Below are 256506 nucleotides of genomic sequence, written 5' to 3' on the forward strand. Positions count from 1 at the left end.
CCATAACCCTATACTACATTCATACTGCCCCTAACGCATTCAAATATGTTTGAAGGCGAAATAGGTGGATGCATACAAAATAATTAGACGTATTAAATGTTTAACGACAACACGACTTAGGTATCCCAAGAAGAACGTCAAGGCCTTGCCTCAACAAAGCCATTTGCCTTTTCGTCTCAGTTCACGCGTTGATCCTGCATCACCACCTTCCGAACGCTTTCTGCACCTTACGTGGTTTGGTACTGCCTCCGAGATCCAAGCCACATCTCCTAATTTTGCACTGCCTCCGAGATCCGAATCCCAATTTGCAACTTTTCACTGTCTCCGAGATCTGAGTCACACCTGCTACTTTTGCATTGCTTCCAAGCCTCATCCCCTAAACTTGCTCTGCCTCCGAAATCCAAGCCACATCTAGTTTTGCACAGCCTCTGAGACTCAAGCCACTTCTCCTAATTCTGCCCTGCCTCTGAGATCCGAGTCACACTTCCTAATTGTGCACTGCCTCCAAGACTAGCCCACCTTTGAACAAATTACGATGTCACCTGATGGCATCGTCATGTCACATGGTGTCACTGTAACGTCATAATGACGCCACAAATATTGACTATTAACGAAGTGTTTGTGGTGTCATGTGGTGACGTCCTCATGTCATGACTTTTTTGCATCACTTGTACCTGACGCCGCTTAACGGCGATGGTCGATTTCCACGTTTGATGCGTCATTTCAGGTATCCACCCTAATAATGGCTTGTACGGGGCTTGATTCTGAAACCATGGTTTATCTCAATGCACCATGATTATATACTTTACGACTTCGTCTGGGGATAAAAATATTAGGTTGATTGTATTTTTTCCCGTGTTGTTTGAGGAGGAATTTCGGCCAGCTATGTTGTTTTTATCTTTTAAATGTGCATATAGTCTGTAACCAGGTTTAGAGGATAAAAACGAAATAGCTGGCCGAAGTGGTCATCACTACACGAATATCTTTGCCCGACTTTCGGCGTACCTGACACGTCGGCCCGCACGATCCTCGAATGCCCCTGCAATACGCATACAGACCTATCGCCGCCGCTTAATACCTGTGACGCTGGTAAATAAAACGACCTTTTTCGTAACCTGGGAGGTCAAGCTCGTTTGGAAGGACCTGGACTAGCAACGACGTCTCGTCGCCAGGGCTAAGGGGGCAGCGAAGTACAGATGGTTCCTGGAACTAGGAGACCTGGAACTAGGAGACCTGGTTCCTGGAACTAGGAGCGTGAAATAAACGATCGTTCCTTTTCCTCTTTCAAAATGTGGAAAGCGTTCCTCGCACATTTGTCATAAATATCGCGTGTCCTGAAGTTTCATTGCCTTACTTAGCGTTCGTGTCTTCTTACGGTGCTCGGGTGCTGATCTGAAAGCTTAAGGTCCGATCCCAGCCGTTGTGATTGCATTTCGATGGATCCGGCATTGTAGAGGCTCCTGTACTGGATGTGCAATCTTAGCGTGCGCCCAAAAAACCTAGGATCTAAACATTTCCAGTGTCCTGCACCATGGTGGGCCTCATAACCGCATCGTGGTCTGGACGTGAGAGTACCTGCGAATTACTATATACGACTATTTTTTTTTATTCAGGCAGCTATAGTATGGACTCGCTTAGATCTTCAGGCAACGAAACGCACGATCTCCCGCGATTGAGCTCAAGGTCAAGTTGAAGGGGCAGCGAGAAAGACAACATAATCGATAAATGGAAGGCCGCGATTTGATCGATTCCTTATCGAAAAGAAAGAGCGCTGTGAAACAGTGGCTGCGATTCCTTTCGACGAAGCTAAATTATTTCCAGCAGGGAAATTGATGTTCACACTGACGTCGTCTGTCTCGAACTAGAGCTGCTCCCTGGAAACGCGTACGCGAAACTCCGGCCATACGGCTGTGGGCACGATACGTTGGAAGGAAATCATCACTCTTGGTCTTTCAAAAATCACGGCCATCCATCATCGGCCTTTTCAATGGGTTTTCGTGATAACGGAGGTTTTTTTTTTACTTATTTTTTTATTCTTTCAACGAAAGCTCGGCTTCCCCATTGGCGTTGAAGTTGTTGACCAGAACGTGCATACTAAATGTGGCAGCATGATCTTCTTTGTAATAGAGTTTACAGCACGTATTACTGTGATTACAAATTTCATGGTTGATATCACGGATATCTCTTACATGGATATCACAGACATCTTCTGCTATCGCGGGGACATTCTCACAGTTATCCTTAACGAATCTCTGTTTCACGAGAACTAGATAATGACATCCTTTAGTCCTTATTGAATTGCTAAGTTAGCCAATCGGTACCTCCAATTCGATCGATCAATCGATCACTCACTCACTTATTCAATCAATCACATTTCACAACGAATTTCTTAAGAGTAGGTCCGTTCATGAATTTCTTTACAGGCTTGTGCCACGTCTGGCAAAATTAGAAGGACCTTTCGCGTCCTACAAGGTGAGTATCCGACGAGCTCTATGTTTTCTGAAAAAAAAAACGCCATTCATGTCATTTGCTGTTGTTGCCTCCACTGAACCTTTTTTCATTTGCGTCATTCTATTTCAGATGCACAACTACATAGACGACCCACTCTGCCTAAAGTCACCATATGCGCATACTGAATTTCGTGCTCTTTAGAAAGGTGTGGTAGCCTTTTCAAGGTCGTCTTTTCCGAGCTCATCCCCGCAGTATTAGAATATGATTTTTTTTCTTCTTTTTTTTTGTCATAATGGGCTCTTGAAACAAATTCTCCGAAGTCTCTTCATAGACCTCACCTGCGTATTATTTATTTATTTATTTATTCATGATACCTTACAGGGCCCGATAGGGCATTGAGTAAGGGGAGCAAGTACGAAACAAAAAATATCAGAGATAAATGCATTAATAAATACAGGGAAACAAAATTGAAAAAAAGAAAAAAAAGGGTACAGTGCAGTTAAGGAACTTTTTTCCTTCCTCCTTTTCCTTTTTTTTTACACATGGCAAAAAACAGCAATTACCAGCAAAGAAGAAAAAAAACAAATATATATACATATATATTGTTACGACCTCAGTAGGCGTCTGGGGGTTTATTGATACACGGTTCGAGGGACGAGCCGTATCGGCGCAGGCAGATGATGATCTTCCTCTTCCACACTTCTTGCTTCTTTTTCCTTCTTCGTCCGGCACATACGTGGCGTAACATTTCCCCCCTCGCAGACAAAGCGCGCCGCGCGTTTCATGCAGTGTCGCGTTGACTGAAAGGCTTCAGGCGAGCGACATGCGTGACCTCTGTCTTTCTGGAACGTCTCCCGCTAGCTGTAAGACGTGCGATGCGGTAGTCGACTGCGCTCAGGCGGTCAAGGATAACAAAAGGTCCGATGTAGTGCGCGAGCAGTTTTTGGCACAAGCCACGTTTGCGTAAAGGCTTCCACACCAACACGAGGTCTCCCGGAATATATGTGGCCTGCCGGTGCTTGCTGTCATAACGAACTTTCGATCTGTCTTGCGAGGCTATTGTACGTAAACGAGCAAGACGACGAGCTTCTTCGGCGAGACAAAGAGTTTCTGCTAGGGAGATTTCTGATTGGTCCCGATCAGAGAAGGAAAATATTGTATCCAGAGTATAACGGGGGGGTCGAACATAGAGGAGGAAGAACGGGCTGTAGCCGGTGGTCTCATGTTGGGAAGTATTAAACGCGTATGTGACGAACGGCAAGACATCGTCCCAGTTCTTGTGGTTCGAAGCAACGTACATAGAAAGCATATTCACCAGTGTTCGAATTGTTCGCTCGACGAGACCATTCGTCTGCGGGTGATAAGGCGTCGAGTGTCTGAGCTCTGAGCCACACATACGGAGAAGTTGTTCGACAACGTCTGCCGTGAATTGACGTCCACGGTCACTTATGATGACGCGAGGGGGCCCATGACGCAGTATGATAGAATGGAGAAGGAAGGACGACACTTGACCAGCAGTCGCGGATGGCAGGGCAGCAGTCTCGCAGTACCGAGTAAGATGGTCAGCACATACCACAATCCATCTGTTGCCTTTCGATGAACGCGGAAAAGGGCCCACCAGGTCAATGCCAATTTGTTCGAACGGAGAACTGGGAGGCGTCACAGGTTGTAGATGTCCGGCCGGAGCTGCTGAGAGAGATTTGTGCGCCTGGCATTGCGCACAACTGGCCACGTACAACTCAACTGACTGGCGCATACGTGGCCAGTAGAAGCGTTCCTGGGTACGATGAAGAGTGCGCGTCGTTCCGAGGTGACCTGAAGTGGCGTCATCATGCATGGCGTACAAAACAGATGACCGTAGTGCCTCTGGAACCACCAGCAGGAAGCGGGAACCGGTGCCGGAGATGGATTTCTTGTACAGTAGACCATCACGGACGCAAAAGCGGCTTTCCGGAGTGGATGCTTGTGCGATCACGAATAACGGATTCAAACTCACGTCCTTCCGCTGCTCAGTTTCAAAGGTGGCCTTATCCGGGAACGCTGGTGCTACGGACGCAATCAGATGATCGAAATCGTCAGCGTCGCAAACTGTAGCATCAACTGGCATCCTTGAAAGGCAGTCTGCGTCCGCGTGTTTCCTGCCGCTCTTGTACGATACCGTGAAGTTGTACTCTTGCAGCCGGAGGGCCCAGCGTGCTAGACGGCCTGACGGATCCCGAAGGTTGATAAGCCAGCACAAAGAATGATGATCCGTAACTACTTGGAAAGGACGACCGTATAGGTATGAGCGGAATCGCTGCACAGCGAAGACGAGTGCAAGGCATTCTTGTTCGGTCACAGTGTAATTGCGTTCCGGCTTACTTAAAGTACGACTGGCATATGCGATTACGTGTTCCACTTGATTACATCGCTGTATCAGGACTGCACCTATGCCAATGCCGCTTGCGTCGGTGTGAACTTCAGTCGCCGCAGAAGGATCGAAGTGCCGCAGGATAGGCTGCGACGTGAGCAAGAACTTCAGTTGGTTGAAAGAAGTTTCACAATCAGGAGTCCATTCAAAACTAGCACCTTGGCGGAGAAGAGAGGTCAGTGGAAAGGCAACTTCTGCAAAGGCGGGAATAAATCGGCGAAAGTAAGAGCAGAGGCCCAAGAAGCTCCGAAGCTCCTTCACTGAGCCAGGTGGTTTAAAAGCTCTAACAGCCGCCGTCTTATTCGGGTCGGGCCTGATGCCATCCTTGTTGACGAGATGTCCCAGCACCAGTGTTTGTCGAGCTCCGAAATGACACTTCTTTGCATTAAGAACCAAGCCAGCATTTCGAATACATTTCAAAACCAGCTCTACCCTTTCGTTATGTTCACTGAATGTACGCCCGAAGATAACAACGTCGTCAAGATAACACATACAGATGTTCCACTTCAGGCCGCGCAGAATGGTGTCCATGAATCTTTCAAATGTAGCGGGCGCGTTACATAGACCAAAAGGCATCACGTTAAATTCATATAGTCCATCCGGAGTAACGAAAGCCGTCTTTTCTTTGTCCATTGAATGCACAGGTATTTGCCAATAGCCTGAGCGTAAGTCTATGGACGAAAAGTAGGATGCTGAATGGAGGCAGTCTAGAGCGTCATCAATGCGTGGGAGAGGGTAGACATCTCTCTTTGTGACGGAGTTTAGACGGCGATAGTCCACACAGAATCTCCAGGTACCATCCTTCTTTTTGACTAGAATCACGGGAGCCGCCCAAGGACTCGATGATTCTCGAATGACACCCTTCTGCAGCATATCACGCACTTGTTCATCAATTATCTTGCGCTCAGACGGCGACACTAGGTAGGGTTTCTGGCGGATGGGCTGTGCTGTTCCCGTGTTTATCCTGTGGAGAATCCGAGACGCGGGAATCGAGGGCGCATGGTCATGGGAAAAATCGAAAATCGCCACGTATTTCGACAAAACGTCCAGAAGCATGCGGCGTTTGTCAGTAGTAAGTGACTTGTCGATCATAGGTAAAAGTTTTGAATCGGCCGTAGAAGTATTGGCTGAGGCCCCACCTGGAGCATCACTGAGGGCAGCCACTGCCATCGGTGAGTATGTTTTGAACTTGGCAAGCTTCAGTCCTCCTGGTAGAACCACCGACTCAGCTGAACAGTTTACCGCCCATAGTCCTGTGCGTCCTTGAACGAGTGACACTATGCAATGCGGCACCAATGTGTTCTTCTTAATGCAACTGAGATGAAAGGGCTCCACTAATGCGTCGAACGCACTGTCACTGTTTTCAATGCGTGAAGAGTATACAGGAACACAGACTGCAGAGAATGCCGGCACAATGCTATCTTCACTGACCCGGAGCGCACCGTGCTCCCTGTCTGAATTCTCTAATAGTTCTCCAGGGGCAGCATCACATATGTACACCTCTCCATTTCTACAATCAACAGTGGCGCCACACATTCGAAGGAAGTCAATCCCCAGGATTATGTCGTGTGTGCTCCTTGGAAGAATCGTAAACTCTGTGACAAACACTTGATCACCCAAGCACACTTCTGCGGTACAGACACCAATGGGACACAGCGAGTTACCACCAACGCCACAGAATGTTGTTGCCTTCTCCCACAAAAACATCACCTTTTGTCCTAAACGGTGTTTAAAAGCAGCACTCATAATCGAAACTGTAGCACCAGTATCCACCAAAGCCATCGTACACACACCATCAACAAAAACTTCTACCTTGTTCTTGAACATCAACACAGACGGGGGTATTTCGTTTTGCAGCAAGTCACCAGCGACCTCACCCCCATCGGCCGCACTGTTTAGTTTTCCTGATGTGGTGACGATGGGCGGCGCCGTGGCGATGGAGACCGGTGGGATCGAGGCGCAGGAGGTGGCGTCACACTTCGATCAGAGGCAGGGGAGTTGTTGCGCCAGTGTCCGTGCCAGAAGCTGCTGCCGGGTCTTGAGTCGGTGGGCCAGTGTCCTTGAAAAGGTGGGACAGCAGGTTTATCGGTCAAGCTTGTCCACTGATCATAGCGTGGTATGCGCGAACGATCGCAATACCTCGATATGTGACCAGTCAGACCACAGTTGTAGCACACAGGCGCAGGACGAGGTCGTCGCCGTTCTTCGAAGTGTTCACGTCTGCGAGCGTTCGCGTAAGCCCGAGATTCAATGAAATCAGTTGTCGGTGGGTGGTATGGGCGTACGGAACGGAAACGTTGAGGGTACTGTGATCGCTCGTAAAAAACCGGACTTGACTGCTGAATACGCCGAGGCCCTGCAACCTCCGTTGCGTTGACGGATGGATGTTCATAAACTGTAAGCTGTGGGGCAGTGGTGTCCTGCGGGAAATAGGATGGAGACGTGGCAGCTGCCCGTTCACGTGTCATTTCGCCATGTCTGAGTAACTCTTCCCGAACAATTTGGCGGATGGTTGCCGAAAGGTCACCAGTTGAGGCCGCTTCTATGCTGGCTACTGAGGTGACATTTGCCAGACGACCAAACTTAGGCGCTATTCTGCGCTGCTTCAGGGTTTCAAACGTGCGGCAGTGCCGTACAACGTCAGACACTGAAGTCAGGCTTTCCCTGCTAATAAGGAAGTTGTAAACATCTTCTGCAATTCCCTTCAGCAAATGCCCCACCTTGTCCTCTTCCGACATGCTGGAATCGACTTCCCTACACAGCCTCAAAATCTCTTCAGTATACACGGTGCAGGTCTCACCGGATAGCTGGGCCCTCTGTGCAAGACTCTGCTCGGCAAGCTTCTTTTTTGCAGCTGAGTTGCCGAAACACTTCTTGATTTCTTCAACAAAGCGTTCCCATGTTGTCAGAATATCTTCATGGTTCTCATACCAAACGAGGGCAACATCAGTGAGGTAGAAAACAACGCGTGACAGTTGGGAGGCAGCATCCCATTTGTTGCAGTTGCTTACTCGCTTGAAATGTTTGAGCCATGAGTCCACGTCGTCATTGGCCCTCCCGGAGAAGGTTCGTGGCTCTCTGTGATACGGCCAAGAACTGCTGGGGACTGGTTCCCGAGCTTCTGTTTCGTCAGGCATGATGGCCAAAGAAGGAGGCAGGCCGGCGAGGCGACGACTCCGGCGAAATCCGAGGGGTAGCGGTCCCGTCGTTGGTTCCTATACCCAGCACCTTCCACCACTCTGTTACGACCTCAGTAGGCGTCTGGGGGTTTATTGATACACGGTTCGAGGGACGAGCCGTATCGACGCAGGCAGATGATGATCTTCCTCTTCCACACTTCTTGCTTCTTTTTCCTTCTTCGTCCGGCACATACGTGGCGTAACAATATGTATATATATATACACACATATACATATGTACAGTGCAAAGCATTTTCAAACAGAGGAACAGCATTTCTTATTCCATGAAACAATTTTTCGCCAATCACACACACTCGCAAAGGAAAGAATGGAGGAAGAATTCGCGAAATAAAAAGTAATGGTGACGACATGATACTATTTCAAGAAATGCTTACGCAATTGGTCAAGAAATGCTTGATGGTTACTGATAGATGCAATATTGTCGGGAAGATCATTCCATCGAACAATGGCTCGGGGAAGTGCTGATGGATTGAAAGTGTTAGTTCGTCCACTGATGCGTTTAATGCTATATTGATTATGCAAGCGGCGTGATATGCGTGAAGGCGCTTCCAGTGGTAAGGGAGATGGCCTGATGCTATAGCGATATTTATGGAATAAAGATAAAAGAGAAATGGAACGACGTACATTTAATGGCACAAGCGGTATGTCATGTTTGATCTGCGTTATGCTGGAATGTGGGCTGTAGTTGTAAGTAATGAATCGAGCGGCTCTGTTTTGTACAGACTCAAGCTTGTTAGTCAGGTAGATTTGATGAGGAGACCACACTGGTGAAGCATATTCTAATTGCGGACGAACGATGGTTTCATAGGTGAGTTGTCTTAGACTGCTTGGTGAGTTCCACAAGTTCCGGCGCAGGTATCCAAGTGACCTGGATGCCTTGGCAATAATGGTGTTAATATGCATGTCCCATGAAAGATTGTGCTTGAGATGGACGCCTAAATATTTATACGATGATGCCTGGGATACTAATGTGCTATCTATGAGGTATGAAAAATCGGAATTGATGCGCTTGCGGCTGAAAGTGATAACCTTGCATTTAGTAGAGTTAAGACTGATCTGCCATTTGTCACACCACTTTGCAATTAATATGAGATCATTTTGAAGTACGAGGTGATCTTCGGTGGATTTTATGGAGTGGTAAATGATGCAGTCGTCAGCGAAAAGACGCAGGTTAGAAGATATGCCTGTGGGTAAATCGTTAATGTATATTAGGAACAGTAAAGGACCAAGGACACTGCCCTGGGGCACACCTGATGTTACGTCACAGAGAGATGAGGTAAAACTGTTAGCTGAAGTAAACTGCTGACGGAAAGAAAGAAAGTTACGAACCCATAATGTATTGACTATACTGTATGTATTCTACTATACAAACATCGCAAGCCCGGGACAATAAATCAGATACTAAAAAAAAAGAGCTGGCGTTGGTGTTAAAATGGGAGAGAGAAAGAGAGAGATAAAAAGGGAGGAAGAATAAAAAGCTATACGAGCACGCATGACTCTTTCAAGAGCCCGATGTCGTCACATCCGAGCGAATCCAAAGCCGCCCGAAAAGTCGGCCAGAGTGCAAGCGGATTTGCCGGCAACACCAACAGCCATAGATAGCACAAACCCGCGCCCCTGCACGCCGCGGTCTCTATTCGCGGAGCAAATTCTCGGAAAAAGTCCGCTCGTTTCGAAAACTTTCCAAGCCTCCTCTTCGAGCGCTTTTGTGTATATCGCCGCTCTTAATGTGTGCTGCCACTCATTCCACGGCAACTTTGATAGTTGTTTAACGCTTTGTTTCGTTTCAACATAGTCACTGCATACGTGAGACGTCGCCGACTTTCATTACCCGACTGAGCGGGTATTTAAATTTCAAACTCAGATGAAATCAGAGAACTTGCTTTTAGACTTGGACGAACTACAGATCTTTATAGTTCTTTATTTAAATTTCGTGTTTTTTCTTACGCTATGCAAACCTCCTGCTGAAGTTTAGAGCACTCACTCGGTTCATCAATATCGGGTCTCTATTCGCGAGAATTTAATCAGTCTTTTAGCCTTTTACTCTGGTAAGTGCTAGATTAAGCTTTTTCATTTGCCTACTACTTTACTATTTTCATGCAGTTTGTGTGTGTGTGTGTGTGTGTGTGTGTGTGTGTGTGTGTGTGTGTGTGTGTGTGTGTGTGTGTGTGTGTGTGTGTGTGTGTGTGTGTGTGTGTGTGCGTGTGTGTGTGTGTGTGTGTGTGTGTGTATGTGTGTGTGTTGATTTGGTTGTTGTAGTTTTTTACATTATCATGGAAACTGCTGTGGGAACTACAGCGGCGTTTTCTTTTTGTAAATGCTAAAAAACACGCCTAGCTTTGCGCAGACGAAATGTTTTTAGACCCAAATGCGTTCCCTGAAAAGCAATAGGTACAGCAGTGAGCACCGCAAGAACGAACACGCGAGTGCTTGGACGACGTGACTATCAGCGCCACGTAACGCCCATCGTCGGAAACTTCGCACATGCGCACCATGAGCTTCGCGATACACTCTTTCCACCACGCACACTACGTCTTGGGTAGGCATGTTGCTCATATGCTAACCGCATTTTAGTCTGCTTACTGATCCATCCTTCGTTTCAAGTTATTCCTTCATTGCAGCTGTCTTTATTCAACAGTCGAAATGTAAACTGGTTTATACTCAATTTTGTAATCACGCACCATTTCCAATCGAGATGGAGCTTGAAATGCAGCACTAGTCAGCTTAGCCGATAGAAATGCGGCTAGCAGACGACGAACGAGTGTATCCATGACGTGTGCTCTCGGTGGAAAAAGTGTATCGCGGAGCGCATGCTCCGCATGTGCAAAGTTTCCGACGATGGGCGTTACGCGGCGCTGATAGTGACGTCGGTCACGCGCTCGCGTGTTCACCCTAACAGTAGTGCTCACCGCTGTACCTTTCCCAATGCGTCACAGGAGCTCAGAACGTTTTATTTTATTGTGCGCCAGGCAAACATGCATGGCACAACGGTATCACTGCCGCGTATATCGCCTGTGGCTACATCGCATGTTGCTGTGACTAGAACAAATTGATGTGTCAAAGAACGGCCTCTTTCGGGTTTGGGAATACGTAAATTTGGATCTGCTATGGCTTTATCATTTAGACACGCAAGCCCACGACGCATAAAAGTTACGGGAGTAAAACTGCTTTCACACCGAAACTATGTGTAGGATCGTCTTGCACACTAGAGGAGTTGCAGTCAGTGTAGGATCGTCGTGCACACCAGATGAGTTGCAGTCACTGTTGCTATCTATTAGTGCTATAATGCACGTAGTGCTGCCAACACAACAGTATCCTTTTCTTTCTCTCTCAGACACATCGTAGGTTTTATTCCTAACCTCAGTGTTGTGGCAGTTCTTACGAGGACAGCAAAAACTAGAGGAAAGAGAGTCTGTAATAACACTAGAATGTCCTTACGGTATCACTGTCCGGGAACTGCACGACAACGTTGTGAGTGAATATTCACGAGCTGTCGTTGAGTACGGTTCACTTAGAAACCGCCCATCGCGGTGGACGCGGGGTGTCGATTGCTGACTATTGGACTAGTCGTGCTTTAGTGCTGACCCGAAGGTCGCGGCATCGAATCTCAGCCACTATGGTTGCGTTTCGACGGCGAATTTCTAGAGGCCCGTGTTCTTAAATTTAAATGCGCGTCGTCGAAATTGACGGAACTGTCCGTTTTGGAACGTCACCGTCCCCCCCCCCCCGTCCCCCCGGCCAGTTATTTCCAACTATTAGCCCTTAGCAACCACAGCAATGCTTTGAAGTCACATAAGTGTGTAGGGTACAAATGAATTAAATAATTTCTATGCCAATCTAGGCCAACAGCTGTGTTCGAGGATTCGTGGACAATTAAAGTTTACCCTCCCACCAAGCCATGATGTTAGCGTTATTGTCTTTGTAAATATACACCTGAAGATAGCGCACGTGTCTCACAGAATGGTTTCGTGCGCAATCGCCACACGACACAGGTGCTTTCATCTTAATCGTGCACGCATGTAGTATGTTGGTCAACATTTTCGGGCTCGGCAGAGCTCGAAGTTGGTCTTCGCTGGAACTTGCGCAAGGAATGGTGCTGAGGAGCACGTGCTCGCTGTGTTTGAGCGTAACCAACGATGTTGTCCTACGTACAACAGTTCTCTCGGTATCAATCATTGTCGAGACATATACGCTATTCCTCTCCGCTGATTACGACTTGAGCAAGCAGGTTTACGATTGCTTCTATCGCTCGTAACCAAGCGCACAATTATGCCGCCGTGTGCAAAGGCCTTTCCAAAAGAAGCTTGTTATTAATCACATATTTCAGTGGTGACGACGTCGTTGTACAGTAGACGAAACACGAGGCACCAGCGGCTGTACAGAAATACAGCTCTCGAAGGTGCGCAGGTTCCATAATTATTTGTAGCAACTTTTCTTTCCGATCAGCGTTACTAGCATCGCCCTCAAGACTTGAGTGCGATAGCGATATCCCATCTCTAGAGCATACTTCAAACAGTGCATGAAATCTTTTCGAACTTGCCATGCACCCACCGCGTGCCCTTATAAGGGCGCAGTTACGTGGGTGCCTTTTGTGGTGGGTGACTGGCTTCAAACTACGACATCAAAATGATAATCACATGTTCTGACAACCGATGGCAATTTACGCTTGAACCACGCATTATTACTGCAATATTTCATGTGGTATTCTGAAGCATGTGTACAGTGCATGTGTCATTGATTGATTTATATGTGGGGTTTAACGTCCCGAAACCACCATATGATTATGAGAGACGCCGTAGTGGAGGACTCCGGAAATTTCGACCACCTGGGGTTTTTTAACGTGCACCCGAATCTGAGCACACGGGCCTACAACATTTCCGCCTCCATCGGAAATGCAGCCACCGCAGCCGGGATTCAAACCCGTGACCTGCGGGTCAGCAGCCGAGTACCTTAGCCACTAGACCACCACGGCGGAGCCAGTACATGTGTCTTTGCAAAGCAAGTTACTTTTGCTGCATTTCCGTGCAGTGGAATTTATTTTCACTGTAGTCACAAGCAGAAGTGTGGCTGTGTGGTAGAACGCCCACTTGCCACGCAAATGACCCAGGCTGGATGTCCACTCGGACCCAGGTTTTTTTATTATTTATTTTATTCGCATATTTCTCGATTTTTTCTCACGTGCAAGATAATTTTTCGCTCACTATGAACAACGCCGACACTGGGATTTCTGCGGAAGAAGCTTTTTAATGCTATCGCGTTGATGAAGCTCCATATACTAAATCCAACGCTAACAATTTGAACTGGTTGTTTCGTTCTAAACACTTCTACGCATATTGTGCGAACGAACAACACGCCAACTATACGAAAAATATAAGCTCGTAAAATTTTACCGGGCAAGAAGATCAATTTTCAAGAAAATGTCGCTCCTGATTTGACAAAGGCCAATTCAATTTTCGTATGTGGTTTCGGGGAAAAGCTTTGACTGCCTCGTTTCTTTTTTGTATTAGAGGAAACGTCTTTCAAGTATACAGTCTTCTGTGAGAGTATTTGATTTCCCTAACTCAATTATGACAGCAGAAGTTCGCAATCAGCGAAAAGGCTGTAGGAATAAGAATTACTGCAACCAGGAGCCTTACCTCGAGAACACCTCTCTAAATATGTTGAAGAAAATTTTTTTTTCGCTCAGCGTTTTACGCATGGCAAAAAAAAAAGGCGCATGGGGGGGGGGGGGGGATGGGTGTGCTAACGTTGTGACTTGGGCTTTAAGTAAAATGTCGTCGACAAAACGCTTGTCCATGATAAAAGAGCGCTGTGCGGGGGGATGTATGTATACGGCGTCCGATACGGCCGAAAAAGATGGCATGTTTTCTATTTCTGTTCTTTGTATGTCGATCTAGAAAGGAACCACTCGATATGCGTAGGGCTGATGACGGCACATTGAGATGATGCTCTGCGATAAAGATAGCGGATGAAGCGGCGATTGCAGTTCAGTGCCTCAAAAAAAAAAAAACGGGAAGTGATTTGACTTTTCAGTCCGAGGCATTGGCGTATTACTGCTTCTAGCCGTCGCCTTTCTAGACCATTTCTATTCCAATCGCCCCAAAGCACAAAGCCACGCTTTTCGCGGGCAGTCTTCATAATCGGTAAACGACGCCCTCCGAAGCATCCCAAGAAAAGTCACCGCCGCTGTCGAACGAAAGTGAAGGGGAATGTGATAGGGAGACGGGGCGAACGAATCCCGGTGGGAAAGAGCGCTAGCGAGTCGCGCAGGCAGTGGAGCAGGAGGCAGAGGGAGAAAACCAGGAATGAGGAGGGAGAGGGCAGAAAAGGAGCCGAGCCCAACGATTTCCACGGGACTAGTGCGCGTCACTCCGAACTCGGACGGCGCATCGACTGGCGGTGGTGTGCGTGTGTTCGCCGCCAGAGGAGCGTGGGAACATCACTCTCAGGAGCTGCTCGGCCGCTGCCCCGTAAGCGCTCCTGCTTCGCCGAAGGTAGCTGCACCGCGTGGCTCGGCGCGTCTCCGGAGAAGCCTCTCGTTCTCAAAGCGAGGAGCACATGGCATCGGACGGGCTGCCGGCGTCGCGCCGTAACGCCTATTGGGACGCTTCGGCTATCAGGGTGGTGGCTCGCGGTGCGCCGCACCTGTGTTTGTCCGTCTGTCTTCTGATGTCCTGCCTGCCTCCCGGGTCGGTCCTTGCCGCGCCGTCGAACGACAAGCCGGCCGGCGTCAAACCACGTGAGTAGTGAACTCCGTAGGGTGTCTTAGTAGGGTCGGGTTAACGTACAGTGTAATATTCTGCTGGTATAATTTGTGCACGTTACGAAATGTATGATGGAAATTCCAATGAGACCAATACGAAAAGTGACACGCTCAAGCGCTTCTCATTTAACTTGAAGAACATCTCTTAAAAGAGCATGCGCAATATTCAAAGAAACTGTATGGTGCTCGTCTTTCGTACCACTGCCGAAAATGCACGTGTTAGCCCGTGTTTCATGTAGCCAGGATTCTAGGCAGAAGCCGGAGAGAATCAGCCCATGGCCTCTAGGAGTCGCGCATTATATATATAAAAAAAGTAACTGAATATGCGACACGTCCATCTGTCTGTATCAGAGCGAGATTAGAGTTTTTTTTTTTATGTCGCATTTTCTTAGCCTCATGAGCGGTGTAGTCGTGACATGCGCTGGATACATCTGTTCATAACTATGCATTGAAGCCTTTTGCCATAAACCAGTTGTTAGTAGCACCTGTCCTATTTTCTCTCATGTCTTCGTCTTTACGCCAAAATCGTGATGCTATGTACTGGCTCAACGACAAATTCTTATTAGGTCAATTTTGTGACTGAAGTTCACGTCTGTTATTCTGTGAATGTACGCGTGTTTCTGGAGGTCTTATTTATTTATTTATTTATTTATTATAGTTTTATTAGGCGTAGCCCACTTTTCAAAAAAAAAGTGCGGCGATGGCGTAGTGGTTAGAGCATCCGCCTCGCATGCAAGAGGTCCGTGGTTCAAATCCCGGTACCGCGCAGTTCCCAACCGGATTAAAAAAAAAAAACCGCGTGTTGATGGAACTGCATTAAGAGGCCTGGGGGTGCGGCCTCACCGGCAAACACCGCCGAAAACGCACTCCCTCACCAGAGAAGGATTGGCCACCCTGGTGCAGTATCTGGCCACTACCTCCCACATGCTTACGTCAAATAACTCACGGCCCTCAGTCCCCAGCAGCTGCGAAGCAACTGACCACGGCGGCGGTCAGATCTGCAACGCAGCAGAGGGTGCTAAGAATCTCTGGATCCGGACAGGCCGCCATTGGAACCTGAACTTGGCAACGTTTAATGCTAGAACCTTATCTAGTGAGGGAAGTCTAGCTGTACTATTCGAGGAGCTAGAGGGCGTTAAATGGGATATAATAGGGCTCAGTGAGGTTAGGAGGACAGATGAGGCCTATACGGTGCTACAGAATGGGCACGTCCTTTGCTACAGGGGCTTGGCAGACAGAAGAGAACTGGGAGTGGGGTTCCTAATTCACAGAAACATAGCTGGCAACATAGAGGAATACTATAGCATTAATGAAAGGGTGGTAGGTATCGTAATTAAACTGAATAAAAGATACAAGATGAAGGTAGTACAGGCTCACGCGCCTACATCCAGCCATGATGACGCTTCAGTTGAAAGCTTCTATGAAGACGTGGAATCGGCAATGAGTAAGGTAAAAACACAGTATACTATAGTGATGGGCAACTTTAATGCAAAGGTAGGGAAGAAGCAGGCTGGAGACCAGGCAGTAGGAGATTATGGCGTCGGTAGTAGAAACGCCAGAGGAGAGCTACTAGTAGAATTCGCAGAACGCAATAATTTACGGATTTTGAATACCTTCTACCGAAAACGAGAAAACCGCAAGTGGACATGGAGCCCTAATGGCGAAAATAAGAACGAAATAGACTTTATAATGAGTGCACACCCTGGAATCGTGCAAGATGTGGAAGTGATTGGCAAGGTACGATGCAGTGACCATAGAATGGTGCGGTCTCGAATTCGCCTAGACTTGAAGAAGGAACGGCAGAAACTGATACGCAAGAAGCCAATAAATCAGCTAGCACTGAGAGGGAAAGTACAGGAATTCAGAGTGTCGCTGCAGAACAGGTACTCGGCTCTTAGTGATGAAACCAACCTTAGCGTAGATACAATGAATGATAATCTGACGAGTATCATTACGGAGTGTGCAGTGGAAGTTGGAGGCAGGGTAGTTAGACAGGACACTGGCAAGCTTTCCCAGGAAACGAAGAACCTAATTAAGGAGCGTCAAATCATGAAAGTGTCAAGTACAACAGACAAAATAGAACTGGCAGAGCTTTCGAAGTTGATTAATAGACCTAAAGTATGTGATGTAAGAAGGTATAACATGGAGAGAATTGAACACGCTCTGAAAAACGGAGGAAGTGTCAAAGCATTGAAGAGGAAACTTGGGATAGGCAAAAGTCGGATGTATGCACTAAGGGACAAAGAAGGCAAAATAACTACCAATATGGATAGGATAGTTAAAATAGCGGAGGAGTTTTACAGAGATCTGTACAGTAGCCGAGACAACCACGACCTTAATACTATACGAACTAGCAGTAACCCAGATTACACCCCACCAGTAATGATAGAAGAAGTCAGAAAAGCTTTGGAGAGCATGCAAAGGGGCAAGGCTGCTGGTGAGGATCAGGTAACATCAGATCTGCTGAAAGATGGAGGACAGATTGTGTTAGAAAAACTAGCCACCCTGTTTACGAGGTGTCTCCTGACGGGAAGGGTACCAGAGTCTTGGAAGAACGCTAACATCATCTTAATACATAAGAAAGGAGATGACAAGGACTTGAAGAATTACAGGCCGATCAGCTTGTTCTCTGTAGTATATAAGCTATTTACAAAGGTAATTGCTAACAGAGTAAAGAAAACATTAGAATGCAATCAACCAAAGGAACAAGCAGGATTTCGAACAGGCTACTCAACAATTGACCACATTCATACTATCAATCAGGTAATAGAGAAATGCTCAGAGTATAACCAACCCCTATACATAGCCTTCATAGATTACGAGAAGGCGTTTGATTCAGTAGAAATATCAGCCGTCATGCAAACACTGCGGAATCAGGGCGTAGATGAAGTATATATAAACATTCTGGAAGAAATCTACAGGGGATCAACTGCTACCATAGGGCTTCATAAAGAAAGCAACAGAATACCAATCAAGAAGGGTGTAAGGCAGGGGGACACAATTTCACCAATGCTATTTACCGCGTGCTTACAGGAGGTTTTCAGAAGCCTAGAATGGGAACAGTTAGGGATAAGAGTCAATGGAGAATACCTTAGTAACCTGCGCTTCGCCGATGACATTGCATTGCTGAGTAACTCGGGGGACGAATTGCAACTCATGATTACGGAGTTAGACAAGGAGAGCAGAAAGGTGGGTCTTAAAATTAATCTGCAGAAAACGAAAGTAATGTACAACAACCTCGGCAAGGAGCAGCGCTTCGATATAGGTAATAGTGCACTTGAAGTTGTGAAAGACTATGTCTACTTAGGGCAAGTAATAACCGCAGAGCCGAACCACGAGATTGAAGTAACTAGAAGAATAAGAATGGGGTGGAGCACATTCGGCAAGCACTCTCAAATTATGACAGGTAGTTTGCCACTATCCCTCAAGAGGAAGGTATATAACAGCTGTATCTTGCCGGTACTTAGCTACGGAGCAGAAACCTGGAGACTTACAAAGAGGGTTCAGCTTAAATTGAGGACGACGCAGCGAGCAATGGAAAGAAAAATGGTAGGTGTAACCTTAAGAGACAAGAAGAGAGCAGATTGGATTAGGGAACAAACGGGGGTTAAGGATATCATAGCTGAAATCAAGAAGAAGAAATGGACATGGGCAGGGCATGTAGCGCGTAGACAGGATAACCGCTGGTCATTAAGGGTAACTGACTGGGTTCCCAGAGAAGGGAAGCGGGTTAGGGGGAGACAGAAGGTTAGGTGGGCAGATGAGATTAAGAAGTTTGCGGGTATAAATTGGCAGCAGCAAGCACAGGACCGGGTTAACTGGCGGAACATGGGAGAGGCCTTTGTCCTGCAGTGGACGTAGTCAGGCTGATGATGATGATGATGATGATGATGACTTTTCAAAATACCCTAGTAGTTTATCGCCCGAGGCACATTCCTTGCAATTCAGTGAATTACAGATTCATTTATATTTCGCTTATATTTCGTTCACTTGTAATGTCACATACTGTGACATTCTGTGTAATTGAATTGTGCGTAACTTATGTTGTTTCTTTAACATAGTCTTCTGCTTACATGAATTTCTTGCTGTGTTATATGGCCAGTGTTTTTCTTTTATTTTGTCTCGAATAGCTAGTATTGCTAGATTGGTACGGTGTTATTATTCTGTGTTATTATTATTTATGTTTATTACTTATGCTATAGCCGTATTTTATTGTATGTAGCACTTTTTTATTTATTTTTTCTAGCACTTTTTATGCACATGTATTTATTTTTACTTTTTCTTCCTGCAATCTTCATGCTGGAAATCCATGTAAATCGCTGTATATGTACATACGATATGGTATTCTGTTTTACTTGGTTTTCTCGTCACTGCACCGGACTGCTTGTTGTTACTGCCCTGTATAGTCTGGTCGTTGGGTCTCGTCAAGCTACTTATGTAGCTTTTAACCCAACGCAACCATCTAGTGTGTATAAACTGGAAAATAAAATTGAATTGAATTCATTTCATCACGTCATACCGTGCACAAACACGAGTCGCGCGTCTGAAACCTTTAAAAAAGCTACGCCCCTACCACGAAGTTTCTGTATTAACAAAAGTACTGTACTGTAAAGCTGTACGGCTCAAACGCCTTCATAGCACCTGCTGCGAAGGCTTATCGGCTTAGGTGGCATTGCGCTGCTACAAATTTATACGCGGGTTCGATATACGGTCGGGACATTTGTCTTTCAACTGAGTAAAAATACGAGAACACGCATGCCAGTTACGTTTATGTTGAAGAGCAATCTATAGCGTAACTGCCAGTGGGTTTAATATATTCGAAAAAAGAAACTGGCGAAATCATGATAATAAGGGTTGAAGCGCGAGCACGAATGTGCTAGAAGAAACAGACGAAAGTCGAGGTACTGAAGGCAAAGAAGACAACACGAGCAGCGCTCGTGTTGTCCTGTTTGCCTTCCGTACCTCGACTTTCGTCTGTTTCTTCTAGCACATTCGTGCTCGCGCTTCAACCCTTATTATCATGAATTCAAACCAACTAGCCCAAATCGCCATTCTTCTTCAAACTGGCGAATGTAAAACGCACGCAGTTATAAAAAAACTGGCTTTGTTACACGAGGCTATTTATTAAAAATAGGTAGCTATTACAGTTCGAAAGAGGGGGGGGGGGGGGGTTCTCAACAAACATTTACTTGTAAGCCATCACTCGTCCTTTCTGCTTATTTCGCGTCACTGTCTACGTTTCATATTCGTTCATTTCATTTTTTTCTAAAGTAAAACGAACGTAGACCACGCCACTACGAGGGGTTTTGTCATCACGTCATTGTCGTAGCACAAGAAAAGAGAGAAAGCTAAGGAAAGTACAGTGGAGTTGACCAGACGAAACCTCTGATTGACTACCTCGTACTTGGGGAGAGGAAAAAAAGTTTCACAGGAAGGGAGATGATAAGCTACTGTCACGACAGTACCAAGATCAGAAAATAACACTGTCCAAGGACAGTACTTGCCAACATTGCCAGTAAAAAGACACAATGTGTCTCTCACACTCTACTTTCCCTAAGACACCTCAGTGACGTCCTCACAGCGACTCGCTTCGAAATCCAGTATCATATTGCTCCATAGTTTCGCTTTCTGTGACTGAGCGATAGCTCAGCAAGATCGGCGCGTCTGAGGGGGCTTTTGTTGTGGAGTTAAAGTGCGTGGACTCGCCAAAAAAGCGGCGCAATTTTTGCGGTCCAGGAACCTTTTTCCCACTGAACCAGGCCTTTCAGTCTGTGGTGTGGGAATACTTTTATATATAATTTCATTGTCGTTGGAGTTACTTCTTGTCATACGTCTGCCATTTCGTAGAGCGCCATATATATTTATTTTGGGTTTTTTTTTTCTGTGCCAGTGCACCTTAAAGAGCACTAGTTGGTTGAAATTTCCGGAGCCCTCCACTAAGTGTCCCTCATATCCATGTGTGGTTTTGGGTCGTTAAACCCATTATATCATTATTTTTTTCCTCTAGCAGCCTACACCCACCGAGGGTTAGGTTATGAAGTGTACAGTGAGCGCTAACTAAATACAGGCTTTTCTTTAAATACAAACCTTTTACAAACTAACAGCGTGCTATGGTCGGGTATTAATTGTTGAATGGTTGCTTTTGTAACAGCACAGTTTTTAAAGCTCGAGATGAAACGTATCACCATAGGTTGATTGAATGATATGTGGAGTTTAAGGTCTCAAAACTACCATATGAATATGAGAGACGCCGTAGTAGGAAGCTCAGGAAAGTTTTACCACCTGGGGTTGTTTAACGTGCACTCAAATCTGGGCACGCGGGCATACAGCGTTTTCATCCCCATCGAAAATGCAGCCGCAGCAGCCGGGATTTGATCCTGCGGGTCAGCAGCCCAATACCTTAGCCACTAGACCACCGCGGCGGGGCCGTAGCACCATGGGAAATGCTATCGTCATCATAAGCGGTTTTGCGAATTGGTAGATACCGGATATCAAGAGCACTTGCTGCTGGGCGAGTTGACTCATACTTGTAACTATAACTGCGATGCGCGCTCAAAACCCAAAGGCAAGGCTGACACGGAATAGCGCAGACTTTTAACTAAATTTATTTTTCCCCTTCGTAGTCAATAATTGCGCCAAACCCTCACGTGGTAGGTATACTAAGGAACAACGCATTATCGCAATCTGCAGATTACGGCAGGTGTGCCCCGTCACTGTGTTTTGAGTGCGCACCATAGTTACCTTCTAAATGGGTGAATCCTATACTGCTCCTATAGTCGACTGAAAATGAACAAAGCGACAGGTAGCCCAAGAAACGGCGGCGAAGCGACGGCGATTACCCCGAACATTTACAGGGGGAAGGTACAAGGGAAGTGCAGAATCGACGGTGGCTGCAAGAAGACCTCTAAGTGACGAAAGCCTTACGCTAATCACGACGTACCCGCAGATCCACGAGAGGTGCGCACGCCCGGTTTCAACGCGAGTTTCCTTCTTCCGAGATTGAACATCCGCGTCTTGTATGGGACTACCTGTGCTTTGACTCAAACCTCCTTTCGCTGTGAATCGACCCCGAAACAACCTAGCATCACCTGTAGATAAAGCAACGACTCCGAAGCAACCGAATTAGAGTTCGCAATCGTCCTGTTTCGCTGTTTCGAGATTTGCGCGATTTTCGTGCAAGGTTTTGTTTTTTCTCTCTCTACAGAGTTGTCTACTGTCGCCAAGTTATCTCGGTAACCTCCTCTTTTTTTAAATGTCCATAGTCTATCAGTTTCTTATTAATCCATGATGAAACAGGCACCAAAACGCACAGTTTTTTTTGTTATATCACGCTGTTGATGATAACAGGGGTGCCTGTTTCATCATTGACTTCAACCAACATGCCCAACTGGCAGTCATTCTTATTAGTATCATTGTATAGCGACATATGGAACTCGGGATTGATTACCTACTATGGAAACTCTTCTTAATGGCAGTCATTTCCCTTCATTTTCTCCCGTTTCATCAGTCATTAATAGCATTTTCTCTTACCAACATTACGCACTTTGATTGGACCTGTATTCCGAAGCAATTCTTATTTTCACAAGATTCGCGGGCAACACGTCTTTACGCGTGCGCATATTCACCGAATTCCCATTAAACGGTGCGACTCACTAATACAGATAACACATATCATGATGTATCGCTTATAACGAAAGGCCGTGTTTTAGACATTGAAAAAAGCTTGCCTTAGGTGGCTTAAAGAAGCAAGCAAACCCGCGTTTTAATCAATAAAAATAAGAAGGTAATGCGTGTTTTAGGACTCCAACCTCGTAACTACAAGCACTGCCGATCAAAGCCGTGTGTGACTTGTATGTACGTCAGGCAAAAAAAAAGAGTTACTGTTGCCCCGCCGCTGTGGTCTAGTGGCTATGGCACTCGGCTGCTGACCCGCAGGTCACGGGATCAAATCCCGGCTGCGGCGGCTGCATTTTCGACGGAGGCGGAAATTTAGTAGGCCCGTGTGCTGAGACTTAGGTCAGTAACACCGAAAGTTGGGCGAGTTGGTGATTGTTCATGATTACAAATAAGCAGCGCACGACGTTTTACACAAAGAGAGACGATAGGGACACCGCTGCACTCTCAACTAGTTTATTTCGTAAACGACCTTGGTTATTATACAACAACACGGTGTACCACATGCTACAATGACAACGTATTTTCTAAAAAGCCAACTTCGCAATCGCTCAAAGTAATCGATGCTTGGCTTATACATATTTAGATACGTTGACGATTACCTAATTTTTGTAGAACACACTGTACTTGACAGGGCTATAGTAGATATCTTAAATGTTTTCAGGGACTGCAGCGAGGGCCTCGAGTTTACGTGGGAAGTGCCACGGGAAAGTCAGCTTCAGTTTTTGGACTTGTTGTTATCACGTAAGCCAGACCATGTTTGCTGGTTATATAGCCCACGGTCTGAGAAGCCCCTGCTTAGCTATTCTTCCGGGCATTCAAAGACAGTTAAGAATGGCATAGCATTCTCTTGTCTCCGCGCTGCCTTGGCCAAATCTTGTCCCCACAAAGTTAATGATAGCTTCGTCAGACAAGTAGATAGATTGGCTAGTGCGGGTTACGAAGAGCATGTTCTGCGCAGAACCGCACAGAAGTTGGTTCATCGTGTGCGCAAGAATATATCTTCGGAGCAGCCTCAAATTGAGAGGAATTATGAAGAAAGGAAAAAGAAATGTGTCTCCATACCCTATGCGCACAGTATATCACATAATCTAAAGAATGTAGGCAGCCGGTATGGCTTACAAGTTGTTTTTTCTGCACCTAACAAACTAGGAAAGATATGCGCTAGGCTAGATAGGAAGCGATTGACAAAAAAGGATAGGTGTCGGTGCTCTGTTAAGCACAGTGTTTTGTTTGTTGAGTGCAGAACCGCGGTGGTTTACTGTTTGCTCATGTCATGTGGGAAAATGTACATCGGTCAAACAGGCCGGTGCATAAATACAAGGTTAACGGAGCACAAGAGAGCATTAGCTAATAATGCTTACTCGCACTTAAGACGGCATTGCTTAGAATGTGGCTGTTCCCCGCTGTTCTCTGAGACTAAAATTCTTTCCAGCCACAGAGATAAGATGACAAGGGAAGTGATCGAGGCCTTCCACATCGCAAAAAGAAAAGATTACTGTATAAGCCAAGCATCGATTACTTTGAGCGATTGCGAAGTTGGCTTTTTAGAAAATACGTTGTCATTGTAGCATGTGGTACACCGTCTTGTTGTATAATAACCAAGGTCGTTTACGAAATAAACTAGTTGAGAGTGCAGCGGTGTCCCTATCGTCTCTCTTTGTGTAAAACGTCGTGCGCTGCTTATTTGTAATCATGAGACTTAGGTGCACGTTAAAGAACTCCAGGTGGTCGAAATTTCTGGAGTCCTCCACTACGGCGTCTCTCATAATCATATGGTGGTTTTGGGACGTTAAACCCCCACATATCCTAAAGAAAAAATTACTGTTTATAACAGCCATAAGTCGGCAAACTCCCTCATGTGTTGAGCCACTCGGACTCACTCAGATTGAGCCGTGAATCTGAGTGAATCCAGGTGAGTAATATTTTGGTGAGTCTTAGTCCGAGTGATTCCGGCTGAATCAAATTCGGCAGATTCCACGTACCTGGGAATCGACGTTAGGCGGACCATGTGGAGGGACGGTGACCGTGTTGCAATATCTTTATTGAGGGACGCGTCACGAAATGACGCTAAGTATATGTACAGATGTTGGACGCACCGACATATGTGGAAGAGTTGCAGATTTTCGTATAACCAGTTGTTTGCACTTGCGCAACGATGCCAACTGAAACATGCGCATTAACACCACCAGAAGCTGATATGAAGCGCTGATGCTAGCGAAGACGCTGGCCCTGGACACTGCTACATAAATCAACTTCAGCGCATGGCTACTAGCCACAACTGACGTTAACCCGAAGTGGTGGCTGTATAGAGGAATACACATGTAATGTTTATAGAATTCGGTAGGCAGCACTGGAACCACTAATGACGTTTCACTAAGATTAGCGTCTATTTGAAAAATAGTTTTGAGACCTGGCGTAGCTCAGTGGTTGCATGCTCGATTGCCACGCAGAATTTTTTTGTTCTATTCCAGCTGTAACGCTGACATTGATTCTATGCCTTCTTTGGGTCGATGCCACCGATGTTGGGTATTGCTTAACACTCCCGCGTTAAAATTGCCCATGTTTGTTCTCGTCGTTCTTGAGTAGATAGATACCAAGTGTCTATCACTTGTGGCACATACCCGCATACGAGCGGCACATATCCGCCTGTGGGTATGTGCCCCTGCCTTTCGGGAAGTGTTTGATGACGTACTCGACGGGATTGCGACATTATTCATGTCATGACCAGTGTGTCATATTCGTCAAACCGTCTTACCCTCCCATGGTAATTTTGGTTCACGCCAAGTTAAGGGGGTGACCACGAGGGCACCTAAACATAAGCGGCTAGACAGACAGACAGACGGACGGACGGACAGACTGACAGACGCATAGATAGATAGATAGATAGATAGATAGATAGATAGATAGATAGATAGATAGATAGATAGATAGATAGATAGATAGATAGATAGATAGATAGATAGATAGATAGATAGATAGATAGATAGATAGATAGATAGATAGATAGATAGATAGATAGATAGATAGATAGATAGATAGATAGATAGATAGATAGATAGATAGATAGATAGATAGATAGATAGATAGATAGATAGATAGATAGATAGATAGATAGATAGATAGATAGATAGATAGATACGCTCAAAGTCTCCGAAGTTACTTAAGAAATGCTTGGCATTCAATATTTTCATGAACGTGAGTCCAAAGTGCAAAATTACTTATCATGGTGATCCAGTGTCTAAAACACTCGGCTGCTGACCCGCAGGTCGCTGGACGGAATCCTGCCCGCGGTGGCCGCATTTTCAATGGAGACTAAAATGATTGAGGCCCGTTTGCCCTTCACTATTGTGTCTCTGACAAGCATATCGCAATTTTGGCACGTAAAACCCCAATTATTATTAGAAGTAGTAGTAATATTCGCAGCAGTAGTAGTAGTAGTAGTATACAAAGTGCAAGATTCATTTCTTAGGTGAGCTTGATTGAGCTCCACAAGTTTGCCGACCTATGACTTAGTATGACAAAGGCACCAACCAGCTAATTACGCGTTCCTGCATTTCGTTGAACGTGCCGTTTTTTTTATCGCGTTTCCGTGACGACACATGCTTAATTAGAAGGAAGTGCTCGTCATCGGTTCATTCTGAAAAAAATGGCAACGGTGCTAAAGCACCTTTGTGTCACCTTTTTTTTTTCGTTTTCTCTTCTGGAGTGTGCCAAGATACCGTTTATTGGGATGACTTGCGCATCACTGCGACATTTTTCAAGTACTCTATGGGCTCGGCACACTTGACGAAATGCAGGCGCGCGTGGCAATTAGCTTCGATTAAGCTTGTTGCGTTAAGGTGGCTTCTGCGTGAAACGCGCAAGTCGCCTTCACTTGGTAAATGTGTGCTAGCTAAAACTTTGCAACTTCAGCGCTCGGCAATTTGTGGGAGCACGAGTACAACTGCCATTTCTCGTGTTCTTTGGTGAAAAAGGGGAACGCGAACATGTATTTCGGCAGCAGTAGCCGGAGCACATGCGTTACCATTCCTGTGTATTGCTTATTGCTACATGGTATTTCATTGTGTGTAACATACTTTTTCGCCGTTTTATGCACGAGTATTTACTTTATTTTCACTTGTTTTCTTTGCAATAGTAGTACTGGAAGTATATTTTTTTCTATCTATATAAAATTATGATATTCTACTTAAACTGTTTTACTTTTTCATTTGCTCACCACCGCACGGAACTACTTCTTGTTACTGCCCTGTATAATTTTTGTCTAATTTAGTGTAGTCTGGTCGTTGGGTTGCGTCAAGCTATTTAGTAGCTTTTAACCCAACAGAACCATCTACACGGTAAAAACTGGGAAAATAAATATTGAATTGAAATCGAAACATCGTGAGGTTGAAAAAATATCAAGGGACAACGCTTACGGCTTTCCTTTTTCTTCCTTCAGCTTTTCTAGTTCTTCTCTGTATGCAGCAAAGGGGCGCCACGATGTGTCGACATAGCGATTATCAGCCGATGTACGTCTCGCATTGATACGCCTTACGTATGCATACATATACGTAAACACACGTGTACCTATGCGCACTGCGCCAGGATGAGCATCTAATATGGCCGCTATGCACGTGACGGCCGACAGATGGCAGCAATTTTGCATGAAGTCTATCAGCCGGGTTTATTCCGTTAGGGTCGATGTCTTCTGCGATGGTGAACACTTTTAAGAGGTCATGACACCCAATATTTTATCATAATCTGTGCTATGTGGGTTAATTCTTTTGTATTCACAAATGAGCTGGCGAAATTTTAGCGCATTGGTCAAGCACTCTATTGAGAATTGAATAATATATGCACGTGAGCGGCCTGTGAGTCTGGCTACACTGGCACACTAACGAGCCGTGACGTAACAAGCAGTTGGATGAGTGAGTGCCAGGCGTTCCTGCAAATGATATATTGTTCCTTGGTAATTAAGCTGCCCGCCAAATTTAGATAATAACTTCCTTCAGCTTGGCATTGAAATTGAACCATTTGCGGAAGCTGGAACTTTTTTAGAAGGCCATGGCTCTGCTCCTTCGAGCTCATGACGTCACACGAGCCATAGCATAAATGGCGGTGGCCGACGGTGGGCAGGTTTACAGCCGGCCACTTCTAGGGCTTGTTTTACACCGAAATATTCTTGTGCGCCCCACTTTTCAAGCATGTATAGGCATAGTAGACCCTCTACCTCTCGTTTTTGTGGAAAAATACAAATTGTTGGGAGACCATGTCATGCTCCTTTTAGGAGTTAAATGGTAAACAGAGCAAAAGCCACGAGCCCATGACATTTTTTATTTATTTTGCTCTTCACTCTCGTTCATCCTGACGAACCGCGATTTTGTATTGGACAAGAGCTCGCGTCACGTTAGCTGGTGACGTAAGGTGGGCGTGTCCCGTTTCACTGTTGCTGGCGGTTGTTTACCGCAACTTCGTTGAGCTAGAAGACTAGGTTGAACCTCATACAGTTCCGAACACCCAATGTCGCATGGTAACTTGATAACGGTCTCAAGAAGTGAATTTGGCGTTAAATAGTGTTCACGTAGGCGCATGTTTTGAAAATAGGCATTTGTAGGCACCAACCAGGGACGCAGCCGGCGGGTGGCACACCAGGCACGTGCCCCACCCCCCAAATTTTCTTTGCCATTGCTTGCGAGCGAGAAATCGCCGTTTTAAGTAGTCGCCCCTCCCGAAATCATGGTGATGCCTCCCCCCCCCCCTCTTCTTCCGAAAAAGAAATTCTGGCTACGCGCCTGGTGGGCGCTCTATGCATTTAGTCAATAACGCCAAAAGTAGGCATTTATAGGCACTATAAAAGTTCTTAACTTCTAGTTCATCCTGACATATCAAAGTGGTGCGATAGTAACGCAAGAAACAAAATAGGTATCTGTCTAAAAGCTGGGCTCTGCATATACCAACACAATTTTCAGATTGTTTTAAATTTTCGTATTCACTATAACGATAACTGTATCTTCCAAATGTGTCAATATTCTTATACACGGGTTGCACTGTATTTCATCATTCATGGAGAGTTTCCTTTTCGGCAGCAGATAACAAATTCTTCGCCATAGTGGGAAAGTGTCCCCGCAGTTAAAGAAAAGAAAAGCCAGCAATCTCCTGCACTGGGTATGAGCCATCAGACAAGGAGAAGAAGATGAAAAGGCGTTCACGCATCCTGCGCCGTGCCTTAACGCTCTCCTGGGAATTCGTTAAGCTCCACAAGTACGTCGAAAGGTCTGCATCAATGACGAGTTTGTTTTCGTTTCAGGACACCAGCCCTGACTTAAACCATGGAAGCCGGGGGCGACTCATCGAATACGATCAGTAGATGGACAGCCCTTTTGATGCATTCGGCCTAGACGGGTCATACTTGGAATTGGCGCCGCGGGTGGGTTCTCCAAGAGGCCTAGAAGAAGGCACTTCCGCCATCACTCTCGTCGCCATTCTTTTCTGCGGTCTTGCGTTTGCCATGGCCGTAGGGCTTGCGCTACTCGTTTCTTCTGACCTTGAGCTGTACGGCAACGGTGACGATTCGGGTGGTGAGGACGACGACGTCGCGAAGATTCCGGCACGATATCCGGCTGGTTCTCGTTCACCTCCTGCCGCTGTGACCGAAGCACCGATAAAGATGACGTCATCAAGGGCGCCCGTTACCCGTCGCCAAACAACGAGCAGGCCATCACCACCTGCGACGTCGAGTCCGGGGGAATCCACGAGTCTGCCTTCAGTGACTGCTACTAAGCCTGCACCTGCCCCACTCACAACGATTACGACGAAAAAAATGACTGCGCAACCAACACCGCCTGCTACGCCTTCTCGCATCACCTCGACCAATGCCGCAACGACGACTACACCTAAACCGCCATCCTCTGATGAACCGCCGGTGCCACAATCGTCGATAAGGCCGCAGTCAGTTTTGTGTACCTTCGGCAGCAGGACCAACTACGGGACCATCTTTCCTGCGGACGGTCTCTGCGACTACATAGTTTATGACTCCATCTACAAGAACAACAAAAATCCGCTAATCGCCAATTGGGACTACGATTTGTACTCCATCCTCTCGAAGGCGCAGAAGACGGACATGACCAAGACGCAGTTCGGCCTGGGTTTTGCCTTCGAGTATCGCCGCAACCTTACCCAAGACCTGACGACGTCTTCTCTGGAAGCTTTCTGGCTACACAATGTGTTTCACTTCGGCATTCTCGAATGTCCCGCACACGGCACCAAGCAGGCCGACTTGGACGAAGTGTTCGTGGCCCTCAAGATGCTGGACGACAGTGTCCAGGAGGCGAGGGTGTCGGGAAACTCCTCGTACATCGTCCTGGGTTCGGAGACATACACCGATACCTGGAGCAACTACCTGAAGGACAAGTTTGACAGTGTCTTCAAGCCCGACTTGTTCATCTCACTGGGCCATCAGTTGTGTGGTGATCCGGAAAAGATCAGTTGCCTCTCCACGCCTCCGGCCATACTCGAGAAACCGCAGGGGCTGTCGGACACTCACGATTTGTACGACGCCGCACAGTCGCTGGCGTCCATAAATTCACTGCCCGGCGCTCCGCGGCTCTCGATCTCGGTGTCGATGAAAGGTCGCTGGTCCACATTGCGGCCGACTTCAAGGGTCGAGATCTTCTCGCCCTGCGAGAAGGGCACAGCGGGGCCTTTCTTCGGCAGTTACACCGATATCTGCAACACGCCATCTTTCACGGTTAACGTTTTGTACGAGGCGCAGCGATATGCCATGCGAACATTCGACCCGGGAACGCGGCACATGTTTGTGTACGATGATGAGCAGGTTCTATGCCGAAAGCTGTGCCTCGTTAAGGCCAACCACACCAACGTGCCGTTCGGCGTGGCCATCTACGACGTGGACTACGAAGACGCGGACAACGCGTGCCCACATTTGAACCTCCGAGACAACTACAGCCGTCTCAAGACTGTGCGCAGCGTGGCGAATTTTTTAGCCAGAAAGTTCACCGACCCAACCAAGGAGAGCCAGTGTTCCTCGTTGTACCATTAAACCATTCCGTATTCTAACTTGAACTCACACGTGGCTTTTAATTAGTCCACGGAATTTGAACACGAAGCGTATGGCGTTCAGTGCCGCCACTCATTTGCCTGCGAAATCTACAGATATGTATTTGTTGTCGTAACAGACATGGATCATCTTGTTCCACTTGAAAGTACTTGGTACCTATCACGCGTATTGGGAATGCACATGTATTCAAAGCACATAGTTTTGAATGTTGATATCGACAGTAAGTTCACGAGACTTGTAGGAGAGTTGCAACAAAGAGTTATATCGGGCGCTAACCGAGCGTAAAACGGACGTCCTAAAGCGTTGGCTTGTCTGAATCTATACACGTACCTGTTCACGTACTGACCCTTGATAGTTAACCTCCATGAGGAACTCTGAACTTCTCAGTGCAATGAATCTCGGGTTTACAAAGACGTTTTAACCCTGAGTGGAATAGATAACGCGTTAGTCTTTTAAGATCAGGAACGTTCTCTGTTGTACTACATTTACCCATTTCTAGGGAGATATTCTTGCTCCCTGTTTAGTTAAAGATTCTGGTGACTTTCTGTGAAAAATGTTTTGGACATTTCGTCTTTTTCTGCGGTCCACCTCGATTACGGCGAAGTAAGGACGTTTCTCTGGATGAAATCTGCGACCAGCACGATCTATGTAGTTTCCGGTTTCCTGTGTGTCCAAAGCGCGTAGGCCGAAACTGGTTGATCGGCGAGTGGAGAATAATTTTCAGAGGACGTTGCGTGCGTGCGTCGACGCGAATAAATAAATAAACTCATGGATGGGTGAATTCATCAGTTTTCGGTCTTAGCCCTACAGTCAACGTATTATCTCTTAGAGTTTCAATGAACGGGACTGTCGGCCTGAATGGTGCTACCGGTTCTGCGTAATACCAGGTGGCTAATAGAAGAAGATCCGCAGTCCTTACAACAAAAAGGATTTCAGCACAACGGTGCACAATTGCCCGCATTCAAAGGGGCCCTACAACACTTTTTGAGCATGGTCAGAAGATGCTGCTGATTGGTAGTAGAGGCTCCCGACAACACGCGAGCCAAACATTATAGCACAGCACGTGGCCTAGAATTCACAATAATCAGTCGGCTAAACATTTCTTTCTCTTCTCTCGACAAATCACGTTATATGCCCAAAACTCGCACGTCAACGACCCATCTATCAGCCATTGGCTGATTTGAACATGGCCCACTCACTCGTTACAGAGATCGCCGCGGCAGGCCACTATATACTTGTCCATGCGTGCGCGCGCGATCACACTGAGAGAATCGTGCATTCGAAGAAAAAAAACAGAAAAAAATTGCTGAAGGTCGCGAGGCATGCCGGACATTTTTCTGTGGTCCATGCCATCCCTCCCTGCTTAGCTTCTAGCGCTTTCGTCGGGGAGAGAGAAGAGAGAATGCAATTGCAGCATGCGACAAACCTTCGTAACTCCTCTCGCACTGTACGGATTCTCAACATTTTTGCAACGTTGAATTCGTGAGGCAATAAGCTCTTTCAGTGAACTCGTTCTATGGTTACTCAAAGTGTTTCAGGGCCCCTCTAAAGCAATGGCCCACAACGAACGCATGAAGTGCAGTGTTGGCGTTGTCGACACGGTGTTGTTCGTTAGGTGTCTTTATGATTGTGATGAATCCTCAAACATGGTTCGTACACATTCAAGTGGTTCAGACAGAAATGAATTATATATTTAGGTGTGACCTTTTTCCGCATTCAATATATCTACCGAAAAGTAAAACGCACGTTAACGGAAGGAGTGCAATAATTGTTTTTCACTCCTTAAGATCGGTCAGTCTAAAGTCGTTATCTTGGATGAAAATTACCCTGATCAAAGAACCCTTTTATATCCTAAATTATTTTCGCAGGAATAATGCTCACGCAAGTAGGAACCTAATTAGTTTAGTTTCATGAAGGTAAGTACAAACGGCATCAAAAGCGTTGATGTGGCTTAAGCCCAGATGCAAAGCACCTTGTATGCTCTCAATTGTGAAGTTCAGCCCCATGTTAGCGAATGGGATAAAGTCTTTTTTTTTCCTTTTACGTTGCATTCACAAGTATAATCGATAGCGTGGCATACCCCTCGCGGGTATGAGACAGACACCATAAGGTGACAAAACAAAACAAAATTTGAAATGATCCAAAGAATAAGTATCGGACGGTGCCGGCCGAAATCAAACTCATACACTCTGCGTTGAAATATTTTACTTCACAAAGTAAACATACCTTCTTAATGCGAATAACGTTTCAGAAATAAGTCAGATAGGACCGAGCGATCACATACAACCACAGTTTTGCGCAGATGACGGAAAGATATATATATACAGTCAAGAGAGCGAGAAGATGGCCCCGCCGCGGTGTTCTAGTGGCTAAGGTACTCAGCTGCTGACCCGCAGGTTCGCGGGTTTGAATCTCAGCTGCGGCGGCTGCATTTCCGATTGAGGCAGAAATATTGTAGGCCCGTGTGCTCAGATTTGGGTGCACGTTAAAGAACCCCGGGTGGTCGAAATTTCCGGAGCCCTCCACTACGGCGTCTCTGCACAATCATAGCGTGGTTTTGGGACGTTAAACCTCACATGTCAATCAATCAATCAATCAATCAGGGCGAGAAGATGGCCCCCAGATAAATAAAAATTGATGGTGCATGCGTCATCATTTCTCATTCAGACCTTGAAAAAATAAGTTAACTAAAACAATAATTGTAATCACTGTCCAACAGACGGCACACTTACGCACTCGGTGCCTTTTGATTCGTCTTGCGAATCAAAAACGCTTCATGTATTTCAGGTGCCTTCTTGTGCTCAGTATATCTTGCCATTACTTGGCATTCATCAAACATTGCACTCACCCACAATTGACATAGTGACGTGCCCATTGATCTGCGCATGAGACCTGCGCGCTCCTTAAGGCGATCATTTAGACAGCGCCCTTTCTGACCGATGTAGTATCGACCACAAGATAAATAAATGCGATACACCACACCTAATATTACATACTACGAGTATTTCTGCGTGCTTATTATTGCCCTCAACACTTGAAGAGCCTTTGCGCTAACAAAGTACTTTTTTTTTTCAAGATGTAATACCAACCAGCTTAAGTTGCCACTGTTTTGAAGTCTTTTCCACACAGCTTTCCCAAAGCATGAAAATTGTTTCGAAAAAAAAAACTAGTTCTCGCAGCTACCACACATTGTAGAAATCGGTTTTTTTAGGTAGTCCGTTATCTTTTCATGATATAGCCTCTATTATTCTAAAACTGCATGTTATTTCACGAAACCACCATATTTTTGGCCAATCCCCCGCACGTATGCGCCATGGGCAATAGGTGAACAGTAAGGCTTCGTGTCAAGCACTCGGTGAGGATATGCCACTCTTTAACGTGATAGCTTTAAAAAGCTCGAAAAAAAGCTCGTGCGCCTTACAGACGCTTTGTCAAAGACTTTTCACAGATCGCCGAGCCACTAACGTAACTCGCGAAGACCGACGTTGATTTTAAATGAAAAACAGCGCAAATTGAAGCATTTCAGAAACTCGAACTACGCCTGCAGACACCGCTGGTACTTGCGCATTTTGACGAATATGCCGAAACAAAAGTACACACCAATGAAAGCAGCGTAGGATTCGGCGCCGTCCTTGTACAAAAGACCGACGGCCTAGAAAAGTTATCAGTTTTGCAAGCCAGTCGCTATCAAAGGTCGAGGCCAACTATTCCACAACAGAAAAGGAGTGCCTTGCCATCATCTGGGCAGCGTTGAAATTTCGCCCTTATCTATACGGCAGGCCTTTAAAGTTGTGAGCAACCACGACACCCTGTGTTGGCTAGCTCACTTGAAGGACCCTCCAGGCCGTCTTGCACGATGGAGCCTAAGACTTCAAGAATTCGACATTACCGTCGTGTACAAATCTGGAAGGAAACACTCCGACGCAGAATGTCTGTCTCATGCCCCAGTCGATCCACCACCGCGGGACAACCAGGATGATGAGTACTCCCTGCGAATCAAGGGTGCCAACGACTTCACCGAGCGACAGCGAGGTGACCCGCAACTGAGAGGGCGGGCAGAATACCTCGATGACTGAACCAGCGTCGTTCCAAAAGTCTTCAGGCGAGGACTGACGTCATTTACTTAAGAACAACGTCCTCGTGAAGAATACCTTCCCTCCTGCCCAAGCCAGCTACCTTATCGCCGTGCCTTCGTCAATGCGACCGAAAACTATGAAGGCCCAGCACGATGACCCAATGGCTGGCCACCTTGGTTTTTGCCGCACACTCGCGAGAATACAAGAGAAAAACTACTGGCCGCGCCTTGCCGCCGACGTTGCTTATTAGGCAAGGACATGCCGGGACTGCCAGCGACGAAAGACAACGCCGATAAGGCCAGCAGGACTTCTGCAGCCAATCGAACCACCTCGCTGTCCATTCCAGCAAATCGGTATGGGCTTACTTGGGCCGTTCCCGACGTCGGCTTTGGGAAACAAATAAAACGACGTAGCAACCGACTACCTTACCCGCTACGCCGAGACAAAATTCCTGCCGAGAGGTTGTGCATCTGAGGTAGCCAAATTCTTCATCGAAAACATCGTCCTGCGTCACGGTGCCCCGGAGGTCCTCATCACAGACAGAGGTACGGCATTTACTGCGCAGCTAACCCAAGCGATTTTGACATGCAGCCAGGCAGTCACCACCGTACAACAGCGTACCACCCACCGACCAATGGTCTCACCGAGCGCCTAAACAAGACCATCGCTGACATGCTGGCCATGTACGTCGACGTCGAACACAAAACGTGGGATGTCATCCTTCCGTACGTAACCTTCGCATACAACACCACCGTACAAGAAACGATGCAGATGACGCCGTACAAGTTGGTCTACGGAGGGAACCCGGTAACGACGTTCGACGCCATGCTGCCAAACGTCGCTGATGAAGAAAACCTCGACGTCACAGTCTACCTTCAGCTCGCGGAAAAAGCTCGTCAACTCGCCCGCCTGCGCATCAAGAATCAGCAGGCGGCCGACAGCCACTGTTACAATCTTCGACGAAACTTCATGGAGTACCAGCCCGGTGACCTTGTCTGGGTATGGACACCAATATGCCGACGTGGACTCAGTGAAAAACTTCTACGATGGTACTTCGGACCCTATAAAGTAGTTCGACGTCTCGGTCCGCTCGACTACGGGTACAACACTCTACTAAAGGGTTGTTCCTGACGACATTATGAACTCTAAACGGTGCCGTGCTCGACCTGAAGTCGTATATGTCGTACGCCTCAAACCTTTTCATGAACGAACCTGAGGACTGTATTTTGTTGTTGTTACTGTTCTTTATTGCTTGTACTTACTGTTTATTGTCTTTATTATTGTACCATCGTCTTCTGCTAAAGCATCGGAACGATGCCTTTTTCAGAGTGGGGCAATGCCACGTTCCTTCCCTCAAGTTTTGTTATCATCCCGTTACACTATACGTTCAGTGCAAACCGCGCCTACTATGTTCGAAAAGGCTCGAGGCTGTAGTAGATTGTTTTGTTGAGATTACGCCCACCTCGTGAACATTACAGAATATTCTGGAAACTATGTCGCGCATAGCGATAATGCTAGAACGTTCGATGGCAAGTGTGTAAAAGACGACGCGCTTCGCTGCTTGTCAGTTGGTCAACGGCCGACGCTCTGCTCGCCGCTATCTGTGCCAGCGTTTTGCTGTGATCTGACTTTCCTTTCACGTGGCCAGAAGTTAGGCCCAAATAAACAGTTTATTATCCAACCTGCAGTCTGCTCCCTTCGTCCACGTCACGACCCTGTGACATTGCAATATGCAAGGATAAGTCAAATGGTAATCCGTCGTTTTTCTGTATTTCTAAATACCTGATTCTATGAATGCCAAACAAAACTTTTTTTAAATGTCCTTTGTAAAAAAACATTCCAAAAGTACATCCCCTTTAAACAGTTAAAAAAAATTCGTCTGGTTGGAAATACGCTGAAAATATTGTCCATGCTTCACAAACACACACTTCTGTGACCAGCCTACATAATAAAACATGCTATATTGCAGTAGCATTACGAGGTACAACCATCCATTGCCATCGAGTGTCTGAACAAGTGATTGTCGGTATGAATTCGGGATTTAAAAGAAGCCGCCCATTACAAAAGGCACGCATGTTACAGCGCGCCTTCTCTTAAGACCATCTAGTGGGTGCATAGCAAGTTCAAAAACTTTTCACGGCCAGAATAGTGTTCGCTGTTTAGAGCATGCTACCCATTACACATAATCCAGCCATATACAAAAGCTCCACTCACACAAGCCACTTTCAATTTTATTCACTAAACTGTGGGAATTCCACCTTTAGACTTCTGGAGAAACATTTTAGAATAAAACGTATGTCCTAAGCGGTTGAAGAACGCACTAAGGACAGGCTATTGCTATCACGTGAAACACTTAAAGTCAAAGCGTAAGAGTCCCCACAGCTTTTATTGTGATACGTGGTTTCTTTTATATGCAAATACATGTGTAGATGTGTAGCTTTGGTGCCACTTATCTACATATTTACAATGTAAATAAATGTTCGGCATGGCACCAAATATTCTAGTCTGAATCTGCACATTCCTTGAATTCATTCGTTACGCGCCTTGATTCAGCCTAATTTCGAAACCATTCATATTTTTGGAATGCAGCAGAAAACAAGTCTCCGCTTCGCTCATAAATATTGTGAATTATGGGATGTGATTCATCCTGCACAGAAAGGTTTCTCTTCAGTAGTTTCACCAGAAATCCTGCGCCGCCCTGGGTAGGTGTCAAGTAAGGGCAAAAAAGAAGCGAAGAAGCCTCATTCCCCGCAGTGGGTAGGAAACACAGTTGAAGGTCAAGAAGAAGAATCATTCGCGTGCGCTACGTGGTACCCTCGCGCTCTCCCGTGTTCCTGTTCGGCTCTCCAAAGACGCCTCCATCTACGAAGGCCGGGTGTTTTCCGGGCCTTCCGGGCGTTTTCCTGGCGTTTTCCTGGTTATTCCTGGCCTTAGATTACGCTGAAATTACGCTGGCACAACGATCCTCGTGGAACGCGGTTGGCAGAGGAAACGCCCGTTCCATGATTCTGACATGGACAGCACTGTCGATGCGTCCGGCGTGGACCAGTCATCCCTGGAGGTGTCGGCGCTGACGGGTACTTCCGGGGGTGACGAAAGAGAAGGCGTTTCCGGTGTCACACTCATCGCCTGTGTTTTCTGTGCACTCGCATTCGCCGTGGCCATAGTCATGGCGCTTCTCTTTACTGACTTTGAACTGTACGGTAGCGATGGCGATTCGGGTGGTGGGGGCGACGACCAGAAGAATCCGACGAGTTATCCGTCCGGTTCCAGTTCGGGGTCACCGGCAGCGTTGACCGAAGCCCCGAAGGCGACAACACCATCGGTGCCTGTTACTGCTCGCCAAACAGCGAGTAGGCCACCGCCGCCTCCGACGCCAACTCGCCCACTCACAACGACTACGGCCAAGAAAACGACTAGGCCAACGCGACCTCCTACACCCTCTTCTCGCCGAACAACGAGCACACCACCTGCGCCTACGACGCAGAGTCCGGTAGTGTCCACGAGGTCGCCTACCATACCTAGTCGTAGGCCTACAACCACCCCAATTACGGTTGTGTCCACGAGGTCACCTACCATACCTAGTCGTAGGCCTACAACCACCCCAATTACGATGACTATGACAAAGAGAACTACCAAGCCACCCCCTCCGCCACCTCCACCTCCTACACCAACAGCCCGTGTCACAACGACTACGACAGAGATAACTACCAAATCCCCGCGGCCACCGCAGTCGTCAATGAAGGCGAACTCGCTTCTGTGCACTTTCGGCAACAAGACAAACTACGGGACAAAGTTTCCAGCCGATGGCCTGTGTGACTACATTTTCTACGACTCCATGTACAAGAACAACAAAAACCCGCTGGTTGCCAACTGGGACTACGACGTGTACTCCATCCTCTCGAAGGCGCAGAAGACGGACAAGACCAAGACGCAGTTCGGCCTGGGGTTCGCCTTCAAGTATCGCCGCAATCTTACACGAGACCTGGGTAAGTCTTCTCTGGAGGTTTTCTGGGATCACAACGTGTTCCACTTTGGAATCCTAGACTGTCCGGGGCACGCAACCATGCAGGCAGAAATGGATGAAGTTTTTGTGGCCCTCAAGGCACTGGACGACAACGTACAGGTGGCGAGGGCCTCTGGAAACACTTCGTACATCGTCCTAGGCGCCGTGTCCAACAGCGACCAGTTCAACGACTACTTCAAATCCAAGTTTGCCGGCGGGTTCACGCCCGACCTATTCATCTCGGTGAGCCACCAGTTCCTAGCCGATCCGGAGAGGAGCCATTGCGACATCACACCGCCAACTATACTAACGACGCCGCCAAATGTATCCGATACCCACGACTTGTACGACGCTACTCGCGCGCTGGCGTCCATCGCTTCTGTCCCTGGAGGTCCGCGGCTGTCCTTCTCCGTCTCGATGAAAGGTCGATGGTCCAAGTTGCAACCATCTTCCAGTTTCAGGATCTTCGCGGCGTGCCAGTCAGGGACTCCGGGACCCTACTTCGGTAGCTACGCCGATATCTGCACCACGCCGCCTTTCTCGAACAACTATCTTTACGAGACGCTATACTTAGCCGCACGCACCTACGACCCCGACACGTTTCGTATGTTCGTGTATGAGACCGAGAAGTCGTTGGGCCGGAAACTGTGTTTCGCCAAATCCAACCTCACCAAGGTTGAGTTTGGCGTGGCCGCTTACGACCTGGATTACGAGGACTCGGAAAACATATGCGAGGACCAAAACCCCAAGGGTGCCTACAGCCGCCTCCAGATTGTGAGCACCGTGCTAAAGTTTCTGGTCACCAAGTTCACCGATCGATCCAAGTTGACCGTGTGTTTCCGGTTGTCCGGGTGAAGCAGGTCGAGAGCCACGACTGAACGGCCCCTAATCGGTCGTTATTTTACCCGTTTTGATCTTATTGCGATAAAAATGTACACACACTTCTTTGTTGTAAGCTGATCTTATCGACCGCACGCTTCGCGAAGTATTTTACGCATGTTTAATCGTTTTGTAAACAGCAGATATGCATACTTTAGTGAAACGGCGCCACTTCAGATGAAATACTTCTGGGGAATGTTGATACAAGCGTACTGACTTCTCCCAAGAGCGCGGTCCGAAAAGAAAATATGGACGTGTTACCGGTGTTAATTTATCGTTGGAGCTTGACAAGTTTGCACGAGCATGGCTTCTGTTGTCCACAGCGTTCTACACATACTTCGCTAGTTCGCCACTGCGAGGAGACAATGGTCATTGGCCTGTAACCTCTATTGCGTCTCTCAAAATCATATGGTGGTTTTGGGACGTTAAACCCCACATATCAACCTATAACCTTTAATGGAGCGTTTTGAGCAACGCGGTGACTAGTCGCTAAGTTCATAAAGCAATTAACGCTTTTCACATGCAGGCCACAAACTTGACGCATTTGTCACTTCATTCGCATCTTTTCCGAGTTCACTATATATTCTGTGCGATTCACTGCGATGCTATCTTGCAGAAGCTGCATCACTTAGCCAGTTGGTTCTCACGCCTGTTTCCAAATTAAGAACAACAGAGTAATTAGGGAGATTGAAAGAGAGAGTATTCTACTAGCGTTGTCACGTTTTTTTTTTTTTTTTTGGTGAACTACCATCTTATTAACTCAGCTACAGAGTTGCTCTGTTCCGAGTCTAGCTCTAAATTCTACGCAGTTTGCTCGTGCCCACTTGTAAACAAGGGGGGGGGGGGGTGGATATTACTCGGGAAAATACACCAATTGATGAAGAAGTTGCTTTAGTAGGGCATGCTCGCCATACTCATGGCCAATTACCGAGGGTACGTATGTGCAACAAACACGAGTGCTCGCATAAAAGACGATATACAATGCATGCGAGTCGTGGTAAGTTTTTTTTTATATATAAAGCATAACCGTGACGAGAGGAGAGTGAAAAAACCCAATCACTTTACTGATAACGCTCATGCTTGATGGTTTCTTATCATACCAAGCTTATTCGCCCGGCTTAAGCGGCGCTTGAAAACGAGTCCAAAGTGGGATGGCAACGCCTTGCCCCATAAGTAAAATGGTGGTTCCTTAGTGAAGGGCACCCGAAATTTCGAACATCTTATGTTCTTTCACGCGCACTGTCATGACACAGAGGACGGGCCTCTATAGCCTCTTTGCATCCATCAAAATGTGATTGACGCAGCGGGGAATGAACCCACGAATTTCCGATAAGCAGACGACCACCACAAACACTGCACCTCAATGGCGGACACTCAAGGCATTTTGTCGGGCCTGTAGGATACTAAAAATACGATGAATATCATGAATAGCTGAATAGACATTAGATATCCTGTAGTTTAATATGGCTCACTCGCTAGTGTAATAGTGATATTGTTATCACGTAATCTCAGTGCAATGACAAAAGTAGGAACTTTTGTTCCTTCTTTTCTTTTTTTTCTTTTTCTTGTACCATACCTTAGTGCCTGAAAGCGATCTCTGCCTGTAGGGCACGTGCACTGAGCTCTATAGGAAGAAAAAAAAAGTTATGTCCGAGAAAAAGAAGATATTCGCAGTGTTTCACTGTTTCACGCGTACCTCCGAAAAATGAAGATATACAGTGGGTGGGAAAAGTTCGCGGACCCGCTTTCCTCGTGTGGCGTCATTGCAGGACCCTCGCGTTCTCCCTTAGTGTCCTTTGTGGGACGCTCGAAACGTGACGCCTGGGGTTAACACGTGGATACGTTGTAGCACGCAGCTCGACCATTTTTCAAATCTGCGGTCGTGTCCGTGTTGTACGTTATCCTCGTGGCGGATGGCGTATATAACGTGTTTTTTATTATTATTAATATCTTATTCTGCCTGCGAGCATTTATTGCTTCACGTTGCGGGACACTTGGACGAACATCATAGTCTGCTGTAGAGAGCCAATGGTACATCTGTATTCTCCTTACCTCTTTCTCTCTCTTTTTTTTTTCACTCAGGTCTTTCAAAGCACTATGTGTGAGCCATGTATTCAAAATCTTTACTCACAAGCCGGTCGAAACAGCAGTGCATTATTCGTTTTGTGGCTTTCTTTTCCTTCCTTCTTTCTTTCTTTCTTTCTTTCCTTCTTTCATTCTTTCTAAATATATATCTCTTTGCGTGGTTGTTTAGCACGCTTAAACCTGCTTTTGCAGTCGTAATCAATATTTTTTTTTTGCTGTACTTCAAGGTGCCTGCGTCCTTTCGTTCATTTCTCTAATAGCACGCATTGAACGTGACTGCACGCATTGCGAAAGAGATAAGTGATCTCCTAGACGTTTCATTTGCTTCATTTCTCCGTGAGACCAACGTGCCGTCATTCACTCTAACTCGGGACTTTTTTTTTTCACAACGTAGAACGTGGTGTCTAAAACACGGCGTCCGTGGCGTGTTGCTGCTTACTTCGCAAGCTCTTGTTTCAGCGGCTGCGTTCAGCAACAATTAACATAGCCTTCGAGAGTGGCGGTTTCTGTCGTACGTTACGAGCCGGGGCGTTGGCTTTCGGCTACACTGCGTGTTCGGTGTGTGCGTGTGTGTGTGTGTGTGCGTGTGCGTGTGTGCGTGTGTGTGTGCGTGTGTGTATGTGTGCGTGTGTGTGCGTGTGTGCGCGTGTGTGTGTGTGCGCGTGTGTGTGTGTGCGTGTGTGTGCGTGTGTGTGTGTGTGTGTGTGTGTGTGTGTGTGTGTGTGTGTGTGTGTGTGTGTGTGTGTGTGTGTGTGTGTGCTCTTCGTGATTATCACGTGCACCACCTCCTTTAAAAGCATACAACCAACGATGTATAAGCAGTAATATCGAAGCTACGATTGTTCTCATTGCTACGACATGACTAAACAAGCGATGGGTGGCCGCCACACTGATCATCGAAAAAGAGATCGATGGATGATGGAGGGGGCAAGTCTGCCTTATAGCTTTCCTCAGTTGGACTTGCACTGTCGTTATTTAAAGTGCACCGATAATAATTAAAGTACAAAATTACAGTCACACGTTGTTGTTTTTTTTACAATAATGGTGGCCGAAGACCATCATTGTTGCGTCCAAAAAAAAAAAAAAACTCTCACCTCCACCTTTTGCGCCCGAAAAGCCGGTGACGAAAGGGAGGCAATGACGAAAAGCACAAGATCTCCTTAGTGTCTCTTTTGCTTCAATTGTGAAGCTTTATTTTTCTAAGGCTACACCCATATAAATGGGGTGCACGTGAGGAGGAACGCTGCGTTGATGTAAGTCTCCATAATGGGGAACCTGGCGCAGGTCAATGCTGATACCTGAAAAAAAATTGTATATAAATATACATCCTTCTGCCACCGTTTTCATACGTTTTTTTTTTCAGTGCGTTTATAAATGCGAAGCTTTTATTTGCTGACTGCAAGTACTTTTGGCGTCTATTTACGTATCTACCTTAATTTCTCTCTCTAGCCGCCTACGTCTAAGTGCTCTCGTGACCACCCCTTTAACTTCGGGTAAGCCACAATTAGTTCGGGAGGGTGAGATGGTCGGAAGAATACAACTCGCTGGTCATGACATGATTAATGTCACAAGTCTATCGCGTAAGTCGTCAAACACATACCCGCTGGTGTGTATGTACCACTAGTATGCGGTAATGTGCCACAGGTGATTGGCAGTTTATATGTACCCATCTACGGCGACAACAGACATTGATAATTTCAATACGAGAGCCATAAGGGAAAAAAAACTGGCATCGGCAGCGTTCACCCGATGAAGAGCAGTGTTTCAGTTCTGCGTGAGAGTTAACTATTCTACCACAAAGCCACACTTCGTCTCGGTGCTGCTTTGTAAAAATGCACTGTTGCGGTGCGATATTGGTGAAACGTCGATTGCGGTGTCAATGCTAGCTATGCAATTTTGTAAACAATATATATGGACTCCTACGATACTGTCGTCTCGTCGGGAACGTAGGTTGTTAAGTGCCGTTCACTGATGTTAATTTATGTAGCAGTGTCCAGGGGTATACCATCCTGCACCTGCGTTCCATATCAGCTTACCGCTTCTCGTGTTGCTAATACTCATGTTGCTGTTGATATCATTGCGCTAGAGCAAGCAACTGGTTATGTAAAATATGTGCAACTGTCCGCATGCCTCGCACGATGTTGATTGCCGAGGTACGTGGTATGCGCCCAATTTCGACACTGGAAGGTCGGAAGGCAAACAATGAATGTTATATATTTGTATTACCCTGCTGAATCTCGGTCTAGCGATTTCAAGGCAGTCCTGTTAACGTTATTGATTAAGAAGTTCATTAACGAGGTACTGATAGTACTCGCATGAATGCTCATTGCGCAATTTCGAATATGCACCACTGTGCACTAGAAGCTTACTCTCTCCGGAAAAAATCCCCCCCGGGTGCCTCATGCATTCGCTTAAGATAACCCGAAGGCAAAAGCCAACTTCTTCTTTGTCATCCCTGTCGATTACTCGATCTTCCCCCACCAGCCTCCAAAAGCACCCAAAAGCTTACGTGTGCTTTCCACTGCCTCCAAGATTGGAGGCACTTCAAGCTCTTTGCACCTGCACTAGATTTGCACTGCCTCCGGGATCGGCCCACTCTAGAAGAAGTGACGATATCGTGCGATGACGTCATCACGTGATGGACGAACAAAGTGCTTAACAGCGCGAACGACAGGAGGGGATGTTGCGCTGTTAAGCACTTTCTTCGTCTACTATGCAGCACCAACCAGTCCAATCAAAAGGCCATCACTGTTAAAGGCCATCACGTGAGATCGCGTTATACGGACGTCATGGTGATGTCACAGTTTGTCGATATCGGTGACGTCATGATAACTTCACGTGGTGACGCCATCACAAGACGATGTTTTCTCACATCACTCGCGAGCTGGTGCCACCGATGGTCTGTTTTCGTGTTTGGTGAGGCATCCGAGGGTTCCTTTCTAATATTGTCCGTGCACTCGTTCGTGTGTACTTCTTTCCTCATCGTTGTTTGACTCGAGCCAAGTGGCTAAAAGAAGACTTCGTCCTAGCTAGGCTGGTTAGCAGTATTGCTTCAGCTTATTACTAATAGCTGCAGTTAATGCACTTCCCAAGTTGTTCTTGTGTATACGAGGCCAGTACGTGCCCTCAAATATATAAGGCGAGATAGTCGTCCGCCTCAGTGGAATAGTGGCTACGGTGCTCAGCTGCTGACCCACAGGTCGTGGGTTCGATTCCATTTCTGGCGGTCGCCTTTCAATGGAGGCGAAATGGTAGATCTCCATGTGCGATGACAGCGCGTGTTAACGAACATCAGGTGATCGAAATTTTCGGAGCCCTCCACTACGATCTCCCTCGTAACTATATCGTGGTTTTGGCGCGTAAAACACCACACATTATTTAACGTGAGACAGTCGATCGTGGGTGTCCTGGAAAGCTTATCGCTTGTTTCTTTTTAGCGGGTTCTACGCACCGACTGGTCGGCTTGATAGTATACCCACGTATGGCCGGCATATGTGAAGCGCCCACAATCACGAAACTATAGGCGTCAATTTGTTTGTCTCACTTGCACGCTCACCTAAACTCCTGATACCACTTTGGTCGAACTCCACCACACAGTGCGGTCGCTCCGGGCTTAGAAGAACGAGCCACGCAGCCTGATTGGGCGTCGAAAATTTGGCGAAACCGCGATGACGATTCACTTTCCAATTGCGATTTTGAAGTGGTACTTCAAAATCTTAAAAAGCAGCCATGAAGGCGTCACGATGTGTTGCGCAAGCAGGTTGCCAAAAGGTCATACCGTACCGCGTCGTAAAAGTACACCAGAAACCTCAGCTAGTTTTTTTTAAAACCCTTTAGAATTCATTTTTCAATGCCAACTTACGCTTACCAGTCTACTTCATAAACTTTCGAGGGCCTCGTCTTTCATTTGGCACACGCACACAAAGCGACAGGTGCAAGCTTTCATGCCAGGTTGCCAGTATCCCTTTGAGCGCACAGTTCAAAGAAAAGCCAGCGGCCGACGAGCTCCCATTTTTATTGGAAGTGAAGACGACGTCAAGGTCCACTTGCACGAAGATGTGCATGAGAAACATGACGAAAATAACACTATGAAAGAACAACCCTAAGACACTATACCTCAGAGGGATCAACTTCTTCAAGGTGATCCCACTCTGTAGTCCCGAATAAGCCTACGACACCAAATATCCTGAAAGCCTGGCGGTGGTGTTAAAGCAATATGTGGCGTCTATACGAGCGTTTAAAGCGTGTAGACGTCCGCTAGTCTAGCATTCAGAGGTGAGCGAGAATGGGGCATCCGGTTGCAAAATCACGGTCATAGGATCAAGTTTAATCCTAACGTGAGTGGATGAACAATGGAATAAAGAATTATTCTTGCGGTGTTGCATACCGTCAACGCATAAATTGCAGAGGAGTATTGTGCACATCTCATGTGACAAGTTCCGGCATTCTCCCACGCACTAAACTTAGAACAAAGAAACAAGAAGCACGACATTAGGTAGACAGTGCTTCTACAGTTTTGCAAGCAATGTGTGTCAGCCCTAGTGAAGCTCAGCTCTTTTATTAGACGGCCGTGCATGCCTACACTTCTGGACAGCGGAGTTTTTTTTTTCTTTCGTTTATTTTTCTCTTGTTTTGTCACGTGGGAGCGAAACAAAGGTCTAACTTGACGGACAAAATTAAAAGTTTTAACTTGATGGACAAAACGATTTTATAAGCGTGCGTGTGCTGTTGCAGTTTTTATTGAATGAGAAGCATTTCTTAATAAAATCGGTGTATGAGTATATCTATCTATCTATCTATCTATCTATCTATCTATCTATCTATCTATCTATCTATCTATCTATCTATCTATCTATCTATCTATCTATCTATCTATCTATCTATCTATCTATCTATCTATCTATCTATCTAGCTGCCTACGCCTTTTTGCTCTCCTGGCCGTTTGGATAATGGTATCGATACCAAACTTGGTATGGGATAACATGAATGTATGACAAGCACTATTGACTAGCTATAACATGAAAATTATGACATGTGTGTCATGATTATCATGATTAACATTTTATGGTCTTGCTTCTATCGTGGTGGTTTCGTTTTTATGACATGTTGCAAAACTGGTATAATATGACATGACTGCATGGCGAACACAAGGGACAGACCCTAACATGGAAATCATGACTTGCCTGTCAGGTAAGTCATGAACCATGACAACATGCCACACTCATGATGCGCTCACGGCCGTCTCGCTATAGCTTCGCATATACCGAATTTAGTATTACGTGATGTCAATGAAGAAGGAGGTAAATGACACGTCCAAAGACCATAATCACGACATGCTTGTCATGTAAAACATGACTATGTGCTACGATAATAGCGCGCTCGCAGCCGATTCGATATCTCCACATATACGAAATTTGGTATCGCATGATGTGAATAGATGACAAAAGTAAATTACACTTCCGAACATGATAATCATGGCATGAATGTCATGCAGGTGGTGGGATTGAATCCCGCCTGCGGCGGCTGCATTTTCGATGGAGGCGCAAATGCTGTAGGCCCGTGTGCTCAGATTTGGCTGCACGTTAAAGAACCCCCGGTGGTCAAAATTTCCCGAGTCCTCCACTACGGCGTCTCTCATAATCATATGGTGGTTTTGGGACGTTAAACCCGACATATCAATCATCAATAAAGCATGCATGTCTTGCAAAACATGACTACATGCTACGCTCATCACGCGCTCAGCGCCGCTTCGCTAGCTCCACATATACCAAGTTTGGTGTCACGTGACGTGAATGAATGACGAATGTAAGTGACACGTCTAAACATATTAATCATGAAATTCGTGTCATATGACTACATGCTACGCTCATAGCGTGCTCAGGGCCGTTCCGCTATAGCTCCACATATACCATATTTGGTATTACGTAACGCGAATGGACTACGAAGGTAAATTACACGTTCAAACATGATAATAACGAAATGCGTGTCCTGTAAAACATGAGTACATGCCACGCTCGTAGCGTGCTCGCGGCTGTTTCGCTAGCTCAACATATATCAAATTTGGTATTACGTGACGTGAACAGAGGAGGAAGGTAAATGGCACGTCCAAATATGATAATCATGACAAAGATGTCATGTACGGCATAATGTACGTCCGCCTCGTAACATTGTGCTGATTTTATAATGACATATAAACCTTCCTCATTCGTGATTCGCATATCATCGATTACTACGGTATGTGGGATCTGCCAATATTTTTTTTGCTTGTTTCTTCGTTTTTCTTTTCCTTCGGCATGAAATGCGCCGGGACCGCTCTGCAAATGCAGAGGGGGCATTTGCATCTCCTCGATCGGAACGACAGGGAGAAACGTTTGTTTTTTTTTATTTTCTTTAGTTGTTTCTTTGTACGCAGAGCTATATAACATCGTCGAAATTGCTCTGAAGACCCTTCCCTACGCTCGCCCTCCCCATGAAACAAGCTTCCAGCTGGGGTCCGGCTCATATTGGCCCGTCGCAGCGGTTCCACTGCGAACAAGTGCTCGTCGCAATGTTGCGGAGCCCAGTAAAACGGCGATATTGCGTCACAGTGCATTCCGTATAAAGCTGCGACTCGGTCTCGGAACAATCCCCGCTGTTATGTCTTTTCCTGGGGGGCTCCGTGCCAGCAATATTTTCTTCTTGCCCATCGTTCTCGGAACAGGTTCTGCTGTTGTGGGGCTAACTTTGTTGGACAACTTTTGGGGAACGAGTTGCACTGATCAAGCTTAGTTTAACAAGCTCTGTTGAATAAGCTTTGCACGACAAGCTTTGTTGAAGAATCTCGGCGGAACAAGTTGAATTGAACTCGTTGAATATAACCAGTTGAATTCGTTGCAGAATTAGCTGTATACACCAAGTTTTGTCGAAGAAGCTAAGTGGAACACGTTGAGTTTAACAAATCCTGTAAAATGAGCTGTTTTCAGCCAGCTCTGTTGAACGATCTCTGCGGAAGAACAAGCTCTGTGGAATTTGAATTGCGAAGAAGCTCTCTTAAATAAGCTCTTTTGAATAATTCATGAAAAACCAGCATCACAGACCCTGAAGAACAAGTTCTGCAAAATGAGCTGTGTTCAACCAGCTCTTTTGAAACTCTCTTGAATAAGTTCTACAAAAAAAGCTCTGCTGAACAAGCTCAATTTACACAAGCTTTTCGGAACGAACTCTCCTGAGCATGCATTCTATAACACGCTCCGCTGGACAAGCTCAGCAGAACAAACCATGTCGAGTCAGCTCTCCTGAGCAGTCCCTGCTGAACAAGCTCTGCTGAACAAGCTCTGTTGAACAAGCTCTGTTGAACAAACTCAGCGAAACGGGGTTGGCGAATGAAGCTCTGTGGAATGAACTTTGTTGAGCAAGCTTGTTGAGCAAGCTCTCCGGAGCAAGCTTTCCCGTAGCTCTTAACTCGTTTATACCAGGATTGTATGAAGTTTACGTAAGGTTTTCAGGAATTCGGGTTGAAGCTCAACATCGGTGTTTTCCGGTCGTGTTGCTCTTTTCAAAAGTTTACCAAAACACGTGGGGATTGTGGACTTTTCCTTCGAACACTTGTATATACACACGTGGCGTTTCGTTCGTCTTGTGGCACGGTTTATAAAGCCTGTCGGTCCATACAGGAAGAGGTGCCCAGCTTGATTCGCTGGCCTGTGTAAATATCTATGCAATTGGGAAACGTTCATGAGATCCCGAGAAAACCAAGCACGGTGGCCCACCCAAAAAATGAAAAGGAAGCACCAATTCCCCTCGAATTCGACACTGCGTGGTAAACATAGAAATCCTACTGCTTATGCGAAAGAAAGTTGGCTCGAGGTTTTCTGTTTGCTGCGTTGTCTGAAATTGTTTCTGCGAATAATCTATCCTCTCGGCACAGGCACTTGCGACAACTAAAAGACCCCACCTCCCTACCCCACAATGAATGAATGAATGAATGAATGAATGAATGAATGAATGAATGAATGAATGAATGAATGAATGAATGAATGAATGAATGAATGAATCAGTGAATGAATCAATGAATGAATGACATCTTTATAAACGAAAGGACGACTCTTGGCCGCTGTATAACGTGAGGCGCGAAATGAGTAGGAGCAACGCCTTCGCCCGAGTCATTCGACCTCTACTGCACTACTCTAAACAGGCTACTTTGACAATAGTATATCGCGAAAGCTTTGTGCGCTTCATGGTCTAACTTTATTAAATTCCGTAGAGTAGTCATGTCGTCTTACAGCAGATGTTTGTTGTGTCGTCTCCTCTTGAGAGTGCCGTGCATGTCCGAATCAGGTATTCTAAATCTGCTCTATAACAGGTGTTCTAAATCTGAGATAGTGAATGCGGTCGAATCGACCCGTTTTAGCACGGACCTCATCAACGGCTGTGTTGCTCTTTCCGCGCCAGTATGCCCTGGTATCCAGAGAATCGTAACATTTGTTCCAATGTCCCGAAATATGTTTATCTTTTTTTTTTTGTAGCATCGTTGGATACAGCATCTTCGGTGGTTCGTGCCATCAGTTCACGTGCTGCCTCGTACGAATGCAAGAAAAGAAACGAAAAGTATAAGTATATAAGTATATATATATATATATATATATATATATATATATATATATATATATATATATATATATATATATATATATATATATATATATATATATATATATATATATATATATATATATATATATATATATATGGCTACGTGTTGATGGTATGGTAAGTCCTTCAGGTGGATGACAGTCGCGTAGGTCAGTTTGTCATGTCGTCTTACAGCAGATGTTTGTTGTGTCGTCTCCTCTTGAGAGTGCCGTGCATGTCCGAATCAGGTATTCTAAATCTGCTCTATAACAGGTGTTCTAAATCTGAGATAGTGAATGCGGTCGAATCGACCCGTTTTAGCACGGACCTCATCAACGGCTGTGTTGCTCTTTCCGCGCCAGTATGCCCTGGTATCCAGAGAATCGTAACATTTGTTCCAATGTCCCGAAATATGTTTATCTTTTTTTTTTTGTAGCATCGTTGGATACAGCATCTTCGGTGGTTCGTGCCATCAGTTCACGTGCTGCCTCGTACGAATGCAAGAAAAGAAACGAAAAGTATAAGTATATAAGTATATATATATATATATATATATATATATATATATATATATATATATATATATATATATATATATATATATATATATATATATATATATGGCTACGTGTTGATGGTATGGTAAGTCCTTCAGGTGGATGACAGTCGCGTAGGTCAGTTTCGCTCATTCGGAGCACAGGTATGTACGTATTACATTTTCAAACCCTTAGAAAAGCATGTGCACACGCACAAAGTATTAGGTGGATATGTGACAACAACAGGTCTACAAGATTTTTACTTGCTCTCGCAATTTGGTACCTCTCAAATATTTTGCTTCACTGTTGGTCCTTCGGTAGTTAAATATACAAAGCATTGTATAACTTTTTATTGGGCTGCAATACTTTCAGTGCTTCATCTTCCATCGGAAGTGGGACGTTTTTCTTTCTTTATTTATTTATTTATTTTTTTATTGCGACTCACTAACTGACTGGCTGACTAACTGTAGCTGACCGACTGTGACTAAGTGACTGACTGACTATGGCTCCGAGTGACTGTGACTGACTGAGTGAGCAAGCAAGACAATGTGTCAGTCTTAAAGGTGCACGAAAGCTCAGGATTGAAAGCTCGAGACCAGAGAGGGAGCTCTGGACCTGAGCCCGGAACATTGTTATCTTGGGCGTTACAAAAAATATTTACTTGGTGCAAAGCACCTTAAGCAATTGGGCTGTAGGCATGTCCTATCGCCACAGCTTGTCACGATGAAACAAATGGCAAACAAGACAGTGCGTTCGCTCAGAGAATGCTCACGAAAATGCGTGTTTGCCCTCGAGAAAAACAGCGTCACCGGTGTTATCGCCTTCCTTTTTTTTTCGGTCTCCATTCACCATTAGTGAAGTAGAAATGTAGGCGAAATCTATCTTGATGTGCACACATCTCTCTCACTCTTTTTTTTCTTCTAGGTGAGGATAACTTTAGGGGCCTATACTACCGTGTTCTATCATCCTATGATGTCAACTTTGAGAGACAACGCACTTCAAGTTCGGCCCCGCACGCTGAACACCGCACAACACCGACTTTCATACACCACCCTCTTACCACAGGAAGAGTGATGTATGGGTGAGAAGGCGGAGAAATTTGAAGCATGGCATAGTAACTTGTAGTGCAGTACAGCGAAGAGGAAGGGCAAGTCATGATATGGGAGAAGAAGAGGACGAATGAAGGGTAGAGCATAGGTATATCGCAGCTACGTTTAGAAAAGCATAGCAAGGGTGTCAGAACGGGCAAGGAGGGTGAGGAGAAAAGAAAGGAGGAGGGGAAGCATGGAGCATGGAAAAGCCGTGTTGTATCATGCGTGTGGAAAAGAGAAGTAAAGGTGACAAGGAGAGATGCGTGGCCGAGGAGGAGTGTAGAGGACACCACTGAATCGCAAATGAAACTCTCCCGCCATAGGACGTCGAACAGGCACACGTTTGAAACGCCAGCTCGCTTGCGCGTCAACGCAAGCATCACTAGACGGTTATAGTATACCGGGCTTACCGGGATGAGAGCGGGATCAAGATACGTACGTTACCCGTACCGCTTACCGTATGCGCGCTATTTTTCAGACTTAACGTTACCGTGGTAGCGTAGGTGCACGTAGTGTACGTACAATGTGGCGGCGCTCTCGGACACCCGCTTCGAAGTGATTTTGGCGCAGTTGTTGAAAGACTCGCTTTGTTCGCAGCAAACGACTGTTCAAAGTGGCTTCGCTTGCCTTCAGTTAGCTTCGATGACCGAGTATTACGAATAAGTTGGCGTAGCTTTTGAGATAGCTTCCCATTTCGAACGCTCCTAGGCCTAACCACAAAACCGATGTAAGAAATCGGCAAAATAAATGTTTTCGAGTTTGTTGCATGGTTCATCCTTATTTACCTTTATTATTATTAAAAGAAACCTGTAACATTGCCTTACGCGTTGGCATAGACAAACATTCTCGTTTTCTATTCCTTTTTACTGTTCTTTAACTTACTAGCCATCTGACAGGTAACGCCACCGTCCAAGCTGGGGCACGTAAACCACGTAAACGCTATCTCGCTAAACTATAAGACGCTATTCACAACGAACGTTTGCTGCACGGTAACGCCATTCTCTTAACCTGCGCTATCACGCTAACGGTAGACTATAGCTGTGTACTTAAATGCTGGCAAATCGACGCTCCGAACGTGTTGAGAGTAACTGCGCACATTTCTCGTTGTGCCCGTAATATGAAAGTTTGCGGCGCTCGATTCAAATGGCGGACAGGGGAAGTTGTTTCCAAATTGAAACTCTATATAGTCGCTCTTTCTGCGCAATGATACGTGCCTTTTCTTGCTATCTTTTTTTTTCCTCGCTAGTACAAAGGAACGGACTACTACGGCCAAGCGCGTGAATTCGTGACACCGCTACATAGATAATTGGTTGAATGTTTTCCTCTTTTCGGCGACCTTTCCTGTTTCCATCGTGCGTTTGCGGCTGTCGCTAATCTCGATGCTTTCGGCTCGTGTGACTGCACAGGACGCGTGTTTCCCCGCAAGGTCACGTCTTCCACGAGTTGTCCGGTGACCGCCGCCGCTGTCGGTCATGTTGTCTTCTTTTCGTGACACCACTTTTTTTTTTATTTCTGCATTCTTTAGTTTTGCACTTCATTCGTTATTGGTGTCAGCGTCTAGTACTTTTCTGAACTACGGTTTTCTCTTGGTTCGTTCATTTATATCTCAACGTATTCGGAGCTTTTTCACGTTTGCGCCTTCCTGTTGCACGTGTACTAAAGTGTCTCTTTCCGTGCGCTCTGCAACATGTGTCCTGGGCATCCTACTTCATTCAAAATGAATCCAACATAGTTTAAAAATACAACGAAAAAGTGAAACAACTGCATCATGCTGCTCATGGAACGTTCTGTGCGTGCATTCTCCTCTCCATGTCGTCCACGTTGGAACGCGCCAATGTTGTCTAGCTCTTTTACTTTCGTTCTTTACTTCATTGTTTTATTTCTCCTGTATTATTACACCCGACGATGTTCTCTGGGTTGACAGGACGCGACACGATGGCTTCGTGATCCCGATGCCCAGCGCGGAGGGGGGTGGGCAGCAGGCAAGGGGACAGGGATTGCGGTGACAGCGTTAGGCGTTGTACGGGGAGGCAGGTACGCCTTAATTTACTAATCAGTCTTTGGTGTTGTGCGCGTTTCAGGTGCCTTCACAGAAGAGCCGTCTCCTCTGCCCCTGTTTGCTGTCGTCTAGGGAAAGAAGGAACAGGAGTCTCTACTTGTTCTCTCTCTCTCTCACTCACTGCATGGCCCTCCGAATAGTTGGGAAGTAGTGCTTCCTCTAATGCAAATTGCAGCCGGTTGGTGTTCAAGTTAGAGAGTTCTAGGCGTGACAAAGCCATGCTGCCTGATTAAGCATTTCACTAAAATTGACTGAGCTTGCACTAAGGCACACAAGTCTTGAAACACATGACTGGGCGATTGTGAAGATTAATCTGGTTGCTTCTAGGTTGTTTGTAGGTCTCAGCTGGGGGATGCAAGTTGAGTTTAGGTTGCTTCTAGGGCATTGCGAAGCTATAGCTCAGCGCAGCAAGATTTGAGTTGAACGACAGACAATCACGGACAGTACACGGGTGTCCAAACTCTATAGACAGAAACTAGCGCTGAAGCCGCGCCTTCACATTTCTCGTAGATCTACGATGCTCTCTCCTAATTGTTAATTGGAGACCTGGGGCGCAGTACATGTCAGAGACTGGAAAATAGAGGTACGACACTGGCGCACTCTCGCAACTGGAAGTTGATCAAAGAGGCAACGCATATGCAGCTTACGAAAATTGTCACATTCACAGTGAACCGTGACTAATTAGCCCAAATGGCTGTTTTGCTGCTCTCTCCTAACTGCTCCCTCCCACCATTACCGCAATTTCATCTTCGTCCACGTGCTGATGGTTCGAGCAGCGCAATACCTCAGTTCCTACAGACAACGACGTTGGTCGTGCGTTCATACCCAGACAACAATGAAATGTGCGAAACGTGAAGTGACAATTCACGCCGATAGAATATTAGATTGCCATACAAGAAGCAGTTTTTTTTTTCTCCGACAAGTCTACGACCGAGAGGGCGTCACTTCTTGGAAAAAAGTACGCATGTCACCGATGCACTTTTAACGCTGCATATCTGTGGGCCCTCCAGCGCCTGGCTTTCCCCGCTCACGATCGCAACAAAATCCGCCAATTACAAAAGACTTCCTTGGTGTGGCCATCGCACAGGTACTCACGAATATTTATGTACCTGAATTCTAGCTGGACAACCAAACGGTATTGTCCTATTCAGGTGCTTTGAGTACATATTTTCTGGCCTGTGACACATATGTACATCAGGCAAGGTCATTCACAACGCTGGCCGATTCCGCTGTCTATTGTGTACAATGACGAATTTTAATGACCAAGACTCGAAGCCAGTCAACCTTTTCCAGCGTAGTTGAAGTACGGGACTGTTTACATCGTCACGTTGTCTACGAACCACGTCATGCAAGACGAAAATCTTTAGGTATAAAATTTGTAAAGTTATGATGCATGGTGCCATTTTAATGAGTGCTTTTGTTTGACGCAATTCATCTCTTTTCCTGTCTCGTTGTTGCTGTTCGCAGCGTAGACGCTCAGGACATTATTGTAACGCATACGGGAGCAAGGAAAACTCCGAATAATAGACAGATACATTTTTCAGGATGGCACTCAAATACAGTCAACCACATTGATGTGGACGACGCTGAAAGATAGACAAGTTTTTTTTTTCTGAAGACTACACTAAAGGATAGAAAAACGCATTCAAACGGACAAATCTGATGGATGGGCATACACTTTCTTCAATATTACACTGAACTATAAAAAAAAACACTTCACTAGAATGACATTATCGGAAAGCCAAGCATGTTTTTCAGAACGACAATAAATGACAAACACATCCACCAGTATTACAGTGAATAACAGAAAGACACATTAAACTGTATCAAGCTGAACAATGTGCGAATACTTTCTCCAGAGCAAAAAAGCAACATTGACAGGCACATGCTTCAAAATGACCCTGGAGAATGAACAAACACCTAGGTCATGCACTGTGTGGATGTAATAATGAATAGAGCCTTTTACACGCTCGGCTGCTCTGTATCGTTACCGATGTTATATTTATGAGTCGTGCTAAAACGCTTGTCTTCTTTGAACCGCAATTTATCTCGAAAACCTACGACGCTGAGTAATGGTACAGCTAGCAAATGCAATAACGTACATTCATCTATCTTCACTTCGCAACACTTCCGAGGACTGACCAATGTGTCCGAAGGCGGAGAACTTGGAACGCAGGTGAAAATAACCATCAGAAAAAAAATGAAAATGAAATAAAATTATTGTTAGCATTATAAGGGGCAAAGTAACTCTAACCAGGTGTTTCAGAAGCAGCTTCTGGATCACTTGTTCCACTGCCGCAAGCCCTCTCCCACCCCCTCTGAAAAATCGGAAAAAATCTGAGCTTGAGTTAGGAAAACAAAAATATTATAGACAACAAAGTGGGACACACGAACCGTTATACAGCCCTACCAGTAAATCCTAAAACCACCATGATTTTGAGAAAAAAAAATATTTTTTGTACGAACAGTACCGTGTATACTCGAACACTACGTCCTACAATGCTCACTTTCAGCTAATGATTGTTTTTTAAGTGTAGGTTACTGTAAACTATCCATGCAATAAGATGTCCCAACGTAATAGTGTAGCAAAGTAACAGAATATGACGTGCTTTGTGTGCTATACTTAACTGTGTTGTATTTCGCTGCACACTTCCCGTTTAAAGAAGTTTCGCGTAGATAACAGGTATAATTTATTTATTTTTTTTTGTACTGTACAGTCGCCTGGTCTGTCATAGGCTATCGTCATTACTTGGCGCAACGCAGTCAAAATCACACATAGCATATCCACCTGTAGCATAGTGAGTGCACGCTCACGCTAAAGAGAAGTCTTTTTTCCTCTTCTTCTTCGTGCGCCTTGGTTAAGATATAACTGCAGAGCACTTTAGGGTCCACACTAGCAAGTAAGCGAGAAATCTCTCACATACTTGCCCTCGAGAAACAGCCTCACCGGCGTTATCCCCTTCTTTCTTTCCTCACTCTCCATTCACCATCGGTAAAGTAAAAATACAGGCGAAATCTGTCATTGATATGGCCCCACCTCTCATTATTTCTTCCTTCTAAGTGAGGAGCAATGCTGGGAAGAACGCCTCTTCATTCCTCCCCATGGCGTTTACACCACCATTGCGCATGCGCGTTCCCTCCGCTCTCGCCTCGCAACGCCGACACAGGCAGCGCCTGCAGGCGAGTTGTGTTTGAAATAAAGTGTTTAACAATTTATAGAACCAAGTACTCCACTATGGGAGAGCAGCAAGCCGTCCCGGTGACCGTAAACACGGCTGTGTTTAGAAAATTTTGTTAACGATTTAGAGTACTTGGTACTCTACTATGGGAGAGCGTAAAGCCGTCCCGAAGTGAATGGGAACACGGCTTTCTGAATGTTAGCCAGCTTTTATCGATCAAACCGATTGCTCATGCTACTTAACCGCGTTCACTACCCACCCATTTTGACCTCCAAGGTAGTGCCGGGGAAAGATTTCCCTCTGTGCGTTGTGAAAGAATAAAAATTCACAGCCTGCACGTTAACTAAAAGCAGACTGCGAGTTTTCGTGTCGAATCGGATTCTTTTATCTATCACTGCCTATTAGCAGCACTGGGCCCATTCCAGTAGGAAAACACCGATCCATCACAGCGTGCGCTGCACCTCCCCAGGTTTCCCTTTTATGCGACGCCGCCCTTTCCCACAAAGTTTTCTAAAATTAACTAGAGGGTACTCTGGCGCTGCGATCGTTCAGCGACCATGGGAATGAGGGGTAGAACACACATTTGCCTGGTCGTCGCACTTGCGGGCGGCGAATCGTACTTGCGGCTTCGTTTATTGCTGGGTTTCGGTTTTGTTTTGAAAGAAAGATTGAACCATTTTGAACTTCGTGACCCAATTTGGAAAGGTAAGTTGAAAGAAATAGGGTGGTGAAGCACAATCGCTGAACATTTGCTGATTTTTGTTTCGTGAGAAAACAGCTACAAGCCCCGCGAACACACACGGAGCAAAAAGCAGGCCAGAAGTACGAAGTTTAGACCAGTGTGTGTACTACCCCTCATTCCCATGCTCACTGAAGCGCCGTGCGTTGCAGCGCCCATAGACACTAGCGCCAGAGTTCCCTCTAGTGTATATTCGGAAACTGTATGCCCTTTCCAGAAATCGCAGCGCCGCGCCTTCCCGTGGTGGATCTGCGCGGGGGCATTATGGGAGGGCGGAGCTATGGTGGCACATCGGAGCGCCGGCACTCAGAGCAGACGACGCTTTCCCGCTTTCGCCTGCTTCCATCGCGCTCCGTGAGGGCTTCAATTGGCTGGTGTAAGGAGCTGCTATTGTGAAGAACCGCTTCTTCTGATCGCTCTGACTTTCAATCACGCATGCTAGGCTTTGCTGTTCGTCGCAAATAACCATAATCATCGCCGAACATGCCGAATAAGAAAAGCGGCGGACACACTTGCTCGGTTCTGGGATGTGATAATATGTGACAGTCACTGGACGTTACATTATTTGCTTACCCGCCACGGTGTCTAGTGGCTAAGGTACTCAGCTGCTAGCCCGCAGGTCGCGGAGTGGAATCCCGGCCGCGGCGGCTGCATTTTCGATGGCAGCGAAAATGCTTTAGGCCCATGTGCTTAAATTTCCGGCGCCCTTCACTACGGCGTCTTTCATAATCACATGGTGGTTTTGGGACGTTAAACCTCCACACTCGTATTATTCGTTCAATGCTTGGTGCTAATTCATGAGTTTGATGTTCGTGGTGCTGCAGCTAAGTTGGACCTCAGTTATCTGTGTCTTCATTGTGATTACGGGGCTTACCCTGTAATTAACTACGCAAATTTATTAAGGCGAGAGGCTTAGATACCTCATTATAAACTCACAGGGTCTCCTATTCATCTGCCTAAGATGATTTGATGGCGAAGACCACCTTCTTTTTCTTCTCAGTCGATGTACTGATTTTACCCAGCCAGTCTGGAACTGTCAGCAGGGTTTTGCCTTGGGTACGAACCCGTGTTGCGTCGCGGCGGGGGAGAGAATTAGTGTAGCTTGAGCGTGGGCAGGTGCCGGTGTGGTATGAAGCGGGCCAGTGCCCCTTTGGCACCCCCGGCCGACCATTCACAGCCTGCCACCATTCACACCACCCTTTGAAAGCTTGCTTTACCTAACGAAGTTTGCACTGCCTTTGAAATCGGAGGCACTGCAAAACTCATTTCTCATTTTGCATTGCCTCCATGATCAGACCACATTGCACCAAGCTCGGATGTCATGCGATGACGTTATCGCGTGAAGTCACGGGGTGTTATGATGACGTCACACGTTTGGCGATGTCTGACGTTATATACGTTGTCATCACGTGGTGTTTTTTTTTTTTTTCGATCACTCGACGCCGCTGACGTGGGACGCAAACAGCCAAGTTTCACGTTTGATAAGGCATGTAAAGTTTTTGCCTAAAAAGAAAAACTGACCGTTGGTGGCTTTGGCGTCCCACGGCGTCGACGTGAACAGAAGGTGCAAAAATCATCGTGTGATGGCGTCACCACACGACGTCATCGTGACATCACGGATCACCAGAATGTGTAAGGTCGTCATGGCGGTCCCTTGATCGCGTCATGAGACGACATTGTAGCTTTGCACTGCTTTGTTATCGTGTGATCGGCCCACCAATCACGGAGGCCAAGCAGAAGCAGGTGAGGTGCTGAATGTTTGGAATGCCTCCAGTCGTAAATCAGTGCAAAGCCACTTTAGGTGCAGAAAACATTTGCTGGTGAGAAGGGGGGGGGGGGGGGGACCAACAAATTGACTGAACAAAGAGTAACAGACAGCTGTCGCCCACAGGTCACCTTGGCTGAATTCAAAAGAAACCCTGCTAGTTTTCTTTTTTTTTTTGTGCTGTTACGTAGTGTTTATTTTGCTGTTTACTGCATGGTTAAGTTCAGTCGCATCTGATTTTTCGTAACCATAAACCTAGAGGAGTCACCTATTTTTGCTTCGCACATCTTTCTTTTCTCTTGCTTTTCCTGTGTCAAGGTAAAGAACACTCCCTGTAGTTTCATGATTATCCATACAAAGCTACACTCGCCATTAGTTTCTTTCACATTGTCAGCTTATGTAGGCGCTGCTGTGGCCGTCTATACCTTTCCCACACTGAATGAGGCTTTCACCACTGCTTTTAAAGTCACTCTGACCATTAACAGCCTTCTACAGCAACGTTTTTTTGGCTTAAACCATCTGGGCCCAGATAGTGAGTTTAGCACCGTAAGAATGTTCATGCTGCGTAATTTGCCTGAGGCGAGTTCTTAGATGTTTTGTACTTGGCCCTTTTGGCAAAAGAGACGAGTAACGGTTGTATGTTTTGGGCAACTTGGAGAGGCAGATCTATACAAACGACAAATTACTTGATTAGTAAAATCATAAACTGTAATGAAACAAGATATTATGAGAGCTGAAACAGTAAAGTAGAATAATGTGTGAAATATGCACACCGACGCTCATTCCGTTGTATATTTCTTCCAATCGTTAACTAGTCATGAGCTTTTGCACAGTCAGGTCCAATATTCTTAAGTTAATTTCCAACTCACAGTGGTGGAAACAGGAACTACGCAGAGACAGCAGGTTTTACGCTGTTCGAAAGCAAATATTGCATGCGAAGTATCCGCTCTATGGACGTGCTGGTAGCTGGTTTTTACTACTCTCACCATCCCAATTAGGTAAAAACTTCCTCACACGCAGCATTTGAAACAGGCAATTAGTATTCAAATATACACAGCATAGTGGGGCTCTAACTCGTTTATAAAGGTGGAATTTCGACATTATCATTCGCAAGGTGCACGGTCTTGCATTGCGTATCGCGCGGAAGCATATCACGAGTGACAGTCCCCGACACAAAGTACTAATAATGAAACTGTACGGTCATACTGGCAATAAAACAACTTACGAAAGCTTCCGCTACGCGAAAATAAGATCGACGAAGCACAGGGGACTGGCCGCGAAAGCAGAGAAAAAGTTTCAATTCAATAGGCCTTTGCACGGGTACGTGAGCGATTTTCCAAGTCATCAATAAGTCGAGGATACTAGTCTTTTCTGACTGCATGTTGCTCTGCGTTGTGCCTCCTCTGTGAGTGCAGATTGAAGCAGGGATATGACGCGTGACATTCCCGCAACGATGCGTTCGTACCGCCCGCGCGCTGTGGGAAACGGGGTAAGCCAATGCTTGATGGCTAGAAGGCCATACCAGTGCTTCCGCGAGCAGACGACACTCCGCCGGCGCTCCGGTTTCCCATGATGCTTTGAAGGTGCCGTAGGAGGGCGCGCGTCAATTTCCGGAAAGGTCCATTGTAAGCGTTGGCATCAGCTGCAAGAGTTTTACATTCCTGTCTCTCTGGAGCCCGCGAACACCGCTTAACTCTCTCGTTATAACGACAACGGAAATGCGGTTCGTGTCACACGATCTCCTTTATGCCAAGGGAGTTAAACGAAGCTTATCGCAAAGGAAGTTCGGTGATCTTCCTTAGCGTCGCAAGGGAGTATTCTCGTAGGTACTGAAAATCTGTGTGTACAGAAAAAACTCCAAATACAAAACAGCTGCAGTCAACACGGTAATAAACTTTATCACCATTAAAACTTCTTTCACTGTACAACTAGTTTAACAAGCGTGTAAAGAAAAATAAATACGCGTACAAGTGTGCGAATTCTCCGCCTACACACCATGCCTCGCTAAAAGCCACCATTTTGCCGTTTTGAAAAAGTTTCACCCAGGCCATGCCAGCATGCCAGGCATCCTATCCCTGCGCGCCGGGGTGTTTACATCTCTACAAGTCGTTCGCTTGGTATTGTAGTGCTCCTATACTTCTACACTATACCGAAATTCCTAGCCGTGGTTGATGTGGGATTTCTTCGTCGACGCCGGTAGCAGGGCCTGCACTGAATGCGAACTGTTGTGTGACCCATCCGCAGCAAAGGCCTTGTGTAGTGAACTTGAGACCTGTGCTCATCTGATATTGTAAAGACCTAGCGATGTAGGTGGCAGCGCTATTTCAAAGTGGTTGGGCGCAACTTGCAGTGCGTTTGACAATCGGCGTACGTAGAGAAAACGCGTACCAAAATGAACGTACAGTGTTGCCAGCACACCTGTTAACATTACTGCCAACTTGCTTTCAGGTGTCTGCGTCTATGATTTAACCCAGAACATATTGTTTTCTTGTTTCGCTGTAAATCAGTTATAGCTTATATGATTACATCTATGCTTGAAAGCGTTTTCAGAAGTACATTAGACGCGAGGTCTTGAATGCGGAGAAGTTGCTGCAGCGCCCAGTGGGCCCCTTGGGGATTCTGTCTCAAGCTTGTAAAATTGCCGTGGGACGTAACTCCTTCTGCGAAAAACACCCTAGGAGTGGTTTAGGTAAGAAAACGGAGTTTGGTTATGGCCGTGTGACAGGTATATTATTCTTCGCCATTGAAAAATTGCAGCAATTTCATCGATTATTTTTACTTTAATAAAGGGCACCTGAAGCTACAAGAGTTGCAAGTTGCTAAAATCCGTGTTATTAATGTATGCACTTGTCAATATGACACCCTTAGGCGGCATAGCTGCGCTTAGGTCCCTAGAGATATGACAGCTATGCGGCAAAACCGCACTTTGCTTTCAGGTGAAAGTTTTAAGCGTATCTATCTATCTATCTATCTATCTATCTATCTATCTATCTATCTATCTATCTATCTATCTATCTATCTATGTAGCCACCTACGACTTTCAGCTCTCCTGGCCGTTTCGATGATGGTATCAATACCAAATTTGGTATGGCATAACATGATTGTCTGAAGAACATATTTGACTAGTCATTACATGAAAAGCATGATATGTATATCATGAGAGTCATGATTTACATTACGTGGTCCTGCAGCTCTTGCGGCCGTTTCGTTCACATGGCATGTTTCAAAACTGGTATGGTATGACATGATTGCATAGCGAACACAAATGACGGACCCTAAGATGAAAATCATGACGTGCGTGTCATGTAACAACATGACTACACGCCACGCTCATGATGCGCTCGCGGCCGTTTTGCTAGCGTCACATATACCAAATTCGGTATTACTGTACATGAATAAATGATGAAGGTATGTGACTGGCGCAAACATGATAATCATTAGATGCGTGTCATGTAACAAAATGGCTACATGCCACGCTCATGACGCGATGGGGGCCGTTTCGCTAGCTTCACTTATACCAAATTTAGTATTATGGGACGTGAATGGATGACGAAGGTATGATACTGGTGCAAACATGATAAACATGAGATGTGTGTCATCTAGCAACATGACTACGTGCTACACTCATAATGCACTCGCGGCCGTTTAGCTAGCTTCACATGTACCAAACTCGGTATTACGTGACGCGAATGGAGGACATAAATAAATGACACATCCAAACATGATAATCACGACACGCGTGTCATGCAACAACATGAATACATGCTACACTAATGATGCGCTCGCGGCCATTTCGCTAGCTTCAGAAATGCCAAATTCGGTGTTACGTGACGTCAATGGATGATGAAGGTGCGTGACTGGTGCAAACATGATAATCATGAGATGCGTGTCATGTGAGAACATGATCACATGCCACAGTCAAGGCACCACTAATTTTCGACGTGACGTGGTGCGCGCGCTCGCCGGCGTTTATTTCGTCGCGTCACGCCGGCGTCACCAGCGTTGCCACGCCAGGCGCCGGTCCTGCCACATACTAGTAGGCGTGCGCCGCGCTTCGTTGCTTTGACGCATGCGTGTTTCAGCGCGTCTGTCATCCCTCCGTCACGAAAAGAGGGAGATGCAGTGTTGTCTAGGTAAAGGATTGGCGCGAACTTCGCGCTGGTTTCCGTCGGGCCCCACCGACGGACGCTGGTCGCACCAGTCGCACCTGGCGTCAGACTATAGAGTGCTCGCGTTTTGCTGACGTAGCGTCACTGTGCCCAGCGTGCGCGCGCGTCAACGCTATATTGAAGTATATCGGGACCTTTATGATGTGCTCGCTGCTCTTTTGATAGCTCCACATATATTAAATTAGGTGTTACGTGACGTCAATGGATCACCAAATATATAACAGGTGGAAACATGGTAATCCTCACACGCGTGTCATGTAGGAACATGGCAATATACTACGCTAATAGTGTGCTCAACAGCTATTTCGCTTGCTCCACATGTACTAAATTTGGTATCACGTGACTTGAATAGATGACGAAGGTCGACGAAACATCCAAACATGATAATCACGACAAGGAAGTCACGTGCGACATTATTTACCTCCACCTCGTAACGTTGTGCTGAATTTTAAAGTGACATAATAACCTTTCTTATTTGTGCTTCGCATATCACCGATTAACACTGTACGTGGGATCTGCCAATTTTTTCAGCCGCAGTCCACCAAGGCTCCGCAGTCGTATTTCCGTCATGGCTATAACGTAGTAAAATACATACTAAGAGATTTCAAAGAAAAAAAAAACATGAAGGAAAAATTTTGTATCGGGGCGTTGAACCAGTGACCTCTCCCTTTGCAGCGCGCTATGCAAGCCACTGTCCCACTGAGCACACATTGTCAAGCTCGCTAACGCCAAGCCATTTATGCACCCTATATTTCATTGGCGGTCCTCGTAGCTGCTCAACTTCACCGCCTTGTCGTCATTAGTGGCGAGATGGCAGAACGGCCTCGCGTTGCGCGCCTCTCGCGTTTCTTTGGGCGTGCGCCTCTACGGGTCATGGTCTCTCGGACGGCGCGCGCGCTAATCAAATCATACTTGTGATTAAGATGAGTGCGAAGGTCACTTCGCTCGCGGCCGCAGCAGTGTTTACTAAAAGAGCACTCTGCTCACATACGATGAAGTAAGAATAGTAAGAGTTGTTCGCGCTCGTCCTGTGTATATTTGTGTGTTTGTTTCGTGCGTCTTTCTTTCTGCTTAAGCAGGGTGCTTTAAGTGTCCAGCTGAGACAGTTGTTTCTCCACGCTCACGCTGTGTAAGCTCATTTTGTACGTGCCTTCTGCATGAGGTGCACACTGTAAGTTCCGAGCTGCTCGCCGTTCTTCGTATAAAATTGCAATTCGTTGCTAGCATTCATTCCTTTGCTTCTGCGGTGAAACAATCAAAATAAATGCTCCACTACCTCGGTGAAGACAATTTTCCCTTTCGTGTACTGTTGAGCATTACCGATTTCACAAAAGAGGGATCACCCATGCTTTTTTTTTTGGTACTTGTAGTGTGTCTCCGATCGACATGCCTGGCATGCCACCAACCGGTGATGAACTAGGCACTCAATAACTAAGGTTAATCGTCCCTGCTTTAACTGCAGACTCGTTAAATGCGCAAATTTGCCCGTGCATTCACTTATCCGCACTGCGTGGATTCTAATGTTGTTGTTTTTTTTCTTCCTTTTTTTTAGGGTAGCATATTTCTGCTAGAAACATACATTTCCACAGTCTTATGTGCTGCGGGGTGGCCACGGCAAGACTTAGTGTGAGGACGTTTGGCAAGCACCAGGAGGGGAATGGTATTACTCCCAGCCAACGTTAGCCCTTGCAGTCCTTAATGGCCTTCCCAAGGACGTCATGTGAATGAACTATCCATAGAAAGCTATTGTGTAAATGTATTGAATTATTTGCTTTTACTGCCGTGGCCACCGAAAAAAAATGAGCAACACAAGTCGCGCAAAAGAAAACTAACAAAAGAAGAACACAACTAAAAAAGTCGATTATTGAAGTCAATAATCAACACAAAAACGGAACGCGAAACAACTAAAGAAAGGAGAAAAAGAAAACTAAAATGATATCAAGGCTGAACTCTGTTGGGAAATCTATTTGAACAAATGAGACTCCCCCCTAAAACTGAAGAAGGTAGTACATACAGTTACTAAGCCCCTTTTGCTCTCCCTGGCTTCCCTTTCCCTTTTTTCACTGTCCATCCAACCCTCACGCGCCAGAGACACTCTTAATCAATTCCAACACTACGGTACGCAGCTACAATTAAACCTTAATATCCTGCTAGCCAGAAATGTTCCTCGACGCGGCTTTATTGGAACCGTCTGCGAACCTTGACTAGAAATAGACGCGAGCTAAAACGGACGGTGAAGAAAGAGGACTGAGCAGTAGTGCCGGTAGTTTCGACGGCTGGCTTCAGGTGTATAGTAACAGCAACAGAGCCAAAGGAAAGACGCAATAGCTGCCTTTATTGTTACGCAAGAAACGCAGTCTCTGCAGACAATACGTGAGACGCCTTCTATGGCTGTACCGGTGATACGTCGCCCTGAGGTGCAGTTTGTGCCTGCTCGGTTTTTCTAACGAGGCTGTGAGGAAACGGAAACGGCGGCCGACTTGCATAAATATGGGTGGAGGCTGGATAGGTAGGGCAGCTGCCTAACCCCCCCCCCCCCCCCCCGACAACCTTTTTATGGCTTACTTGCGGGCAGCGACTCAGCTGGTTCGGTAGTGCTAACACACACACACACACTACTTTCTTTCTTTCTCTCTTTCTTTCTTTCTCTCTTTCTTTCTTTCTCTTCAACAACACTGCACAGCTTTAGAATCATGGTTCTTTTTTTTTCTTCTTTCTTTCTTTCTTTCTTTCCTTTTTCTCTTCAACAACACTGCACAGCTTTAGAATAATGGTTCTTTATTTATTCCTTTCTTTCTTTCTTTTTTGTTCTCTCATGCTCCTGTCGGAAGCCTCTAGTCCCCCCTTCCGTTTCGCTCGCGAAGTTCCGCCCCAAATCCACTGCCGAGGCACGTCTCATTACACCCATTTCTGCTACCTTCTTTTAAATTTTTTTTCTTTCGGCTTCATCCTAATTCGTCGTTAGCTAGAGGAAAAAAAAGGTTCTCTAGTACCTGGCGCTATAGCAACAGAGCTGGGTTCAACTTCATTTGACTTCCATGCCACGCTGTCTTCTCCGCAACTTCTTCGTTCTTTTTTTCTTCTTTATTCTTACACTTTCACTCTCGCCTTGCTTATCTTTACCTCTTGCTTTTTTTCTCTCTCTTCCCAATCGTTTTTTTTTTCTTTGATCAGTTCAGTGCCTCGTGGCTGAACTCTCGAGGTGAAAGGACCGTGGAGGGAACCCGACGATTGTTTTGTCCGCAGTGACAAATGAACCAAGAAGTTCTCATTCTTTTCCAAGATGCAAAGAAGAGATGTGAACTGTGTATGCAGTCCGCGAATTGAGGGACGCCCCCGCCTGACAGTAAGGCCGGAAAAAAAGTTCAAGATTAAAGGCTTTAAAGAAATATATTTCAGATAGCATGCAATGCGCGGTACGCAGAGTATTAATACGAACACTGTGGTCCCCCTTCCGCATAATTTGAAGAGCGATAAAACTTTGCCCCGGCGCATTTTTTTTAAGTTCAATTCATTGCACTCAACTGTCTTTACTGGCTGCAGGCTCTCCTTTATTTTTTCGTTGTGCTTGAAACGTCATATTTATAAGCATTCAGAAGTCCATGCACTATCGGAAAAATAGGCCCAAACGAAGCTATGCGCGCGCATGTCGGATGTACTTTCTTTCTTTCTTTCTTTCTTTCTTTCTTTCTTTCTTTCTTTCTTTCTTTCTTTCTTTCTTTCTTTCTTTCTTTCTTTCTTTCCTTCTTTCTTTCTTTCTTTCTTTCTTTCCTTCCTTCTTTCTTTCTTTCTCTCAATGAGCTGACAAGTGCCAGCGGTTGGTGGACAAAAGCACTTGTCTGTTTGGCCATCGGGACAAATGTACAAGAGAGGTGATGGAGGCTTTTTACATTGTAATGGTTGGGGAAAGGTGCTTGGGCAAACCGTCCGTGGCACTTGGTGAAAAAGAGGTTGGATACCTGGGTTTAGCGCTGTCAGGTTAAATGATTGTTAGTATTTTTTGACTGTCATGCATGTTATTGCAAGTAGTTGTGAACATTATTTTGCTTTTTTTTTCTAATCACAAGAAAACCGACGCATGTGTCGATTTTCTTTGTGATTAGATATTTCTTTGTTACCCTGGTTGCTTTGCTGCGCATTCGCCATGGTGTGCTTTGCTGCGCATTCGCCATGGTGTGCTTTCTGACTAGGTCTTCTGCCTTATTCATGTGAGTGTTCCTTCTAACAAAATTTAGCTGCTAGTTCAACGCCTTTTCGTCTCTTCTTCCGTCTTTGTATATTTGCGCTGTTTTTACATCTAATCATGCTGCTTCTAGTCGTTACGGCACCTCGCTTACGCTAAACTTGTCAACAATACGCGCTGCAGTAACGCGAAATCGTTCAACTTCGCGTGACAGCTTTTATACTCCCCGCTCAGCTTCTGCCTCTCACAGTTGATCTCACGAGAGCAAGTGTAGGGGTATTCCGTCTGCTTCCCATCAGGACCACGCCTCTCTCATGACTGAAAGGTATCCTAAACTTGGACAGCGAAAAACAGTGGACGTCCTCTCTTTCTCCGTCCTGCCCTCCGTCAATTATTTTATCTATCTATCTAACTTTGTCCGGACTGCCACAATTGCAATGATTTTAACCACATGCTCTCGAGGTGCCCCTCTTTACAAGGAAAAAAAATGAAGAATTTTCCGAAAACTTTTTTTTTATTTGATGCTCACAACTCCGGTTCTCATACAACAACTAAAAGCTGTACAGAAGAAGGCCCGCGATGCGGCGGTGAGGCTGGGCCTCCCCGTCCCTACGTGGGAGTGGCCCGCGCTCCTACCCCTATAAAACGGGAGTGGAATCATTCAGGACCCCAATAAAGTTTTTTATCTATCTATCTATCTATCTATCTATCTATCTATCTATCTATCTATCTATCTGTATGTATGTCTAATGTGTGTCTGTGTGTCTGTCTGTGTGTCTGTCTGTCTGTGTGTGTGTCTCTCTGTGTGTGTATGTGCCTCTGTCTATTTGTGTCCCTTTGTGTGTGTGTGTGTGTCCTTACCGTTCTCACCATCTATCCAGCTACCTACTTCTCTTCTCCCGCAGAGCAGCCTAAATCTCTCTCATTGAGTGTGATGTGTTGAGTGTTCTCGACATCATATCACGCAAATTGGACAGGAACTGTCACCACCGCTCGCGATTACAACGCGAGCGGTGGTCCACACGAACACTGACATTGTTCGTGGTTCCACAATGTTGGATGGCAGGCGTGCGCTGACAGTTTTATTGCCTTCCTCCGGGGAATTTCGGAAAGCGATGGCGAAAAGCCCTTTCTGGACATACATCGTTGATTCAGCCTGATCGTATGCACATGTTATGTGCATTTTAGTGCATGTATACCTATTCATACTTTGTCCTAATTTTGTTCTTATACCATTCAAAGTTGCATAGAGTTCGATAAAACCGATGGCCAAATTGCGTGGATTCTTTTTCCCGAGAACAAGCACGTTCGGGCACTGCGTAATATGACGCATTTTTTCGTATTGTAGGGGTTGCTGTAACACCATCAGTGCTGACCATAGGTCTTTGAAATTGAAGTCAATGAATGGCTCAGAAAACCTACGAAACTTTTTTTTCAAACCAGGAGCCGCACGCGGTGATGAATTCCATTTTTCTCAATGAGGTCGCGGTGGGTGAAAATAGCGGTCATGTCGCGGTGGGTGAAAATAGCATTCAAAATGAAGGTGTCAACAAAATATGACCAAATGAAAGAGAGTGAAGCCAGACGCCATGTTGGCGATTTGTCAAGACGCATTATTTGGGCGACAGCGATTGCCTGTATCCCGGGGCCACTTTTTTTTCTTTCCCCAGAATTTTTGTGCAAAGTGCGGATGCTTTTTTTACCTTCTATTCATTCATTTCTTTTTTTTTTCTCGGGAAGCCTCAGGGCCTGCATCGTCTCAGTGCGTAACAAGTTTCGAAACACCAGTTTCTCTCTCTCTATCTTTCTCTCCTTCTCTCCTTCTTCGCTTTTTTATTCTTTATCAGTCTTCACCCGTACAGGACGCTGCCTGAATACGACATGTACTGCTCTGCACTGAGAGAGCACAGTTTGCGATGGGAAAATGAGAGAACGTTATCAGTTAAAGGAATGTTGAAAAAATTGTAGCTCTAGCTATATTTTTCTTCTGCATCTACGCGATATATTAGTCTGCTATTATGACATGCACCCCTCACCCACGCACACACACAAAAAAAACGCACAGGAACGCGCTCAATAGACCTTGAATAAAATACTGACCCGTAGGTCGCGAGCCGAATCCAGGCTGCGGTGGCTGCATTTTCGCCTCCATCGAAAATGCAGCCCCCGCAGCTGGCTAGGCCCGTGTGCTCAGATTTGGGTACACGTTAAAGAACCCCAGGTGGTCGAAATTTCTGGAGCCCTTCACTGCGGCGTCTCTCATAATCATATGCTGGTTTGGGGACGTTAAACCCCACATATCAACCAATAAGTTCGTAGGAAAGTAGACACGTCACCTGAAAATTGATGTTGCAACATGAACAGATTAAGAACGCCGGACGCTGCATGTGGTACCACCAAAGGACAACTTTCGCAAGCCGGAGGAAGGGTGTCGCTTGAAGCCATGGCTCACAGACGAGGATGTCTGGAGGCAACAAAAGGCTGTAACACGAAGGGCCGCGGCTACATTACGATGAAAGAACTATGTGCACATAGCTCGAATGCGTCTTTTTGAATGCAGCCCCACGCAAGAACGAAAGTGTGAAACACTCGGGGTGACTCGAGCACCGCACGTCACTCCCGACCTCGACGGCACAATAAATCGCGCCCGCTCATTAATTTCAGGCGCACACCGCGTTCCCTTGCTCGAGTATACGTTCATTATTTTACGGAGTTATTAGCACATTTGTTCGTTCATTAGCACCACATTCAGCTATGGTCTCGCATATTTTTCTCTTAAGGAGTGTTTCCTTTAATTTTTAGTGTACGTCCTGTATTCTTAACGAAGGAGGATGGAATTTTAATTGCGAGATCTTACGCAGTCACATTAAACTCCAGTTTCAGCACTGGCAAAGCAAGAGACAGAGAAAGGCTTGTCATCTTTCACCCGAGTCTCCAATTGTTTCGAGTTTCTTCCTAGGAAAGCAGCCATGTATCTGTCTCGCGCTTCGAAAAACGAGCAAAAAAGAAAAGAACAAAAACGTCGTTCATTCTCCTGTTTCGATGCGTGAATACACGGGCACATTTTGCTTAGACAGAAGGACGTACAGACGGACGGACGGATAGAGCGACAGACAGATAGATAGATAGATAGATAGATAGATAGATAGATAGATAGATAGATAGATAGATAGATAGATAGATAGATAGATAGATAGATAGATAGATAGATAGATAGATAGATAGATAGATAGATAGATAGATAGATAGATAGATAGATAGATAGATAGATAGATAGATAGATAGATAGATAGATAGAAGACGGATGGACGGACGGACGGACGGACGGACAGATAGATAGATAGATAGATAGATAGATAGATAGATAGATAGATAGATAGATAGATAGATAGATAGATAGATAGATAGATAGATAGATAGATAGATAGATAGATAGATAGATAGATAGATAGATAGATAGATAGATAGATAGATAGATAGATAGATAGATAGATAGATAGATAGATAGATAGATAGATAGATAGATAGATAGATAGATAGATAGATAGATAGATAGATAGATAGATAGATAGATAGATAGATAGATAGATAGATAGATAGACAGATAGATAGATAGATAGATAGATCAGTAAAGCATTCATGATACCTATGAGTGTTGTTGCCAATATACCATTACGTACATGTGCTGACTTTGCTATCTTGATTTCAGTTTGGCTGCTTCAGGTCGGCAACTCGTTGAAGTTCATCGCAGAATATGCAAGCCAATATTACTAAGTAATTCAAAAACAAGCTTTGCCTATTCTAATGCCGTTATCCTTCGCGTTATCCAGTGTTGCAGACAACGCACTTGATTAAACAGTCTGTGTCGCATTTCTCGCTCATTGTTTTCAGTGGGTGTGTGCGCTTGTTCGCCGCGCGTCGCGTGTCTGTACTTTGTGCCAGCTAACGTGCTTAGCCTACACCCTCGTTACGTGTGTGCTAGCGTGATAAGTGCGTGTATACGCGAATAATCGGGCCTATACATTCGCGAATCCATAAATATTGTAAGGCATTTGCAGCCCAGCTCCCCTCGAGCCTGTTGTCCTCACATAACAGGCAGCTGTCACCACCCATAAACCGAGGCTGATACTGCTGCAGTGGCTAACCGCGAAGTCGCTCGTAAAAGGAAAGCTCTGCCTCGTGAAACTTTGGCTCGTATATACCGAGCCGCCCCGCAAAACACGACACATTAAGTACGGCAGCTAGTTCCTCATCTTCCTTAAGAACAAGCCCTTCTCTTCTTCTCCATCCGCTTCCCACATGTGCTCGGCCCGGTTTTTCTTCCTCCCTTAACCGCTGCTCATTTTCGAGGGAGTGTATTACGGTCCAAAGTAACCATTGCCGAGGCTCCCAGCCATAGCTCCTTCGAAGCGTGATTCTTCTAGCAGTCTTTCTCTGCGCGGCAGCTGCGCACATTTTAGTGCCTTCGAAACGAAGAACTCCGCGCTGGCTTTCTTCTTTTACGACGCTGTGCGTCCACTATGCGCAGTCTGTTCGAGCCATGCTGCAGTGCCGCGGGGTGGCGGGCTTGGCGTTGAGAGCGCACGAACAGTTCTCTAATGGCGTGCCTAGGCATGAAAAACAAGGCGCTCTCAGCGAGCGGTTGTTACACGCGGAGCGTTTTTTTATGTCGGTGCCATCTTCGGTGGTCTGTGCATGGTGGTTGCTACTTCTTGTGGACGAGGCATGTTCCTGCCAGACACGCTTACATATTTCTTGACAGACACAGAACAGACTGGTATCCTTGTCTGCGTCATTACAGCTTTTTGACGGCAACGGCGTATTGCCGCGGGCTTCAGAGCTTCTTGAAGGCAATGTTGTCCCTTCCCGAGCCACTTTCAACACGCTTTTCTGTAACTGTTTATGATGACGCTCATGACGTCGACAATAATACATGACGTAATTTTCAACAATGCCGTGTATGCTCGCGTGCACTGAGTACAGTGAGCACTGTTGTTCGCAGAGCACACTGAGAGTTCCTGCACACTGAGTGTTCGCGTATACTCTGAGCACACTGAGCATGAGTGTCATCAGGATTTCAGCATAGGGATGCGAGTCCGTGTTGCATCTATCGCAGCTTAGGGAAGGGAACAGCGCTGGTATGGCAAAGGTGCGGGCCAGTATTGGGTGGCTTGAGTGAGGCAAGTGCCTCTTTTGCACCCCCTGTCGACGCCCGTGACACTGAGAGCTCGCATACACCTAGTACACTGCATACTCACGTACACCGAGTAATGGCGGCTGACTCGTCGCTACTGTTGTACAGCCCTAAGCTAAGCTAATGTCAATTAGAGTTGTTTATTCACTGTTATAATGATAATGTTCTCGGGGAATCCAGTTAGTTACCCTTAATGACCAGCTGTTATTCTGTCTACGTGCTACATGCCCGGCGCATGTCCATTTCCTCTTCTTGATTTCAACTATGATATCCTTACCCCCAGTTTGTTCCATAATCCATTCTGCTCTCTTCTTGTCTTTTAAGGTTACACCTACCATTTTTCTTTCCATTGCTCGCTGCGTCGTCCTCAATTTAAGCTGAACCCTCTTTGTAAGTCTCCAGGTTTCCGCTCCATAGCTAAGTACCGGCAAGATGCAGCTGCTAGACAAGCGGGTTAGGGGGAGACAGAAGGTTAGGTGGGCAGATGAGATTAAGAAGTTTGCGGGTATAAATTGGCAGCAGCGAGCACAGGACCGAGTTGACTGGCGGAACATGGGAGAGACCTTTGTCCTGCAGTGGACGTAGTCAGACTGATGATGATGATAATGATAATGTTAACTTCTTGAATTTCAAATTTAATGTATGAGTTGTCTGATTTGTTATTTTTTCATCTTCAACTATTGCAGCCTTGCTTGAAAACATGGTTTTATCGGGGGGGGGGGGGGGCATTGTACGCTTAAGAACGGTTACTGTACAGTGAATTACAATATTCTGTCAGCAATAAACACTTTTTATTAGTCGCTGTAGTACTGTGATTTGCCTATATACCAGAAGTCAGGGGACACAGTAGCGCCTGTACCATCATTTAACAGCTCTTTAATCAATACGAACGTATTAACAAAAGTTCTTCTAAATTGAAGATGAACTAGTCTTTTAGATCAGCCACAAATAAGATCAGCCAATTAATTTTTTCAAGCGTTTTGGGGGATGTTTATTTTTTAGGGGCGAAGCTCCTTAGGGCGTGGGCTGTGCGTCCCCTGTAGCTTGTATGTAGCCACCTCTAGTTTAGTTCTTGCAGTGTTCACTAGATGACGGTACCGTTCCCTGTATGTAGCCACCTCTAGTTTAGTTCTTGCAGTGTTCACTAGATGGTGGTACCGTCTCCTGTATGTAGCCACCTCTCGTTTAGTTCTTGTAGTGTTTGCTAGATGGCGGTACTTGCAGCTGATGATGAAAAGATGCAAGATGTTATAAACTAGAAAGCGGTACTTGTAGTTGATGAAAGACGCGAGATCTTATAAAATAGGAATGATGTCACATATGGCGCGTGTCATTGGTTGAAGGCAATCGTTCGATTTAGTGCGGCGACGTACGCTAGGGGGAGCGTTGTAATAAAATCCGTTCGCTGTTGGCGCGCGCTCGGAGTCGCCGGATGGATAAGGCTGCACAGCGGAGAGAGCGCAAGGCGGCAGCAGCGCGCGCTCGCAGACAGAATCCCGATGTGCGAGCGCGCGAGGCAAGGGACATCGCAAGCCATCCATCGTCTAAGAACAAATAAAAGTTGATTTGTGTATATACACACACAGCGTTTCTCACGTCTTTACATGATGATCGACTGGGCGAACTACACGGAAGATTCACAGTTTACCGATGAATCCCTCCGGAGCTTCGCCCATTCATCATCATTCACCCCGTGAATATGCCGTAATTTTTTTATCTATTACGTAATCCAGCCAAGCAGGGTGGGTATACGTCTAGAATATTTATCAACACAGGAAAAGAGTAGGAAGTGAATCCTATGATTGATTACTAATGCAATCCGTTAAAAAGACGTAAAACATATTTGGATATGGCATCACAAGATGGCGCCACCAGCGAGCGTTCATTGTCTACGTCATTGAGCAATTTGTAACGGTTCTTGGTTCGGCAGAAATTCGTCAGAGAATGTACCCGGGGTGGGAGGGGGGGGGGGGCGTCAAAAGTTCCCAGGCAACTACCGGATGTATTTCTGTGAGAGCGTAGCCTGGGAACTTTTGACCCCCCCTCGCCCCTTACTTTCGTTAGAGAAAGAAAGGTATACGTTAGAGAAAGAAAATTCCGAGGTTTGCTTAGTTCCCGTGCAGTATTCTTAGGGGTGTATTCCGGTGCCTTCACATTTGGCTTTAGCCATGCCATTTTGCTTCATTAACCAGTCAACTAATGGCGCTATGGAAGACGCATACGAACGAAAAATACTTGGCTTGGTGAATTCGACGTTGCATAAGCTTATTAGCTTACGACTCAATTCGCAAACATAAAAAAAAACGTTCGACTAACAGCCCATTGTAAAAACTGCCGTGTGTCGAATGTAAACTTGTCTATACATCGAGTTATTGGCTACGAATCTACAATGTAGCCAATAACTCGAAGTATCTGCAAAGTCAGTTTTGGCTTCTACGCACTCTTTTATAGCTCACGGCGGGTTACACGGGAGTCCAACTTCAAGGCCTACATTAGAAAAACGAGGCAATGAGAATTTCTTCGCAGTGAAAGGACGGGAGGACCAACCTCCTAACACTGCTTCTAACATTCTAACATTGCAAAACCTTCTTACATTGCTCAATATTTGTGCCTCACTAGAGCAACAACAGCCTAAATCTGGTGAGTTGTTTCCTTTTTTTTTTTTAGATGTATACCTTACAAGCGACAGTTCTGGAGGTTTTCGGGGGGGAGAGGCGACAAAACTTCAGATCTGGCGAAACCTGCCTGCAGAAGGATAAAACCAGAGTTAATAAAACGTGCATCGCGCGAACGTCATAAGAAGTAATATAGCGCACAACTGTATAAAACAACCAAAACATGTCCACACAAAGGGCTAGGCAGATATTCCGTACTTAGGCACGTAGTTCAAACTGTCGCTGTAGTTTCGTGGTGCTAACTCGCAGACGTCTGCATGCTTGATGCTGCTGCTCCCACTTACGTTCCTGGTGCATACATTTTTTGATATTTTTTTGTCTTTCTTTGATTCACAGAACCTTTTTTTTTACGTGGCGAAGCTGAAAAGTTTTAATGCCGCGACATTAACATGTTTCTTCGCGCCACCTCGCAACTTTCTTTGAAGCTTTTCTTCGGGGCTTAAAAAGAATAAAAATGAACTAAATGTAGTGAGATACGAATGATGAAACGTGCAGACACATATACGCACACTCTATAGTCGTGAGGCTTCCGAGGTTTACGAGGAGAAAATAGTCCCGCTGCTTTGGCCACGTTATATCAGAGCCGAGGCACACCGACTACCGCCAGGTGGCGTAGGACTGCCTTCTTTTGGTATTTTTTCCCCTTAATGTTTCTTCGCAGTTCTCACTTGCTTTTGCCTCGTTTATATATATATATATATATATATATATATATATATATATATATATATATATATACATATAAACATATATAAATATATATATATATATATATATATATATATATATATATATATATATATATATATATATATATAAGGGAAAGAAGTGTATACCTAAGGGCTCGTTTTTCCGTGTTTTTAACACAATAATAATGAGATATAACAGACAGTAATGCCAAGGAATGTACAGGGGAAGTTATTAACATTAATGGAATGTAAATAAGAAGAAAGAAAAGTGGATGAAAAAATTACCAACTGTAAGCAGGAATCGAACCTACGACCTTCGAATTACGCGTTCGATGCTCTAACCACTGAGCTATTACAGCGGCACTCCCTCCATCCACTTTTTTGGGTTTATCTGTGAATTTAGAAGTAGGAGCGACAGTCAGCGCCCTCTATAAGCCAAACAACGAGTGTGAAAACACTCTTATGCGCATGTTTGGCGTCACGTAGCACGTGAACTTATTATGAGCGGGCAGCTGATTAATTGTCCCTCTTATACAACCTAAACACACCAAGTCTGCCAGTACGAGACCCTCGTTCAATGAAATAAGGGAAAGAAGTGTATACCTAAGGGCTCGTTTTTCCGTGTTTTTAACACAATAATAATGAGATATAACAGACAGTAATGCCAAGGAATGTACAGGGGAAGTTATTAACATTAATGGAATGTAAATAAGAAGAAAGAAAAGTGGATGAAAAAATTACCAACTGTAAGCAGGAATCGAACCTACGACCTTCGAATTACGCGTTCGATGCTCTAACCACTGAGCTATTACAGCGGCACTCCCTCCATCCACTTTTTTGGGTTTATCTGTGAATTTAGAAGTAGGAGCGACAGTCAGCGCCCTCTATAAGCCAAACAACGAGTGTGAAAACACTCTTATGCGCATGTTTGGCGTCACGTAGCACGTGAACTTATTATGAGCGGGCAGCTGATTAATTGTCCCTCTTATACAACCTAAACACACCAAGTCTGCCAGTACGAGACCCTCGTTCAATGAAATAAGGGAAAGAAGTGTATACCTAAGGGCTCGTTTTTCCGTGTTTTTAACACAATAATAATGAGATATAACAGACAGTAATGCCAAGGAATGTACAGGGGAAGTTATTAACATTAATGGAATGTAAATAAGAAGAAAGAAAAGTGGATGAAAAAATTACCAACTGTAAGCAGGAATCGAACCTACGACCTTCGAATTACGCGTTCGATGCTCTAACCACTGAGCTATTACAGCGGCACTCCCTCCATCCACTTTTTTGGGTTTATCTGTGAATTTAGAAGTAGGAGCGACAGTCAGCGCCCTCTATAAGCCAAACAACGAGTGTGAAAACACTCTTATGCGCATGTTTGGCGTCACGTAGCACGTGAACTTATTATGAGCGGGCAGCTGATTAATTGTCCCTCTTATACAACCTAAACACACCAAGTCTGCCAGTACGAGACCCTCGTTCAATGAAATAAGGGAAAGAAGTGTATACCTAAGGGCTCGTTTTTCCGTGTTTTTAACACAATAATAATGAGATATAACAGACAGTAATGCCAAGGAATGTACAGGGGAAGTTATTAACATTAATGGAATGTAAATAAGAAGAAAGAAAAGTGGATGAAAAAATTACCAACTGTAAGCAGGAATCGAACCTACGACCTTCGAATTACGCGTTCGATGCTCTAACCACTGAGCTATTACAGCGGCACTCCCTCCATCCACTTTTTTGGGTTTATCTGTGAATTTAGAAGTAGGAGCGACAGTCAGCGCCCTCTATAAGCCAAACAACGAGTGTGAAAACACTCTTATGCGCATGTTTGGCGTCACGTAGCACGTGAACTTATTATGAGCGAGCAGCTGATTAATTGTCCCTCTTATACAACCTAAACACACCAAGTCTGCCAGTACGAGACCCTCGTTCAATGAAATAAGGGAAAGAAGTGTATACCTAAGGGCTCGTTTTTCCGTGTTTTTAACACAATAATAATGAGATATAACAGACAGTAATGCCAAGGAATGTACAGGGGAAGTTATTAACATTAATGGAATGTAAATAAGAAGAAAGAAAAGTGGATGAAAAAATTACCAACTGTAAGCAGGAATCAAACCTACGACCTTCGAATTACGCGTTCGATGCTCTAACCACTGAGCTATTACAGCGGCACTCCCTCCATCCACTTTTTTGGGTTTATCTGTGAATTTAGAAGTAGGAGCGACAGTCAGCGCCCTCTATAAGCCAAACAACGAGTGTGAAAACACTCAGTGGTTAGAGCATCGAACGCGTAATTCGAAGGTCGTAGGTTCGATTCCTGCTTACAGTTGGTAATTTTTTCATCCACTTTTCTTTCTTCTTATTTACATTCCATTAATGTTAATAACTTCCCCTGTACATTCCTTGGCATTACTGTCTGTTATATCTCATTATTATTGTGTTAAAAACACGGAAAAACGAGCCCTTAGGTATACACTTCTTTCCCTTATTTCATTGAACGAGGGTCTCGTACTGGCAGACTTGGTGTGTTTAGGTTGTATAAGAGGGACAATTAATCAGCTGCCCGCTCATAATAAGTTCACGTGCTACGTGACGCCAAACATGCGCATAAGAGTGTTTTCACACTCGTTGTTTGGCTTATAGAGGGCGCTGACTGTCGCTCCTACTTCTAAATTCACAGATAAACCCAAAAAAGTGGATGGAGGGAGTGCCGCTGTAATAGCTCAGTGGTTAGAGCATCGAACGCGTAATTCGAAGGTCGTAGGTTCGATTCCTGCTTACAGTTGGTAATTTTTTCATCCACTTTTCTTTCTTCTTATTTACATTCCATTAATGTTAATAACTTCCCCTGTACATTCCTTGGCATTACTGTCTGTTATATCTCATTATTATTGTGTTAAAAACACGGAAAAACGAGCCCTTAGGTATACACTTCTTTCCCTTATTTCATTGAACGAGGGTCTCGTACTGGCAGACTTGGTGTGTTTAGGTTGTATAAGAGGGACAATTAATCAGCTGCCCGCTCATAATAAGTTCACGTGCTACGTGACGCCAAACATGCGCATAAGAGTGTTTTCACACTCGTTGTTTGGCTTATAGAGGGCGCTGACTGTCGCTCCTACTTCTAAATTCACAGATAAACCCAAAAAAGTGGATGGAGGGAGTGCCGCTGTAATAGCTCAGTGGTTAGAGCATCGAACGCGTAATTCGAAGGTCGTAGGTTCGATTCCTGCTTACAGTTGGTAATTTTTTCATCCACTTTTCTTTCTTCTTATTTACATTCCATTAATGTTAATAACTTCCCCTGTACATTCCTTGGCATTACTGTCTGTTATATCTCATTATTATATATATATATATATATATATATATATATATATAAACATATACATATAAACATATATAAATATATATATATATATATGACTGTCGCTCCTACTTCTAAATTCACAGATAAACCCAAAAAAGTGGATGGAGGGAGTGCCGCTGTAATAGCTCAGTGGTTAGAGCATCGAACGCGTAATTCGAAGGTCGTAGGTTCGATTCCTGCTTACAGTTGGTAATTTTTTCATCCACTTTTCTTTCTTCTTATTTACATTCCATTAATGTTAGTAACTTCCCCTGTACATTCCTTGGCATTACTGTCTGTTATATCTCATTATTATTGTGTTAAAAACACGGAAAAACGAGCCCTTAGGTATACACTTCTTTCCCTTATTTCATTGAACGAGGGTCTCGTACTGGCAGACTTGGTGTGTTTAGGTTGTATAAGAGGGACAATTAATCAGCTGCCCGCTCATAATAAGTTCACGTGCTACGTGACGCCAAACATGCGCATAAGAGTGGTTTCACACTCGTTGTTTGGCTTATAGATGGCGCTGACTGTCGCTCCTACTTCTAAATTCACAGATAAACCCAAAAAAGTGGATGGAGGGAGTGCCGCTGTAATAGCTCAGTGGTTAGAGCATCGAACGCGTAATTCGAAGGTCGTAGGTTCGATTCCTGCTTACAGTTGGTAATTTTTTCATCCACTTTTCTTTCTTCTTATTTACATTCCATTAATGTTAATAACTTCCCCTGTACATTCCTTGGCATTACTGTCTGTTATATCTCATTATTATTGTGTTAAAAACACGGAAAAACGAGCCCTTAGGTATACACTTCTTTCCCTTATTTCATTGAACGAGGGTCTCGTACTGGCAGACTTGGTGTGTTTAGGTTGTATAAGAGGGACAATTAATCAGCTGCCCGCTCATAATAAGTTCACGTGCTACGTGACGCCAAACATGCGCATAAGAGTGTTTTCACACTCGTTGTTTGGCTTATAGATGGCGCTGACTGTCGCTCCTACTTCTAAATTCACAGATAAACCCAAAAAAGTGGATGGAGGGAGTGCCGCTGTAATAGCTCAGTGGTTAGAGCATCGAACGCGTAATTCGAAGGTCGTAGGTTCGATTCCTGCTTACAGTTGGTAATTTTTTCATCCACTTTTCTTTCTTCTTATTTACATTCCATTAATGTTAATAACTTCCCCTGTACATTCCTTGGCATTACTGTCTGTTATATCTCATTATTATTGTGTTAAAAACACGGAAAAACGAGCCCTTAGGTATACACTTCTTTCCCTTATTTCATTGAACGAGGGTCTCGTACTGGCAGACTTGGTGTGTTTAGGTTGTATAAGAGGGACAATTAATCAGCTGCCCGCTCATAATAAGTTCACGTGCTACGTGACGCCAAACATGCGCATAAGAGTGTTTTCACACTCGTTGTTTGGCTTATAGATGGCGCTGACTGTCGCTCCTACTTCTAAATTCACAGATAAACCCAAAAAAGTGGATGGAGGGAGTGCCGCTGTAATAGCTCAGTGGTTAGAGCATCGAACGCGTAATTCGAAGGTCGTAGGTTCGATTCCTGCTTACAGTTGGTAATTTTTTCATCCACTTTTCTTTCTTCTTATTTACATTCCATTAATGTTAATAACTTCCCCTGTACATTCCTTGGCATTACTGTCTGTTATTTCTCATTATTATTGTGTTAAAAACACGGAAAAACGAGCCCTTAGGTATACACTTCTTTCCCCTATTTAAATATATATATATATATATATATATATATATATATATATATATATATATATATATATATATATATATATATATACAATATATACATATATTGTATATACAATATATATATATATATATATATATATATATATATATATATATATATATATATATATATATATATATATATATATATATATATAAGTTAGACTGTATGTGAGGACACCGCAGGACCAGAAATTTATTCCCCGCTGTGCAGGAAGCTTGTGAAACCACGGACACATCCGAGATCTTACTCGTTTGTTCTATCGTTTGTGGGTGTGTGTGTGCGCGTGTGTGTGCGTGTGTGTGCGTGTGTGTGCGTGTGTGTGCGTGCGTGCGTGTGTGTGTGTGTGTGTGTGTGTGTGTGTGTGTGTGTGTGTGTGTGTGTGTGTGTGTGTGTGTGTGTGTGTGTGTGTGTGTGTTTATGTTTGTCTACATAAGCATTGGTGTGGTTATTGTTCCTACGGTACTGCACTTACTATAGCCACGCTGCATGAACAGGGCCATCACAGGGCTGTTGTCACTAAGTTTGGCACCCTGAAATATTCGCGGCAAAGTAACAGCTACAATTGAGGATGGACGTATTGAAATACTGTAAAAAAAAGCACCAGCCATGTTTTTGGCACGTAGCACGGCCAAACGAAAGCAGCAAGAGTGACCTTTCTAGGACCCATTGTAAAGTATGTTGTATCTATACCAAAGGTACACTTGTGAAATACCACTACGCCATCATTCGTCATAAATTAGGGGGGGGGGGGGCGAATCGTTATACAATTAGTTATTCTGTTGAAAATTGAGGCACGCGCTGCATGGATGTAAGTTAACTTTGTTGATGCGGTGGCTGATGATGGACAACTGTGGCTGCGCCTTTTCTAATGGGGGGGCAGCTTTAAACCACCCGCTCGCTACACAATTTGTATTGTGTGACGCCTGATTATTATGTTGCTCTTTTACCACGCCATGTTATAGCGATTCCTTGCCCGGCATGCTGCCTGTGTAAGGTTTTTTTTTTTTTTTTTTTGAGGAACAGTTTTAAGCATAGGCTTGGCTCTGTCTTGCTGCTCTGCTCTCCGGGTCACAGTGAAATGCAGCCAAAAAAAGTATATTGAGGTTTGTAGAGGTAGTAAGAACAGATGAATGTGTTCCTTCATGGTTAGAGAGGGTATAGATGCCCTGCTTACTACAAGCGAATTTGAAGACGTGATGTCTTCAGCAGTGCTTGACGGCCATTGTAGCGTTCCTTCTGGCATGTTTGTTGTGTACTGTAATATATTTATCTTATTTTGTCGCCTTGTGTGTGAAGGCCAATCGGAAACAAACGGGAAAAAAAACTGGCGTAGCCCTGTGGTAGAATAATCATCTGCCACGCAGAAGGTTCGCCTTCGAATTCGATGCACTCTATCCTGGATTTCTTTTCTTCACTGTGCGCGGTACCGGTTATAGGCACTGGCGGCGGTGGCGGCGGTGGCGGCGGTGGCAGCAGCGGTGAACAAATGTGTCATCAAAAACAGCCGTTGGGATCTCGCGACAGCTTTCGCTAGTATAGCACAAATGTTGTATAGCACAAAATGCACAGAAGTTGTATAGCCCGAATTCGCTACCCACGTGCTACCCCCTGGCTGCACCACTTATAGAGCCCACCGCAGCGAACTTCTGGGGACGGATTACCGCTCCCATTACATCAAGAAAAAGTAGGTAAATATCTTAGCTACTAGCTACGGGAACACGAATTACGACAGACTTCACTTATGTACAAAATCATTCGTACTCGAGCTAACCATCATCGGTTCTCGTTTACTTTTTTTTCTCTGACGTATACTCTATTTAGAATAATAACACTTAGATTAACCTAATGTTACGCAAATCATAACGGAAGTCATGGGAAAACAGTGAAAGTCATAACTTGAATCTTGCAACACTCTGTAGTCATTTCAAACTTGGTTACAGTGCAACAAACACAAGGACAAAATGAAGTTTCAACCTATTGTTCTTGCCAATTTTGCGGTGTAACCATCTTCAAGATGAGTCCCAACCAACTGAATCTTCTTGCCGTCTTACAACGCAATCAAAAAGAAGAACATGAGAAGTGCAGCCTTTCACTTTTGTTAGGTCTTGAAGGACTGAGTCCCCGAGGTGACCCGAGGCAAACTCTGGCTCCGACCGGTAAACCATGGCAACGCCTAGCGACTGCCCCTCTCAGTTATGATGATCGCGACAAGGAGGCCATCGGCGATATTCCGAAATTATTGCTTATCGTCTATTCGCCAACCTCCCGTTAACGTCCAAATTGCGGCTGCGACCTTGTTATATCCGCATTAGTCAGCCTTCGGTGTCGTACCCAATAAAGTGTCTCCTCTCTCCAGGCATCTTTCTTCTGGGGCGTACATTTGTTGGTTGTTTGCTGGTATCGCCACACTTAATGTTCCACGTACCGTCGCACAGCGCCAAGAGCGACTACGGCACATTGAGTCACCTTTGACAACTAGGTGCCCTCCGGCATTATTGTCTTGTCGGTTGCGCCACCAGTGCAAAACACGACCACCGAAATTCCGTTCGTTATTGCATTCCGGTAATGAATGGTCCATAACGAAGAAAATAGCGCGCAGTGACTCGCGGATGTCATCAACAACATGTCGGGAGCTTTATTCCTGTTCGTCCTTCGGTAATAAACTAGACCTTAATGGACAAAGTTTTTCTCCTTCCTGCAGTCAGTCTGAGTGTGTCTGTGTGTGTGTGAGTGAGCGTGTTTGTGTGTGTGTTTGCGTGCGTGTGTTTGTACGTGTGCCGTGGGTGCGTGTGTGTGTGTTTGTATGTGTGCCGTGCGTGCGTGCGTGCGTGTGTGTGTTAGTGTGTGTGTGTGTGTGTGTGTGTGTGTGTGTGTGTGTGTGTGTGTGTGTGTGTGTGTGTGTGTGTGTGTGTGTGTGTGTGTGTGTGTGTGCGTGTGTGTGTGTGTGTGTGTGTGTGTGTGTGTTAACGAGTGAGCTAAAGCGTACCTACACGGCTTCATCGCATTCAACAATTTCAGCGGACTTTCACGTTTTCAAAGGACACCTTGCTTTTTTTTTCTTTACGGAAAGCTACAATGCCTCTTTCAAATGAACTTACCAGCTGGCAGTACCGTAAACACCGCGATTTCAGTTAAGTTATGAACATCACCCACGCACACTTGGTGAACGTGTACACCTTCGAAAGCTGGTTTGGTTGCAAGGCTTTTATAGCTTAAGCAGTTTAAACTTGTTCTGCTTCTTCATTTCCACGCGCTTCCACGCATACACCACCCACAAAAATAAGTCGTAGAATGTCGAAACTACACGCCATACAGTAATGATGTAACGCTCTTGAGAAGATGAAGAGAGCGTAATGAAGTGCTCTTCTATTATCAAAGCAGAGAGTATACTTAGCAGTTCCGAAAGCTAGCGGCTGAAAACAGCTGCCTGTAGCACTCGCTTTTTAAAGTTTCGGCATCCAAGTCAGCTCGCCACGATCGCTACTCTTAAAAGCTTCCCGGAAACACTCCGACGCTCGACATGTGCGGTATCGCTGTTCGCGGCTCGTCTCATCAGCAATTTCTTGCGCCTGCACTCTTCCCTTCTTTTAACGCCTCCGCGTCGCTAAGTCTGCTTGCACTTTCTTCGTTTTGAGCCTGTCGGTTTTATTTCTACTTAATCTTCATCATTCTTTGGGAGTAAAAGCATGCGCAGTATACTAGTCGAGCATAGCTGCGTCGTCACAGCTCTTCGTCACCAGGTGATCCGCTCCTCTAATCCAATATAGTGCGTCGCCCGCCATCAACGCTTCGTCGGACAGAAACACGCCAAATCGGAGCGCCCGCGGTGCATTTCGCCCTGTCGGGAAATCAAAGGCACGGTGAGCGTGCGCCATAGGTTTGAGTGATCGCGCACATCTGCTTTTATTTGTTTTGTGTTCGTATTTTTTGTCGATAAAGGAAACACGGCGTCTCTTATTCCGCATGTTTGCACGAATGCACCAACCGCACTAACTTTACAGCATTCATGACTCCATGTACAGGGTAGCGTGAACCGGGTCTTGCACTTTTAATAATATTATCTGGGATTTGGGGTCCGAAAACCACGACATGATTATGAGGGACGCCGTCTGGTGGAGGGCTCCGGAAATTTCGACAACCTGGTGTTCTTAAACATTCCCTCACAACGCACTGTATACGGGCCTATACCATTTCGCCTCCCCCGAAATGCGTCACCGCGGCCCAGGATCGAACCTGTTACCTTCGGGACGGCAGCCTGCCACCCCAGCCACTGATCCACCACGGTGAACTGTTTTCTACTTTAGCAACTTATATGCGTTTTTAGGTTCGCTTCACCACTTCAGGGCGCTTGTCGCCAGCACCACGATTGCCAATGCGCCTGTCTTGATGGCGTTCTATTGTGAGATATCGATATTGTCATCCAAGATGCTTTGCGGTCAGTATAGTAGAGTGTGTAAGCAACCGGACAGGAAGTACGAATGCCTTCTCGTGCAAGCGTGACCTTGAACGAAAATAGTGCGGCCAGCTACGCTTCGCGAAAGCTGTGGAATGAAGGAACAGAAGAGAGAGAGGGAGGGAGGAGGGGCAGGGATGTTAACCAGTCTAGAAGGACCGGTATGCTACCCTGCAATGGGGAAAGGGATCGGGTAGTTTTTAAGATACAGGGAGAGCACGCGCGCACGATTCATTACGCCATTAATCTTACAGCGGCTGTTGTTCGCCAGTGCAAGTTTGATGACTTCAAAAAGCTCAGCACTGCTTTTGTCGCAAACACCCACGATTACCTATCAGGACGACATTCCACAGTAGTCTAACCGCGTGTGGCGCTTGCGGATACACGCTGTCAACGTCGTTTCCGCAGTCAGAAACATGCAAAGCCTGGGGGATCTTAAAGCTTCGTCTTTAAGAGTTGAACGTGATAGTAATATTTTGTTCATAGTGCATATTTCAAACACTTAGTGCGTACTTTTTTTATTGTATGATGTTACTAGAGAAGTTGAAATTGTGGATTACAACAATGTAGTCGATAAAGTTGAAAGTGACATGTGCCAGCGAACCTTTCCCTTATGACTGAATTCCTCCCAAGAGGCAGCATGCTTTGAACCACGAGCAGTTATGCACTTGAAGTTGTTTCGAACTTGCTATGGGTCCACTACATGGTCTTTAGGGAATGCGCGAAGTATAGTTTGTGTATTTTGTAATGGGTGGCTGGCTTTAAACCACGAAGTCGTTGTGATCGTCAACCCTTTTGACATTCGATTGCAACACACGCTTGTACCACGCAACATCACTGCGATATTACATGTTGTAATGTGAAGCCTATATACAAGACGCTTGCGTTTGCAAAGCAAAAAACTAAGTTACTTTCACTGCATTTTCAAGCAGACGAAGTTACTTTTTCACTGGCTTTCCAAGCAAAGGCATGGCTCTTTGGTAGGCCACCTGCTTGCCGCGCGAACACTCTGGGTTCAATCCTCACTCGGACACGAAAATTTTGGGGGCGAAGCTCCCTATGCCGTGAATCGTGCGTCCGTGATGTATGTAGTAGTAGTAGTAGTAGTAGTAGTAGTAGTAGTAGTAGTAGTAGTAGTAGTAGTAATAGTAATAGTAATAGTAATAATAATAATAACAATAATAATAATAATAATAATAATAGTAGTAGTAGTAGTAGTAGTAGTAGTAGTAGTAGTAGTAGTAGTAGTAGTAGTAGTAGTAGTAGTAGTAGTAGTTGTTGTTGTTGTTGTTGTTGTTGTTGTTGTTGTTGTTGTTGTTGTACGTAGCCACCTCCGCAGCCGGACTAGAGGAGCGTCACGTGCACACTCATTTGAATTGAGGAGAAAACCCGCGCACGTTAATTATAAATAAAAAGATAGTTGTTCCTGATTGAATAACCTATAGAGAAAAATATCGGAGACTTAGTCTGCAATAAAACTTACCTTCAATTTGATGCTTACTAATATAAAAAATAGTATCTGGAGGACGCACTTTGAGCACTATCTGGTTGCCACGTTGAACTCGCTAGGCGTAACCTCTTGCTTTTAGAAAGGTTTCGTGAGTGTTGCTTCCATGAATTATAGAGGCGGCGAAAGGAGCGAACTAGACACGAAGCGCAGGCCGTAAGAAAGTGCGCACCTGCCACTCGTCTAGTCCAGCCGTGTCACTTCTAGTTTAGTCCTTAGAATGTCTGTTGGATGGCGGTACTTCTATATGATGAATATATGTTCAAAAGATGCTAAATGGTGGTACTTGGAGTGTTCACTATACGGATGGGCGGATGAACAGACGCATGGACGGAGAGACCGACAGATGCACGGACAGACGCACGAACGTATGACGCATGTACGAATGCACGCACGGACAGGTGGACGCGCAGACGGGCCGACACACGAATGGTTGCACATTTGGACGCATGGACGGACGGAAGCAAGAACGAACGGACGGATTGCAGCGCAGACGGACGAACGGATGCTTCGCCCGACTCTTCATCAAGCACTCCGAGGATATGCTGTGATATTTTTATTATCTATCTCGATTCTACAGTCACGCATAATATGATGACTTTAAGGGCGAAGCTCCTTATGCCATGGGTCGTGCGTCCACGATGTATGTAGTAGTAGTAGTAGTAGTAGTAGTAGTAGTAGTAGTAGTAGTAGTAGTAGTAGTAGTAGTAGGTAGCCACTTCTCGTTTGTTCCTTGGAATGCCTGCTGGATGGCGTTACTTCTATGATGAATATATGATGAAAAAAGATGCGAGATGGCAGTACTTGCAGTGTTCTCTATATGGACGTATGGACAGGCAGAAGCACGGACGGGCGTACAGACGCACGAACGCACGGATGGCGGACGCTTCGCCGCACTCATCATCATTGAGTCCGTGTATATGCTGAGAGGTTTTTTTTTTTTTTCGCTCACAACCAAGCCAACCGCGCGGATTAGGTGCAAGCCGTCTACAAACAGCACACTGAGCCATGGTGTTTAGAAAAAAATGTTTAACGAATTCGAGTACTTCGTACTCAACTATGGGAGAGCACTGAGCCGTCCCGCTAAAAGAATAAAACTCGTGTTCAGTTTGTGTGACGATTCCATGTATCACACAGATCCAGAAGGAAAACTCGAGGCAGATCAGCCTGCAGAACTGCGGCCGCCGAAGGTGGGTCGGTCGCACAGGTAAATGTATGCACCATTTTCTAATAGCTGATACTCCCTCAATATCGGTATTGTTGGCGATCAGTTGTTTTTCACGATGGCCATTAGGTCTTTGATTAATGTCACTCGTCGCTGCGCGATCACACCTTTCATTTGATGCCCAGATATGGGCGCACGACGGTCGTTGTTGCTTGAAGATGTTAAGCACCAGTGTATAGGTCCACGGCTGAGCATGTAGGAAGAAAAATCTTAGGGCCTACGTATTGATATTGGAAAAAATAACAATGGAAGAAAAAGAAAGAAACAGAAATAGAGCAAAAAAGAGAAAAGAGAAAAAGAAAACGAATGAAAAATAACAGAGAGAAGGAACGAAAAGGAAGAAGAAAAACAAACAAAGGAAAACGACAGACATAGGAACAATAAAAAAGAAAGGAAAGAGAAAGAAAGAAAACTACGTCAGGCACAAAGGCTCATAGCCTGGCTTGCCCACCTTGGCCAACAGGGCAAGTCATTCTACGTTTTCTTTCTTTCTTCCTTTCTTCTTTGCTTTCTTTTTTTTTCTTTCTTGCTCGCCTGCTTGCTTTAACTTTTTGGTGTTTGTGTGTCACCATCCTCCAATCTATTTATAATGACGTGCGCGGCAATTACTCTTCCGTAATTAAAAAATACCCCTTACACCCAAAGAAGCAGCATCACAACGGAAATTTTCACTCTCAACCATTCTGCTTTTTTTCTAGAACCCAACCTAACACACAAGTCTCACTGATTGACCAGGCCGTAGATTGTCCCGTCGTCGTCGGCGGTGGCACCTTCACCAGGATTGCCGGTATACGTGCGCCAGTAAAAACAAAAGAAAACGTGAACGATTGGTCAAAGAAACCACAAACCTACGACTAGGACATAAATATTTTTCCCCGTTCATCGCCTACGCGGTGCTTCAGGTTCTGATTGTGCGCGTTAGTTCTTCGTTTTACGGCACCCCGTGTTTCACAATATGCTTTAAAGCACCCGCCGTTATTCTTGTATTTTGAGTTGTTGTCGAAAGCAAGTTGTAATAATGAGTATGGTAGGCATTTTTTTTTTATGACTGAGAAACAACTCATGTGTCGATAAACTAGCGCGTTGATTAGTCAATACATCTAAGTGATTAAGAAATAGAAAGCGTTAGCGAGAAAAGATGAGGGATTTAGGAAGTTTTTTGAGGAGCCCCTAAACAACCTCCAGAGATAAAAGACGAGTGCGTTATCCTTTGCCGGCGTTTCTCGTATTTCCCGCACTATTCGGCAAGCCGGCAATCCGCTCTCATTGCGTCGTGGGGAAATAAGCACTTGACTGGTCCAAATACGAGATATTTCGGATGCTAATTGTCGCCTACATGTCCTGATTTACCGTGTAGTCACACGCTTGTTTGGCTTCTTCTATACAATGTCGTTGCCCCGCCGCAGTCTAGTGGCTAAGGTACTCGGCTAAGGACCCGCAGGTCACGGCCGTATCGAATCCCGGCTGCGGAGTCTCTCATAATCATATGGTGGTTTTGGGACGTCAAACGCCACATATTAATCTATAACATGTCATACGCCATTACCTAATTTCACTTCGTTTTGAGCGCTTTTTACTGAGCAGCACGGATGTGCAATTGTGCGAAATATTGTTGGCCTCAACGCTTGTTGCTGATGGTGTCACGGGGTCGTGAAGTTGACGAAGGCAGCAGTTGCTGTGTTTAAGGCAAAACTACTTACTTGGGCGAACCTGCACTCCAGAAACGAAAAATAAAACCGAAGCAATACTCAGTGTACAGTGCCAATTTTTAGGAAAAAAAACATCGGAATTCATGGCCTCGACACTCCGGCGGCTGCTAGCAGTGCGTTCAAGTGGGAGCGAGAGCAACCACAGCCTCCTATCACGCCATCTCGAGGTGAGCAAAGCAAACATTCATTACTGATATGGAACCAGTGGCAGAATAGCACCCCCTCCACCTTCAAGGTGATTACACCCCTCTTGCATTGTTCACTTTGATAGGGGTGAAAGTTGCTATCTTTCTGCAGGTTCCATATCAGTAATGACTGGTTGCTTTGCTCACCTCGAGATGGCGCGATATGAGGCTGTGTTTGCTCTCGCTCCCACTTGAACGCGCTTGCAGCAGCCACCGAAGTGCTGAGGTCATGCATTCGCGTGTTCCCTTTGCTAAAAAACGACACTGCACGCTGGCGGCGAACAGAGTGTTCGCCGTCGTAAAGCGAACTAGCGGTAAAGCACGTGCGCTTTTATGCATGAACTATTGAATATTCTAGCGTCGGTGCCTGCGTAAGCTCTTGAATGAACTAGACTATTCGTGGCCTGCTCGCATATCTCAACGGAATGATTTTAAGGGCACAGGGTAGGCCATATGGGTCCCATGCATTTTTGTTTATTTTGAGGTGCCTTTTTCTCGGTGGCTAAAAGGAATATTCACATAATCCATGCAGCCATCATTTTCCCAAAATTTACGCTCTTTTACTGAAGTGGGTTTAATAAAATCTGACTGATATAGGCATTTTCACAACATTTTAATCATTATCATCATCATCATCATCAGCCTGGCTACGTTCACTGCAGGACAAATGCCTCTCTCATAATCCGCCAGTCAAGTCAGTATAGTGCACCGATGGCATAGTGGTTGAGTGTTAGCCTCGCGCGCAAGAGGTCTGTGGTTCGAATCCCGCTGCCATGCACTTCCCAACTGGATTTTAAAAAATCCGCGTGATGATGGAATTGCATTAAGAAGCCTGGGATGCAGCTTCACAAGTGACCACCGCTAGTAACGTACTCCATCACCAGAGAAAGATTGGCCACCCTGGTGCAGTGTCGGGCCACTACATCCCACACGCATACGTCAAGTTTTCAATCACGAGGCCCTAAATTTTGAATCTAATGGCATCTATGAAAATTTATAACTCAAAAAATATAAAGTGCATAATTTCAACTCTGCTTCTGTAAGTGTAGGCATCAATATGACTGCATGAGTGAGAGAGATAGCGGGAGGAGAGGAGAATTGTAAGTCATTCAAGCGAAAGATGAAAGGGGTTATAAGCAACCAAGGAGAATTATTCCGAAACAAAAAAAAAAGAGGTACGTAGTTCCGCGAACGCCGCCTGCTGGAAAATTAGGCGTTAGGCTGCAACCATGGAGCAGGCCTTATTTCGAGTTCGACGTCAAGATCGTTTCCGTGGTTGCGTAAGTTTTGCGGAAACGCCGTGTTCTTGCACAACGTGGAAACTAGTCAAGTTTGAGAGTTTTGGCAGCAATGATTGATGTAACTTTCGCAAGCTAAGCTTCCGCGTTTTTTAAATATTTATTTTTGGATGATTTCGGTTTAGCGTCAGTAGGTTGCTACATACTTTCCTTTTCTTTGTAATTTTGAGACAGTTGATATTTTTTTTTCACATCAGTCTTAATAAGTATGCGTTCCAAACAGCTGTCATGCTGAACTTGACAGAATGGGCTTTCTTTTTTCATTTTGTTTTTCTTGAGAGGATCCATTTTCGTTCGAAAAGAGCTGCGTTATATCAAGTGAAACGTGTCCTATACTGAAAAAATTAACCAAAGCAAGGTTTCACTTTCTTTTTATTCGTTGAAAGTAATCGCGCGTTCCATCGATGATGCAACGTGTTAAACTGCTTATACTACCGCTCTGTGGTGTTCCCTTAGTTTAGTGAAGGTCCTCAGTATTCACATTTTTACCGCCCTATATATCGTAACACGTTAACAATGTAACAAAATATCACACTGTTTCTTACGCGTTGGTCTAAGGCACCTCCAAGACGATAGACATTTTGCTTTGTTTCCGAGATTACCCCGACCCCCACTTTGACCAAGCAACGGTGTCATTGAATGACGTCATCATATGACGTCATACAACGTTCTGGTGACGTCATGGTAACGTCACCGAATTAGGCGTCATGTGGCGATGACATCCCACTTTGAAGTTTTTTGCATTCATCTCGTTCACACCTATGGCCACTTGTCTGCTTCATGAGGCATTTGAGGCTTTGTCAGCACGGTTTAGGATAAAGAGGCAGAAGGTGACACGATCGTGACTCATATCGCACATAATGGGTTTTCGAGCTCTCCCAACGAGTCAATGAATACTCAGGGCCCGTATTCAATGAAAGATGCCGGCAGCGAAACAGAAAATTATCGCAAAACACAACTGTACCCACGTTTCCCGCTACTTTCTTTTTTTTTCTTTTATAAAAGGGCTGCTCACCATCCGCTTGCATAACAAAGGTTCTTTTCTTACCCCGTCCGTCCACGTTATTCCTGCATTACAGAAAATTGCTTTCATCACGCAAATTCACACGCATTTCCTTAATCTCTCCGTCTATTTTTTTTTCTTCCTGCTAACTTTCCTTTTGTCAGTATTTATTTATTTTCTATTTTTATATATATTCATTTCTTTACGCTTTATTGACTTTCTTTTTATTGTTGTTTCTTTGTTATCTTTTATCCAACCCCCCTTTTTTCTGTTTTTTGCTTTCTTTATTTCTTCTTGGCTACTTTATTTCCCCTTCCTTCTATTTGTGACTTTTCTTCTTTTCTGGATTTCTTTGTATATTTATAATTTTTTCTATTCTTTTTTATTCATCTTTCTTTTCTTTCTTTCTTTTCCCGTACCTTGCTTCTTTTTTTTTTTTCGCCTTTTCATTGCAATTCTCGACTGAGCGTTTCCGCCGAGTGCACAGCAAACTTCCGACCAGAAGTTCCCTCTTCTCCTCCTCTTAATTCCTCGAGCAATTAAGGTGGTGGTGGCCTCATTTTAATTTAGCGCTCGCACTCAGAAAAAAAAAACCCGACAGCGAAATTATCGCCATCTACTGGAGGATCTTTATTCACGCACTCCTAAAAAGCACACGTACAAACAGCAGGAAAAAAACAAAATAAAGCAAGGAAAGACAACCGGGCTATAACGAATGAACTCGCGCATTAACTCTCGCCAATATCTGTCCTATACGGACATCTTTTTCCCGCGAGAGGCAGTTCATTAGGGCTAAACGAGAAATGCGTCTTCACCGTCGATGTCTTGGATGGCTCTCGACTTGGCCCTGAACTACGACGAAGCCTCTGTACGACGAGGCGTCTTTCTTTAGAACGTTGTTTTGTGCACTTACGCTCACCGCGGTGTCTATTTCTCTCTCACACGCACTCTGTCAAAAGGTCCCTCTGAACGACCGAAGGAGCTGCTAAATGACGAGCAGCTTCCTGGATTACTGGTTTTATTGCGTCCGAGCTTTGGTTCTTATCAGCTCTATTCTTCTTCGCCGTCCATTAATTTCGCTATCGCGTCTTTTCTGGGTATTATTAAGTGGAATCGCGGGAGCAACGCTGTTCCTCACGGAAGTTGCAACGTAATGAGAAATCAAAAGGTATAAAAGGAGGGAGAACAAACGCTCGATGCATGTAATGCAGCGAGTAAATACGGGTCGCATTGCCATGGGCTCGAGGTCACAGGTTCGATTACCTGCCGTCGTGGCCGATCGTGGCCACATTTTTCGATGGGAGTGAAATAGAGAGAGGCTGAGAGAAGGGGAATACAGTGAGATTAACCAGATGCAGCATCCGGTAGGGTACTTCGCAATGTAGAGTGTAAATCGGGTGCTGGAAAGGGAGCAGTGAAGGGTGCTCAGATTTGGGTGCACGTTAAAGAACCCCAGGTGGTCGAAAGTTTCGGAGCCCCCCACTACGGCATCTCTCATATTCATATTGACGCAAGGCAAACGCAGAATTCAAACTACGCGCGCTAGTTCGTGCGCCCCCCAAGAGACCAGCGGCTTGATGATGAAACAAGAAGAGGCCGTGACGGCGCGCGCCTTCTTAGCGCGGGATTTTGATGAAAAAGAAGTAGTGCACCGCTCGAGGGTTTCTCGGAGATTGATCCCCTTTTGCTGATCGCCTGTTAGGAACGCCGCTACATTTTCTTTTACTTTTCGGGCACAGTTTAGCCCCAATAAACAGTTATTCGTAAACCATTTGGATTGTACGTAACAATATGGTGGTTTTGGGACGGCAAGACCCCACATATCAATTAAGAGAGCAGAGAAAACTCATGTGCTTTGATTTTAGGTGTACGTTAAGGAACTCTGATGGTCGAAATTCCCCCGAGGTCTTTCCCAACTAAGGCGTGCCTTGTGATAGCGCAACAGTTTTGCATGTACAACCCCAGAAAAGTTGGTGGTAATTAGAGAAATACGAGTAACAGCTGTGTCGAGAATCTTATACCAAAGGCCATCAACGTTCCCCGAAAAAAAAAGTACTCACGATACGACTGTCTCAAATCTTCTTTTTAGCCGCGGCAAAAAAAAAAAAAAAGATAGAAAGATTGACCGAAAAAATCTGGACTAGACAAACACGATGCGCGAATCCACATCAGTTATGCGGCACTTGACGGCAAGTCCTAGACTCGAAAGCGGACGCATCAAAAAAGTGAGAAACATTGGTGCTGTACATTTCTCACTTCCATTAGCAATTCGCCTCCACGAAATTTCTTGAGAACGCTATTTTGCCTATCTATAGCGAAAAGTGTGGCGTATGGGGTGCACTTGTATGTGTTTTGAGGGCATCTTCTCTAAATGCCCCAATGTTCCTCAGAGTGTCGTCTTTCTATTTGTGTGTTCATATCTGAGTAAAAAAATTGGGGACCCTAAATCTTCGTTTTTAGGAGATGAACGTGATAGTGGCAACCTATATTCGTAGTGCGTACTTCAAACACTTAGTGCATGAAACCTGCTCGAATTCGCTATGCACCCACTATAGTGAATGCATAGCATAGTATACGTAGCCTTAAGGGAATAGGCGCAGTGGCGTGTGTGTCTTTTGTAGTGGGGTACCGGCTTTCAACCACAGAGCCGTTACGGTGATCTTATATTGTGACACCCGGTGGCGATGGACCCTTGACCACGCATTATTGCTGCAATATTTCATGTTGAGTTGTGAAGCATACATACAGGACGCGTGCGTTTGTGAAGCATGAAAGCTACTTTCACTATATTTCCAAGCAGAGGAAGTTTTTTTTTCTCCTGTTTTCACAAGAAGAGACGTGGCTGTGTGCTAAAAAAAAGGCTTCTTTGCGGCATGGTCAGTAAACTGTTTAAGATGCAAGAAGCCAGAGACTTTAGAGCACTTTTTTGGACTGCTCAGATACAGTTTTTTTGTGGGACGTTTTGCAACGCACTTTAAAAAAAGAGCTACTGGTAACACCGTACGGATGCCGCTATCTCCCAACATCAAATGATGATGGAGTGCCTCATGACATGTTCATGTTACTGCATGGTTTTGCACAGTCTATGGCAAACCCGAATGACAGTACGCTGCAAGCATATTAAGATAAAATCTTCAAGAGAGAACTTCATTGACAGTATGATCCCAATGCGCCAGGTGTACATTGAAAAAGCCGAAGAAAATCATTGGCTTTTTCTATTTGATGAACTCTCAAACATAAAGTGCTTTTAAATGCCTACGTCTGCCCGGTACTGGCGGATGCTTCCGAAAATGATTTCATTGTGATGTGTTGTATCATAAAAATGTGTTGCTCCTCGGAAATAAAAAAAAAGAAACGTAGCTGTGTGGTAGAACATCCGCTTGCCGCGTAGACGACCCCGGGTTCGATCCCCTCTTCGACACAAACGACCGTGGTTAGGTCCCCTTTCTGTTTCCGGGTTTTTTATAATTTTTTTATTTCTATTGTTCTTGATGTTTCGGTGACACATAAGAGGTGAACCCTTGCGTCGTCAATGATTCTGATGGATGGTCTTTCGAGGATGGGGAAGAGTTGTTGCCAGAGCCACGCGCTTCGTTTGTCGTGCATCGTTTGCCAGCGGTCTATAGACTTCACTTCAAAGCGCTGCGCTTAAAACTAGTGTGCTTTTTTATTTTGATTTCATGTGATTTGTGTTCTTGTGTTTTGTTTTAGTGGCTTTTTTGCATTTTTGTTTCTTGTCTTATTTTCTCCAAGGCTAGTTCATCAACCAGGAACTGCAACTTATTTCTAATAAATCAAAGAAAAAGAACTCAAGTGGTTTTTTCTTTTAATTTCATCTGCTAGACCTGTGTGGAAAAAAAATACGCTGTAAACCTGCAGTGCTTGCATGATGATTGAGACTCCCTTCACGTAACCTATGAATGAAATGATCAACATACAACAAATTAACAGCGGAGCGAACACTTAAAAAAATACTGATCCACCTAGTATTTTTGTATTTTTTTAAATATTCCGGGTGTACCACACAAAAGCTCCGGACAGCCGGAGTGAAAAACCCGCAAAAAATGCTCCGAAGGTGCCACGAAATCCCTCCGGCCAGCCGGGGTATTTGTGTGGCGCCGCTGGAGCAGAATTTAACGCCCTTTCGCTCCGGTTGTCCGGAAGGAAATGTCAGTAAAAAGTGCTCCAGATGTGCCCCGCAATAGCTCCGGTCGGCCGTAGTTAAATATCTGTTAAAAGTACTCCGGGTGCACCACGCAATTTCTCCAGCCAAAAAAAAAAATGCTCAGAAGGTTCGTAGCTAAAATTGCTCGAAATATGGGGGACGCTATAGAGGACAAGCGTTTTACTCCGACCTCGGAGTAATTTTATTTTACAGTGTAGTGGCTTGAACCCCACCGTGGTGGTCTAGTGGGTAAGATAGTTAGTTGGCTGCTGACTCGCAGGTCGCGGAATTGAATCCCGGCTGTGTTTTTTAGAGAGAGGTGAAAATGCTGTATGCCCGTGTGCTCAGATTTGAATGCACGCTAAAAAAACCCGTGGTGGTCGAAATTTTTGGAGCCTTCCTCTACGGCGTCTCTCATAATCTTGTCGTGCTTTTTGGGATATTCAACTGCACATATCAATCAATCAATCAAGGTTGTGGGTGTAGTCTGCCTTTCGTCTGATCTGAACAATACCAATTTCATTTTGCCTGCTTGAAGCATACCACATATAAGCGTTGCGAATCACAAAAAGTACCCTTATACCCTTACATTCATATTTACGTCAAAGAGTCCAAGGATTCGTAATGAAATCGGTGTCACGGACTACAACGCGCCTTATAACCATACCTTGGATTCATTGCTTAAAACTGTTCAAATAATTTTTTTCAAAACTTCCGCAGATGGAGCGATACTTGTCACTCCTATTTCAACATCCCTACTTTTGAAGTCACTATACTCAACTTTGAGCGCTGGCTGTGGCGCGCGACGATATTGCGATATTTGCAAGGCGTCGCGTTAACATCGCCCACGCTTCTTTCCGCGATACCGTAGGCCTCCGAGCGTGAGCGATTTCTATCGCCTGGAGGGCAAAGTGGGGACGACGTTTTCGTTGCACGCCCCTTGATTCTTCCGTTTCGCGCTTTACCTTTTTTCATGCCTGAGTGCGTTTACATTGATGCCCGGAGTTTCACTCTTTCATTACACCCGCTCGCGAAATCTACCGTGCCGTTCAATAGTCGCAGTTGCGACGCTTTTTAGCTCTTTTCTTTTTGTCTCATATTCGCTTTTCTCAAAAAGATAGCGCTTAGTGACTTTCCTTCCACGGTTTCTTTTGTCTCTCCATTCTTTTCCTTCTTATCGCGTCCACGCTCTAGCCTCGCCACTATCGCCTTGTCATCACTTATTCACATTCAGGCATCTGCCACCGGTTTGACGCGAAAAAATGTTGACTCAGCCTTCATCATACCAGACAGCTCGTGTAGCATACCCTCTGCCCACCTTCTGCCCTCCACCCACTTCCCTGTCGGTGCACAAATAGCTAAGTTTGTTTTAAAATTCTCTTTAGATGGCGGCGTACACAAAAGAAGACGTTTCAAAAACACAGTTAGTTCACATGTTTTTTTTTGCGCATCTTTACTTGCGTATATGTGTGCGCTTAAAACGATGAAATCGAAGCGAGGTGTTTACCGCAAACACGCAGCAGACGTCCCACTCTTTTACCTGTTCGCGTGTGAAACCAGTGGAAGGACGAGATTTGTATTGGAAATACGATCTAGTGGCTCTGCGTTTGCGTGGCTCCGAGCTGAGGAAAAAAACAAAAAAAAAACAGCTAACGCAACTTTTTCGTCTGCTTTTTTTTTTGTGCTAGTGGTGGGGTTTGAAAACCCGGCCGTGGTCATTTACTTTTTCTCCGGTTATAGAGCATTGCGTTAACAACAAAGGACAGCATCGAAAAGAGGTATAGGAGTAGGCGCATGAAATTTACACTTCGTTCGAGAAGAAAAACAAAACTCCGTGTTTGTATAAGAGCTTGCTGAAGGACACTAGTACAACAGCAACAAAAAGTTGTAAATGAAGTTTCTTCTTCCTTTCTTCTTTTTCCTTTCTTCTTCTTCCTTTTTTTTCTACCTTTCTATCACTTGTAAATTTTGTACTCGACTTTTTTGTGGACACTGTTGTTGCTTCTGTCGGCATGGCCTTTCTACTATACTCGGCGGAACAAATTATGCCTCACCTCATTTGCATGTGAAGGGTATACCGCGCACGTGTCAGCCCCGACTATATACCCTGTGCGCATGCGCTATTGTTCCGGCGTGTTTGCTCACTCGCGAGTGCCGTCGTTTAGAAAAACAGGAAAGGATGGTGAGTGTAGATGAGGAAGAGACGGTTTGAAGTTCGCTTCGCCAAAAGCGAAGCAGTAAGCGGATCGCTTCGTATACAGCGCTGCCAAGGTCAATGTAAATAGGTCGCCAAAGTCGGAACGAAAAGTGTTCTGAAACCTATTGCGACAGGCATCAACAGCCGCGTGACGATTGAAGCGTGACTAGGTGAGGAGGGGGGGGGGGGGGCAAATAGCTAAACGAAAAAAATAACTAAATGTTTATTTTATAGTTTAAAATTCATTTGTTACATAAAATTAGTAGATTGCTTTAATAATGCTTTGGTTTTCGGTATGTGGTTGAGTGCCCAATTATTTTGTTTGGTTTCAGAAACAGTGGGAACATACAGGCAGTCGGTGACATGAGCTATCAGATATGGCAGATACTGGCGATAGGCTATCAGAGCTTGTGTTCGGCGTGTTCTTTGGTTCGGCGCATTGCCAGGCCAACGAGGTACCGCTCACATTTCCGTGGTGATTTCGTGCATACCTTCGATTGATTGTGGGGTTTAACGTCCCAAAAGCACCATATGATTATGAGAGACGCCGTAGTGGAGGGCTCCGGAAATTTACACCACCTGGGGTTCTTTAACGTGCACCCAAATCTGAGCACACGGGCTCGTGCATACCTTCAGAAGTTTGCTTAATCTTTATGTGCGTTTTTTATATCTCGGCTAGCTCACAGAATGTGCAGATAGCCGCTCCCGTGACTGCCGACTGCTTTCGCACGGCCAGCGTGCCCTCGCCTTTGGTGGCTGTGAACGCGACAGGCTAACCACGCTGTACTTTACGGCTGCCAAAGCTATATCTTCAAAACTGCTGTCTCACTGCAGTGGTGTTCAAGGATTCGTCAGCGTGAGTTTCCGAACTGTTATGTTATTGTGCTCGAGAACGGTTTTCTCACAATTGTCTCGGCGACGTTTCTTGTGCACATTGCAAGTACGTGATTTGGCTAATAAAACAACTCTGCTTCCTCAATATTTGTTATTTTTGTTTCTTTTCTCACTCGCGTGCATTTAGCGAGACACAATTAAGGTGCAATAAAATTGCGAAATAATAAAGACATGTAGAAAGTCAGCAATAAAGAAAAACTTCAATTTCGCGCCTTGTAGGGCAAATGAGCGACGTCGCTACGGCTTCCGATTGTGACGTCATATTTTACTTTTATTTTTATTTTTTTGCCGTTAGTTGTCCCCTTCTCACGTAGGTGGCGACGGTGGCAACGAGCCGCCGACTACGGGACACATGGGCTTCTATGAAAGTTACGCTACCTCGTTTACATGTACAGCTTGGCGCTGCTTCTAACGACTCCCAGCAGTGCTCTAACGCCCTACCATACAAGAAAACCACTCCATTCTTCTTAAATTTACAGAATCAGTTATAACCTGCTTCAACTGCCCTACTGTCAAACACCTTTACAACTGTATCTACAAAAGCGTATACATTTTATTTCGTCTATATTTACCGGGCTACCTTAGCGCGTAAACTCCGAAGTGTACTAAACCATTGGGTAAGAATGTTATTCGCCTGACCTCATGGACGCGGGTTCGATTCTTTGCCCCACCGGCCACATATCTATGGCCAGCGAAATACAATAAAACGCCCGTGTTTCAGAGAACGCTATGGAATTCCGGGTGAACAAACTTAAGCAGAAGTGCCAGGATGTGTTTCAGTAAAACTCACAGCTGGGTGAGTTGCCAGGATGTGGCGTGCGCCTTATATTGGTACCCTTATCTGGTGAAACGTGGTAGTTTATTAAGCAATAAGGTTTTCTCCTATAATAATGAAACATGCATTCATTACTTACATTGTCAGCAATGCACAATGGCGTAAAATTTATATTGAATCATCGTGTTTCATGACGCCACGTTGTTGTTGTTTTTTTCAAGCTCCCGATTTTCTATGCACATAGGTAAGAGGCAGAAGTGGACTTGACAGTTAAGCTTGATGATACAAATTTACTCGAGACATAAACTAATTAGCGTGAAAAAAGACAAATGAAAAGTGTGAAGGAAACCGGGCGAACCCTGTCATTTCATTAAGGTCAAAGTGAAGACGGGAGGCGTCCTGTTTTCACATTGTCCACTGTTCTTTTAGCGCCGAAATTTTGTCTCTGGCAGCAAGAGGCAACGAGGCCTCGAGTTGGTCACCGAACGTCGAGTGTAACGATTTCGAAAGCATTGTCAGTAAACTTTCAGAAGGCGCATTAAAACGTTCAGGGTTGGGACGATGCGTTAGCACACCTGGACGTCCCGTTGCGAAAAGTCAAGGTTCCGTCGATGGTGGAACCACGGGAACAGCATTAAGCTCGGTCATTGTCGAGAATTTCTCATTAGATAAGGAAGTGACTCGCTTACGCAAACTATATCGGACATGTCCTGCGAACAAAGGGACTTGGAAGCCTCATTAGCGAGCACAGCGACATAACCGAAAGGAAGGGAGAAGGCAAGAGACCTGAAGCTCTAGCTGTCCTTAAACTTGTCCGGTGAAAGAATACACGCGCGCAGCATACGACTTTGGTCGTTTTCTTATTTCGTTTCTTGTTTCAAGCGGTGACGAGGATATTTTCAGCACTGCATGGCTTCTCTCGAGAGCACCCTCCTTTTGGAAGTTGTGCCCATCTCTTATCTCTGTCCGTGGCCTCCAAGATCAGCTCCAGAGGCGCACCGTTGACGCGCGCTGGGAGAGCTAACCGCAGAGGCCGTGCTCTTTTTGTCTTTGAGTGCGTCGCATTAAACAGTGGTGCCTTGCCAAGTCTTGGTTGCGGTTGTCTTTTTTTTTTTTCCTCGGTAATTACGTTGATGCTCCGCGTGTACCACAACGCGCTCCGACCTCTGCTCTTCGTACTATGCCCTTTGCGTATGAAGAATAAGTGTACAATTTCTTGTCTCGCCTCATTTTTTGTTGTTTTTTCATTTACAGAAAAGCAAGTTTGGTGTAGCCCTAAGCTCTATCTCTAGGCCACAGGTTGCATGAATGCGGTAAGGAAGGTAAATGTGATGATGTGTAGGGTGGTAAGGAGGCAGAAGAAAATGAAGGATAGGGTGTTTATTAGCATTTTTTAAATGTTGTGGCGACCTGTTAGCTTCTTCATGATAGTCACGTCTCACTCAGTCTATTACTATTGATACAATCCTTCTGATTCCTATACAGGGTTCTCTTTTCTTAACGTGCCGTTCTCAGAGTCCGCAATAACATCAGTTTTAGCTATATAATCCCTGTAATTCTTTTTCACCAATATTCTGAAGGTTTGGTGTAAGCCAGCAAACCTTCATACCAACTTTACATCAGCCAGCTTAACTTCCGTGAGCATTGCTACTCAAAGACTCAGAATGATTCGCAGCCCACGGGTCTTTTCAGGTCAAAATCCATGCATTCCAATACAACGCGTGTGTTATAAAACATACAGTCTGCGTCAAAACCTTATTGTCCTCTAAGTCTGAGAAAGCTTCGAATTGTGCATCAAGTTTCATTGTAGTTGGTAGAACTGCGCAGTACATGTTAGTACCTCAGTTTTAGGCGTGCGCAGGGTTCTTCCTCTTCATACAAGGGGGGGGGGGGGGGGAGGTGAATCAAGCTGACTTTGCATGCCCCCCTCTTCCCCCGTTTGCTATTGCATCAACGTAGGGGGGTGGCTTTGTGCTCCCCCCCCCCTTTCTGTGCGCACACCTATGTAACGTCTTATAGAACAGCCTGGAAATCTGAAATCAAGGCTGTCTACCGAAGGAGCGCAAGTATTCAGCTTTTTGTTGTGTACCATGGTCCCTAAATTTGTGAAGCTGAGGGCTCACAGATTGAATTGGCGGCGTCACGAGTGCTACGACTGGTATGCAGAGTTGCTTGATGTAACTGCTTCGTGTTGCCGCAAATCTGGCCACTCAAGGTGATGCAACTTGACTCCAATTGCAAGTGCAAGAGTAAATGTTACGCTAATGGCACACGGAATAAAGCCGGGGGAAACAAATTTATATGCATCAATTAAAGAGGTCGTGAAATGTTTTTCGAAGATATTCAACTACATGTGTATTCAGAAACCTGGCCGTCCATTCAATACTATATACATCGACTCCGTTCATCCTCCGGATTCATTTAATAGCTACAAAAGCACAATTTTGATTCCCCGCTCACCTTCTCCTCAGCTCTACAGCTGACGTCACATTAAGTCAGCGAATAAAAAGTTTCTGTCGTAGACAAAACATGGCAACGCAGTGATGTTCGCTGAACCATAGTTGACGGAGGTTCGTATCACCATACTGTTTCAATCGCAGTGCCGTAAAGCCGTCACGAACGTTGTTTCCGCTTTGATTAGTTGAGCGCCACTGGCTAACGGCGCACACAGTGTGCACAGCGAAGACAAGCCGCCCAAAACAAACCGTAGAATTCATCCTATAACGCAACCACTAAAGAATTGCACCACTTCCCGCTAAAGGGAACCATGCTAAAAGGAACAATGCTGACGGAGAAGCTCAGCCAGCTGGCATTTAGGTACATCGAGGTATATTAAGCCGGCTTACATATAAGTACATGCAGGTACATTTACCATTTAACCCGCAAGAATATTCGCACAAAATTAATTTTCACGTTGCAAGAAACCTTTGATTTTAGAAACATAGCAGCTTAAACTTAAACACCTTCAGGAACATTTAACTAGCGGTACATTGAGGTATATGAAAAGCCTGCTTACATTTTGGGTACACGTATAGACAGTAGTGTATACTGAGCATGTAACGGACATGACTGATTATACGAGTTAAGATCAACTTACAGTGTACGGGAATCTGGTGATGCTTTGAATTCGCAATGAAACACAGTCGTCTTTACATCCTACTGTTCATGAAAATACGTCACGCTGACTTAGCTGCCCTCCTGTGATGCGTTTTGGCACAATATATTGAGTCGGGGCTCAAACACTGTTGTTAGAAAAATATCCACTATACGCCACGCCACGGAACTTGATTGGGAGAGGCGATCTTACACTCTTTCTGTTTAATAGCATAGCTTTCCATTGCAAACTTTTTTTTTTAAAGAAGAGCTATGCCAGCGTGTACAATTTTATATGTTCGTGTCTTTACGTCTCAAAGGCACGACATTAATATGAGACTCGCCATGAGTCCAGAATACATTTCACCTCTCGATCGATGTTCCTTAACTGCGTTCAAGTGCAAGGGCGTTTTGTAGCGCTACACTGGCTGAGGATGACCACTTTCGCGTAGTTTATCAATAGCCATGCTGTGTATGCCTGAGGAGCTGTGACGTCGCAATGCGCACTACTGGCGCGCTGGAGAAGGCCTGGAAGCTCCTGGAGTGATGTGTCACTAGGCTTGACTCACCTGAGCTCGCGCGCTAGTCGTGCATCCGTCCATCCGTCTATCCGTAGGTCACGTATATGTATGCCCTCGTATATCTGAGCTAAGTCACTGCTGTATTTTTACGTTTAGTTCACAAGTATGCATCAACATGCACTGGAAATGACACCCACGTCATCTTGCTTACCAGAGCTACACGTACCTGTACCATACCATGCCGTGACTTCATTGCGCTTGAGCCCTCGGATGAGAAGACCCAATTGGTACACTGGACCCAATCAGCAGGAGACCGTGAATCGTTTCCTCGGAGTGAGCTTATGCTGAAAGCTCTATAGCGTGAACTTACGCGACCGGGTGAATTCAGTCTGCCCTCTGCACAGCCCGCAATGTTGAAGCACCAAATCCTGCTCCAGCAACATTTTCACTCAAATAAAAGAGATGATTATGAGCGAATTGGATTACATGAAGATTTCCACAGCAAAGGTCACGTGTTTCTGAAAGAGTCACCCAAGGGCGTATAGCGAAAGTAAGGCACGAAGGGATGTGACTTCCGAACTCGACTGCTTCCGCAAATGCCAACTGATTGGCTGCGAGTAGCGTGATTTGTACTATGCGAAGAAGCTACTGGGCGGTTCATTTCCCTGTACCGGGTGCGGAGGGCCAATATCGCCTGTGGGCACCCCATGGAGTGCAAGTTGTATGTGGCGATCTTTGCTAGGGATTCTTCCTCCACGCTCGTGAGTAATCTTGGCTGTATACAGGAGCTCCTCCTGTACGCTTCCAATTTTTTTTTCATTCTGTGATTGTGTTTGGGTCTTTCTTCGGCAACGCCTAATAATCCCTTACGCAATCAATGCGTACATGTTAAACCCAAGAGCAAGTAAATAGTAGAGTCTAAGTAAAAGTAAAGATAGCATTCAAGTAAAGACGAGAATTCCGGCCTAGGAAGGTGGTAGCCACTTATAGTAATGACAGGCGCAGTTGAAAAAATGTGTTAGGACCGAGATGCTAGACAATGAACTGTCGTTTACAGATGGTAATAGTGAAAGTATTAGTTGTGCTACAATCGTGAAGCTCCTGAAAATAGCGGCATGTATCAATGCACGAAATCGTATTTGATATAATCACATTCGCCGTCCTATATATCCTAAATATAATCGGACAAATGACCCTAACTTCGTACAGTCTTATTTATTTCTCACAACTTGGACTCTATTTATGGCTACGAAGTACCAGAAACACATATGGTGCTTTGGAGACGTTAAAACTCATAATCATAGAGAGGTTTTGGGACGTTAAACCCCACATATCAATCAATTGGAGACGTTAAAACCCCCCATATCAATCAATCAAATACCAGAAACACTTAGAGTTTCGAAAATAACGTTTTTATTCGGACATCTTCAGCAAGGAAGGGCGTTCGTGTATGTAAAAGCAAAAAAAATATTGTAATCAAGCTCAGCTATGAATCAATTAAGCTAGTAATCATTGTGGTTGCTCTTCTGACGCTACTGTGAAATCGTCCACTACGCGTTTTGATGGAGAAACAGGGTGAGGGGAAATGAGTAGTAAAATAAATAAAGGAAAAAACTCTTACTGAATAGGGAGCACAAATCTTTCCTGTACTCGGAATTGAAGCAAAGCTGAACACTGGAAGAAGTAGATGAAGAATGGTATGATCTTGAATCCCGTCAGTCAACTTTTATCTGCTTACGCCTTCATAACTACATCTATACAGAGAAAAACACAGTGAGAGAACTTCATCCAGTACTTCCGAATGAAAAATGGGCTGTTGAAACATTTAATTTTTTTTTTCGCTCTAACAAATGGAGAAGTCTTTCACGACCTTCGCGTGAAGACCACCGCTGTCCAGCCGAAATGAAGCCTCGGTATGTTTAGGCCTCCCCGAAATCTCCGCAGCTCTCATTGTTCACGGTCCTGGGACGGCCATCCAAACCGCGGGAGCTTCTGCGATGATGAACGACTCGCGTGCTTCGGGCCTTTCCAGCCATTAGTGCTGTATCCTCCCTTTGTTTACCTGACTGCGCCAAAATGCTCCACGCGCGATCCGCCCTTGTCTCGCGCAATCGCGTCAACGCCAACAACGCGAGAGGAGAGCAGAGTCAGCTGTGCTATGCTGTGTGCCATGACGACCATCGGGTTCCCGCGGTTTGGTCATTTCGATCGCAACGTCAACTCCGACTGCTTTCCTTCTTTTCCACGTCACATTTGTTTGTTCCTGCCTCGCATATAGATCTTCGGGAAGTTCGAATTGTCAGACCACCTATGCCGAATTCCCGAAATGACTCATCCGCACAGAGAGTCCCACAAAAGGCCGTGTTTTTGTAAGTGGTCAAACTTTTCGGATCTAACACTGCAAGCACCGTCCTGGTTGGTGATTTCATACTGTTCACTGTTCTGCATTTTTAAATGCCTTCAAACCCCGGCTACCGATACAAAAACACCGAGAGAGACGTTGATTGATTGACCGCTCGAGTCCACTTGGCGTCAACAAGCTCGAGCTATACTGTGCACGTGCCAACCCATTGTTCGTGGTCATTGTTTCTTTAACAAAACCTGTTTTTTAGATAAATGTGCCCACTTTATATATAGTGGCTTCCACCTGAACCGCATCATATGTGTTCAGCGCAGTGCGAGTTATTCAGCTAACTGCCAAGTGCAGGGGGTGCTATCGCGCGCTGCAAGTATTGTAACACGTGGACATGGGTAGTGTTGGAGAAACCGGCGTGGACGTTGGAACATAAAGCTTGCGAGATGTACCTTTCATCTATAGTATCGTTGAATACCGTTCCGCTCAGTCGAAGCGAAACCTGCTTGAAAGGACCCCATCTCATGGCTTGGATGAATTCTTGCACTTCTTTCAGATGGTCGACGTGATATCTTATCGAGAGCATTCGACAACACTCATATAGTGCTATACGTTATTCGACACATCAATATGCCCTCATCCCTATATATATATATATCAGGGACTCTTCGCTTCAACCGCGGACTACGAAGGAGCTTTTGACGCCTTAATGGGGGGCAGATAGGGTGCCTGTTAATTTTCTGTGCAGTTTACAATGAACTATTCACTGCAGACAGACAGACAGACAGACAGACAGACAGACAGACAGACAGACAGACAGACAGACAGACAGACAGACAGACAGACAGATAGATAGATAGATAGATAGATAGATAGATAGATAGATAGATAGATAGATAGATAGATAGATAGATAGATAGATAGATAGATAGATAGATAGATAGATAGATAGATAGATAGATAGATAGATAGATAGATAGATAGATAGATAGATAGATAGATAGATAGATAGATAGATAGATAGATAGATAGATAGATAGATAGATAGATAGATAGATAGATAGATAGATAGATAGATAGATAGATAGATAGATAGATAGATAGATAGATAGATAGATAGATAGATAGATAGATAGATAGATAGCCTCTAACCTGCATCTTGCCATATCGCAGCATCCCCTGTCGAGCGCTGCACCAACGACCAGTACCAGCGCTGTCTGGAGTCCCTCGAGAGTGTGGCCAAAGGAGAGGACATCACTCTTGTCACCAGCAAGAGGGAGCTGCACCACGTCTGCAGGTGTGTTTAAGGTTCCTTACATGACGAGTCTAACTATATTGTCGCATGATAGCGTAGACATGTGAGTATAGGGCTGCGGTGACGATGCAAAACAGGGGGGGGGGGGGGGGGAGACGGAAAAAATGCAGGGCGGTTAACTAAGGTCGATTGCAACCTAAGCTTATAGGCAAGATACAACCACAATCGTCGCCAGCCCACGCCGAGAAAGTTAGCATGGGAGCCCCGCCTAGCTGCATACGCTCATTCACATGACGTCAAACACCACCTGCATACTTTGAGGTAGGTGACTTTCCTGTAGAGGTTCATGTTATCTTTGTGGAGCTCAGAATAAAGTACTTTCGTGTTAAAAAGAGAAAAATTGAAGGTTGTCAATAATTAGGACAATTTACATGCAAGGTTACTGCACTTGGGTACATTAAATTCGTCAGGTATTCAAAGTTTTTCGGAGTAAGCCCCCTAATGGTAACTCAGGCGCCAGTGCCTACGCAGCTGGCAAGCTTGACAATCCACGCAGTGAGTAAAGGACAAGCACTGCGTGTATTTTGTTGACATTCATTCCTCCTCCCACGTTCAAGCGGAATTTTTTTATTTTCAGTAGATATCAGATGTACACTCAATACGTATTTCTGCCATCGCCGTCATGTTTCGTATAAAGCTCAAATCGCTAACATCACCCCCACCCGTGCGCGCGTCGTATAGCGATGAGTTTTGTTCAAAATTCAACGTTAAATCTAGCGCCACTGACGTGAAACCTGAGACAGGAGCTATATAGAGCACCTAGTGATTCCTGTTCGTACAGTTCACAGTGACGCGTTTACCGAACTGTCGATGACGCCATTGTTTGGGGTAAGCATGTATAGGGTTGTCGCAGCACGAGTCGGATCCCCTTGAAGAGATTCGCAACCTGGGTGTGCGACATGTACGCTACTTTTCACTGCTCTTTATCGACTTCCTGGTTTTTACGGCTGTTGAGGTCTACCTGCCGTTTGCGGAGAGTTACGCTATGCTTCACCCTTCGGGTGCAGCTCAGAAGTCCAGGCGGGATGAGCAATCATCGGCTTAGCAACGGCGTGGTGCCTTCTCTAGCCTGGTGTCGCAGTCAGAGACTTGTTTCCAAAATAGCTTTAACCATTTCAAGCTACTTATTGCTATTACGTCTTTGCTATTTCTCTTATTTATGACGCTTCAGAGCTTCTTCCTCTTCCTAAATTTGTTTTAAACATTGCTAGCCATGTGTTACGCCTACATTGTGTTACGCTCTGTGTTTCGAGATTGCAAGCGTTGTGCCCCAAAAGAAATTCCGGTCTCCTAATTTACCAGCTCGTAACATCGAAACTGAATGGGCGTTTTCACGTTTTTTTCAAGGGTAAGAAAAGTCACTTAATTTTTTTTCAGATAAAAATAATGTGCGTAATATTTAAGGCCATATTTTGTAGTTTTATGCACCTCAAAAGAACATTTATTTGAATATATTTTGCCAAATGAGGAAAGAGAAGTGTAGAAAATCAGCGGGCTATTTTCTAACGCTTTTCTTGCTCACCGATGATATTCAGGCACATCACTGAACGAAACTGGATGTCATCAAGGATCTGTATTTGTAAACAATAAAAGGTTCATTTGAGCGCTTGACTGTGTGCTTGGTCCCGCAACATGAGATCTGGGGAAGAACAAGCCGGACTCTATGAAGTGCTACGCCTTTAAAAGGCTTAATCACAAGATTATTTACGTAATGAGAATATTAATGAGAAGGAAAAGAGACAAAGATAAAAAGAGAAACAAAGTGAGAGAGAGAAAGAACAGACGGTTTTATAGAAACAAACAGAGAGGAAGAAATAGGGAGAGAAAGCATAGCATATCCATGTACAGTATATATGTAAAAAAAATGTGGAAAAGGGAAGTGAAGGTGAATATGAGAGGAAAAAAGGAGGGCAATGTCCCCAGCGCTGTTTCCACCGTCATCGGACTATCACTGCCTATCTACCCCAATTTCCGAGCCCTCTCTCTGTTATCTTTCTAAAATTTCTTTCTCCCCTTACCCCTTTCCCGCTGAAGAATAGCAAATGGTATCTTTAGCTTCCGCTCAACTTTTATCTCCATCTTCCCCTTTCCTCGACTTGAGAGTTGCCTCTGCTAAGGGATCCCTCTAGTAACCTTGAAGGCGTCTGCAGAGAAGAGGCGATGGCGTGACACGTAATGCAATAGGGCAGCTTGACGACGCGCTACCGTTCTCGCCGTACATGGCCAGCGAACGACAGCGACGGAAGCGTATGCAAACCCCAAGGGCGAGGTCAGCGCCAGGCCACGAAAAGTAACTGCAGGGCGATCGGTGTATCGGGCGTGGATAAATACCGCCAATAACCGGATCGGTGTGGTGGCTCGGCTGGCGAGCATTGATCTCTGCTAGCCTAAACTGCCAAATCGTGCCTAGCGTGTGATGGTGCGTGGTTGGGTGATGGGGTGCGCTGTTCCGGAAGATGACGACCACGAAGATGAACCTGCGACTCTGAGGCTTTGGTGGGGCAAAAGAAAGACGACAAAATGAAGAAGAGACGGCATTACAGACGATGGTTGTTTCTGGGTAGCAATTCCTGCATCCCGACTGACGGTGCAGATTTGTGTTATGCATTTGCGTGTGGCCACCAGATTCGACTGATCGCGTGACCGTGGGTTGCGCTGGGCGTCGTCTAGGCGCTGCATAAGTAGCTTCGTTGGGTCCGCCGGCTTCTATGTAGCCGATAGGCGAGCGAATTCTCAGCACTTTCATACTTGGAGATTCGCTTTTCCGCTTTGGGCTGCGCGTTTTCCTCTGGTAGGACAGAGTCTGCTCAATTTCTTTTCCTCCTCTTTTTTTAGATGCGAAGCTTCTAAAAAAGGATCCGGTGTGCGGCGCGCCCATCCCCCAATCACCTCTCCTACTCTCGCTCCCTCTCTCTCTCATAGGAGTACATAAAAACTGCGGTTGAATGAAGATATTCGAGATGGCGCGGCACGGCTACTCTCCGATAGCTGCTGCGCTTGTTGTGTCTGGGTGTGCGGCGAACGAGTGCCTCAGTCTCCTGGATCATCGCCGCACGTGTCATATCGTTGGTGGGGCATGGATGAAATAGAGTGGCGGGCGGGGAGGGCCACGCCAGCTCGTGCTTGTCGCATCAGAGCAAATAATCACAACCGTGATTCTCTTAATGCTTGACGAAGGCTTTCACCCTATATAAAACGTAGCAACAGCAACATAATGAAATCATCGTTTATACGATATCGAAACACGTCTTTTGAGTATCACATCAAATACATTCTCAGTGCCCGTACAAAGTGTTTATCGAAAGGAACAGTATAGGCTATTTATTAAAAAAAACCTAGTTAATGTTAGCGGCGCCAAGTATCCTTTGCCTTGTCAGTCAGACTTACGTGCATACTGGGTTCTCCTGTGATCATTAGCTTATGTGCGTTACGGGAAGGTGCAGGGCGTTAAATGCTCCAAGTCAATAAGCTAGTACTGTCTCTTTCCATACCGAAAGTGCACATACCTGCGGTGGTCCCACTGTCGTGGCGTTTCGAGTAACGTCGTCGTAGTACGCAGGGAATGTCAACACGGCCCCATTCAGTAGACACCTCGCGAATTCGAGAACAGAGCGGCGCCCCGTTGCGGCGATCAGTCGAGTCGCGTTCCCGTATGTATGCTTTGTATAGTACCTCTACACCTACGCCTAACCTGGACGTCGTCACCAACCGAATGACAGTGAAGTTCTCTATCAAACAAGGCTGACTCTATCTCCTTCATTCCGGCATCCAGACTAGAGCATACGAAAAGTTAATACTAACATCTTTGGTCTCGCACGTCAGAACTGTGATACGAGAGGTGCACTGTAATGTGGAGCTCCGAGAATTTATTTATTTTATTTATTGAGTGAGGGAGTGAGTGAGTGATTGAGTGAGTGAGTGAGCGAGTGCGATATGATGTATTCTGAAATTCAATTTTTCCCCCTTCATCAATTCCTGTTTTCTTGAAGAGCACCCGACGAGCTGGTGCGCTTCAAGTCTTTGTCTCATCTAACTCCAATGACTAGGCGTAATATGTAACACGCATTTTGTGACGCAGGAAGCTGAAACGTGTGGTTGACTGCGTGGACGAGCACACTGCGCAGTGTTTCGACGCGACGCTTCAGCGCCTCTTCAACCAAGTGGTGGCCGGCGCCAAGGAGACCATCGCCGAAGTGTGCCTGCCCGGAGACACCCAGGACGGTGAGCTTACAATACCATTCCTTCATCATCATAATCATCAGACTCACTACGCCCACTGCAGGGCAAAGACCTCTCCCATGATTCGCCAATAAACTCGGTCTTGTGCTTTCCGTTGCCACGTTATACCTGCAAACTTCTTTAATCTCATCGGCCAACCTAACTTTGTCTCACCTTCGTGCGTTTGCCTTCTCTGTAAATCCAGTCAGTTACCCTAATGACCAGCGGTTATCCTGTTTACGTGTCCAGTCCATGTCCATTTCTTCTTCTTGATTTCAACTATGATATACTTAACCTCGGTTTGTTCCCTGACCCACTTTGGCTATTTCTTACATACCTTATAAAGATACTTGCTTGGATCAGTTGGTGGTGTTACGTTATTGCACACCGCTTGGAGAAAGAACACTGTGGGATGTTATATTGGTGCAGGAGTGCTCCAGAAAGAAGTCGACAGGACGCCAGTGCACAAACACACGTCACAGATATATTTCACACACTTCGCACCTATACATAAATACACTCTAGGGATAACATGCATGCGGATAAGCTATGGAAATAAAGAGAACGTTTGGCCTGCAGTTCAGCTTGGCGACGTCGTTGCCTGGACCGTCGTTATAGTCTCGTCGGAACCTTGCGGTGGCGAAGTTCTGTTGACGCGGCGCCGGCGCGTGCTGTGACAACTCGGTTGGCTCAACTCCACGGTCGTCTAACCGGAGTCGACGACAGACGTGCTGCGGAGGCAGGTAGTCGTGCCCTTGGGCACCAGCAGTGCGGCACGAAGATCCACGCTAGCCCTCCTGGACCAGTGGGGCAAGCCCCGGTTTGGGGAACCCTGGCTCAGGAACAGGCAGGCAGGCTCAGGAACCCGGCGCCAGCTCTCCTGGACGAGTTGTCCAGTGGTAGAGCGGGTCGAACGCCACTTCGGCCGTCCTTGGCCTGTCACCTAGCGACGTGGCCGGGGTGGAACCTATAGGCCAGACGCCCAGCGATGTAGTCCTGCCTCGAACACTGCACCTTTCACTGCCGAAATCTTCGTCACGAACCCGCGAGGCCACGCCTCACAAGCTCTCACTGTCTTCTTCGTTCACGCCACACGGCACATACGCGCAGTCAGAAACGCACTGTGCCACCACACGACACTTTCAGTTTTGGTTTCCCTCCCGTGCACCACATATTATCCCATCACCTTCTTTTTCGATAAAGTTGTTTACAAACAACTATTCTAGCAGAATTTCGTTGGGGGAGACACGAGTCTCTAGAGTGTGGGGTCACTACACACTGCGTTGTTTTCTTAGTGTTCTCGTGTACACAATAACAGACCTCTACCATTGTACACAATACAAGGGAGTACAATGAACTAGTTCAAACTGTGGGCTAGTGATTTTACAAAGCCGCATGGCCAGCCGAACGGCAGTTAAGCGTGACTCAAGTGGTCGGCTCCAACATTGTCGCAACGCTTTATATAACGTTCGGAAAAAGAGTTCTCCAAGGGGTATTGCGGAGCATGAACAAGCTTATCGGAGGTCATACGTAGTGAACACTATACCAGCACCGGTTTCCCTGGTAGGTCAAAAATAATGTCCGCATACTCCTGGAAATGTGTCTGCATCTTCTGAATTTGACCAGCAATGAGGTGCGGGAACAGCTTGACATTCTAGCGTAACTCGGTGTCATAGAAGCTCAACATTGGCATCTCTTTTACTGCCTCATCTTCGGAGAAATTCCCGCAGGCCTCCGGAACAACTGATACCTGTTTCGATTTTCTCGCCTCGCGCTCTTCGTATTTTTTCAGCATGTTTATGTGGAAGATCTTGTCCTTTTAAAAAACATAGATGATGTAATCAACGTCATTGTTTCGGGCAATAACAGGGAACGGCCCTTTCAACTGCATTAAATGATTGTAGGAGTCAGTCGGCAGCAAAATTAAAGCTTTCTTGCAAGGGCATAACTTCCTTGGGCGACTTTCCCTGTCATAATAGATCTTCTGTTTCGCCAGAGCCTTCTCCAGCTGTTCGTGTGCTATTTTGCAAGTCCCCTCCAGGCGACTGCGCAGATTGAAGAGGTAGGTGTACGTCGTCGGCGTTTCAGAGCCAAGCACCTCATTCGTCCACAGCTCTTTCAGCACGGTAAGTGGTCTTCGGACGTGGCAGCCGTAAATGAGTCGGAACAGAGAAAAACAGAGGCTTGCCTGTGGGACTTCCCTATATACGAAGAGCAGTGGGGCGATGTACCTTTCCCAAGAGCGAGGCCTCTCTTGGCACATATTCTCTTCCACATTGTCTTGATGGTGCCAATGAACTTCTCTACGAGACCATTCGCCATCGCGTGATAGGGCGTCGTCTTCAGCAACTTCACAGAGAGAAGCCGACTAACCTCTTTTATCCATTCCGAGGTAGAACTTGCCCCTTGGTCGGTGACCATTTCCTTTGGCAAGCCGATACGAGAAAAAATCTTAATCAGTGCTTCCGCAACGTGAACTGCATCGATTGCGGGCAGTACGCGCTACAGCGTCAGGATACCGAGTAGCAAAATCGACTAATATTAGGACATATCGCTTCCCATGGTCAAATCTTGAGGAAAAGGGGCCGATTAAGTCAACTGCAACATTTTCAAAAAGTGTCCCGATAAGAGGCATGTTGCCTATAGCAGTGCAACTCCTATTTTCCCTTTCGGGGGAGTTCTTTGGCATTTGTCGCAAGACCTTACAAAGCGCTTGACGTCTCCGGTCAGGCCAGGCCGATAAAATTCTTCGAGAACGTGATCAGTAGTCCTCTCGATGCCATAATGTCCCGCCATGATACTTGCATGAACAATGTCCAGGATGCCTTCTCGGAATGGTTTCGGAGTGACCACTCGTTTAAAAGTTCTGCCTGTAGCAAGGTACTAGCGACGATAAAGCAATCCTTTATCTTCAATAAACCCGTAGCAGTGGCCCTTTTCTAATTGGAACTCTTTATTGACTTTGGCAAAAGTAGTTTTCAGGGTCGGATCCTTTCTCTGCTTCTCGACGAGTTGTGCTCTTGTAACGTCGGGCAAGAATGTTGTTGAGACGTACAAAGGTCTGCTCTTCTCTTGATTGTGTTGTTTAGCTTGGGCTTTCACCACGCTAGAAGAAACCGATGTTGAGTTGACAGGGCACTTGGTCGTAGGTGCTTCCACCAGTAGCTCATCCACCTGGGTACGAACCGCCTGCTTCCACTCAGAATCTGGATCGTATGGTTCTTGGACGCCTGATAGGTTTCCCAAGACGAGGTTATAGAGTGGTTGGTCCATACAAGCCACTCTCAGCTTCCCTGTGAAGCGTATTGACGTGTACCTCAGCTTCCGGGAGGCGGCTAGATGACCCATATAGCAGAATGACGCTGATTGTCTTGCCTGTCAAGCAGACGTCAGGAACGAGTTCCTGTCGGAATATTGCCGTGTTGCATCCCGTGTCAAAGAGCACTCGAACCTCTCTTACTAGCAGTGCACCTCGAACCATTGGCATCCCGTCGACCAGGAAATGTACTGCATCCTGCATGGTGTTCTTGCCATGGTGACTGGAACAAAGAATCTACCTTCCTGGATGTCTAGACGCGTTTCTAGTACGAGTCTGGGAAGGTTTGGATTCGGTAAAAGCGCAGGAAGAACTCGAGTTGTCGTCTCGAGACTTGCTTCGGCAATTTTCTGCTACGTGTACCGCTTCGCCACACAACTTTCGCTTGAGCATTTGCTTAGGCGCATTGCGGCAGTAAGGAGCCAAATATCCAAAATGATGACAAAGTATGCAATTTAGAGCTGATTAACGCGGCGCTTCGGTGAGCTTTCCGCTGGAATCCTTCGCGGTTTCAGGGCATTTTCCAATAATAGGCGAATTCTGTGCCTCAAGCAATATGTCGGTCAGGTTAGCGAGTTTCTCTAATAATCTACATTCTCGCTTTTTTGAGAAAACTACCAGCCTTGGATGGCAACAGCACAAGAATTGCTCCGCAATCACGTGATCTCTTAGACCTTTATAGGTTTTCGATACGTTTACCATGTTGATCCAATGGTCAAAATAGCTGAAAATTCTTGCTGCTGTCTCCCTGTTTCACCGTCTGCTGCTCGCGTTTTCCTAAAACTTCTTCCGATAACTAAAATCAATGCAGCAGCGTTTTCTTTACCTTCTAGTAATCCAGCGATTCGGCGGCAGTCATCCGGCTAATCACGTCTCCCGTTAGGCACATGCTTACAGCGAGACCCCATTTTTTTTTTCGGCAAATTCTGTCCGGTCACGACACGCTCGAAACGTTGAAGATACGCATGCAAATCGTTGCGTTTCTCGTCGAACAAAGGCAGCCACTCCTGCGGATTCACAGATGAGGAGGTGCTAGGCGTAGGCAAATCCTCAGTCGCTGCTACTGGCGCATTCTTGGCTCCTTCCTGAAGTTTTAGCCTAAGCTCAAGAATTTCGCGCTGCCTCTCGTCAGCTTCTTTGGCGGCCTCTCGTTCCGCAGCTCTCTCATCTCTTAGCTTAGCTTGCTGGGCATCAATCCACTCGTGAAGCTCTGCATTTGCCAAGCCTAGTTGGAGCCCTACATCCGTGAGTCTATCTGACTCCATGGTGCAGTCCGGACGAGCGTGTCTGCACTCGAGCTACACTGTCTTCTTTCGCTGGTTTAACGAGCGGATCCTGGCAGGCGCCAGTTTGTGATGTTAATAAAGGGGCCAAAACGCTCTAGAAAAAAACTTCGCAGTACACCAGTGCACAAAAACGCGTTCACAGTTCTATTAACATTTCATAGCACGCGTGGACAAACAAACATTTCAATAGAGGTCGCGAGCTAACGAATCAATTTTCCTTAAGTGAAAAGTTCGCTTGCCGTATAAGTAACGTGGGCACTGGTTGCTTGGATGTGGCGCGCCCCTTGCTTAGCTTGCCGTGTTCGACGTGGGCGCCGGTCTTTTGAGGACGGTGCACCGCCTGGCTCGCTCGCTGTATTCGACGTAGTCGGTTGTCTTCTTGACCCGGCCCTCTGCCGCGGAAGCAGTAGCAGCAGCACTCAGCCACCTCATCGTGTCCCCAGCAGCACCCGGACGTCGTGCCAGCCGCTCACCTACTCCCTGGAACAGTCGCCCAACCGGAACTTTGCTTGGCCTTGTTCGTCTGTTGCCCAGCTCCAGGAACAGCAACCGGAACAACCACGCGACGCCTGGCTTCTGGGTCAGTCACCCAGCTGGACTCCTGCTCGAACACGACCGCTGGTTGACCTCTAACCCGACCGCCGAGCACCGCTGAAGCCACGGGTCTCTTTCTCGCGAGGCCGTGCTTTGCTTTGCTTTGCTTTGCTATCCTAAATACATGGCACCTACCCACTTTGGAGGATTGGCCAAGAATGCAACGCAGAGACTGCTAAATGTTATTTTAGGTAAGCTATGAAGTTTAAAACGAAAAATAAACAAATGAAATGACAAATATACAAAAAGTATTAAATTAAACTGCAAGTAATATGCCTTTGACCCTGTATTCTAGACTGCCGCAATAAGGCCGTGCTTCGCGAGCTGTCGCTGTCTTATTCGTTCACACCACACGGCACATACGCACAGTCGGAAACGCACTGTGCCACCGCACGACACTTTCAGTCTCGGTTTCTCTCCCGCGCACTACATATTATCACACACTGAACTGCTTGTGTATGTGTGGTTCAGGGATCGTACTCTAAGCGGTGCGCAATAACGTAACAATTAATCCCACGTACCACAGAAACTCAGCTTTTCCAGGGAGAGTTCTGTTGCCCGCAGCAGCCCGTAGCAAGCTTGCTGGCATTGGCCGACAAAGGCACGCAGGAAACAGACGCGCGCACGCGTCCCCCGTGTAGCCCGGGGTGCTATTCTGGACATTGTCGAATTCCGTCATGTTGTCAGATTCCGCCATTAATTTATGCCAATTGGCCAAGTGAGCTGCCACGACCTGTTTGATTGGCTTAAAATGCCACCATTACGAAATTTGACAATATGGCGAAATTATACAGTGTCTAGAACAGCACCCCAGTCACAATCCGCCCACTGATGTCGGGAGGGAGACGCGCGCATCGCGTTCCGTTTTGACTCATGACTCCATCTCAATGATGTTGCTTGATTCATCCGCTAGGCCTTGCGTTCTGGCACAGCTGTCACACTCGAAAATTGCACTGCTTGGTGCCTGTAGACGGTTATTAAAGGCCAACAGCAACGAAATCGTGCACACTTAAAAAAAACGATTTATAAGTAGTCTAGCCGAAGACAAAGCTGCCTGCCAAATTTCAGCTTCGCAATCCAAATGGTTATCTTAGAAAAAAAATTGCGCCAGCACCGCAATTTTCGATACCGAAACTGAAAAAAAACGACGCCAATACAGCTGACCGGAAATGACGTAGACAGCAGCTCGACAGAGCGACTGATTCCGGGAAATCGTCTACTCTGCGCTCCGAAGTACGCGCTTCGCGGCTGCGCCTCAGTATTTTCTGTTTAAAACGGTAACGAAAATGCAAACAATGTAAGCATGCACCGAGAAGGATACATGATCATAAAGGCTCATTATAGTGCATATCTAAATAACGGCCTCCCACTTCACGTCTACCGTCTTGTCCTGCTGTCTCGGTGAACTCGATACAGAGTTCGATCGAACTGAGCATCTCCCATGTCTACCAAAAACGTCCCTGAATTTCTCCTAATACTCGTCAGAATGCGCCCAAAATATTTCCATTAGACCTAACGTATAGCACAGTTCGTTTTCTTATGATACGTTCATGTGCTTAAATTACTTTAAAACGAGCACGAAACGCTTCTGTCGAACTTCGCTGCTTTGACTACTACCAACTAATCATCAAGGCGTTCGAAGAACAAGAGCAACATGACTTCTGCATGGCGCAAACACTCGCTCGAAATGGTATACGTACGGCCCTCAGCACGTACCACCAAGCGATGACAGCATGTGACAGAGTACGACAGCCCGGCCCTCTAAGGGCTCCTAAGTGTCAGCTCTGCCCACTGAACTTGCTAAGGTGTGTTTAGCAGGGACGTTTCATGATTTCGAATCATTTATGCTGATGATGATGAAAAACATTTATTACAAAAGAGAGAGGTACGGGGCCAAAGCATGACCCTGCTACATGGTCGGCGTCCTTAGTCCGGGACACCGCATGACGAGGCCCCTACTCGCGCCCGTCTCACCAGAGCCCGTTGAGACTCTAGTGATGAGCAGTTGAGGAGGGCAGTCTCCCATGCCTCTCGGGAAGGGGTAGGGGAAGGGGGTAGGTGGGGATTTTTCGTACATGCCCATACCATGTGGAAGATATCACACGTCTCCCCACAGTGTGGGCACCGCCCATCTGTGTTCGCATCGAAATGCTTTAGGATTGCAGGACAGAGTAGAGTACCTGTCTGCAGGCGCCTTAGAGTTCGCTCTTCCGCCTTACTCAGCCCCTTTGCAGGAGCCGGGTAAAGACGGTGAGTGTCACGATAATAGGTGAGAATTTCTTTGAACCGCAGCAGCGGTGTATTGGCCTCCGAGTCATAAGAGCCAAGGTGAGGAGCCCGGTGGGTAAGCGCTCGGGCGGCCGCGTCAGCGGCCTCATTATCTCGTAGGCCCTGATGGCCAGGAGCCCATACGATGCGTTTCGGGGCTGGATCAGCGAGAGCCCGTTTTAGAATTTGGCTGGCTAGGGGGGATATCTCTCCTACCAAGTAATGAGTACATGCTTTCCTGGAGTCCGTGATGATAACTTTCGAGTTGGGGTCCGCAGCAGCAAGCGCTATCGCGACTTCCTCAGCGCGCTCTGGATTTTGTGCTCGGAACGAGAGCCCATTGACATGCTTTTCCCGGTGAACTACAGAGGCCGTGTAAAATCCCGTGGGCGAAGGCCCTGCTATATCTACGTAGAATACACCAGGTCGGGAGCCGTGTTGCCTCTCAAGCGTCCGAGTCCGCGCCTGTCTTCTGCTTTCGTGCGTGTGCTTATCCATGTTACTGGTCATTTATGCTGTGTCTACAGAAAGAACTGTGAACACTTTGCAGCAATAAGTACACTCTACTATGCGAGAGCCATGAGCTGTCGCGACAACCTGGTCTACTTAAGTAAACGAGTTTAGAAAAAGTGGTTAATGATTTAAAGTACTTGGTACTCTACTATGGTAGAGCATAAAGCCATCCCGTGGGTGGCTAAGGAACTTGGCTGCTGACCCACAGGTCGTGGGATCAAATCCCGGCTTTGGCGGCTACATTTCCGATGGAGGCGGAAATGTTGTAGGCCCGTGTACTCATATTTGGGTGCACGTTAAAAAACCCCAGGTGGTCAAAATTTCTGGAGCCCTACACTACGGCGTCTCTCATAATCATATGGTGGTTTTGGGATGTTAAACTCCACAAATCAATCAATCAATCAGCCCGTGGGCCTCACACTTGATGAGTACTGTGTACTCATATATGCAAGAGCATTGAGCCGTCCCTAACATAGCCAATACGCCTGCAGCTCTGTGTGTGTTCAGAAAAAAAGTGTTTGACGATTTAGAGTACTTGGTACACTACTATGGGCGAGCAGAAGTCGTCCCAGTCAAAGTAAAGGTCAACCATACGAGTAAACATAAGAAAAAAAAAACATGCGTCAAGACTACTGTTTAGAAAAAGTGGTTAACGATGCAAAGTACATGGTATACTCTACTATGGCAGAGCATAGAGCCGTCTCGTGGGACTCACACTCGACGAGGCCCTCTCGGCATGTTGCACTAAATAGGTTACATTCATGACTCAAAGCCTTCATCGTGCATTTCAGACACTTCATTTTGTGGCACACCTTTGTGTCGCTGGTGTAAGGTCAAAAACTTCAATGTGTTGAATAATATTCAAGGGAATGTGACGTTGTTTTTCTGTGTGACGCTGATTTTCTGTCAAAAATGAGTGTTGCATGTAGTACTTTTGTTTCCACCATTTACCATTCGTGTCATAGTGACATAGCATTAGTTAGCACACTTGTGTGAGAGCACATGCCACCTTTAGCGCCCAGATCTGTTATGACATGACGAAGTTTTCTCTAGTGAATTGCGCATGCCAGCTGTCATGATTGAAGTTATGATGTTTTGTTTCAATCACGACATCATGTGTCGGGATTGTAATCAATGTGCGACGAGTATTCAGTGACACTCTTTACAGTACTTATTCCATACCATTAAGTCAAATGCAGTTGTGAGTTTTTCAGAAAACATTATAGAATTAAAACACACACACACACATATATATATATATATATATATATATATATATATATATATATATATATATATATATATATATATATATATATATATATATATATATATATATATTGGTATTGTTGCTTTTGTAAGTTTATTGGGAAAGATTGTTAGACGTTCTGTAAGAGGTTTCGAGTGGTGGCTGTTGTTCGGCGCTGGAGTCAGAGAGCGCTGCCAAAAGAACATAACAGGACGTAAAATCAAGGTCTCCTCATTCCACGTTTTCTCATATTCCTTTCAATCACGTTTCGCTAAGTGCTGGACCGTCTCGCAGCAACTAAAAGAAAACTCAGCGGCAGTCTGGCGAAATTGAGAGCAGTTATTTAAGAAATGAAAAAAAAATCACCTGAACTTCTCCATTCGATCAACGTAATTTACTGCGCGGTCGACGAAGAACAGCTCGTTTCTTTTGAGTGAAATTGAGTTGTGCAACTCTGTACACACGGCTGTCGGGACGGTTGTTACCTTGCGCAAAACACTGGAGGCTATAGGATTCCTTTATTTTTTTCGAATAATTACGACCTTCATATACTACTGCATCGCTTAGAGTACGCAGCGACGGTCAGTCAAGTGTCTACAAGAAAAATAATCTGCCGATGAGGACCAAGAAATTTCCTTCACGGTCGTTAATAATAGGCACATATCATCCGTAAACTGACAGACAACTATACAGGGAAAAACCGTCGGGGTTAAACCACGTTCAGAGTAGCGACTAATTCAGTTAAAAATAAAGAAAAGAACAAAGTCTGGAAAGAAACATGAAACTGCCGTTCACGCAACAGCGAGACCAGGCTGTCGCTGTAGCGGCCTTGTTATACATACAGACGGGCCGAAGTAGAATACTTTAAAGTTAACGCTATTTCAAGGCGATTTCGTTAAAGAGCTCGTTTCGCGAAAATTCTGCCATCGGCGTTGTTGATTGTGAGCGAAAAATAATAATCTTGTCGGTGACCAAAAAATAGAGAGATCAAAATAAAAATAATAATCAAAACTTTGGTTCAAATTCAATATACAACCCAGGCCATCTGCCTCGCAAGCAGATGTTCTACAGCAAGGCCAGCTCATTTTTTTTTCTTTAATGCATAGAATCATCGCTTCTAACTGTTGTGAACTGCGCACAACGTAATTCGTCACGTTATAATTGTTTCAACGTGCACAACAACCACATAGTTCAAAAACGAGAGGAGATATTTCGAAAGTCTAGCCGCGGTTCTTTAGTGGCTAAGGCACGTGGCTGCTGACCCACAGGTTGCGGGATCGAATCCTGGCTGCGGCGGCTGCATCTTCGGGGGAAGCGGGATTGCTATAGGCCCATGTGCCCTGATTTGGGGTGCAGGTTAATGAAACCCAGGTGGTCGAAATTCCCGGAGTCCCTCCACTATAGCGTCTCTCATATTCGCGCGGTGGTTTTGGGGCGTCAAACTCCAGATATTGTTATTAAATATTCGGCAAACGTACACAAGCGTCCAGAAGTTAAAGTCACCCCTGTCAGCGATGTCCGAATGAATGTAGTCAAGGCAAGGTTCAAATTTTAAGAAAAACTGTATTGTGCTAAGTTACAGGTGAATCGGCAGTGGTTACATGTATAAGGAAACTGGACCCGGTGCAGGAGCTCGATCGGATACGTCCGACGCCACTCGCGTCTCGGCTCGCTCTGCGATGCGTTGCTCTGCGGTCCCGGCTCGAATCTCGGCTCGTTCTCCTCTCTCTGGCGATGCGTTGCTATGCGGTCCCGGCTCGAAGGCTCACTTTTGTTTTTTTGAATGTTCGTTGAACCAATGGGCAACCGCGCCAAGTGGACGCGCTCAGGGCTCGGAGTCCACGTTAACGCAGTGCAGCGTTTCCCGAGCAAGCACGGAGACGCTGCCGGAGAAGGAGACGCTGCCGGAGAATGAGACGCTGCCGGAGAATTCAGCTGTGCGAACTCGAGTGCCGCTGACACGGCCCTCCCGAAAATTGCGCCTGTCCTCAGGCGTGCGTGTCGTTAGATGGCGATGGTTCCGTAACTTCTAGGAGCGGCTCCTTATATCTACGAAGCTGCTCCACGTTGACGATTTTTGGTTGATCATGCCCGGTGTGTGGGGTACTCTTTGGATCTCGGCCCTGTTTCCTCCGACGAGGGCAGTTATCTCGAACGGACCTTCATAGCGAGGGTCTAATGTGCCTCGAGCGCTCAACTCAAGCAGGACGAGGTCCCCCGTTATGAACCTCGGAGTTCGCCGCTTCTTGTCGTATCGGACCGTTGTTTTGCGCTGACTCTGCAGTAGCCTCTCTCTTGTCTCCGCACGTCCCCTTGCCAAGTCGTGTAGTCTATGAGACTCGTCGATGTCTCCCTCGACTGAGCCGAGGTTGAGCTCTCCTGGCAGTTTTGGGTCGTAGCCGTGCATCAGTCGAAATGGGCTGTGGCCACTGTGACGATGCTTCGTGGCGTTGATTGCTAGCGTTGCTCGGGGTAGTTCCTTCTGCCATTTGTCCTTGTTGTTTAGCATTTTGCGTAGCACCTGTTTCAATGTTCCTACCATTCGCTCAATCAGTCCGTTTGATTGTGGCCAGTACGGTGGGGAGTTCTGATGAGCAATTCCCAGTCTGTGATGGAATTGGTTGGTTTTCTTGTTCACGAATCCCTTGGCTTGGTCCGTAATAATGACGCTGGGAACTCCAAATCGCGGAATCCACCGGTTTGTCATGCAGTCAAGGTAGTGCGTCGACGAAGTGCTCGGTACGGTCACGGCGTCCATGTATCTCGTGGCGTGGTCGATACACACGAGGATGTGGTCTCCCTTCTCGTTTAGCGGACCCATGTGATCCAGGGATATCACCGCGTTTGGCTCAGTAGGAATATCGCGTGGGATGAGGCAACCTTCATTCCGTGTCGTGCGGGCGTTGATAGTCTGGCACGTGTGGCAGGAGTCAACATACTCGCGTATGACCTTTCTCATCGATGGCCCCAGTACTTTCGCTGGATCAGGTCTCTTGTCTTCTCGACGCCTAGGTGGCCGTTGTTGTCGTGGAAAACGATCATCACACTGCTTCGGAGGGCAGCGGGAATGATCACCCTCCGACGGACCCGTCCTCCCTCGAGAGATTTCTTCACCAGTATGTCGTTTTCGATCTCGTAGTCTGAAGATTTGTGCTTGGCCTCCTCCCGAAATCTTTTGCAGTCAGTATCCCTCTCCTGAAACTCGCGTAGGCGACTGTGTTTGCCGACCACTACTGCGTAGCAGTGGAGGTCTCGGGTCAAAACGCCCTGGTCGAAAGCCTCTGCAGATTCCGACTGCCTCGAGAGTGCGTCAGCAGCGGAGTTCTGGCGTCCTGGCTTGTGCTTGACGTCGAAGGTGTACTCTGCTAAGTCGAGCGTCCACCTCGCAAATCTGCGGTTGCTGGCTCCCTTCTGGACGAGGTATGACAAGCTGAAGTTGTCCGTGAACACTGTAAAACGAGGGCCTCCTCTCAGGTAGACCGAAAACTTCGCAGTGATCGCCCAGTGGAGCGCCATGCACTCGAGCATATTAGAGTGTAGACCACGATCGTCCTCGTTTAGTGATCTGCTTGCGTACTCTATGATTCGCTCCTTTCCGTCTTGAGTTTGAGAAAGCACCGCACCCAGCCCGGTTTGCGAAGCGTCGACGTGAACGTTAGTCGGGCAGTCTGGGCGGAAGCTCGCCAAAATCGGCGGGTTCTTCAAGGCGTGTTTTATGGCATTGACGGTTCCTTCATGAGCGTAAGTCCATACGAAAGGAACGTCCTTCGCCAGAAGGTGCCGTAGCTTGTGCGTGACCTTTGCAAACTCCGGTATGAACTTTCGGTAGTGGTTAGCGAACTGCAGGAAGGAGTACACCTTCTTTGCGTTGCGATGCGGCTCGAACTTCTCGACAGCGGCAACTCTGGATTCGTCCAGTGTTCGTCCTTCAGCGAAGATCACGTAACCCAGGAAAGATACTTTGTCTTGAATCAACTGGCATTTCCGGAGATCCATCTTCAAGCCGTTGATCATGACTCTCCTGAGTGCTTCGTTCAGCAAATCCAAAGCCTCCCTCACTGTTGTGGCTCCCTGCCCGACATCGTCCATGTACGTAGCTGTCCTAGGTAAGCCATCGAACGTGCGACGCATGACTCTTTGCATGGTCTGAGGGGCCTTGCAAAACCCAAAGGCCATTCGAAGGTATTCGTACTTTCCGTCTGGAGTGACGAATGCGGTCTTGTGTACGTCGTCCGGCTCCATTCGTATAGTCAGAAATGCCGTCTTCACGTCCAACACAGTGAAGTAAGCCGATCCGTCGCGCATGACCTCGTCAATAACGTCTTCCATGACGGGCATTGGATAAGAAGGGTTGATGGTTTTCTCGTTGAGCTTGCGATAGCCGTGTACCATTCTTCGTGGAGTCGTCGGGTGGTGCGGTTGGTCGACGACTATCGTTGGAGCACCGTACTCGCTTTCGCTCGGCCTTATGATGCCCTTGGAGAGGTAGTCATTCACCTGTTCTCGGATGAACTTGCGATCAGCCGGTGAGCACCTGTACGGCCTCGATGACACTGGTATATTGTCTCTGAGTTCGATGCTGTGCTCGGTGTGAGGACACACGCCCAAGGTGTCGCCTTTGGAAGTGAACGCTTGGTGATGCCTTAACAGAATTGCGTGAAGTTGTTCCCTCTCTGCCTCGGTGGCATCCTTCGTTATCTTCCGTGTGGCGTCTTCGACTAGACTCGTGAAGTCTTCGTCGGGTGCGGGACATTTCATGTTGAGGCGCACGTACCCTTCGTCTTTGGAAACACTCTCGTCCGATTGCCGGCAGAACGTCGCAATAAGCGTTTCCCCGGTGCGGTGTGGTGTGCCTTGTTTCGGGGGTGGCACTTCGGACGATGAAAATTTTCCGGAGGGCTTGACTGGAACGATAGTCACATCGTTTGACGTGTGAAACGTTACGTCGACGTTCGCGACTCGTCGCCAGTCTGATCCCAGAATCAGGTCGATGCCGCTGGGCAGTTCTGTTACCACGACGTCTTCGAGCATAGCCTCCTTTATTTTCTGTGCCTGCGCTTTGCCGCCGGGATCAAAGGGAGCCGACCGTCAGGCTGAGTTCCCGCAATCACCACCAGGCGGCGCTGCCTTCCCAGAACCGGCAGAGCCTGTTCACTGACTCCGGTGCTACCGCCGGCACTGACGGGTGGATCCTTCGTTGCGCGTTTGAAAGCGCGGCAAGCTTAAAAAACAAAAGTGTGATACCACTCCCGTGTGCCACTTAAATATTTAGGAGAGAACATATGCCAGAGAGAAAGAATAAGTACGCAAGATAGCACATTGAACAGAACACCATACCTTCAAGGAAACGGTAGAGAAACTTGTTTATTGCGTATTAATTCATTCGCAACCTGCGGAAACGAACAAGAGGGCGTCGATCGAAACGTTCCTCACACGCACACAGTCTGACGAGTACCCTCGTTGACACTGTTCACAAGCAGCAATCACAATTTTAGCACTTTTTTTAGCAATTTTAGCAAATGACGACTGCACACGGTTGAGTAGCAGGAAGTGGTGTTCGGCGTCCAATTGTCTCGTGAAATGACTTTTATCCACTTTTGCCGCAACTCCTCGTCGCTTGGAATTTCGTGGAATGAAATTCCTACTTCCTTCTTTTTGCTTGAAGACTTGCAACCGGGCACGCAACAGTACGCCATCGCACCTGACGCGGGTCATCACAGCCGAATGAACCACGGAGACTTGTGTGCGTAGGCCGCTGCACGAGACAGAAACGAGAGAAAAGAAGCGCGAAAAATGATAGCAAAGCATGAAACCGGCCCTGCAAACACGAGGTGCAAACGACGTTGTTTGTTTACACGCACTCACTTATTACCGCGTGTCATCTGTTCACGCAACACAATGAAGCAACAGTTAAATATCATACTTGCTGAAATTAATACGCTGCGAAGATAGGTGCGCGGAAAAGTATTGCCAGAAAGAAGCGCGAAAAATGATAGCCGCGCTTGACAACGGCCGTGCAAACGCGGGGTACAAACGACGTTGTTTGTTTATACGCACTCAGTTAATGCCGCGTGTCATCTGCTCACGCAACACAATGAAGCAACAGTTACAATTATACTTGCTGAAAGTACTACGTACCGTTTTGGTCGTAAATAATTGGTGTTGCAAACGTATGCGACACGAACAAAGGTTTCCTGGAGATGCGTCGCCGCGGCTGAATGCGCCGACTCGATTCTGGGATGCGAGCGCCCCTGGCGGACAGCAGACGCAAAAAGAGAGGAGGATGCGGGAGGCGGCCGAACGGGCCCGGCGGACTGACTGCGCGGGCACAGAAAATAAAGGAGGCTATGCTTCGAGTCGCACATTCGTGGTGCCCACTGTCACATCAAGCGTTGCAGCGAGAGTTGGGCATATGCTGCGGTTGAGAACTTCAATGTTCTCGTGCGATACCCATGCGTGCGTGGGAATGTCGTCCGTCAAGGCATTGGCACTCATGATGGATAAGTTGGCGCCACTGTCAATGCACAAGCGGACGGGTCGGTTGTTAGCAGTACCGGACACTATTGGTAATGTGCCGCCCGTCGAATGCAAAAAACAGTTCGCTTGCCTAGGTGACGTAGTCCCTGTTTCGTGGCTGATATTGTCCCTCTTCGCTCGTTTCTCGTCCGCTCTGATAGTTGCTGGCGTTTTCGGCTTTCTACAATCACGGGACAGGTGACCGATGTCGCCGCAGTTGAAGCACGAACGAGCAGAGATGGGCCGCGGGTGTGGAGCTCCCGAGAAATCGCTGCGCGGGTCGGCCTTCGGCAAGTTGGCAGAGCTGCTGGCTGGCACCCACTGGTTCGAACCCTGACCACGGCTCGCTGTGGACGATGACGGTTTCTTGTCGTTCTCGGCACACACGGTCGTGCGACGCCTCGCGTCGAGCAAAGCCGCTCTGTCAACGAGTTCGGTTACTGTGCCACACGGCTGCGCTGCGAGTGGGTTGGCCCATGTGTCGTCCTCGATGCCGCTGAGAATGAGGGAAATTCGTTCTTCCTCTGCTAAACGGTACGGCGCCTTGTTCAGAATGGCGTTCTTCGAGTACATGTACTCGACGATGGTCTCGTGGCTCTGAAGGCGTCGCTTCGTCTGCAGTTCGAAGAACTCCTGCATTGTCAGCTTTCGTTTGAATCGGAGAATGAGCGCTTCCTTCCATTGCTCCCAGGTGTCATACTGTGAGCCGTAGGCGCTGTGCCAATCCTTGGCAGATCCCGTCAAGCGGCTTGCTGCTGTCACCAACGTCAGCGATGGCGTCCAGTGGGCGAGCGCTGCGATTCTCTCCACTTGCGTAATCCATTCGTGAGCACTTTGTTGCGGCGTCCCATCGAACAAGGGGATTGAGGATGACGTGTCGCTTGTGGAATGAATCTGGATCGGGCTCGTCGTCGGTGGACCTCTCGACAGCGTGTTGGCGAGCAGGGCTGTGTGTTCACGAGCGCGGCGAGGATCTGGGCCATGGAAGGTTCTCCCTCGTGCGTTGAAACGGTCGGCGCGGCGGGGCGTGCCGCGTCTTGGTTGGTGCCGTCGTTCAGTGACGGTGGCCGCGTAGAACCCGAGGACATCGTTATGTCAGCAGGGACGGAATGGTGCAGCCCGAGGGTTGAAGTCGTCACCCGTTCCGTTGGCAGTGAAGCGTTCTGATGGGCTTCGTGCAATGTCTCACGTTCACTCGTGGTCGCACGGTTAAGCTGGGCTCGCAGGCTGCTCAGTTCAGCGCAAAGCCTCGCGTTGTCGGCGGACGGCGTCTCCAGGTGCGCCTGCCTGTCGTCGTCGTAGGCAGCCTGGTCCTTCGTTGACGAGTCCGTCGGCTCTAGGGCTTGGCGAGTGATGTTGTCGCGGATGATTCTTGCGATGAGCTCGTCCTTTCGTCCGGAGCACCGTAGACCTCGTGCTCTCAGCTCGTCGACGAGTTGCTTTTTCGTTGCATTGGCCATCGTGCTGTGGTCGAGGGTCGTGAACACGCTTTCGACGATGGTCGTTTCGGAGTCCCGAGACGATGTACGGCGTGGCGTCGCTCCTTCTCGTGGCGTCGTTTCCTCCTCCGCATGCAGCTCGGTCGATTCACATCCTGTCGGCTGCGCCATGTCAGCGATGTCCGAATGAATGTAGTCAAGGCAAGGTTCAAATTTTAAGAAAAACTGTATTGTGCTAAGTTACAGGTGAATCGGCAGTGGTTACATGTATAAGGAAACTGGACTCGGTGCAGGAGCTCGATCGGATACGTCCGACGCCACTCGCGTCTCGGCTCGCTCTGCGATGCGTTGCTCTGCGGTCCCTGCTCGAATCTCGGCTCGTTCTCCTCTCTCTGGCGATGCGTTGCTATGCGGTCCCGGCTCGAAGGCTCACTTTTGTTTTTGTTTTTAATGTTCGTTGAACCAGTGGGCAACCGCGCCGAGTGGACGCGCTCAGGGCTCGGAGTGCACGTTAACGCAGTGCAGCGTTTCCCGAGCAAGCACGGAGACGCTGCTGGAAAAGGAGACGCTGCCGGAGAATGAGAAGCTGCCAAAGAATTCAGCTGTGTGAACTCGAGTGCCGCTGACACCCCGGAATGGCGTCAGTACTTTGAAAATGTTTGAGGTAAGAAAACTATATCAACGTCATAGAGTGGAATGAGTCGCCATAGCTCACGTAATATTGCATGCCAAAATGCTAGCGTCGCCCACCAGGTGTCGTGAGTGGCCTTAAAAGCTACTCACCCATTACAAGGTGTGCAGCTGCGAAAATGCCGATGGCACTTCGCTGACGAACATTGAATACTTCGCCAATACTCGAAAGGAAGAACCATGGCGTAGTGGGCCCTTAGCAACTGTACATCGTGTAGACATTCTACGATAGTTCTAAACGGCCAACTTCGCGCGCACGAACACTCGTTTCCTTGCGGCACGGTTGAAGACAACCCGCATAGGGCTCGATTGCACTATCGGGTTTTACCCCCGTATTCACAAACGCTCCTCGACTCGACTTCCACCCTTCACTTGACAGAGTTGAGCACTGCGCCACCGCTCGGCTGAAAATGACGCTGCGCTACTCAAGAATTGCAGCAGATTATCGCTGATATGCAGTGACTTGCCGTGCCTAGAGACGGCGCTCCCATCGGCTTTTTCAAGTGAAGGTGAAGCGTGGAGTGAAGGGACGCTCTAGAATACGGGGGTTACTCTTGAAGGTGAAGCTCTTGCGTCTTCCAAGTGTTCTTTTTTTTTCACGTTTTTTCTCCCTGGTGACGCCATTTTCAGGGACACTTCGACGATCCCCTTTTTTTATCGAATAAACTAAAGAGAAGTGTGCTCTAACGTTCGAAGAGTGAATTGACGATCTTTGAAAGACATTGTACACGAATTTCAGCAGATGTCGAACGTGGGGGAGATGGTTAAATATTTGGAATAATGGGGGACATGCGCAATATTACTCGTACTGTGCATGTGCATGTGCGAGATCATATATAGCGCCCAGTACACAGTGCAAGTACGATATAAAACCCCGGTCATTTTTTTGGTCAATACTATCGAGCCACTGCGTTGGAAGGTTTAGCGTACGGTCCTCGCTTGGACGATAATAGAACTTGTGGCCATAAAGCCTATCTCTGTTATGTTGCGTAAGCGCACAATGAAAACAGACGCATAAAATAAAACGAGATGCGGCCTTCTCGTCGAGGCCATATATCCCTCGCTTGTCGTTAGTCCCAATGCCATTGTTATATACGCAGTTAGCTCCATTGCCGCGGTAAACCTGACAAGCATGCATCAGGCCCTTATTTCCAATTGAGGCATACGATGGCGAGGCAATACGCGATTGCGCCGCTTTATGAATAAGTGAGCGATAAGGACGTAACTTATGCGGCCATGTCGGCCTGGGTGACTTCCGGACGTTTTGGCGTTTGGGTATAGACTTACAAAGTAGTAATAGCAATATAAGAGTGACGTCTGGGGTTTAACATCCCCAAAACTACGATATAGTTGAGAGACGTCGTAGTGAAGGGTTCCAGAAATTTGACCCACCTTGGGGTTTTTTAACGTGCACTTAAATCTAAGTACACGGGCCTCAAACATCATCGCCTCCGTTGGAAATCCAGCCGCCGCAGCCGGGATGTGGTGCGTTAGTGGGGATAGGCCGTCAGCGGCACTCACACAAATGTGCACAGCGGTGGTTTGCTATGGGCTGTTTGAGCAGATGGTCGGTGAGTAAAGCGCGTTGACTACAGCCTGATTTTTGGACAGTCTGTTTCACAGGGGAAATCTCGGAGCGCATGACATTGCGATGTGGCTGGCGCTGCAGTCGCACGCCGGCAGCAGCGCGCGCGCTTGTGCAAACGCTTGAGGACCGTGTTATTGAACCGCATAGTCTGCGAAGGCGGTGCGTGCTGTCACATTGTCGTGCAGTTTCATCGCTTTTGCGGGAATGAGTGAGTGAGTGAGTGAATGAGTGAGTGAGCGAGTGAGTGAGTGAGTGACAACTTTATTCATCAAAGAATGGGGTGGTAAGAGGAGGTTCAGCAGGCTCTGTACGCTTCAGGCCTTGCTTTTTAATGATATCCTCAGTTCTTGCCAAGACCCGTGTCTGGACGTCTTGGTCTGTACTGGAGAGAAGTGCCTTCCACTGCTCCTCGGAGAGGGGTGGCGAGACAAAGTCGGTGGGTGGCAGGTCCTCCGGGCTTGCGCGAGGCAACCTCCACATAGACAGCAGCGTGAATCGATAACGCCCGGCTGGACGTCGGAGTACACCAAGGGGCACTGAAAAGTGCGGGTCTTCAGTCGGCACCAGGTGATCTGGAACCTCTAGGGAAGGCTATCGTGAACCGTTAGGTCTGTTCAATGTGGTATGGCGCGTTCACACTTGGCCTCGAAGAGAGCGAAACCGGCGAAACTCTCCGGAAAATGGCTCGTTTTGCCACCCAAGTGGCCGGAAAACCACGCCGTGCGGCCGGCGCGCAAGAATCGCTCCGAGACCGATTTTCCCGCCACATGAAATCGTATCCGGTTTTCGCTTCACAACCTTGGCTGCGCTAGATCAAACCACGTGACCTAACCAGCTTGCCGCAGATTCAACATGGCAGCACAGGCGTCAGCGGTGGCTCGCATCGGCTCAAATCGCAAACTACCCGTGCAGCACGACGAAGCTTGATGGCCTCAACGAGGACGTGTTCATCGAGAGCCTGACTTGGATTACGATCGCCGAGAACTCTGAAAGTAGACGGTGTAGTGGCAGTGAGTCAGCATGCCCCAACGTGTCTCGCGTTTGTGTACAGCCAGCTGAATGCACCGCCGCCGCTGCCGGTGCGCTCGCTCGTGTCGTTTCTGCTGGCTTATCACCCGAAACAACGTTTGAAAAGGTGCGATATGTTTGTTTTCACTACTTTGCGTGAATAACTAAAATTCGGTATGAACTTTAGTTCGCAGAAAGCAGGCAAAATCGAATTAATTGTCAAGGTATCGACGGCAGCGGCGGCGGGATGGGGCAGAACGAATGTGAACATCTTCGACGTGCGCGGCGGAGGTTTTCCGGCCGCTCTGGCGTTTTCATTTCTCTTCACTTCTCAAGTGCGAATGCGCCAGTAGTGTTGGGCGATGTCATGGTAGGTGACCAGGTGTTCCGGCACCAGGACGCCCGACTCAGAGGAGCCGACCACTCGGTTGACAAATCCTCAAGCGTGTTGGTGAGCCGACTCGTTGACAGAGTGGCCCTAAAGGGCTGGGATCCCGACCAGTTCAATGTGGCGTGGTTCGTCCTGCAGCGAGAGTGGGCGAAGGAGCAGCAGCGAAAAAATGCCTCGAGCAAAGTTCGAGATGGTGGGCTTAGAATCGCCAAACTACACTGGCTTCGGTAGAGATGGCAGCCAATGCAATGGCTGCCTCGACGGCGTAGGTCGTTCGCAGGGTGGCGTCTATGACCATCGTCTTCCCATGCGGCTGCGAGGAAGACGAAACGGAGACGATGGCAAAGGAGCTGCCGACTGAGGTGTAACGAGCCGCGTCCCTCCAAACGATGACTAGGTGGTTGTATGCGGGCTTCGCGGTGGGCGTCATGGTGGCCTGCAAGCATGTTCTTGGGTAGGAGCTTGACGCAGACGACTGCCCGAAGAGCGTGCTGTAGTCAGACCAGGTCTAGTGGATAAGAACAGCTGTACAGAAGAACTACGATTTGCCTTATCTCAAAATGCACTGGCCCAGGCGTCGCTACGTTCTCTAATCAAGTGAACAGCATGCGTAATCAGCTTTTGATGGGACAACGGAACTCAGTGGGATACATACAATCAGCAGCGCGAGTCGCAGCGTACTTACCTCGAAAACTGATAACAGGCTCTCTGCACATTAGCAGTTGCATTCTTCAATTTCGCGATCGCTAGACAGGTTTTTCAATTTGAAGTAAATCTGATACCAAAGAGACTCGATGTTTGTGCGCACAGCGCAACTATTTCCGCAGTTTCGCCATTGAAATCCTTTACGCCGATGAAAATGAGGCGGTCCGCGGCCAGCACCTTTTTCGCCTTCAAATAAGCAACGGGATGCGGCGCCGCAATCAAACAAATTCAGCACATCGTCAAGCGAAAGTGCCGCGTTGACCCTGTCAGGCGCGGCCATCGTTTTTTTTTGTTTGTTTTTTTCGACCAGTGTATCCAGCACACGGAGCGTTTTATGGAGTTGCGAATTGCAAGCACAGGGCTCACTACGCGTCCTGTAGGACAGCACTCCAACCTACGAAGCACTTCTCCTTGTAGCCGCTGACGATGACCAAATATGTAAGAGTGCTTTGCAATCGGTAGGCCTTTTAAACACTTACTCGTTGCTCAATTCACATCCACTGATGCCCGGCGTGATGGTGCGATTCTACGCTTCTGCCAGGCCACATATGATGCGTTAAGGAGACTCTTTCCACTAAATGACACTCGTAAGTTGTGTGTGTGTGTGTGTGTGTGTGTGTGTGTGTGTGTGTGTGTGTGTGTGTGTGTGTGTGTGTGTGTGTGTGTGTGTGTGTGTGTGCGCGCGCGCGTGTGCGTGCGTGCGTGCGCGCTCAATTTTCGCCAGCCGGCATTACACACCGCTCCCAAACGTTAAACATTTTTCTTTCTTTCTTCTTTGCGTTAGTTCGTTTCTTCTCAATCACGTTCAAAGAGTGCTCCCACATAATGAACGCGTGCGCGTATCTTATTTCAAATGTCACCTTGACGAATACCGCAACTTGAGTGGAGTGCCATTCTTCGAAACCAATTTCCACGAAGCCACGGTCGTACTTTTTCCACCCCTTGTTCTTTGTGATGTTGCCCGATCTCCGTCATTTGGTTTTGTCCCGCATCGAGTCAAGGACCTTCTAAATTCATGTTCCACATCCCCGCATCACATATGCGGTATCTGTGAGCACTCCAATAATCCGCATTCTTGCCATCGTTCCACTTTTCTTTTCTTCTTTCTCTGGGAGCCATTTTGCTGGATCGTCAATTCGTGCCGTGTTTTAGTCGACCTGACCAAGTCAAATAACGAGAACGTTTTCTCATTCTGCTCTAGCTTTCGCCTTTCTTTCTGACAGGTAACGCAGAAATTTCATGTAGGAGTTATTGTATTTATTCCCATAAAAACCAACCTGCAGAGTTTCATCTATAAGAGTGCTTTTTCTAGGTCTAACCAGAAGACAGAGGAGGAGGCGTATGTGTGTGCCATGCATCCTTCGTTAGGTGCTCGCCTATGTGAGCACTGTGTGCTTGTTGCGTTTCGACATTTCTTCGGTGTAAATCGGGGAAGCGTGTGTTATCGACTGCTCCCTTCCCGACAGGAAGTTAAGGAGGATGCCGCTCGAAGGAGAAAACGGCAGAGACAACCGGCAGCGCGTGCGTTACTCGCACAATTTTTAAGATTTCCGCATTTTGACATTCTCTGACTGGGATAGAATATTTCCTATATTGTGTTTAGAACAAATTCTTGACGACTTAGATTATACGATGTACTCTACTGTAGGAGAGCTTTGAGCTGTCATGGTGTGTTCTTTAAGGACACACCTGGTAATTCATTTCAAGGAGCAAAGCGGGAGTCCATCGGTACACGGTTTTCAAATTGCCATGCAAGAGTACAGCGTGCGAACAACGATAAACGGCGTGCTATGAACAAATGCATGTTAAGGAGCCCCAGGTGGTCGAAATATCTGCAGGCCTCCACTGCAGCGTCCTTTGTAATCAAATCGTTGTTTCTCGACTTTAAAGCTCCGAAATTACTGCTTATGAAACGATGAGTTAGAGCTCAATTTGTGCCTCATATTGCATGCGCTTTTTCGACGCTACTCAGCGCTGCGACGATCGGAGTTAGTAATGGTAAGCAAAGACCGTATCACTTTCGTTCAGCCGCAAGCTCTGTATACGAACCGGTGCTAATAAACCGAAAAGCGACCGGAGATAGACACAATGCTGGAACGAATTCCGCGCCCCGTGTGAACGGCTCATCGACGGGCATGCACACACTCGTTTGCGGGTAGCGAAAACGTCGACAGTGCATCTTTAATTGCGCACGTGTGATTTTCGCGCCTGGCGTAATTATGGCAATAGAGCCCTCGCGAAACCGCAGCAACGCATGATAATCGAGTATTTTGCGCCTCTCGTAAACGCATTTACCCTGACTGCGTCGCTGAATATATTCAGCGCAGAGTATATTGTATGCAGTACACCATTGGGCGTCATTCCGACGGTCTCTCTATATAGTTGAATGCAAAATCTCTTCTGTGGTGTAGCACAGTCGACGTATTAATAGGCCTATCTTACGCTCACGGACGGGTCGCTTGTTATATAGATGCTTTGCTACCAAGATAGAACGGCAGCTCTGGCTATAGTTGGTGATTTCATCATCATCATCGTTGTCGTCATCATCATCATCAGCCTGACTACGTCCACTGCAGGACAAAGGCCTCTCCCATGTTCCGCCAGTCAACTCGGTGTGTTTAGAAGTAGTTAACAATTTAGAGTACATACTCTATATATCTATATACTATGGGAGAGCTGAAAGCCTTCCCTTGGATCGTGCTTGCTGCTGCCAATTTATACCCGCAAACTTCTCAATCTCATCTGCCCACCTAACCTTCTGTCTCCCCCTAACCCGCTTGCCTTCTCTGGGAATCCAGTTAGTTACCCTTAATGACCAGCGGTTATCCTGTCTACGTCCTACATGCCCGGCCCATGTCCATTTCCTCTTCTTGATTTCAACTATGATATCCTTAACCCCCGTTTGTTCTTTAATCCACTCTGCTCTGTTCTTGTCTCTTAAGGTTACACCTACCATTTTTCTTTCCATTGCTCGCTGCGTCATCCTCAATTTAGGCTGAACCCTCTTTGTAAGTCTCCAGGTCTCTGCTCCGTAGCTAAGCACCGGCAAGATGCAGCTGTTATATACCTTCCTCTTGAGAAATAGTGACAATCTACCTGTCATTATTTGAGAGTGCTTGCCAAATGTTCTCCACCCCATTCTTATTCGTCTAGTTCATTCAATCTTGTGGTTGGGCTGCGCGGTTATTCTCTGTACTAAGTAGACATATTCTTTTTTAACTTCTAGTGCACTATTATCTATCTCGAAGCACTCTTCTCTTCCGAGGTTGTTGTACATTACTTTCGTTTTTTGCAGATTAATTTTCTTTCTGCTCTCCTTGTCTAACTCCGTAATCATGAGTTGCAGTTCGTCCCCTGAGTTGCTCAGCAATGCAACGTCATCGGCGAAGCGCAGATTATTAAGGTACTCTCTATTAACCCTTATCCCTAACTCTTCCCATTCTGGGCCTCTGAAAACCTCCTGTAAGCGCACGTTAAATAGCATTGGGTAGATTGTATCCCCCTGCTTTACACCCTTCTTGATTGGTATTCTGTTGCTTTCTTTGTAAAGCACCATGGATATTTCACACAGCTCTAAACGAACGAGGAGAGATCAGAGGACGCAACATGGGCACTGGCCTTGACTAAACCAAAATCAGCTTGGTTGAAGTCAGCTCCTGCGATATGTTCTCTCATCGGTCCTCGTCCTTTTGAGCTGTGCAATTATGGCGCTACTACCAAGAAGCGCATAGTAGGTACTCAACCGCACCGTTTAGGACGGAACATCGATCTCGGTGAACTTTTGATTCATACGAACATTTCAGTTGCATGAACTTTGATACTGTGCGAACTCCACAGAATCGACTGGGGATTGACTCTGAAATTCGCACAATTAACTGAGAAGATACCTCTCTCTTCGAGTCGTCTTAGGTAGGCCTGGTACGAGAGATCATGTGAGCTTTAGGGGTGAAGCACCTTAGGCTTGTTGTGTGTTGTCCGTTGTAACCACTATACGCCATGACGATGACGCTGATGACGATAAACAATATGCGCGTTATACTCGGCGACAACTTTTCTTGGCACTGAAGGGAAAGCTACGGAGCCAAATCGCATGCATCCTACCGCCAGTGAATGTAGTTTCAAAGTAGCACTCGTATTTTCAACGTGAAATATAATTGTTCCTTATTTATTTCTACGTGAAGCTATTTGTTACAGGATCGCAGCTCACACCAGTAAGATATTCGTATTTCTTTTAATTTATCTGTTGTGACGTCGAATTCTTGAACACGCGAGAAAGTTCCGCCTTTTTACGCGCCCCTCTAACACTAAGCGGCGTCTGTGTCTACATGAAACGCTGATGGTGCGCCCTCGTCACTTTCCACAACGTTACGAGACGCACACGTCAAAACGGACTACTTCGCGTAGGGATGCATGTGCAGAAGCTCTGCCTTCGTAGCTTTCCCTTCATGTAGCACATTCAAGGTACTCGTTGACGATGATGACCACGAAACATTCTATTTCTGCCATGGATGAAAACGAACGTACGGCGCGGTAAGCGGTGACTCAATGGCAACGCCAACAGCAAGCTGCTGTACCATGTGCGGTGTAGTAAAGCGATCAGTAGGAAAAGGGTAGTAAGTAGGACATCAACATTAAACCGTTTTTGGGGCAAAACTAGTTATTCGGTTATTCGATTATTCGGTTATTCGATTTCGAAAACCGGATAGCCGGATTGACCAGATATTCGGTTGGTTATTCGGTTACCTATACCATGATATTCGGATAATCAAATTACCGGATTTTCATTTTCTAATGCAAGGATAAATATTTGTTATTCTTGGATTCTCGTGTTTGTCGGAAACATTGCAATCATTTGTACAAGTCCGATATGTGCTTTTATTGACCTTCTGATATTGTTAATTTGTCTTAATTTGAGGACATTACGTGAGTCACTTTAGTTATGATGCCTCTTGAGAAGTAGCTAGTGATTACTCATGCACAAACATTTGATTAGTTATGGATGTCCGCAAGGTGCGATAGTGCATTCACAGTGGAGGAACGGGAAGTCTCCGCATGGGCCATTAGTGATTACGTCAGTAATGAATTAACGAGCTGCGCATGTTGTGTCGGTGCACATGCAATAGCTCTTAAATTTCGAATAAGTTCTTAGCGAGACTAAATATTCGCTCACGAATATTCGAATAACCGGTTGTACGATCATTCAAACCGGATACGCAGAATTCCCGTTTCTTTCAATCCGGGTAACCGGCTTTGCAAGGCCGGATTCGCTTTTCTCCGATTTGACCGGATAGCCGGTTTGGTGGATACTTGCTAGCCCTAGTAGTAAGGGTGACAAGGCGCGAAAGGAGAAGGAAGGGAGTGCCACTGCACCGAAATTTAAGGTCCTTTTCTTTTTTTCTGCCACGGACGCCGAGAAGGCTGCATGTTCGGAACGCCAGCGTGCGCTTGCTGAACGTGAGCGTCGCTGAATGGCAGGCGAATCTCTGCTCCGCACTTAGTACTGCTGTCACGCTGAGAGACGGCATACATTTTTTTTCTTTTTTCACTCCTCTAGAAGGTGTTAATTCCGAGCGTGTCCTGGCGCTAATATGCCAACGAGGAAGCCATCTTGTCAGTGGCAAACACATTGCATCTGCACATTCCGACTTCTAAGCAAGCATTGCTATCGTAGCAGTTATTTTACGAATAGTGTAGATCTCATGCATGCGGACTACACAGGAGCGATTTTCCGAAGCCCCCTCATACGTTTACCTCTGTTTAGCGCTCTGCACTGCGTGCGATCTGGTTCCAAAAGATATGTGAGCCTATATGTATCGCGTCCTGCACAGCCGGCGTCGACGGCGCACAAACGAGTCCATGGAGAGCTTTCGCCAGCAATCTTCGGCGCGGGCCGGAAAAAAAAATGAGCGAGCCCGTGGTACTCATATTCGTGTAAGCCAACGCCACCGTTCTCTCTCTCCATACCATCCTCAATTTGGGTGAAAGCGGTGGTCGTCATTGTCCGAATTGCTCGCGTGTGGACTGTGTTTCCCGCGTGTGCCGCCGGCGGCGGTTCTCCGTGCGAGTGTTTGCCAGCCTGCCAGCCACCCGCGTGCGATGAACGACTGCTAATGGAGCGAAAGAGCAGTTCACTCTTCTTCGCCTCTGACGCCGACCGCCGAACCACGGCAGATAGAAAGGAAGTAATTGCACGGACGCGATATTTGGTTGCCACGGAGTATAGTTTCCTGCATTAAAAAATACAAATGAGGCATATCTGACGCTGCAATAATTAGGCTGTAGTATTGCAGCCATAGTGGGTTGTTGTTCAAGCGGTGTTTATCCCCATAAAGTCCACCCCCAATCCACCCGCCGTGTCATATCTCAAGGACTTCACTCCTAGTGTTTCCTAATATACAATAGAGGGAACCCTGGCGCTAGTGTCTATGGGAGCTGCAACGCGCTGCGCTTCAACGAGCATGGGAATGATGGGTAGTACACGGATTTCCCTAATCTTCGTATACTTACGGCTCCGTTTGTGTTCGTGTGGCTTGAAGCTGTTCTCTTACGAAACAAACATTAGCAAATGTTCAGCGGTTGCGCTTCACCATCTTATTCTTTTAGACTTACCTTTCCGAATTGGGTCACAAAGTTCAAAAGGGTTGAATCTTTCTTCCAAAACAAAATTGAAACAGCAATAAACGAAACCGCAAGTACGATTCGCCGCCGGCAAGTACGAAGACTAGGCAGATGTGTGTACTACCCATCATTCCCATGGTCGCTGAACGATCGCAGCGCCAGAGTCCCCTCTAGTTAATTTTAAGAACATCTATGGCTTCCCTGACTTGTAACATGGTGTGCCTGGTTTAAATTCTTGCTTACATGGCAACACTCGGACGTGGCCTAAATGATAAAAAAAGCATAGCCGTGGCTTAGCTCGGCTATTCCAGGATATGCGTAACATGATCTATGGATAGATAGATGGATGGACGGACGGACGGACAGACGAACGGACGGATGGATGGATGGACGGATGGACGGATGGACGGATGGATGGATGGATGGATGGATGGATGGATGGATGGACGGACGGACGGACGGACGGATGGATGAATAGATGGATGGATGGATGGATGGATGGATGGATGGATGGATGGATGGATGGATGGATGGATGGATGGATGGATGGATGGATGGATGGATGGATGGATGGATGGACTAGTGAGTGATTTCCTGTGACCCAAGCGCCAGTCCACTAGTGACACGTCACTCCAGGAGCTTCCAGGCCTTCTGCGGCGTGCCAGCTATGCGCCGCGTGACGTCACTGCTCCTCGGGCATTAGCAGCACGGCTCTTGATAAGCCACGCGAAACCGCTCAAGCTGGGCTAGTGTAGGCTACGCAAAAAAAAAAGAAAACGTTTTGTTGAGCTTCAACGAACTTAACGTCGCGAACACTGACTAAACAGGGGAGACGGTGGCACCACTTTCAGCTTTGCTATTGTCGAACATTTCAGGGTGAATCCTAGACGAACAATCCAGAACTGATACGAGACCCTCAGCTTTTCCAGGATGGGTATCAATCGGTCCTCCTCTCCACACCACCTAATTCGCTCCTATCATAACCAAGTAATGTAGCGTTTTGGGCGTGTTCGTATGTCAGGTGTGACTCATGGAATTCACGTATGCAAGATCTAAAAGTCTGAATGGCTTCGTCCCGCGTCTGCAGAGGAAACTTCTAGTTGCACAAATAAGCACCACAGAGGATCCTTTCGCGGTCAGCAGTCGGCTTTGGGAGTGTTCAATGTTAGCGCCTGCATGTGTCGCCTCTTTCTCTGTCCATACTTTTTTCTTGCGCAAAAAAAAAAAAAAAACTACAATATGTCACAGCGGAGCTTGAGCTCTGCTCCTCCTCTCTGCCCAGCTTAACTCTCTCCGCGACATTACCCTCTCTCTATACCAGGCTGAACTCGAAACACTAAAGGCTTCCCTCTCAACCACTAATCTTTTCCCATGCTTTCTCTCTTGTCGGCCTTCACCCTCACAACTCGACTAGCAAGTGTGGACGACAGATGCTCAGAAATTTTTCTCAGTCTTTAACATGTCCGATGTTGAAAAAAAAAAGAAGAAGAGGAGGGGGAGATGTGTGCACTTCGAAGAACCTTAGTTGCCAAATCTTACCCGGGATCTTGTTCAGCTGTCATGTGCGAAGGTTCGCTTCATCCCATTCTAAGCGCACAACTTCTCACTAGAAGGTGAACTTAAGTAATGTGCTTGAAACAGTAAAAAATATTTTAGGCAAGTCTACAAAATAGGTATGCCTTATATGTACAAGGGCAAAATGAGACTCTAAATGGGGCAACTGTGATACGGGAACAAACCGCTAGCCATGTTTTTACTGAAACATTAGACACAATCGCATAATTTCGCGCAGGTATAGTTCAGGGTATCTGTCTTGATTTTCGATCGCGTTCTAAAGAGCCCACGTCACTGACTTCATTTCCTGACTAAGTTTTCTTTCGTCTGTTTGTTTTTTTCTATAACTCCCTCCTTCCTCACTTTATTTTTTTATAGTTAGGTTGTCTTATCCTGTGCCAATCTGTCATACCCTGTCATTGAGTATAAGAAATAACGAAGCTATCAGATAGTGAAGCATTAATTACAGTAAAGCTGACACATTCCCTGCCTGCCTTCGAAACAGTGCTGGTAGTAGTAGTAGTAGAATTAATCATCATCATCATGCAGGCCCCTTCACCAGAAGGGGAAGATTAAAAGCCCAAGTTAAAATGATAATGATGCTTAAAATGATGATAACGAGGTGCGTGGCCTCGCTAAACAATCAGACGTAGTTGTGGACTTTCGAAGGTGTCAACAGTGTAGAAATACCTTTTTTTTTAAATATCAAAGATTTCCTGTTATAAACACTCCAATCCACCTTAAAAGCGACGACTTCACTAGTCCATTTAGTGTACTTCTCGGCAGACACTCTGCGCTAAAGCGGCAGGCAGGCAACGCGGCTCACTTACTTTCCGGCAGCTTGGCGGGGGCGCATCGCCTCGCAAAAATTAGTAAATAAGCTGTCAGAATCACATGGCTGTTCCGACGAACCCACTCGGAACCCACTTCAACCGGCGGCTCTGTAGTGCCCCCCACCCCGTCTCGCGTACAGAGAACGTCGAGCATACGTTGTTCAGCTATCAAGCTAATTTCTTCGCCTCATCGTTTTTCTCCAAACCTTCGGAACCACCCTTCTCTTCACTCGCGCAACCACACACACTCTACGCGTCGTGGTTTGCATGGCCCACGCCATTTCGAAAACAGAACGCCACGACGTGACAGCCGTTATAACGCCAACCGCAGACGCATTCGCTCCTACACCGCACCGCCCGTTCGCGACGAGGACTTGGCAAAGACTTTCCCCAAGTCCTACAGAGTGTTCTGCCATATATTAAAGTGCTGGAACGAATGAGAAAGGGCAATCCCGAAGCTCGGAGGGACTTCGAAAAAGGTCCTCTTTCTCACTCACTCACTCAATTTCAATCCGAATCTCGACGGGTTGGAGAAAGCCCTCGTAGCGTAGAGCACACTCGCTGGCGCCACTGCATACGACGACGATATAGGCGCCGTGCAGTGCGTATATCTTCCTCCTTGCCTTCGCTCGACATTAAATATGCACACGCGCCGCACGCAACGCGCACAACGCGTTCGTGCACGAACCGTACGGATGCTCGCACCATCCTTTCCTGTCCATCTGTCTGCTTCGGTGGCCGAGGCCTGCGAGAGTGCTTCGTCAGAGGGTGGAACGCGCGCTGGGAGTTCACGCCGAATTAGACGGCTATGCTAATCGCAGACACATCGCGCTCTGGTGCGCTTCGCACAACTCCGCTGGCCGCTACGCGGGAGAGGAACTGCGAGCCCCTTCGGCCGATTAGATGACGCTGTGCCCCGCTCGCTTCGTTTGCTACCCCTCCCCCTCCCTGTTCATCGGTCCCTCTTTCCTATGGTGTTTGTTTTCTAACCTCCTCCTCTTCCTAATAGGATCCTTCTTATTCTTCGCTCTCTCTCTCTCTCTCTCTCTCGTCACGACTTTCCCACTTACTGCTCCTCACGAGGCTGTACTATAGATGACCGTCAAGCACAACGATGAGGATGCGGAAATGCGAGAAGGTGGCGGAAGTATGAAACCTAATCGAAGTCTTTGTCGTCTTTACCTCTCCCTCTCTTTCTCACTTTCGTTCTCTGTTGGTCTGACACGTGGAAGGTCCCGGCTGGGGGTAATTGCGCAGAGTGATTGCGGGCGAAATGATTTTTTTTAGCTGAGCGCCCTGAGCCCGTATTTTTCGTTTGCAAGATTTCAAACAATACCGGCTTTGAATCTATTAATATGGCTCCCAGTGCGCCCCCCCCCCCCTCATGCTCCATGTTAATAAGATATAGGTTTGTTTCAGGGTATTTCCCCATACTTAGTGCGAACGCAACCAAGATGGTGACTGACTTGAAACCAGAACTCTTCGCCCTTCGTGTTCTGTTTTCCCTACTGCAGCTGCACTGACATGACCCTGATCTGCGGCTATTTCATACCATTATTATAAGCGATGGCGAGCCACCAGTGCCCTGGAGCAATATGTGGGTATCTGCGGTTTTGATTGTTCCTTATTACTATTTCTGTTTACTTCTCCCTCTCTCTCTTTTGACCCCCTATTCGCCTACCTTAGTGCAGGCTCGCACTACCTTTTGGTTAATCTTCTTGCTGTCCTCTTGCGGAAATAATATATCAGACGATTCGTGTGGGAAAACCGAGAATGGAGGAGGATGATTGAAAGAGGAAGGACAGGGTAACCGAGAATAATAGAGCGTTTGCTGAGACTCCACGCTCTAACACCACGACCAGATCGTGAGGTACACCTCAGCGGGGTTACAGAATAAGTCCAAACACCTGGGGCCATTTCAAATGTATTCTTGAATTTTTCCTATCGAAGTGCTGCTACCCTGGGCCTTAATAAAATTCTCTTCCTCGATATTACCAGCCCGAAAATAAACTGTCGTGACGCTATAACGTTTCTCTTTTTCCTTTTTTTTTTTTTTGTAAAGGGGGCTCCTTAGCAGTAAGACCTACTATGAGGAGAAACCACATTTACGAGGGCTGATCGACTTCTGGAAACGAGTGGCCGTGGACATGTCACAATCTCTTTTTCGACAAGCACCTTGGGCTTTCCGCCTCGGGGGGTTCAGCGGCGACGGCTTTCGGCTGCTGATCCGAAGGACGAGGGCTCGACCTCAGCCGTCTCATTTTGATGGAAGCAAAAAGTCCGAGACCCGCGCACTATGTGATGTCAGTGCGCGGGTAGTCCTGGAACCTTCCACTACAGCGTGCCTTATAATTATATCCTGTTTTCTTTTTGTGCGAAAAACCTCCAGTTATTACTACTACTGCCCCTCAGATGGCCTCGGCTCTATCGTTCAGCTGAACAAATAACGAAGGTAGGCAGAGCGTTGTGTGTGCACCCGACACAGTACGAGAGGAGGAAAGAAAAAAAAATGGCAGATCCCACGTACCACGGGAACCGACGTTACGCGAAGCATGCCGAAGAAGTTGACCGTGTTGGATAGATGGATAAACGGATGAACTTTATTTGGTCCTTCGGAACGCACTTTAGCACGTTTCGGGCCGCTCCCAGGTCGGAACAGAAAAACCAAGTCTCTCTGCTGCGGGAGAAGTGGTTCTTAAGATTGGAAAAGAAAAGAAAAGTGAACCCCGCTACTACCAGCAGATATGTGCGACACCTCAGCAGTGGTTCACCGGGGAAGCGTATTAATGGGGGGAGATAATTGACTTGAGCGGAGAGAGTAAGGGGAAGGAGTGAGCTAAAAGACCGAAAAGTAAGGGGGGACGTACAGATCATCTACCAAAATCACGGAGGTGCAAATTGTCTCAATTCGCTCACGCAGTCCGCTTCCGTCAACAAAGTCCAGCAGCGCTGAAAGGGCACGCTTTATATGTGCGTGGCTACTGTTCGGGAACAAGAGGTGCTCAGTTGTTGCCTTAGGCAGGCCGAGAATTCCGTATGTTGCGAGCATCACTTGTCTGCTCGCGTCACCAGCTGGGCAATGAAGCGAAATGTGGTCCAGAGTCTCTAGGTCGCCGAACTCCATGCCGTATGGACTGCCACACCCGGAGTGCTGATGTTTTTGCTCGGCGGTGTAGTTGTCTCCGGTGCGGAGACGGCGAAGGAAACCGCGGTCTCGTCTTGGTAATCTCTTGAGAGGGAGCCACCGCGGCGGCTTTCCAGCTGCTACGCGAGAGTCGGGATGACGCTTGCGCACGTGGCGGGTGGTGAGGAGACGGTCGGCCTCCGCGGAGCACACGAGGTTGGTGACGCCGGAGTCGCGGTCGTGCGCATACCTCGCGCATCCTTCGCGGCACAATCGGCCGCCTCGTTGCCGGGTGTTCCAATGTGTGAAGGCACCCAGTGCAGCGAAGGGCGCAGCCCGTTTGCTGCACGGCGTATAGCTTCCGGGCAACTCTCTGCGCAAGGAGGCTGCCGTCTTCCTCGCTCGAGATCACGGCCAAGGCCAACCGGGAGTCGCAGATGATGGCTGCAACGCTGATGGGTGCCCGCTCGCTCAAGAAAGCGGCGGCCAAATTCATAGCGGCGAGTTCCGCCACAGGCGAGGAAGGGGAGCTGGCAATTGAGAACCGCGCCGACTGATGGCACAATGCAGGCGGCGGCCGCAGAGCCATCGCGAGGCCCTGACCCGTCGGCGTAAACAAGCTGCCGGCCGTTCAGCTGTTCGTGAAGGAGGGCGGAGCACTCCTGCTTTTACTCTGCTGCATCACTGCCACTGGGAAGCACGCCTTCGCTTTGATGCCGCCAATGGTCTTGGTGATCACCAAAGGGATGTGACGGAAGGATGAGATAGCCGGCCAGCGGGGGTACTGCATGTCTGGCACAAGAGCTCACTCGACCGCTGCCCCATCGATGAATGAGGGAAAGCGTGTAGCCTGTTCACAAGCCCCTGCCTTGTGATTTTCAGCCGCAGTACATGATTTAGTCTCCGTTGGGTCACCTGCAGGGCGATGGGAGTTTCCCCCGCTTCGGCGAGCGTGGAGCCCACCTGGGAGGTGTGGGAAAGTCCATAGTACTCCCGCACGGCGTCGCGATGGTCCGCGTCCAAGGCAGCCAGCTGGCAAGTACTTAACGAAGCCACTGCTGTTATGTAGATCACGCGTGCCAATGTGACTGCGTTGTAGACTGGCAGGGCAAGCGCAAAGATGCAGCCATGACCTCGCTCGAGGAGACTACGTGCGGCGCCGAGTAGCTTGCGATTGCTCGTCCACAGATCGTTGACGGCCGGTCGCCAGCTGAGCTGGTGGTCACCCCCAAGTAGCGTACCTTCATGTTCCACTCGGCCCCGAAGTGAGAGCCGAGGCGTGAAGCGGCGTGTAGACGTTCGCGGGTGGACGAGCAGGGCCTCCGTCTTGGAGGCGGCGAGCGCCATTCCAATCCCGCCTAGGAATGCATCAACCACGTCGATGGCCACCTGGAGGAACGCAAGAAGTGCTGCCCGGTGACGACCGGGGCCGCAGGCAAATAGTGCAATGTCTTCGGTGTAAATAGACACCTGCGCTTCACACGCCGTGTTGCCCGGGATGTAGTCGGGCAGCTTGGCAAGAGCCAGATTGAACAGAAAAGAACTCAATATGCTGCCCTGAGGTACGCCCGGAGTGACGGGGTGGAGACCGCTGATTGTGGAGCTAACACGAACGCGAAGAGTGCGGTCGCCTAGGAAGCTCTCTAGCTAGTCTAACATCCGCCCGCACAGACCGAGGTCACGAAGTGTATCCAAAATCGATGCGTGGGGCAAGCAGTCAAACGCACTTCTCACGTCGAGCAGCACGAGGATGCCGTAATTGCCACGGCTTGGCCTCCTCGAGAGTGGCGATCACGTCAGGGAGCAAACGTACAGCCCCTTGGGTGAAATCCGCTCTGTTCCAGAGGGAATGCGTTGGTTGCGGTGGCAATCCAGCGAAGGCGTCACAATTCCATGGCTTCCATGACTTTTCCTGCGGCCGAGGTAAGTGATACTGGCTGGAAGGATGAAAGCTCCGTGGCCGGCTTCCATGGCTTCAGAATGGGCACCACGAGCGCCTCTATCCAGCCGGGAGGCACCTGACTTGTGCACCACACCTCGTTGTAGGCCTCCAGCAATCGGTGCCGCATGGAGGGGTCAATATTGCGCAGCACCTGGTAGGTGGGGCCGTCCACTCCCGGGACAGACCGCTTCGTGTGGTTCTTGAGCACTGTGGTCCGTTCGCTGAGAGTAAACTACTCCGTGCACAACGCGCGAATCTCCAGCAGAATGCCATCGGTGGGGAAGTACCGCTCGGGAGCGAACAGCTCAGGACTGTTGAATGCAGGCACAGGTGGTAGTCCCTGCGGTGGCTGTGGGCAAACAGGAGAAGCAAACTCGCCTGCCAGCAGCTCAGCCAACTCCTATGTGGCGATATTCATTTCAACAGCAACACAGATAACCGGACAACGAGGCTCTCTGGTACGATGAACGGCAGCGAAGATGTGCCAGGCTTGGGCGTGGTTCTGAGGGTCAATATAGTGACGAGCAGAGGCTGCCCCAGCTCTGGTATCGACAGCGTCTGGCGTGCCTGCGGCACACCACATCAATACAGTTATAGGCACGCCAATTTTTCGCCTTCTGCGAGCGCACCGCCACAATCTACGCCCTGCGACGAGTGGCGCAACGGTTGAGGAGGAAGATGTCTGGTGTGGGGGTGCCCGCAGACATGGTGCAGCGGGTGGTAGCTGCGTCGTAGCACTCGTCCGCAGAGACTGGTACTGTAACACACAGTTCTCTGAAGCACGTCCACTTCACAACACTGTAGGGCCCGATTGCACCTGATGTTAGCTGAGGGGGCTGTGACCACGATGGGGTAGTGGTCGGAGCCCTGAGAGTCCGGTGCATGCTGCCACTCATATTTACACGTACCACCCACAAGAGTCAGGTCGATGGCACTGTCTGACACACCACTGCGCGCGAGAGTAGAGCTACCCGTGTTTATAACGAGCAGTCCGGCCTTTTGCATGGCATTGAGTAGGTTGCGCCCACGGTGGTTCGTCACATTATAACCACTGCACCAACGTGGGTTAGAGGAGGAGGAGGAGGTTGTTAACAGCAGGCGTATATAGGCCTTAAATTAAGGACGACGCAGCGAGCAGTGGAAAGGAAAGTGATACGTTTATCTTTAAAAAACAAAAACAAGAAAAGAGAGGAGTATAGGTTAGGAAACAAATAGGTGTTAAGGACTTCCTACCCGAAACAATATTAATTATAATTCAACATTCAACATTGTTTATTTTGCAGGAGAAAAAATACAGAATTTTTTTCCTGCGGGAGGCAAAGACTAAAGACTAAATAATGACATTATTATTATTATTATTATTATTATTATTATTATTATTATTATTATTATTATTATTATTATTATTATTATTATTATTATTATTATTATTATTATTATTATTATTATTATTATTATTATTATTATGTCCCATAATGACGATGTGATCGTGATAGACGCCGTATAGTGTGGGGCTCCGCAAATTTTGACCATCTGGTGTTTATTAACGTGCGCTAACATTGCACAGTTTTCGGGGCTCTACCATTTCGCCGCCATCGATATGCGCCCGCTACGGCTGAGATTGAATCCGCGACCTTTGGATCAGCAGCCGACCACCCTAGTCACTGTTCCACCGAGGCGGACCCATCGCGAAGAATAAATGGAGATGGGCGGGGCACGTAGTGCGTTGGCAGGAAAACCGCTGGCCATTAATGATCATTGACTTGATTCCAAGAGCAGGCACACACGTGAGTGGGAGACGGGAAGTTAGGTGGGCGGATGTGATTTAGAAGTGTGGCTCGCAGCAGCAAGCACAGAGCCATGTTTATTGGCGGAACACGAGAAAGACCTTTGCCCTGTATTGGACATAATCAGGCTGATGGTTCCGCGATATTCCTGCCGCGCGAGGCAGGGACATTTCTTTTGGAGAGTTATGGAAAAGGTTTGTCATCATCCAGAATCGCAGCTCAAACCTGCTGCATAGCGAACTAAACGACCCGCACTGCGGACCGCACATCTACATGAGCTGGCAGTCTGTGTAAGCCATCCCACGCATGATTCTGCACAACATGTCCGCAGAACCACTTTGTTATCTGAGGTTTTTGCTTTCTTTTGTTCCCTCCGTAAGGCAAATATCTGTGTGCCGTTGTGAAATGGCTGAGATAAACAACGCACGGTATCGGAAGACACGTTGTGGACAGGATAGTACACAGTACGGATTCTGCTTTCACCGCGTTTCGTTTCGCTCAAAGAGTTTCGCAATGGTGCCCTAATGAGCCCAAATGTCAGTGCTTCCAAATATTTGTCCAGACGATAAAGGGGGTGAGGCTCCGTTCCCTACGTGCGTTTTGCGACTCCGGTTCTTGTCTATTTGTCCCGATCGAAGCATACAGACATTGGCATACATGATTAAGCTCCGCAGCAGGGGCAAAAACGTATAATGGAAACTAATGACATACTACAAGTCATGCCAAATGGCCTCTGAGCACGCTCGCTATTAAAGCTCCACATACCTCCAGCAGTATGCGTTCGTGCTCAACGCACACCCCAGTCAATCCTAGGTCCAGTTGGTCGAGCTCCAAAGCATATTTCCCCTCTTCCTTACTTTATTACCCTTCCTACTATGGCAAGGCCGGTTGTGTGCGCGGGTTGTAGGAGTCACCAGCCCGATTCATTCGATTACTGTTGTGTCTATTGAGATAGTGTTTTAGGAGATTATAATGGCTTGAACATCGCCTTTTCTCTGTGACAGACAGGTGGTGGCATGCATGCTTGGTTTTCCTGAAGTCAATGCCATAGACGATGTGAACTTTGTCTTGTTTATTTTTAAAATCGAGAAAAGGAACTTTACCAAGGCTCACACGGAGCGATCCGTAACCATAATAGATTACCTTAAACCTTAAGGGGTCCTTGAACAACCTCCTAAAGTACAAAGAATGAGTGCTTTGTTCTCTCTTGGAGTTTCCGTTTTTTAGGCAGAATTCGTGACGCAGGATGTCTGTTCACGTGCATTCATAAGAAGATAAGCTATCGACTGGTCCATATAAGAGAGAATTCAGTTTTGAATTCTCTCCTGCAGCTGGATTTGCCTTCCAGAAGCACACCCATTCTGCCTTGTCTCCCATGACTATCGCACCTGATCAACTGATTTCACTTCGTTTTGTGCGTTTCCGACTACTCAAGTAAAGATAACAGCGAGAGGCCGAAAAGTGAGAAGTACGGATAAGTTCAACACTTAGTGGCGTCATTCTCCGCGTGTTCTATGTATAAATAAATGCTGAGGAGGAGGTATCGCCTTTTTAGGGAATGTAGTGAAGGCGAGAAAGAAACCATGGAACTCTCTCGACTATAAGCTTGGAGTTGTTTGGGGGCCCTTTATTGTTATAACAAAGCTCAGTTTTCTTCACCTATTAACATTTGTGAGCCCAAAAAATAGACATGACAAGGTGTCGTAATGCCTCGCTTATGCGTTTTATTCCTGTGCTATGAACTGCATTCTTTATCATCACCACCTGCACACGTGTGCTCGGGCGTCCTGCATTTGAAGACTAGAGAGTAAACGTAAGGCTCAACATTTAGTAATGTCCCGACAAGGAACTGTAAAGCACAATGCAGACCGAGGGATTGATAACACCACGCAAAGCACAGCCCACCCCGAAGGCCATTTCGCGGATGCCAGAATACGATATTTGCAGGCTATCAAAGCGAAAGCCGAAGGTCGACCATTGTCTGCCTGGTAACCAGACTGAGAAGTTCGGCCAGGAACACGCTTGGACAGTCATTATATATGTATGGCGCGTACATGTTCTGTTTGCGGTATTGATTACGCTGTGCGACCAAGTTCACGCAAGTTTCTTTTCGTCCATGATAAGTTCCTTATGCGGTGGCAGTTGGTATAGTTCAGGTCAAGAAAACGAAGCTAAGAGTAAACGTTGTGGCTTGAAACTGGAACGCCGTTATTCTTGATTTTCGTTCGTGTTTCGTGTAGAGGAAAGGAAGTTTGTCGTTTCGCAGTGAACTTGCTGGAATTCTGCTCGTCAATGCTGGAAAGCAAACATCACGATGTACAGTTTACTTTTTTTTTGCTCTATACTATAATCATGTACATTTGCGAATCAATGTATACAACTGGGTGTCAGTGACTGTCTTTAACAGGCTCACATACACAGCTTCATGTTTACTGCCATTATTTCATGAAAGGTAACAAGCGAGCGTGTGACCTGCATGCGCGCTCCGGCGGCTGCTTGCAGCGCGTTCCAGCGGGAACGACAGCCACCACAGCCCTCCTTTCGCATCATCTACTGGCGAACAAAGCATCCAGTCATGAGTGACATGCCACCAGTTGCTATATTTTAAACCCCTCCCTTTTAGGGACGATTATACTGATTATAGGAGACAAGAGCTGGATAATGGGTGCCCGAAGAAGGAACCCCGGCAGGCAGTCGCGACATAACTCAGCCACTCGCACCGACGATCGGCCGCACTGTACCTCTGCGAGCGCTGGCACAGGCGCCATTCCCGTGCTTGATTTCGGCACGACCAGCTCGAGCAGCCCTGGCGCCCGTATGAAGGCTCCCTGCCGTAATACTGCAGTTTGATTAACTTTATCTCTTGATATCACATTATCTTGAAGCTATCTTTCATGGGAAAGCGCTGGAAAACGCAGAGAAGCAGATAGCGTCAGCGGGATTCAGGTTTAGGATTAGGTTGTTGTAAGTAGCCGGCAAATCTAGCCCTGCATAATTTGCAGGCGATTGCCCCGCCCGGTTTCCCTTTTCCTAATTATATCTAATTTCATTTCGTTTGCTTGTTTTTAACTAAGCGCGAGCAGCTTCTTGAAAAAAAAATCGCTCATAGCGCAACGTAAGCCTGCATAAGCCGGCGGCCTCTGTGCTATTCCACATGCAGTACTGTGCCGGTACTGCATGTGGATATACCGAGAGGAGCCGGTATAAGCGCGCTTTGACTGTCTGGGCGACCGCGGAAACTGCATGCGCTGCTGGTGGCGTGTCGCCTGCTGCTTGTAAACTGTGCGCTCGGCACGCGAGTGGGCGCGAAACGAGGAAGCTCGGCCGCCTGGATTTCTCGCATTACGCCTTGGCTAATTAAAATCGATTAAAGGTGACCGTGGAGCAGACAGGCGGGCTTTCAGTGTTGGGGGTTTGCCGTTTTGATATCTATCGTCGAATGCTGTGAAAAAAAAACCCTCTTCGGTGCCCAATGCCACTTAGCCGAGAACGCGTTGCCTGCCAATACGCAAATTACTATAGTAGGTCCGTTGTCGATGCTTTAAGAGGATGCACAGTGACTGCCGCTGGGGTCTTGATGGTAGTGCAAGACGGTGCCACGTAGCAAGCAGGAGCAAAAGTCTCGTACGTTTTGAAGATTTTCACTTGTATTTATCAGTAGCGTTAAATGACGTGAGCATGAAACGTGAAAATGATATTTTCATTGCAACTGAATGATATTTTCATTGCAATGTTCATTGCAATTGAATAAAAGCCTCGATTTTCACTTTGCTTTTTAAATCAACAGAAAAAAAGTACCACATCGCGGCACTTGTTGATACTTAGTGCTGTCCCCCTTTGCGGTCATAACAGCTAATATTCTGGTTGGTAGAAATTCATACAGAGCAGCCGTCAGGGACGTGTCCCTTCTGAGTTGCTGTCGCTCCTCCTCGATGACAGCTCAACGGTCGCCACTACATATTCTGTGTCCCTTATCAAGTTGTTTTCACTGGGACAGCCAAGTGCTCTCTCGTAGTAGGGTACATCGTACTCAAAACCATTCAGCATTATTCTACACACACACGGTCGTCTGCCGAGAGCGCGTGTAAGAACCGACCTACCAGCGCGCTGTTCAGGTGTCCCCACACGTTTTCGGTTACGTTGAGATCTGGAGGCTGGTGAGTCCACTTTGAAAAGCCAAGCATAGTTAACAAACAGCAGATTGCACACCGCTGACCCGACCTCTTGCGTAATCACCTAGAGGATAGAGGTAGTTGCAATCTTACAGACCGTTGTTATACATCACCCACGACAGGTTGTTTAGCTTGCCACCAGATGAAGGTAAGGGAGGCAGTATCAGCCCACGCACTCACGTGTTCCCATTCATAGAACAACAAAAAAGCCACAGGGCTTGTACTAACTGATTTCACTGTATTATGCATGTGTGACGTTTGTCTCATTAATTTGGTGACAATGACTTTCTTTGCTCAGCGACAAGGCCAGGCAAGTCCAACAGCCTTTCCCGTTTCGTCTGAAAAATAATCAGGAAGAAAAAGTGTTCTTGGATAAGCTTTGATCTGTTCGTAATCCAGTTTTTTTATGCGTGGCATTCATCGTTCCAATGAATCTTCGCCAGCATAACTTTGTAGTCGTAAGGTTGCGGTCGACCATGGAACTGCTTGGAAGAGAAACAAGATAGTCACTCGGTGCTCAAGCCACTAGTGACTTCATCAAGATAAGAAGGGCAGGCAATCCATTCTCCGTCCTTTTTTTTTACGCCTTGGCAGTGCGGCATGAATGGAATAGCAGTGATGACGATAGTCCTGACGGATCTTTCAAAAGTGGGGGTGGTTTGCTTTTTGCGCAGACTTCCTCCGGCACGCCCGCTGCAACCGCAACGTGACGCTGGACGAAGAGAAGTGTGCGCCTGCCTACCGCCGCACCCTGGAGCTTGCGAAGACCGTGAGCCAGGCGCAGGACGTGGACCATGGCCTCAAGAGATCCTGCTGGTCGGTATAAGCTACCCAATAGCTCTCGCAGACATGGCATAGTCAAGAGTTATAATCTAGCCTCCTAATTACATCTTCGATTACGTAAGAGAGATTCCCCTATATCACTCCATATGCTATCATTAGAAACAAGGGGCGGACGAAGAGAAGGAAACAGAAATGGGCGAATAAAGAAAATGTCCTTACGTGAGGGGCACATTGTGGTTACATGCTGCCGGACTTTTTTTTTTAGCATTTAGGTAAGAAAACGAGGAGTCGAGTTCACACAATAGTAGCGGCAGTTCTAATAGTAGTAGTAGCATTCGTTTTAGCATGTAGGGCCAATATTTAGTAGTAGTAGTAGTAGTAGCAGTAGTAGTAGTAGTAGTAGTAGTAGCAGTAGTAGTAGAGGTAGTAGTAGTACTACTAGTAGTAGTAGTTGTTGTGTGGTAGTAGTACTTTAGCCATAGCAGTAGTAGTGGTTATTGTAGTTGTCGTGAGTAGTAGGATTACAGTAGTGATATTAGTATTTATTATAATTGCCAGTAGCAGTAGAAGTAATAGTAGTAGTAGTAGTAGTAGTAGTAGTAGTAGTAGTAGTAGTAGTAGTTGTTGTTGTTGTTGTTGTTGTGTGGTAGTAGTACTTTAGTCATAGCAGTAGTAATGGTTATTGTAGTTGTCGTTGGTGGTAGTAGTAGTAGTAGTAGTAGTAGTAGTAGTAGTAGTAGTAGTAGTAGTAGTAGTAGTAGTAGTAGTAGTAGTAGTAGTAGTAGTAGTAGTAGTATACTGTCGCAGCATAGTTCTAGTAGTAGTCGTTGGTTTTGCCTAAAATATTATTTCTGGAGCTAAAAAACAAAAAAAACTGCCAGTGATGTGAAATAAAGCATCACAGCTATTCTATAAGACTACAATATTCAGGATGAAATATAAGCTTGAAGTTGGCACTATACGTATAAAAAACTTTCTGTTACGAAACCGTCATGGACATTAAACTAATGATAAGATTCCCGTGCAAGTATATCACCAACACTGTCTGACGCTGGGTAATGTTTGCAATCAATTCGCTGACTGCCATTCAAGGTTGGCTGGTGTTGACTAACCTTTAGCTAATGTTGGCGTGTGTTTGCTACTGTCGGAAATCATTGGATATGGTTTCCTGCTGCCCCTTAATGTTGTCTGAGAATTCGTACAACTGAGAGTTTCCGTCAGAAAATTTCTCCACAATGCGTTAGTACCTTTTCTAATATACTTCATTTTCCTATCCTCTCTGTACGGACCACCGGCTGCCACGGAATGCTTCGACGTGGGTGGGGCGCAGCGCTTTCAGCGAGTTCGTGGAGTGCAAGAACTTCCACGTGGAGCGCGACTGCGGTGACCGGGCGAGCGCCTTCTTCTCTCGCCACATGCAGCGCATCTCGGGGCCGCTCATCGAGGACCACTGCGGACACTACGCGCACGGAGGAAGCTGCGACGACAGCGCCGCCTCTTCGGCAAACCGCCAAACTAAGGCGAAGCGCCGGTGGCCACTACTGCTCGCCGCAGCTATCACGGCGATGGCGCTCAAGTCCATCAGTGCGGAACGCTGTTGAATCGAGCAATGTGAAATCGAGAGTTCCATGGAGATCCGTCTAGACGGGATGAAACATGTCGAAGGAAAGGAAGTACACCGACCTAACAAAAGTTTGAAAGAAAAGTTAGGTCGTGCGAATCGCATTTACACGAATGCAGATGACTTGACCGCTGATGTGAAGACAAGTCGGGAGGACCTTTCACGTGCTGTTACCCACCAGCGTTGATTAACTCGGTGGAACATCGTTTCTCTGCCGCCTCCGAGCCTGATTGCGTCAGACAGGATAAACGCACTCATGTTCTCCCTACATGCCCGTGATACGTAAGACTTCATTCAGCGTATTACGTAGCAATGACGTTGAGATTCCCAACATGCCTGCACGCATGTTAGGGCAGGTACTTGAAAATGGGCAAGACAAGATACCGAAATAAGATTCCCCGTGCTGTGTCAAGACCCCATGTGCGTGTAGCGAAAGTATTTACACTGCGGAGACCTGTAACGTTGGACGGCGCATGCGTTAGGTTCAGCACGATGTGGAAAAGGAAGAAAGTGGCGTCTAACGGTATGGCCGAGCATGCAGTTATGATTTATCACACCGCTTACTCAATAAATGCGAGTATTGTTGGGAAGGTGAGACACTGGAAATCACGCTTGTATATCTAGTCGCTCGAGACTATACATGGCAAACGCTGAGTGGAAGTGATGGAAACGTTTCCTCGTCCTATGCGAGATGCTTCGGTCACGTGCTGAAATTCACATAAGAGACACGTCTATAGTTATGTGACCACATTTTGAATAAGGCTTCCGTACGGAAGGCAAGAGGTAGTTTCTTTTAAACTTTTATCTGGTCGGCGTACTTCCTTTCCTTTGTCAATCAAGAGCCGTGTTCCAATACTCACCGTAAACGGTGAAAGCGGCCATCTTAAGTCTCATTCCAGTTGTCACGTAGCTGGATTAATTAACATCTTCGCGATGAGAGCATCGCATACAAATGCGGTGACGCTTACTTTGCTGTCCGAACAAGATGGCGGCTGAGCGGAATGTTCGACAGCGCGGATTTCACCAATATCGTCGTCTGCACAAAATCAGACGCTTCTCTACGTGCTCTGTGTAAGCTACGTTCAATTTCTCATAGATATAAACTTGAGTGATGTTAGAGAAATAACAGTTACTCTCTTTTTGTAAGCTTTTGTTTTATTGAATGTATATAAGGAGAGGTTGCTTTTCCTCTTGTCGAAGCGAGGCGGCGTCATGTCGCACAGACGTCATCCAAATGCGTTCCATTACTCGAACGACTTGGGCTTGATGTTGTTTTATAAGCTCTCAGTGAAGGCTATCTATTAGGCTGTCCAGAATAGGAACGCAACCGGGAATGAATGATCCACCTTTTTTTTACGCTTTTACTGCGTAAGCGCTGTTTTCAAAGCAGTAAAGTCACAAAACACTGTGGTATAGGGCCTCCGCACACCTTTAAAATTCAGAGGATTTCGTTCTGGCGATCTCGGTTGTCCTGGATCAACCTGTAAAGCTCCGTCCCTTTATATACACGAAAGAGGGCAGCACAAAAAAAAAGGGGGGGGGGGGGGGAATGTGGATTGGCGTCTTAAAAGGTACCTTGCAACGTTTCATGAACTTAGTCCGAAGACGCGCCTCCATATACAGCGGAGGCTTCTGCGAAAATGTTAGGTAATTACTCTTTTATGGCGTCCTGCCTGCGAGATATTTGCAGTTTCGTGTCAGAAATTAGTAAAAACAAAAACGCTCCCTATCATTTATCATCTATGTCAACATTGATATAGCCGCTCGATGCCACCTGTCCTGTCGTGTTAAGTGCCACGCTCACCCACGAGGTGCCGCCACGTGCCGGCGCCGTGCGTCTCTGAATCGGTATTAACGGCCAGTACGGTAGAAGAAAAACAACAGTATAGAAAATGATTGATGTCAAAACGCACGACGACGTAACTTTCGGATAGCACATCCCTCTTCGACCATCGACATTTCCTCATCAAAAAGACTCAAACGAGTCGGCACCAATGAGCGCATGTATCCAGAATGACGTCACGAGACCGGGTGGTCGGTAGTTCCGCATTCAAAGAACATGAAGTGCGTGCATGAGTGGGGCTATTTCACTACTCGCGTAAGCGATCAGCAGCCACGCATCAATCATCCAAGCCGGGCCTCTCCAAAATTGTTAAATTGTATGCGCTATAGTTTCGTGCAAACTATTTACGACGGCAGCGAAGAGAGAGCACATGTCTCGTGACATAACCACACTTATACGAGGCGCATTCGAAAAATTTAGCGCGGTACATTTGTGGGATAACGGAATTCAACAGCGGGCTCATTTTACTTCGTGTGTCTGCGTATGAATGACTAAGAGCTTGCGGTGACAAAACCTCGACATGTACGCCTTGATCTCCGCACGAACAAACCAGAATCATTCCTCATGAACTTCCATACACCATCGTATTCAACCCAGTTGAGAGAAGGCGAACAAATTTTTTTTATCCCGAGTGTTTATGATATCTGTATCATATTCTCATTTAACATCACGCGTGCACATTTGTGTTTAAATAATAATAATAATAATAATAATAATAATAATAATAATAATAATAATAATAATAATAATAATAATAATGTATCTGGAGTTTTCTGCGTCCCAAAAACCACGATGGGATTATGAGGGACCTTGTAATGTAAGGCGTCGTAACTTTGGCTATTTGGTGTTTTTTTTTTAACGTGCACCAAAATCTAAGCACACAAGGCTTCAACCATTTTCGTATCCACCGAATTGGATTTGATCCCGGTACCTGTAGTCATTAGTCGAACTCCGCAACCGCAAGACGATCGCAGTGGTTTACTAGTGTTTACGTAGGATTCCTAACAGGATTCCTTATGAACGGGAGGCCGCTTTCGCAATAACAACGAGCGCGCATGACTCGAACGGTGGCTTGTACTAACGTACAATGTACGAAATAAACTTCTTCGGCATCCTTCATCAAAAATTTTTATAATGCTTCTTCAGAACTAAGTGACGTGCTCGAAACGTCGACAGAGATCGATGCTCGCCACCTTCCCGTTCTCTATAGCGTGTGTTGTTGTTGTGTATTTGAAATACCAACCTCGTAAGTTTCCATGAGCCACTGATTGACTGGTTGACCGATTGACCTAAGTCTTTTTTTTTTTGGAAGGGGGGGGGGGGGAGTGGGGGAAAAGGGGCAAATCTTTTCGTATAGATTATGTAGATACATATAGTCTCTGTGTATAAATAACGAACGTTAAAGGAATGCGTAAGCACGTCGACTTTATTCTGCGTGCGTGAATTTGCTTTTTATTATTATTTAAAATCTTTCGTTGTCATTGATAGCGGCCGACGTGGTTGCTTGGGCGAGTCGGTACGACATGATTCACATAAAAAAACAGCGCCGATTACGAGGGCACTGTTTTTATGTGAATCATGGTGCGTGTTCGCTATCAATGATTCGCATAAAAACAGCGCCAATAACGAGGGCGCTGTCTTTTATGTGAGTCACTGATAGAGAACACGCAACGGCGTCGTTACGGTTATGCCATGAATTTCGTGAATCGCATCGACTGCGTGCTCGGAATATGGTATAAGAGCTGGATCGAGTCGAATCGAGCAAACGCAGTCGTCGTGTTATTGTGCAGCTCCCCATCAGCAACGCATCGAAACGATCGAGAGTTGATTGACGTTTCGATGCGAGCACTGTTGCGCTTGTTTTCTTCTTTTTTTTTTGTTTCTGAATAAATTGACTCCTCTGGGGATCGCGTCCCCGAACTCTTCGTAACGAGGCACGACGGTGATTTCTAAGCGGATGAGACATATGCTGCGAAAACAAACGTCAGATAATGAAGCACTGCAGAGCGGCGCTTATCATTTCTCTCCTTCGTTTCTGCTTATCACGTGGCGAAGATCGAATTTTCCTGACGGAGTAGATGAAATCTTCTAATCACGTTCGTTCACTCACTACTTACGCCTGTCTTTTAGAACAAGAAAGGGTTGTGCTGTATATTTGCCTCAAGACATGTTTTCTTTGAACTGTGTTAAACGCGTGCCAATAAATTGTGCGGTAGACCCGTTCTTGTATCAAACACAATATCTCTTCACATTTCATTGTGGCGATTTGGCAGGTACAGCGGGGAATATCAGTGTTACTTATGGGCAGGAGTGTACATGATGACGACTGTACCAAAGTTATAGATATGCTATATCACTTGTGTCGTAAGAATAACGTTGCTCATATCTATAAACATAGTGCTTAAATTTTGATCCTTTTTTTTTCATGTCACTGAAAGCCTCTTCAATGTCGTAAACGTACTCATCCTTCTTTTTGTCTATTTCATCTAATGTTTGCAGTAACCATACCTTTCATTTGTCCTTGATGTTTTGTACATAAAGGTTTACAATAATTACTGCGCTATAAAGATGCAGCGACGAGTATCGTGTATCATAAGGGAAAGCGATAAAGTGTTCATTTGGGTTGTCGTGTTCATGGTTGTATCGAACATGAATAAAGATGTTGCCTCCTTTCAAAGTTTCTTACTTTTTTTGTGTGCTTACGTGGGTATGTGAATTTACAGCCTCGTCCACGTCTGCGTATAGCTTGCTAACAGCCACCCTCGTTCTGCGGGGCGACACCTTGCGGCAGTTGGGGGCTCTGACGTATCGTGCCCAGGAGCATGCGCGGCCGAATAGACATGCTGGCCTGCTTTGCACGAGTGACAACGCTGGAAGGTGCGCTTGTTTAATCCAAGACGCATGCTCCCAAGGGGCACTTTCGGCATCTCGATTCCAGAAGATGACCTGTGTAGTCTGATAACGCGCCTGCTCCTGGGCACATCGTGCCAGAGCCCGCAACTGCCGCAAGGTGTCGCCCCGCAGAGTGAGGGCGGCTGCTCGCGCGCTCTACGCAGACGTGGACGCAACTGTACCTATTATTTTCCTGTATATTGGATCATTGTACACGTCGTAGTCATCACATGATACCCAGAATAGCAAGCCGAATGATAAACTGCGGGCCAACATCTCCGGGGGAAACGACCGATATCACTCGGCCCCTGAATTCACCGATGAGGATACGGTGGGCTTTGCTTCTAAAGGTAAGCTCAATGATAGAACAAAATCGTTATCGTGGCTTAGGTGCGCGAAAAACAGAAGTACAAAAGAAATACACCAGCACACAGTGTTATCTAGCGATTAGTACGTAGCACGAAGCTGCGAAGTCAACCCTAGCGTGGTTTTACAACGGGGCCTTGCTGTTCCATAAAAATATATTGTATTTGGGACGCGAAACCAAGACCAACACCTTTCTAAAACTGTCGCCCTTTATTTTGTGATGTGCTTCAACAAGAACCTGGTAGACCACTGTGCGAGTGCGATTTAATCAGCAAGTGTAAATCCAAAGTTGTCTGCAATTGCTTCGCCCCGCCGCGGTGGTCTAGTGGCTAAGGTACTCGGCTGCTGACCCGCAGGGCGCGGGTTCGAATCCCGGCTGCGGCGGCTGCATTTCCGATGGAGGCGGAAATGTTGTAGGCCCGTGTGCTCAGATTTGGGTGCACGTTAAAGAACCCCAGGTGGTCAAAATTTCCGGAGCCCTCCACTACGGCGTCTCTCATAATCATATCGTGGTTTTGGGACGTTAAACCCCACAAATCAATCAAATCTGCATTTGCTTGTTGTAGTGAAAAATAAGAATGATAGGAACGGAGAGTAACATTGTGTGTCGAGAAGCTATAGGTGTGAGCATATATTGTCCCACACTGTTTATCACCGCGAGTGGTCACGCTGCGATCGTTCACGCGGTTTTTCCCTGTCTACGTACTTGTAGTGATTATTATTTTGTTGCGGATAATGTAAGACCTCATTGCTAACCTCATCAGCTGGCATTAATTGGTCTGACTAAAGGGTCAGTTCGGTGTAGTGGGACTCCTGAATGCTTTGCAGAACCTCGTCTCGCGAAAAGGCGGCTGCAGGTGACCCAGAGCCTAAAGAAGGAAGCATAGGCAAATCCATGAGCTCCCCACCATTCCCATGTTGGCTTTCGGTTGACATAGACACTAACATCAGATTTCCCTTTAGTTCGCTATTACGAAGCAATTACACGTGGGCATGGATTTGCAGAAGCACGAACAATAAAGGTCCGGCAGTGACTATAAGCTTCAGACAGCCATTTCGCGGCCGCAAAAGCAAATATTGCGTTGCCATGCGTTTGTATTCCTCGTCGCCCGATTCCCAAGCTGCGCGCCAGAAAAACATGCGACGCGGAAACCGTGTGGCGTGGTATCGTCAACATCTCGCGTAGCAGATACAAGACTAGACGTGCCCGAGGCCGCGCATTCATCGAGGACCTCTTGACACGCTCCCGCAGTTGACATCCGCAATCGTATAACATGACAGCTCGTGACGTAGGGATGTACGTCAAGAGTCCGTCGCGCCAGACGTTGATGATCCAGTGTGAAAGGCACGTACGTGTGCGTTCGCACGCGAGACAGGCTCGTCGACGACTAGACGGCGCCAGCGTCGCTTCCGAGGTCTCTTAGACAGATATAGCCGTATCACAGAATCACACAAAACAACATTTCTCGGCCTCATTCATCTCTCACGAGAAAATAATTCCAAGCTATAATAACAAACAAACCTACAATCTAAACAACATGAAGAAACTCTCGTCTCGCTTTTTTTTTCCTTTCAAGAACTCGTGACTACAACAGTACAATCTCTTTCTTTGTGGTGACTCAATGCTAGAATATGTTGAGTTGGTCACACAACCAGACAACAAGGAAGTTCGTGCCAGGATATTAAGAGGACCGGAAAGGGTGGTGGATATTCACCCTTAGTCACTTCACAGCAGCCGGCCGGGACCTCTCGTTCTTTTTGCTTCCGTTTTCTCATGGCGTCTCTTAACGCCCTCTCCCGTCCTTTTATCTCGAACTCCATTATCTGTCGTTCTTATACTGCGTAACAGCTATTACGTCGTTCACAACGTTGAACGAGATATAGCAGAGTACAATGGAGCGAAGTTACAACGAAAAACGGAAAGCTCTGCCCGTTTTTATCGCTGCCGGAGGTGCATTCCTGGGGAAATAACTCCGTTTGACCTAAGCGTCGACGGTGCAAGCGCCGAGATGGGAGGAGGTCACTGGGGTGGGGGTGGGGGTGGGGGGAGGCGATTAGACAAGCGATCACAACCCCCCCCCCTCCCAACCTCGCCCCTCATCTCACACCTCTCCACAACTGTGCCTTCCCACCTCGTGCCACACACCTCTTTGCGCAGCTCAACATTTCGTACATTTATTTCGCATCATCAGCCATCCCCCGCCAAACGTTTCCACACTCTTTCAATGTCGCGCCATTTCCAGATTGCGATAAGGAAGCCACACCATGAGCGTCCGGCGTTCCTATTTTATGTGTCACCGAGCTTTCGACCGGATCTGACCGGTGGGATTCGCTTTCCTCTCTTGTATGACATTCCTTTTTTTTCTTTTATGCCCTCTTGCTTCGTGAGTTACTACACAGCCTCTTTTAATCTCTGCACCCTACGCTGTTTTCACACACACGCTGTCCGACGAGTTCGTTCTTTCATTCCATCTGTTCTCCTTCTCCTCAAGTTTTTTTTTCTTTTCCTACTTCATGTCTCGTTTTCCCGATTGTGTAACAAAGCAGTTGGGCTCCATTATATCATCGAGTGCTCTCAGTTCCCTCGATCGCTTTGGAGCGCCATAAACAACGCGCCACAGTGGCAACTTATACACTGTATACTGCTGCTTCAATATACAGCGATGAAATTCTGCAGAGGGCTGGCTGTGCAGCGGCTGTCGTTGCTTTAAGATCGTGGCTGCCGAAAAGAGAGACAAGGAAGTTTTACTGTCTCCTTTTTTTTCAGTTTCTTTTCTCGAGCGCGCATTGTCGAGGAATCTTTTTCAACATATGTAGCGAGGACATACTTGAATGCCCACCCCTGGGCAAAACTTTTCAATGAGTCAAGGCACTTCATTGAAGCCGGGTATCACTTTCCTGTTCTGTCAGCTTTGCAGTATGTTTGTTGTCGTTGTTATTGATTCTTTCATGTGATATATCTAAGCGCAAGATATTTTTTCGTGCTCTTTTGTACGGACACATGCTCACGAGAGCAATACGAGCGGAATAAGAAATTGTGAGGAAAGCGTGAACTAGTATACTTTCACTCCGTAGTTTGCAATTCAGAGACTTCAAAAACGAAATTTTCACCTACTGTTTCATTTTATTTCTCATAATCGTTTGTTTTCAGCCTTGAAAACGAGGTATTTCACTGCTTGTTTCTTATTTGTTTCTTCGTTTATTTCACGATGTCTATTTTTGGTTGGTGCGTCCATCCGTCCGTCAAACTGTCACTTGTTATGTCTCTCCGTTGGTGCGTAGGTGAAGTTGTCGGTCGGTTTTGTTGTTTGTTTGCGTTCTTCGCTGTTATGTGTGTGTGTCGTTTACTTCTTTTCCTAGTTCTTCCCTACCATACGCTTTGTTGGGTGTTCTACCACCTTTGATGCTTTTTGATGCCTTTGATGTCTTTAGATTAGATACTTTGATGCCCCATCAGACGTCGAATTGACCGTCGTGGTCAACATGCGTGATGCAAAAAATCAGCATATGATGACTTCATAATTACGTCACTGTGCCGTCAAATGCTGACGTCATCACATAGTATCCTCGCTTGGTCGAGCGCCGCCGACCCACTCAGCATACGCTGCAAAACAACGTCGAGTTGAGAACAGTTTAGGGAGTGGCGGTAGGGCGAATGAAAAACGAATGAATCTGGTTTTCGCTTTCGTGTCGTCTTAGGTGAATGCATATGAGACCACGTGACTTTAATTATTTGTAACTACACAAATGCCAACCATTGATTATGTTGCTACAGTCAATAGCGTAAACAGCTGGCAATAAAAAATTGTGGGAACGAAAGCCTTTTCGAATTAAGTTTCTTCGGTCATAAGTGTGCACTTATCCATCGGATGGTCGCCCTCGTCAACAGCATGTGCAACAAGATAGGCTAGAATATTGTGTTACGAGCAATTCAAGAGAGAAGCATTTTCTTGTGAATGAGAACTATGTTCGCGCAGAACAGGCTGACCACGAACAACAACATCCCGTTACTGCTTTTTGGGTGAAAAAAAAAGCGTCTACCATACACGGCAGATGTTAACGATCGCCTTTCAAGAGACCAACGCAAGAGCTATCCACGAAGTCATAGGACTTCCATTTGCTTAATTATGTGGTACAGCATTCCCGGCCGTCTCGCATCGTCGGATGTGTACATAGGCAGCGCGGTATCGAATTGCGCGTGGGCTATATCGTGAATTGATATATTAGTGTACACTTATAGAAGAAAGAAAAATTATGGTAGCTCTGGTAGCTACGTTTTCGTGGTGACAAGTCTCAAGTAAAGGTGGTGTTTAGCGTCCTTACTTGTTCATCTTTATTTTTCCACTTTCTCTGTGTTTCATGGTATGTCTTCTTCTTGTTTATTTCTTCGCACTTTAACTGTTTCTTACTCTTCTTCGCTCATTCTATAGTCCTTCTTATTTCTTCCGTTTCTCTCTATTTTCTATTTCTTTCTTACTCTGTCTTACTTTTTCTCGCTTTCGTTTTCTTTTGACACTTCCACCTCATTTACACGATATATATATAGTGTTGCTTGCCCAATTCTTGGGGCACATAACCACATGGAGAGACAGAGCGCAACTTGCTGACCACTTCAAAGGCGTGCGAAGCCGTAGGCGGCACAAGCATGTTTCAGTAAATCCTCTGTTTTGCCTAGTTGGTACATAGAAGTGACGCATCCACTGAAAAAAAAAATTTTCTCCCTACAGCCCGGGTAGATAGCATTTAGAGTGGAAACTTCAGCGCAAACCAAGATCTACCGTAAAAAATACACGGAACAAGCCCTGGCGGAGTCTTTCTTGAATCGCGCTGATGTTTTCACTTAAAGGCACAGGCTAACGCATCTGACTAACACGCGGAAGTCATCTGCTCGAACCTTCTATTGTTTACGTAAATCAGATTTTTTTCTTTCACTCGTGAAAAACGCCGATCTCTCGCTCCCAGACACCGCCGCTGACTCCGGCACCGGAATTTAAAGGACGCGAGCCTTTTAATGCTACCGTGTTGAAACACAGTAACTCTAACAACGCGTGCTTTGTGCGCGCGTCCATGTTGCGCGCGAGTACGAAAGAGTGACAGTTTGTTTGTTGGTTCTAGCAAGGAATAGCGTTATTTTTCAACCATATAAGCAAATACAAATGGACAAGAATAAGAAACCAGAACAGTTCCCGCATTACGTGAGGATAGAAAAAAAAAGTCAAGCGGTGGCAGCTGCGCAGTGACACTTCGTTTTGAGTCGGCTTCTTTTCAAACTTTCCCTGTACAACTTCGAGAAGTTTCTCGAAAGCTCGTCGCGTGTGTAGCGACCGTTGGTGCTTTTTTATTTATTTATATAGGAAAACACGTGGGAAGCTATAGGTAATAGTGGATCCGTCTGTATCATCATCATGATATCAGTACTGAAGAAACACACAAAAACGACACGGCCTAGGAAGAATAAAATAATGGGCAAATAAAGAAACAAGTCAGAAGCATGCATCGTGTGTGCACTCAATCCCTGGGAAACAAGATGCGGTAGCAGAGAAAATGCTATTGGCGAGTTTGCAACAACCCTTCCCACCACCATTTCCCCTCTGGGAAAAGGAAGAGCACTTGTTTTCAATCTCAGGAAAGCAACCCAGATGTATGTGTATTAGCTCGCATCCCAATGTGAATATATGTTCGGTCTTTTTTGCGGCATGCCAGTGCGTTGGTTTTCCGAAATTGAGGAGAGAATATCCCAATTTATTTTCACTGTGATGCCATGTACATAGTATCACTGAAGACAACATATTCTCGAGTTATTATTAGCCCACATGGCCTCCCTGGTTGGCTCTGATGTACAATACATGCTGGAAACCAACTCCTGTTTGGAATAACGCCCTCTTTCGTTATTCTTTATTAATATATGGAAAAAATTTCGGTAGATCCCACACATTGTGGGAGCCAATGCGAGGCTGGGAGAGAGTTGCAACAACTTCTACGTTTTTTTTTTACCTTCCTCTTTTTTAAAGCCCTTACATGTCTACTAAAACGCGACAATGAACCGTTGGCATCTTCGAAATTTGGCGAGGAGACCTCCCGATTTATCGTGAGTTCAGTTTAGGTTTCAGCACGAGTGATGTAAAAAAAGAAGTAAAGAAAAGCACAGCATATCTACGGGTGAACGATGACGAGTGGGCGAAGCCACGGAGGTACCTCGGTAAACTGTGAAACCTCCGTGAATGCTGGCCAGCCGATCATCAAATACATGACAAACGCTGTATGAAATTACGCCATATCCACGAGGTGAATGATGGTGGAGCTTGCTCCATTTATCTATCTATCTATCTGTCTGTCTATATATATATATATATATATATATATATATATATATATATATATATATATATATATATATATATATTGTAACGGGGTTTATTTGCAGAGCAGGACGCAGAAGGCGGAGCAGTCAGCAGCGTCCGGCCAAGCGCAGCAAGCCCGAGCTTATGCTGATGGCGATGCCCCTGAGGCGTCGAGAAATGCCGCTAAGGCTCCTCTTCTTCACTACAATCTCCCTCCGCAGAAAAAGGTGTCATCCTGTTGGATTAGGGAGAAGAAACGACTAATGGGTCATAGTATGGCCTGAGGCGAGAGATGGGGACAGTGTCGCGGCCGCGGTAGCGTAGGTCTGTGGATGGGATGATGGGTTCCACGATATAGTTGACGAGTTACGTTTGCTCTACAAGGCGGTATGGCCCGAGGTATTTGGGAAGATGTTTTGCGGAGCGGCCAGGTGGGGTAGCAGGTGCCCGAAGCCATACCAATGAACCACGTGGACAGTTTGGAGCCGAATGGTCCCCAGTCTGGCGGGATTGCTGCTGCCACTGGTCCTCGGTAGAAAAAGAGTGGGCAAGCTGGCGGCATTCTTCAGCATGTCGGGCAGCTTCGGGCAGAGTTGTACTTTCGGACTCATCAGGTTTATATGTAAGAATAGTGTCTACTGTATTGGAAGGTTCTTGTCCGTGTGGAAGAAAGTACAGCGAAAACTCAGTAGTAGCTTGTATGGCAGTATTATACGAGTAGGTGACGAACGGGACAACTTGGTCCCAATTTGAATGATCAGAGGCGACGTACATTGACAGCATATTGCCAAGAGTACGGTTGAAGCACTCCGTCATGCGATTCGTTTGAGGGTGGTACGCTGTAGTTGTGCGGTGCACGATTCGGCATTCGTTGAGTAATGCCTTCAAGGCGTCAGAAAGGAAGGCACGGCCTCTGTCACTTAAGAGCTCGCGAGGGGCACCATGACGCAGAACGAAACGTTGCAACAGAAACTTTCCAACGTCACGGGCTGTGGCAGTCGGTAGCGCGGCTATTTCGGCATAGCGTGTCAGATGGTCTATCGCAACAATAATCCAGCGATTACCAGCTAGAGTCGAGGGTAGTGGTCCGTAAATGTCAATTCCGACGCGATCAAAAGGTCTGTAGCGAGAGAGGAAGACGGGACGGCGGCCAACGTGGTCGTGTCGTTCTCTCGCCACTTTATTATCCAGGTTGATTTGCTGAAGCGGAGCGGCGGCGGCTGCCACGTCCAAACTGCCACGCACGTGAGCTCGATCTCCACAGCTCGCGCCTCGAGCTGTCGCATCAGCTGCACGAGAGGCGCAGCGCGGTGGCTAGAAAAATGACGATGATGGTGAATGGCGATGATGATGACGCTACAGATTACTCTCCCCCCCCCCCCGCAGAAATGAAGCCGGAATGAAAATAATGAGAGCATATATACAAGCGAGTTAGGTTTGCAAAACGAAACGGGGTCCGTGAGCAGTCCAGGTCGTCAACTGGAAGGGACAATCGGCAACCAGTGGGTCTCTGGCGGGCGACACTGGGAATGGCGCAGCGGACGAGGGTGGCTACGCAGGCACGCTGTTGGAAGGAGCGGGCGAGGGTCGTGATGAAGGGACACTTTTGTCGATAGCGAGTACCAACGACAAGGTGAAAAATGGTCAAGCACCGAGAACACACACGGGCCGTTTCGGTGCGGTCGATTGTCGCGCGCACTCGGACACTGATGCTTAAAAGATGGACTGTAGCATGAGCGTAGTACGGCCAGTCCAGAGGGTCTAGTGTTACTTCCTTGTTGGAGCTGGTGGGAACGTCGACAGGGAGTGCGGTCAACCCTGGTAGTGTGTTTACCGTGCTGGTACCGTCGCTTCCGGTGGCACATTACCGGCTGCGGCGGCCGCCTGGTCGGCCGAGTAGGGTGCAGATAAGTTGGAAACGGTGCGCTTTGGACCGATGAAGTGCGACATGGTTTACAGTGATAACGAGCCGGCTCAGAGGGCTCTGATAGATTGCTTTTTCCGACCTTTGACGACGTGTAACGCGTAGGCGTACGCCGATGAGTCGTCGCGTTGTTCGAGCTAGAACCGACGTTTGGTGATGCGAGATCGCGCGGCGGGTATGTGGCGTCACGGTTGTCATGGGCCGTCGAGGGCGTTGAAATGCTCAAGCACGCGTACGTAGTGGTAGGCGGATGGTTTAACTGCACATGGTTTACAAGTGCGACATGGTTTACAGTGATAACGAGCCGGCTCAGAGGGCTCTGATAGATTGCTTTTTCCGACCTTTGACGACGTGTAACGCGTAGGCGTACGCCGATGAGTCGTCGCGTTGTTCGAGCTAGAACCGACGTTTGGTGATGCGAGATCGCGCGGCGGGTATGTGGCGTCACGGTTGTCATGGGCCGTCGAGGGCGTTGAAATGCTCAAGCACGCGTACGTAGTGGTAGGCGGATGGTTTAACTGCACATCTGTTGGGGCATGCACGGTGTGCTCCACCTGTGGTGAGCCAGGCGTGCGGCCATCGGGATTTCCCGACATCATCACAGCATCATGCACGTTCAGCCGTGCATGCTCAGGGGCTTGAACTTCTGTAGGATACATCGAGGATGATGTTAGTAGCTGCTGGCAGTCCACGAGGTTTTCAACAGCAGGCACCGGTGTGCAGGGGAAACTGATGGCGTGCAGTGTCACAGCGGGCTCTGAGTCCATAGTGTGAGTGGTGTCGCGGGCCTCCACAGGTGCCGGGAAAGGCGGGGAGTCTGCAGGAAGGTCAGCTGGCCCAGCTGAGGTCGTCGAATCGCCCGGGACAGACAGTTCAGCCGACCAAGTCTCTGCAGCGAATGCGACGGTGCACGGGGCAGCGGCCGGTGTCGAATCTATGTGGCCAGTTGGCGGCAGGGGAATGGTCTGGACTGGCTTTGGGGCGAAAGGCGTCCTGGAAGGTGATGAGCCAGGTGCAGTTGTGTCATTTTTGGGAGGAGGAGCATGTTTAAGGCTGTAAAACTTGAGCACGGCATCTCGCAAGTGATTGTACGGGCGAGGGCTCCAGGAGAAGTATGTGAGGTGGTGTTTGAGGTCATGTGGAAGATGGTATTCCAATACCTCGTACATGAGCTCTTGGATCCAGATGCCGTTGTGATACAAGGCCGCCGCAAACTCCTCGAACCACGACTCTAGGCGAGAGGTCCGGAACGGGGGCAGTGGCGGGTCGAATTGAGGCTGCCATATGCTTGTGCTGACTGGAGCATGGCGCGTAGCTCGGTGGCAGTAGTGCAGCGCCGGTCGCTTGTTCGTGTGTCCGTAGTCACCAATGTAGCGAGAGAGAAAGACGGGACGGCGGCCAACGTGGTCGTGTCGTTCTCTCGCCACTTTATTATCCAGGTTGATTTGCTGAAGCGGAGCGGCGGCGGCTGCCACGTCCAAACCTCCAGGCACGTGAGCTCGATCTCCACAGCTCGCGCCTCGAGCTGTCGCATCAGCTGCACGAGAGGCGCAGCACGGTGGCTAGAAAAATGACGATGATGGTGAATGGCGATGATGATGACGCTACAGGTCGACTAGGACAAAGAAGAGGTCGTGACGGGTAGACTTGCCCGGGAGGTAACTTTTGTCGTTGGCACTGAGCACACGAGCGAATGAATTTCCGCACGTAGTTATACATGTCACGCCAATAAAATCTGAGTCGAAGCCTAGCGTATGTCTTGAAGAGGCCTGCGTTGGCGCACTGTGGGTCAGCGTGAAAATCTTTGCAGATAACAGCTCGAAGATGGCGGGGTATCGCAAGGAGACAGTTGCGACTGTCGGAAAGGTATCGATAAAAAAGATCATCCCTTAGGCAAAAGTTGCTAGCCTGGCGGCGGAGAGCGCGAGACGGCGAAGGAGTGAGAGGACCAGAAAGAATACTAATGAAGCCACCGATCCAGGGATCCTTTCGTTGTTCCATTGTCATGTTGCGCAAGGCGGATGACGCAAGTGCAGGCTCGAGGGAAGAGAGACGAACACCTTCATCCGATATGGGTGAGCGAGAAAGGGCGTCGGCGTCCGTTTGCTTACGACCGGATCTGTAAATAACGCGGATGTCGTATTCCTGAAGTTTGAGTGCCTAGCGACCAAGTCGTCCGGAAGGGTCTTTAAGTGTGGATAGCCAACAAAGGGCGTGGTCGTCAGTGACGACGTCGAATGCGTGACCATACAGGTAGGGGCGAAATTTTCCAAGGGCCCAAATAACAGCTAAACACTCTTTCTCGGTCACGGAGTAGTTAGCCTCGGCTTTCGTCAAAGTTCGGCTTGCGTAGGTGACGACATATTCATCAAACCCTGCCTTTCGTTGCGCGAGCACAGCGCCAAGTAGTCCAACACCATTGACATCAGTATGAACCTCCGTGGGAGCGGCAGGATCGTAGTTGCGGAGGATGGGTGGTGAAGTTAGCAGGTGGCGTAATTTGGTGAACGCATCGTCGCATGCTGGTGACCAGGTGGAAAGGTCCTTGTCGCCGCTGAGAAAGTGCGTAAGGGGCGCACATTTGGAAGCAAAATTTCAAATAAAGCGTCGGAAGTATGACGACAAGCCGACAAAACTTCTAAGTTCCTTTAGGTTCCTTGGCTTCGGAAAATCGGCGACTGCTCGAAGCTTGGCGGGGTCGGGAAGTATGCCGTCCCGCGATACGACGTGGCCAAGAATGGTGAGCTGCCGGGCACCAAAACGACACTTCTTGAGGTTGAGTTCAAGGCCGGCGTCGGTGATGCATGTGAGGACGTGCTCGAGACGATTTAAATGGGTGTCGAAATCGGTGGAAAAGACAACTACGTCATCGAGGTAGCATAAACATGTGTTCCGCTTGAGGCCTCGTAAAATAGTGTCCATCATTCTTTCAAAAGTGGCTGGAGCATTACAAAGGCCGAAAGGCATAACGGTAAATTCGTAGAATCCTTCAGGTGTGATAAATGCTGTTTTCGGTCGATCAGATGCTTCCATAGGAACTTGCAAGTATCCAGACCGTAAATCCAGCGAAGACAAGTATTCTACTCCCTGAAAACAGTCAAGGGCGTCGTCTATTCGCGGTAACGGGTAAATGTCCTTACGGGTGATCTTGTTTAAGCGTCGGTACTCGACACAGAACCGAATGGAGTCGACCTTCTTAACATGAACGACCGGTGAGCCCCAGGGACTGTTAGAAGGCTGTACAATACCCCGCTGGAGCATGTCAGCAACCTGTTCGTCAATAACACGGCGCTCCGACGCTGAGACTCGGTAGGAACGCTGCCGTAGAGGCGTATGGCTTCCTGTGTCAATCTTGTGAGATATGTTTGATGTGCGACTGAGGCCAGAAGCGTGGCTGTCAAAAGAAGTGCGAAACTTTTGCAGCAGGTTGACCAGCTGGCTTCGTTCTGAAGACGTCGCGAGATCGATGGAGCTGTGGAAAGCGTCAAGCAGTGACTGGTCAACAACAGAGTCAGAAATGATTGCGCTGAGGTCCGTGAAAGTAAACTAGACGGAGCGTCAAAAATGTGACGGGCGTCGATCAGATGCACGTGACCGAGACATTGAATTGAATTTTGAATTTTATTCATCAAGCGTGAACATGGAAAAGTGCATGGGTACAGATTCACTGGGAGGTCCCAAGGTAAGAACCGCAGGCGGGACCTCCCATGAAAAAAAAAGAAAAAAAAGAAAAGGTAATCATCAAGCAACACTGAAATACATTGTCAGCAAATAAACACAGCATGAAAAAGAGAAAGATGAATAAAAACAAAAGAAAACAAAAAAGCCATTAGAATAATAAGCAGGAACACTAAAAAACAGGGAATACATCGTCAATCTAAAAAAAATGTGGATAAGAATACCACAACAAAAAAAGACATGATAATACAGTTACAATTCAATCAAACAGAAGGGCCTAACAAGAAAGTCTTTAGTTTGGATTTAAAAATGCAAAGTGATTTAGAAGATTTAACATCAGAGGTTAGTGAATTCCAGAGCGAAATGGCCGAGCATAGAATCGTTTGTTTGCCGTAGTTAGTGTGTATACACGGAAGTAAGAGATTCTGGCGTGAGGCAAAGCGCGTTGAATGGAGATTATTAGTGATGCAATGAGGGAGAATATCTAAGACAAGGTGATCGTGCAAAACGTTAAAAAATAAAATACCAATGCTGTACCTAAACAGATGATGAAGGGGCAAAACACGCAGCTGATAGAACAGCGGGGAAGATTTTGCTTGTCGATGGGAAAACGTAATGATGCGTAACGCTTGTTTCTGCAGTGTTATTAATGGGGCGATGTGGGTATGATACGTACCACCCCAGGAAGAAATGCAGTAATTCAGGTGGCTGTGGACAAAAGCGTAATACAAAGTTAGGAGAGTTTGCAAGTTGAAGTATGGTCTAGCTCTAATCAAAACTCTTATGCCGAACATAACTTTCTTTGAAATGAAGATTACGTGCTCATGAAATTTAAGGTGAGAATCGACTATTACGCCAAGAAAATTAGTGCTACGACGAAGTTCAATTTTAATACCGGAAATATACAGGGAAGGGAACTCGGAAATTTTTCTTTGCGGGGAACTAAAAAGCAGAAAGCAAGTTTTAAGAACGTTAATAGATAACTTGTTGAAGAGACACCATCGCTCGAGGGAAAATAGGTCAGCTTGGAGCATTTGCGTTAAGGTACACATGTTTCGGTGGGAGTTAAAGATGGTAGTGTCGTCAGCATATAGTACGCATTGTGAAGAGGTTAAACAGCGAGGAAGGTCATTAATGTAAATTAAAAAAAGAAGTGGGCCCAAGATTGAGCCTTGTGGGACGCCTCTGTTAACTGTGACCGGGGGTGATGTTGCTGTGGAAACAGAAACTATTTGTTGCCTGTTTAAAAGAAAGCTGCGTAACAAAGTTAGAGCAGGACCCGTAATGCCATAACGCTCCAGTTTAGTGAAAAGAATGTCATGGTCAATGGTGTCAAATGCTTTTGAAAAATCTATGAAAACAGCAGCAGCAACGTCGCCGTGATCAATGAAAGACTTAATTTTATCTGTTAGACATGCAGTCGCAATATTAGTTGATAGGGCAGCACGAAAACCAAACTGAGAGGGGGTGAGTAAGTTGAATTTTTCAAGGTAACGGGAAAGACGGTTCTCAATAAGTTTTTCTAGAAACTTATCTAAGAAGGAAAGAATAGAAATGGGTCGATAATTATCCATAAAGCGCGCGTCACCTTTTTTGAGTACAGAAACAATTTTTGCTATTTTCAAGGACTGTGGAAATAATCCGGTTTTAAAAATTAAGTTGAATATATAGCAAAGTAGTGGCGCAACAAGTCGACGTACAAGTTTCAAATGGAACCCATGAATACCATCTAAGCCAGGCCCGGTAGTCTTTAATCCTGCAATGGTAGCTTCGATTTCGTCGGAACAAGTAGGAAATAGAAAAAACGATTGGGGGCAACGCAAAAGGTCAGAATAATAAGGGCACGAGGGAAGTTGTGAGCATACACCCGAAAAATGATTGCTAAATGCATTAGCAATGTCTGCAGGTTCAGTAAATGATGAGTCGCCCTGAACAATGGATTTGATGGGCTTGTGCTGAGTAGCGTTATTCAGGAATTCCTTAACTAACTTCCATTTTTTCTTTATGTTGTTACCGCACCTATTGAATTCATTGTCGTAGTAGCGGCGCTTGGCGGCTTTAAGGAGCGAGCACAGAACTTGAGAGTAGCGTTTATAACGTGCTCGGAGATTAGAATTTAAAGGCTTGCGCTTCATCTTTTTGTATAGATTATCTTTTTTACGCAAGGCAAGAAGAAGGGAATTTGAAAGCCAAGGGCACCGAGGGGCAGTGTAACGCCTATTGGAAGTTATTATTGTTGTACAGTCACCGACAGCATTGATCATTGCATCAGAAAATTTCTGTAAAGCGATATCAGGATTCGAGACATTGAATATGCTGGACCAGTCTATTTCTGATACAAGGTTAAAAAATTTTTCACGATCAAATATAGAATGCTTGAAGGTTTCAGTTTTGTTGTTTTCCTGCTTGTGCAAGTAAAAAAACACGGGGAAGTGATCGGTAATATCGCAGTCGATAGTGCCAGCTTCTATTGGGGAATCATGATTAGAAAAAATATGGTCAAGGAGGGAATGGGAAGAATGATCTACAACACGTGTAGGCGTATTTATCAGTGACTCATAACCGTAGCTACAAAAGGCACTAGTGTAGATCGAAGTGATAGGATTCGCAGAATCAAGAAGATTGATGTTAAAGTCACCCATGATGAACACATTTTTGTTTTCGAAAGACAACTTATCAAGCACAAGAAAAAGTGCAACGCAGAAATCAGCTGCATTAGATGAAGGAGAGCGGTAAACGGAGCCAAAGACTGTCCTGTTAACATTTGAAGAATCAATTGGATCGAGTTCAACCCAGACAGATTCGCATTTGGGAACATTTATGCTTAGATCTTTGCGTCGACAATACGAGAGCTGGTTTGAAACGAAAATGGCAGAGCCCCCGTAAGGGCTACCACTACGATGATCGTATTCGCAACCATAGTCGGCAAAGCCATACATATCGCGATCTTCACAAGTAAGCCAGGTTTCGGAGAAGCAGATGATGGAGAAATGATAGTTCAAAGTATGAAGTAGTGTGGAAATCTTGTTACAGTTCTTTTTAAGGCTACGAGCATTGAAATGTATTGCGCTGAAAACATTCGCGTTACCTAAACATTTAGCCACCTGTGCTGGTGAAGCACAATTCATTACAGAAGAAGAGAGAAAGCTACAAAGCCAAGGAAAGTAGCCTACTCTTCAAAAATTGCAAGGTCGTGGTCAGTCAGTACCCGAAATACACGACTGTTGATTGTTTTACGCGCCTTAATAACACAGTTCTCGGTCCACACGAACATCCAGTTTTTGTCTTTCTTTAGCGCGCGCGCCTTTCCGAGCAATCTCTTGTTTTCCGGGGTAAGGTGTTCATTGATAAAAATGGGTGAATCCTCGCGATCATTGAAATTGAGGGATGAGGTCGCAAGACGGGCTTTGCGGGCTTCAGAAAGGAAACTGGAACGTTTGTCTCGTGACCGAAACCTGGCAATGATGTTTAGTTGATTTTTTACATGTGTGGGGACCCGATGCACAGTATCAAAATCATCAGGAGTCACTGGGCAACCGACTTTCTCTCCGATTAGTTCCAGGATCTCTGAACAGTTTTCGTTTTGAGTTACAGGAACTCCCCTAATTTCAACGTTATTTAAACGTGAGTATTGCTCGACTTGAGCCACTTTTTTGGAAAGGCGATGGTTGCACTCAGCCTGTGACCTGTTACTGGCAACAAGGGTGGCATTTTCCGCCTTGACAGCCTCAAACGTCTTATTCATGAAATCCATGGAAAGTTTCATCTCGTTTAGTTCACGCTGTAGATCCTTAATTTCAGCAGACTTGCTGTCTACCAATGCGAGTTTCAGCGCGTCCAGTGATGCAGAAAGTTTCTCCAATTTTGCATCAGCAGCAACCTTATATTGTTCGAACTCTTCAGAAAGTGACGATACAGTGGGTTTCATGGTTGGGGCGAGCGATCCACGCTGCGGTACCAATTAGAAGTTCAAGAAAATAATTCGCACTGTATTACCTGGGTCAGAGGATGATTCCGATTAGTGGCCGGTCAGAGCGGTCCGCAGTGGAGGATCGCTCGCCCAAAAGTGGTGGCCGTTGGCCACCACTTTCACCATGGAATAAAGGTAAAGGCCCTTCTAGCGTATTGTACACGAGCATCTTCGTTACGCCATGGTGGAGAGTAAGGAGAGCGACGGGCAGTGGAGAACATTTGCGTTGAATGAACAGGGCAAAGGGCGTAACTAGAACATCACCATCGGAAATAGCGTCACACAACACAGTCACCAGCAGAGAAGAGCGCGGTGGTACGGTGGCGTCGTCAGAAACAGACAGTTTATAATATGGCAGGGAAAATTCGACAGCGTCAACATCAGGAAGGGCAGACAGCTCAAGTTCAGCGCGACAGCAGACAATGACGCCATTATTATTCATAAGGAAGTCCCAGCCGAGTATCATGTCATGAGAACACTAAGGCAGCACTACGAATTCAACAATATACACAATCCCTTCGATGACGACTCGTGTGGTACAGGCTGCGAGAGGTGTTACACTTTGTGCGTTAGCCGTTCTAAGAGAGAGGCGGATAATGGCGTCAGAACTTTGCGGAGTTTGCGGCACAGGTTGGCGGAAAGGACGGATAGAGCGGCTCCAGTATCGACAAGCGCCATGACGACAATACCATCGACTGACATTTCAATGGCGTTAGCTGTACAGGGGCGAGGACTTGTGCATGGCGACGGGGACGCAGTTCGTGCCTCGGGAACAGCGGTCGTTAGCTTTCCTGGTCGGTGAGTCCGGAACGGCGACGCATAGGTGAAAGCGAACGTCGACGTGGAGATGGGGAGCGGTGGGTGAGGCTGAGTGGACGATCAGAAGGAAAGCAAGAGGAATGAGGGCTTGAAGGTGTAGAAGGAAACTGAGGGTCAAAAGAGGGCATTCTTCGTATGTTCTGAGCAGCCTGGCGACGACGACAATAACGCGCCACGTGGTCAACACCGCCACAAGCAAAACATATCGGACGGTTGTCGTAGGTCCGCCATTGATCGGAGTAGACGCCGAGTTGCGGCTGGTGGGCAGAAAACTGCGGCCGAGGCGGTATAGGCATAGGCGGCGGTGAATAGGTCGGCGGCGAAAAGGGCGGCGGCGAATACATAGGCGCTGGCTGGAAAGCAGGCTGTCGAGGTCGAGCAACTGCCTGGGCGTACGTGAGAGGTGCGGCGACTGGCAGCAGTTCACGGGCGGGAGGAAGAACTTGTGCGACCTGGTCTTGAATGAAGTCGCGGAGTGTAGACGTCAATCTGCGTGGTTGATCGGGTACACAGGACATCAAAGAGAGTTAACGAGCGACCTCAGCGCGGATGAACTCTTGGATCTTGGAAAGAAGAGGGGCATGGTCTTCTCCTATGCCAAGGGCGGACAGGCTGGACAAAGAGTCGTCGAGCACTGAGGGACGTGGGGTGGAAAGACGTTGCCTGCGCAACTCGTCAAAACTTTGGCATAGCTCGGTCAGTTATATGACAGTGCGAGGACACTTAGAAAGCAACATTTGGAAAGCGTCGTCCTCAATGCCCTTCATGATGTGCTTGATCTTAAGCTTTTCGGACATCGACTCGTTGACTCGCTTGCAAAGGTCCAGAACGTACTCAACATAGCTTGTGAAATTCTCACCAAGCTGCTTGGACCGAGTATGCAAGCATTGTTCGGCACGGCGTTTGCGTACCTCCGGCCATCCGTAAACTTGTGTGAGGCTCGTTTTGAAGACCGACCATGTAGGGAGTTCCGCTTCGTGGTTTATGAACCACAGCTTGGCCACGTCCGACAGGTAGAAGGAGACGTAGGCCAACTTGGCGGCGTCATCCCATTTGTTGTGAGTACTCACTCACTCGTACATTTAAATCCAGTCATCAACGTCCTTGTCTACTGTGCCCGGGAAAACAGGGGGATATCGCAGACGCAGAGAACCGGCGCAGAGGACAGTACGCGGGGCCGGTGGAGGCATTGGAGCTGCGCTTGCGTTGGTAGGCATAATGGATCGTAAAATGCGATTCCGAAGCTCCAGGGTGATCGAAACCCAGCAGACTCTACCACTTGTAACGGGGTTCATTTGCAGAGCAGAACGCAGAAAGCGAAGCAGTCAGCAGCGTCCGGCCAAGCGCAGCAAGCACGAGCTTACACTGATGGCGATGCCCCTGAGGCACCGAGAAATGCCGCTAAGGCTCCTCTTCTTCACTACAATATATATATATATATATATATATATATATATATATATATATATATATATATATATATATATATATATATATATATATGATATATATATTGATATATATATATATATGATATATATATATATATGATATATATATATGATATATATATTGTGAGGAACCGGTGGTGGTGGTGCGGAACCCAGCACCACCACCACTTGTGAGGAACCGGTTTATTCAGCCAGGCTCCAGCTAAATCACGCTGGTGATGATATTTACAGATGAAGAAGATGTACAGGTGATGATGATATCAGAGAGAGTAAAGAGTCATTCGCTTGTCGCGCTCGCTCACAATATATATATATATATATATATATATATATATATATATATATATATATATATATATATATCTGTCCATTACTCAATATGCACGTCTTCAAGGATCGCCAGTTATGGAGAAAAACATCACAGTGTGTGCTCCTAAAACGTACTCCAGCGCTCACGCATACTGCGCTTTAGCAACCCGGGGCGCAGATGTTCGTAGCTTGGGCCACGAACGCGCGCTGGCGTTCCACGTCCTGCTGGCTGGCCTTAGTTTCACTGCACCAAGGCACGACATTCCCTCGACGACATTATTGTCTTGCTAGCCTGCTTACAGCAGTGGCTTTATTAAATAGGTTGGCGCTATTATGCTCGAAGTAGTCGGCGGTGAAACATCGGTGGCACATGTGGAAGCTGCACGACTTCGTGTTAGCGTCCGACAACGAGCTGTCAAGCGCTAACACGAAGCGGAAAGCAAAGAGCATAACAGCGTTGGCGACTCTCCGATACTCACTCAGCCAGGGTTTTTCACTGCCATCAAGAAGCTTTAAAGATAGCCTCCAAGACTTCGCACCAGCACGCAATCTTGGAAGCCATGCTGTGTTATGCCGCATTGCTCCTCTTGAGCACTCACAGACGGCGGTACCACCCCGAATCACCAACAAAGAGCGCGGAGCAAGAAATAAAGTATGAACTATATCAGATGCGTCCGTATGGAGCCGAGCAATTCTATCAATAGCTCAAATGTAAAAAAAAAAAACAAGGAATAGATCAATCGGAAGAGCACCGAGCGATTTTCTTCGTATCCCGAGAAGTCAGAGGTGGAGAAACTTTTTTAAAATGTTTTTCTTTCTCGTGTGGTTTTCTTTCTAGTGTTATTTACGTCATATCCGTGACGGAAATACGTCACTGAAGTTTTGGTGCACGCCGACACAAAACAATTTCGAGTTGGAAAGTCGGTCAACAGTCACGTAATACCCAAGTGAATGAGCGTGCACAGTCGGCGTAACAAAAGTCACATGACCATCAAGATGCCGTCAATGACGTCATCATGACACCACAGATAACAGAAATCATCGACGCCATCTCGACGTTACTGTGGCGTCATGATGACAACAGATCAACACGTCTCGTAAGGCATTGTCACTTCGTCGTAGGGAGGCCGATCATGAAGGCTGTGCAAAACAATGTGAGGCGCAGAAAGCTTGTAAAGCCTCTCATCTCGGTGGTAGTTCACTAATCAAAGCATATCCACAGAGTGAAGAATGATGGTACGTGGGGCAAAGTGTCCATCCGTCCATCCGTCCGCCCATTCATTCGTCTGCCTTTCCATTTGTTCGTCCGTCCGTCTGTTTGACAGACAGACCAACAGACAAGCAGACGGACATACAGACACTTTGCCCCACTCATTGGCATTCACTCCGTGGACATGCTGTGAATTTCTTATAATAGCAGCGCCATTTATCCTCTATAATCGTCAGCTATGCCGAAACCACTTACGCCATCAATTGATGCTATTTCTAAGGACATTACACACAACGCCAGCGAGTGAGCAATTTCTAAAACTAACTAGAAAGGGCTACTATTACAACATACTACTACAACGAGAGAATGCCCCACCCACTAGAGAGCTTCACCCATAAAGCCTCGTTAGGTTCAGAACACTCTCAGGGGCGGAGAATGAAGCATCGGTGCATCTACTGGTAAGAAAAACAAAAAATATAAATATTACTTTCGCCTTCGAGTCGTCTAAAGCAGTCGCTTAAGCGACCCTGTGAATTTTTTTTTCGCTTTGAGCCAGGCGTTATGTGTCAAAAGGGACAACATATGGACGTGTTGGTTGTTCATCGTTTTTCGTAAAGCAGAGTGCAAGTAAGAACACTTGACAGAAAGAGGCCAGCGCATGCGCTCACTGAAGTTTTACTGCAGTATCAGAGCATATATAAGCACCCATTGAATCGGCAATAAAGAAAAGAGAAGGAAACCATTTTTTCCTTTATTTTCTTTTTTTTCTCGCTACATGGTTTGATGTGGTTCGAGTGTTGTTGTTTTTTTACTTGCATGACGCACTCATAAGGTTAAGATGAAATTGCGGCCAAGCATTCGTCCCTAGCGTATAGTCTAGTCATTCGCCTTCTGATCATAAGGTCATAGCTTATATACTCAACGCTGCCAAGGGCGGACTGTCTTTTTTTATTTCGTTCATTGGTAACTTGCACTCATATGGTTCATGTACACTTCCATTCACCTAACGTTGTTCCCTAGCTCAGTAGGCGAAACACTCGCCTGCAGGTAGCAACAACGTAGGTTGAATACCAAACGTGGCCGATGCAAGTGTTTCTTTTTTTTAATGTCTGCAGGTACAAAACATTTATATGGTTCATAAATATACAGGTCCTACAAGCAAAAGAGCCTAGCTTTGTAGGCTAGACAGTCGTCTTTGGATCCTAAGATCTTAGGTTCGGTACTCTACGAGGCCAAGGTGAGGCTTTTTTTTTCTCTCTCTGGTACAATATGCCCTCATATGCTTCATATACACTCGAAGCCAGTGAGCGATATTCCCTATAGCTTGGTAGGATAGACATTCGACTTCCGATCATAAGTACCTAAGCTCAATACCCAACGTGCTAGGATTTTTTTTTTCTATTCCTCAATAGAATAGACGAGGCTGATGTATATCTGCACCCGGCAAGTATTGTCAAGCTTAGTAGGCTAGACACTCGCCTTCCGAGCTTAAGGTTATATGTTCAATACCCGACGTCGCCGAGGCAACAGGAAGCTTGTACTGTGTTTTTATCCAATAGTAGGAAACGTTGATACGGTTCATATGCTGCCTACAAGCGTTAGACCCTAGCTCAGTAAGCGTCACACATTCTTTCAGGTAGTAAAGTGCTACGTTCGATACCAACGCAGCAAGACAATGTCGCTCTCTCTCTCGCTCTCTCTTTTTTTTTTTCAGTGGAGCTTTCATAGTCGCCCCTGCACCGTAGTAGTATTCGGCGTCCGCTGAAGACTTCTACTACATACGCGCCAACGTCTCATCCGGCAGGTGAAGTGATCTCGCAACTTTCTGGTCTCCAATCCCCATCAGCTTCCCCCATTATTTGACGAGACCTCGGCTGTTCCTCCTTTTCTACTGCCCCTCTTGATTTACTACTTCCCCTTACCCTTACGCTGATAAGGCTGCCTACCTAACCTAGACTTTTCCTGCTGCTTTTCGACATGTATATAGTACTAAGATTCAAACACATCAGGGGAACCTTTAGCTCGAAATGGGGCGCTTACATACGTGGCAGATCGTTCGTTGCGAGGTGTGACGTAAGACAAAAGTTGGGCTTTATCGTGGGTGATAAGGACCTCTACTTTTTCGACGGTTTTCGACATGTAGTGCGGAGAAGCCAATACATCAGGGGAACCTTTACTTCGAAATAAGGCTCTTACACGCGTGGCAGATCGTTCGTTGCGAAGTGTGACGTCTGAAAAAGGTTGGGCCTTATCATGGCTGCTAAGGGCCTCAACTTTTTCGACTGCTTTTCGACATGTAGTGCGGAGAAGTGAAAACATCAGGGTAACCTTAAGCATGGTCAAATTACATGGGTCGCGAAACTTGTAACGAAAAGGGCTCGAAAACCAATTACCGTAGGTATCAACGCCCGTCCACGACTGAAGCGTGACTAGGTGAGGAAATGACAAACAACCAATGCTAAAAATCTAGTATAATTTCATTTTCAAATAGTTCTATTTTTTATACGTCGCAGTCATCTATAAATTTACTCTACTGTTTATTTGACGCCTTGCTAAATGGTTGATTTCATCATTTTTTGGTCGAGTGTCATAAAGATAGTGGGGAGGGGGGACGACGTAATCAGGCATTCTGTTAAGATCTGCTATCAGAACTTGTGTTTGGCTCGGCGCATTGACCGGTCAACGAGGCATCACTCTCTTTTTCACTTTCGCGTGGTAGTTTTGTGTGTACCTTCTATAGTTTCCTTATTTGCTTATGTGGTGTTTACTTGCGTGACATTTCAGAGCTGAACTAGCCCACAGAATGTGAAGATAGCCGCTCCTGTGACCACTGACTGCCTTCGCCGGCGCACGGCTCGCGTGCCCTCGTTTTCGGTGACGGTGAATGCGACACGCTAAGCTACGAGATGCCCGGGCCGTGGCGGCCAGGGACTTTTCGTTGGCTCGTCTCAAGAACCTCCTCGTCACAGTCCACCCAGATCAGTGGGTGGCCAGCGGACGGTGACCGAAGCTTCTGCCAGAGAAGGGCCTAACCAAGAAGGAACGAGCCACCCTGCTGAGATTACGAATCGGCTGCGTGTGGACCGCGGCCCGCCGCCACGCCACGGGTCTCTGTGCCTCCCGATACTGCGGCCGCTGCGAAGACCCCAAGACCTTCGAACATCTCCTCTGTGTCTGCCCTGCCTTTGCACAGGAGCGTTCGAGACTCACAAAAGCCTACCGGAGACAGGGTCTTCCTGCCTCCACACTGGAGCACTTCATTTTTCAGTCCCGTCCTTATCTGCCAGCACTGCGGAGCCTGATGGTGTTTCTCGACGAGACGACGGGAACTGCAGCCTACAGCTGAGACTGGCACCCCTGCCACCCCTGCCCTTGCTGTCGGCTTGCCCTCCGTGCTGATGTTTGCCTGGCCACTACACCTATAGCACCTACACCCCTATCCACTTTTGTCCCACTTTCCTTTCCCCAAGATGGTGCGCCGTGCTCCCTAATGGGCTGCAGAAATTAGACATCTCATTCTTCCTCGAACCACCCTCACCAACAACGACGTACTTTACGGTTTACAAAGCAATATTCTCAACTCTGCTGTCTCGCTGTTGTGGTTTTCCACCATCAGGCAACGTGAGTTGTCAAACTTGTATGCTTTGTGCTCGTGAACAGTTGTGTCATATTTCATCTGCAAAGCTATCGTTGTGATTGCAAGTACACCATTCGGCTTATAAAACAAATTTGCGTCCTTAATTATTCTTGTTGGTCTTTCTTTTCTCTCACACACGCAATTAGCGAGCCATAAGGTGCATTATCACGTATTTATAACGCCAGGTATAGGGTAAGCAATTAAGAAATTTTCGACTTCGCACCATGTAGGACAAATGCATTACGTTGCTTCCGCTTCCGGTTGTGACGTCGAATTTAATTTATTTTTGTTTTCTATTTGCTGTTAGTTCTCCCCTCCATGTGTAGATGGCGACAGTGGTAGACGTTCACTGCGAGGTGTGACGTCCGACAAAAGTTGGGCTTTATCATGGGTGATAAGAGCCAGAACTTTCTCCACAGCTTTTTGACATGTAGTGCGGAGAAGCAAACACATCAGGAGAAACTTTAGCTCGAAATCTGGCTCTTTCTTACACGCGTGGCAGGTCGTTCGTTGACAGGTGTGACATCAGAAAAAAGTTGCGCCTTATCATGGGTGATAAGGGCCTCAACCTTTTTGACCGCTTTTCGACTTGTAATGCAGAGAAGCAAACGAATCAGGAGAACCTTTAGGTCGAAATAAGGCTTTTACACGCGTGGCAGGTCATTCGTTGAGATGAATGACGTCATACAAAAGTTGGGCTTTATCATGGGTGATAAGAGCCTGAACGTTTTCGACTGCTTTTCGACTTGTAGTGCGGAGAAGCAAATGCATCAGGGGAATTTTTAGCCCAGAATAAGGCTCTTACACGCGTGGCATACGTTCGTTGCGAGGTGTGACATCAGACAAAAGTTGGGCCTTATCATGGGTGATAAGTGCTTCAACTTTTTCGGTAGCTTTTCGACATGCTGTGCGAAGAAGCCAACGAATCAGGGGAACATTTAGCTCGAAATAAGGCACTTACACGCGTGGCAGGTCGTTCGTTGAGAGGTGAGACGTCAGAAAAAAGTTGGGTCTTATCATGGGTGATAAGGGCCAAAACTTTTTGACCGCTTTTCGACTTGTTGTGCAGAGAAGCAAACGAATCAGGAGAGCCTTTAGATCGAAATAAGGCACTTACACGCGTGGCAGGTCAATCGTTGAGATGTATGACGTCATACAAAAGTTGGGCTTTATCATGGGTGATAAGAGCCTGAACTTTTTCGACTGCTTTTCGACTTGTAGTGCGGAGAAGCAAATGCATCAGGGGAATTTTTAGCCCAGAAGAAGGCTCTTACACGCGTGGCATACGTTCGTTGCGAGGTGTGACATCAGACAAAAGTTGGGCCTTATCATGGGTGATAAGTGCTTCAACTTTTTCGGTAGCTTTTCGACATGCTGTGCGAAGAAGCCAACGTATCAGGGGAACATTTAGCTCGAAATAAGGCACTTACACGCGTGGCAGGTAATCGTTGAGAGGTGAGACGTCAGAAAAAAGTTGGGTCTTATCATGGGTGATAAGGGCCTCAACTTTTTTGACCGCTTTTCGACTTGTAGTGCGGAGAAGCAAACGCATCAGGGGAATTTTTAGCCCAGAATAAGGCTTTTACACACGTGGCATACGTTCGTTGCGAGGTGTGACATCAGACAAAAGTTGGGCCTTATCATGGGTGATAAGTGCTTCAACTTTTTCGGTAGCTTTTCGACATGCTGTGCGAAGAAGCCAACGAATCAGGGCAACATTTAGCTCGAAATAAGGCACTTACACGCGTGGCAGGTCGTTCGTTGAGAGGTGAGACGTCAGAAAAAAGTTGGGTCTTATCATGGGTGATAAGGGCCAAAACTTTTTGACCACTTTTCGACTTGTTGTGCAGAGAAGCAAACGAATCAGGAGAGCCTTTAGATCTAAATAAGGCTCTTACACGCGTGGCAGGTCGTTCGTTGAGATGTATGACGTCATACAAAAGTTGGCCCTTATCATTGGTGATAAGAGCCTGAACTTTTTCGACTGCTTCTCGACTTGTAGTGCAAAGAAGCAAACACATCAGGGGATCCTTTAGCTTGAAATAAGGCTTATATATATATATATATATATATATATATATATATATATATATATATATATATATATATATATATATATATATATATATATATATATTGGATCCTGCCCACGGCAAGTTATCTTTTCACCCACTTTTCTTTCTTCTCATTTACATTACAATTGGCCTAATAACTTCCCCTATACCTTCCTTAGCATTATAGTCTATTAGATCTCATTATTATTGTGTGAAACACGAAAAAACGAGCCCTTAAGTCTACACTTGTTTCCTTATATATATATATATATATATATATATATATATATATATATATATATATATATATATATATATATATATATATATATATATATATATATATATATATATATATAAGGGGGGGAGGGTAAATACATATGTATAAAAATATTCCCGTACGCAAGAGCTTAGGAATCGAACCTGCGCCCCTTTGCACCGCGGCACGACCCGTTTAACCACTCGGCCACAACGCATGTCTCTTTCTGTTAACATTGTTTTATTTAGATACACTATGTATCCCTGGTGCGATCAGCTGAGTAAGTACATGTTTACTTTGCAGCAGAGCTATTAAACTGCCCCTGCTATAGCATTTTCAGTAACTATCCGACGGTTTCATTTAGAGAGTTTATTGCCTCACAAATAGACCACCACAAAAAATATTGATAATTCGTGAAGCATAATTGCACTGAAAAGCAAAGCAGGAAGGGTTGGCACGGGAAAAAGAAGTTTAGTGACGTGCACCTCATTATATTGCCCTCGCTCCCTCCCTTTTTTTTTTTTTTTTTTGAGCGTGAAATTTTTGGTGTGTTCGTGAGTTTATGGCTAAGTATGTGGCGGCCTCCTGTGGCACCCTTTTTAACTAATCAGGTCACGATTCTCCAGTCCGCGAATGGCCGGTATCTTCGACATATAGGGTCGTCATTCTGGTGTACGGATGCACTATGATTTTTAGAGAGAGGAGGGCACAATTTCTAGACAAATTTGAGAATTAGTGGCCAACTTGAGGTCGCTTGCTGCGCTGCAATATTTGCCTCGGGTGTTCTCAAGAACATCGACCACCGATCAGCAGCGTTTCTTCGCCATGCTGAAAAAAGTGTTGCAGGTACTCTTAAGGTCGTGGTTGAGTATACGCCATAAGTATACAATTATTACCACAATCATCATTAACCGGCACGCGCCCTCTGCTTCTTCCGCGCCATTATCTTCATCTTCTTCCTCTTCTGCTTCGCTTGCGCCGATTTGTACGGGAAGTGACGCAGTACCTTGATGGGCGCCATTTGTGTATCCAAAAGGAGAGAAATAAAGAGAGAAAAAGATATAAAGAAAACTTCTTGGCGAAAAAAAAAATGATTGCCCGAGCGAGGTTCGACCTTGCACATCCACGATACCGATGCGAGCGTCCTAACCGTTCGGCTACCCTGGCTCTTTTATTTTCTTGGTATTTATTACAATGTGTGTTAGAATGAACATAAAATGTCACTAATAGTATGAAACTTAAGTAGAATCACACAGCGACAATAGCCTGCTCTAGCGTTGCTGAGGAAACACTCGACGAGTAACGAGTAGAACTGACCATTTCTTCGAGCTCACATTTTACTAGAATGGCTGTTCACCTAAAATACACTTATGATGAAGTGGAATTCGAACTGGACTAGTACCCCATCTTGGTGAGGTGCTCGACCTCGCCATCTTTTGTGTATGACGTGAATCGAAGAACTCCCGCTCTCTGCTGAACTTCGGCTATCCTGGCACCTTGGGAAAGCAGTACATATCCTTGTATAATATAGTACTGCAAGGTAGCGGGAAAGTAACGTGAGAGTGTGTAAGAGATACGAGATTGAGGGTAGGAGGAGGGAAAAATATGGCAGTAGCACAGATAATTGGGCTAGTCGGTATTGGTTCATCTTTTAACTAAATAAATATGCTTATGTTTGTTATAGTGTCCGTGTTTGTGAGAGCGCCCAGTTAAAAGATGAAAAAATGGTGATATAAAGAAAAAAAAATAAAGAGAAGAAAGTAAAGAAAAAGGGAGGAGAGGGTAGCGTGAAACCCAAGAAAATAGAGGTAAACAATGAAGCATCAGGCGAGAATTGGAGACAGAAAGAATGGAATAGAAGAACGAAGAAGCTAGAAATAGAAAAGGAGAGAGGAAGTGAAGAAAAAGTAACAGGAAGGGAACTTTACGTGACAGCAAGTGAAACTAGACACGTGACACTATCCCGCCAAACTCGCGCACCACAGGTCACGTGACATTTCTACCAAAGCGACGGCGTTTAAGGGGGGCAGGGCAACGAGCTTGAAAATACAATGTCTTCCTCTGGAGTCGGAATACTACAGCTCCGCCGTTGGTTCTAGCCTTGCACCAGTAGGGAAAGGTTGGAAGCAACCTTGCCTTGCTGGTGCGAAGCTGTAATTGCGCGCGAGTGTGTCGCCGTGCATGTGTTTACTGTTAGAAATGCGCGTGTCCTTCCGTGGACAGTGAAGGAAGAGGTCGACGTTCAGACAGACTCTCGTGCAAGTGTTCCAGTGATCCAATGATCATCATCATCATCACGTGTTTGGCTTGTGTGGCGTTTAGTAGCCTGTGTGTCGTTTGAGTAGAGCCTGTTTGGCATGTGTTTTATAAGGCGACAGTAAATTATTGCTTTTATTACGAGGTCGAAGTCTACACTTCAGAAGTGGGATGTAAATCCAGTCGCCAACGGATGCGAGTTTTACCAGTGCACGGAACTGGTAACCCTAATCCTGGAATGGAACGTACCGACGATAGAATCAGTCTGAGTGACGATGGAGACGCGGACTCCAACCACGGGGACACCATCACGGCTCCTGAACTACTGCAAGCCCTTCAAGAGCAGACAGTTAACGACCCTTCTGGAACGACTGATCTTGGCCGGCGCAGCACAGCCTCAACCAGTGCCAACGTTCCAGGTGATCACTCACTTTAGCCACAACATCAGGCCCTTTTAGGGCTCCGAAGATGCTCCTTCGGCTTGCGAGTGGATTTAAAACGTTCGTCATTTGTGGTCAGCTACCTACACACTGGAAATTGCCAAGGCCCGACTGGTTGGAGCTACCAATGAATGGTACCATTCTAGGGGCTCCCAAATCCCATCGTGGGAGGATTTAGAGGTACGTTTCCGTCGTACCTTTGTCCACCATGGCTCCAGAGTTTACGCGACAGGCCATCATCTGCTCTCAACCGAAACGCCGCGGCGGAAGCAGGGGACATCCAGTGTCTACAAGAACCAGAAGTCGCGCCAGTTGCGACCCGCAAAAGACACGTGAATTCATTTTCCGAACGAGCCCCGCCACACACCGAGAACACCGAGACGTCTACTGGAGCCAACGAAAAGCTTAAAGACAGGTACGAAGCCGGAACTGACGGCAAAGAAAAGCAGACAAACTCGCAACCATGTGCTACGGAAAAAGACAGCAAGGAAAAACCCGGACCGGCGAAAAAACAGCAGGACATTGCGGCGAAGAAGGAAAGAAAAAGAAAGATGACGAAGAAGTAGCCCAGGGACAAAAGGTGACACATAAGGATGAGCAAGAGGAAGGCGAGGTTGCAGATGACAAAAAGCCACAACACCAACCAAGCCAGGACGACGAAACGGAAGGCAAAGAATCGGAAAAGTTGAAAAAAATTGCCGGAGAGCAGACGCAAAGAAAAAAAAATTGCCCGCAGCTTCCCTCGGGGGAACACTGAGGAGGATGCGGAGCATATAATTGGTTAACGGGGTGTTAAAGTGCGACTTACTTGGGTCGATGGCTAAATTGGTTAACGTGGTTGTGAAATGGGGTGTTAAATTGTGACTTACTTGGGTCGATGGCTAAATTGGTTAACGTGGTTGTAGGAGGGGGTGTTAAATGAGTGAACACGTACACACGTATGCGAAAGGGCGGCGCTGGTCGAAGGGACGTCGATCATTGTGTTTGTGGATTCGTTGGAATTCATTTCACCGTGACCTTGGACGTCGACGCGCCGTACAAACCAACCGACGAGCGGCAACTGAGCGAGCGAGCGCCGACCTTGAGTATATATACAGCACGACGGCGCATGCACTGTCAGCTGTTGAATGTTCTCGAAGCGCGACGCCACATGCGCGTCCACTGGAGAATCAGGAGAATTGTAGATGTCGAACGCGGTGTGTAGAGGAGGAAGGGTGCACAGATGGTGGAGGAGTGAAGCGCGCGCGGTGTGTAGAGGAGGAAGGGATGCACAGATGGTGGAAGAGTGGGCGACGGCGCGACGGCGCATGCGCGCGCGTCAGCTGTCGAATGTTCGAGAAGCGGTGCGGACGGCGCGGACGGCGCACTACAAGGCGCGAGTATAAGATGCTTCCGCATCTAAAAGAACGAACAGCCCAAGACAACCCTGAACGAGAACAGTGAGATGAAGCAGCCGAAGCCAACAGAACCAGACGACACCAAGAACACTGGAGATTCTGGAGATATCCGAAGCAAGAACCGCTGCAGACGGACCAACGAAAGTCGAAGCCCGAACCTGACCAAGCGTCGAAGCCACTGGCATCGTGCGCGTTGTGGCTTTCCTCTAAGTCAAGCCAGTCAAGTTGGCCGGAAACTACGACATTCCCTTGCATGTTTTTCTGTATCTTGTTTTCTTCGTGTGTAATTTATTAAGTATTGTATATGAAAGGATGGCCGAACATTTGTATGTTGAGTTAGTCAAGAACATTCTCGGGACAGCCTTAACTAGTACGTTAACGTTGCAGGACGGACGAATGTTAGAGATGCGCGTGCTCTTCTGTGGACAGTGAAGGAAGAGGACGACATTCAGAGAGACTCTCGTGGAAGTGTTTGGCCTGTGTGGCGTTTGAGTATAGCCTGTGTGGCACGTGTTTTATTAGGTGAAAGTAAACTATTCCTTTTACTACGAGGTCAAAGTCAACATTTCTATGCTATGTCACAACATTATAAAAGTGTCAGCTCCACCGACAAGCAACATTTACCAGGATTTCTCAAATTTCCAAACTAAAACCAGCGACAAAAACGCACCTCTATAAAAGAAAGTCAAATGGTACATGCAACATTCGTACAACTCGACTTCACAAAATTAAGCAAGCGTTATTGCTTGGATCCTCTGTGCGAATCCTCGGTGACAGAGGCAGCATTGGATATACAGGTGAATTTTACGTGTTTTCTCCGTTTGTAACCGAGTTTACTAATCATATAAATAGCTTGACATGTTATTGTCAAAGTCGTCTGTATCAGTTGACTGGTAGAATAGCGTATGTGTGGGCTCCCGCGTCACAAATTTGCTCAAATCTCCACTCTCTTCATGTCACTATTACTCTTTTTCTATTTTTTAATTCCTCTTTTTCCTCACCCCAATGACACTGAGCCAAGCTTTGTGCAAGATCTCCAGAAGCAGCATATTGTTTTTGTTTGTTGTTGTTATTGTTGTTGATGATGATGATGATGATGCTTTGTAATGTGTCCACCCGGCCTTTGGGGATCAGGTTTGGCTGGTTCAAAGGGCAGAGATGGTGGCAAGGGCTAGAGAAGCCCTGGGGTCCACGACCATTTGCGACCGCCCGCCAATAAGGTTTTGTTCTCTCTCCCTCTCTCTCAATCCCTCCCTCTCTCAATATTGTCGAAGGGATCGGGCAATAGAAAGGTCACCTACGAACGACAAAGCTTTGAACACTTCGCGCACTTAGGTACCACTGGCTTGTATTGCTTGTTCAGACTCCTATCGTCACTGCAGGAAGGTTCCTCACCGGTTGTGATAGCCACATCTGAAAGGCAAATTAAACCGCGATACTGCAGCGTTACCGAAGCAGAACGAAATGAAGTCAATGTTCCTCGTGTTTACCATACGCCTTTTCTCGCTTTTTTTTTTTCTTTTCTTTATTGGGTTCACTTTCTGAATCTCCGGTGCCGCTGTCCGGCGCCACAGCGATTGCTGTTGGCTCAGTTGCATCGACTGCTGGGCCAGTGTTGCCTAGCCTGACGTCACAACCTACTATTAATGCACTCTTCGACGACGCCGACCAGGAGCATCGCCTGAAGTTTGTACTTCAGAACCGACTCGATAGCCAGCCAACGAGACGGACTCAACAGCAGCGTGGTCACGGTTTCAGGCATTCAAAAGTGCAGTATCGCCCTTTATGAAGGCGGGAGAGTCGTGCGTGCGGCCTGTGCTCTGCCTATAAAGTGTCAGCAAGTTGTACCAATTTGAAACACGTCCGCTTCTGGCGTAATTCATGCAAGTGGTCAATGTCACCCGGCACGGCCGATAGGCGATAATCTGTCTGATCTCTAACCCGATAGACGATCGCTATGGCCGCCATACATAACGTAAAAGTGGGCGTAATTCTTCTCCCTGACTCTAGCTGGCGCTCTAAGCGGCCACGTGCTCGCATGATCCCTTTTTCAAATGACCACTCTGTAAAGAAGTTATTGTTCCCAACATAAACCACGGCGTAACCTTCGGCGTATCCCTGCGTGACATCGCTTTCGCGGGGAGAGTGATGATGTTAACATGGATGCCTTAGAACTGGCCGAGATTTGCAAAGGCATAGCTCGGCTCGCTTAGGGCACACACCTCGCCGTCAATAATTCTATTCAAGTTGGGATGACCCTGAGTATTTTAGCGCAGCCGAAAACTGCGTAAATGTTGTGCTTTGGTTTCCGAAGAAGCGAGGACCCGCAAGATATGCGTGGAGGTTGAAGCAGCCTACAACTCCTTACACTGTGCATCGCATTTACCATCTTCGTATTTGCTCTTTTCTTTCTGTTCACTTTACATTCACAACTACTTCCTAACAAAACATATGGATATGTCAACTTTCATGCGTTTCACACCTGCCGTCCCTTTGAAGTCAAACGTGCAGTCTATTTCCGACCGCACTATAGCTATTGGTCGACTACTAGGGGTTGAAACCATGCATCCTCGACAAGCGGTGACGTATGATAGCGATACTGTACTCGCACTTGGATCTATCTGAAATACGGGCTTACGTCGTTAACCCTGAGTAATAAGTGATCGACACATTGATGGACGCCGACCAAGGTGAAAAATATTTACTGACGTTTCGGCTCCCGCAAGGGAACTTAGTTCACTGTTAATGTAAGCCTTCAGTAAGTCAGATGGCCGTGACGAGCAAGATCGGCCACTCTCGCAAACAAAACATGCATGTGCATGCACCTGGTGGTGGTTTTTGAGGAACAGTTCATCGTTTCATCATTTCTTTTGCTACATCTTGTAGCACACGACTGCAACGCTCGACCGTTACAATAACGTGCCTGGCGCTAGTAAACCGTGACCACAGACACTGCCATGACCTGTGAGCCCCCCTCGTCGGCTGGCCGAAAGAGAACCAACAGCAGACGGTGGCATCCCTTATTCAGACGTGGAGGTAGTTGTAGTGGGAAGCATACAGCGAGGCGGGAGACAGGAAATAAGTTAACACGTAGTGTAATGGCTTGGGGCTCTGGGCGAAGATATCCCACCGTGCAGGGTGGGCAGCCCCATAAGGCAGTGCGTCGCTGTGCAGCGCAATCACTGCGTTTTTCGCTTGGTTTCGACGTATGTCAGGGTGATCTTCATCCTCGGTTGAACCACCAGGTCGTCGTCCTTCAAAGGTAGGCAGATGTTGTCGTACACCAACTGCGTATTAAGCACCAACGCATTAAGCACAAGACAAGATCAGAGCCGAGAGCATTTTTCACTGGTGTCATAGAGACTAACAACACGTACGACACAGAGGTTGTAGGAACGACGCCACAAGCAAAACTACGCGCGACACACATGGGTTCCCCCTGTGTATAGGGCCTTACATAAGGTACAGCGTGGACCACATTTAAGGGAAACAATTCATAATTTTCAAGAGATCGTTGCAGTCGATAAGGATGAAGCGTATTAGAATGATTCTTATTCTGATGTCACTGACTCACAAAGGGGGGATCAGTAAAGAACTGGTTGTCATGATGTGTAAAGTGAAGATCTGTGAAGCTAACGTTTACGTTTTGCTTTTTTTTTTTCGTCTTCAAGGTTAATAGCGAATAGTAAGAAGTAAAATTTGTAGCCGAGAAGACTGTTGGTTTTTGAGGAATCCATGCTAATGCGAACAGAAAGAAACAGACTTGCAAAAGGAGTGGGATGTAGCCAGTCTCCTAGTTTTCAATCTCTTCGAAGCGTCCTTATTTTTCTGTTCAAATTACCACGTATTCCTTAAAAAGAGCAAGAAGAAAAAAAATGCTTGTTTGACTTACGTGGTGTGCATCATCATAGCTATGACATTGACATGGTTAGGTAGCATTGACTATGCCGAGAGTAAGGGGATAGGGCAAAACCCTGCCACTGAAAATTCCCAGTTTGGTATGTGTGTTACGTCTGTACGGCCGCTTGTGACTGTAGACGATTTAATAAAGGACAGGAAACGTGAACAAGTTCAAAAGCGTAGCCCAGGCGTAGGAGTCACTCCTGGCCAGCGTTCGACGCCAGGCTCGCGCTCGTGCCACAGCGCCAGTGCCCCGCGCGCACTTCGTTAATGTCGTCTTCTAAGGCGACATGTCACTCTTCCTCCCTTAGACGAAGTCTCCATAGCGGTCTGGAGGTCGCCTAACCTCTGGTGGTCGCAGTTGCCGAGTGGCCACTGCCTGTGACGTCGACGGTTGCGAGGGAGTGTGATCTTGCATCTCGGGCGATTCAGGCGGTTGAGCAGCTGAGCTCGATGGCGTCTCTTCTGGCGTTGCGTCCAAGAGATCGTCAGCTGCGCTCCAATCTGTCCGCGATTGGGTTGTTTGTCTGGTCTGACTCGTTTTCCTCATGTGATTGAGGTGACGCCGAACCTTTCCTTGGTCGCTTTTTACAAGCCAGGATCGTGGTCCGACGCGGCGCAGTATTTCGCCTTCAATCCAATCTGGCTTTTTCAAAAACTGCCGGATAAGCACTCTATCCCCTATAGCGAAGCGGCGTGATTTTTGCAATGCCTCCTGGCTCTCAGGACTTCGCTTATCCGTCTCCCGCTTAAGAAGATCGAGAGGGCAGAGCAATTCTCGTCCGAACATCGCTCTCGCCGGTGTCATACCTGTGGTAGTGTGTATTGTCGTGTGCTGCCGATACAGAAATCTTGCAAGTCGGCACTGTATGGACTTGTCTGCATCTTTCAAAAGCGCTCTTTTCAGCTCCGCCACATAGCGTTCTGCCTGGCCGTTTGTTGCCGGATGATATGCTGGTGAGGTTGCAGCCTGTATGCCGTTCGACGCATAGAACTGCTTGATCTCGTTGGAGATGAATGCTTTTCCGTTGTCGGAGATGACCTTTCGGGGAATGCCGAACGTTGCAAAGAGGCTTCGGAGCACGTCGATTACAGCCGCGGATGTTGCTTGTGTCACGTGCCGGACTTCCACCCACTTTGTGTATGCGTCCACAACAACTAAGTAGGTGCGTCCGAGTAGTGGCCCCGCGAAGTCAACGTGCACCGTGTTCCATGCTGTCTGGGGACGGTCCCACGTAGGAATAGGAGCTTTGGGTGGGCTCTTTTGCGTTGCTTGGCATTCACGGCACTGTCGCACCGTTTCCTCGATCACCTTGTCCATTCCGGGCCACCATACGTAGCTCCTTGCGCACTTCTTCATGGCTACCATGCCTCTGTGACCCGCATGCAGAAGTGCCAGAACACGGGATCGTGCTGAGCTCGGTATGATCACTCGGGATCCAAGTGTGATGCACTCGCGCTGTAGTGCTAGTGCGGTCGCTCGTCGTCGGTAAGGGGCAAACTCATCTCCAGTGAGTTTCTCCACTGTACCATCCTGCACTGCCTTGTACAACCTCTGCATGATGCTGTCTTGTTGTGTCAGGCGTGCTATCTCGGCAGCAGTCAACGGAGGTCTCGATAACGCTTCGAACAATAGTACGTCACCTGGAGGCCAGGGTTCATCGAGACGTTCTTGTAATGGCAAACGGCTCAACGCATCCGCGTTTTGATGGTTCTTGCCACGCCTGTAGATTATGCTGTAGTCATACGCCGATAACTTGATGCACCATCTGGTCATCCGTGGAGAAAGGACTTGAGCCGTTGGCTTTTGTGGACCCAGTATGCCGAGCAGTGGTTGGTGGTCAGTGACGAAAGTCACCTTTCTTCCCGCAATATACTTGTGGAACTTGTGGGCTGCAAACACCACAGCAAGGCCTTCTCTGTCCAATTGAGCATATTTGCGTTCTGCCGGCCCTAGCGTCCGAGATGCAAAAGCGATTGGCGCCTCTCTATTCTGGTCATCACGTTGAGACAGAACAGCTCCTATGCCATATGGTGAAGCATCACAAGAGACAAGAAGCTCCTTCTGTTCGTCGTAGTGTGCCAGTACGGTCTGACTGAGCAGCAATGCCTTAAGCTTGTCAAAGGCTTCTTGATGCTTTGTCTCCCATCTCCACGTGGCGTCCTTCTGAAGAAGCTGGTATAGGCAGCTGGCAACTGTTGCCCTGTTCTTCAAGAATCTGTCGTAGAAAGCCAGCATTCCGAGAAATGATTGAAGCGCTTGTTTGCAGCTTGGTGCTGGAGCGTCCGTTATGGCTCGAACTTTCTCTTCGTTTGTGTGGACGCCTGTCTCGTCGATTCGGTGTCCCAGAAAGAAAACTTGTCGCACCGCAAAGCAGCACTTGTTTTTTCCGAGGCGCAGATTGTAGTTTCGTAGCCTCTTCAGCACTTCTTCCAGTCTCTCGGCGTGTTCCGTGGCGTCTTTCCCACTGATGATCACGTCATCTAGGTATGCGCACACGCCTGTGATGCCTGACAGCATTGTCTCCATAAAACGTTGAAAAATGGCTGGGGCTGCAGAAATTCCGAAAGGCAATCTCTTGACCCTGTATAGTCCCTTCAGCGTGTTCAGGGTCAATATCTCTGCAGTCTCTGGCGTCACGTGAAGTTGCTGGTACGCTTGTGCTAAATCCAGGGTGCTGAAGACCTTGCCTCCCCTCAAGTGGCTGAGCACTTCATCAGTTGAGGGAAGTGGGTAGTCTGCCTTCTTTGATACCTGGTTCACTGTGCAACGGTAGTCGCCGCATATTCGCAACGAGCCATTCTTCTTTCGAACCAGTACGAGAGGCGTTGCCCAATCCGAATGCTGTGCTGGCTCGATTATGCCTTGACTTTGCAGTCGATCCAATTCTGCTTCTACAGCTGACCGGAGCGCGAAAGGAACCGGCCGTGCTTTTAGGAACTTTGGTTTCGCTCCTTCCACGAGGTCTAGTTGTACCGCTGGACCGATGTGTCCTGATATGTCCTCGTCGAATACAGATTGGTACTTGTCGAGAAGCTTCGAAACAAGTTCATCGCCGGATACATCATTGATGCCCGTGATCTGTATACCCAGGTGAGGAAACCAGTTTCGTCCAAGGAGGTTACAACCTGCTCCCTTGATGACAACAAGTGGTAGTGTCATGGTTTTGTTTCCGTGCGTAACAATCACCGTTGCACATCCGAGAACTCGAAGAGACTGTCCTGACCATGTGCGTAGGAGCATGTTATCGGTCTGAAGCCGTGGTCGATCATCTGTCCACGTAGCTTTGAACGTGACCTCACTGATGAGTGTGCAGGCTGCACCCGAGTCGACTTCAAAATCCAAGAACTTGCCATGTACGCGTAGCCGAGTCATGACCTTCTGTGTGCTGAACGCGTTGGTTACGGTGTTGAGCTCGTAAAGGGCCACGTCTGATGAGTCCTGCTGAGTCGACACTGGTGCTGAGGCAGCTGTCGAAGTTCCTTGTTGGGGATATTCGATGCTGTTGCTCGTTTTTGCTTCTTTCCGCTTTTTCAGACAGGCTTTTTCAATGTGTCCGCGTTTCTTGCAGTAGTTGCAGGAGACTGTCTGGAACTTGCAAGTGTCCGGATTATGTAGCGCGTTACAACGCCAACAGCGTTGTTTCTTCTTTTGGGCAGAGGCACTAGAGTGACCTTGGTTGTCTATCTTGCATGTGCTTATGCAGGATTCGTGAAACTCTTTAAATTCGGTTTTCACGCGTTTCTGGTCTTCGATGGCGTTTTCAGCTCGCAGTGCAAGGTCGAAAGCTTTCTTGAACGTCAAGTCCTTTTCTGCGAAGAGCCGTTGCTGGACCTGCTCGTTCCGAAGACCGCAAACGAAACGATCACGCAGCATGACGTCCATAGGCAGCATTGTCGGATTCGCTGCAGTGTCTGCGCTTGTCCCGAAATTGCAATCTGCTGCTAGCTTCTTGAGCGCCGTGACGTAATCACTGACCGTTTCGTCGTGCTTTTGGTCACGTCGCTGGAATCGTGCCCTGCAGAAGACCTCAGACGGTTGTGGATCGAAGTGAGCCTTGAGCATCTTGACTATGTCCTCGTAGCTCACTTGGTTGGGCTGCTTGGGTTGAACGAGGGCGCAGACGATGTCATAAGTCTGTTCCCCGCACAGCGTTAGCAGATGAGCACGTTTCTTCGATGCGTCCGTAATCTCGTTAGCCTCGAAGAAGAACTGTAGCCTCCCATACCAGGATCTCCAGGAGCTGGGGCTGCCGCTGAATTCGGGTAGCCGACCGAAGTCGGGCGTCGCCATGTTATTTCCTTGACGTCGGTGGAGTGCCGATGAGTCGATCCATCCCATCCTCGTCGCCAACTGTTACGTCTGTACGGCCGCTTGTGACTGTAGACGATTTATTAAAGGACAGGAAACGTGAACAAGTTCAAAAGCGTAGCCCAGGCGTAGGAGTCACTCCTGGCCAGCGTTCGACGCCAGGCTCGCGCTCGTGCCACAGCGCCAGTGCCCCGCGCGCACTTCGTTAATGTCGTCTTCTAAGGCGACATGTCAATGTGTATATAGCCACGCACACATACAAACATACACATGAACAGACATCAATGTTTGTTGAAAGACCCAACCCCACCCACAAAATTTTTGCTGCAATCCCGTTATGTAAGACATGTTTCCCACATTAAGTGGAAGTGTCAAAGTTGAACCGACTAGTACACTAATCAGCTGTTTTCCACATATATGTAAAGAACTCTCTGACTTCTTTTCAGTATATACGCATCCCCAAATCGTTTACTTCAGCACCAAGTGACAAGCACTAAGTGACAAATAAAGCTACTCCTAAGAAATGTAATGAGACATAAATGCAAGACATGTTATTCACACAGAAGAACATAAATTGAATCGCTTCTGAGCATCACTAAACAGCAGCACCAATCATTATTCCGTTAATGGTCTGTGTCTTGGAACACAACGCCAAGAATTTTTTTTGCCATTGCGGTACTTTTTGTATAGAGTAAAAGAATGTCTTCTGAAATTCTGCCGGCTTTCAGAATTTAATCACTGATAATGGCAACTGAGTTCAACGTATTATTTAACAATGACATCCAGTAGTGTTAACCTTTAGAACACAGTGAAGGAATTCATCCACTACCTTGTAAATTCCTTGTATTGAGTGTGAGTCATCGTCATAAGCAAAGGACAACAACGTGATAATCAATATAACGGCGTGGAAGGTAATCATGTAATATTATGTATTTAGGCTGCTCAATCAACTGTGCATTTCCGTGTCAGCTGACAAAATTGAAAAATATGAAACCTTTGTTGAGCTGTCTATGCCTAATTGGTTAGTCATTTTATCGAAAAACTATAAGTTGGCTCGACCAATATTCTACAACCATTCCATTACCTTATCTTGTTAACATTAATGCCATCATAGCGTGTCCTCCGAGATTCAGTGGCAGAAAAAGAAAGACAGGATAAACGTCTGGCATTTACGAATTAGCGAGAACGCCTTCTCAAAATTCACCGCACGCCATTTCAAAGGCCATGCTGAATTCTCCTAAAATCATAGAGTTTCCTACAATATTTTACGAGACGCAGCTATGGTGCTGCGATCGTTGAACAACCGTGGGAATTAGGGGTAGTACAGGATTGGCGGAAGGCAACAAGCGAAGTCAATGCAGAGCTGTTGGGGCTGATGTAGCAGTCTAAGTTTTTAATGGAGGTGTCGGGGCGGACGAGGAGATCTTGTTCACAATGTTGCTGCTGTTACTGAAGCATGACCTGGAACAGGGACCAGGTCAAAGCTCGCCTCTAAATACGTTTTTCTTTTCGCGGGCGACGGCGTTTTGGAATCTCTCGGCTCCAGGGAACCCCATTTTGCCTGTAACTGACCCAAAACAAACATCTTGCCAGGTTTCTTTCTGACCTTTCCGAAGCGATCCACGATGGTGATCTTCCAGGCACGCTCTGGCGACGCTCTGACACCCGCGACGGACTCGACGATGTAGCAGGCACGCGTGGCCGAGAAGCCCAAGTGGAGGACGCCGCTTCCGCGGCCAGTGTCCGCGGCCAGCTTGTAGTCAGCGCGCCTCAAGGCCTCCACCAGCGTCATCTTGGGGGACACGGTGATGCTCGCGTCCAGGTCTCCGCCGCCGGTCTGAACCCGCAGCTTGGCGCCAGGCTGCCAAATAACATGCAGAAATGCCAGCGCACGTCAAAATTAAAAAAAAATTGCTGGTGTTTAAAGAGTCACTAAAAAGGGAAAATTATTTTTCTTACATTATTAAATTACGTTTTTCGCAATTTGAAAAATCACCATGCTAAGAGTGCGAGGATACAATTTTTAAGCGAATAAAGGCGTAACAAGAAAAATTACACCACCTCTGAGCGCTAAAAGGAGTTAACCTTGTGGGAATACGAAACAGCGCTGGTGTACCCCTGTGTTTCCATTTGTATGTTTCCGCGTATGTTTCATTTGTGTGTGGAGTTGTGTATACGTTATGTACTGCTTATGTAACCTCCCCCCCTCCAATTTGTGTGTATTACCCTGTGTGTGCCACAAAGTGAACACCCAGCTCAGCTAGGAGAGTGCAACGTAGCGAGCTCACGCAACATTATAAACAAGCGCGCAGCTCTGGCGGAGAGATAAACGGGAGAGAAGAAACAAAGTGAAGGCAGTGCTCTGCCACCTGCTCCCGCTCACGCGAGGAGAGGGAGAGAGCTGGCGCATGCGCAGTGGGAAAGCGGACGGTCGCCGAGGGACGGACACAGCCCCGAGTAAATGCTGTATCTAAAAAGCGCTAAATGTATCGGTATCAGCGAAACACGAGAAGTAATCGAAGCTGCATCAATGGCCAAGCATGATCACCATTGTATGAGTGTGCCATCCATTGCCGTCAAAGAGAGAATGATGTTTTCCGGGCGCAGCACATGATAGTGCTAGGTCAGTTATGTATAAGTATTTTAGGCACGAAGCTCCTTATGGCGTGACATGTGCGTCCCGTTGTCGTAGTACGTAGCCTGTGGCACATACCCGCATACCAGTGGCACATACCCACCCTCGGGCACATATCCGCATGTCCACAAGTTACGACAAACGTAGCACAGCGTCGTTACCACGTTCTCGGTCATAACAAAGCGCTGACTGCAGAAATGTGGTAGATACTTTCGTTTAGTCATTGGATTATCCGCTGGATGGCGGTACTTGTGTATGATGAATATATCATAAAAAGAAGCGAGATGGCGGTACAGGAGGTTTTCACTAGATGGACGGACGGACGCGTGGACGGACAGACAATCAGACAGTCAGACACACGCACGGAGGAACGGACGCACAAATGGGCGCACTTGCGGATCGACTGACGCACGAACGGATGGAAGCACGGAAAGAATGACGGGCGCTTCGTCTGACTCATCATTCATTTTGTTGATATGCTGTGATTTTTTTTCTTGTAAGCTCTCTGTTATAGCTTTAGGATGCTAAGATTTGTGGAGGTGAAGTTATGCAGGCGCGTGGTGACCACTATATAATAATATTAATAATAATAATAATAATAATAATAATAATAATAATAATCGTGGTTTTACGTTCAAAAACCATGTTATGATTATGAAAGACGCCGTTGTGGAGCGCTCCGGAAATTTTGACCATCTGGTGTTTTTTTACGAGCGCTGACGTCGTACAGCACCCGGGCCGTCAATCATTTCGCCTCCTCGGAAATGCGACCGCTGCTACTGGGATCGAACCTGCGACCTTCGGGCCAATAGCGGCGCACCATGGCCGCTGATCTACTGTGACGGACACTACAAAAATGTGTATGACCAATAAAAGATTCACTTGCAAATCAGCACTCTTGCGTGGCGAAATGGTTAGTCCCTCGTCTCTGAATTTCGCGCTATAGTAGCACGAATGGACTTTCAACTAGACCGAATCTGCACCGTGCAAAAGTTAGCGAACAGCGCCAGATGGCGGTACCCATGCGCCAAAAGTAAAACAGTCTATAAAAACGAAGTCCTTGTGGGACGTGTTTCTGGGCTATATGCCAAAAACGTCTTATATAAGGTCCCTTCACTCTAAGAGAAAAAAAATGGGGCGGCGACATCGTCGATTAGCTAATCGCTGGGGGAAGGAGGGCGAGGATGTCGACTAGGATTTCATCGGGTGGAACGCGGCAGCGCGGCTGATTTAGAGGATTGCACGTGTCGTTCATACGAGTGGTGTACGCGAGATAATAAACTGGCGCGTGAAATTGTAGACGAACTCGTTATCAGCGAAAAAATATAAATGCCCGAATACCGCGTGAATTGCGTTGTCAGCGCGAAAAGAGCAAATTGTATCCAGCGTGCGTGTTGCATTTATAACAAGTGGAGACACCACACACGTCCCCCCAGCAAGTCTCGCAATGGTTGATTAGTTAAACTGCAGCTTACGGATGATTTCATTGATATATGGGGTTTAATGTTCCAAAACCACCATATGATTATGAGAGACGCCGTAGTGGAGGGCTCCGGAAATTTTGACCACCTGGGGTTCTTTAACGTGCGCCCAAATCTGAGCATACAGGCCTACATTTCCGCCTCCATCGGAAACGCAGCCGCCGCAGGCGGGATTCGATCCCGTGACCTGCGGGTCAGCAGCCGAGTACCTTAGCCACTAGACCACCACGGTGGGGCAACGCAGCTTACGGATGTTATAATTATTACTGACTGGCAGTATGACCATGGTATTTATAATGGCAATATCTGGGGTCGCACGTGCCCAATCAACGACGATGTACACCGTAGTGAAGATCTCCGGAAATGTCATGACATCTGGTGTTCTTGAACGTGCCCCGCCATCGCCCCAGTACACCATGGCTCCGAAGTCCGAGCACAGCCGGGGTTCGAACAAGCCACCTCCGGATCAGCAGCGATGCACCGTGGCGGACGCTGATTTAGATGCCACCGTTGTAATGTCGTATTTTCTAAACCTGGTTGTTGTTGTACCGGTACGTTGAACTCTAACAGTCAATCAGTCAATAGACCGAGCGATCGAGCCATTGATCATGCGATCCATAACTCTGTCGAGACGCTAACAAATGGTATTACAGGTACAGGGCCAGCAAACTGACCTGCGTTCACCGCGGTGGTGCGTAGCGCTTCGGCTGCAGAACCGAACGTCGCGGATTCGATCCGGGCTGCGGCGGTCGCAATTCAGTGAAGACGAAACGCTAGAGACCGGTGTACTCTACGATGTCTGCGCACGTTAAAGAACACAGAATATGGTCGAAGTTTCCAAGGCCGTTCGCTACGGCATAAGCACTAATAACATAGTGAATTGCGGACGTAAAACCACGGTTATAATTACTACTGACCGGCGGCCGCAAATTCCTGATGGGCGGCAGGGGCGCGAACTCTGTGTTCGGCATGAAGGCGCTGCTGAGGCCCGAGAAGATGGGACCGTGAGGGGGCACCAGCTGGTAGGCGGGACCGGCGCCACCTAGGCACAGCTCCTGAATTGCCTCCAGTGCCATGGGCGAGAGGCCCTGCGAGAGAAGTGAATATCGCAGTTACTGACGCTGTTATATTACCACATGGTGTTTAGAATGAATGAACGAGATTTCGGGAGATTTGGTGATTTCGCCCCTCGGGTATGTCGGAACCTCGCACGCCGTGCCATGCGCAGTCGCGGTGCGCATGGCCTCCCCTGTGCGGTTTAAAAGTGCCAGCCGGCGTGCTGCCTGGGCACTTGTTCTTCCACTGTCCACACAGACAGCCATGATTACAAATGTAGCCGAATGTGCCGAGCTTCTTTGATACTTTTATTTGAAAAAAAGTGTCAAAGAATCCTGCTAGAACCAAGGGTTTTAAGAATGCTTATTAGCCGCAACTGAATTAACGCAATGACATGTTCACCGTTACAGGGCGCTCGTAAGGCAAACTTCTGTATTTAGTCTAATTAGTTATTCAGATTAGATCAAATATTCTAAGCCTGTAACAATCACCATAGCACCAAGTGCATCTTGTTACTTAGCAGAGGGCATTCAAATATGACCGATCCCAATTTAGTGGCAGCGCACATGCTGCGGGGTGATTTTTTCCGACGTTTAAAGAAACATATTTCAGTAGGGCAAACTTTTGGGCTTGTAGGTAAAATTAGCTCAAATGAAGCTGGACACGAACAGGAGGCAAACCATGACCGGCGCAGCAGTCCTTGTCTGTCTTAGTGTCCACCTTCAGTTGCTCTAATTTTATTTTGTTAAACTTCAAGACCAATTCTAGTACCAAAAGAGATCCCGCGAGATATGAAATCAAAGCGCTCTCTAACTGAGCTCATACCGTGCTAGTTACGTTAAACGCCCTGTTTATCACTGTGAAAGGGCAGAGAGTTTACTGCCGCTGTTTTGAAGACTAATGCAGACTAACCAAGCCTGGGTCAAGCACACACAAACACATGGCACCTCGTTTTGAGTAGCTTTTACTCGCAGTAAAAGCTTGCGATCTGTGCGAGTCGAACGCTCCATTTTTAGGGCAAATATACGTTTTCCTTTCAGCCAAGGGCTACGCAGGTATATGCGAAATGGTTCCTAATAATTTATGCCGATGTGGCCTCATCAAGTATGACGTCCACGTGGCGTCTATATGCTCTCCCATAGTAGAGTACCAAGTACTCTAAATCGCTAACCACGTTTCCTAACCACAACGGTGCGGTCTTCGTGTATCTTGAATACGTAGTTCATTTTCCACGGTACCCGGAGCTGAAGGCTCGGGTGCCTCTGGCCATTCACGCCACAAGCTTTGTCAACAAGGCCTCACCATGTGTGACGCCCACGGGACGGCTTTTTGCTCTCCCATGGTAGTGTGCGAAGTACTTTAAATCGTTAACCGCCGTTTCCAAACACGTACGAAATTTCACATCTGTGGTGTTGTGTATATTGAAACTGGCACAGCATATCGCTCTCTCATAGTAGAGTACAGCGTGCTATAAATGGTCGAAACTTCTTTCTAGACACATTTACGCATGTTTTAACGAACGACCCTCGCTGTCGAAGTGACCGTGACCTCGCGTACCTGTTCACCGGCGACCTTCCGCTTGATGGACGAGTAGAGGGCCGAGTAGAGCTGCTTGACAACTCCGGACACGGTCATGCCCTGCAGCTTGGCGAAGCGCTCGATGAGCCTCTCCATGTCGCCCATGGTCATGGACGCCAGGGTGGCGTCCAGGGAGCACGAGTCGGACGTCGAGGAAGCGACGTCGTTCCTCTTGTCGAGGAGGGGCGTCAAGGGGGACTTGTGGTCCGCCTCGAAGGCCTCCTCCTCTGGTGGTCGCGGACTGGCCACAGCCGCGGCCGCTACGAGGCATGCCGCGCTCAGCAGACGGAGAAGCATGTCGGTCGGGCAAGTGACGAGACGTCCGCAGATTCAACGCCTCGAAAGACGGCTCGTATTGCTGGTCCTTCTGTGCAAAAGTAACCAAAGAAGATGTGACAAAGCGAAACTCAACAAACGATTGTTTTACTGAGCTTCACTTTGCCAAATATGCAACACCAACTGACTCACACTTCTACTTTGTCAAAAAGGTGATTCGGGAGCCTTCCTTTATCGGCAAAATGGTCACCTATCCCCCTCCATTTTTTTTTCTCTGAAGGGAAGACTTCTTGAACTTAGCGCGTGCATGCCCGACGTAACATAACCTCCTTTCTTTCTCTCCTCTCGCCAAACTGTTTTCTTCTACCATACCGAGAATCGGACCTTCAACCATTTCATGCGCTAAGCTGCGCAACTCTTCAGTTGCTGACAGGTAACAATGACAATCGTGCATTCTTATCGAGGCAACAATGAAACGCAGCAACGTAAAATGACATGCCACCTCTATAAAAGATCAAATTGCCATACCAGAAACGTCTAAACGCCGACAAGCTGATGATCTAGAGATTATAGATTATCGGAAAACGGCGCATACAAGTGACCCACACACCTAAGAGGGCCGATTTTTCGCCCACTCGCCAGTTTCGGGCTTTTCGCGCGCAAGGCCACCGAATTCTATAACTCGGAGCAAGCTTCGCTTGGGAATGTCAAGTGGCAAGATAGTGGTCACTCTCGTACTTGCTACATAGCTATACACGAGAACACAGCAACTTCAGTATGCGCCACCATATTTAGGCAGCACATCACTCCATCTGTTGCAAACGCGGAGAAGCAACACCCTGAACTGTCATGCAATAAACGCTTCGCAATTCAAACACGATACTTCCCAACCGGAACGCGGCTCTACGCATTTTTCCTCTCTTGGAAATTTGTGCTGTTTTCTCGTGATACGTCGAGAGCTTCAACGACAGGGTGGGCAACCAGCGCTGCTCTAGACTTTGAAACTCGCCGAGCATGTCCTTGTGTTCGCTTGAGGTCTTCTGGTAGAAGTGGCGGTCCCCGCTGGCGTCGGTCAGGTACAAGTTGTCGACGTTGGTAGAGCGACTGAGTGCCACGTAATCAAGTGTCCACTGGTGCATCTCGTTGTGTTCACATGCTTCCGAAGAGCACGTTCCTGCTCGAGAATTGTAAGTGTACCCTTATGGCATTGGCTTGCATAAGGGGGAACTGCTTGCGTCTGCAGGAAACGCCCGTCTCGCAGTCGAGGGTGAGCGTGACCGTGCAAGGTTCGATTCATGTCCTGTACGGCTCTACACCGTAGCCGTTTCGCACGGTTTCATTGGCCCGCATACCCAGGTTTGCTTGACGGCAAACCCTCTTCGCTTCGGCCTCCCGGACTTCCACCGCCAGGTCAAAGGCGGCGTCGCCAGCCCGCCGCCTAAAAAGCAGTGCTGGGCCAGCTGTTGAGCATGCACGGTAATGTTGGTTACGCACACAGAGTTGAACTTCATCATAAGCTGCTTCGCATCTAAAAGTTCACATCCACAGGGTTGACCCGGTGAACGCTACGAATGTCAGGGTCCCAGCATGAATCGAACCCCAGCATTCTGCGTGGCGGTCAAGTACTCTACCACAGAGCCACATCAGGTCTCGGAACTCCTTTACAAATAGACCGTAATGTTTGTGAAATTACAATTCTGGTGAGAGTGCTGGCCATCCAATTTTATAAACACTACATATTCACTCCTATGATACAGTCGTCACGTCTGGTTAACGTATATTGTAGTTAGGCACCATCCACTGAAGTTGATTTATGTAGCAGTGTCCAAAGTTACCATCCTCGCGAGCACCAGCACTTCATATCAGCTTACCGCTTTTGGTGTTGCTAATATCCGCCGTACTAATATCCGTTTTGCTGTTCCAGTCGTAACGCTACTGTGAACAACTGATTATATAAAAACATTTGTGGCTGTTTAGCATATCTATGTGCGCCCACTTGTATCAAAGCTCCTAGGGCTTTAACTTGCACATACCTTTAGCGCCACTCTACGAGGTTTCATTCAATAAATACAGTCACCTTCCATGAGCATGCTTCGCATAATATCGATTCCAAAGGTACAGTGGCGGTCAAAATTTTGCGGACCACGGGAGCGCGTGTCAAACCTTGTTTCATCACTTGTATCAAAGCTCCTGGTGCTTTAACTTGCACACACCTTTAGCGCCACTCTACGAGGTTTCATTGAATAAATACAGTCACCTTCCATGAGCATGCTTCGCATAAGATCGATTCCAAAGGTACAGTGGCAGTCAAAATTTTGCAGACCACGGGAGCGCGTGTCAAACCTTGTTTCATCTAGGGACCTTATGTCAGACAGCACCGCTGCGCCTTCCGACGGCTGCCTGCGAAGCTCAAAAGCGCGCACTGCGCACGCGCGCCCTTTTTAAAGACGATAGCCTTTCTTGGGGACCTGCGACACAAAAATTTTGGTGTCTGTTTGTCTGTACTTTTGTCTGTTTGTCCACTTTCAACGCTACCGGGTACTCTGAACGGCACCAGCCGATACCCCAAACGGCCGACCCCATTCGCAGCGCCCACCAATGTTGCTCAAGGTTCAGCGTTCACACTTGTGCGATTGTCAATCAAAAGGCAATTATTGCGCATATCTGAGGTACCATAACAACACGTATATATTCTGTATGTACGTTTTTTTACTAGAAAAGGCATACATAAGTAATTCTAAAGACCGTAGCGTTTATCACGCTGCGCTGACCATGCACCGCTTGCACGAAAAGGTGAGTGTTTCCAACGCTTTGCTAAGACGACACGGTGGTGGCACCTACCCGTCGCCTTACGTTCTACAGCTTATCACCTCTGAGACGGCGCACGCCCGTCTCAGAGCCACGCGCTTCGTTTTTCAAGAAAACTGCCAGATAGCGCTCATGCCTCACGTGTGACGTGACTTGATGCGCTCGTTCGCCTCCGCTGCACGCTCGAGGCACTACAACGCAGCGCCTCCAGAATACCATTCACCGATTTCTTGCGCAGAACATCAAATAAATGTTTTGTTCTCTCTCTCCACACGCAAGACTATCGTCTTTCGACGACATTTGCAGATTAACATGCAGATATGGGGTCATTTTTTTATCTACCAGCCTGCTCGTTGACACCCTCAACAGTGTGCGCATGCACCAGAACGCTAGAAGCAGCGCAAGTGGTCACTCTGGAGCTGTCAGCGCGCGAATTTTATCACATAGGTCGATTTTCGAAAAAATTGACGCTGTATGGCCATTTTCGACAGAGGGGGAACGTCTGGCACTAAGGCGGAGCATCTCGCACCGAGCACTGCCAATACAAATCATAGCGCTTCCTATTGGGCGAGCAGGCGCCAGGGAGCAGCCAGAGCCACTGACCTCCGTCGCCAGAGCAGCGCACGGGGGCATCGGGGACGTGTGCTCTCGTTTCCGGACGGGAACAATCACGCTGCTCTAAGAGATAATACAGCGGGCGCGCGTGATGGCAAGCGTCATGTGGCCAATTTTTTTTCCCGCACCCCCGCTTCGCGGACATGTTCAGGCATGCCGCACGCTCGCGCTGCTCGGCCAGTCACGTCGCCTCGCCGAGCATAAAACCAGAAGTGGCGTGAAAAGGTCATATGTCTTCCTCCGCGCTCTCTTCACTCCGCCGCTGGCAGTGGAGGTGTTCCGTGGTGGAGCACCGAAAACTGCTCGCGGCGCCCAAAAAGGGCTCTTCCTCGACCAATGAAAGCACAACGCCCCTACCCGACCGCTGGAAGGCACCGCAACTCGCGAGAGCACTTCGAGCGCAGTTAAAAGTGCTCCTGCTCGCCAAATGTTAAACGCCATTACGTGTTTTCGTCAGGATATCATCGTTCCGTGTTTCTGCAGAGACAACAGGAGTGACCATAGAGTTTCTCAAGATTAACTAGAGGGCACTCTGGCGCTGCGATCGTTCAGCGACCATGGGAATGATGGGAAGTACACACATTTGCCTAGTCTTCGTACTTGCGGGCGGCGAATCGTACTTGCGGCTTCGTTTATTCCTGGGTTTCGGTTTTGTTTTGAAATAAAGATTCAGACCTTTTGAATTTCGTGAGCCCATTTGGAAAGTAAGTCTGAAAAAATAAAATGGTGAAGCGCAACCGCTGAACATTTGCTAATACTTGTTTCGTAAGAAAACAGCTCCAAGCCACACGAACACACACGGAGCCAAAGGCAGGCCAGAAGTATGAATATTAGACGAATGTGTGTACTACCCATCATTCCCATGCTCGCTGAAGCGCCGTGCGTTGCAGCTCCCATAGACACAAGCGCCAGAGTTCCCTCTAGTAAGTATTGTGGGAAACTCTATGGGAGTGACACCTTGCGCTTCTTTTCGCGTTCCGGTGTGCGCGCTCTTGAAGAGAGCGAACGAGCGCGATAGCAAGTTAAAAAGTGCGCGCGTGCGCAGTGCACACTCCATGAGCTTTGCCGACACCCGTCAGAAGGCGCATCGGTGCCTTAGTTTAACACGAGTTCGCAATGTTTTGACCTCCACTGCGCGTGAAATCTGTCGATTTTTTTTTTAAATCGTATGCACGTTTTCCCAAAGCCACTACGACGTCAGGACTACGCGTTGGAAATCGTATACATGGGCGAAAGAAGGAACATAATCAGTTAAGTAAGAAAACGATATTAACGTTTCGTGCAACTTAACAATTGGTTAGTTTAAAGATATTGTCAGCGAAAGTTTCTAATAAAGGTGACTTTCGCTCTTTATTTCCGCGCCCCGTATTGGCTCTGGAAAATGAGCAGGAGGTTTTACGCCACCCAGGACACCATGGAGCTCATGCAATATAAAGAAGCACGTGTTTTATTAAGGCGATGGTTTATCAACCGTCAGGTAATAAATAGCGCAATACGAACAGCCTTATTGTTTATATAGGTTTATCGATCTCGATCTTCATGAATGTTCTGTCCACATCATTGCATACACAAATAAGTTATTTTCGCTGTATAATACAGCTTGCACTGTACATACACATGATCATCATTGTCCATCTTTCTGTGTGCACATAAGTTATGTAAGACATATCTGGAAATATAATTCTCTTATACCGTGCGTCCACGGCTTTCAGATCTCACTGACCATGTAATGTACGCCCACGAGACGGCTGCATGCTCTCCTATAGTAGAGTACCTAGTACTCTAAATCGTTACCCACTTTTAAAGGCGAAGCATTTCTCAACGAACTTTGGTGACTGAGCATATCTATCTATCTATCTATCTATCTATCTATCTATCTATCTATCTATCTATCTATCTATCTATCTATCTATCTATCTATCTATCTATCTATCTAGCCACCTACGACTTTTAGCTCTCCTGGCCGTTTCGATAATGGTACCGGTACCAAACTTGGTATGGCATTACATGACTGTATGAAGAACATATCTGACTAGTCATAACATAAAAATCATGACATGGATGTCATGAATTACATTTCATGGTCTTGCAGCTCTTGCCGCGGTTTCATTCACATGGCATGTCGCAAAACTGGTATGGTATGCCATCATTGCATGGCGAACACAAGCGACAGACCCTAACATGAAAATCATGATATGTGTGTCATGTAACAACATGACTACATGCCAAGCTCATGATGCGCTGGCGGCTGTTTCGCTAGCGTCACATATATGAAATTTGGTATTACGGTACGTCAATGGATGACGAAGGCATGTGACTGGTGCAAACATGATGATCATGAGATGCGTGTCATGTAACAACACGACTACAAGCCACGCTCATGATGCGCTCGTGGCCATTTCACTAGCTTTACATGTACCAGATTCGGTATAACGTGACGCGAACGGACGACATAGGTAAATGACTCATACAAACATGATGATCACGACATGCGCGTCATGTAACAACATGACTACATGCCACACTCATGATGCGCTCGTGACCGTTTCGCTAGCTTCACACATGCCAAATTTGGTATTACGTGACGTCAATGGATTACCAAGGTATGTGACTAGTGCAAACATGATAATCATGAGAAGTGTGTCATGTGAGAACATGACTACATGCCAAAGTCAAGGTGCCAATACATTTCGACGTGATTCGGTGCGCGTGCTCACCGGCGCTCTTTTCGACACGTCACGCCGGCGTTGCGATGCCAGGTGCCAGTCCCGCCATATACTAGCTCGCAGGCGCGCGCCGCACTGCGTTGCTTTGACGCATGCGCGTTTCAGCGCGTCCAGCGTCCCTCCGTCCCTAAAAAAAGGGAGACGCAGTGTTGTCTGGGTAATGCATCGGCGGGAAATGCAGCATGTCGCATTTCACACCGGTTGCCGTCGGGCCGCGCGGACGGACGCTGTTTGCGCCGGTCTCACCTAGCGTCAGACTACAGGGTGCTCGCGTTTTGCTAACTTAGCCTCGCTGTGCCCAGTGTGCGTGCACGTCAACGCTACATTGGATTATATCGGGCTTTTCATGATGCGCTCGCAGCCGTTTTGCTAGCTCCACATATACCAAATTTCGTGTTACGTGACGTCAATGGATGACTAAATATATGACTCGCGCAAATATCATAATCCTGACATGCGTGTCATGTAAGGACATGAGAACATACCACGCTCATAGCATGCTCGCGGTCTTTTCGCTAGCTCCACATATGATAAATTTGATATCACGTGACGTGAATAGATAGCGAAGGTAAACGACATATCCAAACATGATAATCATGACACAGAAGTAATGTACGGCATCATTTACCTCCACCTTATAACGTTGTGCTGACTTTAAAGTGACATATCAACATTTCTCATTCGTGCTTCGCATATCATCGATTCCCACTGAACGTGGGGTCTGCCAGTTTTTTCTTCTTTGCGACCTGTTAGTATATATTTTACAGCGTCATATCCGTGGCGGAAATGCGTCAGCGGAGCCGTGGTGGACCGCGGCATAAAATACTTTCGTGTTAAAAGGCCGTTGCCAACAGTAAACGTTGCGAAAAAGAAGTATCAACACGGGGCATTACGGCAGTGCATGGTTCGCTGTCTCGTAGCAATGAGAGTTCTGAAAACAAGAAACACGAACTGTTTTGCCTTCGAATTGACCTCAGAATGTCTGTGTGCATGGTAGATCAACGCGAAACAAATTGCAAACACCTCTGATCACGCGAAAACCTTGATGACGACGATAAGACACAAGCTTTTAGATGCGGAGCATCTTATACTCGCGCCTTGTAGTGCGCCGTCCGCACCGCTTCTCGAACATTCGACAGCTGACGCGCGCGCATGCGCCGTCGCGCCGTCGCCCACTCTTCCACCATCTGTGCATCCCTTCCTCCTCTACACACCGCGCGCGCTTCACTCCTCCACCATCTGTGCACCCTTCCTCCTCTACACACCGCGTTCGACATCTACAATTCTCCTGATTCTCCAGTGGACGCGCATGTGGCGTCGCGCTTCGAGAACATTCAACAGCTGACAGTGCATGCGCCGTCGTGCTGTATATATACTCAAGGTCGGCGCTCGCTCGCTCAGTTGCCGCTCGTCGGTTGGTTTGTACGGCGCGTCGACGTCCAAGGTCGCGGTGAAATGAATTCCAACGAATCCACAAACACAATGATCGACGTCCCTTCGACCAGCGCCGCCCTTTCGCATACGTGTGTACGTGTTCACTCATTTAACACCCCCTCCTACAACCACGTTAACCAATTTAGCCATCGACCCAAGTAAGTCGCAATTTAACACCCCATTTCACAACCACGTTAACCAATTTAGCCATCGACCCAAGTAAGTCGCACTTTAACACCCCGTTAACCAATTATATGGTCCGCATCCTCCTCAGTGTTCCCCCGAGGGAAGCTGCGGGCAATTTTTTTTTTGCTGACGTTCGTTTGTTCCGTGCAGGTAGGAATGATCATATTCTAGGTCTTTTTTTTCGAGAACCACTGTTAAGTTCATCTCTTCAGCATGATTGGCCATGATTGTCAGTTTCTGCCTCGTCCCGGCTTGTCTCGGCTTTGAACAGACTGCGTGCGAAAAAAAGCCAGTGGCGACGTTGTGCTGACGTCATCAAAATTGTCACGTGGGAAAACGAATTGCCCTGCAAAAAAACTGTCCCGAGTCACTCCGTGGAGCAGGAAAAGTTTCCCCGCCAAAATCGGCAGAGTGGACCGGATTTCAGTGTGGCGTACTACCTTTAAAGGGGCCCTGCAACACTTTTTGAGCATGGTCAGAAAACGCTGCTGATCGGTAGTAGATGATGATGATGATGATGATATGTGGGGTTTAACGTCCCAAAACCACGATATGATTATGAGAGACGCCGTAGTGGAGGGCTCCGAAAATTTCGACCACCTGGGGTTCTTTAACGTGCGCCCAAATCTGAGCACACGGGCCTACAACATTTCCGCCTCCATCGGAAATGCAGCCGCCGCAGCCGGGATTCGATCCCGCGACCTGCGGGTCAGCAGCCGAGTACCTTAGCCACTGGACCACCGCGGCGGGGCGATCGGTAGTAGATGCTCCCGACAACACGCAAGCCAAATATCGTAGCACATCACGCGGTCTGGAATTCCCAATAAATTATCAAAGTCAGCTAAAAATTGTTTGCTTTCTCTTCTCTCGACAAATCACGTATATGCCCAAAAATCACACATCAATGACCCATATATCAGCTATTGGCTGATTTGAACATGGTGCGCTCGCTCGTTACAGAGATCGTCGCGGGAGGACGCTACTTGTCCACGCGTGCGCGCGCGATCACACTGAGAAAGTCACGCATTCGAAGAAAGAAAAAAGAAAAAAAAGTGCTCAAGATCGCGAGGCATGGGTGACGTTTTTCTGTGGCCCTGCCATCCTTCCCAGCTTGACTTCCAGAGCTATCGTCGGGACGAGAGAAGAGAGAATGTAATTTCGTCATGCGACAAACCTTTGTAACTCCACTCGCACTGGACGTATTCTTAAACTTTTTGTGGCGTTCAATTCGTGAGGCAATAAGCTATTCCAGTGAACTTGTTTCATGGTTACTTGAAACAGTGTTTCGGAGCCTCTTTAACACATCTGCCTGCTTGTGGGACGGCATGGACGAGTCGGCAAATTATGCGCCTTTGTTTTCACTGCTCGACAGCTCCGAGTCAAAGATGTTTCTGAACGAGTGATTCATCGGGTGATGACAGGGATGCTGAAACTGCCACGCTCGAGCGACGATTCGACAGAATTCGACAGCGGAATGGAATAACTGTGTGCACTGTACTCTGGGCGACTCGTCACATGAAAAATAGACCTTCCGCTCCCGCCTTGCTTCAGCGACACGTGTTGTGTTCCAATCGCGGATCAAGAGGCGCTGCTCTACGCCAGAGTCGAGTACCCGAGCACGCGGTCCGTCGCCTGCTCCGACTCTGCCGTTGGAATTCAACAACATAGTGGCGTGCGTAGATCTCAAGTGCTGTCGGCATTTCGCTAGGTTCGTGTAGTCCGCTATGCAAGGAGAGGTGTGCGTAGCACTCGAGCACTGGTAATTTCTGTAGTGATATGTAACTTCATATACAGTCGGCGCTGCAAGCTGCGCACAGAATTCGCTTTATGCAGTATCGTAATCATCGGTGAACGTTTTTTTTTTTTTTTTTTGCTGTCAGAGATTGTTTCCTGCGATATCGTCTGAGTGCCATACGTTACACATAACTTGTGCCTTCTTATTTTTACGTACCGTTGATGATTGATTTGTGGGGTTTAACGTCCCAAAACCACGATATGATTATGAGAGACGCCGTAGTGGAGGGCTCCGGAAATTTTGACCACCTGGGGTTCTTTAATTTTTACGTACCGTAAAAACGATTTTTTTATGCTACCATAGCAGCGAAGTGTTACTCACATTTAAGTATTCAATAGACTTCATTGTGGACAGTGTCCTATGACGAAATAAACATTTATATGGGCAGCTGTACACAACTGTATTATTCAACAATATTTTAGGTTGGTAGCATGAACAACGAGGGACAATCTATCCACTTCCGCTTCAGCACTTTATAAATCATTTTTTTTTATTGGAGCAGCTACGCATTGAAGTTACGGACACTGATTAAACAGCTTAGCCGGTGGCCTTCCCTAGCGTGCCCGTAACCACCAAATCGCATCCGCTAATCTGCTATGTGTGCCTTCCTCCTCCCCTTTTTCGCACTATTGCTGTACTAAACGTGGCAATGTAATGCCCTAGCTCTTATCCTCAACCTCACTGTCTTTTCGAACTCAAACAAAGGTACAGACAGTTTTGTTGTGAGCAGCTGGTATTACTGCGCCACCTGGAGGGGCATAGCTCAAACACACGCTCTTTTCTAGGTGTCCTCCCAGATCCACTTCAGCACACTTCATTAGTTGGTTGTGTATAGAAGCATGCACAACCAACCAGTCCAGTCAGCTATTTTATTAAGAAACAGATGGAATACCCCAATGCATGCGAGTGCTGGCGTACGAGTTCCGTGTCAAGCATTGAAGTCGTCTTAAATTTCTTAAACAGTTTGTTTGCATTAACATATGCTTATGCATAGGTTGCGTGTATGTTTTCGCATAAGCGTTTATAAATTCCATATAAGCAGTGTAATGGAAATAGAAAAGGCCTAAAAAAATAACCAGCTCCACTTCGCACACGCTGATAAAACTGCGAAGCTGGTGTCCTTTCCTTCATCGGGCTAACGCATTGCTATGTTTTGCAAGTCTATTTTACCACTGCTTCTTATTAAGTACTCTTTCTTAAGCTTCGAGGTTTTGGTATAGTTTTATTTAATCTTGACCGTTCCATCTTTATACACAGGTCTGCAAACAAGCTGTCACTTAAATGTTCCGTTATGTTGTATCACGGCTCTTTGTTAAACTCTCTTTGTTAAGCTTTGGGGTGGTAGGATACCCACCACTTTTTATAATAGCAAAGTGTCACGTGGCAGTGGTGTAACTATGCATGGTAACGTGCACACAACTTGTTGGGCCGACCATTGCCTGCTGAAAAATGAACAGTTTCGTACTGACCCTCTTCTTTTTCGTGTCAGTGTGGCTTTTTTTTCTGTCTATTTAACATAAATACATCAAAGATGTCTCGGTGAACCATATTAAAATGATAAAATATGGCCAGATCCGGGACGAGGGCTTCTGTGGAACACTTGTCCAAGAGTTCCACAGGTTAACTCGCACAGGTACTCTAAATCATTAACTATTTCTTTCTGAAGACACTCGCACAGTACGAGTGGTTGCGGGCTCGGCGCATCATATGACGTGTTATCAGAAGAAAAAAAACGCCTATCAAGTATATCACTGACATACGAGGTTCTTGAAGGCGGCTATATAATTGATTGATTGATATGTGGGGTTTAACGTCCCAAAACCACTATATGATTATGAGAGACGCCGTAGTGGAGGGCTCCGGAAATTTAGACCACATGGGGTTCTTTAACGTGCACCCAAATCTGAGCACACGGGCCTACAACATTTCCGCCTCCATCGGAAATGCAGCCGCCGCAGCCGGGATTCGAACCCGCGCCCTGCGGGTCAGCAGCCGAGTACCTTACCCACTAGACCACCACGGCGGGGCGAAGGCGGCTATATAACGTTACTATTTCAGTTCCGAGCTGGATGGAATCAAGTTCGTCTTCCAGAACACGTCTCACTGGGCGCGTAACCAAGCGCTCGGGGACAAAGAAGAATGAATCCGTAGTACTAGCAAACACACACTGTACAGACAGGAGAACCACTGGCGGACACAGGACACGAAACACAAAACGCTAGCGACACAGGACAACCGCTAGTGGTTGTCCTGTGTTGTTCTGTGCACTTCGAAGAGTGTGTTCACCAGTACTACGGATTCATTTAGGCCGGTAACGCGTAGTCAGCTGAATGTTCTAACGAGACTGATGCTTCAAGCTCATCGCAGCACTGACACCAAGCTGTCGCGCAAACGCACGAGCAGGTTCCGAGTAACTTGACGATTGAGCTACCCCATTTGCACATCCGCATGCGCCGTCACAGCTGTCACCAGCTCGCGAGCAGACCACGTGCTGTGCATATCTCTTTCGCTATCATACTTGAAACATTCAAACAAAACGAACAAAAGAACAGCAAGTTTCACAGCGCGCTTTCCGTTCAGCCATTCGTCCACCGGTAGAACATTTCCCAGGGAGGAAAAAAAAATAAATAAATGCAGAAGCCCGATGGCAAACTCACCAGCAAAACGGTGTCACTGGTTCGCTCGCCAACCCGTCAGGACGCTGCGAGAACGAGGAGCCATGGAAGTCCACTGTCGCTATTCATAGTCCGACTTCAAAGAAAGAAAGGTCCGGCCCCGATTACACTCCTTCCCATTCGACACTTCTCTTGCTATCGTACTCGTACGTGCTAATTATTGAAGGGAACAAGGCGCTGCTTGTAGATGAATCTTCGAGGAATGTCCACTTGTATCGGGCAGATTCACTGAACAAAGTTCTTCGGGGCGATATCGAAAGGAGTAGGCAATAAGGTCGCAAGCCTATTGGGAATTTGGGCCACGGGAATATCGGGTTTCGCGGTTTGGCGTACACAAAAGCGCAGGTTATGGATGTCGTGAATGGAGAGGAGGGTGGCGAGGAGATGCGGCACCAAGACAAACGAGATCCCAACCCGGGGAGCAGCAAGAAAACACGGGAAACTTTCCGCCGCTGTAGGTCGGTCGGTTTTTTTCCGGGTGTCAAGGAGAAACGGGGCGCACGACTGGTGTGTCGGCCGTGGGTGGGGGGCTTGTCCACTTCTTCCGAGGGGCGGAGGGGGGTGAGGTGGGGGTCTGCGCGAGGGTGCCTTTCGGATGGAGTCGGTGGCGGCCAGCAACGGTCCCAGACGACTTTCTGCGCGGCCGCGGTGGCGGCGGCGACGCCAGGGCGCCGTGTGTTCGGGGCCCCCTCACGCCAGCCGCAGTCCCGCAGGCGCCGACGCGAGAGATATCAGCCCGCGAGCTCCGTAACCCGAGCCAAGTGGAGCGGAAAAAACACTACTAGGTGCCAGCGGGCCGCGACCGAGCGAGTTATCCCTCCTCGGCAGAGAGAGGCGCATGTGTGGCCGGTGCCCAGCGTCGAATTTAAGCGAGGAGTATTGTACACTCCTGATATATACGCACCTTTTTTCTCTTGATCTCCCCTTGAACTTACCGCCGCAATGGGCTGAGTTGTCCTTGCTGTGGATGTCTCCACACAACTGCGCATGCACACTCTTGCACAACCTACGCTACTCTGTTAGTTGGCGTGCTTGAACGTGTCTGTGTGGTTGCGGAGTACTCACGTTACCTGAACGGCCGAAGTCGCCATAGAAGAACGAGTGTCCATGCGTGTGAGTGTGTGTGCGCGTGTGTGTGTGTGTATGTGTTTACGTGTGCGCACGCATTCGTGTTTCAGTGTGAAAAAAAAAACGAAAAGAGGAAAAGCGGGGCGAAAGACACCGTTTGGTTCCGTTCGTGCCCTTCTCTCTCTCAAGCCCATGTAACAGCTGCGTTTCTCTAGCCACCCCAGGCCGAAAGACACAGTGACGTTTCCGTTCCCGGCCGCAGCTTGTATATAAGATCTCCGGTAATGGGGAAAGGAGTTGGGCCTAACGAGGAGGACGCGATCGCTCAAGCCGGCAGCAGCGTGGTGCCCCCAGAATCGCCTGCTTGCCGCCTTCGGCGCGTGGCAGGGCCGGGCGGGAAACGTAACGTGTAGTAGCACCGCCATTCGTCTGTCGTATACGCGATTCCGGACGACGTTGTCGCCTGTTCAGGAGACGAAGCGGCGCCATGAAGAGGCGTCAGGGGTCCTGTCTCCCGCTCCCCGCTGAAGCAAGTCTCGCGGCTTCGGTTCTCCTCGGCTGAAGGCGGGAATGTCGGCCAACGTGATGGATTACGCCAATCCACTTCATCATGAGCGGCGCCGCCAGCCGTCGCCGCCATGTCTCCCTCCTCCTGGTGGCGCGACTTCTTGCCCTGAACTAGTGTCTTGTGGTTTTGATGCCGCTTGTTGTTGGAGGGGGCCTTCTTGTAGGTATTTCGTTCAATCCCGTAGCTACCCGCAGCTGGTCGGCTGTTATCAACACATGGGCGAGAAGGAAGTCCAAACACAAAATTCGACTCACTGCCAACGGCGCCACGTGCCGCTCTTCGGAGCTACACGGTGCCCTCTGACTGCGTTCCTCCTGTCTTCCGCGTCTGCTACGAGGAATGCAAACAAACCGCGAGGCGTCTCAGTTGTGCCGCCCTGTTTTTCATTTACTTTCGAATGAATATAGCCCGTGGAAAACTGTCGTGGCCTATACTTCAGCGGCAGCTTCGGTTTTGTTCATTACCGGTGGTTGCTAAGCCGTGGAAAACACCCTCCACCAGGATAAAGAAGGCAGTCACATCAGTCACGTGCGGCGTACAATCGGCGTCACAAGTTTAAATTCCACCGGGTCTGAGAACTGTGAATTTTCCCGCAGTATAGGACCGTATTCGGTCGAAATTATCGCCATGTTCATTTCTTCAAGTTTTGCTATCGCCTCGTTCAGCGCAAACCGCGCCTACGATGTTCGAGAAGCTGCGAGGCCGTAGTAGTTCGTTTTGTTAGGATTACGCCAACTTCGTGAACACTACAAATTATTCTGGAACCTACGTCGCCGCTAGCGATAACGCTAGAATTTTAGATGGCGAGGGTCTAAATGCCGACAAGCCTCGCCACTTGTCAGTTGATCGACGGCCGACGCCCTGCTCGCTGCTATCAGTGCCAGCTTCTTGCTGTAATCTGACTTTCACGTGGCCACAAGTTCAGCCCGAATAAACAGTTTATTATTCGACCTGCAACCTGCTTCCTTCGTCCACGTCACGACCCCGTGACATCTGGTGGAGGTGCTTCCTAGCGCATGTACCGAACGTCTCCCTCCAACCGTGAACCGAGCCCACGCCGTCAAGGGGACATCGGTGCAAACGCTGAGCAGCGGGTCAGCCGCGAGCAGCAAGGGCTCCCGCCAGAGTTCAGGCCTCTACCTGACCCAACCCGGAAGACTAAAACCCTGAGCTCGACCACTGCGACGATGACACCTCCTGGCTCCTGCACCACCTGTACCCAACTTGCTCCAGCAGTCTAAGGAGCCTCCCACTTTCCGGGGATCATCATTTGAAGACCCAGAAATATGGCTGGATACCTACAATAGAGTCGCCGCCTTGAACAGCTGGGACACCGACGAAAAAGTGCGCCGCGTCTACTCTTACCTAGAAGACGCCGCAAAAACATGGTTCGAGAACCGATAACTCTCTCTACGTACCTGGGATGTCTTTCGGACGACGTTCCTGAACACCTTCACGAGCATCGTTTGCAGGGAACGTGCCGCTACTGCCTTGGAGACGCGGGTTCAACTTCATAATGAAGGTGTGAACATCTTTGTAGAAGAGATAACCCGGCTGTTCCGTCACGCCAACACCAACATAACCGAGAATAAGAAAGTGAGCTTTCTTATGAGGGGTGTAACGCAAGAACTTTTCGCCGGACTGATCAGAAACCCGCCGAAGACGGTCGCTTAATTCGCCTCGGAAGAATCCACAATCGAGAAGACGCTCGAAATGCGGACATTGCAATACAACTGCAGTTTCTCGGCTGTAAGCTACGCCGAGATCCGAGCGCTGGGAACCACTGACCTGCGTGAGACAATGCGAGCGATCGTGCAACAGGAGTTGCGGAAATTACTACCTTCTGCGCAGCCTCAAGTGGACTCCATCGCGGACGTCGTACGCCAGGAGATCGAACAATTGGTGGGCGTTCCTCAGCTTCCACAGGTGCAAGCCATGAGCTGTCCTGCAGCAGCTCACAGTCAGGTCCCTTCTCCACGCCCCCGCCGAGACACCGCATCGCCGCAGTTTCGCCGTGAGACAATATCGAGGCCCCCAGCGTCGTCATACCGCCCGCCAGCCGGCCAGCGATACACGCCGAGGAAAACCGATGTTTGGCACGCTCTCGACCATCGCTCACTATGCTACACATAGTGTAGCACAGGTGTAGCACAGCGGGGAAGCTGGCCACACCTACCACCGCTGCCAGTACAGCGAAATGGGTCTAGGCGGTTTCGACGTGACCGCGCCGTGTCTACAGAGGGCTGAACGGCCTCAAGATATCGCCGACTAGCTCGCAGGAGCACAGTGGACCCCCGACAACCTTACCATTCCCCGTCGCCAGGTCGCTACATATCACCGCAACGCCAACAGTACACCGGCCCTACTCGGGGCCGTTCCCCGAGCCAATGCTCAGAAAACTAACGGCAGCAATCGATGGAGGTGCGGTTGCTGTACGACGACGCATGCACCGAAGATCCTTCGCCGTTGACGACAACGACGACGCAACAAAATCGCAAGCACCCGCCGCAAGACGAAAAGGGTCTTGACGTCAAACCTTCGCATCATGAAGACGGCACGACGCAACGTGGAAGAAGTGCAGCAAAGACGTAGCCATGACCCGACGTCACGACCCAACCGCAACGCACGACGATGAACCAGCGACCTCGACGTAATATTCGGCGGCCCCCTCGTCACTGCTCTCGTCGATACTGGAGACGGTTATTCCTTCGTCAGTGCACGGGTCTTTCGCGACGAAGTTAAAAAAGTGAGAATTGCATAGTAAGGCCCCGAAATCCGGACCACTGGAGGTCCTTTAATAACATCGACTGGATGTCTGCACAGCTAGAGTCACCATCAATAACCAGACTTGTCGAGCGAGCTTTGTCATCTTACAAAATTGCTCCAGGGATGGGCTTTCTAAGTCAACACGGCGCTGTCATCGACCTGAGGTTTGAGTCAATCACCCTAACCTCAGAAAACACGCTGCCGACCCCTACAACGCCAAGTAATCACGCATTGAATATGCTAGAAGAGCAGGTCACCGTGCCGCCTTCCTCCAGCGTCGTCATTTCCGTTGGCACCAAAAAATCCGAAAGCCTTGAAGCCTTAATCCTTGAAGCCTTGAAGCCTTAAAATCCGAAAGCCTTGAAGGCATGGAGGGCGATCAGCACCTTCTCCTGGACCGTCAGACTCAGTGCGTCGCAAGAGCATAGCTGAGCTGCGTGACGGCAAGGCATAGATGGGGCTGACAAACTTCAGTCACGAATACAAGCACATCAACCGTGGTACAATGGTTGCCTACATAGATGAATTCGTGGAGGCCAGCAGTTCATTCTCCCTCTTCGATGCTTCCGATGCTGCTTCGACGAACCGAGGTCCCAAACCAGATTTTGATGTCAACCCGAGCCTTTCGAAGTGCAAGCAAGACCAGCTCAAGTTTCTGCTCCTGCAATTCAAGAACTGCTTCTCGTCATCATCGCGAATTCGACAAACCCTAGTCGCGAAACATCGCATCATCACAGAAGAAAGTGCCCGACCAGTTCGACAAAGCCCACACCGAGTGTCGACGCGCGAACGCCACACCGTGAAGAAACAACTCGACGAAATGCTACGCGACGACATCATTCAGCCGTCCAAGAGTCCGTGGGCGTCACTCGTGGTATTAGTGAAGAAGAAGGACGGGACACTATTTTTGCGTCGATTACCGGCGCCTGAACAAAATCGCAAAGAAGGACGTGTACCCTCTTGTGTTGGCTAGACAACTCGCAAGACCCTTCAGTTCACCTCGTACGGTGGAGCCTCAGACTCCAAGAATTCGACGTGACCATCGTTTACAACTCTGGAAGAAAACACTCTGACGCCGACTGCTTGTCTCGTGCCCCCGTCGAACCACCGACGCCCGACGGCCTGGATGAGGACAGCTCCTTAGGTACGATAACTACCGACGATTTCGCCGAGAAACCGCGAGCTGACTCGAAACTCAGAAGCCTTGTGAAATACATTGAGGGTAACAGCACGACTGTTCCGAATGTTTTCAAGAGAGGACTTGAGTCGTTCTTCTTGCGAAATGGAGTTCTCTTAAAGAAGAATTTCTCGCCCCTTCGAGCTGGACACCTTCTCGTGGTCCTTTCAGCAGTGAGACCAGAAGTACTTGAAGGTCTACACGACGACCCGACGGCTGGACACCTCGGTGTTGCCCGTACGCTCGCAAGAATACAACAAAAGTACTACTGGATACGACTTGCCGCAGACGTCACTCGTTACGTTAGGACCTGCCACGACTGTCAGCTACGACAGACACTGCCGACTAGGCCCGCCGGACTTCTCCAGCCCATCGAGCCACCTCGCCAACCATACCAGCAAATCAGGATGGACTTACAGGGACCGTTCCCGACGTTGAATTCCGGGAACAATTGGATGGTGTAGCTTGAGTGAACCAAGTGCAGGTATGGCTTGCGAGGGGCCAGTGCCCTTTGACACCTCACTGGCGACGCATATAATCAAGATATTGTACTCAGACATGTACTTTGTACGCCACTTTATGATCATCTGAAGGAGGCACCAATCCTGCACAATACCTTTACTCACTCGGACATTTCCCGTCAAAACGGAGAGTTGAGGCCGTTTCACATTACACGTCTTTTGTCTGGAGGGGGAGATATAGACGCTATCTTGCAGTAATGTCGGGAAACAGGAGCTTGTACAGAACCCAAAGTTACTGAAAGGTGTCAGTTCCGTGCACAGCGTCGCATTTTCAGCGAAGCGTTAGAAACATTGAGGCGTTATCTACGTATCCACGTACTTTATAGTAAAAGAACACACAACTTAATGCTTACGTGTCGATGCTACGCTTCAGATATGCGGGGTGTTTACAATGTTCACAAGTATGAACGCCGCCACCAGATCCAGATGCGTTAAGAAGTTCTTAAGCATTCGCTGGGTTACTGTATCGTGTGACTGATAGGCAGACAAAAAGACAGACAGACCAGGATTTCTGCGTTCAACTATCGTCTTTAAAAAAATGACAGCATATCCACGGGTCGAATGATGGAGAGTGGGGCGAAGCATCCGTCCATCCATGCGTCCGTCTGTATGACGATCCGTGCGTCCATCCGCCCGTCCGCGCGCGCGTCTGTTCGTGTGTCCGCACGTCCATCCGTGCGTCCGCCCCTGCGTTCGTCCATGCATCCGCCCTTGCGTCTGTCCATGCGTCCATCGGTCCGTGCAGCCATCCGTGCGTCCGTCCATGTCTGTGTGTCCGTTCGTCCATCTAGTCAACACTCCAAGTAGCACCATCTCGCATCTTTTAATCATATATTCCGCATATATTTCATCATATATTCCGCATTCCTCAAGAGGAAGGTATATAACAGCTGTATCTTGCCGGTACTTAGCTACGGAGCCGAAACCTGGATACTTACAAAGAGGGTTCAGCTTAAATTGAGGACGACGCAGCGAGCAATGGAAAGAAAAATGGTAGGTGTAACCTTAAGAGACATGAAGAGAGCAGAGCGGATTAGGGAACAAACGAGGGTTAAGGATATCATAGTTGAAATCAAGAAGAGAAAATGGACATGGGCCGGGCATGTAGCGCGTAGACAGGATAACCGCTGGTCATTAAGGGTAACTAACTGGATTCCCAGAGAAGCAAGCGGGTTAGGGGGAGACAGAAGGTTAGGTGGGCAGATGAGATTAAGAAGTTTGCGGGTATAAATTGGCAGCAGCAAGCACAGGACCAGGTTAACTGGCAGAACATGGGAGAGGCCTTTATCCTGCAGTGGACGTAGTCAGGCTGATGATTATTATGATGGTGATTCCGCATATAAAAGCGCCGCCACCCAGCGGACATTCCAAGGACTAAACGAGAGGTGGCACACGCACACTTTCTTACGGCTTGCGCTTCGTGTCTACTTCCCACCTTTAACCACCTCGAGTTCATGATATGTACTAGTTCACTGTATTCATGGCACTGCGGCCCAACGCTCGCTAAACCTTTCTAAAACCAAGGAGGTTGCGCCCTGCGAGTATAACGTAGCAACCCTTGCTTGTCAGATAGTGCTCAATGTACATGCCAATGGCTGCTAATGGGGAATGAGAGACAGGAGAATTCGGCTTTTAAGTAACGCGCACGCTGCGAATTTTTTATTGTTCAACAACGCACAGGAGAAATCTCTCACCGGCACCACTTTGCAGGTCAAAGCGTAAGACATGTTAGGTACTACGACGAGGGACGAACGGTTGCCGCTTTAAGGAGCTTCGCCCCTAAAACTACGTGCACACCTGCCACGCATGAATGCCTTACGCTTCGCACTTTTCCTTTCACGCACAAATGAAGCATGTTTTCAGAGCGCCTGAAACTGTGTATGTAATCGAACTGCCAGTACAGGGGACGAGACCTTGGTTTAAGGAGCTTCGCCCCTAAAACTACGTGCACACCTGCCACGCATGAATGCCGTATACGCTTCGCACTTTTCCTTTCACGCACAAATGAAGCATGTTTTCGGAGCACCTGAAACTGTGTATGTAATCGAACTGCCAGTACAGGGGACGACACCTTGGGGGTTATTCCGGACGCTGCCCATCGCCGTTTTATCGAAACAGCCGTCCTGCCAGTCTCTATCATCTCACAGCGGTTGTTATGCTTGCGTGTCAGAACGTGACGTAATAAGGCGTTTGTAAGAGTGGAAGCCAGCTACTTTATCCAGCCAGCTAGCTACCTTACGCTGCGCGTGACTTTTGTTTAACAGCAAACGGCGGCAGAGAACAGTCACGAATCAACAAAAATAAAAGAAAAAAAAACGAGACGGAGAAGAAATGCCAGACATTGTGAATTTGTCTCAAAAGGGGATATAATTCGGGCACGTTGACTGGTCATCAGTGATCACTAATACGCATACATAGCGCAGAAACGAACACAATACGAGAAGACAACGGAACGAGTGCTGCTTGTTTGTCGTCCTGTATGCTCCTCTCACTGCTTGCACTGCTCGCACTGCTTGCAGCATTGAGTTCCTTAAAATTAACTTGAGGGGACTCTGGCGCTTAGAACGTTCACCCACTGTGTGAATGATTGGTAATGCACAGATTTATCATAGTCTTGATGCTTGCGAAATTTGAACGCACTTGTGGCTTTGTTTGTGGTTGCGTTTTGGTTTTGTTTCGAACGAAGAAACGGACAGTGGTAAACTTAGTGAGCCTGTCTGAATTGGTTAGCCTAAAGATGCCGAAGTGGTGAAGTGTTACTGCAAAACGTTTGCCGAAATTTGTTTTGTAGCGAAGCTTATCCAGGGCCACTTAGTCGAAACAACGATGATTAGACTAATCCGCGTATTACCCACCACTCATATTTGCTGGCTGAAGCGCCATGTGTTGCTGCTCCCGTAGACACCAGCGCCAGAGTTCCCTCTGGTGTAACTACAGAATACTTGCATTGCTTGCAGCTCGTCCTTGCCAGTGGCTGCTTGGTGCTTCCAGTGAGCTAACTAATCCAATTCTGTACGTTGAAATGTTATGTCAACATCGCGGTTTCGCGCTTTTTCACCCCCCTCCACTTCCCAACGCGAAAATAAAAATGCGCTCGTGGTCCCTTCCGCTTTCGCCTTAGACGACCCGAAAGTGAAAGCCATCTGTTCATTTCTCAGTTGATGTATTTATCCTTCCCCGCCATTTTCAGTAAGCTATCTGCACCTAACGTGTTTTTGCAGTGCCTCCGTGATCGGCTCATCTTTGACCAAGCGACGGCGTCATCGTGTGACGTCGGCAAATTATGGCTACGTGTGAAGTCATTCGGTTGACGTCGTAACGTGATGATGGTTTTTTGCACCACTCGTGTAGACGGTGACGGCTGATTTTCGTGTTTGATAAGACATCTATACAAGGCTTGTTGCTCACTGGAGTCATTTAATGCTTGGTACTTATTTTTCTCCCGTATAGCATTTCATTATGCACGCTGTAGCAGATAAGCAGGCAACTCCTTTACGAGCCACCCAGCATCTCTTTTCGCACTTCTAAATACAGAAAAAAGCCTCCAAGACTACCCGTCAGCATTCGCACGCCATATATAGTCGCTTATCATAAACGGGAACAGCGCTAAGGTCAAAACTGCCAGTTTTCCGAGGAACTGAAACCCCAGCCCCACATTTCCGAACGTCGGCGACAACAGATGAGGCAAACCGAGTTCTTCTGCGGACACTTTGAGGTCGGACTCCCAAGCTGGACACCACTTTCCTTTTGATAATCTTCGGCGTTGCATTGTCAAGCCGTCGCTGCAAGATGTTCAACGATATCTATATAGAAACATTGCGATAAGTGTTCTAAGTTTACAGTGGGCATGTACGTCCTTGACTGCTCGTTTCGTTGGGGTGGTGCTATACGCTTAAGCAACGGTGATATCGAAGCGCAGAGGCCATAGATATGGAGAAACGCCGTCTCACTGTTTACTGCCAGCCAGGAGCCGTTAGCCGTTGTTCACCAACGAGCGAGGTTCTCGCAATGAGGCCGCGATATCCCCAAGATAGCCAACGAGATATCATAACTATTCGGGAGGTGCTGGGTTCGACTCTCAGTGCCGCCAAGCACTTAACCGGTTTTCAAGCGAATGTCGTGTTTGGAAAACGTTTCTATCCTGGTTCATGCGACACTGCGAACACTCCAGCAGTAGGGTTGAAAGGCGGGCTGGTTGGTATAGGAAGGAAAATAGGAGGAAAAGAACGGCAGGGAGGCTAACCAGCTTATAGGCAGTCGGTTTGCTATCCTGCGCATGGGAGGGGGGAGGGGGAGGTTAAAGATAGAGAGGAGGGAGGGAATAGAGATAAACACAGCACATTAGGCAGCACAGATTCATACCTAAATATTGGCAGCGCGAACTGACGGGGCGCGGAAGGAGGAGACAAACGAGCGCTGTTTCTCGTCCTTTTGCGTACGGTTAGTTTGCGCTGCCGAAATTTCAGCGCTTCGGTATTGTCAGCAACAGTAACACATACAAATAACAAAGCACGACGTATACATGCAACACGTTTTTGCATATATGTCCAAGCCCACATGATGTCCCAAGCACAGCTTACTATGAACTGTAGCATACTATGATGCACAATTGCTTAGGTCGGAACGACGTTTACTTGGTCGCGAACAAGCGCCACGGATCCGGTGGTGATGATCACACAAACAAACGATGATGATTTATTAAGTGCAGGTAAGGAAGAAGTGCATCATGAACGCATACATTGTGGTTAGAAAAAGTGGTTAACGATACTAGGTACTCCGGGAGAGCATATAGCCGTCCCCAGTCGCTACACACCGGCGCAGTGTAGCGCCCCTCCGTTACACGCACTGGTGTTGTGACTTTAAAAATATTCTGGTGACGTCAGAACTGAAAACTGGCGCCGGAGCATACATAAATGCGTCCCTCGAAGGTGTACTAGTCACATGCGCATCTGTATGCGCTGTTTCCCAATAATAGAGAATCTCTCTTTATCGAGGGCTTTTTGGTGATCAGCCACTTCTGATACAGCATTCTGGTCCTTTATCGCGGTGCACTTAATTGTCATTTTATGTTGCAATATTTCGCTGTTGCCTGGATGTGAATGCACTACCGTTGTTGTTGCCCGTAGCCACTGACGCGTTGCGCTGCTACGCAAATGGATGCAAGTCCCTCTGGCTCGGACGACCAGAGTGGTGGTGTTAACAACCTTATTGTTAACTCCGGCAAGTTCGTGACCTGGGCCTATGCCGCCACCGAAAAGGACCGGAGACCCTGGCTTGCTGGATGGCCCACAGTTGATCCTGGAAGTGGCAGCTGCTCTCCCGGACTTGTAGGTGCTCAACTACGTTTACCTTGATATATTTTTGAAATAAATTTATATCCATACATTCATCCATGTGATTCCCGGCATGGAGGAAAAAAAACAGTTAGGAGAGAGCATTTCCCAACATGAAAGAATTAAATAAAGTAAATTGGTGCTTCAGGCATGCTTTGCTTGTCTTCCTTTTCAGCGCAGTATAGCCCCTGAAAATGTGATTCGATTTTATACTTGCTACTGTAATAGAATGATGTGGCAACGTGCCCGGTACATATAAACAGTAAACGCGTAATCTTTTAGGTTGCCAATGGCAAATCTCTATGGTTACTGATCCATACAGGTTACTAAGCTTACAGTGCGATTACTAACAATTAAGCGTCAGACCAATATAGTTTAAGTTAGCGCTATTTCACCTTCGCTACCAGCAAATACTTGGATGCTACAGCTTTTTTTTTTAGGGGAGGTGGGAGGGGGCTAATAAATGTATAGTGGATATTCCAACCTTCTTATTCTATGTCTGTGAAAGCGGGGCGTAGACAGAATTTTTATTTTTCTTTAGGCGGAGGGGGGGGGGGGAATCTAAGTGGTCATTCAGCGCTATGTATGCAATATGCGATGACAAAAAAAATATTCTGGGGGGTGGGGTGGGGGCAAGGGTCTGATGTGCTACCCCCTGGAGTAAAAGTGCTTTTCGCCACTGAGGTGAGCTTTTTCGAAGCTCGGTGTGGGAAAGCGAGCAACGCTTGAATCGCGTCTCGTCGAGAGGGCTGAGCCCGGAAGCTGCAATGTTTTTTTGTTTTGTTTTTCAAGCTAGTATATATCTTATCTGAAGTGGAAGAGCGTGGCAACCATCAAAAAGACGTTACTGCTGGCAGAGCAATACGTGGAAGATGATGCACTCTCTTTTTTCTTTTTTTTTTTCTTAGCCCTCGTTTGCCTCCAGTTTTAATCTAGTTTGCCGACGAGTGACCGAAAAGCATGACAACGTACACTGCGAATGATGAAATTTATTACCTTATTACAGCGGACTACAGTTTGAAATAGAAGAGCCTGATTCGACGGACCATCGTCATCCCCCTTCATTGTCACGCTGAAGAGAGAGGGAGGGGGAGTATACTCATTCATCGAAAGAGGGGAGCCAATTCTCGTCCCCGCTTCCACTCAGTCGAACCTCTCACGCCGTTTTTTTTAATACGTAAGTTCATGGTTACGCATGTATTTTGACGATAATGACGACGAAGAGCGAGCTGGCGTTCCATTCTAAGAATTATTTACTGCCTATTAGCGAAGCACGTCGGCCTATGGCGAAGCATTGTGAGAAGCACGTCGCCACCTTTTCAGTTATATTTTTGCCTCTATGGTGAAGCTTCTTTTCTTTAGGACTTGACCAATAATTGAGGGGGGGGGGGGGGGGCTGTAGTGAAAAGATCGACTTGGCCTAAAGTTAAGGTGAACAGATATTTGGCCAAATTGGTTGGTATTTATATTTAAAACAGCGACACTACGTCCTCGTTCCCGCCGCGGTAGTCTAGTGGCTAAGGTACTCGGCTGCTGACCCGCAGGTCGCGTGTTCTAATCCCGGCTGCGGTGGCTGCATTTCTGATGGAGGCGAAAATGTTGTAGGCCCGTGCGCTCAGATTTGGGTGTACGTTAAAGAACCCCAGGTGGTCTAAATTTCCGGAGCCCTCCACTACGGCGCCTCTCATAAACATATGGTGGTTTTGGGACGTTACAACCTACATATCAATCAATCACTACGTCCTCATGTTGTTACGCTGCTTTAGAATTGACTTGACTTCCCAAATGAACCCCGCGAACGTCTATAGTCATCATCATCGAACCTACTATGCCCACTGTGGGGTAAAGTCATATCCCGTGTTTCTCCGATTAACCTGAATTTGGAATTGCTGTGGCCGCGTTATCCCAGCAAGGTTCCTAATTTCGTTTGCACACCTAACCTTCCTCCTCTGTGCGGGCTTGCCATATCTCGGAATCCAGTCTGTCCCCCTTAATTGGCCGCGGTTATCCATGTGAAAGCAGACGGCGAATATTAAAAAAAACATGGGTAAAGGTGCATTCGAAGTATGTGTACAAAAATATTATGCAAATCTCACGGACCACTTACGTCCCTGTATGCAAAACTTCGTTGAGTTTGGGCGACAAGGTGCATGACGAGACACGCGCACCATAGCGATGATGAACATTTGAAAGGAAGAGCAGCATTTAATTAGCTTTGATTCGCGCAAATGACAAGTTGCGCACGACCTTGTCTACAGTGAAGCGACCCGGACAGTAACACGCAGCCACAGCGAATTTCAGCGAAGAATGTGCTTCACAACGCCAGTGGGTCGTCTTCCTGTGTCCTCGTCGATGCGTTTTGCTGAAAACCATCATCACAATGTGTTGCCAACCCACTCAGGCAAGCATCATTCTGAGAAACATTGAAACCCCTTCATTTCTTTCCCAGTGCAGGGTAGCAAACCGGATGTGCATCTGGTTAACCTCCCTGCCTTTCCTTGCATCTTTATCACTCTCTCTCTCTTGAAACAGGCGTTCAGGCTGAATGCCACGTCGAGTAAAAGCTCTCCCAGCTCAGAGCACGACCCATCTATCTGTCCACACGTCACGCTGGGAGACCAATCGCTGGGATTCCCCGGTACAACCAGCGCGGCTTCCTTGCTGATTCACTCATTCCTTACGCTAGAGGGGGGGGGGGGGAGGGGGCGGTAACGCAGATTACGCTGGCCGCGTTACAGCCCGGGGAGGGGGGGGGGCGATAATGTGACTGTACTCTGTTATCTTCTGTCTAGATAAACTATCGTGGGCGGGAAATACCTCACGTAGTTTACGCATCAAGTCGTGGCACGATCGTTCGTATTTCCGACAATAACTTTCTCTTTCTTCTTTTTTTCTGATTGTGTTAGTTCGACCCGTAACGGTGGTTTCGCGGTTATGTTGCTCGAATGCTGCTCCCGACGATCACGGGATCGAATCTCGGCCGTGTTGGCCGCCATTTCGATAGAAGCGAAAGTGCTCGTGTACATGGCGTTAAGTGCATGTAAAGGACTCCACGTGGTCGAAATTTCTGGAGCCCTCCACTAAACGGCGTATCTGATAACCATATCGTGGTGTTGGGGCGTTAAATCCCAAATGTCATTACTAACTATACCCTGTTTCACGTTCTACGTGGCTGAATAACTAAGGACACATTATTACCTTAAAGGCTGTTCTTCGATCTGGACGGGGCTTCTTATGCAGTTTAAAGGAACTTGTTGCTGTGCGAGTTGCTGCATATTAACGCAAGGGGGATAACTGTGCCGCACACGTACAACCCAGACACACACACACACAGGCGCATAATTGCAACTGACTTTTATCTCACACAGTGCACCGATAAATTTCGCAGAAACCATCACCGCGCATGCGCTTATCAGTTAGGTACCATCACAACTATCTTAGCAATCGTAAGATGTCACTTTAACAGTGTTCATCGATAAACCTCAACTCTATGTTATGCGAAAAATTCAGCGGATCCCACGTACCTTGTGAATTGACGTTACGCGAAGTATACGGAGGGAAGGTGACCGTTATGTAATTTTTTTTATTGAGCGACAGGCCATGAAATGACGCCAAATCATAACATGAACAAGTGTTGCATGCACAGACATATGTTCAAGAATTGTAAATGTTTATATAACCAGTTTGCAATTGCGCAACTATGTCAACAGGAACATTAGTATTAGCAACACCAGAAGCAATAAGCTGGTACGAAGCGTTGATGCTTGTGAGGATGGTATCCCTGGACTGCAGTGCTGCATAAACTGCAGCGCACAGCGCCCAACTACAATTGACGTTAACCCGCGTGATGGCTATATCAAAAGAGTACGTACATGTACATCCATATGTAAGCTCTACAACATCAGATAGCCAGCACTGTAACAATTAAAATTTCACGAACATTATAGGGTCTTTATGACATGCTTTCGCCGCAAATAATAATTATAGTGTCTATTTCAAAAGCAGTTTTGAGGTCTCTACTTGACTGCCACTAAGCATGATTGGGTTCGATTCCTACTGGGATCCTGACATTGTTTTTTTTTTTTTGCATGTGTGTTCTCATCGTTCCTGAGTAGATGCAAAGTTTCAATCACCAGTGGCACATAACCGCTGGTGGGTATGTGCCATTGTCTGGCGGGAAGTGTTTGACGACGTACGCGACGGGACCAGCGCGTCAAATTCGTCATACCATCTTACCCTTCCATTCTAATTTTGGTTCACGTCAACTTAAGGGGGTGATCGTGCGCGAGAGCACCCAGATGTAAGCGGCTACATAGATAGATAGATAGATAGATAGATAGATAGATAGATAGATAGATAGATAGATAGATAGATAGATAGATAGATAGATAGATAGATAGATAGATAGATAGATAGATAGATAGATAGATAGATAGATAGATAGATAGATAGATAGATAGATAGATAGATAGATAGATAGATAGATACCAAAAGGGCTTACAGTACGCAAAGAAATGCTTCTTAAGAGTTCTTAAGAGAAAGGAAGAGAAAAGTGAGCCCCGTTATTGTCTGCTTCAGTGAGCGACACCGCCACAGAGCTCACAAAGGGATTGGGGTAAGGAGCGCATTCATAACACTGATGACTCACGGACATTCACTTCCCTTTTTTCTAATGTAGTGCGCTTCGCAAACTTCCTTTGCTATATTATCGTGGCAGTGGCACAATATATTAACATCTATTGTTTTAAACGTGAAGCATTTTTTTGCGTACTGTAGGCACTTTGAGCGTCTATCTGCGTACCCATCTATCCATCGACCTAGCCGCAGACTTCCCGGTGCTCTCATGATCACCCCCTTATCTCGGGATAAACCAAAATCAGTATCGCTGGTTAAAATGGTTTGGCGAATACGACTCGCTGGTCATGACATGAATAATGTCACAATCCCGTCGTGTACGTCGTCAAACACTTTCCAAAAAAACAGTGGCACATACCCCGGGGCGGGTATGTGCCACTGGTATGTGGGTATGTGCCACAGGTGTTTGACGGTTTATATCCACCCAGAACCGGCGAGAAGAGGCCTAACATAGAGATGAGATTTATCGATGAGCGTTGTTAAAGTGGCATCTTATGATTGCTAAGATTACTGTGATGGTACCTTACTGATGAGCGCATACGCGGTCACGGTTTATGCTAAACTTAATTATAGGTGGGCTGTCTGAAAGAAAGTACACTTGCAAGTCTGCGCCCGTGTGTGTGTCTGGTTTATACGTGTGCTGCGCAGCTCTCCTTTGGGCTTCTTGAGGTCGTTTGCTCTGGACAGCAGCACACCGTATACTGGCCACGTGCAGAGCCTTCGACCTGGGCCACCGTCTGGCGAACTCCCTCGTTTTGCGTTGATTTCCGGCGTGGCTCGCTTGGTCGCCTTCTCCGACGGCGATTCATTCACGGCTCAGTCCGTTCGCTTACGGCGGCGAAATCATTCGTTCGCGGTTCTCCACAGCCGTGCCGCCTAGCGTGCTCGTTTTCTCTCCGAGGATATACTCGCCAGTAACAAGCTCGTTTGGGAAAGCGAGCCACGCAACAGCGGAGATAAGAGCAAGCAGAGGCGACGTCCGTCACGGCCGAGCCTATGAGCAGTCTACCTTCCTCCTCGCATCCACCCTTTCTGTTTCCATGTAACGTTTGCATATACGCCGGCGAAACCCGCCGTGGTGGTCAAGTGGTTACTACGGTCCTTCGCTGCTGACTCGTAGGTCGCGGGATCGAATCCTTGCCGTGGCGGCCGCGTTTCGACCGAGGCGAAATGCTGTAGAGCTTCGTGTGTATATTGATGTAGGCTCCGGTTCACCATACTCGGGTGCTCAAATTTTTCGCGCGCGCTGAATAACTCTAGGTGGTCGAAATTTCCGGAGCCCCTCACTACGGATTGTCTGTCATAACCATATCGTTGTTTCAAAGTGACACTGTGCGACGTGATTTTTGATCGAAAGGTATACGCGCATCTATAGCTGCAGTATTCTCCGCATGTGGCAGAGGCACCTACATTGACAATTTTCTTGAAAAGGGACGGCGACCAGTCATCGCATACTCTCTCGTGGCTCCTCGATTAGCATGACTTCGTATTTTGCTAATGCATTCATTGCTTTGCCCTTGCGGTGAAACTGACTTTGCTTTATTTCACTGTGCGAGACGGTTTTTTATAATAAATAATATATATCTACGCGTGAAATGTGACGACGCTGGCTCGATCAATCTTTTTTCTGCCATTTGTTTTCGGCAATTATATTAAACGACTCTGTAGTCGTATACATTATACTGCCGGAGCGGCCCTGCCCATACACTATTTTACTGACGTATGGGCGCTGCCATGTGAAGCTGTTATTCTGCTGTTTTGTTTGTTGTTGCGATGTGAACTAAAAGGGCATGAAACATCATGTGCACCAACCGAACCGCTTTCATGCGCATGCGTCAACCGTAACATCGTTTGTTTAGTCATTAAATATGAGAAACACAAAGGTTAACAGCCCAGTATGGCGACACGGAAACCCATCCCTAAAAAACTACCATAGCTCGACAAGCTATCACCCCCGCGACTAAAGAAATAGTCCCGCTCATGAAGCGGACAATGTTCGCCATACACGGTGCTGTCTGCCATCCGTGCCTCATGACGTAGTTATTGATTGATTGATTGATGTGTGGGGTATAACTTCCCAAAACCACTATATGATTGAGAGACATCGTAGTGGACGGCACCGGAAAATTAGACCACCTGGGGTTATTTAAGCACCCAAATCTGAGCACCCGGCTCTACAGCATTTTTGCCTCCACCGAAAACGCAGCCACCGGGATTCGATGCCGCGACCTGCGAGTCAGCAGCACAGTGCCTCCGCCACTAGACCACCGTGGCGGGGCGACGTAGATGACGTCCATTGAGGCAGGCTTGTACACATACATCGGCCTTTGAGGAGGAGGCGCCACAAGCTTCTAAAGTTGTACAGAGGTCAGCACGCTCGTCTAGAACAGTGCAACGGCGCACGCCGGAGTGCATTGACGGCTGCCGATCACGCCTGGTTTGGAGAGCCTAAATCATCGAGCGCAATATCACTAAGCATATACGAATTAAACCTATTCTCTGTCTAAAACTACTTGTTGTCGGTTTATATACGGGACACCGGAACGCGCCGGAACGATTTCGCAGCACGCTTGCAGCGCCCTTGTTTCTCGACTCTTGCGATGATTGTGTGAGCACCCTTCCGAGGAGAGCACGCAGCAGTCCCGTGAACGCAGTAGCCCGAATGAGCCGCGCAGCCAGAGGCCGCCACTGTTCCACTTAAGAGAGAGCAAGTGCGGAGGTGCGTGGCAGATCGCGCGTCGATCTTATCGACGACGCGCTCGGCAACTCCTCCATTTTCTCGCGCGTTGCAAGACTCCTGTGACCGTGTTTCCATCTTTCCTATCTCTCTCACGTCGTCGCTCACTGTCCTTGCGCATCTCTCTCAATCTCTCTATACCTTTAATCCTATCTTTTTAATCCCTCCTCACCCTCATCCCTTGTAGGCTACTGTTGAGGTGTCGCACGCTGATGCAGACAGTTATGAGGCTCACTTTTCTCTTCTTTTCCCTCTTATAACCGCGCGCTGCCAGTCCGCTGGCCAAAGTGCCTCCGCCAATCGCGAACACATTCCTCCATGCGCAAACTCCATCGCGTGGCGGCCTGACGTCTTCTTCTCCTTCGTCTGGCGCCTCCTTTCTCGGTCGCGACGAGCGCGCCGCCGATTAGATCCCTTGCCATTTAAAGCGTTCCACCCGCACCAGCGGCGAGACGGGGGCCTCTGGGAGACTGAAAGTGAGGACCGCCATTGGCGATAGCCCGTCTCCTTGTCACTTCCTCTCTCTCTCTCTCTCTCTCTCTCTCTCTCTCTCTCTCTCTCTCTCTTGGCTTCATTACTTGCTCAAACACGTAACATCGTCGTCGTCCGCTGCGGTGAGGAAGCGCAATATGAAGCATTGGCGTGCGCACTGGAAAGGGAAAGGGGGAGTGAAATCCTGGCCCCTCCCTTTCACTGTTCCCCCTCCCGACAACCTCGAGTAGCACAGAAGAGAGTACTAATTCAGTCTTTAAAGCTTCATTACCTCAATGGGGAAAGGGGGGGGGGGGGTCTTCTGCTTTACATTTCTCCTGTCGGACTTGACCCGTGTTCTTTAATTCCCAACGTGAAGGCAATGGAGGTTTCTGGCGGTAATGGCCGCCGAAGAACACGGGTGTTGCATTCCAAGATTCTGTTTACCTCCATCCGTTATTCACGGGAAGCTGAGCACCAAAAGCAAGCCATGGAAAGAAGCCCGTAATGGCCCCATTTTCGTCTCCGCATTCATCGCGGAGCTTGTTCTCGTTCGCAATCGACTAATAGGAAGGGTAGGGGGCGTACACCTGCGGCTATCCTCACGCGCAGTTCTTGGTTCGCCGATTAACCAGCAATATTCACTTCTAATGCTCGGGAGGCTTCGTAGCAAAACACGTGTCGACCAGCACACTGGCCATCACTCAGAAGCTGAATACTGTATAAGGCTGGCCAGCGTACGAGCTCTCGGGTGATAGGCACAGTGTCTGTGCGACCGGCTTATCGTCCACGCGGGGACCTTAAGCCAAAACAAAACGCATATATATAGCACGCGGATAGTAGAGTCACGTAGCTGCTCGCTAAGCACACGTGCCTAAGCAGTATGCCACAGCAACAGTTTGCCCTCGCGCAAATGCAACTCCACACTGCGTGCATGAACAAGTCGGTGGACCTTACTTTCTGCCTTTTCTTTCTCTCTTCCCCCCATCTATCAATCTACCCACATCCTATTCCCATGGGTAGTGCAACAAACCGGTCGTTTTAAACTGGTTAACCTCCCTGGCTTTCCTTCTTTACAATTTATTCTCTTCTCTGACCTTCTGCCACTGAGAACGAGGTCGACGGTTTGATGTCTGGTAATGGCAGCCGACATTCGACTGGTAAAGTCCAGAAAACGACTGAGCTCGTCATAATGTAGTAACTAATAACACATTCTCAAACCAATAGCCACAAGACAGCTTCCGCGATTCGAAAGCACTGGAATGTAAGGTAGATGGAAGTGCACTTAGCATGCAGTTAGGTAAGCATCAGACAACGCATATTCGCTTTTGAATCGATGTCACAGCATCAACTTACACTTCTGAATTGGCGATTATGCTTACATGTCGCCAGTGCCTGGGGCGTAGATTTTCATTTTCCCACGAGCGGTGACCCAATTTACAGGCTCGTGCGTGTAAAAAGAATAGATTACCGTTGAAGGGTTCCTGATACAGTCACCCAACAGATTGTAAATTTCAGTGAAAAGTAGACGTAGGGGTGTATTGTGCCCATAGATAGATTTGAAAAATTACCTGCAAAAGAATATTTCCGTGCGAAATTTTCCCCTAGAAGCCATTGGCAACAAGCCCCGCGACCACCATGTAACCATGGTGTGTGTGACGTCACGAGCGGCATGGGGCGGAGCCATCGCCTTATAGAAACTTCCAGCCGCAGCATTTTGTTCAATTGGTTGTACGCGCTGCTGACCATGAAAGAAAATCGTTCGCCGAAGTGCAGCCGCCCGCGCAGCAAGCAGCTTGTTACGTCATGCCGGATCGCGAGTGCGCTTATGTTGTCCGGCTCTGAGGTGGCTCGCGTGTTCATACGAAACATTTTATTAGAAATTGAGCGCTCGACCAATGTGCCAGGATTTCACCAGCTTATTCGTGAACACACATTGATGAACCCACAAAACACCAATTATGATTGAAAATTGGGTGCCATGGCCCCTTTAACTTCCCCTCATTCCTTGCCACTGCGACGACATACTCTTCAGGTACCGGTCTCGTACATGTGTCATTACATTATCAGAAGGAAAGTGTAAATCTAAAGGCTCACTTCCTTTGTTAACGCGGTATTGATTAGAACTAATAGACAATAATTAGATGGAAAGTATAAGGGATGTTATTAGAAGTAATTGTAATGTAAATGCGAAGAAAAATGGACGAAAGGACAACTTGCCACCGGCAGTATTCAAACCTGCGACCTTCGAATAACGCGTCCGACGCTCTACCATTGAGCTACAGTAACGGTCATCCCTCCGCCCACTTTATAGGACATATATGTGCATTGAAACGTTGGAGTGCCAGTAAGCGCCACCGGTTGCCATCACTCTCTCTTGCCTGTTTTGGCGTCACGTTTTGACCTACACCTTTCCGTGCGCTCTCGTCTTTTCCTACACCCACCTAGACATCAATCCACGCTGCTGCCTCTGCGGTGGTATGGCCTCACTGAACCACATCCTCTGGGACGGCCCGGACGAACCCCCACCCCCCGACTTCTTTCACCCCCCCCCCCTCCTTGATTGATATGTGGGGTTTAACGTCCCAAAACCACCATATGATTATGAGAGACGCCGTAGTGGAGGGCTCCGGAAATTTCGACCACCTGGGGTTCTTTAACGTGCACCCAAATCTGAGTGCACACGGGCCTACAACATTTCCGCCTACATCGGAAATGCAGCCGCCGCAGCCGGGATTCGAACCCGCGACCTGCGGGTCAGCAGCCGAGTACCTTAGCCACTAGACCACCGCGGTGGGGTTCCACCCCCCCCCCCCTTTTCCGAGGAACAATGGGAGGTTCTTCTTTGCAGCACCGACAGGGACATCTAAACACAGATGCTGGAACGAGCGCAAGCCGTGATCGAGAGGCATGGCCTAACAGCCTACTTGGCTTAGCCTCCCTCATCCTTCACCCTTTTTATGAATAAAAGTTGTCACTCACTCACTGACCAATCCTCCCTGCTCCCCCGTGGTGGTCTAGTGGCTATAAGGTACTCGGCTGCTGACCCGCAGGTCGCGGGATCGAATCCAGGCTGTGGCGGCTGCATTTCCGATGGAGGCGGAAATGTTGTGGGCCCGTGTGCTCAGATTTTGGTGCACGTTAAAGAACCCCAGGTGGTCGAAATTTCCTCAGGCCTACACTACGGCGTCTCACATAATCATATGATGGTTTTGGGACGTTAAACCTCACATATCTACCAATCATCCCTCGCATACCACATCAACTCTGTCAGAGCGAGACCCTCGCTATGAATAATAGAAAGTGCAAATATACGGGCTCGTTTCCTTTGTTAGACACGCTCTTAATTAATAAAAACTAACAGCCAATAATGCCATGGAAAGTATAAGGAATGACATTGGCAGTATTGTAATGTAAATGAAGAGCGGCGATGGCGTAGTGGTTAGAGCATCCGCCTCGCATGCAAGAGGTCCGTGGTTCAAATCCCGGTACCGCGCCGTTCCCAACCGGATTAAAAAAAAATCCGCGTGTTGATGGAACTGCATTAGGAAGCCTGGGGTGCGGCCTCACCGGCAAACACCGCCGAGAACGCACTCCCTCACCAGAGAAGGATTGGCCACCCTGGTGCAGTATCTGGTCACTACCTCCCACATGCTTACGTCAAATAACTCACGGCCCTCAGTCCCCAGCAGCTGCGAAGCAACTGACCACGGCGGCGGTCAGATCTGCAACGCAGCAGAGGGTGCTAAGAATCTCTGGATCCGGACAGGCCGCCATTGGAACCTGAACTTGGCAACGTTTAACGCTAGAACCTTATCTAGTGAGGAAAGTCTAGCTGTACTATTCGAGGAGCTAGAGGGTGTTAAATGGGATATAATAGGGCTCAGTGAGGTTAGGAGGACAGATGAGGCCTATACGGTGCTACAGAATGGGCACGTCCTTTGCTACAGGGGCTTGGCAGACAGAAGAGCACTGGGAGTGGGGCTCCTAATTCACAGAAACATAGCTAGCAACATAGAGGAATACTATAGCATTAATGAAAGGGTGGCAGGTATCGTAGTTAAACTGAATAAAAGATACAAGATGAAGGTAGTACAGGCTTACGCGCCTACATCCAGCCATGATGACGCTTCAGTTGAAAGCTTCTATGAAGACGTGGAATCGGCAATGAGTAAGGTAAAAACACAGCATACTATAGTGATGGGCGACTTTAATGCAAAGGTAGGGAAGAAGCAGGCTGGAGACCAGGCAGTAGGAGATTATGGCATCGGTACTAGAAACGCCAGAGGAGAGCTACTAGTAGAATTCGCAGAACGCAATAATTTACGGATTTTGAATACCTTCTACCGAAAACGAGAAAACCGCAAGTGGACATGGAGGAGCCCTAATGGCAAAAATAAGAACGAAATAGACTTTATAATGAGTGCACACCCTGGAATCGTGCAGGATGTGGAAGTGATTGGCAAGGTACGATGCAGTGACCATAGAATGGTACGGTCTCGAATTCGCCTAGACTTGAAGAAGGAACGACAGAAACTGATACGCAAGAAGCCAATCAATCAGCTAGCACTGAGAGGGAAAGTACAGGAATTCAGAGTGTCGCTGCAGAACAGGTACTCGGCTCTTAGTGAGGAAACCAACCTTAGCGTATTTACAATGAATGATAATATGACGACTATCATTACGGAGTGTGCAGTGGAAGTTGGAGGCAGGGTAGTTAGACAGGACACTGGCAAGCTTTCCCAGGAAACGAAGAACCTAATTAAGAAGCGTCAAATCATGAAAGTGTCAAGTACAACAGACAAAATAGAACTGGCAGAGCTTTCGAAGTTGATTAATAAGCGTAAGGTATCCGATGTAAGGAGGTATAACGTGGAAAGAATTGAACACGCTCTGAAAAACGGAGGAAGCGTCAAAGCAGTGAAGAGGAAACTTGGGATAGGGAAAAATCGGATGTATGCACTAAGGGACAAAGATGGCAAAATAACTACCAATATGGATAGGATAGTTAAAATAGCGGAGGAGTTTTACAGAGATCTGTACAGTAGCCGAGACAACCACGACCTTAATACTATAAGAACTAGCAGTAACCCAGATTACACCCCACCAGTAATGATAGAAGAAGTCAGAAAAGCTTTGGAGAGCATGCAAAGGGGCAAAGCTGCTGGTGAGGATCAAGTAACATCAGATCTGCTGAAAGATGGAGGACAGATTGTGTTAGAAAAACTAGCCACCCTGTTTACGAGGTGTCTCCTGACAGGAAGAGTACCAGAGTCTTGGAAGAACGCTAACATCATCTTAATACATAAGAAAGGAGATGACAAGGACTTGAAGAATTACAGGCCGATCAGCTTGCTCTCTGTAGTATACAAGCTATTTACAAAGGTAATTGCTAACAGAGTAAAGAAAACATTAGAATTCAATCAACCAAAGGAACAAGCAGAATTTCGAACAGGCTACTCAACAATTGACCACATTCATACTATCAATCAGGTAATAGAGAAATGCTCAGAGTATAACCAACCACTATACATAGCCTTCATAGATTACGAGAAGGCGTTTGATTCAGTAGAAATATCAGCCGTCATGCAAACACTGCGGAATCAGGGCGTAGATGAAGTATATATAAATATTCTGGAAGAAATCTAGAGGGGATCAACTGCTACCATAGTGCTTCATAAAGAAAGCAACAGAATACCAATCAAGAAGGGTGTAAGGCAGGGGGACACAATTTCCCCAATGCTATTTACCGCGTGCTTACAGGAGGTTTTCAGAAGCCTAGAATGGGAACAGTTAGGGATAAGAGTCAATGGAGAATACCTTAGTAACCTGCGCTTCGCCGATGACATTGCATTGCTGAGTAACTCGGGGGACGAATTGCAACTCATGATTACGGAGTTAGACAAGGAGAGCAGAAAGGTAGGTCTTAAAATTAATCTGCAGAAAACGAAAGTAATGTACAACAACCTCGGCAAGGAGCAGCGCTTCGAGATAGGTAATAGTGCACTTGAAGTTGTAAAAGACTATGTCTACTTAGGGCAGGTAATAACCACAGAGCCGAACCACGAGATTGAAGTAACTAGAAGAATAAGAATGGGGTGGAGCACATTCGGCAAGCACTCTCAAATTATGACAGGTAGATTGCCACTATCCCTCAAGATGAAGGTATATAACAGCTGTATCTTGCCGGTACTTAGCTACGGAGCAGAAACCTGGAGACTTACAAAGAGGGTTCAGCTCAAATTGAGGACGACGCAGCGAGCAATGGAAAGAAAAATGGTAGGTGTAACCTTAAGACACAAGAAGAGAGCAGAGTGGATTAGGGAACAAACGAGGGTTAAGGATATCATAGCTGAAATCAAGAAGAAGAAATGGACATGGGCAGGGCATGTAGCGCGTAGACAGGATAACCGCTGGTCATTAAGGGTAACTGACTGGATTCCCAGAGAAGGGAAGCGGGTTAGGGGGAGACAGAAGGTTAGGTGGGCAGATGAGATTAAGAAGTTTGCGGGTATAAATTGGCAGCAGCAAGCACAGGACCGGGTTAACTGGCGGAACACGGGAGAGGCCTTTGTCCTGCAGTGGACGTAGTCAGGCTGATGATGATGAATGTAAATGTGAAGAAAGAAAAGTCGACGAAATGATAACTGGCATATATGACATATAGGCACGATTAAATGTCAGCGATGGGCCATTGAGTGAGCTGCGTAAGTATGCGAGTGCCACTACACTTCAAAATAGACGCTGCTGTCCACATAGCATGTGCCCCGAAAATTATTCCTGGATACTGCCATGCTTTGCGTGGACAGCGATTGTTTGAAATACGGATTCCTATTGCACAGTGAGGCAGGAATAAGTATACGTGTATGTATGCAGTTAGTGAAACTTCCGTGCCTTTGGAACAGCTCGTCTTCGGACATACGGCCAGTTAGTGCTGTAAGCCGAAATTCCGAGGCCACGATGCCTCAATGATTGAAGCTACACCGACCAAAAGCTTGGACTTGCAATCAGCTCACGACGGAAGTCGTGTACCTTGGCGATGATTGGCGGTCGACGCCGAGGACCACTTGGTTTGCGGTGCTTGTCTGTGTGTCTTCTTTACTATATCCCCGTCTTGAGTTCGCGCTACACGTACTTCATTGGTTTGCATATCCTCTCCGACTGGCTGACGTAACCGACAGCTTTCTGTGTGTAACATACTCATACGAGGCATATCGAACTCATCCTGCAAACAAACAAGCAAAAAAACTTGAGAGATGTACGCGAATATTCTCCCCGAGTGGTGTCCATCTTGTCTGTGTGAAGCGGTCACACGTTTAAGTTATCTTCCGATTGCTGTTGGACAATCGCGATCAAACTCGAAATCTCTTGGGTGCATCTCTATATCCTCAAAAAGCACTCAACGGGCTTTTCGCCTCTTGACAGCGAATCGTTCAAGGCACTCACGTTCGCCGTGGCCGATGCTCGGTGGCCCCCGAGTCCGTCTGGTCAGATCCAAACACGGCCGTGCTCAACAGGCAACCCCTGTTGGCACTGCTTCTTTTATCAAGACTCTCGGACGCTACAGCACTTACTCAATCTCTCAATTTTTCTTTTCGTACCGTTTGTTTTGTTTTAGTTCACGCTGAAATGAACGAATCACGCTCATAGTTCCCTCTTACGATTCTCATACCTCATGTGACGTCACTGCAAGCTCATGCCGTGACGCTGCAGAGCCAACAGCGAAGCCTTCTGGAACTTGTGCGCCCCTGCCAATCTCCTACGTTGCGGCTCGTCGAGAACGTGACGTCATTGAAGAACGGGTGGAAACGATTTGCTACGGTAAGGCTCAGGACACGCCTCCCACCCTCCTCGAAGGAAGCAGTGCGGCGAAGCCTCCCGACCAAGCCACAGTTCGGGCTCTCTCGATAATGTTCTTCAAGACAGACAAAACAGAACGAAACCAACCACCGAATGAGGACATCATAACGGGATGTTTGAGCGTTTACCCATCCGCGTCGGCTCGATTCACTTTAAATGTACTTATTGTTGTTCGCTCTGAGCGACAGAAGCGCTTTCTAGAAATTGCAAAGATACCATATGAGGCAATATAGAGTAGACGGCGCCAAGTGAGGCGCCATATCATTTTCCTCGCTGACCTTCTTAGTGTACGGACGAGTGCACGCAACCAAACGTTGCTTTAAACGGCGGAAGAAAGAGTTGAAGGCAAAAAGGAAGAAGAGTCAGCGATGTCAAACGGCGCGCACGTTTATGGCTGTAGCGAGCAGAACAAAAACAAAGCGGAAAATTGCAACATCCCTGATTCTCTCTTGCCACACGTGGTCTCTCCATGCAGTTCGGCCGAGTTGTTTCAAGGAGTTGGTGCGTCGGAGGCAGCAATCATAAATCCCTTCTAACACTGGAGAGAAAGCCGCGCGGGCCATGATGCCCACGGCTTAGTAATAAAGTCCCCTTGAGCTCCTAGCTCGGACGTAGTGAGTGCATACGACGGGATTACGTTCGTCGAGCCAAGGGAAGCGGTTCTTACCCGGCTTATATACGGGGGAAAGAAAGGGCTGGCTTCACAACAAAGCGATTTTCCAAGCGGAGCGCCGTCAAAATAAATCGCTGGAAGGAAGAGCTTGGGCTATGTCCTTGTTGCGGAAGACAATGACGGTAAAGACGGCACGGGTCATATCTGCGTTGTAAGTTATATATTTCCGCCCGACAAAGATGCCGTTCCACTTTATTTATCCTATTTTTTTTCTTCTGTGCGCGCTAATGATCATGCAAATGGCGACATATAACTGTGCTGCCTTATATCAATATTGTTACCTTTCAGGGACTAGATGAGATACAAAAGAAAAGTGGAACACGTGAAACAGATAATTCGGTTCATGATTGAATTCTTTGGTTTGCCACAGGTATCTGCCAGTCATTATTATGTAGGCGTGCACCCGTCGACAGTACCTTTCAACCATAGACCCGCCCTTCAGCAAAATGACGTTTATTGTCCGTCACGGAACAGTGGTGGCGCCATCAAGTGGCGTATACTTCCTACAACCTTGCACTAGCTTCCTGTGGGATTTACCCACAGAAAGTTGGTAAATCCCACTACGTATATGTGCCGCTACTCCCACCACTCGAACTATGCAATATACGCTCACAATTCACCACTACGCCTGCTACTGCTCCCGCGACTCCTCCCCCTTCATTCAACTACTTCCTTACCCCACTTCTATCAACTTCATTCAACATCCCGCACTTCGTTCAACCCGCTATATTCATCCACCTGATTCGACTTCTTTTAACCACTTCATTCCCCCGCTTCATTCAACCCACTTTTTTTTCACCCGCTTTCTTCATCCCCTCCATTCCGCCACTTCCCTCAACCCATTAATTCCCCCACTTTATTCCACTTCACTCAACCCACTTTATTGACCCACATCATGCGACTTCACTCCCCCGCTTTATTCACGCACTTAATTCATCCCACTTCAGTCAAACCACATTATTCACACACTTCCTTGAACCAATTCATTCCCACTTCACTCAACCCACTCTATCCCCCACTTCATTCCACTTCGTTCAACCCACTTTATTCCCTCACTTCGACGTTATTCAACACATTTTATTCGCCGACTGTATTCCATTACATTCATACACTAATTCCTTCACTTCATAGGAGTAAGCAACGCACTGCTTAGTTGCCTTTCGCGCGGCCATCTTGCTAGACCTGTGTCCGTCTCCCTACCTGCGTGTCATTTCTAGTTAGAAGACACCTTTGTCATGCGTGACGATATGAACTACGGAAATAACGAAGAGTCCATGCCAATAATTTACATAAAATAGCGACAAACAATTCTGAAACATGTACCGATGCCCTCACCGCGCAAGAGAGTGCGCCACGGCCTCGGCCAGTGCTCGATTGACTACTCGGGCAATGGCCAAAGGAGTCGAACTGTAAACCAGTTTGCACCCTTTAGGGTGCTTTTCATGCCCATAATTAACAACCTTATCGTAGAGTGTTAGCTATGGACATGCAAAGCACACTTGGTGCAAACTGGTTTACAGTGCGTGCAGCACAGTTCCTCGGGTTTCACTTTTGTAAAGTCGCATTAAGTGCAGTATGTATAACTGCACCAAGACGCACTCAAGAACAACATTAGCACGATACTTTTAATTGGAGGCTGTGTTTTCAGGCAAAAGGAAACTTGCACTGCTTTCACAAACACCGAATCCGTACCCGATAGTGCGTGCACAATACAGATAAATACTACATGCCGGATGCCCAGTGCTCTCTTCGCGATTCACACTCGAGGAAAAACTCGCAGGAAGGGGGGGGGGGGGGGGGGGGGGGGGCTTCCTTCTATGCGTTTGCCGATGACGAGTCGAAGGCGAAAGACATCTTTTTTTTTTCTTAGTCGACGCATTGATCCCCCCCCCCCCCCCGGTGCCCTTGGAAAGCTTTTCGCACTTAATGTGGTTTCGCACTGCCTCCGTGATCGCCGCACCATTGAGCACGTGACAATGTCATCTCATGACGTCATCACATGATGCCCACCAACTTCGTCGATTTTTGACCATAGCATTTTTTTTAAATATACACTATAAGGAACTCTGGTGCTAGTGCCTACGGGAGCTGCAACGCATGGCAATTCAGCGAGCATGAAAATTATGGGTAGTACATGAATTCGCATATAGTCTTCGTACTTAACGTTTCTTTTGGCTTCGCGTGGCTTAGAGTTTCTTTGTTACGAAACAACAATCGAGAAGTGTTCGGCAGTTGCGCTTCCCCCCCCCCCCCTTTCACTTGTTATAATCACCAATTCAAATCGGCCCTTGAAGCTCAAAACGCTTTGTTCTTTCATTCGAAACCAAACCGAAGCACAGCAATAAACAAAGCCACAAATGCGATTCACCACCCGCAAAAAAAAAAAAAACTTTCCAAATTCATCGACAAACTTTTTTTACTTAAATTGTAGAGATTTGTTTCGAATTAAACTACAATTCTTTCAATTCACGGCCTTTATTTCGTTGATCGCGTAGAAAAAGGTAACTCAAATACGGCTTTCCCACATGACAAAAGAATGAAAAATGGCAACGAAATGAAAGCCGGGAAACTAATGTAATAACATCGACAAGTGTGGTCACCTATAGTATCAAGAAACACAATTAAGTATAATGGCGAGCTTAGTCTTCGTTGGTTTCGTGCGGGTCCACTTTTTGTGGATCGTCGTCATCTTGTTAGCGAATCTCATGACAACCATACTCGACGACGATCGCGAAAGAGTCAAATAAGTCAATGTAAGTTGCTCAAAATGGCCACCGCTAACTGCTGCGCAGAACTTCTGCAGGAAACAATTCCTGTTGTATACGTGCACACATCGTGTGTCGCTTTGTGTAAAGCGAATTAAGCGTGCTTCGTTGAGCGGAATTGTCTTGAGCTCAGTAAGGCTAGTCAAGAGCGCCGCAGCACGGTATACGCGCACAAACGGCCCGAGCTTTGCGCGGCACGCATTCTTTAGACAGGCTTTAGTGTCGACCTTTGCAAAGGGCGCCGTCGTGCCTGTGGACAACCGAGGCGACGCGACGTTCCAGCGCTGCACGGCCTGGCGCACCTCAGCCGCTCCCGATGCCTCCCGCGTCCATCCTGTACGCGCGAGGATTATTACCTGTAACACGGCACGCGCGAGGATTATTCACCTATAACAGTACACCGTGCTCGGGAAGGTGCACGCACGAACGGCCGTGGCTCTGCGATGACAGTGGTCCCTCAAGCAAGCAGGGGACAGCTTTCTCGCATATTGCGAGGGGGGGGGGGGGATGGAGGAGGTGGTATTGTGATTATAGGCGTGCGCAGGGTTCTCCGGTTTTCCATTGGGGTAAGGGGAGAGAGAGGCAGGTATTATTGCAGTTGGAACGCAAACTACGGCCAGCAACTGAACAGGTCAAGAGTGGCGGAAAAGAAAGTAAACACAAATACTTATCTGCGCAGACATGGGGCGATAGGTAATCTCTACCACGCGTAGGGGTTTATACGTTAGGCAAGTGTTTTGGCATTTGATTTCTTCTTTACGCAGATTGCTTGACGGCTGTCCCGCGCATGTGCTACCACTGATCTCGATTTGCCTCAACCCTGAGACGCGTTTCTTTATGTATGTGGCGACATAAAACTACCCCCTCATCGAATTTCAGCGTGGATTTACATTCTTGACAACGTATAAATAGATCAGATATCGAACCTTCGGTTAGCGATCTCTTACGTTCATTTAATCTCTGGTTGACCGTGCGACAGGGAAACAGCCACGCATCTTCGGCAGTGTTGCGAAGGCACGACGCCAGCACGGTCCCGAAAGCACCACTGCTCCGAACTCCCCCGACACGGTCACCAGCCGTTTGGTAGCATGTGTTACTCAGCTCGCGACTGCTTCTGCGCAGAACTGATAGACGAGCGGACGAGACGACGGTGAGTTAAGGCAAGGTTTATGTACAGCATAGAAATAGAGGCGTTACGAATTCGGCACTGGGGCCGACAGCTTAGGGACTCGAAGAGCCGAGATGCCCTCTCTCACACGCATGCGTCGGCTTCTAGAACTCTGACGCCTAGGTCAACTGCTGGCGACCCGCATCTTGGCTTTTTTTTTTTTTTTTTATAGGCACTGGGTGGTCAGAATCCTCCAACGGGGACCCGCCGCTGCGCGTGGTTGCACCCAAGGACGAGGGATGCTGCCACACATTGCGTAAGACTCGCCAGACTGGAAGGCGCCGATTGCTTCATCGGGCTCGTGGGCTGAGAGAGTTCATTGTGCGTTGCGTAAAACAGACTGGCGCAGCCGCTTGATGACGTCGTTGAGTTGATCGCGTCAGGCGGGCTCGATCGCTGGCCTTGACACAGGTAGCCTTTGCAGAGGCATTGACGTTCGGTGTGGACTCCCAGGTGTAACAGCAGGCACATGGCAGATGGCGACAGGCAAAGTCGGCAGACTGAAATTAGCTCCTTTTTTTTTCTTTCCTTCAAGAACCACTCGCTATACTTACAGTTTCCACGCATACAGCGCGCCCACTGTGCATTCCCTCCTCTCATTCTTTCCCCCGTGATCAATCCGCTGTTAGAGGTACTGCTTATCAGCTATTCAGACCTTGTGACGAACACCACCGCGACAACTATTAGTACTCGCAACCAAGCATGACGTACTTTAAAACCGGGTACCGCGGCTACGCACATCGCCACCGAGCTTTCTGCTTCAAAGTCGGGGCTAGGCCCGACTTCTCTTCGTTGAGGGCAAGGCTACGCGCTAGCGGACATACGACGGCGAAGTTGACAAAAGGAGCTTCGTCGCATGCAGCGAATCACATCACCCGCTGTCTTGTCAGAACCGCGGTTGATCGATGGGCATTTTACGAATCGGAGCGAACCCGGCCAACAAAGCTTGCCACGCAGCGACCAGCCTAACAATATTGAGGGTCAGCACTGCGAAACGCAAGATCAAGCACACAGCGCGCCGATTCTCCGTCGCCGTAAGGCATAACTGATCAGGCCGGAGATTGGCAGGCGTCGTTCTAAATTCCGTACGTTGATATCCGCTGCGCGTTGTTCACGTCCCAAAAGTATATGCTAAGCGGCATTTGAAGTATAAAAGTTGTTGGATTTGGGATGTTCGTGGTAGAAAAAATCCGCTCTAAAAGGAGTCCTGACCCCCTTGGACTCCTCATATTTTAGTCAATTATATCCGAATGTCCGTTGTACCAGAATCCGTAGTAAACGAAGCTCAATCAAAGGAACAAATAGGGAGGTCGGCATAACACCACCAATTGGTTTGTAGAACAGATACGTTGTAACGGGGTTATTCAGTACCGTGTTGACAAGTAAAGAGCTTGTTTCACAGAAATTCCAATAATGGCGTCGTTGGTTCTGACTAAAAAAATCGGCGTTGCTCACGAGTGAAAATCTGAGATTGATGCAAACAAATAATAAAGAGGTTCGCTTCAAGTGAGAACAGAACCCAGACCACTCTAGGTTGCATGCGGGAGACAGGCCAATGTTTTTCAAACATCTTCGCAAAAAAGAAAAAAAAAACGCCAAGAACGCCACATAGCCGGAGGAGTCGTCAAAACACGTGGAATATTTATTGCGAGACAGCAGCGTAAAATCGCACCAGGCGTCAAAACATGTGAATTGCGCAACGAGATGGTTTTTTTTTTTTTTTTTAGCTTCCCACCCATTGCAAAGTGTGAGGTTGTACAGATGCATGTGGCGCCTCTCGCGCGCGTAGTGGGCACTTTGCAACTGTGCTTGCAGTAGGCATTCAAGGAAAGTCAGAAACGAGCCAATGGCACGTGCACAAACGTCTTTTTCGTTGCAGCATCATCGAAGGTGGTGCCCACGGGGTCCAATCGCGTTCTACTCTAGAAAGTGAGTCTCAAGCGTTCTTCAAGTTTCTTTTTTTTTTTTTTTTCACTATTGTGCGCTATGACTGCTGCTATCGGCCACCACACTTTCTTTCAGGTGAACGGAAGTTGCATGGTATTACGAAAAAAAATAAATTCAGTAGACCCTCAGTAATTGGAAATATGTTTGCCGGAACTGCTGCTTAACTCTTCCGTCACGGTGCGAAAATGGTTATTTTTCATGTGACTCCGGAAGATAGTTTTTTCCAGTTTGAAAAGTACTCGAGCACGCATTGCAGCATAACAAGCTTTGCACAATAAAATGTTGTTTCCAGAAAATATATGTTGTAGAATAACAAAAGTATTTTGCAATTAAGAAAAATGTGACAGGTGTGCAATTTTTTGGTTGCCAGCTGGTAAACAGTGCAATGAAAGGCACTATAAAAATATTCAAGACAAATAAAATTCAGCATGTACATTTTGAGAATAAATGACCCATAAGTAGTAAAAAATAAAATAAATGAACAAAATGTTTCGATTCACATAGACAAAGGAAATCGTAACCGAGGTGTTGATCATTGGTCGTGCCAAGCGATGAAGCATTGCTTGGTTCCTCGTGATACACAAGTGAACTCGTACACTTTTCTCAGAGAATTTTTGTTCTTTTTGTGACGTGAGCCTACAGGTGTTTCAATACAGATGGATTGCCGTGATGTGAATGACCCCTACATAAATGAGACGGTGGTAGTGGTTCATGAGGAAAAGGAAGAAGGCACCCAATTTCTGTCTGCCTACAGGCGACACCGCACAGTGCCTTACATAAATGAGACGTCCAATGTACTATGCTGTTTTGTATGGCGTCACTCACCTCTTTCCACGAGCCACCTCACTATGCAAAGGTTGGCTTTTTAATATATGCATCAAGGCAAATTTCTTGACATATCTGCAAATCGTATTTAAAAAAAACGCCAGGCCTGCGCAGAAGGCACAGCACAGTGACAGCAAAAGCGTGAAGAGCGGCTTTTCAGAGCCTTCTCTTAACACTCTTGGCGTAAATGCTAGAAGAACTCTTGCTAGGTACGCACTATGCCATAAATATTCATAGTTTCTGCATAATAGGCCGGCATTCACTAAGCTATTATTTGTCATTCTACAAAGAAGCGTGGTATCCCGCATGAATTTTGTATTGTGTTCAGTGGCTGAAGATCAAGAATTTGTGGGTATGAGCCACAGTTAACAAGCAAACAACAACAAGCTTCTGTAATGTGTTGGAGCATTAGATGACCCACTCATTACGTGATTCGCATTGTGCGACGCCTGCTTGTTCCTATTAATGTGATTGCTTTCCCAACATAAAGCCTGCCTTAGACAAGTTTGCAATCGAGTCTCAAGCACCGGCGTGGCTCAGCAGTAAAATACTGGGCTGGCACACAGTGAACCCGGATTCAAATCTCGCTATGTCCCGACATGTCTTTGGCGATATTAGTTACGGACACCGGCGGCAGTGGCGGCAGCGGACAACTACGGCGCTGCACGTACTTGTGTTGTGATCTCATAACAGCTTCCGCTGTAAAATATCACGCGCAGTTCCAAATCGTTTTGAGATTCTCTGCAGTCAGGGACAACATGTGCTCCGATGGCCTTCTTGTGAGGAGCTCTGCAGCCAGCGCAGCCACACTGTGCCCTAGCGACGCGTGGACCTCGCATGTAACCAGAGTAGTTATGAGATTGTGCACAAGGGTTAGCAGCTATGCACTTGCGGTGGAGGAGACAGCTTGAGCGTGCAGTTACAGCTTGAGGCTGTAGACTGCAGGCTCCCACCCACGCGCGCGTGGGTGAACTATATAGTGATACTAGTTGCGACCCTTAGTCTGAACGATACAAGCAAAATTGATGCAGCAGGAAACTGGCTAAGAAGGCCACCTCGACACTTTATACATGTGGCGGACCTTCAGAAATATAAATATATATATATATTTTTTTGTAGAATACATTGTCCCCGACTCTCAGCAAGAGCTCTCTGTTGAACTTCTGGCAATTATTACTGCCCAACACCATCAGGTTGCGAAGCTGACACATTAATTTGATATTTCACTTGCAAAGGTTCCCGTCATTACAGAACATTGATCTTACTGTAGCATAACCTCAACGGGCACGCACTTCTGTCACCAGCCAAATGCATTTACCCAACAACACATGCACATTCATTCATGCAAATGTCTGTCAAAATTACCTATGTGCCTAAAACGGGCCGATTCAGATTCATTCCGAAAGACGAGTGGCTGGACTAACTACTAGAAAGCCCTGGGTGCAGGAGAAACAAACACAGCATGTTGGAATCAACAATCTAAAGTGCCAATCGTTGGTAATCTATTTGAATAGGCTTGGTAACTAAAGAGTTAAACGAAACAATTGCTTCTTACACGATTTGTCTCCTACTGGTACTATTTTGCAGCCTTATTTATCTCTTGAAAGCATACATTCGTGGTCCCTTCAGGTTCTGTTTAATGAGTCTACAGTGTAACATGAAACAAAATCTTCCAATTCACTTTGGGTCAGTTTACCACTAATACGATGATGTTTTTTTGTGTTCAGAGTGAAGGGCAAGACACATCACAATAGTCAGAAAAATCTGTTTACTACACAACACTGAAAACTAGAAAATAATATTTTTTAAATATGGTAATGTAGGCAAGTTGCACAGCCATGAAGGACGTTAAAGCCATTTCTGTTTTTTTTTTTTTTTGTAATTTTCAGGGCGTGAAAAACTATTCAAAACAAAGCGTCAAGGCACAACCACTAATTTAACAAAGTTCTCAGCTAGATGCGATTCACCTTCTTGTGAGTCCAACACAATGCACACTAGAACAATATATCGAAGGTTCATTACGCTGTTAGGAGTAAAAACAGAAAGAACGATAAGGAAGCCAGTTTTTCATCAAAGTGCTGACGACCCATTACTAATTAGCCAAAAAACATACAACCTCTTACACAGTTACCAGGAGCGACAAAATGCGGGTGGCCATTTCGTAAGAGAAAACATGTGTAACTAGTTAAAAAAAGTAAAATCACGTATAAAAAAACGAGGGTACTGCAAAAGCAATCACAGCCACGATACGCATCTCGCCAAGCACGAAAGCCCTAAATAGAAACCTCTTCCATCACCGATAATTACTGACACAATGAGAGAAGAGAATTATAAGGTATTTTACACAAAGGAAAAAAAAAAGTAAATACACTCAATCCTTGATATGTCTCCCAAAAATCACATCACAGCACAACACATAAAGGCAGTGCTGCCGTATCTGCAAGGAGATGACATAAGAGTGCATATATATTATAAAGTCGACCAGACAAGAAGGCACTAGGTTAAAAAGAGCACCACTAGGCAAGATAAGAGAGTCAAAAGTGCGCAGACGACGTATTGCGCACGTGCGACCACGCTCCTCTTTGCCTTCAAGTATTGCTGGGTAATGTGCAGTCGTCAGCGAATGAAACGCTACAATGAGCACACGCTGTACTTGGGATACGTACGTACGTCGGGTGAGAATGCGCTGAAAAAAAAAAACAAAACACTTCGATACGGCGAGAAGAGACCGCGCACGATTACTCACGCCTACATCGTTAACTGCGTCGCTTTGCATTTGTCGCATTTCATTTGTCGCATTTCATTCATCGGTCACCGCACGCAAGTCCAACACACAGAATGTGACGGCATATGGTTTGAACAAGACAGAAAGGAGAGAAGACAGCGCGCCACTCGCAAACCACACACGTACTCGGCTTGCCTTGGTGCTTATTTCCCTACACTGTGGGGCCCACATAAAAAGTGTCTGTACCATTTTTCTGCAAGCCACAGCAAAAGCGTATTCACAAATAGAAATGTGTATTCACAAGAAAAAAAAAAGATTGCAGAGCACATGAGCACAATTCTTCTGCAGTTGGTCAGCTGTTATGATGAGAAAAGCTGCGGATGCAAAAGAAAGAAAAACCTTGCCTTCTAC

General features: G+C 47.1%; 2 protein-coding genes and 4 non-coding genes across 9 annotated transcripts; 1 reads left to right on the forward strand and 5 right to left on the reverse strand.

The window, feature by feature from the left end:
* Nucleotides 1-14473: 14473 nt before the first annotated feature.
* Nucleotides 14474-156973, forward strand: LOC119161644 (uncharacterized). The gene is made up of 5 exons (XM_075889344.1): nucleotides 14474-14800; nucleotides 108177-108300; nucleotides 112397-112539; nucleotides 154804-154945; nucleotides 156243-156973. The coding sequence occupies exons 1-5, from the start codon at nucleotides 14620-14622 to the stop codon at nucleotides 156511-156513; spliced, it is 861 nt and encodes a 286-aa protein (XP_075745459.1). The 5' UTR covers nucleotides 14474-14619; the 3' UTR covers nucleotides 156514-156973.
* TRNAT-CGU (transfer RNA threonine (anticodon CGU)) lies at nucleotides 76779-76851 on the reverse strand. The gene has a single exon. It is a non-coding gene; the product is annotated as a tRNA-Thr (tRNA).
* TRNAT-CGU (transfer RNA threonine (anticodon CGU)) lies at nucleotides 77235-77307 on the reverse strand. Its single transcript has one exon. It is a non-coding gene; the product is annotated as a tRNA-Thr (tRNA).
* TRNAT-CGU (transfer RNA threonine (anticodon CGU)) lies at nucleotides 77691-77763 on the reverse strand. Its single transcript has one exon. It is a non-coding gene; the product is annotated as a tRNA-Thr (tRNA).
* On the reverse strand, nucleotides 78147-78219 carry TRNAT-CGU (transfer RNA threonine (anticodon CGU)). Its single transcript has one exon. It is a non-coding gene; the product is annotated as a tRNA-Thr (tRNA).
* A 37485-nt stretch (nucleotides 156974-194458) lies between the features above and the next one.
* LOC119175818 (uncharacterized) lies at nucleotides 194459-245688 on the reverse strand. 4 transcript variants are annotated; one of them, XM_037426822.2, is made up of 5 exons: nucleotides 245579-245688; nucleotides 206321-206708; nucleotides 204625-204795; nucleotides 201198-201452; nucleotides 194459-194666 (listed from the first exon to the last, which is right to left on the reverse strand). In XM_037426822.2, the coding sequence occupies exons 2-5, from the start codon at nucleotides 206636-206638 to the stop codon at nucleotides 194559-194561; spliced, it is 852 nt and encodes a 283-aa protein (XP_037282719.2). In that variant the 5' UTR covers nucleotides 206639-206708; nucleotides 245579-245688; the 3' UTR covers nucleotides 194459-194558. The 4 variants fall into 4 exon arrangements, with proteins under 4 accessions (XP_037282719.2, XP_037282733.2, XP_037282711.2 ...); XM_037426836.2 differs by having other exon boundaries at nucleotides 206321-206705; nucleotides 245579-245636; XM_037426814.2 differs by lacking the exon at nucleotides 245579-245688 and adding an exon at nucleotides 218839-219095.
* Between the last annotated feature and the right edge of the window lie 10818 nt (nucleotides 245689-256506).

This window comes from Rhipicephalus microplus, chromosome 3 (assembly GCF_043290135.1).
Source record: "Rhipicephalus microplus isolate Deutch F79 chromosome 3, USDA_Rmic, whole genome shotgun sequence".
Taxonomy (NCBI): domain Eukaryota; kingdom Metazoa; phylum Arthropoda; class Arachnida; order Ixodida; family Ixodidae; genus Rhipicephalus; species Rhipicephalus microplus.

Coding starts and splice junctions, on each gene's coding strand:
- LOC119175818 (XM_037426822.2), bottom strand. CDS start 206,638: ATGCTTCTCCGTCTGCTGAGCGCGGCATGCCTCGTAGCGGCCGCGGCT. Junction 201,453..204,624: donor TCAGGAATTTGCGGCCGCCG/GTCAGTAGTAAT, acceptor GTTATTTGGCAG/CCTGGCGCCAAGCTGCGGGT. Junction 194,667..201,197: donor TCGTGGATCGCTTCGGAAAG/GTCAGAAAGAAA, acceptor CTTAATACGCAG/TTGGTGTACGACAACATCTG.
- LOC119161644 (XM_075889344.1), top strand. CDS start 14,620: ATGGCATCGGACGGGCTGCCGGCGTCGCGCCGTAACGCCTATTGGGAC. Junction 108,301..112,396: donor GAGCTGCACCACGTCTGCAG/GTGTGTTTAAGG, acceptor TTTGTGACGCAG/GAAGCTGAAACGTGTGGTTG. Junction 112,540..154,803: donor GCCCGGAGACACCCAGGACG/GTGAGCTTACAA, acceptor CTTTTTGCGCAG/ACTTCCTCCGGCACGCCCGC.